Below are 261,155 nucleotides of genomic sequence, written 5' to 3'. Positions count from 1 at the left end.
CTCCCGTCTCTCCCAGAAATGTTAGAACTTGAACACCTTTGCAATTCAGTATTATGGTGGAAGCCATGCTGTAACCTCCCCTACCAGAGTTTTGCAATGGAAGCTCCTCATGACAAGAACTTTGAAGATCCCCCTCCCCCACTCAACAAGAACCTGTGGATTCTGCAGATCCTGCACAGCTCCTAGGGAGGATATTGCTTCAAGCCCTCCAAGATTTTGCTGTTTACCTTTATGGTAACTTTTAGTTTCCGTTTGTCAGTCATGATTGAGTTTAGTATGAACAAAGTCCCTCAGATAAGTTGTAATTTTCCTAAAATTTCTCCAGGGGAATTAAGTCCTCTTTGAAGTGTATTAATGATTCAGGCATCATAATGAACTTATACTTAGACTTATAATTGGACTTATACCAGGAAAATATTATTCTACGTATGGTATCATACCCTCTGCTGACTACAAAAATATAAGTGCAACAAACTATCAAAGGCTAACTAGGGCTGGAACATCTTTCCCTTTTGTACCCATGTGTCTGCTGCCAGCCTGAAAACATATGAATAGAATGTGCCTAGCTAGATATAATCGTTTGGCTTGCAATATAAAAACCATACATAGATATGAGGTAATGGTTAATTCATGTTTAGGTATGAGGTAAAGGGTAATTAATGACAATAAGGGAGTGGGAAGAGGGAAAGGAACTAAAATGTTCGGTAAATGTTAATGAATCTTGGATAAGGATTAAAGAGAAATGAAGTGAAACTGCTCATGCTTGGTCATGGTGGATGATTTTTCTGATGTGTTTTTGGATTCGGTTTGCCAGTATTTTATTGAGTATTTTTACATCAATATTCATGAGTGAGATTTGTCTGTAATTCTCTTTCTTAGTAATGTCTTTGTGTGGTTTGGGTATCAGGGTAATTGTAGCCTCATAAAAAGAGTTTGGCAATAAGTTATACATTTTTCTTTGCTCCCTCCCCTTTCTCCCCTGTCCCTTTCACCCTTCTCCCATGATGCCCAATCTCCCAAAAAAGATCTTGTCTTTTTTCCTTTCTATTTAGATCCATGTATATCTCTCTTAGGGTTCTCTTTGTTGTCTAGGTTGTGGTTTGTAGGATGGTTTTTCTTTGCTTTATGTCTAAAAGCCACTTATGAGTAAGTACATATCATATTAGTCTTTCTGGTGGTTCAGTGGTAGAATTCTCGCTTGCCACACAAATCTGTTTTTATTTTACATACCCCAGTGTCCCCCCCCCACTCTCCCCTCCTTCCACTGTTCCCACCATCCCCCAACCACAACACTCCACCCACTCCTCAGAGAGGGTAAGGCTTCCCATGGGGAGTCAACAATGTCTGACACATTTGAGACAGGACCAAGGCCCTTCCCCTGTATCTGGGCTGAGCAAGGTATCACTCCATAGGTAATGGGCTACAAAAAGCCAGTTCATAGACTAAGGATAAATCCTGATCTCACTACCAGTAGTCCCATAAACTTCCCAAGTCACACAGCTGTTACTCATATTCAGAGGGACTAATTTGGTCCTATACAGTTTCCCCTGCTATCAATCCAAAGTCAGTAAGCGCCCACTAGCTCAAGTCTGCTGTTTCTGTTGGTTTTTCAATCATGGTCTTGACTTCTTTGCTTATACTATCCCTCCTTCCTCTCTGTGACCAGACTCTAGGAGCTCAGTCCAGTGCTTATCTGTGGATTGCTGCATCTGCTTCCACCAGTCACTGGATGAAGGTTCTATGATGAAAATTAAGACTACAAGCGAAGGCCAGTTTAGGCATCCTCTCCACTATTGCTTAGAGTCTTTGCTGGAGTCATCCTTGTGGAGTCATTCTGAGAATTTCCCTAGTCCAAGGTTTCTCACTAACCCTGTAATGGCTCCTTCTATCAAGATATCTCTTTCCTTGCTCTTCTTCTCTCTCCTTCCCCCAACTCGACCATCCTATTCCCTCGTATTCTCACCCCCTTTTTTTCTTCCATTTCTCTCCTCCTCTTAACCCCCTTTGCCCCACTCCCAATTTACTCAGGAGATCTTGTCAAAGATTTCAATATTTATATATTCATTATAGTATATTTTCAAATATTCTCTGGCAACATTTCCCAATGTTTAAACATCACCTTTGTTAGATAGCCTAAACTTAGTAAGAAATTTTTCCATAGTTCACAAAAACAATGACACGAATTTTTATTGCATACAAAAATATACTAACATGCAGATTTGAAAAAATAGGGAAAATTAGTATTTTGATTTAATGTATAAAACACATATTGTTGTTTTCCCCAAACTGTTGAGTAACAATATGAAACATAATTTAAGTATAACGTCCAAAATGGCTCTGGTCATGCCAATTTCTTTAGACACATAAGACTTCAAAAGCTGTAGAGAGGAAATTATTTGGCATCCCACTTTCCAAACATTGCTTTTCAGATTTTCTGTTTAATCATCCACAAGCCGGGCAGTGGTGGTGCACGCCTTTAATCCCAGCACTCGGGAGGCAGAGGCAGGCAGATCTCTGTGAGTTTGAGGCCAGCCTGGTCTCAGAGCTAGTTCCAGGACCGGAACCAAAAGCTACGGAGAAACCCTGTCTCGAAAAGTTCAAGAAAAAAAAATCATCCACTAAGTTGTAGCCATTTAAATAATTTATCAGTTCTACAAAAGCAATGTTTTACCTTTTTCTGTAATTGCTCTTGCCATACAGCAGCTCTATCTTCTTTCTTTTTTATAAACATACACCTATGAAACTGCAATAAAATTTCTTTCTAAAACTGCCACTTTGTGGTCTGTGAATTTCACTCTTTGAATCATGAGCAAAAGAACCCAGAGCCACCAACTGACTGAATCAGTGGAAGCTTTGTGTGATGGTCTGCTTACTGCCACCTGACTCCTCAGTTAAAGCTCTCCTGAGGCAAGAAAGAAAGGTCCTAACAAACTCAAAGGTCTTTATTTTTATCACTTTTACCGTAAAGGGAATTTCTGGTGAGATTTAAGAAAATCACAGGTTCACTGCTGGGAATGGAGAAAGGCCTTAAGCAAATATTGTTAATTTGATTCTCAGATGGCAAGAGAATTAAACCAGACAGTGCAGTCACTTTGTTTCCTTCCTGTTTCTTCCTGCCTCATTCAAGACTTTCAAACACCATCAGAATATTCTCCTCATTTGCTTCTTTCTTGGCAAATACAGTCATGTGATTTTTTTTTGTACAGCTGGTGTGTGCTCTTGTTTTCTTTTATGTAGATAAAGGACCTGTGATTCTAGAGGGATGCTCCAACATACAGCCAGAGGCTCACAAAACAGACAGAGAAGGAGATACAGGGGGTTGAAGGCGTGAGTCATAAACAATGCCACACCAGTTTGGAATTTTGATTAATAGGGTGGTATTGATTTAAAGGGGAAAAAATTTACAGATCACCGTCAGCCCTTTGTGCAACCAGGAAGGGAGTCTAGTCGCCAGCTGAGCAGGAAGTGAAGAGAGAGAGGAGAGGGAAGTGGCAGCTTTTTTAAAGAGAGAGAGACCACGCCCCAATGGGCTGGTATCTCAGCAGCTATAGGCTGGAGGAATGGGAGGACCTCCCGCAACAGGGGGGAAATTAAGTACGGTTGAGAAGTGTAAGGAAATAATAGCGTTTTGTTGAAATTGAAGCAATAGTATTATAGTTCTAATTAATAAAAAAAATGTTAAGGTAGTCATGGTAACATATAAAAGATGGTTGTAGCAGATCTAAAGAGATTTATATTTTAATAAGAGTTTAAAGCAGTCTCCTACCTTTAAGATGAACACAATTTATACATCTTTGCAAATTTTATGGGCAAAACTTTATTTTTGAGATTTTTTTTTGAAGGCATTGTACCTGAATGTGTGTCTGAGGACCATGTGCATACAGTACCAACAGAGGCCAGAAGAGGGTGTCATTTACCCTGAAACATCTTTTACAGGTAATTGTTAGCATATATGTGGGTGCAGGGCATCAAACGTAGATTCTCTGAAATAGCAATCAGTGTCCTTGACCACTGAGCAATCTCTCCCACTCTGCAAACATTAGTTTCATTTTTGAAACTCACACATGGCACAAAAGTAAGAAAATACTTCAGATTTTCTGTTGCACTCATTAGGGATTATATTCCATGGAATTTCATGTACATACAGTCAGAGTGGATTGAGAATATTGAATGATTTTAAAGAGAAATGAATGTATCTGGAGATACAGGTATGACTTATTTGTGGAAACTTTAATAATGTGAAATAATTTCTAATTACTGAAACTTAGAATAAAACTCCATATTCAAAGGAGGAAAAAAGGTGGCTGCTTTGAGATTGACAGTAACAAACTGATTTCAAAATGACCTTGTTGCAGTCACTGCTGCTCCAGTATGCAAGAAGGCATACTGGGACGAGCAGCTCTCTGGGTGTTCCAGCATATGAGCACTCTTGGAAATGTCAGATGCCCTTGCCTTTGGACTGAATTGTCTGTATTCTCTATGTTCTATTTCTGGTGAGTTTTCCAGATCCATTACTTCTGTAGCATCTGTGCGAGAAGCCTGATAATTTCACTGGTTTTCTGTCCATAGGGTTAACTAATTGCTCCGACCTCCTGTACTACATTTCATGCTCTCTGTGCTATCAAATTTGGCATAGCATGGCTTCCTCTTGATCCCAACATTAGGCCTCCATTACTGTGCCCTTACATTAATTACACCAGTATGATCAAATCAAGTGTTTAAGTTCAATTCCTAGAATCTAGATTAGTCCCTTTGTTTCAGGTTATTATTACCCAAGAGCAAATATTACTGATTTGTCAAAAATCCACTGAGACAATGCCTCCTCTACATTTCCTCAGTCATCACTACTATTCAAGCCATACTTGTTTCTTCCTTGGATGGGATATAGTGATTCTTTGGTAGTCAATTTTGGTTGTCAACATGAATGGATGAAGAAACTTCTAGAAAATTGGTAACACACTTGTGGATGTGTCTGGGAAAATTAATGTGGTGAGTCTCGACAAACTGGGTGAGGAAGACCTACTCTAAATAAAAACAATTCTTTCTAATAGGCTGGGATTTTAGGTGAAATGAATACCCGGAGAATACAGCTCACATCTGTGCACAAATTGGAGTCTTCCTGAGAGGGAGCACTTTGTTCTACTGCCATGGGTCTGTGGGTTTCTGGCTCCTGAGTCTTCTATCTTTGAATTTTGGCTTGCAACAGAGATCCTACCAGGCCAGCCTTAGGCAGGACTGATTTTTGGACCATCTTTTCAAATTCTCAGCTTCCTGGACTAAGAGTCATTGAAATTCCCAGCTTTCCAGTCTACCTATTTCCTCTGTAGCAATATCCTGCCTCTGATTCTGTGAGCAAATCTCATGAACCCCCTGTGATTATCATATGGTTCCCTTTAGCATTCCCAAAACCTGTGTAGTATTAAAAGCAAACATATAATTGGCTTAATATTCAGAAAGAACTTGATTTTTATGTTCAATATTATATATATAAATTTCACTCATGTTTTTCAGACCTTAAAAAGATGTAATGTAGGATTTGGGTATATGCTTAATGGAAGTATATGCTTATTTGACATATGCTTACTTTTGGAAAGAAGTAGAAATTCAAGTATTGTAAAGGCAATATCTATGACATTTCCAGGGTCCACAGTAAGTCACTCTGTGAGTATAAGGAGAGCAAGTAAATGCTCACTTTCACTATTGGTGTGATCCAGGATGACCTGGTGAAAGAGATTCTCTGCCATGCCACCTTCCAGGCTCTCTTGGTGTCTGGATAAAGAATTAACGTTTCAATATTTATTAAAATAAAAATCTTAGGTAGCTGTTAAAGTCTCTTTGTATAATTTGACTTGGGGAAATGAGGAAGTCATAAGCTAGACAAGTAGTCTTTCAGTGAATAAAACACAGAGCCTGAATTCCTTCGATTTTGAACCCTGACCCACTTCAATTCCTCCACTTCTCTTCCAGAGTCACCACGTGCTTACAAACTATGAACAGACAACAGGACTCCAGACCACCCACCACATCATAACCCACCATATCACACACCCTATGTTCATGTAGTCTCTTAGAGAAGGTTAATGTGATGCAGTGCTTAAGAGTATTGGCTGGTCTTCCAGAGGACCTGGGTTCATTTCCCAGCTCACACAAGGTAGATGACAACCATCTTTAACTCCTCTGGTTCTAGGAAAACCCACTCCCTCTTCTGGTCTCCACCACCTCTATATACATGATGCCCAGACACACATGCAAACAAAACACTCATTCACATAAAACAATAAAAAATAATAATAAAGAAAGCTAAGCAAGCCACTAATCAACACTCATCTATGTTCTTTGTTTCAGTTTCCTGCTTGAGTTCCTGTCCTGACTTCCTTTGGTAATGGATAGTTATCTAGGAAGTGTAATCCAAATAAACGCTTTCCTCTCCAAGTTATTTTTGGTTAGAGTGTTTATCATACAAGAGAATGCACACAAGGACACGTGGTGATTGATAGAAACTATTAATTAGTGGAACTTTTAAAACTAGTCAGAGAGGTGGAGATGTGATAGAGAGCACTTGTCTAGCATGCTCCAGGCACAAGGTTCAATCCCAAGTACCCCAAATCAAACAAAACACACTCAGAATACTTAATCTATATCCAATATAAATATGAACACTTAAGACTGTCATATTTACTAAATTAGGTAAATTGGAGTGAAATCTTGTTGGATAAATTTTTCTACTTATTTCTTTAGCAACATTAATTTGTCAGCTGACATTTTCAATTTATTCTGCTGAATGTATGGCAGAAGATTTCATTTCAAAGTAGTACCAGCTTTCTCTAAGTATAGAAACTTCAGTTTCAGTAGCAATTATATATTTAAAGGTCTCTTTCTGTGTGCAAGATTCTTCAATACAGTCAAGAATGTGATTTCTTACAGTTTTGCAGGCTTGTATCTTCAACATCAGTATAAAGACTTTCTTTCCTTATTTTGAGCACTCATAGTTAGTCTGTTCTCAAAACAGCCCTTGTGTTTCTCTCAATTCCAAACCTATGAATAAAAAAAGAACTCAGCTATCTAAAGGATAGACTTTGGTTTGAAGTCAAATTGACTGATTTATACGCTCTAATTCCACCAGTTTAAAAAATATGACAGAATGAAATATAAATGAATATTCAAATATAATAGTAGAGAAAAACGGATCCAGGATGCTTGAATTTTAAAGACTGAGCCATGATGTTGCCACAGGACTGGATTTGCATAATGATTTGCAGACGTGCTCATCTATTGATTGATTAGAAATGTGAGCCTCTCAACAGAAATAGGTTTTCTGGAATGAATTAATTCTTTAGTTTGCTTCAAGATAGTCAGCTTTGTAAAAATCCATGGACCACAGGGTTCTTCACCCACCATCAAAAATGGTGCAAAAAGAATAAATTACACCTTATTTAGTAGAATAAATCATCATGACAGCAAAAAATAAGGTGGCAGAATATTATTATTATTATGTCTCTTCATCACATGATTTAAATATATTATTTTCACACTCTTAATATTGTGGGAGCATAACATAATTTCTTCCTAATGGAAAGGGGAGAGGATTAACTGTATAGCCAGGAAATCTCTGTGCAATGTATATGCTGTGTTGGAAGAGGAAGAAACCCTATACCAAACAACTACACTGTGGAAAGATTTAGGAACTTTGAGTGGCATTGGGAGAATACCACTTCCCTCATTACTGCCATCTTCAACCTGTTTTAAAACTTCGTAAACGCAGAAATTGAAAACTTCTGTCACAAGCTAATCACATTCTAGATTTGTTTAAAAATCAGTGGACAGTCTTTCTGACTGAGCTGATTACCCAGCCACAGAAAGTCTGCAAGAACCTCTGTAAGTCTATGGTATGACCAAAACATTTGGATTGATGAAAATATTTTGGTCAAAATATTTGTCTAAAGTAAGAAGTTTATTGAAACTTCAGAAGGTATCTCATTGTGGTGTGTGCTTTGTGGGGTAAATGAATGAGTGAACACTTCTAAATAAATCATAGTCATGTTTATATCACTTAAAGATAATTTGATGAAAAAATAATGCTTTAAAGTTATTCTGAGTTGGACATGTGAAATGACTCATAATTATAGTATTTAAGAGGCTAGAGCAGGAGAATTGCTAGTTCAAAGCTATCCTAAAACACATAGAGTTTTGTATAGCTTGGACTACATAGTGAGATTTTATCTCAAAAACAAAATAAAACAAAAATTAACATTAATCAAACAAAAGTCACCCTATTTTTCTCTTGTTACAGAACCTCATTATTACTTTTCATTAACACATACATAAGCCTAGAGCTTTCTAGATCATAGATAAAAATTTGGGGTTATTTTTGTGATTTTTCCATTGTTAGCTAACATCATTAAAGTTTTTGCCTGTTGGAAAATTCTACATCTTACTTCTCTTTTCTTTTCCTTCTTGGTGGTCTGTAAGGAAAGAGGTGGTAAAAGCTCTAGTATTCCTGGTTGAGAAAAGAGGGTGTGGAGTGTGGGGGCTAAGTATATTCCTTTATTTATGACACAAGTCTGGCCATGTCAAGAACCCAAATGCCTCAAACCCATGAGAATAGCAAGGTCTTCCCCGGGTGAGGCCCCAGGGGAATGGCAAGGACTTCTCCTAGAGGGAGTAAGGATGTTGACAGTGTGTGCAGAAATTATCAACAACAGCTATCTCTTCCTGGTTGACTGCAGCCTGAGACTGCTCCCTACAGAGACCCACTGTGTATATTAGTTAACCCGTCTCTTAGTTCAGCTGCATATAATAACCTATATGTGTGTATTATTTATACAATAGATATAATACACATACACATATATGCTGAGTTTGGGTGCTGCTTGTACATATCCATCAGAGTGCATGGCTGACCAGATCTCAAATATTCTGTATGTTTATCAGTGTGTCTGTCCTTTCTTTATTACCTAACAGTCCTAGTCAAATCAAGTCCAAAGCTGTTTAGGCCACAGTGCTGGAGTACTTTGTCCATACTTTATTTTGGTTAAAGTACCCCACAAAACCTGCTCTATCTGGGGTGTAAACCTTCTCTTACAGAGTAAAACATGAGATATTAACAAAATAATTTCCTGCCAGGTTATTATTGCCGTGCCCTCGGAAATTCACAAGAATTTTGTATCATGGAAACTACTCAATCAACTCAATCATCCTTAAAGTCTTCTAATATGATCTAAATAGATTCTATTTTTAAATGAATTTAAATGCAGGAGAGGGACTTGAAATCTCTCTCTCTCTCTCTCTCTCTCTCTCTCTCTCTCTCCCTCCCTCCCTTCTCTCTCTCTCTCTCTCTCTCTCTCTCTCTCTCTCTCTCTCTCTCTCTCTCTCGTGTGTAACCACGAGGAGACCATACCATGTATTCTTTAATAAAAAGTAAAGTACTTTATGTAACTGGTTCAGAAGGTAAAGAAAAGCAGTCTCTTCTGTAATAATCTGCCTTAAACCCTGGCAGGTTTAACTTTTGCTTCACGTGTCAGTTTAAGAATAAGTAGACTAAGAATTCACAGTTGAACTATGTTAGAAATATCAATTTACCATGAACCTACTATAACCGGGGTCTGCATTGATGTCAGTGGTTCCTGTTATCATGGAAGGCTGAGCAGATGCCAAAAGTTGGGCTGCCACCTGGGGACATGTTGGTGCCCAAGTGCTATTCTGCCAGTGGGGCCAGGCTAATCTGGGGAACCTGTGATATCAGTTATGGCGACAATGACATCCAGGCCTGGGCTGCTGCAAAAGAACATATCAGGGTCTATGGTCCTTTTGCAGCCTGGGTCTGTGTTGCCACCAGAGGCCACATGAATGACCAGGATCTGGGTCTCTACCTGTGGCCAGATTGCTGTCCAAGGGCTATGCCACTACTGGGGCCAGACAGACCTGAGTAACATTCTCAGCCAACCAGGGTCATGGTATTGTAGGAGTTAAGCTGTGGCCAGGGACTTGTCTGTGACCCAGCAATGGCCAGGATGTGAGGTTCCTTTTGCCACCAAGGACCATGCGGATTCCAGGGATCTGGGAAATTACCAAAGGCCATGTTGGTTTTCCAGGGCCATGCAGCTGCTGGGTCCAAGCTGATTTGAATGACCTGCACTGCCAGCTGGAGCCATGGTGACATATTGCCTGAGCTGCTGACATGGACCATATCTGAATCCATGGTCCAGCTGTACTCATGGTTTATGTTTATATCTATGGTCCATAGTGCCACCAAGGGCCACATGGATGACCGGATTCTGGGCCATGTTAGTGCCCAAGGGCCATGCCCCTACCAGAGGTATACAGATCTGAGCAGCCTGTGCTGTCACCTTGGGGTTCTGGTGTCTTCTGAGTCTGGGTTGCTGCCCCGGGCCATATCTAGGTCCATAGCCCTGCTGTAGCCTCAGTCTGTATTGAGGTCTGTGGCTCCTATAACCACTAAAGAAAGTAAGGATAGGGCTGCACAGAATTGACTCTGCCCCTAGTGTCTGCTTCACTAGGGAGAACTGGTCCTGTCCCCCATCAAATGCAGCACTCAGAAGAGCAGGCCCCGCATCTTGCCTGGGCAGCATAGAAGAGCTGACCTGGTTAGTGGGGGTGTGAGTGAACTGGCCCTGAAGGCATGAGAGTGGGAGAATGTAGGGATAAGTCCCGCCCCTTAGGGGGTGTGTTCGCCTCGGGCTAATGTCTGCCTATAAATTTGGCGAGCAAGCTCCAAGCGCTCGCTTCTGCTTTCCTGGTCTCCGCTGGAACGGTGGTTCTGTAAGTCTATTTCTACATTAAAACTATATATATTTTTTTTAATAATTTTTTTTATTAAGAAAAGAAGAAAAAAAAACATAAACAAAAAACAAGTTTCCACCTCCTCCCAGCCTCCCATTTCCCTCCCCCTCCTCCCACCCTTCTCCCCCTCCTCCCACCCTTCTACCCCTCCCCCCACTCCTCTCCCCCTCCCTCTCCAGTCCACAGAGCAGTCCAGGTTCCCTGCCCTGTGGTAAGTCCTAGGTCCTCCCCCCTCCGTCCATATCTAGGAAGGTGAACATCCAAACTGGCTAGGCTTCCACAAAGCCAGCACATTAAGTAGGATCAAAACCCCGTGCCATTGTCCTTGGCGTCTCATCAGCCCTCATTGTTCGCCATGTTCAGAGAGTCCGGTTTTATCCCATGCTTTTTCGGTCACAGTCCAGCTGGCCTTGGTGAGCTCCCAGTAGATCAGCTCCACTGTCTCAGTGGGTGGGTGCACGCCTCGTGGTCCCGACTTCTTTGCTCATGTTCTCCAATGAGGAGCAGAAGGAGGGAGAACTATATATATTTTTACAATCTGTCTGCATTCGTTTACGCTGCTACAGGAGAATTAGTCCCACTATCTGTCTGCCACATGGTGTCATAGGCAAGGGAGAGATGCCTTCCCCCTGACCCCTCACCACTGACTGCAGGTACAAAATCTGGTCTCAGGGTCAAGACAGTGGGAGAGCTGACCCTATACCTCACTGGCTGCACCACTTGGGAGAGCAGGTCCTGCATCTCACCTGGGCAACACAGCAGATCTGACTTTGTTGATCAGGGTGCAGGTGATCTGGTCCCTTGTGAATCTGCATGGGAGATGTGGCCCCACTCCTCATCTGCTGTTTGGTGGAGTAAGGGGGAGATGCCCTCTCCCATCCTTTTTCCCTCATCATCGGTTGTGGGTGGGAGAGCTGGCCCTGACTCTCTCCGGGTGCAGCACTTGGAAGAGTGGGCCCTGCACTTCACTTGGGCAACACTGACACTCTTGATGGGGTGATCCATCCCTGAAGGTGTGAGAGCAGGAGAGCTGACCTTGCCTTCTCTTCATCTGCCATGTAGTGATGCAGGTGAATGAAAGATGTTCCCCCTTTGCCACCTGTGGCAGGCATAAGACCTGACCTCAGAGGCATGAAAGCAGGAGGCACTGCCCCTCACCAACTGCAGCATTCAGGAGAGTGAGTCCTGTATCTTGCCTGTGCAAAATACTACAACTGGCCCTGATGGTGTGGGTACAGCCGAGTGAGCCTCAAGAGCATGAGAGCAGAACTCGCTCTGCTCCTTATTGCCTGCTGCAGTGAGTGGCTAGCCAGGGCAATGCTGGAGAGCTTGTACTGGTTGTGTCAATGAGGGTAAAGCCTATAGACTGACCAACCCAGTTATCTATTCCTTGGGCCCAGAACCAGGGCTATGAGTTGGGCTACCTGAGCATCTACCTCATCTGTAAACTGCTGGAGCATATGAAGGGACCAGCTCTGCAGATCCAGAGCTGAAGAATCTCCATGACACAACACAACAATAGAATACCCAAAAGAAGTTCCAGTGAGGGTCCAGTATCAATAATGCAGCAGAAGCCAGAGGTGTAGAACCAGACCAACGTCTTATTGCCATGAACACTTACAAGATGTATCGACTAAAGGATATACTTTGCGACTCACTCTGTCACACTACAGCTTTCACACCAAGACTTTTCTGTTGTTGTTGTATGTTAGTTTGGTTGTTTTGTTTTTCTTTTGAACTTTGTTTTGTTTGGGAGAGATTGCAAGGGCAGATTTGAACAACTGGGGAGATGAATGGGATCAGGATGCATGATATGAAATCCACAGAGACTCAACCAAAAGATCTTTTATAAAAGAAATATGAATTTACTGTGTTCAGGCCTATAAAACTGTCAACTCATTTACTGAATCAGACTAAATTTTATTTGACTTTTTTTGCCTTCACAGTGCCTATTTATTTTTAATACAGCTTTTATTTATTTAAATATTTTTAGTTATATAGTTTTCTTTGCTCATCTCCCTTCTTCCCCCCTCATATTCTACCCTGTCCCATAATCCTCACTCTCCCAATTTGCTCAGATCTTGTCTTTTTCTACTTCCCATGTAGAGTAGATCCATGTATGCCTCTCCTAGGGTCCCCTTCATTGTCTAGGTTCTCTGGGATTGTGAATTGTAGGCCAGTTTTACTTTGTTTTAGGTCTAAAAGCCACTTATGAGTGAATAAATATATTTGTCTTTCTGGGTCTGGGTTACCTCACTCAATATGATGTTTTCTAGATTCATTCCTTTGCCTGCAAATTTCAAGATGGCATTATTTTTTTCCACGGTGTAGTATTCCATTGTGTAAATATACCACATCATCTCCATTCATTCTTCAGTAGAGGGGCATTTAGGTTGTTTCCAGGTTCTGGCTATGGCAAACAATGCTGCTATGAACATAGTTGAGCACATGTCCTTGTGACAAGATTGAGTGTCCTTTGGGTATACACCCAAAAGTGATATTGCTGGGTCTTGAGGTAGGTTGTTTTCTAAATTTCTTAAAATCATGATACTAATTTTCAAAGTGGCTGTACCATTTTGGACTCCAACAAGCAATGCAGGAGTGTTCCCTCTACCCCACATCCTCTCCAGCATAAGTTGACATCAGTGTTTCTGATCTTGGTGATTATGACAGGTGTAAGAAGGAATCTCAGAGTTGTTTTGATTTGCATTTCTCTGATGGCTAAGGATATTGAGCATTTCCTTAAGTGTCTTTCAGCCATTTTAGATTCATCTATTGAGAGTTCTCTGTTTAGATGTGTACCCCATGTTTTATTGGATTATTTGTTCTTTTGATGACCAAAAAGACTTGAGTTCTTTGTATATTTTGGAGATTAGCCCTCTGTCTGATATGGGGTTGGTGAAGATCTTTTCCCATTCTGTAGGCTGCTGTTTTGTCTTTTTTACTGTGTCTTTTGCTTTATAGAAGCTTCTCAGTTTCAGGAGATCCCATTTACTAATTGTTTCTCTCAGTGTCTGCGCTACTGCTGGGGTTATATTTAGGATGTAGTCTCCTGTGCCAATGTGTTCAAGTGTACTTCCCATTTTCTCTTCTATTAGGTCCAATGTGGTTTGTTTTATGTTGAGGTCTTTGATCCATTTGGATTTGAGTTTTGTGCATGGCAGTTAGTTATGGATTTATGTTCATTTTTCTACATGTTGATATCCTGTTACACCAGGACCATTTGTTGAACATGATCTCTTTTTTCTATTTTGTATTTTTTACTTCTTTGTCAAAAATCAGGTGTTCGTAGGTGTGTGGATAGATATCTGGGTCTTCAATTCAGTTCCGTTGGTCCTCCTGTTTGTTTTTATGCCAATATAAAGTTTATTTGATTAACATAAAAAGACATAGCGGTCTGGCAGAATAGCCCATTAATGGTTAATGCATCTCTGAATTACAAATCAATTGTAACATAGTTAAATTTCCAAGGTTTCACAGAAAAAATAAACCTACAAATAACATAAAAAAAGTAGAATTGTAAAGAGACAGTGCCCACATTTTCTAACATTTTACATTTTACAGAAGCATCATCAAGATTTTCTATGCATGCAGTGAGAACCCCTGAGATTCCGAGATGAAAAAACATTTCTTTGGAGAGAGTTGTTTTGTGCCTGGTGGGAGGGGGAAGTGGAAACCAAGAAAGTGATAGAAATGATGTATGTAAGATATAAGAGAATCATTCTGGAATGTAATATTCAAACAAACAAACTGTTCATTGCTTCAGTTTAGGAACTGTGGCACCAATAAAGAGAAAAATATTTCAGTAATGATTACAGACAGCTCTAGAAGGAACACCTATAGTTCTCTGCACATACAACTGCAGGAATCACAGAATGATGTTGTCTCCTTGCTTACTGAAGATCCATGTGTTTCTTGTGATTTGCAAAAAAAAAAAAATGTCATCAAATCTCAATGTGAGAAGGCAGAAATCTGACTTGGCACAATAAAGAACAATATGTGAAAGTTCAAGGGCCATCTAACTTCTACATAAAGAAAATTAAGAAAATAATTTCTGAAAATTTATTTTGTATACATGTACTATTGGATTATGATGAAACATTCGTAATGGTCTTTTCACCTATCTGCCTTCTTTTCTGACATAAATTCTCTCAGTAATATGGATGACATGAATTATTCTATAATGAATACATTGAGTTCCATTTGTTAATTATCTCTAAAAATATATCATAATTTTGCAAACAGCATTTAATAAATATGAATATTTTAGTTCAGCAGCAAATATTGTTAAATGGACAAAAATCAAAAGGGCCTGTAGATGCTTCTTGGCATAGGAACAGACAGAATCAGAAGAGACATGAGTCCAGGCTCCTCAAAATAAAATTGAAATAATCAAATCCTAGACAGATCACCTAGGCTGTGACCCTAAATTCAGGCCCAGAGTACGAATTAAATTTAGTGGTTGTTTGATTCTAAGACATCTCCTTGTTTGTCAGAACATTCTAAATATTCAAACATATGAGGAAAATAAATACCCTTAGCACTGGAATTGTCCCTCTATGACTTTATATCTTCTAGGCTTGATTTTTAGCACACATACAATATGCCTTCTGCATTTAAATGTCTTCATTGCTCTAAGTACATTTACTGGAATAAGTTGTTGTTAAATTGTTTTAAACAGCTTGTGTAATATTATCTGTACCTAACCCAACCAGAAAACTTCTGAAAGTTTAAGTGCTGAGCCTGACTCTTACACTGTCACTCTGTCTGACATGCATACTTTTTCAGATGCTAATTTAAGTGTGCAAACACTCGAGTCAGTATTATGTAATTAAAACTTATACAGAGTTATTAGGATTTCTAAAGGGGAATCTTCTGTTCACGTACTCATGCAACAGACACATCCAATCATTTGTTTCAATTCATTCAGTCAGTATAACAGTGTTGAAAAAATGGGCACAGCTGTACAAGCCTCTAAGTTCCAGGATTTGAGAGATAATGGCAGGAATTCAAGGTCATCTTCAATTACAAATAAGTTCCAGTTGAATCCGTTGTGTAGGTTAGCTAGAGTTCTCTAGAAGAGCAGTGTTGATAGAATGAATATATAAGGGGGATTTACTAGAGAGTCTTGAGGGATGTGGACTGGCTAGTCCAACAACAGCTGTCTCCTGACAGAAAGGCCAAGAATCCAGTAGTCTTTCAGTTCATGAGGCTGGGCATCATAGTCTTCAGTCTGTGTTGGAATACTGAAGATGTAGTTCTAATACCAGCAAATTAATGCCTCAGCAGCAGGATAGATAAAGTTGCCAGTAAGACAGTAAGCAGTCAAAAAAATCTTCCTTCTTCTATGTCCTTGTATGTTCTATGTAGGCTGTCAATAAAAGGTGTAGCTAAGGATTAGGGTAGGTCTTCTGACCTCAAATGATCTATCAAGAAAAGTTCTTCACAGGTGTGCCAGCTGCTTTAGTTTTAGTTGATTTCAGATGTAGTCAAGTTGATAGCCAAGATTAGGCAACACACTGGCTAATAAGAAACATTTTCGAACCCAGCAATATTGGGTGGAATGATGTATAAGAAAGGCATTACTTAACTGTATATAATCCAGTTGTTCAGGGACAATGCTGAGACTGTTCTCCCAGATCCATCCGTTGATCCTTGATGTGGTTTTGTGCTGTTCACCCAGACTAGGACCAATGGAAACAGGGCTGTTTTGTGTGCTACATCTTCTGCACAAGCTTTTGTGTTTCATTTGCTCTGCAATCTAAGACGTTCCCCCCAACAGCTGTTTACTCTTGTCTTAACATTTGTAGAAGTTTGTTTGTCATGTCTAACTTAGTAGTAGAGGATACATAAAGTCCACGGTTCTATAACCATCACAAAATAATCAATCAATGAACCATAATAATTATAGCTAAATATAAACATTAAGAACATCAGCTGGTTTTATCCCATGCTTTTTCAGTCCCATTCCAGCTGGCCTTAGTAAGCTCCCAACAGATCAGCCCCACTGTTGAAAAAGCAAGGGATAAAACCGGACTCTCTGAACATGGCGAACAATGAGGGCTGATGAGAAGCCAAGGACAATGGCACTGGGTTTTGATTCTACTTCATGTTCTGGCTTTGTGGGAGCCTAGCCAGTTTGGATGTTCACCTTACTAGACCTGGATGGACAGGGGAGGACCTTGGACTTTCCACGGGGCAGGGAACCCTGGCTGCTCTTCGGACTGGAGATGGAGGGGGAGAGGAGTGGGGGGAGGGGGAGAGGAGTGGGGGAAGGGGGAGAGGAGTGGGAGGAGGGGGAGGGAAATGGGAGGCTGAGAGGAGGCGGAAATTTTTTTCAATAAAAAATGCACAATTAAAAAAAAGAACATCAGCTGGAAAACTGGTGAGTTTGATGAATTGATAACATAAAAAGGGAGGCTTTCAAACAGGCTTTGCTTTTAAACATTTCAAGAATTTGGAGAAATTAAATTGATTAAACACAACTCTTGCCTCAAAACAGCATTAGTGATGTAAAAGGGCTCAGAAAAAAATATAACTTTATTATAGATGTATAAGTAGTGTTACTGTTTAAAAAAAAAACAACAACTCCCCCTTAAGAACCTAGCTTTAGGGGTTGAGGATTTAGCTCAGGGTTCCTGGGTTTGGACTTCAGTTCTGGGGAAAAATGAACCAAGATTTATTTCCAAAATTGTTGGGGTAAATAAAAGTAGTATATCAGTACCTCTCTTTAGTAAAATGTGCTAAACTCTGCTGATATAATAAGTCCTAAAGTGAAACTGTGTAGTACTATGGTACCCAAAAGGCTAGAGCAGTTATGCTGGCACATCAACATATATTTTTAAAGTAAAACAAGTGATAGTATGTACACTATTATAAAACAGAAAAAACAAGTTAAAATTGTATATATGTGTGTGTGTCAGAGTAAAACTGGTGGATAGTGTCAGAATAGATTAGTAAAGAAGCTGGCAAAAACAATTCTATGGGAGGTTAAAAAAAGATAACTATTTTGAAATTGTTGAGACTGAGAAGCAAAAGGAGGAAGGGTGAGTAGCAAAGACTATCAGGAACAAAATTCACAAGGTAACTATCCCAAAGCCAAACCTGCAGATGCAAGTCTAAGAAGGGGTCTTAAGATGTGCTCAAGTGACAAATGTGTGCAGGAAGATCCTCGTGCTGTTAATACGAGGAAGTCTTCTGGGGTATGAAAACATGATTCATGCTTGCCATAATCAAGCTGAAAGATTTTTTTCCAGAAATATACACTTGGGATTTATAATTAAAATTTCACCCCAAATATAACTTAAAATTTGATAGCAGAAAAATCAAATGATATATACAATGCTTCCATAATGCTATTGGTATCAGTTTTTGCTATCTTAAGTTGGGGAAATGACACTTGGGGAAATGTCATGTGTTCACAACACTTTAATGTGCTATTTTTTCACATGGCAAATGTCAAAAGCAGGTTAAGTAGGAAAAAGGCAGCTTTTTGGTATCTGAAGACATCCATTCCTATTCTCATGAACTGACGAAGTATATAATAGCAGGGATTTTATTTACATGAAGCACTTGTTTCCATTTCTTTCGTTCATTTAGAAAGATTTTGATGCTAAAGAAAAACTCCGTTTTTTTCACTAGATTATTCCTGATTTCTGTGTATTGATATTTTGCAAATTCATATGAAAATACAATAATCTGACCTAATTAAAAGTGTAATTTATAATAGCTCATGCAGTACTTTTTACCAGTTAATCACATGATAAATAAATGATAGAAAAATAATCTTCTGGGTTAAATATGGCTTTATTTAGCATACTAAAACACAGAAACATAAGAAAATTGGATCTAGTATAAACATAAAAAGTTAAATACCATAATTTAATGTAAACCAAACATTTGAAAATGTGAAGTATTGTAATAAAATACATGCTATTTACATAGAACTGAGTTAAAACTAACTCTGTAGTTACTGGATCAGATCATCAGTCCTGAAGAAGTTATCATTAGCAATCAACAAATATAACATCGCCATTTTAATTGGTCAATATGAAAAGAAGCAATCATTTTGTTTATTTAAATCATATAGAATTTACTGGGACATTTAGAGCAGCAAGCCTAAATTGCCAGTTCAAGGATTCCAGACACAAGCACTGCAGGTTGAGGTTTGAAAATCTTTCTACTTGAGGAACCATGAGCAGATCCTTTTATTTAATATAAACCATTTAATTCCATTTACTCACTGTTTAGAAAGATATAAAGTATATTCTGCAAAAATAAATCTTTATTAAAAATGATCAAGGCAAATGCAGTATCAATCAAGTAGGAAAGGCAAAGCATAAAAATATACATTATTCCAGATAAGCCCCTTAATTATAATAAATGTTAAGAAACTCAATTTATAAAACCAGAAGGTCTAGCAAAGGGTATTTTAAAAGTATGAAACCTAAAGTGTACTCAAACACAACAAAAAAATGTAAAATCAAATTTCTTGAAGAAAGTATTTTGTTTATTCTATCATTATCATGGAAAAGTTACCATGAAATTTATGGTTAGTGCAACTATTATTTACTATGAAGTAGTGTTTTTTTCTGATCAATAATCTAAATAGTTGTCTAAACATTTGGTTTTTGTTCCAAGAACCATCACTCATTCTTATACTTCAGTGCGGGAAATGTTAAATCTAATATTCAGACTTCAAAATGTAAAATCATGTTACAAGAACAAAAACCTAACTTAATGACCATATGTCTTGTGTTTTTGTCTAATTTAAAATTTTGGCTTCTGGATCCCCCTTTACATTTTTTGGGAAATCTAGATTCTAAAGAACTTTTGTTTTTTGAGATTTATATCTATCAATACTTAGCATGTTAGAAATGGACTGAAAAATTAAAACCCTAGCTCATCTAAAACTTAAAAAAAATATATATGCCAATACAGGTGTATAATTTTTATGAAAAATAGCTATATTTTCTTTTTTAAAAACATGTGTGGGAAGACTATTTTTTTCCATTTTCAATTCTGTTTTGAGAGACATAGAGTAAAGAAATAAATAATGTCTTCAGATAGGATGAAAATATTTTGGTTGAACCGATCCACTGGAAGGCTGTCAGGAACTCTAAGGGTCTGTGACCACATTTGAAAATTACTGGTCTCATCTAAAGCCTAATATTAGTGCTGCACAAACACAAACACAAATCCCCACAAAAATAGTCTCAATTTTCAATTATAAACAACCTATAAATCATCTTGCACACTGAATCAAACATCTATAACTACAGACTTAATTAGAATGTAAAGATCATATAGTCAGAAAAATTCAAAGCAATATTTTTGTGGTGAGACCATATTTTTCCATCTATCAGACCTATTAACTAATTTATGTACTTTGGTATAATTTCCAGCATTTCTTCATCTTATGCTGCATTGGCAAATGTACTTAAATTGGCACAGCTTTTATATAGTCCAGATTATATCAAAAGGTAATAATACCCTGTACATTCAGAGGAAAATATTAGTTATTTATGGAGCAGAGTGCTCTATGTGTCATTATGTGAAAGTTCTAGTCAGTTCTAGGGAAACAGGAAGAAATGTCCCCCTGGAGTGCAATACTAATGTTATAGTCTTAGATTTGAATAGTTCTTCACATTTTACGAATTACTGGTACATACATCATGTCACTTGACCTTTTCTAAAATTCTTCTGAAATAGTTTATTTTGGCAGTTCATTCACAACCTGCTCCCCCCACTCCAAGGGAAAGACATAAAACTACTGCATCTAAAAAAAACTTAATAGAATATAAAATAAACAGCAACAATAATGAGATCTTTGTGGGACGAAACTAGATTTAGTGTGCATCTACTATAGCAGATACTGTGTAATCATATTTTATCAACAGAATATCAACACAAAAATCACAGCTTATAATTGAATGGAAAATTGTATACTAATAATTTTGAGAATAAGATTTCAGCCTGTATAAAACATTAAGAATATAATTCAAAAATTGGTTCTAGCTAATCTTTCAAGTAGATGAAGAGTTTATTGTAGAAATGAGAAAATAAAAATTAGTGTAAAAGAAAAATATTATCCCATCATACGATGAGCAAAGGAGTGGTCAGTATCTACTCCCTGTTTTAACACATACATTATTTCATTACCTAGAAATTCTTGCAAACAAGATAATAATATGAATGGCATGAAGCATTCAAAGATGGTAGCAAATTTTAATGGGATAGTGTGTGGTAATCAGCCAAGAAGAAAAATCCTGGTACAATATGAGCTAAATGCCAATAATGGTCAATGATTTCCTTGTTATATACTATAATCTCTGTCTACCTCTCCCTCTGTGAGATGTCTCTAAAATGAGAATTAATCCATGTACATTTTTTTCCTTTCAAGAAAGAATTGGGAGTTTAACCAACATCTATAATGGTTAGAAAACATTGCATGTTGCTAACTATCACATAAACTGTTGGTTCCACTTGCCTTTTCAATTTTGGTAAGTAATGCTGTCTTTACAGGTGGTATAATGGAAATTAGTTAATTTTACAAGAGTTATCCACAAACTGGATGATGCATATGTGGCTATATGTGTGTGTGTGTGTGTGTGTGTGTGTGTGTGTGTGTGTGTGCAATACATACATATACATATTTGTGCATTTGTAAAGACATGCATATGGTATCACAGCACTTACAGATCTTCACTGTAGGCATGTCTTTCCTTCATGTTTCTTCTTGTAAAAATGAACATAGATAATGCTTTTATAATAAGAAACAAAACTAAAGATAAATCAACCAGTTAATGTAAAGTGGTATGCTGTAAGAATCCAATAAAATAAGCCAATGCACATTTATGTAGTGGTAAAGTGCTAGAAAGTTCTTCCATTAGTATTTTAGAAATGATTTGAGTAAAAAGATGTTTGCAGCTTCATTTGATGGTGGTGACCACAGGCACCATAGCAATGGCACTAGCTGAGCTGGAGTTTACTATGTCCTCATATTCTGGTGGTGGGTCTAAATGAGGTTCTGTTTCACTCCTTCTCAAGTTCACCTGGCCAGTGGCTTCCTCATAGGTTGGTGGGGGATCACAGTTGGAAAGGCGAGTGGAGACAGAATCGGAGCGCCCAACAACGTATTCCAAAAAGCCTGGAGACAATCCACTGTTATCAAAGACTTCATCTGGTGGAGGAGGTGGTGTAATAATGTTAAGATGTTGAGGGAAAGGAATGTGACTTTCAGTTACTGTCTGTCTCCGAGTTTTGTTTCTTAGAAAACATCTCCAGATTAAAAAGATGACAAGGAGAATAATGAAGAGGCCAAAGATTAATGGGAAAGTAAGATAAAATTGAAACCAGTCACTTCCTCTATTGGTCTCTCCTTGTTGTGCTTTTGTGTAGGTGCTCCAAAATTCTTTCTGAAAATACAAAACAAAATAATAGGAAAAAATCAGTATGGTCATAAGATGGTAAATATGAACAAATATTTACTCTGATAATGACAAAAACCTAAAATCAGATGTGTTGCTTCAAGTGGCATAGCCTTATTTTCCATGCCAGCAAACAACAAATATAGAAGTCCCTCATTAGAATGGAGATAGTCCCAAAGAAATTGATTATCAGTTGAAAACCTCATTCATTTACTGCATTTAATAAACTTGACTACCAAGCATCATAGCTTAAAGATCAGTACACCGAAGTTTCAGGTCTTTTATGGTTGCATGGCTGACAAAGGTAATGGAGACCTGCTGCTCCTTTGAGCTGAAAACCATCTGCAAAGAGTTATGCACTGACAAGGAAAATCTCAAAATTCAAAAGCTTAAATACAGTACTACTGAATGCGTTATCATTTTCTCAGCACTGTAAAGCTTGAAAATTTTTTAAGCAAAACCATCATTGGTCAGGAATTATCTATATAGAGATCATCATATTCACTTTGGATGCTGTCTAAAAGAGCCATAACACAAATCTCTTTAATAAATTTAAGAGTTATTTACATTTTTAACTATAGCATTTTAAAAATAGTCATACAATTGGAAGAGAGTCAGGGAATAGCTGTGGTGTTTTAGAGTGAAAATTTAAAGAGTAGGGAGAGGGTTCAGTAAATAAAGTGCTTGTGCAAGGATGAGGACCTGAGTTCAAACCCTAGCACACCTATAAACAAAGAATATGTACACAGACCGCAGTATATACATATACAAAGTAAAAGACAATTAAGAACTGAGTTTTTCTCTTTTTCAGATAATAACAAGCCAAGCGTTGGGGGGAGTATTTGCAATATAGATATGCATATAAATGTAAGGACGTACATACATGTGATTATGACCTGTCACTCTCCATGTTCAATTCTGTGATTCTCATTATATAAGCCCCATCATGATTAATAATATGTGATGGCTAAGGCTATTGTAGGCTTTTAGTACCCAAGCATTCAGCGGACAAAACACCTTGTTTCCTAATGGTTCTGTTTGGGAAACATAATGGACATTCCTCCTCATCTCCCTTACCAAATGCAATGCTTTATACACAGATGCTAACTGTGAATATATATATATATATATATATATATATATGATGGAGGAAGGTCATTGGCTAATAAAGGAACTGCCTTGGCCCATTTTATTGGTTAGAGGATAGGTGGGAGGAGTAAACAGAACAGAACGCTGGGAGGAAGAGGAAGTGAGCTCAGAGTCTCGACAGCTGTCCTCTCAGGAGCAGACGCCTGAGAGAGACGCCATGCTCCTGGCTCCTGGGCAGACGCACGCTATGAAGCTCCGACCCAGGATGGACATAGGCTAGAATCTTCCCGGTAAGCGCACCTTGGGGTGCTATATACAGATGATTAGAAATGGGCTAAATTAATATGTGAGAATTAGCCTAGAAGAGAATGGGCAAAGCAGTGTTTAAATGAATACAGTTTGTGTGTTGTTATTTCGGGCATAAGCTAGCAGGGCAGGCGGCTGGGGTGTTGGTGACGCAGCCCCGCTGCCCTTATTACTACATATGGCGCCCAACGTGGGGCTCGAACCCACGACCCTGAGATTAAGAGTCTCATGCTCTACCGACTGAGCTAGTATGTAGTAATAAGGGCAGCCTTTAATCAAAATCAGAAACACTTATACATATAACAAAATTGACCTTAAATCTCTATCAATAAAGCAAAACCTATACTAATGCAAATTATTCATATCTATATCATATCCCCCTTCAAATGTAAAAGAACATTTATAAACATTTTTTGGGAATATGGGCGCAGTTATTTCTCTCCAAACTGCTTCCTGCTGAATGGGGGCGTCGTTAATTAGGTCTTTCATGGTATAACCTGTGTTAGTTTCATCTCAGTTGGCAGTTGAGCGAAGCAATTTTCTGACGATGTTCACAACAACCCTTCAGGAGGGCGTGGTCCATCATACCAAATCGGAATAGAAGAAATGAACAGCGTCTCATCCTCTGTGAAAACAAAATAAGAAACTCCTTTCCAACGTATCATATCCTTAGATCCAAATTCAAAATATCTATGTTGGATTAGTTCAGCAGCATTTATAAATAAATATCTTTTAGCAGCTGTTGCTCCTTCCTCAGCATTCAAACAATTCAAAGAGAGCATAATAGCATACAGTATCAAAATTCTCTGTTTATTTTCCATCTTTGTACACCTTTGTTTTAACCTCTATTTTGTTTATTTTTACTTTTAACTCTTTGCTTTTTGAGACAGGTTCTCTGTATCTTTGACCTGAAGTAACTCTGTAGACCAGGCTGTCTTTGAACTCTCAGAGATCGGCCTGCCTCTGCCTCCCAGGCATTCGGGATTAAAGGTGTACACTACTACACCTTGAACTTACAGAGATCTGTTTGTCTCTGCCTTCTAGGCACTGGGATTAAAGGCGTGTGCTACCACACACAACAACTCTCTTCATTTTTTTTATGTTTTTTTTCTTTAAGAACTTCAACTTTTAGTCTGCATATATTTTTAACACACTTTAAACCATTCAGAAATTTTCTCTGTCTTTGAATCTCTCTTTACTGTATATCTCTCTTTTTCTGACCACATGAATCTTTAATTTACCAAGCAATCTCAGTAGGACTAAAGGCGTGGCTTTGCCAGCTAGATCCTGTCCATTGCTTAGCTTTCCAGCCTCATGGCGGATATACAGGCTGTAGCCATGTTTACTGCAACAACTGTATGGCATTTCAAGGTCCCTGCCAGCAAGTGAGCTACACCAGACAACACTCAAGTCCTCTCAGTAACCGGCCCTCCTGCCTCAAACAGTCAGAGTTTGCCCTGGCAGGATGGCCCAGAAAGCCGGCATTTTTAAACGGCGCAGCTTTTTTCCTGCTAAGGCCGAAAACCGAAAAGCATGCATTCAGCTTTTCGTCAACACCATTTAAGTGTTTCGTGGCAGGACCTCTTAATGAGCTGCAGGGTTCTGTAGCTAAAGCTGAGTCAGGAAGCCTCTCTTAGATGAGGCGCCCACTTGCCTCTAGCAAGCAGAGCAGACCCGAGAACACAGCGAGTCTAGTTGCCATCAAACAAATCGTAGCACTTTACTCCAAATGCTCTATTCAAAAGCTCTGTCTCCCGCAGGAGCCAGACAGAGATCGCAATGGCGGCACAGCCCCAGGAAGTCGCGCTTTAAAATGACACAGTGTTTTTTCTGCTACTATTGCCGAATCAGGAAATCTCTCTACAGCACGCCACCAAGAAACAGCAAAAATCTGTGTTAAACTCTCTTTCCCTTATTTTTAAGCCTTCTCAGGTTTTTTAAGTGGGTTTAGTCCATCACGTGGGGCGCCATATGTAGTAATAAGGGCAGCGGGGCTGCGTCACCAACACCCCAGCCGCCTGCCCTGCTAGCTTATGCCCGAAATAACAACACACAAACTGTATTCATTTAAACACTGCTTTGCCCATTCTCTTCTAGGCTAATTCTCACATATTAATTTAGCCCATTTCTAATCATCTGTATATAGCACCCCAAGGTGCACTTACCGGGAAGATTCTAGCCTATGTCCATCCTGGGTCGGAGCTTCATAGCGTGCGTCTGCCCAGGAGCCAGGAGCATGGCGTCTCTCTCAGGCGTCTGCTCCTGAGAGGACAGCTGTCGAGACTCTGAGCTCACTTCTTCTTCCTCCCAGCGTTCTGTTCTGTTTACTCCTCCCACCTATCCTCTAACCAATAAAATGGTCCAAGGCAGTTCCTTTATTAGCCAATGACCTTCCTCCATCATATATATATCCACAAAAGGCATTAAGGTAGTCTAGAAATTGTGTTACTGTACTCTGGAACCTAGACTTTAAACTCCAAATGAAAAAAATTTTTCTAGTATTTGAAGCATTTAATGTTTGTTGGGATATTTTAGAAGATACAAAGGAAGATGGTTGGTGGTTGGCACCAGCCTTTAATCCCAACACTTGGGAGGCAGAGGCAGATGGATCTCGAGTTCAAGGCCAGCCTGGTCTACAAAGTTCCAAGATAGCCAGGGCTGTTACAAAGGGAAACCCTGTCTCAAAATACAAAACAAAATAAATCAAACAAAAAGATATAAAGGAAACTTTTTGTAATTATAATTAATTTTTTTATTGAGTCTTAATTTACTTGCCTGCAAAGTGGGATAATATAAGTTGTCTAAACATTAAGTGAGATAGCACATACAACACATCTAATTGAGTTTTTTGTACATAAATTTTCAATAGTCATGCTTATAATTGATTTTTATGTCTAGTTAAGCTTTTGCTTCACTCTATCACTTGATACAGGGGCCACCTTTTAATGTTATTAATTCCCTCCCTTGTCTTTTTTTTCTTCCTTTTGTGTGCATTTTTTTGTGTTAGTCACTTTGCTCTTGTCATTGAGAAGAAACTGAAAGAAAAAGCATTTAAAAGGAGGAAGGAATCTTTTTGCTTTTGTTTTGAGAGCCTTCAGTTCACTGCCACTGACTCCATTGTTTCTGGACCTGTGCTGATGCGGCAGGTTATCATAATGACAGGCATGGCACTAGAGAGTTTCTCACTTTAGGGCACTGAGTAGCAAATATGGATTGAGCACAAATTATAGCTCCCAAGAATATGCTCACCCAAGAGACCTACTTCTTCCTATGGAGTTCTACCTCCTAAAAGTTTCACCATTTTCCAATAATATGAACTCACGAACAGATTATTCCATTGATTAGGTCAGACCCTTGATGATCCAGTCACTTCTTAAAACAATTTTATCTGGTGTGTGTGTGTGTGTGTACATGCTACAACAAACATGTGAAATCAGAGGATAATTTTCAGAAGTCAGTTCTCTCCTATGTGAGTCCCGGGGATTGAATTCAGGTCAGCAATTGAATTCTGGGCAGCAAGTACCTTTATCCATTGAGTCATCTCACTGTCCCCTAATCATGTCTTTATGATTGGCTCTATCAGCTGAGGATTAAGTGTTCAACATATGAACCTTCTGAGAGATACTTCATATCCAAACTGTAAGGGTATTTTTTGTTCTGACATGTTCAGTATGCTACACATATCTGGGATTTCAAACTCAGGTATACCATGGGTTTATTGCATTTACATAAAATAACAAATGTTCCAAAAAAAAAAAGTTCCTGGGCTCTAAAACTGGATGGTTAATTTTATATCAATATAGCTTTTAAAGTACTTGTAAACATTTTGTCTTGTTGATTGTGTCCTTTGCTTTACAGAAGCTTTTCAGTTTCAGGAGGTCCCATTTATTGTTTCTCTTAGTGTCTGTGCTGCTGGAGTTACATTTAGGAAGTAGTCTCTTGTGCCAATGTGTTCAAGTGTACTTCCCACTTTCTCTTCTATAAGGTTCAGTGTGGCTGGCTTTATGTTGAGGTCTTTGATCCACTTGGACTTGAGTTTTGTGCATGGTGACAGATATAGATAAAGGATGCTCAATCGTTCCACAAGGACATGTGCTCAACTATGTTCATAGCAGCTTTGTTTGTCATAGCCAGAACCTGGAAACAACCTAAATGCCTCTCGACTGAAGAATGGATAAGGAAAATGTGGTACATTTACACAATGGAGTACTACATAGCAGACACAGAAATGACATCTTGATATTTGCAGGAAAATGGATGGAGCTAGAAAACATCATTTTGACTGAGGTAACCCATACACAGAAAGACAAGTACCACATGTACTCACTCGTAAGTGGTTTTTAAACATAAAGCAAAGAAAACCAGCCCACAAATCACAATCCCAGAGAAGTTAAACAACAATGAGGACACTATGGGAGACATACATAGATCTAATCTACATGGGATGTAGAAAAAGACAAGATCTCTTGAGTCAAATTGGGAGCATGGGGATCTTGGGGGAGGGTTGAAGAGGAGGGGAGCAGAAAAAAAATGTAGAGCTCAATAAAAGTCAACAAAAAAGTACTTGTGTACATAATAATGATTCAAAATAATAACTTCTCTAAGGTGCGAGGTTATTGCAAACATTTGTGTTCCTAAGACTAACTTGAATGCATTATGAAAATATGATATATTTGTTAAATGTGTAAATATTCATAATTGCACTCTTAAAAATCAGAAGGGAAAGAGTGGAAAGACAGTTCAGTGTTTAGGAGTATTTGTTGATCTTACAGAGGATGTGGGCTTGGCTACTGGTATTCATATGGTGGTTTAAAACCAACCCTGACTCCAGTTTCAGGGTACCTGTACTTTCTTCTGAACTCTGAGGGCATCAGGCATATACATGGAGTGCACACATGCATAAGGGGAAAACATTCATACACATAAAATAAAATACATGAATCTAAGACAGTTTTTTTTTTTTAAATCATGAGGCTGGTGTTGCCACTAGTGGTCATATGTGAGAGGCCTGCATTGCCATCTAAGGTCCTGGTGACATCCAGATCCATGCTGCTGCCAAGGACCATGTCTGCACCTGATGTCCTACTGTGGCTGGGGTCTGTGTTGATGCTCTAGGCCTGTGTTACCACTAAAGGCCATACAGTGTTTGTGGTCTGTACTGTAGCCTGAGGCTATGTTGACATCTGTGGGTCCTACTACATCCAGGGGCCATACTAATCTGGGTGACCTGTACTGTCACCTGAGGCCAAGTTGATGTTGTTGTCTCTGAGGGCCATGTCTGGGTTCATGGTCCTACTGCAGCTGGGGTCTGTGCTGTCATCAGAAAACATGTGGAAGCCCATGACCCATGCTCCCACTGGATGTAAAGAGCACTTTTGGAGTGATATAGATGATTGCAGAAGCACAGTTGAGAGGGATGGACCTGGAAGGCTTCTGTTACAAACCCTTACCCAAAGGAGGGTAACACCCTAAATAGGAAGCCATTGAAGAGAACTGTTAGGAAGTGTAATGAGGATGCTGAGGTTGGTTCTCCACAATTGATAGCTTCTGGCAGGGGTACGAGAAGATAATGACTCAGTCTATTGAAGTGGCAGGCCACTGAGAGTTTAACCACACTCCAGTGAGTGTATGGATAACACAAATTGGACTTGTTTTACTTTTTAAATTTTTACTTTTTATTTTGGGGGATATGTCACAAGAGAGTGGGTGTGGACATGAAAAGACTGGAAAATGAGTGTGATCAGGCTATGTAAAGTGAAATTTCTTAAGAATCAATAAAAATATTTTAAAAAATTCAGAAAGCTGGAAACAAGGTTCAGGAGTTTAGAGCACTTGATGCCTTTCCTGAGGACCTGAATTTAGTTCCTAGCAACCCATAACAGCTCACAGTAATCCAAAACTCCAATTCCAGGAGATTTATCACCTTCTTCCGGCCTCCTTGAGTACTTTACACAAGTTGTTCCCAGATATACATAGAGGTAAGACAGTTAAGACACATAAAATGAAAATGAATAATAAATAAATAATATAAAATTAGAAGGGCTCTCCAGGTTTTTATTGCTATGAAGAGACACCATATTCATGGCAACTCTTCTAAATGATAATGTTTAATTGAGATGTCTTGCTTATGGTTTCAGAAGTTTAGTCCATTATCATCATGGTAGGGAAGTATGGCAGTACACAGGCAGAAATGGGGCTAGAGAAGCAGCTGAGAGTCTTACATCTTGTAGGCAACATGAAGGTGACTGTCGCATGAGTGAAGCTTAAGCAAATGAGACCTCAAAACCTACCCCCACAGTGACACAGTTCCTTCAACAAGGCCACACCTACCAAAAGTGTCACTTCCTATGAACTTATGGGGGCCAAATACATTCAAACTACAAAGACAAGTTTCAGCAGTTAAGAGCATTGATGCTCTTCCAGAGGACTTGAATTCTGTTCCCAGCAAACCCATGACAGCTCACAGTAATCTATACCTCCAATTCCAGGAGATCCCAACACCTTTTACTGGCCTCCTTCTGTAGTGCATACTGTAGTTCTCAGACAGACACACAGGCAAGACAGTTAAGACACGTAAAACACAAATAAATAAAAAAAAATAGCAGAAAATAAGGAGGGACTCCACAAGGTTTAAAGAAACAAGATTAGAAAAAGTATGCCAGCTGGGCATGGTGATATATACCTTTAGTCCCAGCACTCCGGAGACAGAGAGAGGAAATTTTCTGCAAATTTAAGGCCAGCCTGGTCTACATAGTGACTTCCAGGACAGATAGGGTAACATATATAGACCCTCTCTCTCTCTCTCTGAAAAAAGGAAAGAAGGATGGAAGGAAGGAAGCAAGGAAGCAAGGAAGGAAAGAAGAAAGGAAAGAAGGAAGGAAAGAAGAGAAAAGAAAACAAAGGTAAGCCCCCAGATATTCAGATGATCTAGATAAGGTATTTATTTTATTTTAGGATAGTAAAAAATCCTAATATCATCAACTGATTCTTACTTCACTCATATTAATATTATAAATCATAAGTGAATGCTCATGAAATGTGTATAAGAAGTTTGGGGTTTTGGTGCTAGGGCTGGCTCTCAGAGCCCTCTCTCACATGCCAGACAAGCTACATTCTCACAGATTCTTTTTTAAAGAAACAAACACCCTATGCTTTTAATACTGTATACATTTTGTACAATGGTCAATTTTACAATTGCTAATTTTCATTATATAAAATGACATTTAGAATACAGATTAGAATTATATAAAGTGTCACTAGTGCATAAACTGCTAAAAGAAACAATTCACTTGCAATTTTATCACAAAGACTTAAGCATTATCAAAATTTTGGTATATATCATTTAAAAGCATTTCAATCTATTCAGAGTAAGTTTTTTTGTATCTTCATACAAAATTTACCAACTTCCTAGTCCCTTACAATATCACATCCTATTTCTGTTTTATCTTATTAATGAATACAAATATGCAAATGATTTGAGAAATTATCTGTCACTTTAGATAAAAACAAGAAAATGTGCTTCTAAAACATGATCCAGATTACTTTGGAATAGTTACTATATTATCAATGTATATTAAAATGAGTTGGAGATATAGCCAAGTGGTTAAAAGCATTTGTTACTATTGTAGCAGGTCTGGGTTCAGTTCTCAATATCCATACAGAAGCTCACAACCATCTGTAACTCCATTTCCAGAAAATTCAATTCCCTCTTCTAGCCTCCATGAAAACAATAAATACACATAAGAAAAAAATCTATACATATAAAATACACATGGATAAAAAGTAAGCATATGCAGCTTGCATTAATCAATTTCTCATTTCTTTGATATGATGGGAGCATAAATATTCAGGCACTAATATTCTTGTTTGATGTAGAAATGTTAAAGAAAAACAATCAAACTTTTATTTTTGAAAAGAAAAGAAGCTTTTAGGCAAAAGCAGATTTGGCAAGCTTATTTTTTTATTTTATACATAGTAATATTATACCATACAACCAATACTGTAGGCATTATTATCATATTCATAATGCACATGAGGAAATGGAGAACCATAATGGATACATAACAATAAACCTTTATTTTGTAAATTTGAGCTGGAATTTCAACCAGAAGGTTTGGAGCCAGAACAAATTAAGAAGCACTCTGTATTAACATGTAAGGTATTCTAACCCAATTTGGCAATCTCTTGGAAAATTAAATGTTTCCTTTATATTTAATGTATAATTAAAAGTAAGCCTAATGTAACAATGATCTAAATAAAAGGGTACTGGCAAATTATTTCTCTGGAACATGGAATTATTTTGCCCTTGAGACCAGGAGTTCAGAGGAAGAAAGAATTACTAAAGGGAATTTGTATTTTTCTGTTTGTTTTGTTTTGCGTTTCTAGAGACTGAATTCAGGGCCTTGTACATATTAGGCAAGTACTATAACACTGAACTATAACCCCAGCCAGGGAAATTCATAATTTTAAGGCAGGCTAAAATTATCCAAATAGTAAATACATTATAAAGCTAGCAGAGAGATTGGAAAATCATTTCCGAGAGAAAGGGATTATGGGGGAAGCATTCATTCTGTTATGGAAGGAAAATTATAGAAGAGAATTCATCAAGTTAAGGATTCTTTGAAAGTATATCTGAGTCTCTTTAAATATGTGACTTTTTTATTTTAATTTCCTCACTGCCACTTATGAGTAGAATCTCAGTGATTCAAGCAAGGCCTTAACAACTCTATAAATATTTGGAAAGAAAGAGAAGAGCTGTTCATGTTTTTTAAGATTAAAAAATATTTATGTATACGTGTGAATGTATGGCATATGTGGAGACTAGGGATCATGTTGGAATCCATGGAGATGGAGTGACAGGAAATTTAACTGAACAACTGCCAGGTACATAAATGTTAATGTTTTACTGTCTTTGATTATTTAGTTCAGAACCCATCTGGGAAAGCGGAGAAGTGGATAATTTCCCAGTTGATCTGAACTGCTGAGGATGGCTTAGAAGCATTTACTACAATCCTTTCTTGAAAAAGTAGCACATGTAAGGAGGCTAGAGATATCACTCAGTAGTTAAGAATGTTTTCTTTATGCATCGTTCCCTTAGAAACAGGACAAATGAATAAAGCAAGTATCTCGAAGGGACATGCTTCTCAGGCCGGACATAGACAGATTGCGATTTATTGCTTGAAACTGGAATACTGTCACTATATCAAAATCACTGTTGATTTAACAAAGAAGGAATAAAATGGCTATTTGATAATGCGACAGCTTAATCTTAACTATTTCACAATGGCTAATACTTTGAATGCTTGCTGCTTAACTGTTATGGTTTAGACCTTTAGATTTAGAATCACCAGGATGTATGCTTCTGGGTGTGTCTGAGGCTATTTTCAAGGAGGTTCAGTAATGAAAGAAAGGCCTACCTTGAATATAGAAAGCACTATTCCATTGGCTAGGGTAACAAAATGAAATGAAAATTGGAGGATGTTGACAGAAGTTTCTGTCCTGCCCAGTCCCGCAGACATTCATTCCCAAAGAAACACATAGAGGCCTTTATTAACTATAAACTGGTTGTCCTATTAGCTTAGGCTTCTTATTAACTAACTCTTACATCTTAAATTAACCCATTCCAATTATTTTGTATTTTACCATGAAGCTTGTGGTTTACTAGTAAGGTTCTGGGGCATCTGTCTCCTTCAGCAGCTGTATGGTGTCTCTCTGACTCTGCCTAGCTTCTCTCTACATCTCTGTTCAGATTTTCAGCCTGACTTTACTCAGTTAAGCCATTGGTTGAAAGCAGATTCTTTATTAACCAATGGCAATAAAACTAATTCACAGAATACAGAGGAGAATCCCACCTCACCTCCCCTTTTCTATCTAATTAAAAAGAACGGTTTTAACTTCAAAATAGTAAAATTACATATAACAAAAAACAGTTATTAAGCAAGAATTATGGTTACAATATTTAGTCCATTTATATTTGGCAAATTAGGAACATACTCTATAATCTATCCTATCTTGGTGAGTCTAAATCTTGTATTAGAAATGGCTTGTCTAAGTCATGAGAAGAAAGTAACTACAACTATCTAGTCTTCAACCCCATTAAAGACCTGAGAAGGAAAGTAATATTATTTGAGTAAACAGGAAGTGCAATCAAGCAGCTTGCAAAATGTGAAATAAACGACAGAGACAACTGGCTACCTGAGCAATCACCCAAAGTCTCATTTGCAACATTGGAGCAGTCAACTTTGGCTAAACCTAGAGTAACTGACACCGTTTTCAGCGGCAGGAAAATTTTCAAAACCATCTTACCATGTCTTGGCAAGATTTGGCAGTCTTTTTTCTTGTATCCTGCTTGCCCAGTCAGGACACCAAGCATTTTGTCAGTGGTTAGCAATTCTCTGCCCAAAGGCCAGTTTTGCCAAGAAAAAAAAAAAAAAAAAAAAAAAAAAACTCCCAGGGGAGTGTCTTCAGTGCTCAACATACCCTCAGGGATAGATCGGTGCTGCCAGGAGCAATCGTGTCTCAGGTCAACAAAATTATAAGTTATTTAAATGTCATATTCTACAGTTCTTTTAAGTGGCTGAAGATTACCTTATACCTTATCTATGCAGAATACAATCTCTATGTATCTAAGGAACCTGATCAATCTAACTATGACAAACATGGATGACTATTGACCTATAATTCTTCATACCGATATACTTTAAAGAGTAAGGCCTCATATTAAAATATTAAACAATCTTTTTTTATATCTAGTAACCGATGGAAAAAATATTAAACAATCTTTAAACAACTGTGCAGCAAATGAGGACAACAACCTCAAAATGTAAATAACATATAACTATCTTGATCAGTGGTAGAAATGTATAGTATAATATGATAAATATATCTTAAAATTATATCAATATACAAAATGGTTTAAGCAGAGGTAGAGATACAATATGATAAATTAACTTTGTATAGGTGTACAAATATTGTAAGCAGAAATAGGAGCATGTTCAATGTACCAAATATAATTTGAATTTGTATCAGTATACAAGAATCTATACCAATATAGACTGTCTATAAATAATTACTTACGACTATCCACTCTATTACTCACCATTATTAGTGTGAGTAAGCTCACACTAATCTACCTATTATCCCATCCAATTTCCCCCCCACTTTTATTTTTCCAAAGAGATTCCTGAGCCTACATAATTTCTACTGCAAACCCCAACCCTATACCAGTTATAATCAACCCCTAATTGATGTCCCTAACCCTGAGGACAAAAGGAGGAAGTCAGCTGGGCACCAGCATCACATATCTTACCCTTTTTCCTGGCTATGCAATAAGACCAACTTCCTAATGATCCTGCCATGACAGATACAATACTGTGGTCACCATGCCTTCTCCATACAAATTGTAAGTTAAAATAAACCACTTATTTTTTTTTTTTGGTCAGGTATTTGATAGCAGCACGAAGGTAGTAACTAAGACAGAAAAATGATACCAAAAGGAATGCCAACTGCTGACATAAATTTGACCATGTGATACGTTTATGGGAAAAAGTTTATGGGAAGAATGTGGAAAAGTGTACAGTTGTGGGCTAGACAGATAAACCGTACCATGCTATGAGGAGAGATTAATGGACCATGAATCTGAAGTCTATAAAATTATACAGCAAAATAATAATAAGTAAGGCCGGGGAGGCCCAGCACATAGGTTTCAGAGGGGAACAAGGATGCCACTGGGAAGTTATTCTGGCTACTTGTATTACACTCAGGCAGAGTCCAGTAGCACTTGACCAGTGTCATGAAAATCTGAGTGAGGCTGAATGTAAAAGTAATAGACTAAGTGATTTAGTGGAAGAAATTTCAAGGGAGAATCTAACATTCAAGCTATGACATAGTTGCTACTCATTGTTCTTATTCAGATTTCCAGTGAAAGGGAACTGAAAAATATGTACTTTGGTGAAGAAAGAAAAAAATCAGAGTATGAGCAAGGTATATGAACTTAGAACCAAATTACAGATATAGGGTGTACAGAAGGCAGCTAAAGAGAAACCTCACTGCTCAGCACTGGAACCATAGAAAACATACCCTTAAGGAACGACCCCACCCATCAGAATTGACAGTTTATAAAATACAAATTTAGCCAGGTGTATTGTGACACATCTTTGATCCAAGCACGTGGGAGGTAGAGGCAGGTGGGTCTCTGTTAAGTTCAAGGCTAGCCTGGTCTACACACTGAGTTCTAGACCAGGCATACATAGAGAGACCCATCTTAAATGCAAATTTACTTGGAGAGAGAGCCAGACACATAATGTTACTTCAAGGGTTGTTCTCTGCTTTAAAATATCCACCTATGGATATATTTCCCCAGGTTCAGAGATTGTCTTGAACTATGCTTAAACTTCAAAGTGAGACTTTTGAACATTTAAACTGAAAAGGCTATGGAACTTTCTGAAATTGGAATTTTGTATAACAAGCTAGCCATAAGTCTTTGAGAGGGGTGGAATATTACACTTTAAAGTGATATGTATAGCAACCAAGTTAACAATGGGTAGAGTTGTAGTAATTATCTAAAAAGATTATTTACTTAATATTATGTATATAAGTTCTTTGCCTGCATGCATATATATGTACCACATGCATGCCTGTTGCCCACAAAGGTCAAACAGGGCATTGGTTCCATTAGAACTGGAGTTGTAAAGGTTGTGAACCACCACATGGGTGCTAGGAACCAAACCCAGGCCCTATGCAAGAAAAATAAGAGCTCTTATCCATCAAACCAACTTTCTAGGCCCCATGGTAGTTAATTTCAATTATCAACTTGACTATTATTATAATCACCTAGAAGACACAACCTTTGGGTATGTCTATAAGGTCTCTTCCAGAGAGATTTCACTGGGATGGAAAGAACCACCCCCAAATGTGGGTGTTTATCATTTCATGGGCTGGGGTCCAGGACTGAATAAAAAGAGGAAAAAAATATAATCAAGTTAACTATTCATATATCTGCTTCCTGACCGTGGAGGCAATATGTTCAGATTTCTCATGCTTCCACTACCATGCTTTCTCTATCATCAATGTGTGAAACAAAATAAACCCTTCCTTAACTTATTTTTCCTGTTAGGTATTTTGGTGTTGTTGTTGTTGTTCTTATTGCTTTGTTTTGTTTTTGACACAGGGTCTCAGTACGTTGCTCTGGCTGCACTGTAAACTTACTCTGTAGACCAGGCTGGCCTCAAACTCAAAGATTCACCTGCTTCTGACTCCTGAGTGGTGGAATGAAAGGTATGTGCCATTTCTGTCAAGCCTCTTATGATGCAGTGATAAGAAAGTAACTATTATACCAGCCAATGGTATGTTTAAAAGATGGAACATTTCAGGAAGTGGCACTAAACTGGGATTCATTAGTCTTTAGGAATGAGCCTTTGAAAGTTATATCAGGTTCCACTTCCTGATATGCTGTGTTGTGAGAAGTCTCCACTATAAAATTCACACTGAACTCTTCTACTACTTAGTTCTTGACATGAAAAGCTGAAATAGGAACTCATAAGCCAAATGGATGAATAAGGAAAAGAAATAATTTAAAAGAGGAAAATTAAATGTGGTAAATTTTTGGCATTTCCATGGAAAAGTAACTAATATAGGTGTCTACCATACTTCTAATGGATGGAGACATGAAATTCAGCATGCAATACATTGCTTTTCTTTCTGTTATATAATACTTATGCTATAGAAATCACCAAACAAATAAATCTGAGCACATCTGAATGATAAACAGTTATGAGAATTATTTGGCAGCACCAGGTAACTTTAAATACTGTTACATCTTACTATAAAAGAGTATCAGCAAGGGACTAAAAAGATAGCTTGGCAGTTAAAACTACTTGCTGCTCTTGAAGAGGATTCAGCTTAGGCTTCCAGTACCCACATGGCAGTTAACAACTGTCTGAAATTACAGTTCCAGAGGATTTGGCATCTTCTTCTGACCTCCAAAGGCACTGGCATATACACACATGATGAACAGATATACATGCAGGTCAAATACCCATACAGTGCACATAAAAAGTAAATCTTAAAGCCAGTATCAGCAAACATTTCACACTGATAAAGTCAATGCTCTAGACTTTGTGGGATATAATATCTTCATCTTGCCTATTGACTTTATGCTTATTGTAGAAACATAGTAGCATACACTATGTTAACAAATGGCTATGAATCTCTTCTGATGACATTTACAAGAACAGATGGGCTGGATTTCGTTGGCTTCTAGGTCATATTTTTTCATCTCATGTTCATGATAAAACAAACAAGTTGCCAAACTGTTTATAACAGAATGATTAATAGTATGCATTTTTGTGCTTGCAATATGTATATATAAAACATAAATGAAAATCAGACATTTTATAGTTTTCTAGGGAATTTGCTAATATGATTACTGAATTATAGTACATTTTCAGTGTTTGGTTCAGTGGTTGCATAAGGCCCTGACTGTGTAAGTCATTTGAGCACTGCTATTTTTCAGCATCCTAAAGCTATCTCAAGGTATATCCATGTTTGACAATCAGGGTGCTAAAGAGTACTTTTCAAAAGTAATTAGTTAATATGCAGATTCTAATTAAGGAATATGGGGTTTTAGAGTTGGCATTACAACCAAGCTGTGAGGCCAAATGTTTGATTCTAGGCCACAGATCATTCTCTGAGTCATATGATGCAAACACTAGCTTTTAAAGCCTCCCAACCAAGTTGTCCCCCAGAAGCTAAGACATTCAGTCTGATAGGGACCTAGGTGATGATATTTACAAAACTCTTTAGGTGACTCACATGTACAGAACAACTTGAAAACCTCTATGCTAAAGTGCACTATCTGTTTCATTTATGATGATATTAGTAGCTCTAATGTCCCTTTTGTTCATTTACTTCCCAACCTGAACATCCACTTGTATCTGCTTTAAATCCAGGAGATCAGGATTAGCACTGAAACTTTTTGCTCTTTTTCAACTCGGGAACAAAGGCAACAATTTATCTTCCTGACAAGTAATGCAACAGCTAAGGGTTTTCCCTTTCAAATGTGTGTGTGGTTTTTTTTTTTTTTTTTTTTTTTTTTTTAGTTTTAACACAAGAGAGACCTCCAGTGGTAAAATACTGGATGTGTACTCTATTCCCTAAAGCCTAAGTACCTGAAAGAAAGCTAGAAGTGAGTGTAAAATGACACTGGTTGCCATGGTGATGGATAATACATGAAATACAGTGTGCTGCGAACTAGGTGATTTACATACACAATCGCCATAATGAAAAGGGATTAATATTTTTGTTATCCTGTCTACCATAGGAAAAAAATGGAGGCAGAGACTAAAAAGTATACCTAAGATTCCTGAAGACAAGTAGCTAAAGTGAGCCTCTCATCCAGCAATATGTGGATAAAAGATTACCATAGCAAACTGCTCTTCTAAAACCCATGAACAAGAAGGACCCACAGTGACTTTGGTTTTTTTAAAATATAAATAGATTACTGTTTTTCTGAGTATGTACAAAAGAGCAATGTATTGACATATGCATAATGCATATGGAGGGAGAGAGGGAGAGTGCATGTAAATAAGAATATGAAATGTTAATCCTAGTCTCATATTGGAGGTTGGTTGACAGCTTCTAAGAAGTGGTTGGATCCTGAGGGCTCTGTCCCAATCCTTTGTTTGAAAATATAATGATAATATTGGGAAGGGGCAAAAGGTCAGGCCTAGCTGTGGAAAATATGTTACTAGTGATATAATTTTGAAAGATTTAGGTTGCTCCCATTTCTTTTTCTCTCGGGCCTCCATGCAGCCATAATGTAAGCAGATAGTTGCTATGCCCTTCCACTATGACATTCTGCTTCCCTTAGTCCCAGAACTGTGTAGATAGCTGAACATGAACTAAAAATGCAAGGCAAAACAAATTCTTTCTCCTTGAAATGGTTCTGCTCAGTATTTGATCATGACATTGAAAGGTCAAATCAAAGTCAGAAGTTCTCAAAACAATCAACTAAAAAAAAGAACAAGTTAGACAAAGAGTGGCAAAGGAGAAAGAATACTTTCTGGAAACTTGATTACTATGGCAGGCCGGATGGCTCTGCAGTTAAAAGAACTGACTGATTTTCTACAGGACTCTGATTTAATTCCCACCACCCAACCTTACAGCAGCTTACAAACGTCTTTAACTCTAGTTTCTGAGTATTCTACACCCTTTCTTTGCTTCCTCAGGCACCACATGCACATAGTACATGGAGATATGTGCAGCCAAAATATCTATACACATAAATCCTGACAAAAACAAAAATCACTGCACCAACCAAGATGTCCATCAATAGATGAATGAATGATGAAAATGTGGTACATATAAAAATGGTATTCTTCTATACAGAAATCATGAAATGTTCAGGAAAATGGATGGGCCTGGAAAGTACAACATTAAGCAAGATGAGATGAAGGCGTAAGTCACAAACAATGCCACACCAGTTTGGAATTATGATTAAAAGGGAGGTATTTATTTAAAGGGGAAAAAACTTACAGATCGCCGTCCCAGACAACAGCCCTCTACGCAACCAGGAAGGGAGTCTAGTCGCCTGCAGAGCAGGAAGTGAAGAGAGAGAGGAGAGGAAAGTGGCCGCTTTTTTAAATGGCAAGAGACCATGCCCCAATGGGCTGGTATCTCAGCGTCTATAGGCTGGAGGAGTGGGAGGACCTCCCACAACGAGACAAACTCAGAAATAAAGAAAAACAAAACATGCATGCTGTACCTCATCTGTGACTGTTAACCCTATAATGTGTACATGTATACATATAAGTAGATCTAAGTGTGGGTAAAGCAAAAACAACAGATGAACAAAAACCAAAACCAACCAAACAAAAATCCCCCAGAACAAAAAGAGGAAACAAACAAAAAGAAGACCTAGAGAATAATAATAGCAAATGAGGAAAGATGGGGGTAGGCAAAAGGATGCATAGAACGAGAAAGAGGAAAACAGACTAACATGAAGCTACAAGGGAACCAACAGTAGCAGAGTGGCAGAGGGTGTGGGGTGAGGTAAGTCATGAAAACAAACTTTGTTTTTTACTTTATTTTATTTTTTTAAATTTATTTATTTATTAAGGATTTCTGCCTCCTCCCCGCCACCGCCTCCCATTTCCCTCCCCCTCCCCCATCAAGTCCCTCTCCCTCATCAGCTCAAAGAGCAGTCAGGGTTCCCTGACGAGTGGGAAGTCCAAGGACCGCCCACCTCCATCTAGGTTTAGTAAGGTGAGCATCCAAACTGCCTAGGTTCCCCCAAAGCCAGTACGTGCAGTAGGATCAAAAACCCAGTGCCATTGTTCTTGAGTTCTCAGTAGTCCTCATTGTCCGCTATGTTCAGCAAGTCTGGTTTTATCCCATGCTTTTTCAGACCCAGGCCAGCTGGCCTTGGTGAATTCCCGATAGAACATCCCCATTGTCTCAGTGTGTGGGTGTACCCCTTGCATATTAGAGTATTACTCAGCAGTAAAAAACAAGGACTTCTTGAATTTTGCGTACAAATGGATGGAAATAGAAAACACTATACTGAGCGAGGTAAGCCAGACCCAAAAAGAGGAACATGGGATGTACTCACACATATTTGGTTTCTAGGCAAGGAACTCAGGACTGCGAGGGGTACACCCACACACTGAAAACAAACTTTGTTAAAATGTCTTAATGCTATTTAACACTTTGTATACTAATCTGAAAAAATGACATGAATGTGGGAAATGGACTTCCCAGAAGGGATAGGTAAAATGAATGGGAGGGACATAAGATCACTAGGGTGATAGTAATCAATTGGTTAATTGGAATATGCATGAAAATATTAAAGAATTAATTTAATCAATTATTTTTAAAAGACTCACCATACTTATTGTCTTACCTACATTTGTATTGTTGTGCTAAGATAATATAATCAACTTACAGAAAAGGGGTTTATTGGGGCTTACAATTTCAGAGGGTGAGTCCATGAGCATTATAGTAGAGAGTATGGCACAAGGCAAGCAGGTATGGCTTTGGAACAGTAGCTTAGAACTTACACATCATGACACAATCATGAGGCAGGTTGGGAGGAGGGGGAGCAAGCTAACTGGGAGTAGCATGGGCATTTAAAACTTCAAAGCCTACCTTGAGTGACACATTTGCTCCAACAAGGTCACACTTCCTATCCCTTCTCAACAAGGCCATACTTCCTATTCCTTCTCAACAGTTCTACCAACTACAGACAAAGCATTCAAACATACAAAACCATGAAGTCCATTTTCTTAGCCTCCTAGGAGTCCAGGTAGATCATCAGGTTTTAAAGTGGACATTTGAGAAACATTATTCTGTAGATGGTACTGGTGTCATGTACCTGGATAAACTCACTCAAAGAAAACAGAATATTGTAAGTACATTCAGGGTACCTTCACATTTAGAGGCATCCAGAAGAGCTGTTGGTCCCACATTGACTATTAATTTATTAAAAAACTAAAAAAGTACAGCCATAAAATGTGTACGCTACTGAGTATCTAAACATGCTCACAGTTTATCTAATATTTAAACCAGTTAGTTAGCTGGGGCAAAAATAACCTCAAGCTACCACTGTAACTTTGAATTAATATTCTTTCATTTTTGCCTTACATGGTTTGATCATTTTTTCCATACAGTCTATCTTAGAATTTACATACTGATGTCACCTGGCTAAGTAAAGAATAAAGTATGCCAGGATACAGGTAATAAAAGGATATTAAAAATATTTATCTATTCAAATCCAAAAACTTTGCAGTAGGAAATAGGTTTTTATATACATGGCTAAGAGACAGATATAATGTAAATTCTTCTCTACACATCCAATGATTATATTAAAATCAAAACAACGCATATATATTGAGAGTGAATACAAGTGCAATATCTTGAATAAGGTAACAGTCAAGGTGAGAACAGGAGCTCTTCTTGGTGCCGTCTCTAAATAATCAGGTGCTATGACTGTACTTGCAATGTTCTGTTTTTGTTCTGCCAAGCTTGTCTAGGTAAATGACATCAGAACTGCATATAGAATGATGTTTCCCAAGTGTCTATTTAAAAACCTGACAATCCACCTGGACTCCTATGGGAAGAGAGTGCATGCTTATTGTTTCCAACTCTACCATGACATTCCTACTTTCATGTACAAAAAACTTAACAAATTTTATATAGTATAACATACTTTCTTCGTTCCTCTAGCCTGGGTGTGCCCACTGCAAGCATCTCCAAGTTAATGATAGCATCATCACAAAGTTAATGTAATTGTACCATCTCCCATTCATTACTATCAATTTATGGACAAATCATGTTGTGACTTGTCCCATTTGGAATATGCCTATTATTCTACAACCCCCCAGTTAGCACAGTAGTTCAAGCCATACTATTTTTTCACCTGGACTGAACACAATGACTGATGGCTATCAACTGGACTGGCTAGAGGCAAGGCTACAAAATTGGTAAAGAATACTTCAGGTTGTATCTGTGAGAATGATTGGCAAGAAGATAAGCAAACAAGGTAAGAATGGAGTTATTTTAATATGATAAGTACTGTCTATTAGCACAGACATATGTGCAGACAAATGCTCATGCACATACAATGGGAATATACCCAAAGGATGCTCAACCATACTGTAAGGACGTTTGCTCAACTATGTTCATAGCAGCATTATTTGTAATAGCCAGAACCTGAAAACAACCTAGATGCCCCTCAACTCAAGAATGGGTAAAGAAAATGTGGTACATTTACAAAATGGAGTATTACTTAGCAGTTAAAAAAAAGACATCTTAAAATTTGCATGCAAATGGATGGAACTAGGAAAAAACCCCTCCTGAGTGAGGTAACACAGACCCAGAAAGATGTGCATTGTATGTACCCATTCATAGGTATTAAATACTAGCTGTAAAGCAAAGGATAAGGAGTCCATGTCCCCAGAGAAGCTAAGTAACAAAGAAAACGCTAAGAAAAACATACATAGATTCCCCATGGGAAGGAAAAATAGACAAGATTTCCTGAGAAAACTGGGAGCATGGGGGTTGGGGGGGAAGGAAGGTAGAAGGGGAGGAGGCGGGGAGAAGTAGAGGAGAAGGAGAACTAGAGGGAATGGGATGGTCGATATGGGGCAAGGACAGAGACAGAAAAAAAAAAGAAAGAGATATCTTGACTGAAGGAGCCACTATGGAGCAAGCAAGAAATCTGGAGAAATTCCAAGGAATTCACAAGGATGACCCCAGCTAAGACCCTAAGCAACAGTAGAGAGGGTGCCTGAACTTGCCTTGGGCTGAAGTCAGATTGATGAATATCTTAAATGTCATCATAGAACCTACATCCAGCACCTGATGGAAGCAGATAAAGAGAACCATGATGGGAATACCCATTGAACCAGCTTGTCTGAGCTAATGGAAGCCTACCAACTCCAGCCTGACAACAAGGGAACCAGTATAGGACCAAACTAGTCCTTCTGAATGTGGTTGACCGTTTGCATGGCTGGGGCAGACTGAAGGGCCACTGGCAGTGGCACCAGGATTTATCCCTAGTGCTTGTACTGCCTTTTTTGCAAACCTATATCTCAGCCTAGATATAGTGGGAAGGGGCTTGGTCCTTCCTCAGAGCAATGTACGAGACTTTGTTGACTCTCCATGGGAAGCCTTACCCTCTCTGAAGTGTGGATGGAGGATGGAGTGGGGAGTGGGAGGGGGCAAAGTGGAGGGAGCAGGAGGAAGTGAGGGAGTGGAAACTGGATTTGGCATGTAAAATGAGAAAAAAATATATTTTTAAAAATAACTTAAAATTAAAAAATAAAAATATGGGCTATACAAAAATGGGGGCGTGAGAATGCGGAGACTCTTAGACACCTGATAAGAGAATCTGACCTCATTCACTAAAGGTGAGAATTTTTCATAAATGAGTCAAGTTGACACTTATTTTGGTGAGAACAAAATAACTTTATAGAAAGCAGCTGTCAAACTAGAGAACTTGCACTAAGGGCAATATGCCTGCTTAGTCTGGGGACTCAGGGACAATCACAGCTCAATTCTTTGAACTTCTGTCATCCAGGTACAGCTCACTGAAAATACTCGATCATGTCATCTTTCCTAGCTGGTGTAAGTTGGACAGAAAGACAAACATCTCCTGGATGATTCTGAAATGAGGTTGCAGACAGTGGTTGCAAAAGATGGGCAACACCTTTGTTAAAAGCCATTGAGGAAGCTCTCACTGATTGTTTTCTCCAGGTGGAAGGCACATTCCATGAATGTGAGGCCATTAACCCAATCATCATGGCTTTTAAGAAAGCAGATGCGGCCTCCACCCTCATTCTAAAGTGTCAGGAACATCTCCGGGAGTGTGGACTAATCACGCGAAGAAGAAGCCAGTGAAGTTCTTCTGATCCAGATCTCCATGGTCACAAAACTAGGCCATGGAGAAGTAAACATAGGAAACGTAGAGCTGCAACTGGATGTAGCTGGTGATGGCAGCCTCACAGTCAGGATGGTAGTTCTGTTGCACTCAGGGTGCACAGAGGGCAGTGTGGTGTCAGCACTGACAAGAACATCATGGCAAACCCATTTTTGGGTTATTGGGTAACCTAAGAATGCGGATTCCTGGCTTGTCTGAGGCAAGTCTGAGGCACCGAAAGGAGGAAATGGAGGATCATGGACATATTCCATCATGCCTGGCTTATGAGATGCTGGAAACTGAACTAGGGCTTTCTTTATCCTAGGCAAGCTCACTACCAACTGTGCTGCATCAGCAATCTTTCCGGTTTTTTATGCATTTTAGCATTTGTTCTTTGGACAGCATGATTAGGGAAAAGGTAGTAAATACAAATTACCAATATCAGGCATAAGAGAGAAGGCATCAATACAGATATAAAAAAGTAATAGACCCTGACTGAGTTATGATTTATATTGCTAATTAGATATATTTTTCACTTCTAAAAATGATGTTCTCTCAGCAATAAGTAAGTGATAAACTAATTTTCAGATCAATGATCAAATTTGCCTGTTTTCTTCATCAGTGACACAGAATGTGTTAATTCAGCCAACTGCTGTCTTTTCTCCCCAGGGTTGATGTTGGTAGAGCAATCAATGATCAAATTACATTGAGCACAGAATTTCTATGATAATGTAAATAAGCAGCACAGTAGATGGCAGAATACAGATGGCAAAGTTGTAAGTGATTGCAAAAGCACTGTTAATGGTCTGAGATGCTAAGCTCTCTTTAAGATGATGAACTGTATTCTGAATACAATTTGTGGCAAGTTTAAATATTTAAAAATAAAATCCCTTAAAATAGAATAGAATAGTTGAAACATAAAAACTAATGCATATGGATGGGCAAAGATAGTTTGTGGTAGACAACGTGGCTAGTACGTCCAAGGCCCTGGATTCCATGCCCACAATCACATATGCTAAGTATTTAATATTACAGTCAAGTATTTAATACTACTATTTTTATTACTAAAAATCTATGGTAATGGAGAAATTTAACTTTTATTTGTTAATCTCATTTTAATTATTAGTACAAAATTGTTTGTTTGTTTGTATTTTTGAGAATGGGTATTACTATGTAGCTCTGGCTGTCCTGAGACTTGGTATGTAGACCACGTTGTCCTTGAACTCACAGAAATCTGCCTGCCTCTGCCTCTTGAGTGCTGAGATTAAATGTTTTCACCATCATGCCCAGCTTGGATTTTTATAATATAATCTTTTAGAGTAAAAAAAAAAGGAATTTCTGTAGCTTTAAGGATGTTCAATAACTAGATAGAAGTGCTTCTTCATCATTTTTTCTACTTTAAACAATATTCTAGATTTATAACAAAAGCTCATAATTTACATAATTTAAAAATAGCTCTCCTAAAAGTGATTTTACCATCACATTTATTAAGTGTCTAAGATTTCAATTTCTATATTCCTTTTGCATTGGTTTTATTAGGTTTCTTTTTCTTCCAGAAATACTTCCTTATGCTCTGAGTGTGTCATCTATGTGGTATGTTGCTTATGAAGAGTGGACTGGGAATGGACCTGGGAATAAAAACATGACATTGAAGTTTTTGGTTTGATGTGCTTTGAAATAAGAAATGTCAGAATTCAAATCTGAATTTTCTTTGTTTGAAATGAGAAATTTCTCCCACAGGCTCATGTACTTGAACACTTGGACCCCATTGTGTGGCATTGTTTTGGGAGATGGTACAGTCTTGCTGAAGGAAGCATGTCATTGGGAGCAGATTCTGAGAGTCTTTATTTAATTTATGCTTTGGGTAATAATCCAGTACTATAGTATTGATCCTGTATCTTCAAGTGCTTACGTTTAAGCACTAGGGGCTCCTTAAAGCTAACTGCTATGTCCACTTATCATGTTTTTCTTCTTTCTTTTACTTTTGTTTTTCTCTTTTGGCACATCCTTATTTTCTGATACTACAATAAATGCCAGCCTTAAAATAAGTCATTTCTTCAAGAGTTCTGGCTTCTTTTTCAAGACCGGAGATGTATAAGCATTCAGTGTAGAGTACTTGCCTATCTTGTGCAAGATCCTTGACTCAATCCTCAGCTCCATGCATAGGAAAGAAAAGATCATAGAACTAAGGACAAGATAGGACTGTACAAGTTTGATAAACATATAGACTATTCTTGTATTCTTTGAAGTGTGAGGACAACTATCTTAGAGTCAAGCAAAGAAAGGCTGAAATTTGTGAAGAAAAGTTCTGAAATAATTACTACAATTTTCTTCATAGTCACTCAATATTAACATGTTCAGCACATAGAGATTCTTTATGTCCCCAAAACCCAGTAGAGGCTGGAGTGATGACTCAATGGGTATAAGCATTAGCAGAAGCCTGTAGACCAAGCTCAACCCTAAGATACTACCCACATAAAAAGTCAAATGTGATGGTACACATCTGTATGCCAGTATTCCTATTGTGATCTGGGAGATTGAAGAGGATGGTGGCCAAAAGCTAGCCTGCAGCACAGTGACAGAAAAAAAAAACAAGGTGATGAGATGTGACTTTACAAAATTTGTCATCTTAGCTCTACATACATACATACACACACACACAAGCACACACACAAATATGTGTGTATAGCTCTTTCTCTTCCGGTCGCAGGCGCTTCGGGAGCCGCCGATTACCGTCCAGCCATGGCCAAGTCCAAGAACCACACCACACACAACCAGTCCCGGAAATGGCACAGAAACGGCATCAAGAAACCCCGGTCACAAAGATACGAATCTCTCAAGGGGGTTGACCCCAAGTTCCTGAGGAACATGCGCTTTGCCAAGAAGCACAACAAGAAAGGCCTGAAGAAGATGCAGGCAAATAATGCAAAGACCATGAGCGCACGTGCGGAGGCCATCAAGGCCCTGGTGAAGCCCCAGGTGGTGAAGCCCAAGGTGCCAAAGGGCCCCACCCGCAAACTCACCCGTCTGGCTTTAATTGCTCACCCCAAGCTTGGGAAGAAGATTAGAAGCTACATGGCCAGGGGTCATAGGCTCCAAAAAACAAAGCCCAAGGTTCAAGCCAAGGCAGAGGCCTCAGCTGCAGCTCAGGCTCCCAAAGGTGCCCAGGCCCCTGTGAAGGCCCCATAAAAAAGGTCGCAGTCTGCCAGTGTGAAGACAGATGGACTGGTGTGGACACCTACACAGTATTTGCAGATGTTCAGGACCTTATGCTGTTTTTACAAATACACTTGAGGCAAGTTCTGTTAAAAAAAAAAAACAAAAAAAAACAAATATGTGTGTATACACATATATATTATTTTAGAAAAAGAAAGGAAAAATTACCTGGCAGAAACATGAATCCTAAATAAAATAGCTATAATACAGCATCTAAAACTTGAATGAAATATATTTACTGAAGACTTTGTCTGTTTTAGGCAGTATAGAGTGTATAATTTCACACCCAAAGATATTTGTAAAATTAAAATATATAAAGGTGAAACGTTTATTTGAAATCAATACAGTCAGTAGATGGCAGAGTTGAGACACCAAATAAGATCAATCTGATTCTCTAAGGTTTGAGAATGACATGCAGAAACCCTTTTCGACTTCCATTTTATTGAAGTATGGATGACAAAAAAAAAAGTCTACGAATTTAAGATATAAATGGGATATAGCTTAGTAGAGCACCTGACAAGCATGAAGCCACTAGATTTAATCCTTAGCACCACAGACACACGGAGCTGTGAATTTCAGGCTGGAATGTAAGTTAGTGGTAAACTGCTTGCCTAGCATGTGAAAGTCTCTGGATTAGACTCACAATACCCCTCTGCCTCGAAAAAGATGGACTAAATGTTTATACAAACTTTCATGTGAAAGTCAGTTACTTCTGATAGACCTCAACCATAATACAATTTTTTAAAATTTTCTGTATCTGATCCACAGTAGCTACTTAGCAGGTAAAATCTGAATCAGTCTGACTCACGTACATGCTGAAAGTGAGGACTACTAAACATAATGTCTTTTCTCCAAATCCATTATTAGACTTGTGCACTAAATTAGGTAAAGTGTTACAAATAAATATTCCACTGAATGCTATCTATTAAATTCATGTAGTTTACATTTTAGGATATTGAAGATGTTATAAACTCTGTTTCAAGGAAGAAATTTTAATATATAAAAAGATAAGACATTTAGGAGAAAACAAATCTCAAAAGCTAATCTTTTTCTCTCTCTAACATCTTCTTAGCATGTAACAAACATGATTCTGAAACAGTTACAATGAAGCAGGTAAAGGAAGACAGCACAACTTTGATTTAAATGCTTTCTAACACACCCTATTATAAATACTATAGTTTTAATCATAAAAGCAAATTTGGATGACAGACTTTGAAGCCATAGAAAAGGCAACAAATCAATATAGTAAAAAAATCCATTTTAATGTCTACATCTCTCATCTAACTCATGAATAAAATTCATTACTTCTTTCCTCTATCAAATTTTTATATAGCCCCTATTATGTGCCATAAGGTCGTAGCTAGGAACCAAACAAATGAGAAATAGTGCTGTCACAGGGATAACAGTCTTGGGTAGAAAGCAGACAGCTAATAAATACAACAAATCAGTGTCAGATGGTGATAAATGGTGTGGGAGGAATCACAGAAAATAGAATATTTCCTTATTGAGAAAGTGAAGCTGCACAATGACATGACTGCAATCATCAAACACAGACAGATACATTTGGAAGGGAAGAGCACAAGAGTTGAAGCCCCAGTGTAGAGGATTGTGATAAAATAGTCCTGCACTAGCTCAGAAATGAGCATAATAAAGGACAGGGCAAGTGCTCTGTAAGGAAGCAGGAAGCCACAACAAATCAATGAGTAGAGTAACAGGAGATGCAGGGAAGATTTCTTCTGCAGGGAAATGACAGTGGAGGATTGAAACAGTTGTACCTTATAGATGATTCTGAATTCTTTGGCTTTTACTAAGGGAGATATGAAGCCACTGCAGAGAAGATAATATATTGTTCTTTTTTTTTTTTTTCAGGCTGGCTCTTAATAATATAGACTAGCCTAGTCTGGAACTCATTACACAGCATAGGTATAATTCACAATCTTCCTTACCTCCTGAGTATTGCTTCTATAGCTATAAACTATCATGCATAGTAAAGAAAATTTAAAGTGTCATTCTATCTTGCTATTTTAAAAAAAAATAGGTATTTGTCAGAGATGTCTAAGTGGATAAAAGTACTCGCTACTAAGCTTGATGACCCAAGTACAAGCCTTAGAACTCACAAGAGTACTGACTTGTTCAATTGTCCTCTGATCTACTGGCATGTGCCCCTCCCTCTTCCTAGAAAATAAATCAACGAAGAGGAAAAAAAGTTGAGTGGGCAGGGAAGGGGAGGATCTTGGTAAAGCTGGAGAAGGTAGGGAATATGACGACATTGTACAAAATTCTCAAAGAACTGATGAAAAAAATAAATGTAAAAATTTTAATTATGTGGAAAGTATAAAAATATACTTGAGATGGTAGTGATGATGCATTAATCATACATTCTGACGCTGTGACAAATACTTGAGAAAAACAGTTTAAAGGAAGGTGATTAAATTTTGCTTATGGTATCCTATACTTAGGAGGTTATCCATGCATGGCTGGTTGAATATATTGTTCTGAGTCTGAGTCAAGGCAGAATATCATGGTAACAGGAACATGTGGCGGAGGTTATTCATGTTATGTTAGTCAGGCAGCAGAGAGAGAGACAGGAGGGGTCAGAAAGAAGCTACTCTTCAAAAACACACCCACAGTGGCTTATTTCTTCCACTGAGGCCATACCTTCTAAAGCTTCCAGTAGATGAAACTAAACTTTCAACACATGAGCCTGTGGGATCACTTAGTATTCAAACCATAACAAATAGTTTTGTTGTAAAGAGGCAACATGTACTACTAACAATGGCAAGAGCAGATTATTTTGAGAGTGTAAACTGAAAAAAACATCCCAATAAAAACACTGATTTTTCTTATGCTAGACAATTTAATATTAAAATTTACATGAAAAATGTAGCCCATTATCTCTTGGGTAGGTAAGAATTTACAAATTACTGTAGAATACCATATCAAAGTAGAACTACTTCTAATTTATATTAGAACACACAACATATCTTCTGAAAGGAGAAAGATAAATAGAATAGTGATGGAGGAAGGTCATTGGTTAAATAAAAAGAAACTGCTTGGCCCTCATTGGTTAGAAGATAGGTGGGAGGAGTAAACAGAACAGAACGCTGGGAAGAAGAGGAAGTGAGCTCAGACTCCACAGCTCTTCTCTCGGGAGCAGACGCCTCAGAGAGAGAGAGAGACGCCATGCTCCCGGCTCCTGGGCAGACACATGCAATGAAGCTTCCTGGTAAGACCGGTGCTCACAGATTATTAGAGATGGGTTGATCGGGATATCAGAATTAGCCAGTAAGGGCTAGAGCTAAAGGGCCAAGCAGTGATTAAATGAATACAGTTTGTGTGTTGTTATTTCGGAGCATAAGCTAGCCAGGCTGCCGGGGTGCTGGGGATGCAGCCCCGCCGCTCATATTACTACAGAATAGAAAACCTAGAAATAGATGAAGTACATATGGAAATCAGGATAAGTAAATATGACTAAAGGAAATATATAAATAAGAATACCTAAAATGAATATAGTGAGGAGGGCTTGTTTGTTGAATGGGGCTTGGAAAACTGGACAGTCATCAAAAATCATACTCATAATTCACTATATATATAACAACAACTACAAGTAAAGCCAGTAAAACTGATGAAGATCATAGTTTATTAATTTATGAACGTATTTTGCTTTTGTGTTGGGCACTAGAATCTCGAAATTTCCAAGACCCTTTTTTCTTTCATCTCTAGAGCCTCCTTCACTAAACAAAACATTAAATCCTCCTTCTTTGAAACATGTATGTACTCACTGTTACTGTAGCTTATTTGATGTCCTTATAGCACATTGTATGACACTTATTTAGCATATGGTATTATTTTCTTGATGCACAGGCATGGATCTTTACAAACCAGCTAACTCTGGTTTTATAATTCCCAACTGTAGAACAGACCTTAACAATTTACATCCTTATTTTTGCTTTCCCAACCCTGTTCTCTGAATAGCTTGCTGTCAGAGTAAAGTGAGGTAAAGTAGTCTTGTTAAATGTAGAAGAAGAGTCTAAAAGTATACAGAACTAAAACAGATTTTCTCTGGTACAATAGTTGAAACCAGGAGTCTCAAGTATGCAAGGGAAGCATCCTATCACTGAGCTATATACCTCCAGTCCAGGATAAATAAAATATCAAAACACTAACAGTGTCCCATACTTTTCTCCATCCCCTCTCTCTCATTAGATATAAAAACGTAATGAGAACATCTACTTTTGGATCAAAGCCTTGGGTGAACTTGATGCCTTGCCACTATAATAATTGCTAGCAAGCAGAGCACTGTGGAAACATGGCCCTCAAACACAGAACAACAAAGACGGGAGTAAACTAGTTCTCTCCTATACAGAACACTATTCATTAGATGTTACATGGAGATTTCTTCAGTAAATCAACTTTTAGTTGAAAGCAGTGCATGTACTTCAGAAATGTAGAGTTCAAAACTACATCAAAATGTAAGCAATTCTGTGAACATGTTTTGAGTTACCAGTATACTTACAGTTTTTTCGTGATTTTCAAAAGCCTCTCTGGCTTCTTCGTATGTGCAGACTTCTTCTTTGCACTCACGCTCAATGTTGCCTTGTCTTATTTCTTCAAAAAGCCCATTGGCTCTTGGGTAGCGTTTTAATACTGAGTTGGCCTTTTCTCCCGTGAGGAAAACTAAAAAGAGATATAATAATAAGCATAAAACAACAGTAAGAAACTCATGTGGGAAACTGATATACAAGAAGAAAACTGTTTGTCCTCAGAAAACACAGACAATATTCTAAACATCTTTCAGTAAACCAGGAATGAAAAAATGTTTAACTTCAAATGAAAGCATTTGATAGCTTTTCATAATGGGAATATATGCTTTTAGTACATATGGCTCTGGGAAGGAACAGTAACATAATGACCCATGTTATATTCAGACTTAAGCAGATTCTTGAGCACCATGGGTGTTTAAAAATAGCAATAATGATAGTGTTACTTATATTCATTACTGTAAGTGGATACTCCAAGGCATACAGCAAGCAAACCAAAGGTCAGTTTCTGCCTACCTAAAAATAAACACAAATCCAATTGACCTAATAATATAAACTTAGAGAACCGTTACTTAAAGAAAAGACTTAACATGGTGAGAGTCTCATTACAGATCTTCGAAGCTTGTAAAAGATAAATAATATAATCTATAGGACTTTCTGGAAAAAATGAAATATAAAATAAATTTATCTACATCTCAGTTCAAAAAGCAGTAGCAATAATTTCATTCTAAATATAGTATAGCTGTACTTCAAGGTATTTAATCTCATTTCAACATATTTAAAGAAAATTATTTTTCATGAACAACTGTTAGCATGTGTGCACATGTAAACACATGCAAACACAGATGCAGCATCCTTTTTATTAAGTTTCATTTTCTTCTTTTCTGCACGAGGTCATCATGATTTGGTTTACATTTTATATACATGATTCATTTCAATTTAGATGATAAATTTTAATTAACAAAGCTTAATCTGTATTTGAATTTCATAAAACGCAATCTTCAAAGTATAGTTACATGGCCAGACGAAAAGGTTTCCAAACCTGAACTTAGTCATAAAATAATCTTCAACAGGTGCAGTTCTATTGACGAAATGTGTCATCATTTTCAGGATAATTGATTTCATTGAAGCAAACATGGTAATTTTAAAATCACATCACTTTACGCTAAACAAACTTACCTACTCTCCCCTCCCTTTCTCCCTCTCCCTAGCTTTACTCCTTTTAACGCATTTTTAAAAGTTGTATTTGTAATAAATTCCCAGGCAGTCCTCCTATTACCACAGTTTAAGAACCAATACCCTAAGATCGGTTCCTCTGAAGATGGTTCTGAGTGTTTATGGAAAACATTTTTTAAATCAGATTTAGACATATTTTATTGTGTGACTTGTATATATTGAAATATATTTAATATGTACATTGCAATTATCTTAAAAACGAGTGTGTCTGGTTTTGGTTTGACTATGGAATTCTTTCCAAGACATATTTCACAAAATGATAACATTTTAGCCCCAGGTCATATTTATATCAAGACTTCTTTTTTCCAAGACAATCTTTTTTCCCTTCTTCATCTGTTTCTTATGTAAGGGGATATGATTTTCTGGACCCACACCCACCCTCTCTAATAATCTAGTGTTCTGTGCTGAATATAGTTCTCAGTAAGAATCAGAATTTGATCCAATTTTCATCATCCATATTTCGAACACAATACATATGTTAATTCATTTTAAAATATCACCAGCTTTTATATCACATTTCCTGAGCATAAATCAAATAATACACAACAAGAGATTTTGAATTTTCAACAAGAAAAAGCAAAATACCATGAAGAGGAAATTATCTTCTCATATGCTAGCTAAATGGGAAATAAGTGTTACGGAAAGTAGCTCACTCCTAAAAGTAGAAAGCAAGCTAACTGAAAGGTGATATATCAGGACACAAACTTCTAATTCCAGACTAATCAAATTACCATAAGCATTCCACATAAACATCTCTTATGTATTTCTTCTACCAAGAAGCAAGGTAACATAATACTAAGAACTCTAGATGTTGGCAAGAAAACTTATCTCCTTGCCAAATCTACTTAAATGGAAGATATTATGTGAAGTAAAAGTTTGACCAGTAGTAAAAAATAGTATCATAGATAAGTTGTATCTGCCATATATCAGGGAATAAGAAATAAGAAAAGAACATTTGACAGTATTTTAAAAAGTGGTTTGGAAATCTAATGGACTCTGCAAAATAATAAAAGAATGGGGAGCTTATGAGACAGTTAATCAGGTGCTTGCCAGCAAGCCTATAAACCTGATTCTGATTCCTGAAATCCACAGTGGAAGGTTAGAAACTTTACATCTATTCTCCATGGACCATGTGTGTGCACACACACATAAAAAATTATTTTTTATTTTTATTTTTAATAGAGTAGAATATGGCAGCTATAACTTACAGGATGAAGTTACATTATCTCTTTATGTAGTTCGTTTCTTCTTTAATATATATATATATTAAATATTAATATATTATATAATACAGTTTCCCATTCCTCAAAGCCTCCCAGATCCTTCCTAGATGCCAAACTTCATGTTTTCTTTCTTTCTCTTTAGAAAACAAATAGGTGAGTAGGGCAGTTGTGGTGCATGCCTTTAATTCCAGCACCCAGAAGGCAGAGGTAGACAGAACTCTGTGAGTTCAGGTCAGCCTGATCTACAAGAGCTAGTTCCAGGACAACTAGGACTGTTACACAGAGAAACCCTGTCTTGAAAAAAATAAATAAGTATACAACAAAAACCAACTTGTGAAACAAAGAAAAAGCACAAGAAACACATCCACACCAGCAAACACCATAGAAATACAAAATTGGAAACTATAATATACAAGCAAAAGATCAGTAAGACAATAAATGCCCAAACAAAGCAATGAGACAGAACACTTACTAAAATACCATTGAGTTCATTTGAGTTGACTGTCTACTGCTGCACATGAGGCCTACTCGTAAGTGTAGTGAAACTCCATTGGAGGAAACTAATTTTTCTTTTGCAAGCAATGTAAAATTTAGATATCTTCTTGGTTAGGGAATGTACATTTTCTGTTCTCAATGCTGGGACCCTGTCTGGCTTGAACCTGTACAGGTCAAACACTGCACAATATTGAGGCAACAAGGCTTACCTCAGGACTTTTCCTGACTGGATATACTTGAATTAGGAATTTAAAATTCAAACTTAGAAGCTAAAGATATAGCATGGTGTTAATGCTAAGTATATGTAAGGCTCGGTGATCAATCTTCAGTTTAAAAATAAATCAAGATAACCCACACCACTCCTGGGCCTTTCCTGAAATGCTGCTAGACTTCCATTGCTAAGGTGCAGGCCACACCAGTCAGAAGAACATGTGAGTGATACGCCTGCCAGCTGAACTGTCACACTCACCAGATTTTGTTCCCCAAGACCCATTCCTCCATCTGCCCCTCCAACTTCTGTCCAAGTTGGGAGTTTGCCTTCTGGAGGTTAACTTGACCTTTGGTGCAGTAGGGGTCACTGTTCTTCTGACTAGTATAGCCTGCACATGTTCTTCTGACTAGTGTGGTCTCCACTTGAGTAGCGAGAGTCCCTAAGGGCAGGGCAGGACAGGGCATGTCCTTGTGTCTGGCAATGAGGTTGGAGGGACTTGAAGAGAGAGAAAACTAAAATTAAGAAAGTCAGAAATGAAAAAGGGTACATAAGAAAAATTGAGGAGGCTGGGTCCGAGTACTCGGGGCTCCCGGGCGGGCAGCAGTTCCTTTGTTTCTGTGGCCTGCCTGCACCAAGCGGGGTAGGCGCTTTGTTTGCGAGCTGCCCAACCAGCACTAAGGCCTGATCTCTCGGCGCCAGGAGACCCAGAATTGGGGTGAGTTTCGCGCCCACGGCGGCAGCCTGGGACGGGGAGCTCGGGGGTTCCTTGGCCCCCTGTCCTTCTTGGGCTCTCTGCAGGGCCTCTACTCCCTGGGTGCTGCCTCTTTCTTCCTGGCCAACCCAGCTTCCATCCAGAGCCCACCCAACTTCGGCCCCACCACCCTCTTTTGGCGCGCGTGGCATCGCCCAGCCCAGGCTATCTGGGCGCTGGGTCTGAGTACTCAGGGCTCCCGGGCGGGCAGCAGTTCCTTTGTTTCTGTGGCCTGCCTGCACCAAGCAGGGTAGGTGCTTTGTTTGCGAGCTGCCCAACCAGCACAGAGGCCTGATCTCTCGGCGCCAGGAGACCCAGCATTGGGGTGAGTTTCTGGCCCACGGCGCCAGCCTGGGACTAGGAGCTCGGGGGTTTCTTGGCCCCCTGTCCTGCTTGGGCTCTCTGCAGGGCCTCTACTCCCTGGGTGCTGCCTCTTTCTTCCTGGCCCACCCAACTTCCGTCCAGAGCCCTCCCCACTTCAGCCCCACCGCCCTCTTTTGGTGCATGGAATCGCCCAGCCCAGCCTGTCTGGGCGCTGGGTCCAAGTACTGGGGCGCCCGGGCGGGCTGCAGTTCCTTTGTTTCTGTGGCCTGCCTGCACCAAGTGGGGTAGGTGCTTTGTTTGTGAGCTGCACAACCAGCACAGAGGCCTGATCTCTCGGCGCCAGGAGAGCCAACATTAGGGAGAGCCAGCGTTTGGTAGGCAAGGAGACCTGATCCTGTAAAAGAAGACCCATAGGGAGCATTTGGAAGAAGAGATGGGCCGACGTCAAGGCAAGAATTCGCCCAACAAGCTGAAATGCAACATGAAGCCACCAGAAACAAGCGACCTCACAACGGGAGGACAAGAACCCCTTAATCAAGAAGAAGGAGAAAAGATTGACTTCATGAAAGTGATTGACACCCTTAAACAGCATGTAAAAAACGCCCTTATAGAAATGGATGAGAAATATAACAGAAAGTTTGAAGAATTGAATAAATCAGTGAATGATACCCTAGAAAACCAAGGAAAAACAATCAAACAGATAATGGAAACAGTTCAAGACCTGAAAACTGAAATGGAGGCAAAGAAGAAAACACAAACAGAGGGCCGGCTGGACATGGAAAATCTAGGTAAACGAATAGAGACTACAGAAACAAGCATAACCAGCAGAATACAAGAGATAGAAGAAAGACTCTCGGATTCTGAAGATACCATAGAGAAAATAAACACACTGATCAAAGAAAACAGCAAGTCCAACAAACTTTCATCACAAAACATTCAGGAAATAAGGGACACAATAAAAAGACCAAACCTAAGAATAATAGGAGTAGAAGAAGGAGAAGAAGGGCAGCTCAATGGTCCAGAAAATATATTTAATAAAATTATAGAAGAAAACTTTCCCAACCTAAAGAAAGATATACCTATGAAGGTGCAAGAAGCATACAGAACACCGAATAGGCTGGATCAAAAAAAAAAAAAAAAAAACATCCCCTCGCCATATAATTATCAAAACACAAAGCATACAGAATAAGGAAAGAATATTAAGAGCTGCAAAGGAAAAAGGCCAAGTTACTTAAAAAGGTAAACCTATCAGACTTACACCTGACTTCTCCATGGAAACCATGAAAGCCAGAAGGTCCTGGATAGATGTACTGCAAAAACTGAGAGACCATGGGTGCAAGCCCAGATTACCATACCCAGCCAAGCTTTCATTCACTATAAATGGAGAAAATAAAATTTTCCAGGATAAAAAAAAATTTAAACAATACGCAGCCACAAATCCAGCCTTACAGAAAGTAATTGAAGGAAAATCACTAACCAAGGAGTCCAACAATGACCACAATAACTCAGACATCTAGAGACCCTTCACCAACACAAAACAAAGAAGGGAAACACACAAACTCTACGACTAAAAAAAAATGACCGGAGTTAACAACCACTGGTCATTAATATCACTTAATGTCAATGGGCTCAACTCACCTATAAAAAGGCACAGGCTAAGAGATTGGATAAGAAAACAGGATCCAACATTCTGCTGTTTACAAGAAACACACCTCAACCACAAAGACAGGCACCTACTCAGAGTAAAGGGCTGGGAAAAGGCCTATCAAGCAAATGGACCTAAGAAACAGGCAGGTGTGGCCATACTAATCTCTAACAAAGTTGACTTCAAACTTAAATCAATCAGAAGAGATGGAGAGGGGCATTTTATACTCATAACAGGAACAGTTCATCAGGATGAAGTCTCAATCCTGAACATCTATGCCCCTAATATAAAAGCACCCACGTACATAAAAGAAACATTGCTAAAATTCAAGGCAGCCATCAAACCGCACACACTAATAGTAGGAGACTTCAACACTCCTCTCTCACCAATGGACAGGTCAATCAAACAGAAACCTAACAGAGAAATAAGAGAATTAATGGAGGTAATGAATCAAATGGACTTAACAGACATCTATAGAACATTCCATCCAAATAGGAAAGAATATACCTTCTTCTCTGCAGGTCATGGAACCTTCTCGAAAATCGACCACATAGTCGGTAACAAAGCAAACATCCACAGTTACAAAAAAATATTAGTAACCACCTGTGTCTTATCAGATCACCATGGATTAAAGTTAGAATTCAACAATAATGCTACCCCCAGAAAGCATACAAAGTCATGGAAACTGAACAGTCAACTACTGAACCATACCTGGATTAAGGAAGAAATTAAGAAAGAAATTAAAGTCTTCCTGGAATTCAATGAAAATAAAGAAACAACATACTCAAACTTATGGGACACTATGAAAGCAGTCCTAAGAGGAAAGTTCAGAGCACTAAGTGCCCACTTAAAGAAAACAGAGAAAGCTCACATTGGAGACTTAACAGCCCACCTGAAAGCTCTAGAAAAAAAAGAAGCAGACTCACCTAGGAGGAGTAGAAGACTGAAAATAATCAAACTGAGGGCTGAAATCAACAAAATAGAAACACAGAAAACAATACAAAGAATCAATGAAACAAAAAGCTGGTTCCTGGAGAAAATCAACAGGATTGACAAAACACTATCCAAGCTAATCAAACGGCAGAGAGAGAATTTGCAAATTAATAAAATCAGAAATGAAAAGGGGGACATAACCACAGACACAGAGGAAATTCAGAGAATCATTAGATCTTACTACAAAAGCCTATATGCCACAAAATTGGAAAATGTAAAGGAAATGGATACTTTTTTAGATAAATATCATATACCAAAGTTAAATCAGGACGTGGTGAACAATCTAAATAGACCTGTTAGTCGTGAAGAATTAGAAGAGGTTATCAAAAACCTCCCTACCAAAAAAAGCCCAGGACCAGATGGTTTCAATGCGGAATTCTACCAGAACTTCCAAGAAGATCTAATACCTATACTCCTTAATGTATTCCACAATATAGAAACAGAAGGGTCATTACCAAACTCCTTTTATGAAGCCACAATTACTCTGATACCAAAACCACTCAAAGACTCAACCAGGAAAGAGAACTACAGGCCAATCTCACTCATGAATATCGACGCAAAAATCCTCAACAAAATACTGGCAAATCGAATCCAAGAACACATCCGAAAAATTATCCATTATGATCAAGTAGGCTTCATTCCTGAGATGCAGGGCTGGTTTAACATACGAAAATCTATCAATGTAATCCAGCATATAAATAAACTGAAAGAAAAAAACCATATGATCATTTCATTAGATGCTGAAAAAGCATTTGACAACATTCAACATCCATTTATGTTAAAAGTCTTGGAGAGATTAGGGATACAAGGGTCATACCTAAATATAATAAAAGCTATATACAGCAAGCCGACAGCTAACATCAAATTAAAGGGAGAGAAACTCAAAGCCATCCCACTTAACTCAGGAACACGACAAGGATGTCCACTTTCGCCATACCTCTTCAATATAGTGCTTGAAGTTCTAGCAATAGCAATAAGACAACATAATGGAATCAAGGGGATTCGAATTGGAAAGGAAGAAGTTAAACTTTCGTTATTTGCAAATGATATGATAGTGTACATAAGCGACCCCAAAAACTCTACCAAAGAACTTTTACAGCTGATAAACAGCTTTAGTAATGTGGCAGGATACAAGATCAACTCCAAAAAATCAGTCGCCCTCTTATACACAAAGGATATGGAAGCAGAGAGGGAAATCAGAGAAGCTTCACCATTCACAATAGCCAAAAACAGCATAAAATATCTTGGGGTAAATCTAACCAAGGAAGTGAAAGATCTATTTGACAAGAACTTTAAGGCATTGAAGAAAGAAATTGAAGAGGATACCAAAAAATGGATGGATCTACCTTGCTCTTGGATTGGGGGGATCAACATAGTAAAAATGGCAATTCTACCTAAGGCAATTTATAGATTCAATGCAATCCCCATCAAGATCCCATCAAAATTCTTCACAGATCTGGAGAGGACAATAATCAACTTTATATGGAAAAACAAAAAACCCAGGATAGCCAAAACAATCCTATACAATAAAGGATCTTCTGGAGGCATTACCATCCCTGACTTCAAACTCTATTACAGAGCTACAGTAATGAAAACAGTGTGGTACTGGCATAAAAACAGAGAAGTCGACCAATGGAATCGTATAGAAGACCCGGATTTTAACCCACAAACCTATGAACACCTCATTTTTGATAAAGGAGCTAAAAGTATACAATGGAAGAAAGAAAGCATCTTCAACAAATGGTGCTGGCACAACTGGATGTCAACCTGTAGAAGAATGAAAATAGACCCACATCTTTCACCGTGCACAAAACTCAAGTCCAAATGGATTAAAGACCTCAATATCAGCCCGAACACACTGAAAAGGATAGAAGAGAAAGTGGGAAATACCCTACAACAGATGGGCACAGAAGATCGCTTCCTATGTATACCCCCAGAAGCACAGACATTAAGGGCAACATTGAATAAATGGGACCTACTTAAACTGAGAAGCTTCTGTAAAGCAAAGGACATAGTCACTAAGACACAAAGGCAACCTACTGACTGGGAGAAGATCTTCACCAACCCCACAACAGGCAAAGGTCTGATCTCCAAAATATATAGAGAACTCAAGAAACTAGACTTTAAAATGCTAATTAACCCAATTAAAAAATGGGGCACTGAACTGAACAGAGAATTCTCAGCAGAGGAAGTTCAAATGGCCAAAAGACACTTAAAGTCGTGCTCAACTTCCTTAGCAATCAGGGAAATGCAAATCAAAACAACTTTGAGATATCATCTTACACCTGTCAGAATGGCTAAAGTCAAAAACACCAAGGATAACCTTTGCTGGAGAGGCTGTGGAGGAACGGGTACCCTCATCCATTGCTGGTGGGAATGCAATCTTGTGCAACCACTGTGGAAGTCAGTGTTTCGGTTTCTCAGGAAATTCGGGATCAACTTACCCCTGGACCCAGCAATACCACTCCTGGGAATATACCCAAGAGATGCTCTATCATATGACAAAAGCATTTGTTCAACTATGTTCATAGCAGTATTATTTGTAATAGCCAGAACCTGGAAACAACCTAGATGCCCTTCAATGGAAGAATGGATGAAGAAAGTATGGAATATATACACGTGAGAGTACTATGCTGCGGTAAAAAACAATGACTTCTCGAATTTTGCATGCAAATGGATGGAAACAGAAAACACTATCCTGAGTGAGGTGTCCCAGACCCAAAAAGATGAACATGGGATGTACTTGCTCATAATTGGTTTCTAGCCATAAATAAGGGCCACGGAGTCAACAATAGGTGAACCTAAAGAAGCTAAGTAAGAAGGTGAACCCAAGGAAAAACATATAGTTATCCTCTTGCCTATGGGAAGTAGACAAAATTGCCGGGGAGAAAATTGGGATCTTGGGGGTGGGGTGGGATGGGGGTAAGGGGAGATGGGGAGAGAAAAGGTAGAAGGGAAGGAGGGGGGACTTGGGGAATCAGGAGAATTGGGATAAAGGAAAGGTGGATAGGGGAGCACGGAACCACAATTCTTAGTTAAGGGAGCCACTTTAGGGTGGGCAAGAGATTTGACCCTAGAGGGGCTCCCAAGTGCCCAAGATGAGGTTCCCAGTTAGTTCCTTGGGCAGCTGAGGATTGGGAACCTGAAATGACCCTATCCTAGAGCAATACTGACGAATATCTTGCATATCATCATAGAACCTTCATCTGGTGATGGATGGAGATAGAGACAGAGACCCACACTGGAGCACTGGACTGAACTCCCAAGGTCCCAATGAGGAGCAGAAGGAGGGAGAACATGAGCAAAGAAGTCGGGACCACGAGGCGTGCACCCACCCACTGAGACAGTGGAGCTGATCTACTGGGAGCTCACCAAGGCGAGCTGGACTGTGACCGAAAAAGCATGGGATAAAACCGGACTCTCTGAACATGGCGAACAATGAGGGCTGATGAGACGCCAAGGACAATGGCATGGGGTTTTGATCCTACTTAATGAGCTGGCTTTGTGGAAGCCTAGCCAGTTTGGATGTTCACCTTCCTAGATATGGACGGAGGGGGGAGGACCTAGGACTTACCACAGGGCAGGGAACCCGGACTGCTCTGTGGACTGGAGAGGGAGGGGGAGAGGAGTGGGGGGAGGGGGAGAAGGGTGGGAGGAGGGGGAGAAGGGTGGGAGGAGGGGGAGGGAAATGGGAGGCTGGGAGGAAGTGGAAACTTGTTTTTTGTTTATGTTTTTTTCTTCTTTTCTTAATAAAAAAAATTCAATATAAAAAAAAGAAAAATTGAGGAAATCCAAAGAATCAAAAGAATTCCCAAAACTAAAATATATAAAAGAAATGGACAAATTTCTTAACAGATAACACTTACAAAAGTTAAATCAGGATGAGATTAATAATTTAAATAGACCCATAAACTCTAAGAAATAGAAGCAGCAGTCATCAAAAGTAAGCCCAGGACCAGAAAATTTTAGAATAGAGTTATACCAGACATTCAAAGAAGAGCCAATATCAATATTCATCAAGTTATTTCGCAAAATAGGATAAAAGGAACATTGTCAAATACTTTTCTTGAGTTACTCTCATACCCAAACCACACAAAGACTCAAAAAAAAAAACCCCACAAAATTACAGACCAAATTACCTCATGGACATTAATGCAAATATACTCAAAAATACAGGAAAATCACATTCAAAAACACATCAGAAAAATCAAAGAAGCAGAAATATAAAATGAAAAAAGAAAGCATATTCAACAAATGGTGCTGGCATAACTGGATATCAACATGTACAAAATTGAAAATGGATCCATATTTATCATTATGCGTAAAACACAAGTCCAAACGGATCAAAGACTTCAACATAAAACCAACCACACTAAACCTGATAGAAGAAAAGTAGGAAGTTCACTTTAATGCATTGGCGCAGGAGACCACTTCCTAAATATAACACCAACAGCACAGACATTGGGAGCAACAATTAATAAATGGAACCTCCTAAAAGTGAAAAGATTCTGTAAAGCAAAGAACATGGTCATAAAGAAAAAAACAGCTGCCTAAAGAATAAGAAAAGATGTTCACCAACCCTATATCAGACCAAGGGCTGATCTCCAAAATATACAAAGAACTTAAGAAATTGGTCATCAAAAGAACACATATCCAATTGAAAATGGGGTACAGACCTAAACACAGAACTCTCAACAGAAGAATTTAAAATGGCTACAAGACACTTAAGGAAATGCTTAACATCCTTAGCCATGAGAGAAATGAAAATCAAAACAACACCGAGATTTCATCTTACACCTGTAAGAATGACCAAGATCAAAAACACTGATGACAACTTATGCTTGAGAGGATGTAGAGTAACACTCCTGCATTGATGGTGGGAGTACAAACTGGTACAGGTGCTTTGAAAATCAGTATGATGCTTTATCAGAAAATTAGGAAACAACCTACCTCAAGACTCAGCAATATCACTTTTGGGTATATACCCAAAGGATGCTCAATCATGCCACAAGGACATGTGCTCAAAGATGTTCATAGCAGCATTATTTGTCATAGCCACAACCTGGAAAGAACCTAAAAGCCCCTCAGCAGAAGAATGGATAAAGAAAATTGGTACATTTACACAATGTAGTACTTAACACAGTGGAAAACAAAAGTTATGACATCTTGAAATTTGCAGGCAAATGGATGGATCTAGAAAACATCATATTGAGTGAGATAACCCAGACACAGAAAGACAATTATCATATGTACTCACTCATATGTGGCTTTTAAACGTAAAGCAAAGAAAAAAAATCAGCCTACAAATCACAATCCCAGAGAACCTAAACAACAATGAGGCCCCTAAGAGAGACATAAATGGATCTAATCTATATGAGAAGTAGAAAAAGACAAGATCTACTGAGTAAATTGGGAGAGTGGGGATTGTGGAAGAGGGTAAAAAGGGATAGGGGAGGAAGGGAGAGGAGCAAAGAGAAAAAATATAATAATAAGAACAATAAAAAATATCATTTGCCACGATCAAGTAGGTTTTATCCTAGAGATGCAGTTACGGTTCAACATGCAAAGATCTGTTAATGTAATCCACTATATAAAAATATTGAAAGAAAAAAAAACACATGACCTTCTCATTAGATGTTGAAATTTTTTAACAAAAAATCAGCACTCCTTCATAATAAAAGTGTTGGAGAGATAAGGGTTACAAGGGACATACCTAAACATATTACAGGCAATATACAGCAAACCAACAGGCAACATCAAATGGAGAGGAACTAAAAGCAATTCCATTTAAATCAGGAACAAGACAAGGCTGTCCACTAGCTACATATCTATTCAATATAGTACTCAAAGTTCTAGCTAGAGCAATAAGATAACAAAAGGAGATCAACCACATACAAATTGGAAAGGAAGAAATCATCGTTTTGCTTTGTAGATGATATGATAGTACACATAAAGGCCCCAGAATTCTGCCAGGGAACTTTTACCAATCAAACTAAATCTCATCAGCATGGTTAATAGAGTACACTTTTGATCCCAGCACTCCAAAGGCAGTAGCAGGAGGATCTCTGTGAATTCAGGGCAGTCAAAGCTATATGGTGAGACCCTGTCTCAAAAACAATGAAACAAAACAACAATGAAATTCCAAAATATCATCTTTCTACAAATTGGTTCTTTTTGTTCTCCACATTTTTTTTTCACCTGATACTTCCTTGGTCTGGTGAATTACTACTGCAATGTAACATCTTCTAAGGTCTTACTCCACTATAACTTATTAGACAGATTTACTATGGAATCTAAGTATATATTCATTTTGACTGGAAAAAGCAATGATACTTAAAAGTTTTGGCATGACACTGTTTAATCCTTAAGAGATTATAAGACCCATGCATTATTACTATTTTCATCTAATATTTGTCTCTTGTAACATCTACTAAATAACTCAGAACAGAACCTGATGCAGTAAATGAAGATAAAATGGTAGGAAGAATGGGAGAAATTGGAGATCAAATAAAAATAAATGCATAGGTTATGTACCATGATTCTAATTATGATGTTCCTCAATTTTTATGTCTACATGCTATATAACACATCTGCACTCAAATTTCTTCCATATGTCTTTCTGGTTTTCAGCCAAAGAAAATCACTCTTCCAAGTTTATTGAATGTTTCTCTTCATTCATTCCTGAGAGAATGCATTTTCTTGTTTGGAAGAATGATCTGATTACCTCTAGTGCAGTAGTTCTCAACCTTCCAAATACGGCAAGCCTTTAATATATTCATTCCCTCATGTTGAGATGACCCTAATCATAAAATTATTTTGTTGCTACTTCACAACTGTAATTGTACTACTATTATGAATTGAAACATAAATATCTGATATGCAACCCCTGTGACAAGACTGTTTGAATCCCAGGTTGAGAACCTGTGCTTTAGAGCCTCTTGGTTAGAGGCTCCAAAACGTTTATCAGTTTGTGTCAGTTTTTTAACAGCACTTACATGTCAAAAGAAGTATCAGATGGTGTAGTTTATTAAGTAATTTGGCCTACAGAACTTTAAGGTATTTATTTCTTGGCAATATATATTATCTATTTAAAAAACAATATGCATAATTTGAAAACAAGCAACAACCTTAAAAAACAAGCAATCACACCAAAGCTGTGTGTCTGTAGGACCCAACTCAACTTCTCTATAATCTTGCCACCAGCTGAAAATACAGCTTTGCAAAGAAGAGGAATGTCAAATAATCTAATAAAATTTAAAAGCATCTCTAGTGGTGGCATGTGTGGTGTCTGAAACATATCAGGTACTACTGCTTTCCTTCACAAATCACTGAACTCAATAAAAATCATAAAACACCCTACACAACCTCAGAGTATGCTACAGCACATGAAGCAGTGTCCTTTGCCACACACTTTGGGAACCAGGATACTACTTCTTGTCAAATTCTAAAGTATCTTGCTGTTCCTTGAGATACACTCAAGCCTCTTCAAATAGGAACTGGGAATCTCCAGGTTTCTGGAATAGTTGCAGGTTCACGTAACTGTTGAACTACCTCTCCCACCCCATTATTGTGGCTTTGATAAGAGTTGTAACCAGCAGCAGAAGAATGAAGTTTAGTTAGCTGTATATTCCACTCCTATCACTCAGTTATAGAGTATTTTCACCCAGAATTTCCTCAGCTACTTTAGTTCACAGCCTTGCCTGGAGAATAAGCTAGGCATTATGGTTTGTATGCTGCTTGTCTGTCCAAAGATTTATGTGTTGAAGGCTTGGGTCTCAGTAGGATAGAAGGAGGTAGTAGTCCTTCAAGTGGTGAAGAAAAGCAAGAAATCCTTAGGTCTCTGGTAGAGTATTCTCAGAAGGGCTTGTGGAAACCCATTATCCCTTTATAGCTTCCAATTTGAAAATATGATTTGTTTCTATTAGAGCAGTTCACCCTGAAGTGACTCAGCTAATAGAAGTTTTAAACTGTGAATTAACAAAACCAATTTTCTTTATAAAGTTATTATACCTCAGTCATTTCATTACAGTACTACAAAACAGGCACTAGTCAGGGGTATGGAAATTGAAAGGTAAGGATCATTACTATTGTGCTATAGGTAAGCATAGGACATAAAATTTTAAGTAGAATGGTGTCATCCTAGCATCACTGTAAATTACTATCATTCAAGGGGAACAACCTATGATTCAGAAATTGTACTGCTCTTTTAGTGACACTGGAATTATTCTGAGTACCAGAAAGATTGGTTTGCATGCTCTGTTACTTTTCTTTCTGCTATCATATTTTATTTAAAGAAAAAATGGACTTGTTCGATATAGCTCAGGCTAGGCTCTTCCGGGCTCAACCCCCCAAGTGCCCACATTACAGGCATGTGCCTCCACATCTGCATCAAATGATATGCTTTGCTGTAAGACTCTTACCTACACTGTCAACAGGAAAATACATACAGATTAACCGAGAAAGGGAACTTTCTAAAAATGAACTATTGAAAAGCAGAAGGTCTTCTCCTATATACCTAATGTGTAATCTAGACTTAATGGGGCTACTGTTGAAATGGAAAGAGAAAAAGAATTCATTTTTTTCATTATGGAAAGCTTATAGTTGTTTGGATAACAAATATGACTTAAACAATATCTCAAAGTTGTTAAGTGTTGAACAAGGTAGAGAATAAGACAAAGTGTCTAAGCAAACAATCCTGTTTGTTGAAAAATTGCAACTCTGTTTGGAAAAAAAGCAAAATCCTAACCATTGGTTCTTCAGTAAATTTGGAATTATATTATCAATCTCACAACTATTAATGAGATAGTATGCATAGATAAAGTTTTGCTAAGTTCAAGGCTTAGCAAAAACTAGATGGGCAGTAAGTAGTAATATGACTTATAACAGTTATTTCTTGTAAATAAAACAACATTTACTCAACTGATAATAAAATTTACTGTGAAAATATGGAATAAACACAGATAGGGTTCACTCACAATAAGTCTGTCTTATTTCCATTCAAAAATCCATTGTTGCATGCATGCTACCATATGCTGTGATGAGTCATAAATATTTGTGGTGACATAATCAGGATAAAAAGTTTCAGAAATTATTCTGAATGTAATTGAGGACTAGTTTTATAAATGCTATGTGTTTGTAACAAAGTCATGAAGAAATATCCTTTAAAATAATTATGTGCTTATTTTCAATTTAATTTTTTTAGCTGTTTGTTGATAGACTCATCTTTGGAATTTTAACAACAGGCCACACAAAGTAGCTGCTATAAAAGGAAAAAATATGCAGCAGTTATATAGGTTTTGAAAATCATGCATAGTTACAAGAAAAATAACTTTGGATTAATTATGTTTCATTGAATTTAGATGAGTAATTCACGTGTGTATTCAAATATTTTATGTACTAATAGAGGGCATTAATAGTAATATTTCATTTATTTAGTAGTTGTCAAATAAATCTAATCTCAAGAAGTTAAATGAGAGGTCATACACAACTGTGCTATATTTTGTGCTTATCTTACAGTGAAGCCCCATTCCTTTAGACAAATAAAGAGTTACTTTATTCTACCCATAACCTCAAGGCAGACTATGAGACTTGAAAGATGCATTGGACATTAACACTGAAAAGTACAGCAGGAAGAAGTAAACTGAAATAGATCAATATGATGATAGGAAAAAGAAGACAAAATCAATTAATCTTAATGCAGGGGAAAAGGAGAATAAAAGAAAGCCCTTCAGGGGTTACATAGAGAAGCATCTAACTTCTCTCACACTGTCATGTCCCAAAGAAGTAGCCATCAAAATTTTTTGCATGGTGAGTATGAGTTACCAATAAAAAGATCCATATCATGTTCAGGATAGTGTTTATAAACTGTTGGCACAAAAAATTAAGTGCAGGGTTTTGTGCATGGTAGGACAGTGTCCTGCCTCTGAGCTCTGAACCCAGCTTAAAAGTACTGTTTTTGAAATTTTAATTCACTTTTTAAACATTTTTGTTGTACTACTAGGCCTTAAACTTTGTTCTATACTACATGCTAGGAAAGCTCTCTACTACTGAGCTTTACTTTCAGGCCAGGTTTTCAAGCAATCCTCAATCTATACCAGCCATTCAAATGAAAAATCTGTTCCCACATAATGTGTAAATGTTGGTATACCAGAAAGCAAATCTATAAACAGTTCACAAAATATTTAAAAAGTTAATTATTTTTTCTCAAATAAATCTCTGATGTCTGATTTAGTTGTGAATTTCTCATGGAAGACTGCACAACATGCAAAGGTATCTGCTTATTCAAGTTTTCTGATTGTCACATGAGAGATGCATTTAGTGATGGCATGGTTAGAATTTAAGAACTCCATCTTAACCAACATTTTAAGGCAAGTGAAAGCAAGGAATGAGAACAGTGCTATGGTAGAAAGGTTCTGCATTTGTAGGTAAGATATGCATGTCTCAAGATAATTAATCAGTCTGACTACGTGACAAGGCACCCTCTCCTCCACTGCTCAGGGTCCTAGCTGGGGACATCCCTGTGAACATCTGGGACCCACTCTAGAGTCAAGCCTCTTGTCAACCCCACAATGCCCCCCTTAATTAAGATACCTTCTTCCCTGCTCCCATATCTGTCATTCCTCCATCTCAACCATCCCACTCCCAAAAGCTCTCCCCAATCCTCCTCTTCTCCCTTCTCTCTCCCCCACCTTCCCCTTCCCCTACCACCATACTCCCAACTTTTGCCTGGAAATCTTGTCTGCATCCAATTTCCAGAAGGATCTATGTATGTTTTTGTTCGGGTTCAACTTATTACTTAGGTTCTCTAGGATCACGAACCATAGGCTCAAAGTTCTTTGTTTATGGCTAGAATCCACTAATGAGTGAGTACATACCATATTCATATTTTTGGGTCTGGATTATCTCACTCAGGCTAGTGTTTCCTATTTCCATCCATTTGCATGCAAAATTCATGATGTCATTGTTTTTTACCACTGAGTAGTACTCTAATGTGTAGATGTGCCACATTTTCTTTATCCATTCTTCCATTGAGGGGCATCTAAGTTGTTTCCAGGTTCTAGATATTACAAATAATGCTGCTATTAACATAGTTGAACAAATGGTTTTGTAGTATGATTGGGCATCTCTTGGGTATATTCCCAACAGTGGTATTCCTGGATCCTGAGGTAGGTTGATTCTCAACTTCCTGAGAAACCATAACACTGATCTCCAAAGTGGTTGTACAAGTTTGCATTCCCACCAGCAAAGGATGAGTGTTCCCCTTACTCCACATCCTCTCCAGCATAGGTTATCATTGGTGTTTTTGATTTTAGCCATTCTGACAGGTGTAAGATGGTATAGAACCTTCATCCGGTAACAGATGGAGATAGAGACAGAGACCCACATCGGAGCACTGGACTGAGCTCCCAAGGCCCAGATTAAGAGCAGAAGGAGGGAGAACATGAGCAAAAAAGTCAGGACCACGAGGGTCGCGTCCACTCACGGAGACAGTGGGACTGATTTAATGGGAGCTCACCAAGGCCAGCTGGACTGGGACTGAATGAGCACAATATCAAACTGGACTCTCTGAATGTGGCTGACAATTGGGGCAGACTGAGAAGCCAATGATAACAGCACTAGGATATGTCTCTAAGGCATGTACTGGCTTTTTGGGATCCTAGTCTATTTTGATGCATACCTTCCTAAGCCTGGATGGAGGGGGGAGGGCCTTGGACTTCCCACAGGGCAGAGTACCCTGCCCTCTTTGGACTGGAGGGGGAGAGGGGAAGGATGAGTGGTGGAGCGGGAAGGAAGTGAGAGGTGGGGGAGGAAGTGGAAAGTTTGATTCCTAGTATTAATAATGTAATAATAAAAAAAAAGACATGCATTCCTCTTCCTGCTTTGGTACTAATCTGACTGCGTGATTCTAATGTCTGTTTCTTAACTAATCACAGTTTTCTTATTTATTGAAGTGAAAGTGTTGGTTATGATTTCGTAAAGCCTGACAGTAGAGAGGTCCACCACTGGAGAGTCTCAAGGTAAACCCCCTAAACATTTCCAATTCAAAAGGACCACTATAGCAGGCAAAATCCTAATATGAAACAAATTAACTGACATAAATCTTTTTATCATGTCCCATTTATTCTTCCTATGCTCTCTCTAATGCTCTCTTGATTTTCCCCTTTCAATGTTCCTCTTTTGATGTTCCTCATTGTTCTTTCCATTCCACAAAGTTTCCAGTTAATATACCCTCACAGACATAGTTAACAATGCTACCAAGTGTGCATTTCTTAAGGCTAATAAGATGAATAAAAGACTGACAAGGCAGGTGCCTTATGTCTCAGAAGAAGCATGGCCGTGAAGCTTCCCAGCAAGTATGGGGAAAATTACGATGGATCATGGACCCCAGGCTAAGCATCAGGGTGCTATATCTGCTGGCACCCAAGTGAGAAGATATTTCTTTCTCTGGGGCTGATTTAGCGACCCAAGCTTTTTTTCCTATATATTTTAGGGGTAAAGGTATAGTTAATTGCCTAGACTAAGAACTTGTGTCAAATGAAAAGTGAAGATAAGTGCATAGTATTAATAGCTCATTAGGGTAGAGCAAAGGCCAGTGAATTACACCTTCTTGAGTCTGGTGTTTGAGAATTTAGGGCCACTTAGACCTGTTTATAAGCAAGAGCAGACCTACTTTCTCTCCTGTCCAGTGCCACCTGCTCAGGGCTCCTTTTACTGTATAATGCCATATGGCTCACAGCAGGAAGGACATTGAAAGATTGGGATACTACATCATATCCAATTCTTTGAGGATATCTACATACTATTTTTCAGCCTAGGCTTCACCATCCCCCAAAGAAAACATGTACACAGAAGAATAATCAACAAGTATCACCCCTATCTATGTTTGTGTTTACATTTGTTTTGAATCTATAAAGCAGCCAGCAGTGGTGTTTGACTTAGAATTGTAGGAAAACAATATTTTTCAATATTATTTTAAATCAATGACCTGTTTATGGAAACTACAGATGTTTACTTATATGACTGGTATACTTATAATTCAAAATTTCTTATAACCAATCATGTTGTCATAAACTTATTCAAGAATTCACAGATTTAAAAACAAACTTGAAGTTAAAGACCAGAGTTCATAGGCTCAGAAAGTTTAAAAATACTCGAGAGAAAAATAATTGTTATAAAAAGTTTTAATGTCCCAAACCTGGTTCCTAAGGATATACTGGAAATGATGACCACCTAAGACTTCAAAAATTATTATGTAGAAGGCATACAATAAAATTCCAGATAACATGCAAATTTCCTGGAATAAGTCTAGAGAACATGCCAGGAATGGATTGTGTAACAGAGAAGGCAAATGAAGCAATGGATATCTATAAGGTCAATATTCTTTAAATGTAAATAAACATGGTTCATTGACATTGACACAAACTACTTCAATACGGTTTTCACAAAAGCTAAATTTTAGATCAGATATTCAGATGTCTCTTGTCTAATTAATTTTATGCTGCATAAAGAAAAAATGAAATACAAATACAGAGAAATTGCTAACACATGATATTTCTATACTAGGGAGAATGGCTTGTATAAAGAAATCAAATGTAATAATTCAATGGTCTAATTTGGCATAATTAAATACACAATGGAGTGGAGTCATCAAAACAAGACTATGCTATTATGACTATTTCTCTTGTAACTAATGTATCAATTATATCAACAAGGTATAAAAGTAGTCTTAGTGCTTATACACACTATGATAAAAAAAATCCTTCTTTTTGTATTTATGGGTTTTGTCTGTACTGATAGTTTTTTCTGTCCTTAATGGAAGAACTTTTTATCTTTACTTAAGTGAGCAAAAGGCAGCCGTATAACTCAATAAATGTGAGCTACAGTTCTTAACACATAGATTTAAGCAACAGTTATTGCATTCCATCTCATAGACAGTATAATATGTATTCTATTTGACAGCTGCAGTATAGACTCTAAGGGTGTATAACTGTCCTAGTAAGACACCTTATACATTTAATCAAAATGTCACATATCATAGCTATGACAAAAATATTCAGCTATACTTCTCTCTAGCCTACAAATAGAGCCCAAACAAATCAGGGAAGTTAAGTTTCAGTAACTGAAGGCATAAGTCACAAACAATCCCACAGCAGTTTGGAATTATGATTAATAGAATGGTTATTTATTTCAAGGGAAATACTTACAGATCACTGTCCCAGACAACAGCCCTCTGCACAATCAGGAAAGTAGCCTAGTCGCTGGAATAGGTGCCGGAAGCCAGAGAGAGAGCAGAGGGAAGTGGCTGCTTTTTTAAAGGGAGAGAGACCACACCCCAATGGGCTGGTATCTCAGTGGCTATTGACTGAAGGAGCAGAAGGAGCTCCCACAACAAGTAATGAATGTGTTCTTTTTATTTATTTATTTTTTTGAGAATATGATTTCAGGGATGATGTCAGTTGTGAAATTAGTTTTTAAATGTTAATTTTTTATAGAAATGAGGGCATAGAAGTTCAGCTTGAACATAGTATTTGATGGGGAAAGTCTTGTTAACCAATAATATTTAAGAGGTGGGTCTTAGTTAAGGCATGGCTTCACTGGGACCCAGGTAAAAAAGTGTGTATCTCCATGTGTACTCTCTCTGTGCCTTTTCCCATGGGACATTGCTGTGCTTGGATTTCTCATTTCCCGTTTCGTGAGATTTTTCCCTTATAATAAATACAATATAATTGTTTTATCCTTAGTTAGCCTGGTTATTTCCACAGGTGGCACCCAATGTATTGGATATCGAAATCCCAGCATTTGGTGTGTGGGTGCCAGGAGAGCATCCCCCTGTGTGAAGATACAGGTAGCATGCAGGAGTGTGTGAGTGACTGATGCTGCAAGAACGGTAGCCTCTACTCCCCCAATCGCACACCACTGAAATTCAGATGGGACACAGGCTTTCCCTAGGGCCCCTGAGCATGACCAGCTACGCATACCCACCTGCTGCACCCTGCAGTTGCCACCACACAGAATGGGTTCAACTTTAGGTCAGTCTAATTCAGATTGTACTGCTTGGGTAACCACTGACCAGTCAGGGACATCTGCGGAGCACACAGTCTGTGATTTATATTAAATAACTGTTTTTAATCTGAGCAAATCTTTTAGAAATTAACTCTAAAATCAGGTTCAGTTAAGCCACGTGGCTCCAAGTGCACTGCAACACCTACTGGCAGGTAACGGTTATGACACCTACTCAAGTTCAAAATCAACCACAGGTAAGACTCATAATTTAATATAAATTAAAAATTTATAATTTAAAAAGGCAAAATGATGGAAAATTTGACTGTACAGGGTTTCAATAGGCTTTTTTTTCTTATACCATGCATGAGGTTTAGCAAGACATATATGATTTCCCTCCTATACCACTGTATCTGATTCTAGGGATTAGTTTCATCCACTATATTCTTTCCTTAAAAACATGATTTGATAATAGGGCCAAGAATGAGGCACTCTTAGAAATAATAAAGTACTTACAGACTGATACCACTCTTTTAAAAGACAAATTCACTACTATGCAGAAGGATAATGTTGAGACATTGTCAGAGAATTTGTACTATTGAATATATTAATTGGACTCTCTCGAAGGGTTATGATAGACTGACTGATGGAATGTCTCTCCAGGAAGGTAACATATAGGTTATAAAACTTATGTCCAAGGATTAGACATTTTCTCTACTGGACAGATTTCACAACTTGGAATCCTCAATGAAGGCATTAGAACTGAATACTGGACAGGAATTTTAGACTTTATAAAAGGCAATGGTGAACAGATTTGAAAAGATTGAGGAGTTTATCAAATTTGATGACCTGGGACAAAAGGTACAAAGACAATATTTAGCCTCAACAGTACGTAAAAACCTCCAGGAAAGCTTACCCAGAGTTCTGACTGCCTTTCTGGTGATAGCATCAGAAAAAGCATCTGGCACAAAATACCCTGAGGTTATCAAAGAATATACATGGGAGCCTGTACATATGATTAATATAAAGGAAATTAAACAAGCAATTTTAGCTTATGGACTACATTCAAATTTTATTAGGAAAATAGTCAAAACATGGGCTTCCAGTAACAAAGCAATGCCACAAGACTGGAATCAGTTAATTTCAGCAGTCATAGAAAGTAGACGACAGTTGCTTTGGAGGTGGTAGTTTAAGGAAGAAGTAAAAATTTTAGAGCAACATGGGAAAAAAGTGAAAGGACTTGAGATTTCCCTAGAACAAATTTTAGGTGAAGGATTTTACTGTGATCCTCAGGATCAAGCTCATTATGATGAACACACCTTGGCGCTATGTAGCACAGCAGCTTTAAATGCTCGGGACAGAAGTCAGGAACCAGGAAATACAGTTATATCTTATCTTAGTGTTAAACAGGGTCAGTGAGAACCTTTTAGTGACTTTTTACAAAGATTCACAAAGACTGTACATATAGGGGTAACTGACCCAGAAACTAGACATATAATAATTAAATCCTTGGTTTATAAGAATGCCAAATTAGAATGCAAAAGAATTTTTGGGCCTTGAAAGATCAGCTCAGCACCCATGGACGTATGGGTCTTGCATACAATGAATGTCAAGACGTTTGATTATGGTACTGAAGCTTGGGTTGGAGAAGAAATTTCTAATATTTTAATTGTGGTAGAATGGGACATCTGAGAAGGGATTATGGACAAGGATTATATACATTTTTCAAATAATGTCTCCTCTGGGAATAGCAAGAATAGGAGGACTCAACCTTCAGGTATATGTTGTAGGTGTGGCAAAGGCCGACATTGGACCAATGAATGTAGGTCAAAAAAAGACAGTCAAGGCACCCAATACCATTGGGAAATGCTGTGGGGGGCCTCTTGCTGGTCAGTCATTCCCATTTACTGTGGAGAACGTGTCTCACCAGGAAAATTAAAGAAATCCATTGCCTAATGTAAAAGGCAATACTGGTCTGAATGATGGAATAAATGTGGAGGATGAGTGAAAAACTCCAGCAGGACATAGGAAACATATATTCTGTTAGACTTCTTTAAATGACCAAAGACCAAAGCTAAAAGTGTGTATAAATGGCATTTTTATTGAAGGCTTACTAGACATGGTGTGTATGTATGTATCATTACTCCAGAATCTTGGCATCTGAATTGGCCTCTTCAAGAGGTAGATGTTCAGGTCCTAGAAATTGGAACCCTATCTCAGGTAAAACAAAACATGTTATGTGTTGAATGCCTAGGGCCAGAAGGACAGAAAGCAAGACTGAGGCTGCATGTGGCTAAGACTGAAGTAAATTTGTGGGATTGTGACCTATTACAGCAATGAACTACCCAGATTAACATTCCTGTAGCCCTTAAAACTTATGTTTCTGGGGAAAATATTAAAAGATATCAAAGATGATGGTCACCAGTGATTCAGGTTGTACAAGAACATAAAGCAATGGATAAAAGTTCAGAGGTACTAATGGTCCTGCCTTAAAAATAGTTAACTGAAAAACCAATATGGGTTAAACAGTGGCCTCTAGCTAAAGAAAAGCAGCAAGCTTTGAAACAGCTTGTACAAGAGCAACTAGATGCTTGACATATTGAAGAATCTACCAGCCCTTGGAATTCTCCTGTATTTGTTGTTAAAAAGAAATCTGGAAAATGGAAAATGGTGACAGATCTTAGAGCTATCAACAAGGTTATTCAACCCATGTGCCTGCTACAATCTGGAATTCCTCTGCCTTCTCTTGTTACCAAATGGATGGCCTCTCATAGTTATTGATTTAAAGGATTGTTTCTTCACTACACCTTTACAAGAAAAGGATAGAGAAAAATTTCCCTTCACCATGCCTACTTATAATAATTCTCAGACTACTAGGAGATACCAATGGCCTATCCTCCCACAGGGGATGCTCAACAGTCCCACATTGTGCCAATATTTTGTAAGTCAGCCATTGGAAATATTTCGTAAGCAATTTCCTAAGTCTATAATCTATCATTACATGGATGACATTTTGTTATCTGATTCAAATGTAGATAATTTAGAAAGGATGTTTAAAGAAGTAAAGAAAGTTTTGCCTAAATGGGGATGACAAATTGCTCCTGAAAAGATTCAAAGGGAAGATTTTGTTAATTACCTAGGATACAGAATAGGTATACAGAAAATTAGGACACAAAAAGCACAAATTAGGAGAGAACAGTTACAGACTCTTAATAACTTTCAAACATTATTAGGAAACATTCCCAGTCTACAACTGGCTGTTGGGATAACACCCAACTTAATGATTCATTTAAACAAAACCTTAGATGGTGATAGAGACTTGAATAGTCCCAGAGAATTAACAGCTGAAGCAGAAAAGGAATTGACAATTGTTGAGGAGAAATTACAGGAGGCACACATGGATAGGACGAATCCAAATCTTAATTGTATTCTAGTCATATTGCCTTCCAGAATTTCTCCTACAGGTATATTAATGCAGAGGGAAAATATTATCTTAGAATGGATGGTTTACCACATAAACCAAGTAAAAAACTAAACACTTATATGGAAAAAGTCTCTGAATTAATTATAAAAGGTAAATTGAGACTTTGTCAATTATCAGGTATAGACCCAGCAGAGATTATAGTGCCTTTCACTACCGATAAAATTAAAAGGTTATGGGAAGACAATGAACCATGGCAAAAAAAAAAAAAAAAACTGTAAATGGTTTACAGTGTGTTTAAAATATGTGCAGGCTTGAAAAAAAAGCTAAAGTTCTTAAAGTAAAGAAAGAAAGACAGTAGTTGGGTGTGGTGGTACACACCTTTAATCCCAACACTTGGGAGGCAGAGGTAGATTGACCTCTGAGACTTCAAGGGGCAGAGATAGATTGACCTCTGTGACTTCAAGGTGTGGTAGAACACACCTTTAATCCCAATGCCAGGGAAGCAGAGACAGATGGATCTCTGAGAGTTCAAGGACAGCCTGGTCTACAGAGTTATTCCAGGACAAAGATATACAGAGAACCTGTCTCAAAAAGGAAAAGTAAAAATAAAAGAAATATAGGTTAAAACAAAGCTGCACAAAGATGGAAAATACACAGAGAATCTGTGCTTGATTGTACTTCCTGTCTGTTTAACATTATTCATGTTGTTTGTAATTTTATACTTGATATCTTGTTCCTATTGTATATAATTTTGTATGGGTTTGGATTGCTCTTGTTTAGACAAAATGGGGATATGATATGGAAAGCCTAATTAATCAATAATCCTTAAGAGGTGAGTCTTAGTTAAGGTGTGGCTTCGCTGAGTCCCAGGTAAAAAGGTGTGCACCTCCATGTGTGCTCTCTCTGTGCTTTTTCCCTTGAGACATTGCTATGCTTGGATTTCTCTTTTCCTGTTTCATGAGTTTTTCCCTTATAATAAATAAAATTTGATTATTTTATCCTTAGCTAGCCTCGTTATTTTAACACAGTATTCTTAAGAAGGCTGGTCCGTATTAAGCTTACAAGGCCCTGTGTGTAGCTGCTGTCTTGAATCTAGGTTATCACTTTCAACTAGCTAGAGGGTTTGTTGGAATACCATTGCTAGAATTCTATCATATGTCTTAGAAGAATTTTTTATCTAACACATTGTGATGCTATCTAAAATGGTAAAAAAAAATGAGATTTTAGGGGTGTATAGAGTAGAACATAAAAAAGTATATGTCAAAAGATTAATTTTTATTATATGTGTACAGGCATTCTTGCTACATATATGCATGGTGGCCAAAGATGCCAGAAGAGGATGCCAGATCCCCTGGTACTAGAATTACTGCTTATAAGTAACTACACAGACTCTGAGAATCAAACCCAGGTCCTTTGGAAGATGAAGTGGTGCTCTCAACTGCTAAGCCACCTCTCAAGTCTAGATATATGCCTTTTTACTTTAAAAGTCTATGTGTAGCAAAATATGGTTTAAGACCTTAGTTGTGATCTGGTTAGTATATAGTGAGGAGGCCTATGTCTTATAAGCCATTATTAGCAAAAGGATACTACAAATATTTATTAATAAACAACCTAATAATCATTAAAACCAAATTGATAATGGAATTGTGGATGCATTTTTCCCTCTTTGCATACTGAAACAACTTCAATGAGTGTAAATTAATGCTTATGAATCACAGGATCTCAAATGTGAAGAGCACTTTTTGAGATTTATTTAATCAACTGGTGGCATGCTAAAGTTAACTAGCCAAAAAAAATCCTCTTCAAATCAAAGCTATAGAAAGAAAAAAAGACAGAAAAAAATCCAAACTGGAGTTATTCTGTCTAAAGCTCTTCTTTTTCTCCCTTCCCTCGGGGACTCCTTTAGAAAACTAAATGCTTCACTGAGTGTAATAGAAACCACTGATCCATTTCAATCCTTTTATTTAACTGACTAAGAAAATGGAAAAGTACAGGCTAAGTGACTAAACCAAAATCACAGATATTTGATTATAGGGTTAGAACTTGCCTCAGTCTCTAGAACCATCTGATGCTTTCTCTTTGACTCATAAGAAACATAATCATACCATGAGGATGGAAGACAAACCACAGGCAGGGTAAAAATTTTTTACAAATTATATGTGATAAAAGACTGTTACACAAAGCAAAAGCAGGAGGACTACAAGTTCAAGGTTAAATCTGGCTACGTACTCAGACCTTGAGTTAAAATTTCCAAAAGAAAAAAAAATAATTTCATTAAATGGATAAACAACTGTTAAAACTTAAAAATAAAATAGCAATCAGATGGATTAAGAAATGTACCAAAGACCTAAACAAATACCTCACCAAGAAAAGTAGACAGATATCAAATGAATCTACAAAAAATATTCTATAGCAGTGGTTCTCTATCTTCCTAATGCTGTGGCATTTTAATACAGTTCATGCTGTGGTGAAGCCCTAGTCTAAAATTATTTTTACTGCTACTTCATAACTGTAATTTTGTTACTGTTATTAATCGTAATATAAATATCTGATATGTAGGATATCTGACATATGACCCCTGTAAAAGGGATTTTGAGCCTAAGGGAATCATGATATAAGTTGAGAATGACTGCTCTATTGTATAAATCATTAGGAAACTCAAGTAACATACCACACGATTCCACTTATATGCAGTGTCTAGACAAATTGAATCTGTAGAGATAGAAAGCAGAATAGAAACTTCCAGGGGTTTCAAGGTAGAAGAAATATAAAGTTACAGATTACTGGGTATGGGGTCTTCTTTGTGACTGATGAAAGTGGTTTGGAAATTGTTGGCCAACCTACATACTTTAAAATGGCCAAACTTATGTCACTTTTGATTCAATTTTAAAAGGTTAATTAATTTTGAGATTAAGAAACCTTTAAAAACACATATCTTGACAAATAGAAATGCTTATACCCGCAGACAAAAGCTACTCCTAGCCTTAATCAGAGCAGCCTTCTCTGATAATAAAAGGTGGTGAATGCAGAGCCTCATGTCTTGCCCAAATTGTAGAGAATGAACAATGGCTGTGCGCTCAGTATTATACAACACCTTCTAAGGCTAAGAAAATACTATGCCAGAGGGAATTAGAAATATGTAAAAACCAGAATATGATACAGAGCTGTGAAATATTCTCTGAACTTGACACAACCACTGCAATCAGTAACTTATAACAACTATAAGTACTTGACCTAGGTCCTCAAAAGATCAGTGCTATAAAGAGTCCGTGGAGGTAAAGGGAGAAAGAACCATGAGGCCCTTCACTTTACCTCTGAACTATTGGTTTGACAAGTTCTAGGAAATGAAAGTACCATCTTTAGGTGTATACCTATTGCTGAATCCTCCAAGCTCCAGCCATTACCTCCAACCCCCTCTTCAGACAGATGCCCTGGTTAATCTCAGTGGGTTACTATAGTTTGAAAGAAAATGATCCCCCCTCAAAGGGAGTGACACTGTTAGGATGTTTGGTTTTGTTGGAGTAGGTATGCATTGTTGGAGGAAGTGTTTCACTGTGAAAGTGGGCTTGGAGGTCTCCTGTACGCTCAAGTCACACCTACTGTCTCAGTTCACATTCTGTTGCATTTAGATAAAGATGTCAAGGACTCTCAGTTCCAGGACCATGTCTGCCTGCATGCTGGCTTGCTTCCCACTTTGATGACAATGAACTGAAAATATGAACTGTAAGCATGTCACCACAATTAAATGTTTCCCTTTATAAGAGTTGTCATGGTCATGGTGTCTTGTCATAGCAGTAGAAACCCTAAAAGCAAAATGAATAGATAAAAGCATGAGAGAGAGATTTGTAGGGAGGATGGGAGTTAACAGAGGTGGCAAGGAGGTGAAAAGTTAGAATGATCACTATGCATTTTGTACAAGTGCAAAATTGTCTAAAAACAAATTTAAATAATAAAAAACTAAAAACCCAACTATACACCAAGTATTATATTCTCAAATCTATACAAAAGGCAAAAAAGACTATATCAATGAAAAAAAGCTCTCTTTAGTGGGTTTGAAGTAGCATTCCATTAAATAGCCCATTTTTTCTAATGGAAAACATTTGCCAGGAATAAATAATGGTAGCTGTTAGTCCCAAGCAGATTTGTATTACTGTTATAAAATTAAGACGATAAGTGCTTACAATAAACTAGTGACATCATTTAAACTGTAGCAGCACAAATGTCACCATAATAAGATGTTCTAAGATCTAATAAAGGAAAGAAAATGAAATAATTAATTGCCATTAAATAAATGCCACTACTTGAACTACACAGAGCAGGGAGCGTCCAAATAAAATTAGGCCATGTGCTATGAGATTTTACAACTTGTCAATTTGAAGACTCATTCCTTGTTTGAAAATATGGAGCTTTATGCCAAAGTTGAAGATAAGAATTGCAAAGAATTGAGATGGAATGTATTCATCTTTCCTCATACTTTCTTGCTGCATAATTCTTGGCTTACTGCATATGTTTGTCCTTTCCCCAAAGAACTCATCCATGTCCCCAGCTTATCAAGATTTAGTATGAGGACAGAGTCTTAGTCTATGCAGGACAACCAGTGATTGCTTTTGTTTTTGTTGCTTTACGTATTTTTTCTGAGTTTAAGAATTTTACACTATATCCCTCAAGAGATCAGAATACTTGTAGGAGACATGACTCAGTCATTAAAAGCTCACAATCAAAAGGGGAACAGAATTCATTAACTGTTTTGTGTGTTTCATTTTTATCTAACTCTTCCTTCTAAAGTTGGGAATAATAAGTCTTAAATGACATCAGAGGTCACAAAGAGCCTATGAGCTCTGAACTTGTGCTGAATTCTGAGGCTCATTTTCCAAATCATTTCTTCTTTTAATTAAAATCCTTAGAGATTTTTATAAAGTTTTCTTTTTAAAATCTTTTTCACGAGTTTTTAATCACATTATCATCATGGGAGGATTTCTGTTTGTTTTTGTTGTTTGCTTTGGCAATCTGGCCTTCAGCTCTTCAGATGACCTTGACATCTGAACAGTTCTCTCTTCATCTTCTGAGGACCTGGTTTATAGGTTTGTGCCAACATGCTTGGCCCTAAGAATTGACAGAACTACTCTATATTCAATCATAGCAGAACAACAAGGGCATCTTACCATTACGTATGCAACATGAAGATAGAAAGTGACTTTTCACCTCCAGATTTTATAGATCTAAAACACTCTTCTAAGCTTAGAACTCTGCTTCTTGCCTCAGCATTTAAATGAGTTTCAAAATCTCAATACTGGAAAAGGAAGAGAAAAAGTTAAACTACCTTCACATTTTTTTCTCATTGTCTTCCCAAATAATACCTGCTTGCTTTCCATGTAAGTTAGTTTTTATAAACAAAAGCAAAAATTCAATGTGTTTAATGCTTCTTGGCCATACTTCCTTTTTTGTTGTAAAGGATGGGCAAGGGCATCTGTGTCTTACTATTATTGAAACAACATGAGGAGACTCCTCAATATCTCTGTTCTTTTTTCTTTTTATTTATTCTGTTTGTCTTTTATACTATGTAACTTGATCCTATTTTCCAGTCCCTTCGGCGTCTACCCTCCACTCCTACACACACCCCCAAATAAAGCAAAATTTACAAAAAAGGAGAAAAATTTTAAAAAGAACTTAAAATTTCATCATGAAAGCTACAGTGAGACACAGTGAGTCATGCCATAAACCCCTTTGTCCATATATCATTACTTGCAAGTGTTCACTGCAAAGTCATGCAGTGTTTGTCTGGTTTGAGGCCTCTAGTTTCTACTTCACTATTGATGCTGGGCCCTCATTAGGACTCTTCCTGGATATCCTGTTGTTGTCCTGTGTTGTGGAGATCCTGTAGCTTTGGGCATGTGAGTCAGGTCCTTTCATATGCTCTAGCAGATGATATATTGGGTGGATGTTGGGGTTGGCCAATTCAAAACCCTGGATCTGGGCTTAGGGTTGTCTGCCAGCCAGTTTTCCTGTGTTCTTACTCCCATGGTGAGCTCTCCAAATTGCCTTGGTTATTTCAAATCTTGTAGCAATAAGTGAGGGGTGGGCCCAGTTCTAGTGCTTTCAAGCCCTCAGGGTTGGCTCTTCTACACCAGATCTATTATGTTGTCAGGCAAGGTATTCGGGCAGCTGGTTTGGGGAAGGGACAGCCCTCTTGCTCTTATGGCCTTAGGGCCAGCTCCTCTACCTATCTCAGGGATTGACAGGCATGGGGTGGGGGGAAGACTTCTCTCTTTGGCCCATGATACAAGTCAGGTGAGTAATGAGGGCAGTTCTCTGCTCCTCACATTGGAGCTAGGTCACCCTCACCTCCAACCACTAGGCACTCTGTTGTGCAGCCTAGGTGAGAGGCAGGGGCCATTCCCTGAGTGTTGCAATTGGTAAGGGAGAGGGTCATCTCTCATCCTTCACACACGCCATATAACAAATGAGTAGTGGAGACAACTTTCCCAACACTTAAAACTTCCAGGCTGGCTCACCCACACCTCAGCCAACAAGGTTGCCTCTATTGTGTCATGCAGGAGAGGTGCAGGGCCTGCTTTCCCATGTGTTGCAGCTGGTAGGGGGCAGGGACAGCTTTCCTGAGCTTTGTGACCTAAGGGCCAGTTCTCAAGCCTGCCTCAGGCTTTGATAGGTGTGGCAAGGAGGGCTACTCTCTGCTGCCCATGTTGCCACAGGGCAAATGGGTGATGGAGGCAGCTCTCCCTTGCTCACTACTTCGGGACTGGTTCACCCACACTTGTGCCAACAGAAATCGTTGTGTTGCTAAGGCAAGGTGAAGGGCTTGCTCTCCTTAGTATAACTGGTGGGGGTCAGGGACAGCTCTCCTGTTCCTATGACCAGAGGGCCAGCTCTGCCATCTGCCACAGGTGTTGATGGGTGTGGCAACTCCTCTCACATTCATGCCACCTCAAGATAGATGAGTAATGGAGATAACTCTCTCTTATTCACTACTTTGGGGCTGGTTCACCTACACCTCCACTGACAGGGTTGGCTCTATTGTGCTGCCCTGATGAGGAGTAAAGGCCTGCTCTCCAGAGTGCTGTAGCAGGAGGTGGTTAGGAACAGCTCTCCCACATTTATAACCACAGGGTCACCTCTACTATCAGTCTCAGTCATTGATGGGTAAGGGGGTTATCTCTCTCCCGGCCATGCTTCTACAAGACAGGTGGGTAATGGGGACAGCTCTGCCATGCTCACAATTTTGGAGCTGACTCAACCACACCTGCACCAGCAGGATTGGCTCTATCGTGCTGCTCTGGCAAGGTGCAGGGCTGGCTGGTCTGAGTGCTCCAGCTGGAATGGGTCATGAACTGCCCTCATGGCAACAGGGTAGGGAGGTGTGGTCAACTCTACCCCACACATGCTGGCATAAAGCAGATTGATAATGAGGATGGCTCCCCCACACCTGTGCTAACAAGGTTGGCTCTATTGTGCTGCCCTAGTAGGAGAGCACCTCTGTTCTTAAGGTGAAAACACGGAAATTAGCCATGAGTAACAAATAGATACAACAAATTACTGCAAAAGCACTTATAGATGCAATGAGTTCTAGCACAGAAAAAAAAATCATATCAATAGATGTATCTAACAAATAGAATGCAGATTGTCATAAAAATCACAGTAAAAAATGAATTTGTTTTATGGATAAAGACATTATTAAGAGGATTGTGTTTTCTAAAATTTTGTTAGAAATGTACTAATTGCTTAGGGGAAGAATCATAAAAATAAAACTTTAAGTTTCACTTGAAAAAGTAAAGTGTTCTCATTCTCTTCTTTGTAAAAATGCTAATTTTCTACCAGAAGTTTACATGTAATCACACATTTTTTGAACTAGCATCTCATCATTTCATGTCATAAAATTTTAGGTTAAATGACACATTATAGTCTGTTTCAAGAAAAGATACAAGAGTAAAAGGTCTTTAGTCAAAAGGATCACTTTCACATAGGATAGGTAAATAGTGCTGACTGAGTCTTTTCTTTTATGGCCCTTCCCTTGTGGAATGTTTAGAGCAAAGTTTACAAAGTGAAATGTCTTGATGTCTGCTGTGATCTTTGATAAGCTGTGCTGCTGGTCTGTGAATTACTGCAAGCTCAGGCCATTGTTGATTATAGTATCTTTATATTTGTGATACTTTGCTATCTGAAACACCTGTGTGATTTTTGCTGTCACCAAAAATATTAGGACACTTAGCTATTTCACTTTGACTATTCGTCTATTTCTCCATGATATTAAAGCATCACTATAGATCTGAAAAAAATAATTAATCAATAATTTTCTCAGCAACAGAGGGCTTATATGTAATCAACTTCACATATTACTAATAATTAATAATAAAGGATATTCAGAGTTTATCAGAAGAAATGAAAACTTATGATAATATAAGACCTAGTTCTGCATCTTGGCTCTCTAATATATAAACTGTTTATAGGCTATTCATTATATATGATATTTTCTAAATCAGTTTCAGTTTACAGATAAATATATTAATGGAAACGGTTATCCTTATTTTATAACATGAGTTTTTCTTATAGCACAAGATAAATAAAAAGGAATGTCAGAGGAAACATCTGTGAGTTACAAAGTACTGTAAATATTTATTAATATAAAAATAACTACAAATTCTTGAATATTAAATAGTAAGTCTCGATTAAAGACATCATAAAGAGTAAAAGCAATTTCAGTACTACACAAATAAACACTGTAAATACTGATTATAGTCAAATAAAAAATTAAATATGCATGCCTTTTCTTTACCTGCTCTCCCATTTTATTGTGTTGCTGTCTCATGAAGTACAGACTGGCTTCATACGTGCTATATGTTCAAGGTTAATCCTGAATACCTGGTTCATAGCCTTCTTTTCCCAAGTACTAGGAATATGGACATGTAGCAACGGCTCATGTAATGCCAGGGAACAAATAAATCCAAGGATTTGTACATGCTAGGTAAGCGCTCTAGCAACTGAACTACACATAGTGCCTGTTCCTCCTTTTAAAGATTTAAAGTTTGTGAACTTTCATGTTCATTAATAAAAGTTTCATATATTTGTAAAATATTTATTTGTCTTTATTAAAGAATAGCAAAATAAATTAACTTCAATGTAAATTTCTCATACAAGTATGATGCCATCTTTGCAATTGTGTCCTTTTGTATGACATACTGAGTTTTGGTTGTGAGAATGTTTATCAAATGCAGTAAAAATTTCAATATACAACACTCAAAAAAGAAAAACATAAGCACATATCGTACCATTCTCTTCTTTCCACTAAAAGAATCAGCAATTAATCAAGCAAATATAATACAATCAAGTAAACCACAGCAAAGTTTAAAGAATAAAGGATGGTGTCTCGTTTACATTTACATAAATGTTTTCAAAGTGGTAGCCACCAGAAGTCAAAAAAAAGCTATCACAAGCTTCCTGGATTTGTAAAAACAATATTATGTGATGCACTTCCTTTTTTCAGTCTCCAGGTTGGAAATATGCCCATCTTTGCAGACTGCATTACTAAGTCCTGTTCTATTAAGTGCCTGGGCACTGAATCACTATTTTTCCAGCATCTTTTAAAGGAGGCCCCTAACAATCTCTTTGTTAGTGACTGATGATCAGTTTGAAAGTAAAAGAAGAAACAAGAAATAATAGGTTCCTTGACAGTGTAGCTCTTTTTCATATGGTGACAATGGAAGACAACAGCTAGGGCATTCTCTAAACCTGCTTGTAGCTTGGTAGTTGGGGCGAGGACTAAGCAATATGAAATACTCTGGAAGCTTCCACTGACAGCAGAATTTAGGATACTACAAACATGGATTAATCCTAGGAATACGTTTTAATGTATTTATTTACAATGTTTACTTATTTTAAAAAAAATGTAAATGGTTGGAGATCGGTATCTAAAGGTTTAGAAAGAACCAGTATGTCTAAAACAAAACAGCTTCCAAAGGAAGCTCTGGAGCACGCAGAAGCAACAAGGTGCAGAAAGAATTCCTATGAGTGATCTGTGATGTGGCGGCTGCATATAGACACAAATTATGATGGGGCAAGCAACTTAAGGCAGAACTCTAGGTAAATTGCACAACCACACTCTAATATCTGTTGCTTTCAAAAGCATCTGATCCAATAATTTCAGTTTGACTGTTAAAAGTACCAATAAAGATATATTTATTCAATAAACATTGCAATAAGTTGATACCACTGTCCTATGTTATTAGACTTTACAGTTTTATATACTTGCACATATTATCACAGTATGCTAACCACATCTTCTTGAGGCTGGAAATACAGGATGCATTAATTCTACCTCAGAGATGAAAAAAAATCCCATATCAGGAAACTTTAAGATTTAACTAAAGTAATGGCTATGGAACTTGATTTCAGGTTTTTAATCTCTGGGTTCTTATGTATCTTAGTATAGTACTCTATAAAGCATCTTTCCTTAACACCCTTTATAGCATGTTGCTTTTTTTTGGAGAGGGATTCAAGACAGAGTTTCCCTGGCTGTCCTGGAATTGATTTTGTAGACCAGGTTGGCCTCAAACTCGGAGATCTGTCTGCCTGCCTGCCTCTGCCTCCCATGTGCTGGGATTAAAGGCATGTGCCACCGCCACACAGCTTAGCATGTTGCTTTAATGATATGAATGTACTAGAATTATTATAAAGTCATTAATATGCATAGTCCATATTAGAAATTAAATGACCCTAAATTTCTCTATTGTCTGACTCTAATAACTTCATGTAAAAGCAAAAACAAGCACAAAGAATTCATGTAATGGTTTTTATTGTTGACATTTTCATTTTAAAAGAAACAAAAAACACTGCTACATAAAAAGAGCTTTTTTATTTGTGCTAATTTATTTTAGAAAAAATTTAAAAATATAGCTGGGCTTGCTTACGTCTTTAATCCCAGCACTGGAGAAGCTGAGGCAGGCAAATCTCTGTGAGTTCAAGGTCAGCCTGGTCTATAAGAGCTAGTTCCATGACAGGTTCCAAAGCTACAGAGAAACCCTCTCTCAAGAAAAAAAATAAAAATATTTAGTAATTTATTTTTATGTATGTGTATATACATGTGCCTGAATTAGTTTGTGTTCAATGTGCACATAAATGCCCACAGAAGCAACAGGTATTGGAACTCCTGAAACCAGAGTTATAGTCAGTTGTAAGTGTTGGTACAGGGAACAAAACCAGGTCCCTGAATGAGCAGCAAGTAAATTAAGAGTTTTTAATTACTGAGTGAGTCAATTTCTGTTACTATTAGCAAAACTCATAGCATCAAGGCCTGTGGGTAACGTTGGAAAGAGTTATAAAGAAGTTGGAATTTGGAACATTTATATAATATCAAACTTGAACTATTTCTCTCTGTCCTGGGAGATGTATATCCATGTGTACGTGCACAAACACATACACACACCACCACCACTAGCAACAAGAAAACCAAATATCGGGCTGGAGAGATGGCTCAGAGGTTAAGAGCACTGGCTGCTCTTCCAGAGGTCCTGAGTTCAATTCCTAGCAACCACATAGTGGCTCACAACCATCTATACTGACATCTGGTGCCCTCCTCTGGCATGCGGGCAGAGGCAGAATGTTGTATACATAATAAATAAATAAATCTTAAAAAAAAAAAGAAAACCAAATATCAGAAAAAAAAAATAAAAGAACCAGTGAGTAACACATAGTATGTTGGTCTTTTTATTCACAGTGTTCAATCAGACCAAATTTTCTATCACCAAGAAAAAATACAACTTAAGTACCTACAAACATATTTCTAGTCTCAATTTCCCTGGAATGCTAGATTACTATTACGAATAAAAATCATTTCAAAAGGGAAGAGAAACTTACCCCTCCCCATTTTTTTCTTGTGGCTTCTGGCAGGTCCTGGATGATGATTCTCTGTACAAAACAGAGCACATATGGAGTCAGATTCACAAAGGCTGAGTCACTATATCAGATAAGCTCCATTATAGCTGATGTAGTCAGTGTGAGCATTTCATTTCAATGCACTCTAATCTCACTCCCTGACAAAACTGTTTTATGGATCACAGATACCTAACCTCAGAGGACAGAAGTACAATTTTGGAAAGCATGGGCTGTCTATACCAACTTAACTATGACCTTCTTTTTCTGGTATTAGTTTTTGTCCTTGCCAAATAAAACTCATTAAATTGGCCACACGCTTATCTTTTTGGAGGACAGCCTTATCAACAAAAGATGACAGGCAAAAATGCCAAAGACTTGATGTTAATAACCGGGCTAGCACATTATTAGCTTGCCTGTCTCTTCTTTCCCTTCATTGTCATTCTATGACAAGTACAATTCCCTTTATCCTGTAACATTTTTCTGAATGGTGTCAAACGGCAGTGCCCCTAATCAAATTATCCTTGAGGCAAAGCAGCCCACAATTATTTCCAATAAACATCATGAATCAAGGACCATGGATTCCTGAAAGCAAAAGCATAAGAGAACCAAAAGGAAATCCATAAATTGCAATGGCAATGGAAGTTATACAAAAAACAAAAATTCTGTTTTATAAATGGAAAAAGCATGAACACAACATATGCAGAAACCAATGTATATAATTAATGCTTCAATTTCTTACAGGTATAAAGCATGAAGCTACTATTTACCAGTCACTTGTCAAGCTCTTGATGTGTAGGTAAGCAGTTGAGTTCAGGTGTGTATCGGTGACTGTGGGTGTGTGTAGTGAAAAGATATGATCTATAAATCCATTAAGAAACTTACTAGAAGTTCAGTAGGGGAAATCAAGAATAAATACCAAACTGAAACTTGATAACTAGTTGTATGGCATCAGATAAACCACTTTCTATTTTAATTTTTTAAAAAAACACACTCTGTGTACCTTGTAGGATGTTAAAGTTATGTGCTTCAAAAGCAAATGTTCTTTGTTAAATCTAGAAAATGCTGGCATAAGCCTATACAAGTTTCCTTGTCACCAAACATTTCAGATACTTAAAAATGATAATGATGGACTGGGGAGACAGCATAATGTTTCAAAGCACTTTGTTGCTCTAACAGTACTCAGAAGCTACACAGTAGTTAACAACTATCCTCAACTCTAGTTTCTGGAGATCAGGCTCCCTCTTCTGACTTTCACAAGCACATGATACACACACACGTTCATGCAATAAGATAAAATAATAAAAATTTTAAAAACAGGTAAAGAAAATGTAGCAAAACATTATCAACTTATTTAGTATTTTATTATGAACAACATTTCTCAGGATTGGATTCTTTAGAATATTTATTGTTTGATCTTCTTTTGAAATCAGCTGAGTTCCTCAAAATAATCTTAGACAGGGAAAGGTCAGCTCTTGTGAGCTCCTCACAGAAACACCACACAAACAAAAACAGATCAAGAAATAAATCAATTAATGAGTGAATGAATAAGTAATGAATAGTTGGGAAGGACAAAGGGGTTGGAAAAATGGGAGGGAAACAAAATAGAGTAATGGAGGATAAATATGATCAAAATGTATTATATACATATATGAAAATTTCATAATAAACCACTATTATATAATTAGTATATGCCAATAAAAATTTAAGTTATATTTTTATGAAAAACCCTTGTTAATAAATAGGTTAACTCTCCAAGCTAAATTAGGGTACAGAACTACCCTAGTCTAACTGGGATTTCTCCTTGAAGTCATCAGTATATGCTGTTATCAGAAACCAAGAATTTGAAGTCGCAGTCACCTTTCCAGTGAACTTATTCTGGGAAGGCATTAGGAAAAAGGCAATACAGCAAAGGGTAATCCATTTATGTACAAATAATGACTTGCAAGAGTTAAGTGGAATGGTGCTGGTATGACTCAATTTTGATTTGAAGAGGAAATCAGTGGCATCTATGAGGAAAGGAGAATTAAGGGGTGAAGATAATTTGACTGCAGAGACAGTGATATCAAAGATGCTAAAGAAATCTGGCAAGACTTCTTGATTTCATTTTTTTTTAATTTCTTGCATGTTCTTCTTTAATATTTAATCAATCTTTTTAGAAAGAATTAAGCCTATTTCTGTTGTTAGTGAGAACCACAAAGGAAAGGACTGTGAGGCATGGGCTAGGATTTTCAAACAGCAGCTGCCTCTCCAGAGGTCAAAAATGTCATCTGGATCTGGGATTGCCTTCTCCTTGGAAAAGATGAAACCAAGGAAACAAAGGTTAATTTTACCCTAGTCAATAACTACTTCACCTAGACATCTAGGGGCAAAACTCTAAAGATCAGAATATTTATTTATTTATTTATTTATTTATTTATTTATTTATTTATTTATTTTGGTTTTTCCAGACAGGACTTCTCTGTAGCTTTGAAGCCTATCCTGGAACTAGCTCTTGTAGACAAGTTGTCCTCGAACTCAGAGATCCACCTGTCCCTACATCCCCGAGTGCTGGGATTAAAGGTGTGAGCCACTACTTCCTGGCTCAGAATCTTTTTTAAATAATATTATTTTTCTTTTATTTTATATATCAACCACACTTTACCTTCCCTCCTCTTCTCCAGATTCCCCTCCTGACTTACTCCTCCTTTGTTGTCATTCAAAAAGAAGCAAGCCTCCCACTGGCTTGAACAATGTCATGGCCTATAAAATGGAGGCAGGGCCAAACCCCTTTTCTTGCATCAAGGCTGGGAAAGGTAATGCAGCATGGGGAAGTCAGCTAAGTGACAGAGACAGGTCCTGATTCTATTGCAAGGAGTCTTACAAAGAAACCAAGCTATACAACTGTCACACACAGGCAGGGTGCCTAGGTTGGTCCCATGGAGGCTCCCTAACTGTTGATTTAGAGACCATGAATTCCCATGAGCTTTGGTCATCTATCTTTGGGTCCCCATGTCATGACCCCCAGGTTCATATAATCCCTCATCCCTTTCTTCAGCAAGACTTTCTGAGCTCAGCCCAGTGACTGGCCATGGATCTCTGAACCTGATTCCATCAGTTACTGGATAGAGTTCTCTGATAACAATTAGGATAGTCACCGATCTGAAGATCAGAATCTTATTTTAAGCAAAATGATTTCCTTAAAGATACAGGCTAAATGGCCTACTATACACATCACCCCAAACTAAGTTTTCTATTTCATGTTGTCTCTTACTGCTGCTTCTGCTACCAACATTCAGTGTGTCTCCTTAACTTGGATCCTTGCTTCTCTAGTCTCCTTTATTCTGAGGTGTGTGTGTGTGTGTGTGTGTGTGTGTGTGTGTGTGTGTGTGTGTGTGTGTACGCACGCACACATAAGTGTATGTAGTGTATGTTTGTGTGTCTGTGTTGTGGGAAACCTTTAGAGAAGGTTTATACTTCTCTAAAAATGAGTTCTCCTCAATCTTGCTTCTTAGTCAGGTCCCTATCTTAACCTAAGTAGCACTTCTAACTTTTCCATTTATTTACCTAGCATAGCACTAACTAAGCTCTATAACAACGGCTGTAACCTGTGAGTTGCAACCCCTTTGGCAAACTTATATTACAATTCATAAAAGTTGCATAATTACAGTTATGAAGTAACAATAAAAATAATTATATGTCTGGGGGTCACCACAACACGAAGAACTATAGTAAAGGGTCACACCATTAGGAAGGTTGAGAACCACTGCTCTATAACTAGATCCTAGCTTCCTGAAAACTAATATATCAACCATTATTGGCAGTGTACACCTTTAATCCCAGCACTCAGGAGGCAGAGGCAGGTAGATCTTTCTGAGTTTGAGGCCAGTGTAGTCTACATAGCTTATCTCATATTTTCTCTAATTTTAGCTTTATATGTACATATATATATATATATATATATAATTATGTTCCATATATATGAAAAGTAAGCAGAAGATAGTTATATATATTTAACTATCATATATAACTATTTTATATTTTCTGCTTACTTTTCAATCTCTGAATTTTTATTATAGTTTTTAAACTATATAGAGCATAATGTTATAATATATTTCTTGATAGGTACATGCATAAAGTAATGACTAAAGGAAAGCATGACATTTTAAATAACTTCAGGGCCACTTTCGCCAAAGGCTGGGGTATCTGGCCAGTGTGGTAGGAAAACTAAGGGTCATGGATATGACTCTAATCTAGTTCCATATAGTTCTCCAGCTGCACAGGTGGCCTTCCCATCCACATGATGACCAAGAGAAAGGTCAGGTTGGAAGGGCCAAGGAAGAGCCTAAGGGTCCCCCTGCAAGGCTGTCAAGACAAAGTCACTCCTGCCAAGGTAGCATCGGTAAATATTCTGCAAACATCTAAATGAAAGGATATGCTCAAAATTGATAACTTTAGCTATTCATTGTACATTAATCAAGGGATTAATTGTAGCAGGATAGTCAACATGTTCTTATAGCAGAGTATGTTTCTCAAAATAAATAATCAGACAAAAAAAGTGGAAACAAAAGAGGAAAGGAAAGCAAAATGTAAACAGGTTGGGTTGACTAACCAAGAAAAAAAAGATTTACCTGCATAAAAGGGAGACACTAAAAACTAGAGCCCTGACTCTCAAGCAGAAGAGAAAGAAGCCAAGTCCAACTGATCATGTGTCATGTCTCAGTATACCCTGTCTTCCCTTTTCTGAAAGCCAGAGAAATGTTCTTACAAACTATTTTGTAGATGTGAGTTTCTTAGGAGCTCTAGAAATATTTTTTAAAAAGCAGAAATTCCAATTTATCCAAATTTTTAAATGTAAATATTTTTTTTATTGAGAAAAGGAGAAAAAAAAAAGAAAAAAAAAACAAGTTTCCACCTCCTCCCAGCCTCCCATTCCCTCCCCCTCCTCCCCCCCTATGCCCCCTCCTCCCACCCTTCTCCCCTCCCCCCACTCCTTTCCCCCTCCCTCTCCAGCCCAAAGAGCAGTCAGGGTTTTCTGCCCTGTGGTAAGACCTAGGACCTCCCACCTCCGTCCATATCTAGGAAGGTGAACATCCAAACGGGCTGGGCTCCCACAAAGCCATCACATTACGTAGGATCAAACCCTCGTGCCATTGTCCTTTGCGTCTCATCAGCCCTCATTGTTCGCCATGTCCAGAGAGTCCAGTTTTATCCCATGCTTTTTCAGTCACAGTCCAGCTGGTCTTGGTGAGCTCTCAATAGATCAGCTCCACTGTCTCAGTGGGTGGGTGCATCGGTGCATCCCTCGTGGTCCCGACTTCTTTGCTCATGTTCTCCCTCCTTCTGCTCCTCATTGGGACTTTGGGAGCTCAGTCCAGTGCTCCAGTGTGGGTCTCTGTCTCTATCTCCATCCATAGAACCAGATGAAGGTTCTATGATGATATGCAAGATATTCGTCAGTATTGCTCAAGGATAGGGACATTTCAGGTTCCCAATTCTCAACTGCCCAAGGAACTAACTGGGGACCTCAGCTTGGGCACCTGGGAGCCCATCTAGGGTCAGGTCTCTTGCCAACCCTAAAGTGGTTCCCTTAACTAAGAATTGTGGTTCCGTGCTCCCCTGTCCAACCTTCCTTTATCCCAATCCTCCTGCTTTCCCAAGGCCCGACCTCCTTCCCTTCTAACTTTTCTCTCCCCATCTCCCCTTACCCCCAACCCACCCCACCCCAAGATCCCAATTTTCTCCCCGGCAATTTTGTCTACTTCCCTTAGCGAAGAGGATAACTATATGTTTTTCCTTGGGTTCCCCTTCTTACTTAGCTTCTTTAGATTCACCTATTGTAGACTCCGTGACCCTTATATATGGCTAGAAACCAATTATGAGTGAGTACATCCCATGTTCATCTTTTTGGGTCTGGGATACCTCACTCAGGATAGTGTTTTCTATTTCCATCCATTTGCATGCAAAATTCGAGAAGTCATTGTTTTTTACTGCTGAGTAGTACTCTAATGTGTAGATATTCCATACTTTCTTCATCCATTCTTCCATTGAAGGGCATCTAGGTTGTTTGCAGGTTCTGGCTATTACAAATAATACTGCTATGAACATAGTTGAACAAATGCTTTTGTCATATGATAGGGCATTTCTTGGGTATATTCCCAAGAGTGGTATTGCTGGGTCCAGGGGTAGGTTGATCCCGAATTTCCTAAGAAACCGAAACACTGACTTCCATAGTGGTTGCACAAGATTGCATTCCCACCAGCAATGGATGAGGGTACCCCTTCCTCCACAACCTCTCCAGCAAAGGTTATCGTTGGTGTTTTTGACTTTAGCCATTCTCACAGGTGTAAGATGATATCTCAAAGTTGTTTTGATTTGCATTTCCCTGATTGCTAAGGAAGTTGAGCATGACCTTAAGTGTCTTTTGGCCATTTGAACTTCTTCTGTTGAGAATTCTCTGTTCAGATCAGTGCCCCATTTTTTAATTGGGTTAATTAGCATTTTAAAGTCTAGTTTCTTGAGTTCTCTATATATTTTGGAGATCAGACCTTTGTCTGTTGTGGGGTTGGTGAAGATCTTCTCCCAGTCAGTAGGTTGCCTTTCTGTCTTAGTGACAGTGTCCTTTGCTTTGCAGAAGCTTCTCAGTTTAAGTAGGTCCCATTTATTCAATGTTGCCCTTAATGTCTGTGCTTCTGGGGTTATACATAGGAAGCGATCTCCTGTGCCCATCTGTTGTAGGGTATTTCCCACTTTCTCTTCTATCCTTTTCAGTGTGTTCGGGCTGATATTGAGGTCTTTAATCAATTTGGACTTGAGTTTTGTGCACGGTGAAAGATGTGGGTCTATTTTCATTCTTCTACAGGTTGACATCCAGTTGTGCCAGCACCATTTGTTGAAGATGCTTTCTTTCTTCCATTGTATACTTTTAGCTCCTTTATCAAAAATGAGGTGTTCATAGGTTTGTGGGTTAAAATCCGGGTCTTCTATACGATTCCATTGGTCGACTTCTCTGTTTTTATGCCAGTACCACACTGTTTTCATTACTGTAGCTCTGTAATAGAGTTTGAAGTCAGGGATGGTAATGCCTCCAGAAGATCCTTTATTGTATAGGATTGTTTTGGCTATCCTGGGTTTTTTGTTTTTCCATATAAAGTTGATTATTGTCCTCTCCAGATCTGTGAAGAATTTTGATGGGATCTTGATGGGGATTGCATTGAATCTATAAATTGCCTTAGGTAGAATTGCCATTTTTACTATGTTGATCCTCCCAATCCAAGAGCAAGGTAGATCCATCCATTTTTTGGTATCCTCTTCAATTTCTTTCTTCAATGCCTTAAAGTTCTTGTCAAATAGATCTTTCACTTCCTTGGTTAGATTTACCCCAAGATATTTAATGCTGTTTGTGGCTATCGTGAATGGTGAAGCTTCTCTGATTTCCCTCTCTGCTTCCCTATCCTTTGTGTATAAGAGGGCGACTGATTTTTTGGAGTTGATCTTGTATCCTGCCACATTACTAAAGCTGTTTATCAGCTGTAAAAGTTCTTTGGAGGAGTTTTTGGGGTCGCTTAAGTACACTATCATATCATCTGCGAATAACGAAAGTTTAACTTCTTCCTTTCCAATTCGAATCCCCTTGATCCCATTATGTTGTCTTATTGCTATTGCTAGAACTTCAAGTACTATATTGAAGAGGTATGGCGAGAGTGGACATCCTTGTGTTCCTGAGTTAAGCGGGATGGCTTTGAGTTTCTCTCTGTTTAATTTGATGTTAGCTGTCGGCTTGCTGTATATAGCTTTTATTATATTTAGGTATGACCCTTGTATCCCTAATCTCTCCAAGACTTTTAACATAAATGGATGTTGAATTTTGTCGAATGCTTTTTCAGCATCTAATGAGATGATCATATGGTTATTTTCCTTCAGTTTATTTATATGCTGGATTGCATTGATAGATTTTCGTATGTTGAACCAGCCCTGCATCTCAGGAATGAAGCCTATTTGATCATAATGGATAATTTTCCTAATGTGTTCTTGGATTCGGTTTGCCAGTATTTTGTTGAGGATTTTTGCGTCGATGTTCATGAGTGAGATTGGCCTGTAATTCTCTTTCCTGGTTGAGTCGTTGTGTGGTTTTGGTATCAGAGTAACTGTAGCTTCATAAAAGGAATTAGGTAATGACCCTTCTGTTTCTATATTGTGGAATACATTAAGGAGTATGGGTATTTGCTCTTCTTGGAAGTTCTGGTAGAATTCCGCATTGAAACCATCTGGTCCTGGGCTTTTTTTGGTAGGGAGGTTTTTGATAACAGCTTCTAATTCTTCGCGATCAACAGGTCTGTTTAGATTGTTCACTTGGTCCTGGTGTAACTTTGGTATATGGTATTTATCTAAAAAAGTGTCCATTTCTTTTACATTTTCCAGTTTTGTGTTATACAGGCTTTTGTAATATGATCTGATGATTCTCTGAATTTCCTCTGTGTCTGTGGTGATGTCCCCCTTTTCATTTCTGATCTTATTAATTTGCGTATTCTCTCTCTGCCGTTTGATTAGTTTCGATAGGGGTTTATCAATCTTGTTGATTTTCTCCAGGAACCAGCTTTTTGTTTCATTGATTCTTTGGATTGTTTTCTGTGTTTCTATTTTTTTGATTTCAGCCCTCAGTTTGATTATTTCCAATCTTCTACTCCTCCTAGGTGAGTCTGCTTCTTTTTTTTTCTAGAGCTTTCAGGTGGGCGGTTAAGTCTTCAATATGTGCTTTCTCTGTTTTCTTTAAGTGGGCACTTAGTGCGATGAACTTTCCTCTTAGCACTGCTTTCATAGTGTCCCATAAGTTCGAGTATGTTGTTTCTTTATTTTCATTGAATTCAAGGAAGACTTTAATTTCTTTCTTTATTTCTTCCTTAATCCAGTTATGGTTCAGAAGTTGACTGTTCAGTTTCCATGAGTTTGTAGGCTTTCTGGGGGTAGCATTGTTGTTGAATTCTAACTTTAATCCATGGTGATCTGATAAGACACAGGTGGTTACTAATATTTTTTTGTAACTGTGTAAGTTAGCTTTGTTACCGAGTATGTGGTCAATTTTCGAGAAGGTTCCATGAGCTGCAGAGAAGAAGGTATATTCTTTCCTCTTTGGGTGGAATAATCTATAGATGTCTGCTAAGTCCATTTGCTTCATTACCTCCATTAATTCTCTAATTTCTCTGTTAGGTTTCTGTTTGATTGACCTGTCCATTGGTGAGAGAGGAGTGTTGAAGTCTCCTACTATTAGTGTGTGTGGTTTGATGGCTGCCTTGAGTTTTAGTAATGTTTCTTTTACATACGTGGGCGCTTTTATATTCGGGGCATAGATATTCAGGATTGAGACTTCATCCTGATGAATTGTTCCTGTTATGAGTATAAAGTGTCCCTCTCCATCTCTTCTGATTGATTTAAGTTTGAAGTCAACTTTGTTAGAAATTAGTATGGCCACACCTGCTTGTTTCTTAGGACCATTTGCTTGATAAGCCTTTTCCCAGCCCTTTACTCTGAGTAGGTGCCTGTCTTTGTGGTTGAGGTGTGTTTCTTGTAGACAGCAGAACGTTGGATCCTGTTTTCGTATCCAATCCCTTAGCCTGTGCCTTTTTATAGGTGAGTTGAGCCCATTGACATTAAGTGATATTAATGACCAGTGGTTGTTAACTCCGGTCACTTTTTTAGTAGTAGGGTTTGTGTGTTTCCCTTCTTTGAGTTGCGCTGGTGAAAGGTCTCTAGATGACTGAGTTATTGTGGGCATTGTTGGACTCCTTGGTTAGTGATTTTCCTTCTATAATTTTCTGTAAGGCTGGATTTGTGGCTACGTATTGTTTGAATTTGTTTTTATCCTGGAAAATTTTGTTTTCTCCATTTATAGTGAACGAAAGCTTGGCTGGATATAGTAGTCTGGGCTTGCATCCATGATCTCTTAGTTTTTGCAGTACATCTATCCAGGACCTTCTGGCTTTCATGGTTTCCATAGAGAAGTCAGGTGTAAGTCTGATAGGTTTACCTTTTAAGTAACTTGGCCTTTTTCCTTTGCGGCTCTTAATATCCTTTCTTTATTCTGTGTATTTTGTGTTTTGATTATTATATGGCGAGGGGATGTTTTTTTTTGATCCAGCCTGTTTGGTGTTCTGTATGCTTCTTGAACCTTCATAGGTACCTCTTTCTTCAGGTTGGGAAAGTTTTCTTCTATAATTTTATTAAGTATATTTTCTGTACCGTTGAGCTGCACTTCTTCTCCTTCTTCTACTCCTATTATTCTTAGGTTTGGTCTTTTTATTGTGTCCCAAATTTCCTGAATGTTTTGTGATGAGAATTTGTTGGTTTTGCTGTTTTCTTTGATCAGTGTGTTTATTTTTTCTATGGTATCTTCAGTGTCTGATATTCTCTCTTCTATCTCTTGTAATCTGTTGTTAGTACTTGTTTCTGTCATTCCTGTTCGTTTACCCAGATTTTCCATCTCCATTCTTCCCTCGGTTTGTGCTTTCTTCATTGCTTCCATTTCATTCTTCATGTCTTGAACCGCTTCCCTAACCTGTTTGATTGCTTTTTCTTGTTTCTCTTGGTTTTCTTGCGTGTCTTTGAGCGATTTATTCATTTCCTCTACCTTTTTGTTTGTAATCTCTAATTGTTTATGGCAGTTTTTCACCTCCTGTTTAAGGTCCTCTATTATTTTCATATAGTTCACTTTTGAGTCGATTACTTCTATTTCTTCAGGAGTAGGGTGTACAATTCTTCTTATTTCGGGATCCCTGGTTTCTGGTGGTGTCATGTTGCCTTTCAGATTGTTGGAGGAATTCTTGTATTGGCGCCTTCCCATCTCTTCCTTCAAATGGAGCCAGGAGAGGCCTGGTCTCTTGGTCCAGACTTTGCTGTGATTGACTCTCAGGGTATATCTCTTCAGTGTAGAAGCAGGAACCGTTCCCGTCCAGATGGGATTCCTCTGCAACCGTCCTGATGGGATTCCTCAGCAACTAAACAGGGCCGCCGGTAGCCCAATGATCCAGGGCCAACAGGATGAATGGAGCAGGGGGGGGGGTGGTATCCAGGAGCGCGCAGGAAGCCTGGCGCTGGAGCGGAAGGTGCCTGGCTCCCTTACAGGGGACCCTGAGGCCTGCCCAGCTGGCAGGCACTCACCGCTCTGGGTGGGTCGCCTTAGTTTAGGAGCTTAAGACTGTAGTTGAGCACTGGTCCTAGCATACAGCGGGCAAATGTAAATATTTTTAAGAGGTAAAATCATTCATTGGTTGTTTATTTTTTTGGTATAACCAGACAATAGCAGGATACTGAATCAAGGGAGACTATCATTGTCTGTGAGTACAGAGTGGACTAGTTTTATATTCTTCAATACAAAACATGCTAAACAACAATTCAGAGTCTAATCATGTATTTGTGTCTAGATTATTTTGCATTACTTCTAGTCTCATGTTTTTAATAGAACCACTTAAAAACAAACAAACAAGCAAACAAAAACACTTACAAGTTCTTGCTCTGTCAGAACTTTATGTCCTCTATTCTGGTTATGGTGGTCAGTTTTCCTAACAATTTTGATAATGTTATAGAAGAAAAAAAAATTGATGATATGTTGTCTGTGATATAAAACTATGAATCAACGGATAGAAAAGATTATGTGCATGCCAGTTATGTGACATCTTCTTTAAGAAAAATTTGTGGACAAATTTGAAACCGGAACATTAATGTAAAAACTATTTAAAATAAACACAAAAGGTGAAGAGTTGGCTTAGTAGTTAAGAGCACTTGTTCTTGCTGGGCGATGGTGGTGCACGCCTTTAATCCCAGCACTAGGGAGGCAGAGGTAGGCGGATCTCTGTGAGTTCGAGACCAGCCTGGTCTACAGAGCTAGTTCCAGGACAGGCTCCAAAGCCACAGAGAAACCCTGTCTCGAAAAACCAAAAAAAAAAAAAAAAGAGCGTACCTGGATTGAATTCTCAACATTTACACGGGGACTTCAGTCCCAAGGGATCTGAAGACCTCTTTTTAACTTTCATAGGAACCATAAATGCATGTGGTACAAATATATACATGCAGGCAAAATACCCAAATATATAAAGTAAAATGAATATCATATATTACATTTAGTATATGAATGTAATATATATATGAATATATAAATAACATTAATACATTTGTATATCTAAAACTAAAATAAATTGAAACACAATGCATGGCTCTTCAGATTTTTGGTATATGTGTTAAGAATTGTATATGAAATGAAATGTCTGTGCACTGGTCCTCAACCAACTGTTCTAAGTTACAAAAGAGAAAAATAAGTGAATTTGATAAAAGTTCTAACAAAAAGTAAAAACACAGTACAGACTTTGGAATTTAGGCCTAGCCTGCCAATTACTATCTGATCTTAGGCAACTCATTTAACCTTATAAGCCTTTCAACACACTGGTATTATCCTTAGCATCTCTAACTTTATGGGCCTTAAGGAAAGTTTAAATGAAAACAGCTATAGTAGTTCTTAGAATCAGTAAGTAAAATCATGAAGGGTTAACAAAGTTTTGGTACCTCCCAACCAAATGGCTTGGTTCCATATGATTTTTCTAATTTTCTTCTCAGTTGGTCAATCTGGTTCAAAGCATTAAAAATTAATAATTACAACTTAAGACAGAAAGGTAGTGTAATATTTATTTTATTAGCAGAATTTTGAAAACTAAACTTTAATTTTTAAGATTCTGCTACAGCTATACTATTAAACCTTGAGATGGCAATTCTTTAAGCACGTCCTTTGTCGTTTCTACAAATACTTGCCTTCTTTTCCCCAGCCTCCTATTCTTTGTAGTTATTACTCTAAAAATCCCGTGAGATTCAATTACAATTAGCTTTTAGCTTCAAAATATTGCAGGCTACATTTTAATTTGCGGAGATCCACAGTGCCTTTACTGTTCAGCCACAAGGATATCAAGATAGAGAAGCTGTTTCTCAGCCCTTCCCTGCATGTTGATACACAATATATACAATAACCTCTGGCCACCATGCTTATAGCTTTGCTAGTCCTAATGTTTAGTTTCTTTGCCACATTTCAAGGCCTTTCTAATTTTAAGGTTTAAAAGCTAAAAGGCATTACAATGCACTGTAGAGATGAGGTAGACCCTGGGGACCCTTTCCTGTTTTATTGTATCTCCTAAAGCTTTAGACTCCTTCAGCTGTCAGAAGGCTCTTCTATAAGAGCTATGTCTTGTCCTGTCTTCTTTGCTTTGTCTTGACACAGGGTCATACAGCATAGCCTTGGTTAGCCTGGAACCCACACAGATCCTCCTGCACCCCTAGTGGTGTGACATGTACCACAACACCTGGAAATGTTTATTCTATTAGGCCTCTGGAAGCTTCATTTCCATATTCTTTTTGGTACCACATACTTCAAATAATAAATATTCAACTGGTATTTGTTGCATGTATGTTCACTGTGACAAGGCAACTACTCTTGGGTCATCTTATTAGGGCCCAAAAGAATCCTAAGAGGTAGAAACAGTAATACCTATTGATAAATTTTGAAGCAATCAAATTCCTCACGTTCACATAGCTGGTAGGTAAGAACATTCCAGGATTTGGTTAATATCTCAAAACATTTGTATTAAAATGCTAATATTATAATTGTTAGTCTTCACAAAGACACTTGTGATGGTCTGGATCTGGAAACGAACCACAAAGGCCATGTGTTAAAGGCTTCATCGGCAGCTAATGGTACTACTAAAAGGTTACAAAAACTTTAGGACATGGAACCATATGGAAAGAAATAGGTCCCTGGAGGCATGTTCCAAAAGAACATATTTTGTTCCTATTCCCTTTATTATTTTCTGCATCCTGGCAGCCATAAGAGTGCAGTATTCTTTCATCACATCCTTCTGCTGTAATGAACTGCCTTTCCAAAAGGGAGAGAAACAAGAGAATCAAGTGGCCATGGACTGATACTACTAAAACCGAAACAAATCCATCCCCATTTGGTGATTGTCTTCTGTTTTCATCACACAGAAGGAAAGCTGACTTATGTAACACTAGCGTGAACTAACATATAGATCAAGATTTAGAATACATTTCAAGATCTTGACATAGAATTTCTGAGACCAAATCTGGTATTCTTTCAGTCAAATATTTAATCATTAAAAAGCTATTTACTTTAAGGCTAGAGCTGTTGCTTACCTGGTAGAGTGCCTGCCAACATGACGTGGCCCTGGGTGTGATTCCCAGTTCCATGGAAAATTTGTCATGGTGGTGTATACCTATAATTTCAGCACTAGCCTGTGCAGGCAAAAGAATCAGATGGTCAGGGTCATCCTTGTTTACATAGCAAATTCAAGACCAATCTGGATTGCATGAGATCCTGTCTCAAAAACGAAAACCAAATGTTTACTTAATATCATAAGTCAGCAATTTTCCTGAACATTAGAGAGTTAGTGGTAAATAAAACAGATATGTTCACTGAGGAGTAAAGCTTAGACTTTATGGAAATGTGTGTGTGTGTGTTCATTACATTTATTTGCTTTTTTCTGTTCATTATATTTTAAGGCGTAAATAAAGGAACTTAATTAAAGAAAAATCTCAAAGTCTATTACAGATTTAGCATGGTAAATGAGAGAAGGTTAAAGATAAAAATAAGTGATCAAATTATACAACACTTTATGAGTTGAGTTAGTACAGCATTGGGATATCTATTCTAACTGCAGAGAAAACCATTAAGCAATTTCTTTGCATCCATTAAACAACCTACTCCCAGAGAGGTTAATAAATTCTTGTAAGTTCCACTAACTAACCTTAGCTGCTTCCTATTCATTTCACCAGCTTTATTGTTTATAATGCATAAAAGCAATAACTGATATAAAAGATTGAGATTCAGATATATACATAAATGAATACTATGTCTTTAGTGAAACTATGTATTATCAACTTTAAAAAATCATAAACTATAACATTAGAATACCATAACACTATAGATACTTTATATTTAATACATAGTAAATAATTCATATATATAAATGTATGCAATTACTCACTAGAAAGAAGAATCAAAATCTTATCAAATACTGCTGAATTTTGAGATGCCCTGTAGAATCTGTAGCACAATACTAGCTAAGTTAGGCAATTTAACAAAGAGTACTTTCTCTTGTTTTCCATTTTCCCTCAGATTAGGGTAGAGTAATGTGCAGCAAAATCAGCACAGTTGCCTTTTCAATTCAACAGTCTACTCAGATATATATATCCTGTGTCTTTTATCAGGCCTAGGTCCCTGGGAGTAAAACAGTACACAATACAGACAAAAATCTTTCATAACCTTATGAAAGTTACAACCTAGAGGGGAAAACAAAATTATTTCTATGACAGATTATTTAAATAAGTAAAATATATAATACTTTAAATTATGAGAAATAGTGGTAGATATTAAAGAAAAACAATTATGGAGGGAAGAACAGAACTATTAAAATAGTACTTGTGTAAGATAAGCATTTCTGTTATGATGTGGGAGTGTCATATATCAATCTGTTGATTTCATTGGTTAAGCAATAAAGAAACTGCTTGGCCCTCATAGGTTAAAACATAGGTGGGAGGAGTAAACAGAACAGAATGCTGGGAGGAAGAGGAAGTAAGCTCAGACTCGACAGCTCTCCTCTCGGGGGCAGACGCCTCAGAGAGACGCCATAGCTCAGCTCTCAGGGGCACACGCGATGAAGCTCCGACCCAGGATGGACGTAGGCTAGAATCTTCCCGGTAAGCGCACCTCGGTGCTACACATTATGAGAAATGGGCTACTCCAGGTGCGAGAATTGGCCAGTAAGGGGTAGAGCTAATGGGCCAAGCAGTGTTTAAATGAATATAGTTTGTGTGTTGTTATTTTGGGGCATAAGCTAGCAGGCGGACGGGGAGCTGGGGACGCAGCCCCATCGCTCCTTATTACAACACTTTTATTGTTATTTGTATGTTTTTTTGTTCGTTTGAGACAGGGTCTTACTATAAAGCCAAGGCTGATATAGAACTCATGATCCTCTTGCCTCAACTTCCAAGTACGAGAATTACCGAAGTATACCATCATGCCAGACCCACTTCTGATCTGCTGGTACTTGTTTTTTACTAGTTGCCTTACAGCTTAGCAGTTGGTATACACCATATGCCAGTGGTCAGTAGACGTTTTCTATAGCACATCCAAGAGTAAATATTTACATTTCAAAGGTCTCAGTTAATGAATAATTCTTCTGTTATAGCCACAAAGCAGGCACAGAAGTGATTTGTATGTACTTATAGTTTAATGGGGCCAGTAAAAATGTTCAGTGGGTTAAGAAACTTGTCACCAAGCCTGAAAACTCAAGTCCACACTCCCTGGGACCCATATAGTTAAAGAAGAGAACTTATCCCTGCAAGTTGTCCTCCGACATCCACATATGCGCTTCAGTATGTATCCTCCCCAACACCCACATACAGACAGATAAATAAAAATTCAAAAAGTTTGCATTTTATAATGCAAGGACATTAAAACTTGAATTTTGAATAATTGTTAAGTGTCACAAATTTTTAAATATTCTTTAATCATTTAAAATCCTAGCTCCTAACTATACAGAATTAGGCACTAGGCTGTTATTTGCTAAGCTCTGGTTAATTCAGAAAATTCAAAAACAAGTCCAAAGAAGTATAAGGTTACTCAATGTAAGTATTATTAGAACATAAAGATACAGAAACATCAATAACAAGTTAAAAATTCTCCAATATCTTTTAAGTGAGAGATAATTTTACATGACAGTGGTTCCTAAGTTTCAAGTTTATGATAAAATATTAAAAATAATGACATAACCATCTAACTAAATCAAGTTGAAACATATTAGTTAAGAAGAAGAAATCTTTGCATACTATATCAAACAGTCTAGATGCCCATGAATCACTTAATGATATCAACTATATTTCCTAAGAGAAAGTTACTTTAGTCACAGTAATACTTCAACTAACACTTACATCCAACAAAATACAAATGTTAATATTCAATCTTGTCCTATCTCTTCAATTTCACAAATTTAAATATCTCAAAATACCTAAAAAGCTATTTTACCACAATCTGAAATACTACTACAGGTTTAAATCCAAATATTTCTCTACTATACAAGTAAATTTGGTTCTTCTCAATTCCTTATGGCCCAAAATTATTTCTATATATTTATTTAAATAAGAAAAAATATATAATACTTTAAATTATGGGAAGTAGTGGTAGATATTAAAGAAAAACAATTATGGAGGAAAGATACATTGGACCTTAAGTCCCCCCCCCAAATAAAAGTGACAGGGCACTTTCTAGACACTCTGGGAGTGATGACAGCACTGTTTTTTGTAGTAGCAAGGGCACCTCTTGGAGTAGGTATGAGGAAAGTACTTTCAGGTACTCATAACCACTGGCCTGGTTCCTTTTTATTGTAAATGATTTTTAAGTGTTTATGTTCCTTACAAAAATGGTATCAAAGTATATATAAACTTTTGGTTGTAGCTTCTTTTGCAGAATATTTTGTTGTCACCTTGGAACATGTATTCTGCAATGTGTTCATTTGCACTACTGATTCATATGTACTACTGCTTAACTTGTGCTACGGTATGGTTTGAATATTGGTATTTTCATAAAATCATATGATGTTCTAGTCTATCTCTATCCTCATGAACAGGATTAAGATCCTTAGAAAAGAAACATGAAGGTATCACTAGCCCCGTCCACCATATGAACATGTAGCACGGTGTGATCTCAAGAGAATGAGTCTTCAGAGACACTGAAATTAATGGTGTCTTCATCTTTGACTTCTCAGCTACATAGACTACATCTCTAAAGTTTATAAACCAGTACCAGGTAATTGACAATAGAAAATTTTGATGTAGATATGAAATCCATATTTTGACATCTTGATTTGTAAGGTCTTAGATTTCTTCTAAAGCATCTTATTTCTGATATCTTCAAGCATGTGGAATGACTCAAAGGCCTATCTCCCTAATATTCCTCTCTTCCTTTTCAGCAACATGCTAATAGTAGAATGGTATTAAAGTAAGAGTAAAAAGGAAGAGGTCAATTCTGGTAGGTATGTTCTGGTACATTTAAATGCAAGGCCCTGTAAACTGTAGTTTTAGTACTATCAGTAGAAATTGAAAAGAAATCTTCAGCATAAAAGCCCATGAAAATAGAAGCAGATAAGACAACATACTGTACCAGATCATTAAATGCAGTTTATTTGTGTAATTTTATGACTTAAACATAGTACTAACATTATTCCCATTTTATAGACAAGGAATTTGGGCATATAATGGTTAAATGACTTTCTCAAGATTGTAATAGTATGTGAAATGACAGAATTCTAATTATAACATGGTTCAAGGTAACCCAGTAGGATAAAAAATACACAATGTTCACTTGATACCTCTGAGAGGCCTGTTTTTTAAGGAAAACTGAGGAGAAGTGGAACTGGGATAGGGCTGAGGTAGTGGGGGGAGGACTGGGCTGGGAGGAGTGGAAGGAAGAGAAACTGCAGTAATGTAATATATATCATATATGACAGAAAAATAAGAAAAAATCTTTAAAAAATAAAAAATAAATAACAAAAAAAGAAAATATAGCACTGGTCAATTATATCAATGACACCATAAATATGTTAGAATTTAGAGGAACTTTACAGGTGAAACAAAAATTTCGATAGAGCAATCTGTGATATAAGTGTTGATCTTTAAGATACTCTCTATATAGAGAGAAATATGATATATGCACAAAATCATATATATGGAGGGGGTAATTTACTAACAGATAATAAGGTCAGGTAAGGTAGTGCATGCCATTAATCTGAACACTAAGAAAGCTGAAGAAACAAGACCATTTCAAGTCCAGTAATGGGCTACATTAGAAGTTTACGTCTCCAAAAAATGAACAATTAAAGAAGTTACCAAAAAACGAACAAGTAAAGAAGTTACAAGGAAACAGAAGGAAGCTCCTTTTAAGGCAGGTAGAGGAGTGTAATAGCTTAATTATGAAAATTTCATAGGTAGATATATACATGCAAAATGTTTCCAATTTTATCTTCAAATAATAAGCATGGTACCAATTTACATGACAATTATACCTCAATAAATTTGGGTACAAAAAGGCTAGACTAGACCAGTCAATAATCTAATCACAAAAATCAAAATCTAAAACAAAAGTATTTTCACTACATAAATACATATGCAAAACATTTTATACACATGGTTCTGGACTTACAATGGATCAATTTACTAGTTTTGAACTTCATAATTGTATGAAAATGATATACACTCAAGAGAAAATGCATATGAACTTTCAGTCTTGATCATATTATTATATGTTACCAGGCTAGTAATATACAATCTGAGCCTCTATTTTTTTTTCTTAGGCAGTGTCAGTGAGCCATAGATACCAGCCAGCCAAGCAAAACTGCCAAGACTTGATGGCGTGCTATGTGGGTGAACTGTGATGTGTGAAATGAATTTTCAAGTTAAAATACTTTCAAGTCATGATGGATTTTATCTTTGTGTAATGCCATTGTAAGATTGGATATAAAATGTCACCTCTCTGTGTATAAATGTGGGCTTTAGCTTTGGTTAATACCAAGAGCTTTTACTGAGGCTTGCCTCAGTAAGTATGTGAGTCTACAAACTTTAAAGCAGATTCTCAAACCCTTTCAAGCCTTCAAATATCTATAGTCTGGCCAATATCTTGATAGTCATATGAAAGTAATATACTATACTAAAACCACACAGTTATACTACTCCTGAACTGCTGATTCTCAGAAAAAACATGTTTGCTAACTGAAGCTGCTAAGTATAATTTATTGTACACCATAACATAGATAATGCAGCACATATCATTCTTTTATGTAATAGTTTTAGATGTAGCATACATATCATATAGGTGAGAGAGACCCAACTCTTTGTGGGACCCTAGTGCAGGAGTTAAGCACTGTTAAACACTGCTAAATACTATTAACTATTTTTATATGTATTACAAATGTTAGTTCTATGGTGAGTTTTTTCTAACTGCCTTAGGATTTCTACTGCTGTGAAGAGACACCATGTCCATGTTAACTTTTATAAAGGAAAAACATTTAATTGGGGTGGCTTACATTTTTAAAGGTTTAGTCCATTATTATCATGGTGCAACATGGTGGCATGCAGGCAGACATGGTGTTGGAGAAGTAGCTTGCAGAAGTGGCTTAAGGCAATAGGAAGTGGTCTGAGTGTCACACTGAGTGAAGCTTGAGCAAAACAGACATCAAAGCCCAACAGCACAGTGACACACTTTCCCCAACACAGTAGCACCTATTCCAACAAAGACACATCTCCTAATAGTGCCACTCCATATAGGCTTACAGGGGTCAATTGCATTCATACTACCATACTAAGTCTATTTACAGTAATATTTTTAATGTTTTCTCTGAATAATTATAAGTGGCAATAGTATGGCTGTTCTGTGGTTAAGAGTGTAGATTGTTCTTGCAGAGGGCCCAGGTTCATTTCCCAGCACCTACATGGTGGCTTACAACCATCTGTAACTCCACTTCAAGGTGATCTGAGGCCCTCTTCCTTACTAGTCTTGGTACCAGGAATGCATGTAGTACACACACATGCAAGGCAAAACATTCAGACACATAAAATAAAATAAATAAATCTAATATTTATAAAATAAAAAAGTAAGCGTGAATTTGCAAGGCCCCTTTCTTTTTATTTATTCTCTCATAAAATACCCACCAGATCTTCCACTCCACCCTTCGTCCCCCACTCCCACCAAGAGGGGGAGGAAGGATTGTAGGAGCTAGAGGGGTCAAGTACAACACAAGAACACAGCCCATAGAAACAACTAAGCAGGGCTCATGGAGCCTGCATGGGTCTGCGGTAGGTCTTCTGAATGTTATGGTTGTGAGGCTTACTGTTCCTGTGGGATTTCTAACAGTGGTGTACTTGAGTCTTTTGCCTCTAGTTGAGACCCTTTTTCTCCTATGGGGTTGCCTTATCCAACCTTGATGCAAGAGTTGGTACCTGGTCTTACTACATCTTGTTATGTCATGTTTAGTTGATACTCCTGGGATGCATGTTCTTTTCTGAAGGGAAACAAAGGAGCAGCAGCTCTGGGGAAGAAGGAATGTGAGGGAGGTTGCTTCCCCCTAGTGTAGCAATGTTTGGACCATTAAGAGGTTTCTCTTTAGGGTTTTGTCCTTGTTTACTTTTAAACATTGTCATTGGAAGGACAGGCAACACTCATAACCTGATGAGTATACAACGGAAGCAGCAGTAGAAAGCAACAGCAATGGTCCCCAGGGGACAGATGTAGAGTTCTAGAGAAAGAAGAGGATAAGGCTAAAGTCTATAAAGACAGAAACTTATTCTTGGTCATTGTAAGTATTCCATGGGAACTTTAAGCCTTTAGACCAAGCATACTAACACTCTAAGCCTGAGAGCTGTAAAATTAGCTATTATCAAGAGTCAAAAGTCAACATAGTAGGCCTAACAGCTATAACACTAGTTACTACGAGGATTAAGGCTTCTCAAACTCTAGACTCAAGAGCCACTGTAGGGGCTGATGATCCCAGCACCCATTCAAGAGCTTAGGACTAACTAGCAGATACTGAGTTATGCTGAAACTCACTATAGGTGGAAGTCAAGGGGTAGAACATCTGCAGAGTGCCAGGGTGACTGGTACTTAACTGTATGTTTCTTATTTCTAAAACATGTAAGAATAAGTCTCTGACTCTCAGGCTGTGAATGTACACTTCTGGGTCTGCTAGTCCAGACACAGCACTAGAACTTAAGGGTTCACTACTGCAAACAACAAAAAAGTGTCTCTTCATCTACTCAAATTTTTATCTAGTTGGGCATAAAAATCACAGCTAGCTGACTGGTAACACAAAAAAGCATAAAATCATGAACATAAACATTTACCTTTTACTCATTTGTATGAAACCATTTTCTTATGTGGTTGTACATCAGGCTTTCAGTTGTTCTAAATTCTTGAAGACTTTTTTTCAGTAATCTGATAGAAGGAAGTAGTATTACATTGTGCTTTTCTTAATAAATGAGAAATTTGAACAACATTCCTGTGTGTTAACTGGATCTTTTGGAGATCTTTTGTGCACTACTTGTTACATATCATATCCACTGATGTATATACTTTTTGTTAGTGTTTTAGGTTTATTTATTATTTCTATATGAATAAACATCCTCATGCCCACATGGCATGTATTTGTGGCCATCTGTGCCTGGCACATGTTTAGAGGAAAGAGGAACAACATTGTAGAGGCAGAGCTCAACTTCCACTTTATAAAGATCCCAATGAACAAAGTGGGGTCACTGAGCATGCATGGCAAATAACTTTAGCCCTCAACATTTCACTAGCCTTGTTTCAATGTTTTTTGAGACACAGTCTCATTAAGCTAGGCTGTCCCGAACATGCTATGTAACCAGGATTACCCTTTTACTCCTGGTCATTCTATTTCAAACTCTCAAATTCTGGAGTTACAAAATTGAGACATGAATCCAGACTGGTACGTATACTTTTAAAATAAGCAAAGACTCATAATTTATATACATTCTATATGGTATTATGAAAACAAAGGATTGAGGAGTAGAACAGTCATTAAGAAAAAAGAGGGCTTGTGAGATAGCTTAATGGGTAAATGTGCTTACCACTGAAGCCTGGCCAATCCTCAGAACCCATGGAAAAGGAGAAGAGAACCGATTTTACAAAGCTATCCTCTGAACTCCATATGCACATGTGCTCACACACAAATACCATGTGCACAGAAATAAAATTTTTTAAAGGAAAAGTGGGAACATAAATAGCTATTTCTTCAAAATTATGAAGATTGAGAATGAAAACAAGTGAAGCAGTAAAGTAAAGGAACCTATAAAGCAAGAACAAGGGAAGTGGGGGATATTATGAAAACAAAGCATGTGAGTTAAGATCTTCAACTAAAAGTGGATGGGAAGCAAACCACAATCAGAAAATAGGTAAACATGTCTAACATAGTCAAAGTCCAGAAAGTCTTTTCTGAAAAAAAAAAAAGAGGTTACAGATGGTCTTTAGTCTTGTTTTATAGTACTGTATAATTCAGAGTGATTCAGTACTCTTAGGATAAAACATTCAATTTTCCATAAACAGAAATATATATTACCAGCAAAGGGTATACAACTCTCGAGGAACAAAAAAAAAATCATCCTTTATAGATATTATGGAATTTGTCTGCAAGAATATATTAACCTTTCTTTAACCTCTCAAGCTAACATTAGGTTTTACTTTTCTTCTTATTTTTTCCTTCTTTTATGAGTTACCAGAATGTACTATGACATTAGCTGCTTATTTTAGTTTACTTATTAAATTTTAATAAGACTATTTCGATAGCAGAAAAATCAGTAAAATAAAGTTAATATTACTGGACAAAATCAATGCCTAATGGATACCACATGTGAGTGAAAAAGTAGAAGAATAAATAATGTGGCTTTCGTTTCAGGCACATTACAGCACAAAATTTTAAGCCTGAAATTTTTTTGAAAAAAAAAGTGTATATTTTAAATATGGTCTTATAAGAGATTCAGATACTGTACTTTTAAAACAAAACAGATCATATATAACAAGAGCGCAACAAAAGCAATTAAACTAGAAGAAATAGATTGTCACAATTAACATTCTGGCATTATCCTATTGTGAAAGTATGTCACCTCAACAGACATTGAATATTGAATAATCACTGTAGATAGCATATGAAACAAATTTGCTGCCTTAAAAGGAAAGAGTACTTTCTATGTTATATATTTCTATTATATCACTATCTAACAAATTAAGCAACTGTAATGAAAACACATAAGGATATTACATTAAAGTTATTGAGAGAACCAAACTTCAATTTCCAGACATACAAAATTAAAACATTAACCTCAATTCCCAAGAATAAATATGGAGCTGCCAAGATGGCTCAGCATTTGGTGTCCTGCCAGGTTCCTAGCACCCATATTAGATCACTCATAGTTACCTAAAATTCCAGTTCCATGAGATCTGGCTTCTGTGGTAACCAGGCATGCACATGATGCACATTCATATGTATACATGTACAGTTACTCACTCACACACATAAAATTTAAAAAAAAATCAATATATCTTCAGAGAATGATTACTCTGAATGATGAAATTCTTAAATAAAGAATATTTATAATTCTTTCAATAATTGTTTCTGTTGGGTTAGTAATTCAGCACACACAGAAAAAAATAATTTGAGGGTTGAAACTATAGCTCACTGTAGAGTGTTCCCCTAACATGCACAGGCTCTAGCACCTCAAATATATTGGATAGTGTAAAGTTTTTTTCTTATCAAAGATTTACTTCCTAAAAACTAATAATATCCCACAAACAATAAGAATTACAACCCATAAAGCACCAAGAGTAGGATTGTTTATAAAACCAACTTTTACAAACACTGAAGAAGTGCTATTTCTTCTGCAAACTAATAACTTGTCCTGCAAAAGCAACCCAAAAAAAATCCATGATGGATTCCTTGACGATTAAATCATTATTGTGACACTAACCACAAAGACAAAGAGAATCTAACGATGATGCATAATGCTAGGTTTGAATTATCTTTTGTTTTTAAACTACTTTCAATCTAATTGAACTGAGAAGTTATAAAGTCTCAGGAAAGAAAAAGCAGAAGAATTATAAATTGAAGGTCAGAGAAAATTCTACCACTTAGTATTTCAGTATCAAATTCACTTTATGTGCACCTGGTTTTCTGAAAATTTAAAGATGATGTAGGTGAAATGATATAATAGAATATAAAGTTTATAAATATAAAGCATTTGAGGAAAATATGATACAGAAAAATAAGAATACAAAATACAAAATATTCAAGTTTGTATACAATACTGGATGAAAATTTCTGTAACATTGATAAAAATATAGTAGTAGATAGTGCAAAAGAACATAATACTTAGTTGCATGAACCATTGAATTACCAACATAAAAATGAACTCATTGCACAGAAGCTTTATCACTTACAAATTGAGACTAAAGGAAAAACTTACTCTGCTGTCCTTAAAAGAAAAGCAATGAAAAGTCTTCAATATTCACATAAGCATATTTTATAATAAAAATAAAAATTTATAATAATAAATTTCATAGATTTAATTTTAGAAGTAGGCCAACAGCAATACAGCACAGAAAATATACTACATTTATGTATTTATAAATTAGCCTACACAAATGGCTTCCTAAAACTGCCTAGACATACAAAAGAAACTGTAGTCAATGGAGCAATGGAGTGACCAGGACAAGGGCAACACTTCAGACCTACCTGATGTAGACCAATGTCTGATGGCCATTCTATAAACAAAACCTGAAAGATCTGACTCATTCTGCTGGCCCTTCTCCAAAAAGGGAAGCAAGCAGTCCTGACAGAAATGCAGATAAGCAAGCACAGGGGCCAAGAGACTTCAGAATGCCATTCCATGCTAAATTAAGGGCAAAGTTTATGGTTCATTTGAGGGCAGCCTTGGGTCCCTAAGATTTACTAATCAACAGCAGGAGATTGTGGAAAGCTTGCCAAGTTGATTCCCCAAGTTGTTGGCCCTGGAAGCCAACAAGTAAAACAAATCAGAATATCTGTTATCATAAAGTTGCAGATAAAAAGAAACCTCTACACCTTGTGTTGGAGTGTTCCATCTGTAGATGATGTACTAAAGTCTTGGTCCTTTTTTCCTGGATTTTTATTACTGGTATTCCACTTTCAGGTGAGTGAAAATATTTCTGTTAAGCCTTTATTTCTTTTAGATGCACACTTTTCTTTTCTTTGAAATTGAAGTAAGAAATAGATGCAAAGCAGATTTGATTTGAAAATGTCTTTTTTTCTGTCTCAGCAAAATTAACATTAACACCATTATACTATTTCACTTCAGCTATGTATTAATATCCCTGTAAAGTCAGGCATGGTGGTACATGCCTTTAATCCCAGCACTCCAGAAGCAGAGGCACACAGATTTCTGAGTTCAAGGCCTGCCCAAACTACATAGTGAGACTCTGTCTCAAAGACAAACAAACAAACAAATGACAACAAAAGTTCTGTAGATGCAACATGCCCAACAGGGCAGAACATGCATATAATCCCAGCTCTCAGGAAGTATGTAACTCTTTTGTTCTAAACACTTGAGCTCATAAATTTACTTGCCTCAGATTTTCTATATTCCAAAGGAATTGGGAAACAAAAATTGGTAAAGGAAAATGAATTATAGTACAATTTGGCCAAAGAGGAGGTTTAATATCATTCCCACTGTGGCTATAACTACTTTACAATTTATAGAAATCCACACATGGGGTAAAGGCTAGAATGCCTAAATTTTTCAGTGGAAAGCAGAAAAAAAGACATTTACTCAATGTGGCATCATTGGGAAAATGGAACTAGAAATTCACCGAATACCCCCTGACACCACCAACACCACCAAATCCATCTTAGGGCTCATTCCTGTCATGGTTATGGCCTCACCCTCAGAATCTGCAAGCAAGTCACCAATGAAATGTTTTTTCTTATGTTCTCTTGGATAAACTGTCTCTCACAGCAACAGAAAAGTAACTAAAAAACAGTTCTTTGTGGAGGGGAGAATTATGAGAAATCTCCTTCCCAGGTTGAGGAAAATGGATCTTTAACAGTTCTTCATTTCAAAAGATAGGATGTTTTGGGGGAATAGAGGAGTCCTACCCACGCAGTCTTTGTAAGAGCTCTTTGTACACAAGTCTGTTACTTTGGCAGCTGGCAACTGGTAATGTTTTTGTCTTTCCTTTGGAGACTAGCTTCAAGTTCTAAACTTCTTAATTCCTGTTTTACATATAACTTTTCAAGTAAAGATGGGTACCGAGTGGGACAAAAGAAGAATGGGTGCCTTTCTTTAGAGTCTATCCTGTCCTGACAACAGCTTTTGCATAACATTAGAGTTATATGGACCCAGAATGATACATCATATTACTGGTTCACAAATTAGACAACCAAGTGTTGGCTTGATCATACAACCACTCCATGATTAGAACTACTGCTGTGTCCCAGGTCGGGTTCACACTCAAATGCTATCTTTATTAAAACGTTAAGCTAACAATGGAAAAATTATAATTGTTTTGCATGAAAAAAAGATTCTAGTCTATAGTAGATGCTGCTGTTCAAAAGGCCATTTTTGCAAATCTGAAACACAGGTCCTAATCCAAGACTTTCAAAGATGGAGCCAGAGATGCTCTTCCAAGACTATTATAAGAAAATTACAATTGATTCAACCCTGTCCTCTACAAATGCTGAATAACTTTCCACTTCAAAGACTTTGTTCATACTTATGTGCCATTATTTAAATGTTAGTTCCTTTTTAAAATTTAATTGATTGTGAAAGTCCCTGTTAAGAGCAGTCCAATTCCTTTCCTCCTTAGACAAGCATGTTGATTAGCCAGCAGAACATTATCTCTGCCCTAGGAGTTTCAATGTACTCATTCTTATTAGCTAACTCTCTAATTGTGCACAGTATTTCCCTCAGACCACAAACTACTTAAGAGATGAGGGCATGACTTGGCCTCTGCTATACTATCTATCATTTAGCAACAGCTGGCACAGAAAATGCTTAGGAGCTGAGAGCTCAGACACCAAATCTCCTCAGCAGTCTAAATAAACCAAATGTCTGCTTCCTTACTTTAACTATAAATTCCACTAATCTTTTTTATTCCCTTGACAAACTATTGCTTTCCTTATCAACAGTAAACAATGAAATATGGGCAATATATCTCCTAATTGGTTGTCTTCTTTTTGTTGTTTTGCTTATTTAATTTTCTTCTAGTTTCATATAAAATAATTGGTTTTCTAACGACATTTTCATATATGTAAATTTTACTTTTATTTTCCATTTTTCTTTACTTATATTTTTTCACATCAACCCTAAAACAAAGCTATATGTGTTAGCACTAGACGAAATATAGACTCTTCTGAGGTATGTCTGAAAAATTTTCTGTTCACCAAACTGATTTACAGCCTTTAAGACCATCAACCTGTAAGATGCGCACATTTTTATCTGCTTTATAACCACGTACACACAGTTATTTATTTAAGTAGTCCTCAATGCTTGTTCACTTAGGATGGTTCCATATCATTATAAACAAGAAAAAAGCACCCTCTTCTATATTTTCATACACATTTCTTATTATTTTATAATATTAAGTTTTGGGGATGAATCATTATTTGATAACTTGCCATCCAGAAGGATGTGATGAATTTCATTTTACCACCAGTATGATAAGAATATTACATTACAGAATGGTTGCCTCAATTGGCAGTAAGGGGATTAGTAACAGAAGAAGGAATCACAGCAAATTAGTGAAGATAAACCTTTAAAAGAATATATTTGAAATAAAATGGCAAGTGCAAAATTTTCTACTATACTGGCCTTTCTAATTTGGGGTACCATGATCTTTTATATTTAAAAGAAAGAACTTTTTGTCAGGCATGGTTGAACATACCTTTCATCCTAGCACTTGAAGCATGGAACAGGAGGACTGCTCCAACTTCAAGATGAGTCTAGATAGGCCACATAGTGAATACCAATCCAGTGAGGGCTATACAGCTAGACTATGTCTCAAACAAATAAGCAAGAACAAAATTCTTTCTTAAAACAGTGCCTACTTAACATATGTGAGTATTTGTTTTTCAACTCTGATTCAGTAAGTTAAAAAATGGCACCTCATTAGTCTACAAATTTTTTTTTTTTGTTTTTTTTTTTTTTTTTGGTTTTTTCGAGACAAGGTTTCTCTGTGGTTTTGGAGCCTGTCCTGGAACTAGCTCTGTAGACCAGGCTGGTCTCGAACTCACAGAGATCCGCCTGCCTCTGCCTCCCGAGTGCTGGGATTACAGGCGTGCGCCACCACCGCCCGGCCAAATTTTTTGTTTTTATTGAGCTATATATTTTTTCTCCACTCCACTCCCTTCCTTTACCTTCCCCTTCTACCCTGTCCCATAGTCCCCATGTTCTAAATTTACTCAGAAGATCTTGTCTTTTTCTACTTCCCATATACATTAGGTCAATGTATGTCTCTCTTAGGGTCCTCATAGTTGTCTAGGTTCTTTGGGATTGTAAATTGTAGACTGGCTTTCTTTGCTTTATGTCTAAAAGCTACGTTTAATGAGTACATATGATATTTGTCATTCTGGGTCTGGGTTACCTCATTCAATATGATGTTTTCTACACCCATCCATTGGCCTGCAAATTTCAAGATGTCATTGTTTTTTTTCTGCTGTGTAGTACTCCATTGTGTAAATGCACCACATTTTCCTTATCCAGTTTTCTGTCAAGGAGCATTTAGGCTGTTTCCAGGTTCTGGTTATGACAAACAATGCTGCTATGAATATAGTTGAGCACATGCCCTTGTGGTACAACTGAACATCCTTTGGATATATACCCAAAAGTGGTATTGCTGGGTCTTGAGGTAGGTTGTTTCCTAACTTTCTGAGGAAACACCATACTAATATCCAAAGGGCTATACCAGTTTGCACTCCCACCAGTAATGGAGGAGTGTTCCTTTTACCCCACATCCTCTCCAGCATAAGCTGTCATCACTGTTTTTTATCTTGGTCATTCTTACAGGTGTAAGATGGAATCTCAGAGTTGTGTTGATTTTCATTTCTCTGATTGCTAACGATGTTGGAGAATGGATCAGTGGTTAAGAGCACTGGCTGCTCATCCAGAAGACTGAAGCTCAGTTCCCAGCAACCATATGTTGGCTCACAATAACCTGTAGTTTACAATATTTGTTCACTCATTGAACATGCACATATAGACTAGATAAAATTTTCTCTCATGATCCATTTTACATAAAACAAGACAGTTTTCTGTTTTCATTGATATGCACATTCTGTTAAAAATTTTCGAAGCATTCAAGGATATTTTCTTCTCAGAAACAAAAATCTTCTAAAGACATGAACTTTAGAACTACTCTCTTAGAATCTTTTACATATATGATCTTTTTATTCTTTGGTGGCATGGCCTCAGATAATTTGCCCTCAATAACCTCCTACCACTCAGAGTAAGTCACTCCTATTAAACTCCGTGTGAAAGACATAAAAAGATGGCATGAATGTAGAAGAGAAATTTCTTCTTAATAAGGATTCTTGAAACAAAGAGAGAAAAGAGAGAAAAGATTGGAGGGGTGAAAGTGTCTAAATTCATTATATAAATGTATGCAACTGTGATTAAAACAAACAAATGAATAAATCTATGAAAAACTTTTATTTCCCTACATCACCTAGTTTTTACATCTCCCCAGAAAAACAAAGCATGGTTTTTAATAGTTCTGGAAGAAATGAAGATATTTTGTGTTTCTCAATTTAATTTTAAGATTATTGAAATAATGGACCCCAAAGAAATGGAATCTTATGTTGCTAGAAGGATAATGTACCAGAGTGGTAACTTGTCTCTAGGAAAGTGATTTCAAATAGTTCTAATGTCTGAGATCACTTTACACATGAAATTGAAGCCTAAACAATGCTGGGTCACTGGTGTGTAGAACCAAACGCTGGTGGGGATTACTTAGATACAAGTGTTCTTAGGCCTCTATTTAAACTTCAATCTTCTTTCAGGATCCTTACTTCTGAACCAGTTCACTGGGTCTTTTTTCTCCTCTTCTCAATGTTAACACATTAAATAAATCTCCCTTTTCTGTTTTCCACTATTATGTTAGCTCCTTTCATTGAAGACAAATGATCAAACCTGACTTGGGCCACAGACTTTGATCCCCAAGTTTTATAACATACTGAGTGACTATATCATTCAATGGGGAGAACTGAGATTTTTGGTCACAGAGTTCAAAGCTCTCAGTTTCACAGCTCAAAAGGCCACCTTAAAAATGATATAACATCTTCTAAGGCCATTATCACCCTGAAAACTGAAATAACCTAACAGATAGGATCTTGTTCAAGGCTTTCTTCCTCAATATGTTCCTCAAGGGGCAAAAACAATCTATTACCAAAGTGGACACAATTTTATGAAAATAAAAAATATGGAAACATTCCTAAAAGCTTTATTCCTTCAAAAGCCTTAGAGGGTACAACATAGACTCTGAGGGAATTAGTGTATTAGGTATCAATATCAACATGGCATATTCCCATTAATGTAGCAAGGACACAGGAATTCTTGGGTGAACAAATGCTTTGTATATGAAGAAAGAACAATTACATATAAAAAATTGACAAGTATCTGGAGAATGTATAAATAATACATGTAAAATTACAGGAAGGAGGTCCTAAAGTAGACAATCTAAAAAAAAAAGTATAGAATAAAAAAAAAAAAACTAAAAAACAAGGGTTTCCAGCTGGCCAAAGCCTCACTCCAACCAGATTAAAAAAAAATATCAATGACAACCAGAGATTCTGTTGGGTGCATCTATTAAACAAACTCACTATAAACAATATCACCATGTCACCATGTTTTATAACAAGGGGAAAGATAAGACTGCTATAATGACTCAGCTGGAAAGGCATTTGCCTAGTATGCACAAAGATCTGAGTTTGATTGTTAGGATGACCCAAACATGTGAACATGCCTGTTATTGCAGCTCCTCTCCAGGAAGAGGAGACAACAGAGTCAATTCAGGAGAATCTAAATACACAGTAAGTTAAAAACCTCACTGTTCAAAAACTCACAGGAGGTGGGGAGGGAGTAGAACTGGGATTGGCATGTAAAATAAGAAAAAGGTTTTTTTAAAAGAAATAATATATTAATTAATTAAAAAATCTAACGGTTTAAGGCCAAACTAAACTGCACAAGACCAAAACAAACAAAGAAAACAACAACAACAAAAAAAAAAACAGGGCATTTAGAACTCTAGGAAGCACAGATTATTTTAATATTTACAGATTTAATCTTACAGAAATTAATGTTTTCCATACTTCTGTCACTCTTATGGAACTGATCATTTACATACTTATAAAATTTGCGTATCACTGAGGCCAAGCTCTTGGAAGCATATTACCTCCTACTATTGATATTTTTATTTTTATTTTTTTTTTTTTTTTTGGTTTTTCAAGGCAGGGTTTCTCTGTAGCTTTGGAGCCTGTCCTGGAACTAGCTCTTGTAGACTAGGCTGGCCTCGAACTCCCAGAGATCCGCCTGCCTCTGCCTCCCGAGTGCTGGGATTAAAGGCGTGCGCCACCGCTGCACAGCGATATTTTTATTTCTTATGATATTCTTCCTTCTTGGAAATGGTCAAAGTAACTTTAATTTGAAGCCACGAGTCAGATAACACTTTTAAAATAAATACATGTCTCTGATGGCTAGTGATGGTGAGTATATTTCATATGTCTATTGGCCATTCATGCTACATCTTTTGAGAACTGTCTTCTCATTTCAATAACATATTTATTGACTGGGATATTAAATTTCTTGGATAGTTTTTGTGGTTTTTTTAAGATTTTATTTTCATGCATACAGTGTTCTGCCTGCATGTGTACTTGTACGCCAGAAAAGGGCATGAGATCTCATTGCAGATGAGATAAGCCACCATGAGGTTGCTGGGAACTAAAATTAGAACCATGCTGGAAGAACAGCCAGTGCTCTTAACCTCTCAGCCATATAGTCTATATATTAATCCTACATCAGATATGTATCTAGCAAAATTTTCTCTCTATGTAGGCTGTCTTTTCACTTGATAAATTAATTGATTTCCTTGCTATGAAGGAGTTTTAAAAATTTTGTTAAATCACATTTATGTCAATCATTGGCACTATTTCATAAATGACTAGAGTTCCATTCAGAATTGCTTGTCTATGCTAATATACTGAACTATTTTTCCTTTATCAGTTTAAGAGTTCTCATCTTACATTAAGGTCTTCAATCCATTTGGAAATGGTTTTCATACAGAATGTAAGACAGGGATTCTACTTTTATTATTCTACATGTGGACAATCTGTTTGCCAGTAGCATTTATTGAAGAAGCTGTCTTTTCCAAAATATGTTTTTGGCATCTCTATCAAAAAGCAGATGTCTGTAATAAAAACCACACTAAGATGCCACTCCTGTTCAAATAGTAGCCAACAAGAAAAAAAATAATAACAAACGTTAGAGTTTGAAGGAAGGTAAACCAGCTCAGCTGTATAGAAAAAATGTATGAAAAGTTCCTCAAAAACTAAAAATAGACTTACAATATGACTCACTTGTACTGTTTTTCAGTATTTATTCAAAAAGACCCTAATTCAACAAATCATGGGGACACTTGCATATCAATGTTTATTGTAGCACTATTCACCACAACTAAGTAATGAAACTAAGTTAGGTAACCAACAACAGAGGACTGGACTTAAAACTATAGTTTATACACACAATGGAATTTTTTAGCCATAAAGAAGAAAAAAGTTATACTATTTGAAAGAGAATTAACAGAAACACAACTAGAGATAATTATATTAAGTCAACTGAGTCAGTCTCAAAAAGACAAATATCATATTTTCCTTTATGGATTACAGATACATAAAATCATATGTATATTAATGACATGAGCATAAAAATGAAACTTAGGGAATGGGGCCTAATGTAGGTATAAGGGGTGAAAAGGATGGTAATAAAGTACGGAGGTATGCTCAAAGTATATTATATACTTGCCTGAGGATGGCTTTGCATATCTCTGTATAATAAAAACAAAATAATAAATGGAAAGAATTTCAAGGAATAATAAAAAGATGTTGTGCTTGAAATTTAACATGGTATGTTTACTTCTAAAAATATATGTGTAACATAATTGACTGTACATGTGTCATGGAATTTTAAGTAGTAAGGAGCAATCATTGCACTTGTTTCTTTAGGCCAGCTCAACACATGGTCTTTACAATTCCTTTTCCCCTTTCCTTTCTATAGTATAAAGGCTGGAAATTTTTTCAGATTTTCATGTAACCCAATTTTGACCAAAAGTGATGTTTAAAAAGTCTTCTCTCTAAGATAATATTATTCTGGCACACCCTCCTTCTATTTGCTCCCTTTCTTCTTGCATGGAATAGAGTCATTTGAACAATTACAGCAATGAGAAAGCCTTATGCTATGATTGGCAGACTAGAACAATAGAAAAGTACATCCTTGAAGACATTCATTCTGAACTATGCATTTCCAAACCCACTCTATGAAATAGTTACATACCTACTTAAGGCTCTATTGATTGCATTTCCTGTTTTCAAAAGAGGTGACTGCAAAATTAATGAACAAATTAATAATGATTAAGCTCTCTACTTGCATGAGAAAGACAGATACACATTAAAGATGCAACAAACATATCTTATATTTTACAAAAGGACAATGAAAAGAACAAGAACATTATCTACATCTCGAAAAGATTATAAAAACAAAAACTTGCTTGCCAGGAGCAAAAGGGAAAGAACACATTATTCTGTCTTCTGCCCAATACTCCCACCTCTATTCCCATGCTAAAAAAAGATTGGAAGCCTAGAATATTGTAATAAAAGGTAATTTCTTATCTTTATGAAAAAAATAAAAAGAATTTACCACAGCCAACTATTGTACCAGGGCTCAATTATTACTAAAATGAATATGAAACTTGCCCCGTGTTCTGGATATGCTAATGGACATAGCCAAGGTTACTTCACCAAACCAACCAGATACAACTCAGTGACTACGTAAGTGTATCAGACATGCTGTTGCATCTGACCTGAAGTCTGATATTCCAAGCCTTCTGACTGAAATCTATTTTATTCCTTTCCATGTAGTAATCACCTCACTTCCAGAATAAAGAGAAAAGTATCATGATGTCATTTGTGATCATTAAAAATTCTCAATGCAATTATGATCTCTGGCAAAGATCCCAGGAGACCAAATCAGACTATTGTGTAATTCACAGCTTCAAAGTTCAGAGTCTTTAGAGACTAACTGGATCCAAGAACTTTAGAAAGTTACCTCACCATCTGTTCACTTCCTTGGAAACTGCCTCTAAAATGTCTAGCTACAACATTTACTACCAAGAAAAGCCAGTCTTAGGAAATGCTCCTCATAAATACCAATATTTCTACTAAAAAATTTGGGAATTTTCTCTTTGACCAAACATTTGCTAAACTTCATCATAAAATGAGGTCCTAACATGTTATATTGTTAATTCTAAAACAGACTTTCTCTCTATCTAAACACAAATATTGAAATAGGAATCAAGTCTCTTGAAGCATAGGTTCTTACTTCTACTTTAATTGAGATATTCATCTATCATAAAGCTGTGAGAGTAAGGCAAAGGATAGTAATTAATGGTTTTTTTATAGAGAATCAACAGATATGCAAGTGGATCCTCAGAAGAATCAAAACACTCCATTAACTTACAAAAGAATCATTGTTAATCATATGGGGGGCTGAGTATACCATTGGCAACATACATGAACGTTCCTTATAAACATTCTTTAGCCTTACATGCTTTGTTATTCTAGTATCATATTATTTTTCACATTTTTAATGCTCACTGATGCAATTAATGCCTGAGGGTAGCTTAGAATGCTTGATTTCAACTCATGATACCTGAGGAAAAAGGAAGCTGCTTATAAGCTGATATGTAGCTATGGATCACAAGAGACAACTGCCAGATGATTACTTAAGGAACCAAGAAATGGCCAAATATTTTCACAATTACCCAGTCCACCTATGTCACTAAGTGCAGACTGAGGGCAAAGAACTGAAGGTACTTACTGATTTATGAGGCTAAATACTTGAGTGAATACCAGAAAACAGTGTTATACTTGCATCCCCTTAAAACAATCACCCTAACAAGGCAATGTTAAATGCTTAACTTTAATGAAAGGTCAACAGGGGAATTTGACATCATTCCCATGCAATACCAAAGAGTACCTACACTAAAGACTTGATTTTACCAGAATATCAAGAATTCATAATCTCTTACACGTGTATTAATGAGATAGGTAATGAGCCCAAATTCAAGTGGAAACTTAAGAAATTTTAATGAATATGTTAACCACCAACTCATAAATAAAAGCCTTTCCTTGTTTGTTATTTTACACTTTTAAGTCTGTGATAATTTTCTCAAGTCTCCTAATTTCAATAAGCATCTATAAGGTATTCCTGTAAATAATCTCATTTACTTTGCCCTTTGTCTATGAGGCAGAAACTACCAAATGAACTTTATTTAATTTCTTAGCTTACTATTTCCTAAAGTCTTCCAATAAATGAGTTAGACAGAAGTACCAAAACATCATTACAGGAATTTTCCCAAAACAGCTCATTTACATAGCAATATATAAGCACATCATGAGAGGCTAATGTTTACTTAACATGGTTTTAACATGTCTGTTTAGATACATGACTACAAAAAAACTTAAAAATATTTTTCTATAATGTTTACCCTTAACTAATTTACTAATGATAAGCAATTTATTACAGCAAGTTCATTGAATAACCAATTACTCAGTAGGCCTTATAATAGATACAACTTCTAAAAAGCAAGCATTTGGCTCAAAACAGCTGTAAACAGATTTCTTTTAATTTTAAAAAGAAATTTTCAGAGCCTGAAAAGTATTTTCAAATCCACTATATTTTAGAAAGGTGGGATTCTATAGGGTTCTCCTAGCCGCCAAAGGGTTATTCTTACCACTAAAAAGCTGTCATACTCACCCATTGTTACATGAGAACAAAAAGCTTGAACACTTGAAAAGATGACTCAGTAAAACAGAGGTAAGTGTTTCCTTTGGTTTAGTTTGCCTTCCCGTCCTAAGGAGGAAATGGGCCTCAAATCTTTCCATTGTGAATCCCTTCAGGATACCCACATCTATAGGACCCCCACATACAAACAAGAAGGGATTATAAAGCCAAATAACCCAAATATAATAAAAATATAAATGAACTTAAGGTAGAGGACAGAGGAATACAGAATCTGAGATGGAACTCATCATTTCTAGAAGGGATGGAAGACTCATGGAGCTCTTAACCTTGGCTTTTCACCATCACATGCATAGTGCATATGACGAAAGCAGCAAGGGCACATGGGGTAAACTTCTCATTTTTCGGGTGCACAGAATCATAAAAATCATGTTGGAAAATACTGAAAATTATGGGACTAGAAGGAATAAGAGTCAGGGAAAGTCTGCAATATTTTGTCTACCAAGATCTCTATAGAACCCTAGATTAAGTTCCTAGAGAACAGATGTGTAATAAAATAACTGCAAACTGAGGCTAGAACTGTCACAGTGAATTCACCAGTATGTGCTGAGAAGTAGGTTGACACAGGTTTATGGTGTACACATGCTTGGTGGAAGGAAGATGGTATGTCTTTTAGCATGGGAATTGTAACAGACAAAATAAGCATAGCAGAAGCAAGCACAAAAGAAAAGACTCAGCAGTCTGGCCTTAGAAAAACAAAGAAAAGGGATTCAAAGAACCATGGTCATTCAAAAGATAAAAGGATAAAACCTTAATCTCTAACTACTGATATCTCTGATTAAACACTGAATCTCATTTATATAGACCAGACTGTTACAAAACAAAAAGTAGATAGGACCTATTTCAAAAGTAGTAGTAATTATCTCTATCTCTCTTTCTCTGTCTCTCTCTCTGAGAGAAAATAGAAATAAGATGAGAATTTGAAATTATATGGTAATGAAACTACATCAGAATCTTAACATGCAATTAATAGTGCTTATAAGAAAATTTAAAGTCTCAAATGACTATGTTTTAAAAGAACATAATGCAATATTAACAGTGGATTACATTTTCTGTTGTAATAAAAACACTGTGACCAAGGCAACTTAAAGAAGAAAAGGCTTATTCTGGGCTGACATTTCTAGAAGGATAGGAGTCCATTACCATTATGGCAGATAATATGGCAGTGGGCAGGCAGGTATGGCACTAGAGCATCAGCTAAGAGCTCAGATCCGGATCCACAATCAGGAAGAAGAGAAAGAGGAGCACACTGGGAATGACTGGGGAGTACTGAAACATTAAAGACCACCCCTATTGACAAACTTCATCCAACAAGGCAACATCTCCTAATCCTTCCCAAACATTCCCATCAACTTGGGACCAAATATTGAAACACATGAACCTACGGGAGTTGTTTTCATGCAAACCATTACAGAAACATTTTTAAATGTAAAATTTAGAAAATAATTTTTGTGAATCTTCTTATTTCCTAGAGATAACACTAGGATAAGAATACCTTGCTTTCAACTCTACTACAGAGCAACAGTACTGAAAAGAGCCTGCTATTGGCATAAGAACAGACAAGAGAACTAACGGAACCAAGTAGAAGACCCGGATATTAATCCACACACCTTCAAACACCTAATTTTTGACAAAGAAGCAAAAAATATCAAATGGAAATAAGCGTATTTAACAAATGGTGCTGGCATAACTGGATATCAACATGGAGAAGAATGAAAATAGACTCATAACTATCACCATGCACAAAACTCAAGTCCAAATGAATCAAAGACCTCAACATTGGGAACATGGGGACCTTGGGGAAGGACTGCAGTGGGGAGAGGAGAGGCAGGGACGGGAGCAGAGAAAAATGTAGAGCTCAATAAAAATCAATAAAAATTTAAAAAAAGAAAGCTAAAAGTGAATTAACTTTTGACCATCAATATAATTCGTAGCTTTTAATAGTAAGGTACATAGAGATACGTTAAACAGCTTTTGAAACCAGAATAATGTCGTGCCCTTACAAAATTCAATGTAACAGACTAGATGCAAAAGGGGACTACTCAAGATTCCATGGCCAAGATTATACAGAGATAGCTGATTTAATTAAAGCTTTTGGGAAGTAAATTCATACACTGCTTTAAACAAATACATCTCAACCACACAATATGATAAATTTTAAAAAGAGAAGCAAAACCACATGTCTTTGTAGTAATTTAACAGGATAAAAAAAAACAATATCAGTTAAAGTTCAACAATTATACCACAAGAGAGAAAATCCTCAGTGAGACCTAGGATAATTGGTAAAAGTTAACTATACAGTATTGTTCCGGGCAGGCCCTCTATTAAGAACTGAAAGTAACAGTAAAGATAATTCAAAGTAAAACAGCCTTCAGCTATTGTCCACCTAGGAACAAAATTGGCAATGAAAATGAAAACCCACATAATGTGTGTGAGTTTTCTGTTGGCATAAAACATCATTGAAAGTTTAAGAGACTATAGTAGTGTCTCAGAATTTTTATTGTTGTGAAGAGATGCCACAACCATTGAAGTAATAAGGGCAATGGCGGCTGCGTTCCCAGCACCCCGGCCGCCTGCTCGGCTAGCTTATGCCCGAAATAATTACACGGAAACTGTATTCATTTAAGCACTGCTTGGCCCATTCTCTTCTAGGCTAATTCTCACATATTAATTTAGCCCATTTCTAATCATCTGTGTGTGGTACCCCAAGGTGTGCTTACCAGGAAGATTCTAGCCTATGTCCATCCTGGGTCGGAGCTTCATCGTGTGTGTCTGCCAGGGAGCAGGGCATGGCGTCTCTGCTGAGGCGTCTGCTCCGGAGAGAGCTGTGGAGTCTCTAACCTCACTTCCTCTTCCTCCCAGTGTTCTGTTTACTCCACCCACAGGGCCAAGCAGTTTCTTTATTGGCCAATGACCTTCCTCTATCATTTCCCCTTTTTCGGTTTAAACAAAAAAAAAAAAAAGCTTTAACTTTAACATAGCAAAATTACATATAACAAAACAGTTATCAAGTAAAAGTTACAATAATCTTTATCATAACAAAGGAAAACTATAACTATAACTAACTATTCTTAACTCCATCAAAGACTCCAGAAAGATACAATACTACCTAAGCAAACAAGAAAAAAGCAACTTTTAAAACTCTAGAAATGACAGAGACATCTCGCTGCCTGGACAGTCACCCAAAGTTCCTCTGTACCGTTGGGGCATCCATCTTCAGCCTTCAGGCCCATGCTATCCAGCAGACATTTCCATAAAGCAGGAAAATTCAAAGTCAGTTCAGTCACTATCTGTTGTGTCCTGCAGAATGTCTCGCAGACTCTTTCATGAATCAGGAACCCCGAAAGATTATCTCACCTTAGGCAAGTTCAGTAGTCCTCTCTCTGTGGGTTCTCTGTGTCCAGTTAATGCAATAGTCCAGGCAAGAGCAGTTTCTTGCCCAAATGGCTATCAAACTCCATAAGGTGCCTCTTCGATGCCCATCTTCCTCTTGAAGTACATTGGTGCTGCCAGGAGCGGAGTGTCTCATTGTCATGAATAGTCCTCAGTTATTAAAACATTAAATGTGCTATTCCGTAATCTTTGAAAGACATGAAGAATGTCTATCTAAAATATATCTCTATATATCTAGAAAATCTAACTTACATGACTACAAGCTTTACTATTATCGATGATTATCCATTAACAACCTATATTTCTTAATTATACAGTACATATTTAAATGAACTACACAATCACAATACCTTAATCAATATCAGAAATACATATACATATAACAAAATTGACCTTAAATCTCTATCAATAAAGCAAAATCTATACTAATGTAAATTATTCATATCTATATCATATCCCCCTTTAAATGTAAAAGAACGTTTATAAACCATATTTGGGAACATGGGCGCAGTTTTTTCTCTCCAAACTGCTTCCTGCTGAATGGGGGCGTCGTTAATTAGGTCTTTCATGGTATAACCTGTGTGCTAGTTTCATCTCAGTTGGCAGTTGAGCGAAGCAATTTTCTGAAGGTGTTCACACCAACCCTTCAGGAGGGCATGGTCCATCATACCAAATCGGAGTAGAAGAAATGAACAGCGTCTCATCCTCTGTGAAAACAAAATAAGAAACTCCTTTCCAAAGTATCATATCCTTAGATCCAAATTCATAATATCTATGTTGGATTAGTTCAGCAGTATTTATAAATAAATATCTTTTAGCATCTGTTTCTCCTTCCTCAGCATTTAAAAAATTCAAAGAGAGCATAATAGCATACAGTATCAAAATTCTCTGTGTATTTTCCATCTTTGTGCAGCTTTGTTTTAACCTCTATTTTGTTTATTTTTACTTTTAACTCTTTGCTTTTTGAGACAGGTTCTCTGTATCTTTGACCTGAAGTAACTCTGTAGACCAGGCTGTCTTTGAACTCTCAGAGATCCGCCTGTCTCTGCCTCCCAGGCATTGGGATTAAAGGTGTAAGCTACTACACCTTGAACTCACAGAGATCTGTTTGCCTCTGCCTTCTAGGCACTGGGATTAAAGGCGTGTGCTACCACACACAACAACTCTCTTCCTTTTTTTTTTTACTTTAAGAACTTCAACTTTTAGTTTGCATATATTTTTAACACGCTTTAAACCATTCAGACATTTTCTCTGTCTTTGAATCTCTCTTTACTGTATATCTCTCTTTTTCTGACCACATGAATCTTTAATTTACCAAGCAATCTCAGTATGATTAAAGGCGTGGCTTTGCCGGCTAGATCCAGTCCATTCCTTAGCTTTCCAGCCTCATGGCGGATATACAGGCTATAGCCATGTTTACTGCAACAACTGTATGGCATTTCAAGGTCCCTGCCAGCAAGTGAGCTACAACAGACAACACTCAAGTCCTCTCTGGGTAGCCGGCCCTCCTGCCTCAAACAGTCAGAGTTTGCCCTGGCAGGATGGCCCAGAAAGCCGGCATTTTTAAACGGCGCAGCTTTTTTCCTGCTATGGCTGAAAACCGAAAAGCATGTGTTCAGCTTTTCGTCAACACCGTTTAAGTGTTTCGTGGCAGGACCTCTTAATGAGTTGCAGGCTTTGCAGCTAAAGCTGAGTCAGGAAGCCTCTCTTAGATGAGGCGCTTGCTTGCCTCTAGCAAGCAGAGTAGAACCGAGAATTTGCTGCTACCAAGAAACCAGGCACAATGCTTTCATTTTGTTCTAGAATTACTTCCCAAGCTGTCTCAGGCTTTATGTGGAAGCAGTTGTCCACGTGGGCGCTATATGAAGTAATAAGGGTGGCGGCGGCTGCGTTCCCAACACCCCGGCTGCCTGCTCGGCTAGCTTATGCCCGAAATAATTACACGGAAACTGTATTCATTTAAGCACTGCTTGGCCCATTCTCTTCTAGGCTAATTCTCACATATTAATTTAGCCCATTTCTAATCATCTGTGTGTGGCACCCCAAGGTGCGCTTACCAGGAAGATTCTAGCCTATGTCCATCCTGGGTCGGAGCTTCATCGTGTGTGTCTGCCAGGGAGCAGGGCATGACGTCTCTGCTGAGGCGTCTGCTCTGGAGAGAGCTGTGGAGTCTCTGACCTCACTTCCTCTTCCTCCCAGTGTTCTGTTTACTCCACCCACAGGGCCAAGCAGTTTCTTTATTGGCCAATGACCTTCCTCTATCAAACCATGGTCTCTCTCTCTCTCTCTCTCTCTCTCTCTCTCTGTGTGTGTGTGTGTGTGTGTGTGTGTGTGTGTGTGTGTGTGTGTGTTTGTGTGTGTGTGTGTGTCTGTGTCTGTGTGTGTCTGCGGTTTTTTTGAGAAAAGGTTTCTCTAACAGCCCTGCCTATCTGGGAACTTGCTTTGTAGACCAGACTGGACTGGAACTCACAGAAAACCATCTGCCTCTGCCTCCCAAGTACTGGGATTAAAGGTGTGCACCACCATGCCAGGCAGCTCTTAGAAAAACAAAAAAAACAAAACAAAACAAAAATTTAATTGGGATGGTTCATTTACAGTTTACAGATCAAGAGACATGAGGCCCCCAAAACCCCAGCAGAGAACCCCTACTGGACCTGAAGACTCATCAGTCACCAGAATCTGGTCAGAAGATCTGAGAGGAAACAGAAACCAAGGAACAAAATACTCATTCAACAAAGACAAACACAGGAATCAACACCTAGACCTACAATCACCCCAAACCAAAATGCCTAAATGGTACTGTAAGAACACAATCAAAAACAAAAAGAGCAGTATGTCACCACCAGAACCAAGCTACCCTATGACAGCAAGACCTGAACATTCCACCACAGTTGAACCACAAGAAAAAGACATTAAAATAACTTTGTGAAGATGATGGATGTCCCTAAAGAGGAAATTAAAAAAAAATAAAGAAATGGAAGAAAAGACAGCCAAAAAATTGAAGGAAATCAATAAATCTCTTAAAGAATGTCAAGAAAACCAAGAAAAAGACAAACAGTTGACAAAAAAATATAAAGCTGTTTGTTCAATACATGAAAATGGAAATAGAAGTAATAAAGAAAACACAAACTAAAGAAATTTTGGAAATAGAAAACCTGGGCAAGCAAACAGGAACTACAGCTCCAAGCATCAACAACAGAATACAAGAGATAGAAGAGAGAATTTCAGGAACTGAAGTTATGATAGAGGAATGGATTCATCAGTCAAAGAAAATGTTATATCTAAAAATTCTTGAAAATAAAACATCAAGGAAATCTGCGACACTATGAAAAGACCAAATAAAAGAATAACAGGAATAGAAGAAGAATCCCAACTCAAAGGCCCAGAAAATATATTCAACAAAATTACAGGAGATAATTTTCCCAAGGTTTAAGAAGGACATGCCTATAAAGGTACAAGATTATAGAACACCAAATAAAATTACAGAACACCAATAGAAAAATGTCCCTTGGCACATAATAATCAAACATTAAACATACAGAACAAAGAAAGCATATTAAAAGCTGCAAAGCAAAATGAGAAAGTAACATATAAAGGTAGACCTATTGGAATTATACTTAATATCTCACTGGAGACCCTAAAAGCCAAATATGCTGCAGACATTAAGAGACAACAGACACCAGTCAGGCTATACCAGCAAAACTTTCAATCACCATAGGGGAAGAAAACAAGATATTCCATGATAAAGTCAAATTTAATCATTATCTATCCATAAACCCAGCTCTACCAAAACTACTAAAAGGATTCCAACCCAGGGAAGTTAGCTACACCAACAAAAACACAGGCAATAGATAATCTCACACCAAAAGGAAACTACATACATTTACACCACTACCACCACTACCACCATCAAAAACAACAACAAAAAAATAGTGAAAATTTACAATCACCAGCCATTATTATTTCTCAATATCAATGGACTCAATTTGTCAATTAAAAAAACAAACCCAAGCTAACAGAAATGGATAAAATAAAAATGGATCCATCCATCTGCTGCATACAAGAAAACATACCTTGACATCGAAGACACACATCAACTCAGAGCAAATGGTTAGAAAACCACTTTTCAATCGAATGGACCAAAGAATCAAACTGGTGTAGCTATACTAACATCTGAGAAAATAGACATTAGACCAAAATTAATTTAAAAAAAAGATGAAAAAGAACATTTCATATTCATCAAAAGAAAAATCCACCAAGATGATGTCTCAATTCTGAACATCTATGCAGCAAATAGAAGGGCACTCACATTTGTAAAAGAAACATTACTAAAGCTTGAATCAATATGTCAAACCCCACACATTAATAGTGGAGGACTTCAACATCACACTCTTACCAATGATCGGGTTGCCCAGACAGAACCTAAAGAGACGAATGGAACTAACAGATGTTATGACTCAAATGGACCAAATAGATATCTACAGAATGTTTCATCCAAACAGCAAATAATATACCTTCTTCTCAGCATCTCATGGAACACAAACTTGATCACAAAGCAAATATTAAGACATACAAAAAAAATTGAAATAACAGCCTGTATCTTATGAGCTCATCATAGATTAAAGTTGGAGTTCAACAACAACACAAACAACAGAAAGCCCACAAACTCATGGAAACTGAACAACTCGCAACTGAATTTCCACTATGTCAAGAAAGAAATAAAGGGCTGGAGAGGTGGCTCACCAGTTAAGAGCACTGACTGCTCTTCCAGAGGACCCAGGTTCAATTCCCAGCACCCACATAGCAGCTCACAACTGTTTGTAACTCCTGTTCCAGGGGCTCTGACAACTTCACACCAATGCACATGAAGTTAAATAAATTATAATAAATTTAAAAAAGAAAAATAAAAGCGTAAAGACTTCAATAAAAATTTCCTAGATTTCAATGAAAATGACCGTGCATCATACCCAAACTAATAGGACACAATGAAAGCACTAAATGCCTACATAAAAAAGTTGGAAAAACCAAGGCCAGCTGGCCTAGGTCTGAAAAAGCATGGGATAAATCCGGACTAGCTGAACATAGCGGACAATGAGGAATACTGAGAACTCAAGAACAATCGCAGTGGGTTTTTGATCCTACTGCACTTACTGGCTTTGGGGGAGCCTAGGCAGTTTGGATGCTCACCTTAGGAGACCTGGATAGAGGTGGGCGGTCCTTGGGCTTCCCACAGGTCAGGGAACCCTGATTGCTCTGCGAGCAGATGAGGGAGGGGGACTTGATCGGGGGAGGGGGAGGGAAATGGGAAGAGGTTGCGGGGAGGAGGCAGAAATCCTTAATAAATAAATAAATTTAAAAAAAAAGAAAAATTTCACACTAGCGACTTAACATCACACCTGAAAGCTCTAGAACAAAAAGAAGAAAATACATTCAAGTGCAATAGAAGACAGGAAATAATCAAACTGAGTACTGAAATCAATAAAATAGAAACAAACAAAACAATGCAAAGAATCAATGAAACAGAGTTGGTTCTTTGAGAAACCCAGCAAGATAGACAAACCCTGATCCAAACTAACAGATGACATGTTAATATAGAAAAGCGACCCCAAAAATTATACCAGGGAACTCCTACAGCTGAAAAGCACCTTTAGTGAAATGGCTGGATACAAGATTAATTTTCAAAAACCAGTAGCCCTCTCATAGGAGATTGAGAAATGTGCAGAAAAGAAATCAGAGAAGCAACACCCTTGATAATAGCCACAACAATGTAAGATATTTTGGTGTATCTCTAATCAAGAAGTGACCTGTATGACAAGAACTTCAAGTATTTGAAGAAAAAAATGGGAAAAGATATCAGAAGATTGAAAGATCTATGCTCATGTATCAGTAGGAGTAACATAGTAAAAAAGCCATTTTACCAAAATCAATCTACAGATTCCATGCAATACCCATCAAAATTACAGTACAAATCTTTGCAGATCTTGAAAGAAAAATACTCAACTTCATATAGGAAAACAAAAAAACCCAAGATAGCTTACACAATCCTGTACAATAAACGAACTGCCAGAGGTGTCACCATGCCTGATATCAAGCTCTATTACAGAATGACAGTAATTAAAACAGCATTAGGTATTGGCATAAAAATAGATGCATTGTTCAATGGAATCAAACCTAGGACCAGACAGAAATCCACACACCTATGGACATTAGAGCTTTGACAAAAAGCCAAAACTATACAATGGAGAGAAGAAAGAATCTTCAACAAATGGTGTTACCATAACTGATGTCAGCATGTAGAAGAACAGAAATCGATCCATATCTATCACCCTGCACAAAATTCAAGTACAAGTGGATGGAAGACCTCAATGTAAATCCAGTTAGACTGAACCTGATAGAAGAAAAATTGGGAAGTAGTCTTGAATGGATTGGCTTAGGAAACTACTTCCTGTATATAACACCAGTAGCACAGATACTGAGATCGACAATTAATAAATGGGACATCCTGAAACTAAAAAATCTTCTGTAAGACAAAAGACATTGTCACTAGGACAAAACACAGACTACAGAATGGGAAAAGATCTTCATCAACCCCACATCTGACAGAGGGCTGATTACAAGAATATATAAAGAACTCAAGAAACTAGACATCAAAATATCAACTAATCCAATTTAAAAATGGGGTACAGACCTAACCGGAAAACTCTCAAAAGAAGAACCTCAAATGGCTGAGAAACACTTTAAAAAAATGTACATCATCCTTAACCATCTGGGAAATGCAAATAAAAATGACTCTGAGATTCCACCTTCCACCTGTCAAAATGGCTAAGATCAAAACCACCGATGACAACTTATGCTGTGAAGAATGTGGGACAAGGGAAAACTCTTCCATGCTAGTGGGAGGGCAAACATGTACAGCCAATTTGGAAATCAATATGGTGGTTTGTCAGCAAGATATCCCAGAGGAATTTCGGTGAGGGGCCAGCATTGATGGTGTAGCAGAAGCCAGAGGCCTTGAACCTGATCAACAACACACTACATAATTTGCAAGTAAAGCTGTTTGGTCAAAAGAGTATGCTGCACAATACACCGCAGCTCCCAACATTACTAAGATGAAAGAAGAGGTGACAGAGAAGTGGGAAAAATAGAATAGCAAGTGTGGGTTTTTTATTATTTGTTTTTGTTTTTCAATCAATATTCCTATTTTTATTTTTATTATTTCTTTTTATGTCTTCCTGGGGGTGGAGGATGCTGCAAGTGAGAAGGGTGGATACAGAAGAACTGGGAGATGGGTGAGACTGGGATGCCTGATATGAAATTCCCAAAGAATCAATTAAAAATTATATAATAAATAAAGAAGCTGAAGTGTGGTTTACCACAGTTGATGGTTTGCGGGGAGGGGGTAGGGAAGGACTCAATTATCTTTAATTGATAACTTGGGGCTAGCTACTGGGTGATTGAGCATGTTCCAATGAATATATGGACAACACAAATGGGACTTTGTGTATTTTTTGCTTTTGGAAGTAGGGCACAAAGATGAGAGTGTGAACCTGGAAGGAATAGGGAGCCAGTGTGATGTTGTGTATTGTATGAAATCCTCATATAATCAATAGGAATATTATGCTGGGGAAAATAAGGAAAAATTTAAAAATGAAAACAAATATCACAACAACTTAAAGGAATAGAGAAAATAAATTTCATTTGTTTTTTCAAATTGTGACTAGATATCTGATATTCTCAACACCATGTCCTCTATTTAATGAACTGAACTCAGGTTGTTTTCAAGAGCAGTAAGTGCTCTTAACTGCTAATCCATCTCTGCAGCCTCAAATAAGAAAAGTAACCAGTGGTCTCTTCTTAAAGTAAAGTCTTTAAAATCTGTTAGCTCTTTATACCCTTGACCCTATGATAAGTGAGGAGGGAAGTGCCTGAGACACACTTAAAACATGTTTCCTATTGTCTTGTTCCAAGCAGTTGGCTTGTTTTTAGAATTGTTTGTTTATGTATTAGGGGAGTCTGTCTGACTGTGTCTGCATATGTGTTTGCATGTTTGATTGTCCTTGTATGTGTGCTAGTCAGAAGGTGACTGACTGATGTTCTCCTCTATAACTCTCTACACTTTTCTTTTAAGGCAGGGGTCTCTTCTTGAACTGAGGCTGTTTTCCTGTTGAAGAGTGGAAGCCTAAGCAATCCCCTTATTTCTTCTTTCTTAGAGCTGGATATGTGACTTCAGAATAATCAGCACTGAGCCATCTCTCTGACCGCTAGTTGACTTGTTTTTTATTAAGCATAGTCTCTTTAACAGTTCTTGGCTACAGTTTTATGAAAGCTGCACGCTGAAACTTTTGCGAAAACTTCAAGCTTTCAATTATTTTTTCTTAACTTATTGTTTTCAGTTCTCAACATAAATCTCTCTAAAAGCAGCAAGGAAAGCCCACATTGCAGAATGAATGTGGGCTTCATTCACTGTGTAGAAATACCTTCTACCAGGCTAATTAGTCTATCACTTTCAAATTTAACCTCTCATGAAGTCTTAAGGCAGAAGCAAAATGTAGAAAAATTATTTGACACATATGAAACATGAATAATCTCTAGTCCAATTACCAATGGAATCCTCATTTCCATCTGTTTTTCCTGTCCACATCTCTCTGAGGATTCTGAGCTAAGGTTCTAGCCAAATCACCCATTTGGCTCTGGTTATAAAATTCTGGGGCTGTTCTTAACCCTCATTTCTATTTCTCCCCAAATTTTTAGGACACACATGTTCTAAAACCATCTTAACAACAGTCATGTCAGCCATCACAGCAACAATTTCACCTCTCTGGCACTTAGTTTTTGTGCTAGATGTTTTCTTTTCCATCACTGTGACAAATACCTGAAGGAATAAAGTCAAAGCTCACATTTTCAGAAATTTCAGTTGGGAATTGGCTATGTTCATATTTCTGGATCTGCAATGAGATGAAATATCATGGCAGGAAGGCACAGTAGAAGAAAGCCCTTCAATGCATATGAGCCAGTAAATAGAGAATATGTGCTTGTTCTAACAGCTCTCACCTTTTAATTTATTCCATCTGAGTCTTGTTTATGCTGGTGTTCCTCATATTTGAGGTGAGTTTTAATTTCCTCAATTACTTCTCTCTGAAATTTCCCCAAGGTCACACCCAAAAATGTGTTTTATCTTCTGGACATATTTCAATCCAATCAAGTTAAAAGTCAAGATTAATCAGTACAGAAGGGGAATTCCTTAACTTCACAAAAACAATCTGTTCCTTAAAAATTACTAATAACATCATATTTAATGGTTTGAAACAGGAAGCACTCCCTCTAATTCAGAAACAAGGCAAATATGTCTCCTTTTACCACTCCTTTTTATATCATACTGGAAATTCTACCAAGTAGAATTACTGAAGGAAAGGAAATAACTGTTAAATACTGTTAGAACCAAGAACCAAAACTGCTTTTGTTTGCATATAACATGGGTGTCACAGTAGAAAATATCAAAGAATTGACAAAACAGTTCCTAGAATTAGTACAGCTAGATTTCATGATATAAGGTTAAGAAACAAAATTCAATGTTCTTTCTATATTATCAGCAATGAACAATTACAAATTGAAACTTAAAACTCATCACAATTTATCTTGGCTTACGTTTGATATTAATTAGTTAACAATCTAATAACATTTATATAAGATGTCTATTATGAAAACCCTGATGAAATAAATAAAAGGACCAACAAAATTAAAGTACTTCTGGAATCAAGGATACAGAGACCCAATAGTTTCAAGGTATCCCTTTTCCCCAAAGAAACATTAAACAACTTATTTTATGCCTATAAAAATTTGTTCTGAAATTTATATTGAAAGGCAAAAGTTATGGAATAGCCAATTCAATACTATAAAAGAATAAAGGCAGCGGAACATTACTATCAATTTTAAGACTGTATTAATTACTTGTCTCATTGCTGTGACAAAATACCTGACAAGAGCAACTTAAGGAAGAATTTATTTCTTATTACAATTCCAGGGGATATTATTCAGCATAGCAGGAAGGAACAATGGCCAACAGCGGGAAACAGCTGTTCAAATTGTGTCCACAGCAGAAAGAAAAGACAGTTATGAATGTCTGTGCTCAGCTCACTCTTTTTATTTATTCAGTCAAGGACCACAGGCCATGAAATGGTATGACCCACATTTATGTTGATTGTTCCTATGTCAGTTAACTTAATCAGGGCAATACGTCACACACGGGCCCAGAGATTGTTTACATGGTGATTCTAAATATCATCAAATGGAAGGAGATGGGGGAAAGGAAACCACGACCAGAATATATTGTATGAAATTTCAGTAAAATAAAATTAACCCCCCACAAAGACTTACTATAAGACTAAAGTAATAAAAAAAATGTGATATTTGCAAAATAATAGATTAGTCAATGTAATAGAATAAGTTCCCATAAAGGGATACATATTAATGCAGCTAACTTGTCTTTGAAAAAGGACAAAAGAAAACATAAGTCTTTCATTTAATGCTGACAGAAATGGATATCAGCATGCAAAATCAAAAATGAATATAGAAATCCAGGATATGCATGTGGTTAGACCTCTTAAGTTTCAGAAATCAGGAGGCAGTGGCAGGCAGATCTCTGTGAGTTTGAGGCCAGCTTAGTCTGCAAAAATGTTCCAGGACACTCAGGTTTTTACAATGAGATCCTGTCTCAAATAAAATAAATATAGAGTTGATATATGTAGTTCAGTTCTTAAGAGTGTTTGCCTAACATACATGAAGCCCTGGGGTCAAATTGAGGAATATATAAAAAAGGCTATATGCAGACATCACACACAGAGCAATTAATTTTTAAATGCATTGCTAACTTAAAATGCGCCACCGTGTTATGTGTAAAATATAAAACGTTAAAACTCCTAGAAGATAGCAAAAGGTAACCTAGATGACTTCAGGTATGATGATGATCTATAAAAGGAACAATTAGTAAACTGGGCTTCATTAAAACATAAACCTTATGCTCTACAAAAGACACTGTCAGGAAAAATAAAAAGAAAATATACTTGCAAATTATTAGATAAAAGATTATCAGGCCAAATATAGAAGTGCTTGATTTAAAAATGGCTAAATGGGTGTGAGGTAGTGGAGCACACCTTTAATCCCAGTATTCAGGAGGCAGAGGGAGGCGGATCTCTGTGAGTTCGAGGCCAACCTGGTCTACAAAAGCTAGTTCCAGTTACTGGAATCACAGTGGCGATTGGAGTCTTACTAAAGCACAGTCATGTCTATTATGTCCTATAACGGAGGGGCCGTCATGGCCATGAAGGGAAAGAACTGTGTGGCCATCGCCGCGAACAGGCGTTTCAGGATCCAGGCCCAAATGGTGACAACAGACTTCCAGAAGATCTTTCCCATGGATGACAGACTGTACATAGGCTTGGCTGGGCTGGCCACCATAGTCCAGACAGTTGCCCAGCGCCTCAAGTTCCGGGTGAACCTGTATGAGCTGAAGGAAGGTCGGCAGATCAAGCCCTACACCCTCATGAGCATGGTGGCCAATCTCTTGTATAAGAAACGGTTAGGTCCCTACTACACAGAGCCTGTCATTGCCGGGTTGGACCAGAAGACCTTTTAGCCCTTCATTTGCTCTCTAGACCTCATTGGCTGCCCCATGGTAACTGACAACTTTGTGGCCAGTGGTACCTGCTCCAAACAAATGTATGGGATGTGCAAGTCTCTCTGGGAGTCCAACATGGATCCAGAACACCTGTTTGAGACCATTTCCCAAGCCACGCTGAATGCTGTGGACCGGGATGCTGTCTCAGGCATGGGCGTCATTGTCCACACATTGAAAAGGACAAGATTAGCACCAGGACACTGAAGGCCCGGATGGACTAACCCTGCACTCTGGCCCCGGTTTCCTTTTGTTATTTTTCTTCTTAATAAAATTGCTTTTCTTAAAAAAAAAAAAAAAAAAAAAAAAAACCTAGTTCCAGAATAGGCTCCAAAGCTACAGAGAAACCCTGTCACGAAAAACAAAACAAAAAAAGCTAAAGGGTCTATAGACAACCCTTCAGTCCCTCAGTAAAAGAAGAAACATAGATGGAAAATAAACATATAAAAAGATGCTCAGCATTACATGTTTTTAGGGAAGCTCAATTTAAAGCAACAATGGAATAGCACTATACATATAGTAAAATAACCAAAATAGAGAACACTGACACTACTGTTAATGCTGTTGATGGAGAATGGACCTCTCGTTTGCTACCAGTGCAACTGAAAATATAGTACAGTCACTGTGTATGTTGTCAGTTTCTAGCAAAACCAAACTTATTCTTAACATAGAATACAGCACTCACATTCCTTGGTATTTACTCGAAGGAGTTGTGAAGTTATGGTGTGGGAAGAGGCAAAAGGTTATAGAATATTGATATTTACACTAGCTTTATTTACTATTGCTAAAACTTAGAAGTAACAAAGATTTTAAGAGATAAATAGACAAACTATGACATAGCCAGATGAGGTGTTATTACCCAGCACCTAAGAGAAATAAGTTATCAAACCATGGGAAGACATGCGGGAAGTTGAAATGTGCATTACTAAATGAAAAGAATGGGGGAACCCACATAATGTATGATCCCAAGTAGACAGTGTTTTGCACAAGTTGAAAATATGGAACTAGTAGAAGAATCAATAATTACTAGAGGTTAGAGAGAGTAAGTGATAAACATATGTGTTGTGGGAGAGATTTGTTTAACTATGTAAAGATGTACTGTATTTGCTTAATTATGTAAAGGTGTGTAGCTATTTCACCTTGCCTGCCTAAGGCACCTGACTGGTCTAATAAAAAGCTGAATGGCCAATAGCTTGGCAGAGGAGGAATGGTGTGGCTGGTGGGCAGAGAGAAAAGGGGAGCCAGTCAGCCCACTAGAAAACTGCCAATTAGGGGGCAGCCAACAAGCAGGGCTAGCTAGACATGGAGAAATCAGGAAAGCAAGATGGAAAGTATGTAGATGAGGTAAATGAGACTCGGGAAAGCACATAGATTAATAGAAATGGGTTAATCTAAGTTAAAGGAAAAAAAGCTAGCTAGAAACAAGCCTAAGCTAAGGCCAAGCATTCATAATTAGTACTAAGTGTCTGTGTCATGATTTGGGGGCTGGCAGTCCAAGAAAGCCTGCTACACAGACGAAGCAAAGATTTGTAGGTCAGTCAAACTATCTGTGTGATATGACAAACGGGAATGCAATCATTACACTTTTGTCCAAACCTATAGAATGTTTAACCCAAAGAGAAAGGTCTATGTAATCAATACATCTTAGGTGATAATGATGTGTCAGTATCAAGTTTATCAGTTGAAACAATGGTACCACTATGGTACAGTTTATCCTATGGTGCAGGAAATACAGGAGGCATATGAGAACTCTATTTCCTACTAATTTCCCTGTTAACATAAAACTTCTCTAAAAATAGTACTTCTTGATTAAAAAATTAATAACCTCTTCACTTACAATGATGTGACTTATTCCTTGAGTTTTCTACTAAGATACACCTACAAATTCTAGCTGGATACTAAATAAGAATCTTAAATAGATTCACTGAGAAATAGTATTCATCACTTAATAAAACATGCAAAGAGAATACCATCAGCTTCACCCTTTCTGCCTTTAGACTTACGTTTTAATTCATTCTTTTCTCTTCTCTCTGTCTCTAACCCCACTGTCTTCTGTTCCCTGCTCCATTAATATCTTCAAGCATTACACCTTCAGTCACACCTGTTCTCTAACAGGCTTTTCAACTCTCTTTGGTGGTCCCACTGTACTGAACCTTTAAAATCTTCAAGCTGCAATTTTTGTCTCAACTTCTTTTGCCAACAATTTACACACACACACACACACACACACACACACACACACACACACAAAAGAAGAAGTTTATTTTCACTGTCTCTACATACTTACTTCTACCACTCAAAGTACTTCATAAACAGAGTGGACCTCAAAAAATTCCCAGGGTGATTTTGTTTTGTTTTGTTTTGTTTTTACTTCTACAACCCAAATTCTTTTTTTAAAGATTGTATTTACTCTGTATACAGTTTTCTACCTGCATGTATGACCGCTCATCAAAAGAGGACACTATAAATGGTTGTAAGCCACCATGTGGTTGCTGGGAATTGAACTCAGGACCTCTGGAAGAGCAGCCACTGCTTTTATCCTCTGAGCCATCTCTCCAGCCCCTCTACACCCTCAATTTCTAATTTGATGGGTTTATACGAAGGAAAGGAATTAATATAAGCATGTTAGGTGAAAGTGCTTCCTAAAGGCAGAGTCCAATGCATAAGCCAAATTAAGAAACCTTTATTCCAAATACCTGCAATGTCGTTCTAATCCTAAGAATGATAATATTCCACCAACTGAAGAATATAATTAAGTCAATCCTCTGCACCTGACATAACCATCCCCAACTAAAAAAGGAAAGTTTCTTTGGTTATTAAATACAAGTATCTTCCCTTGCTTGTTTCCTTTCCACCCTCATGTGATATGACAACCCTAGCTTTAAGCACACTCTGTTGTTTATCTAAAGACAGGGAAACACCAGAAACACAAGGAGGAAATCTGAATGAGAAAAATTCAAAGGAGAAAAGTGTAAAATAATCAAAATGGCTTGGTATCACTTTCTTCAATAAATGTGTGCACGAATCAGAAAATACGTAGAATTTAATATATATATATTATTATATATTTTATTATATATTTATATATAATAATATATTATATATATTATTATATATATAATATATATATGAATATATATATATATATATTCATGGAGTACTCAGCCTTTCTGCATCTCAAACTTTATTCATAAGTACCAAACTCTTGAAGCATTGTTTTTGGCAGGGTGATCATTTTTAAAATTACATTGAAAAAAAACTTTACATTTAAGTGGACAGAGGAGAAGTTAAGTAAGGGAAGAAAAACAGGGGTTACTAATGACTAAAACAGGTTCTCTGCTTTTCAGGCATAGACTCTGGATCAATCAAGTTGCCAAATCTTAAGTCATTTTTAAACAATAGAATAAATTCATTCTTTAATAACGTCAATATTTGCTAAGGATCCTCTTAGCAATGGTAAATCCATTCAGGAGATGAAAGTTGGGGACAGGACTGATGAGACTGAGCAGAGGTAACTGGAAGGTCAGTGATACTGTTGTAGTTAAGAGAGCTGTTAGAGACAAGATAGCATAGTCAGACCAAGCTGATTAAGAATATAGTTCAAAAAAGTCTCATTAGCTAAAGGCTCAAACCACCTTAAGACTCAGGAGTACAATATAATGTAGGTTGCAGCTTTCTTTATTAATGTGTTATCCTTTACAAATAATAACTAGTGAGCTCTGTTAATTTTTAGTATTTCCTAAATTCAAACAGCACCTTATTCTGCAAATGACAAATTACACATTCCAGTATACACACTGACTATTCACTAGCTTAGGTCTCTTTTAAAGAGTGCATTTTTATACTCATTATCCTTTTATCTACAGATTTTTTTACACTTCTTTTATGAGGATAAACTGTCACTAACACATGAGAGTGTATCTTTGTTCTCACTCAAAAAACGTTGCTTAAACATCAAATAAAAGTTCAAAATTTTTCTCTTACTCCATGAACTCCATTCAGGATGACTTATCTTTCTAGTAACATTTAATAGCTTGCAACTAATAAGTTTATTGGGTACTCCCCACGTGCATGGTTGTTATTTGGGTAGCAAGAGAGAAAAATAAGGGTAGAGCTATCAAACAGATAAAGCATGATTACATTCTAATTTTTGCAGTAAGTTAATAAGAATGAGTCTGGAAGCATGAATAGGAGTTCACTGGGCTCTTGGAAAAGGCAAAAGGCATCTCTAGCACCCCCCTCACTAGTTTGATAATACTATCACCAAAGCCCTTTGAATAAGTGGAGTAAAGAAGTGAATAAATAAAATAATAAGAAAACATGAGGAAATTCTATTTAAACATATTTCAGATCTGGGAGTAAATGTTTATAAAACAGAATTCACAATCAAGAAAAAGGGGAGGAGTAGGAAGTTTATTATGTTGTATTACGTTAAAACAAATGAGTTAAAATATAAACATCTGCGCTTGGGACCACATATTCCGTCTTTTATAAAAGTTCATAAAAATTAAAACGAAAGCATACGGGCCTTTATCGAATGTCAGAACACTTTTCCTAATGTTTTATATTCTTAGCATCATTGTTAAAATTTCTAAAGTCAGACTGCCATATATCTGGCCGCACCATACCCTTAGAATACACTCTTCCTTGAAACAATGAGCACTAGTTTAGCTAAAAATTTCAGTTACTGATTTGTACAACTTCAAGTTTTTCAAAGTCTGGCCTTATACTGTAACTATTGAAAGGGATTCGTCTAGCTCAAAACTTTGCCACTCCACCTCTTCAGTCACATTCACTTATTTCTTCTCAAATTCCACTAGTTGTTTTTCTCCCGATAGAACTCTTAAAAATGTATATCACACACACACACACACACACACACACACACACACACAAAATGGCTGCAGTCAGAGCACGAACACACACACCAATATCCAGTCACATTCCTATGGGGGATATTCTTACTCAAAATCAACAGACCATGAAAAAGAAAAAAAAAAAGGCCTCAGCAGGAAAGTTCCAAAGTCTCTCCTTTCCTCCAACTCCAAGCCCTCAAGATTCCCCACCCCCTAGGGCGGCAACGTGACTGACTTCTCAAGCACGGACGCGCAAACACACACACACACACACACACACACACACACACACACACACACGTGTGTGTGCTCGCGCGCGCGCGCGACCCTCTGTCACCCGCCATTGCCAACAAAACAGTTATAGCCTTTGTTAAAAATGTCCAGGCACAATGCATCAGAAAAGGGTCACATTAACGAGCAAAGGAAAGTCAGAGGAACGCCACACCCTCTATTGCAACAGCCTAGGCCGGACAGCCCACCTCTCCCAAACCCTCTCCCCAGCGATAGGAAACATTCCTGGCAACTCTGTACCCCGAGAAAACAGAGCAAGGGTAGAGAGTAAGTTGGAACATCGCTCGGGAGCACCAAGCTGGGGCGACTGAACTTGAAGCTGGGCCACCCTCCAGGGCCCTCAAACAAACCTCCCCCTCCCGGCCTGGCCAAGCCCAAGTGTGGATTTCCAGCTTGTCCACTCCCTTCTTCCTTCTTCTAATTCAGCCGCTCCCTACACACCTTGCCACGCGCGTCCCGCCACAGTTCACTCCTCTGCCCACGCGGCCAGAGCCAAGAAACCTCGGGCAGCGCCGCTACCGACACAGCTGCACGAGTTTCCCTCAACCGGGTCAAAGTCTTCCATCCACACCCCGGCCCCTCTTGGGCAGCAGCCACGTTCTCTTGGAAGAGATCCGCACTGCAGCAGCACTCACCAAGAGTCCCGCTCCGCTCCTAAGCGCTGGGAGAGCCGCAAGCCGCTGCTCCGTCGGTCGCAGGGCCAGGACCGGAGAAAGGAGCCAGCAGCAGCTGCTAACCGCCGTCCGGTGGCAGCGGTGGGGAGGGCTCCAACCGGGTAAAGGGAGGAGAGGAGGGGCCACGAGGGGTAGGAAGCAAGGGGCGGGGCCAGGCAGGGCGGGAAAGGGAAGAGTGGTGCCTGGGTAGCTTCTTACAACCCTGCGCTGTGGGCCTTTGAGCTGGAGCCATTCACTCTAGGTGCCCATAACCAGCACAGAAAAGCTGCCATTGGCCCCTCCGTGTGTTCCTGTATCTACCCGCGAGCAAACATTGCTTAGAGCAGGACCAGTTGTCAGAGCAGCGGGTCTCTTTCTCAAACCGCATTGTCAATCTCACCACGCTATTACTTCTTTTTCTTTGTTAATTCTCATTCCACATTTTCCACGGCCCTCTTCAAGATAGTGGAATGCAAATTTCTCATCTGCATGCCTCCTAAGAAGATATGTCCGGAACTAGTGACTAGCCAACCAGACTTTGGATATTGTTACAGTTCAGGGTATTGCCCTTTCCCTGGGGTCAAAAACTTGAGCTACTTCTGAACCAACAAACTTGAGTTACTTCTTGAGGCCAACAATCTGCATTATCTTTAATATTATGTATGCATGCATGCATGCATGTATGTATGTATGTATTTGAGACAAAGTCTTGCTTTGTGGCCCTGGCTGTCTCACCGTGCTCTGAATAATTTACATTGTTAAAATCCATTCAAATGCCTCAGGAAATGAGAACACAATTTCTCAAATAAGGCCTATTTTTAAAATGTTTTAGGTGTTTGTTTTATAATTTGAACACTAGGCTTCTAAGAGCCACTCTTAGATATGGGATGCAAGACCATTCTGTTGTGTAGACTTCCATCTATGATTAAAAGCTTTCTGATTGTTAGCAATTAAAGGAGCCTAAAGTGATTATTATTCTATGCTGCATGCATGCTTAGTTTTAAGTTCTGAGCTTTTCTGTTTAGACTCTGGTCAGCTGTGGCATGGCATTTCACATGCTTTCAGATCAGCTATTAAAATAAACACACCTCAGTGAACCCAAAGAGAATTGGGTGTGGGCTTGAAGTGATTTGTTCCAAGCTAATTTGCCTCCACCCCCTTTTTTACTTTGGTCAATGATGGAATTAGTGCCACACTAGTAGGCCCTTCCCAATAAATACTTTAGTTGTGATTGCAACATTTTATAGGGCAGTCTGGTAATTGTCACTAAAGATCTAAATATACCAAAATTCCTCCCATTAGTTTTGCGGTTCTTTCATCTGTTTCTTTTTTTTTCAAAGTAGACTTTTCTGAGCTCACTTTTACTTTGCATTTGTTTAAAAAAAATAAATAAAAGAATTAGGGAGATTGTAGTAAGGTGGGAAGTGGTTATTGATGAAAGGTTTGCTGGCAGGTTTGTAGAGTGAATCTTTAAGTTACTGAAAATGTAACATCCTATTTGTTTCACTGCTAAAATGTTTCCTGTAAAGAAGGTGTTTTAAAAGAACAGTGGATCAAGAAAGGTGATATTTAAAAATCTAATAGAGGTGGATATGTGGGAGATTTCACTTTTAATTTGATTTCTTTTTTATTCTTCTTTTTTCCCTTAATGGTTATTTTGGTGGAAGTGACCAATACTAGATTGAAATAGCTTAAGCAAAATGACAAAGTTATTGTGTAACCTAAATTGTGAAAGGGTAAGTCTGTTGTTAGCCTTGAGAATAAATAAAACCAGAAAACAGAATGTTTGAAATTTCATCTCAGGCTCTCAATCTTTCCTCTCTCAGACAGGGTCACTCTTTCAGTACCTCCCAAAGTCACATACAACTGGCTTGGAATCACAGCTTCTGACCAACATTGAGTTCAAACTCTCAAGTCAGGTCAGATAGAAGATGTTTCTCTTCCCTCAGTTCAAGTTTTTAAATCACCAGCTAGAGTTTGATTGGGTAGATTATCATAACTGATTCTGGATATTAAGTAAATGGGACCCTACACACACACACACACACACACACACACAAGCACAGGAATAAAAGTAAAGAAAAACTTTCTAAATGAAAATATAAGATATGAAGAAATGTTTCCAGACCAGATTTGACACTCAGGTCTTAAGAAAGACAGAACACTGAGTTTTGTTTTGGGTTATTCTGTTTTGTTTTTAAATTTTATTTCATGTTTTTCCTGCATGAATGTCTATGCACACCTATGCATGCAGTGCCAACAGAGTCAATAAGAGAGCTCCAGATCGCCTGAAACTGGAATGATAGACAGTTGTAACCTACTATGTGGGTGCTGGAAATCTAACCCACACCAGAATAATATTTAGTGTTCTTAATCACTGAGACATCTCTCCAGCTCCAAGATGTTGTTTACAGAAAAAGAGAAAAGAACTAGGTAGACAAAAATTAAAAAATGCACACTGGGCTGGAGAGATGGCTCAGAGGTTATGAGCACTTGCCCTTCATGCACAGGACACAAGTTCAATTCTCAGAACCCACATAGTGTTTTACAACACCCTATAGTTCCAGTACAAGGGAATCTGACACCCTTATCTGGCCTCCAGGCACACATGTGAGGCACCTACATACATACAGGCATTTACACATACATATAAAATAAATAAATCCTCTTTTTAAAAAGAAGATACACACAATACAGTATCTGTATTCAAGGACCACAAATTTGGAATCTTCTCATATTGTGTATGTGTCGCTGTCTGTCTATCTGTCTCTGTCTCTGTCTCTCACTAATGTGTGTGTTTGTTTTCTATGGCTGATGTAACAAGCCATAATACATACTTACTGTTTTAAAATACAAATTTATTGCAGTTGAAGAGATGGATCAGTAGGTAAGAGCACCTTCTGCTTTTGCCAAATACTCAGATTTAGTTTGAAGTACCTACATCAGGAAATTTATAACTACCTATAACTCCAACTGCAGGGGATCTGGTGCCCTCTGACTTATTTGTGCTTTTGATACACAATAAACTAATGTAGGTATGCACATACACATAAAAATTTTAAAAACCCATTTTAAAAATCAAATACAGCAAAAAATTAAATGTGTTACATTTTTGGAGACTTTTATTCATATTTTTAAAATTTATTTTACATACCAGGAGGGGAACTAGGGATGAATCTGTCAAGTTGGGAGACACCAACAAGGTGTGCGGAACAAACTGGACATACAAAATGGAAGAGAAGTGAAAGTCACATTGCAAACTGTGGATTAACATAAACCGGTTAATTTAATTAATTTTCCTCAAACTATAAAAAACATAGACTATTTTTTTCTGCGAAATCTTTTTCTCTTGCTATTCATTCCTTATTATTGAAACCACCATGTCCCTCACTAGTAATTGAATTGGTAAATCATTCAAAGATGCTTTTTCCTGAAGCCTTTCTATTTGAATCATTTTTACCTCCAATATGTGCCACATATTGTTTTCTTTTTTCCATTTGATTAATCTTAACCACCTGAGCTGCAATGTGACCTTCCTATTCATTTCCTCATCTTTAGTTTCTCCTAAATCCAACCTTCTTGCCCAATTTTTAAAATTATCTTTTTGAAAACACAAATATAATCAAGTTATAGCTTAAGTATAGTACTGGAGCCTTGTAGGGAGTAATGTGGATGTTCCATTTAGACCCAAGCATACTCTACAGTCACTTATTTTCAGCATTTTTACCAGTTGTGGTTGTGTTATCTTTTGCTCCATGCCAAAAGAAACTTCTCTGACTCAGCCTGACAACAGAAATAATCTATAGGCATAAACATGAATGTTTAGAAGGCAGCTGGATCCAGGGAACATCACTAAAGTGAGCCAGAAAGATTTTTCATTTGTTTTTGAGACATGATTTCTCTGGGTATCTTTGGAGCCTGTTCTGGAACTTACTCTGTGAACCAAGTTGGCCTCAAACTCACAGAAATACACCTACCTCTGATTCCTGAGTGTTGGAATTAAAGGTATGCACTACCACCGCCTGGTAAAGAGCCAGAAAGATTTTAAGAGCTTGAAGATGGAGAGAAGTGCTTTGAAACTGTGTCTTCTTAATGTGGTATGACTACTGCAATCACAAACACACACTAAGTGGTTATGCTATTAGCTTCACAATGCCTTAGTTGTGATAACATATTTTGTCTATGTTTTTGAACTAATGATAATATGCAGATTTCCATACAGTGTTGTGGAATATTAGTTGAAAATATGTTACATTTATTTATGCTGTGAAACAGTTGTTTAATGATGCAAAGATTTTACATTCTTTTATGTTGTATTTGTTTTAAGTCAGTGAATCTGTGTTACTTTGCCTGTCTAAAATACCTGATTGTTCTAATAAAAAAGTTGAACAGTCAAAATCTAGGCATTGGTCTATTAAAGAGCTGAACAGTCAAAAGCTAGGCAGGAGAAAGGATAGGTGGGGCTGACAAGCAGAGATAATAAGTAGGAGAAATTTGGGAGAGAGAGTGGGAAGTGAAAGAAGAAGGAGAGAGTTCATCAGGAGCCAGCCATCAAGCTACACAGCAAGCAAAAGAGTAAGAAATAAAGAAAAGTATATATGCAATAGAGAAAGATAAAAGCCAAGAGGTGAAAAATAGTTGGGATAATTTGAGTTAGGAAAAGTTGGCTAGAAACAAGTCAAGCTAAGGTTGGGGATTCATAAGAAAAAATAAGTTTCTGTGTATTTATTTGGGAACTATGTGGCAGGCCTCACAAAGAGTAAAGAGTAAAAAAACAACTATAATAGATTCTTTAAATCACCTGATATAGATTACTTTTTTGTTGCTTTGATAAAATATCATGACCAAGGCAACTTGTGGAAGAGTTTGTTTGGGCTTATGGTTCTAAAAGATTAAAGTCTATAATGATGGATTGGTGAGGGACAATTGTCTATATTCTGTCAATTATGTTTGAAGTAAACGCTGATTGGCCAGTAGCCAGGCAGGAAGTATAGGCAGAACAACCAGACAGGAAGTAGAGGCAGGTCAATGAGAACAGGAGTATTCTGGGAAGGAGGAAGCCCATTCCTCCTCAGATGTGACTTCCTCGCTGAAAAAAGGTGCTGAGCCATGTGCTAACATAGATGAGAATAATGGGTTAACATAAGTTATAAGAGTTATAAGAGTTAATAAGAAGCCTGAGCTAATGGGCCAATCAGTTTATCATTAATATAGACTCTTTGTGTGATTTTCTTTGCAGCAAAACAGCTATGCAACCTGGTGGGAAGACAGAAACCAGGCAGGAGAGAAACTCAGACAACAGTGGATACAGCATGGTAGGAAGCTGAGAGCTTCCATCTCAGCTATCAACATAAAAAGAAAGAGGAGAATCTTGCTTCTGAAAGTCTGTCCCTAGTTGTAGGTGGAGATTTTGTCCCACCATCCTGCTTTCAAATTACCAGTCTTAATATTAACTATGAATGCTCAGTACAGGCTTATTACTAAATAGCTCTTACACTTTTAAGTTAATCAGTGTTTTTTCTTTATGTTCTGCCATGTGGCAGTAACTTTATTAGCATGGCATATTTATTTCCTATTGCTTCTACATCTGGCTAGCAACTCCAGACTCTGCCTTTTCTCTTCCCAGTGTCCTCCTAGTCTGGTTCTCTGGCCTAATCACTTCCTGCCCAGCTATTGGTCAAACCACTTTTCATTAACAATGAGAACAATGAATTTACCCAGTGTACAGAAGGATTATTCCACAGCACCAAGTAACATTCTTCCTTCAGCTAGCCTAAACTTTGTAAACCTACGCAAATTGTGCCACCAAATATATGCCAAGTATTCAAATATGGGAGCCTCTGGAGGAACAATGATGTGGGAGTAATTTCTTATTAATAAAGAAACTGCCTAGACCCATTTGATAGGCCAACCCTTAGGTAGGCGGAGTAAACAGAACGGAATGCTGGGAGAAAGAAGCTGAGTCAGGGAGTCGCCATGATTCTCCCACTCCAGACAGACGCAGGTTAAGATCATTCCCGGTAAGCCAGCTCGTGGGCTACACAGATTAATAGAAATGGGTTAGATCAATATGTAAAAGCTAGCTAATAAGAAACTGAAACTAATGGGTCAGGCAGTGTTTAAAAGAATACAGTTTCCGTGTAATTATTTCGGGTAAAGCTAGCCGGGTGGCGGGACACAGCCCGCCGCTCGTATTTCAACAGAGTGGCTCCCAACGTGCTAATGAACTCCACGTAAAACCTGAGAGAGCTTAATTTTTATCACAGAAAAAAACAGAGTTTAACACAGCTTTTGGCTGTTTGTTGGTGGCTTGCTGTAGAGAGAGTTCCTGAATCAGCAACAGCAGCAGAAAAAAAGCTGCGTCATTTTAAAGTGTGACTTTCTGGGCTGTGCCACCAATGCGATCTCTGTCTGGCTCCTGTGGGAGACAGAGCTTTTGAATGGAGCATTTGGAGTAATGTGCTGCGGCTTGGTTGATGGCAATGTGGACTGTTGTGTGCCTGGAACTGTGTGTGGCTCAGGGGCACCAAATGGCTCTGAGGCAGGAGCTGCTCGGCTCCTCCATGATAAACTGTGCTGGTCTCAGGCAGGAACTACCGTAATTACCATAAAAACAGCTCAGTTAAGGTTTAGACTGGGCAGGAAACAGGCTGTACCTTATTACCGTATTACCTGTACATGGTGCAACTTAAGTTTTTAAGAACTGCTTAACATTTTAAGAAATGCTCCTGGATAGTAAAAAAAAAAAATTACAGATTCACAATAAAACAGATTCAGACATAAAAGACCACACTGTTCGATGAATGTACGTAGACTTGGGAGAGAGAAGAAAGAGAATATAGAAGATAAAGTTAATGGTTTTAAAAAAAAGGTAAAGTCTTTAAAGAGACAATACAGATAGTTAAGAGATTAAAAGAAATAAAGAAAAATAAGCCACGTAAAAATGGAAAATTCACAGAGAGTCTGGATTATGTACATTGTGTTTTCTTTAAAATATTTGACTGTGAAGGAGCTAAGTACAGAGAGACATTTCATTCTATGGGCTGCCAAGTGGAACCAAAACGGATATCATGAGGGTATGACTTCAGAATTTGGGCCTAAGGATATGATGCTTTGGAAAGGGTCTTCTTTTGTTTTCACAGAGGACCAGACCCTATGGATTGCATCTATCCCGATATGGTATGATAGACCACGACCTCCCGAAAACTTCCTGTGACCACCCTCAAAAAATTACTTCACTCAACTGCCAACTGAGATAAACCTGGCACACAGGTTACACCCTAAATGATCTGATTAACATCACCCCCATTCAGCAGTAAGCAGTTTGGAGAGAAAAAACTGCGCCCATGTTCCCAAAATATTGTTTGTAAATGTTCTTTTACATTTAAAGGGGGAAATGATATAGGTATGAGTAATTTGCATTGGTGTGGATTTTACAGTCAATTTTGTTATATGTATATGTATTTCTGATCTTGATTAAGGTATTGTGATTGTGTAGTTCATTTAAAAATGTAATGTATAATTAAGAAATATAGGTTAATGGTTAATCATCAATAATAGTCAAGCTTGTAGTCATGTTAGTTAGATTTTCTAGATATATAGAGATACATTTCAGTTAGAGAGACATTCTTCATATCTTTCAAAGACTGCAGAATATGGCATTTAATGTTTTAATAACTTAGGACTTTTCATGACAATGAGACATATCTGCTCCTGGTGGCACCAATCTACTTCGAGAGGAAGATGGGCATCGAAGAGGATCCTTATGGAGTTGGATAGCCATTTGGGCAAGAAACTGCTCTTGCCTGGACTGTTGCATAAAATGGACACAGAGAACCCGCAGAGAGAGGACTGCTAAACTTGCCTAAAGGTGAGACGGTCTTTTGGGGTTCATGACTCATGAAAGAGTCTGTGAGACATTCTGCAGGACACAGCAGATAGTGACTGAACTGTCTTTGAAATTTCCTGCTTCATGGAAATGTCTGCTGGATACTATGGGCCTGAAGGCTGAAGATGGATGCCCCAACCATACAAAAGAACTTTGGGTGACTGTCCAGGCAGCAAGATGTCTCTGTCATTTCTAGAGTTTTCTTATTTCTTGTTTACTTAGGTAGTATTATATCCTTCTGGAGTCTTTGATGGAGTTGAAGAATAAATAGATAGTTATAGTTTTCCTTAGTTATGATAAAAGACAAAATAGATATAAATATTGTAACTGTAATTCTTGCTTGATAACTGTTTTGCTATATGTAATTTTACTATGTTAAAGTTAAAGCCTTTCTTTTTTGTTTAAACAGAATAAGGGGAAATGATGTGGGAGTAATTTCTTATTAATAAAGAAACTGCCTAGACCCATTTGATAGGCCAACCCTTAGGTAGGCGGAGTAAACAGAATGGAATGCTGGGAGAAAGAAGCTGAGTCAGGGAGTCGCCATGATTCTCCCACTCCAGACAGACGCAGGTTAAGATCATTCCCGGTAAGCCAGCTCGTGGGCTACACAGATTAATAGAAATGGGTTAGATCAATATGTAAAAGCTAGCTAATAAGAAACTGAAACTAATGGGTCAGGCAGTGTTTAAAAGAATACAGTTTCCGTGTAATTATTTCGGGTAAAGCTAGCCGGGTGGCGGGACACAGCCCGCCGCTCGTATTTCAACAGAACAATCTTATTTAAATCCTATACTTAATTTCATCACCCTCACAGATGGGCATAGGACAAAAATTATATTGCTGTCACAGTTAATAATTTCCTTGTGAACATGAGAAAGTGCAAGAAAATTATATATATGGAATTTTGTTGTAGTTTAAAGTCACAAAATATTTCTACTTCCTCATGGTCTTCCTACAATTGATACAATTTCTTATAATTTCATGCTCTCAGGACATCTTTATTTTCGGTTTGCCAGATAGCCTTAGCTGAAAGAACACTCATTTTCTAAGTTCTTTTTGGTGTTACTTCAGACAAAGTAAAGGGTTGCTAAATCACTTTGCTGAGTACCAATCATCAAATGGGTACAACCAAAAAGTATTTTATAGATTTGTCTACATTCTTTTAGAAAATCAAAGGTGAGATATAAGAACTAATTAAGTCTTTACAGTGATAAATTCTTTCATCTAGGAATTTTTAAATCATTTCAGTGTTAAATTCATGCTGACAATGAAATTTTAGATTTTACTAATTTTGTCATATTTTTATACATGTTTATTTACTTTCTAATCAAAATTGTATATATATATATATGTATATATACACAAGTGTGTCTATATTTGTGCACAACATGTGTGTACAGGTGTCACTCAAGGCAAAAAGAGGGCACTGAAGCCCTGAAAATAGAGTTACAGTTGGTTGTATGGCCCTCAGATCTGCTTCTGAGAACTGAACTCAAGTTATCTAAAAAAAAAAAACAAAGAAACCACTAATCATTCTTAACTCCCATCTCTCAATACCAGCATGCTTATATTTCTAACTTCTAGTGATTGATAAACTGTAAGAAAGCAGGATACAATTTCATATTTCTTTATAGTTCTGGAAAAAAGACATAATAAATATACATGAGGAAAGATAGATTATATTATGGACCTCAAAATTAGAATCATTAAATTTTAAAGAAATGAAATAATACAGAGTATGTGCCCAAAATAAAATTAAATTAAAAATCAATATTATATTTAAAAAAACTTACATATAAAGAAAGTAAATAATATTAACTATTAGATAATAAAATTCAAAAATAGTTGTATTTATAGTAACATCAAAACTTTAAAAAATTTTCAGATAAGTAAAATTAAAAATTATCTATTATATTCTATAAAACACTGCTAATAGAAACTCACTGAGAACTAACAAAATGGAAAGATATACCATGTTTTATAGACAAAAACTCAACATTGTCAAGACACATTGTTTTAATTTTCTATTTCCTTTGACTAAACACCATGACCAAGGCAACTTATAGAATAAAGCATTTAATGCTGTCTTCCAGTTTCAGAAGTGAGACAATGACCATCATGACAAGGAGAATGGCAGCAGGCAGGAAGGCACTGTGCTAAACAATAGGTGATAACCTACATCTGCTTCACAAGCATGAAGCACAGAAAGAGCTACCTGGTAATGGCATGATCTTTTAAAACATCAAATTATGTACCTAACAGCCCACCCCCTCAAACACAGTCACAACTCCTAATCCTTTCCAAACAATTCCACCAACTGGAGACCAACTTTTCAAACAAATACAATCATTCTTAGAACACAGCACTTACCTGGAACTATCAGAAGTAGGCTTGAATATTACTGCCCAAGTATTTAAAGTTGCTATGTTTCAATATTCAACTAGAAGTTATTAATTGGTCCACAACAGTTAAGAAATAACAGTTAAGAAAATTCTGCTACATTTAAATTGATCTATTTTATAGGGTTTTACTGATATTGGATACTATAAGAATACAATCATGATTCCAGAAGAAATATCCTCTAATAATTCCATTGAGAAAATCAAAAACAATATTCTTAATAAAAAGAATTTCTTACTTTTATGGACTTTAGAGCTAAAATTAGGGAGCCAACCTATTGTTCCACCCTACCTTGAAAATGTTATAGGCTAGAGGTTTTACAGTTGAGGAAAGATACTAGATGGGGTATAAGACATTTCTGATCCCCTCTATAGGGACAACAGATGTGACCTAACAGTAGCTTAATTACAAAAAACAGTAACTTTTAATACTTTTTTTACTATCTCTTCTCACCATGCAGGTATTTAACACATTTATGATTTCTAAAATTGCTAATTGAGGGAGACCCCCGGCGTGCAGGCCCCGAGCGGCGGAGACCCCCCGGCACGCAGGCCCCGGCGGATGCGGGATAGGCCAAGCACGAAACAGTGAAGCACACACTGAGAGCAGATCGCTCCACTACTACTAAATCAAGTAGGTTTTTTGGGGCCTGGCCTGCAGAGTGGTAGAACGTTTATTGACGAGGTCCACGGGCGAACGGGAAGCCTGGTCCTGCCCCTGAAGACCGTCCTGAGTGGAGAGAGTGTTCTGGAACCACGACGGGACACAGGAAATGGAGCAGGGGCATTCCCCAACCCCCTTGATCCCCCATTTAGTCTGCGAGGGCAGGTACACTCTGCTGGGGCTGCTCCTACTCTGCGGCAACCTCTCTCTCACTGACCCATCCCAGCTTGTGCCCAGGAACCTCCTTCACTCCCCCTCCCTTCTGTGGGGCTGTGGGATCACCCAGTTTAGCCTGTAAGGGCACTGGGTCAGGAGCTCAGGGCAGAGGGCAGCGAGAGTTTCTCTGTTTTGGCAGCTGGCCTGCAAAGTATTAGCCCTTTGGTTGGCCAGGCCCCTGGTGAACGAGGAGCTGGGTCCTGTTCCTGAAGACCATTCTGAGAGATGAGAGAGATCTTGGCCCCCGGCAGGAGCCAGGAAACAGAGGGAGGGCATTTGGTAAGAGGAGCCCCTGGCCATCAGGGAAACTTGATCTGGTGTTAAAAAGGCTCCAAAGCTACAGAGAAACCCTGTCTCGAAAAAACTAAAAAAAAAAAGGCCCATTAGATAGCATCGATAGGAGGAGATGGGCAGGCGCCAAGGCAAAAATTCACCCAATAACTGAAAAATAACATGAAAACACCAGAACTCAATGATCTTACAACAGAAGGATTTGAACACGCTAACACAGAAGAAGTGGAAAAAATTGACTTTATGAAAGCAATAGAGTCCCTTAAACAACGTGTGAAAAACGCCCTTATAGAAATGGATGAGAAGTATAAAAAAAGTTTGAAGAAATGAGTAAATACGTACATGATACCCTGGGAAACCAAGAAAAAACGATCAATCAGGTTATGGAAACAGTTCAAGAATTGAAAACTGAAATGGAAGCAAGGAAGAAAACACAATCTGAGGACCAGCTGGATATGGAAAATCTAGGTCAACGAGCATAGCCCACAGAAACAAACATAACCAATAGAATACAAGAGATAGAAGAAAGAACCTCAGATTCTGAGGACACCATAGAGAAAATGAATGCACTGGTCAAAGAAAACAGCAAAGCCAACAAATTCTCATTACAAAACATCCAGGAAATATGGGACACAATAAAAAGACCAAACCTAAGAATAATAGGAATAGAAGAAGGAGAAGAGTCACAACTAAAAGGCCCAGAAAATATCTTTAACAAAATGATGGAAGAAAACATTCCCAACCTAAAGAAAGATACTCTCTTGAATATTCAAGAAGCATACAGAACACCAAACAGACTGGATCAAAGAAAAACATCCCCTCGCCATATAATAATCAAAACACAACATACACAGGTTAAAGAAAGAATATTAAGAGCTGCGAAGGAAAATGGCCAAGTAACTTATAAAGGTAAACCGATCAGACTTACACCTGACTTCTCTATGGAAACCATGAAAGCCAGAAGGTCCTGGATAGAGGTACTGCAGAAGCTAAGAGACCATGGATGCAAACCCAAACTACTATACACAGCCAAGCTATTGTGCACTATCAATGGAGAAAACAAGAGATTCCAGGATAAGAACAAATTTAAACAATACGTAGCCACAATTCCAGCCCTACAGAAAGTAATAGAAGGAAAATCACAACCCAAGGAATCCAACATTGCCAACACTGCCTACTATTGTAGGCATCTAGTGACCCTTCACCAGCACAACTCAAAGAAGGGAGACACACAAACTCTACTACCAAAACCAATAAGAATAACCAGAGTAAACAACCACTGGTCATTAATATCACTTAATATCAATGGGCTCAATTCACCTATAAAAAGGCACAGGCTGAGAGATTGGATACGAAAACAGGATCCAACATTCTGCTGTTTACAAGAAACACATCTCAACCACAAAGACAGGCACCTACTCAGAGTAAAGGGTTGGGAAAAGGTGTTTCAAGCAAATGGTCCTAAGAAAAAAGCAGGTGTGGCCATATTAATTTCTAACAAAACTGACTTCAAACTAAAATCAATCAGAAGAGATTGAGATGGTCACTTTATACTCATAACAGGAACAATTCATCAGGATGAAGTCTCAATCCTGAATATCTATGCCCCTAATATAAAAGCACCCACTTATAAAAGAAATATTACTAGAACTCAAGGCAGACATCTAACCACACACACTAATAGTAGGAGACTTCAATACACCTCTCTCTTCAAAGGACAGGTCAATCAGACAGAAATCTAATAGAGAATTAAGAGAATTATTGGAGGTAATGAAGCAAATGGACTTAACAGACATCTATAGAACTCTCCACCCAAATAGGAAAGAATATACCTTCTTCTCTGCAGCTCATGGAACCTTCTCGAAAATTGACCACATACTCAGAAACAAGGGAAACCTCCAAAGACACAAAAAAAATCAGTGTCCACCTGTGTCTTATCAAATCAGCATGGATTAAAGTTAGAAGGCAACAACAATGCTACCCCCAGAAAGCCGACAAACTCATGGAAACTGAACAGTCAACTACTGAACCACACCTGGGTCAAGGAAGAAATTAACAAAGAAATTAAAGTCTTCCTTGATTTTAATGAAAATAAAGAGACAACATACTCAAACCTATGGGACACGATGAAAGCAGTGCTAAGAGGAAAGTTCATAGCACTAATGCCCACTTAAAGAAAACAGAGAAAGCATACATCGGGGACTTAGCAGCACACCTGAAAGCTTTAGAAAAAAAAGAAGCAGACACGCCCAGGAGGAGTAGAAGACTGGAAATAATCAAACTGAGGGATCAACAAAATAGAAACACAGAAAACAGTCCAAAGAATCAATGAAACAAAAAGTTGGTTCTTGGAGAAAATCAAGATCGACAAACGCCTATCCAAACTAATTAAACAACAGAGAGAGAACAAGCAAATAAATAAGATCAGAAATGAAAAGGGGGACATAACCACAGACACAGAGGAAATTTAGAGAATTTTTCGATCTTACTACAAAAGCCTGTATGCCACAAAACTGGAAAATACAAAAGAAATGGACATTTTCTTAGATAAGAACCATATACCAACGCTAAACCAAGACCAGGTGAACGATCTAAATAGACCTGTTAGTCGCGAAGCATTAGAAACTGTTATCAAAAATCTCCCTTCCAAACAAAGCCCAGAACCAAATGGTTTCAATGCAGAATTCTACCAGAACTTCCAAGAAGACCTAATACCTATACTCCTTAATGTATTTCACAATATAGAAACAGAAAATCATTGCCAAATTCCTTTTATGAAGCTACAGTTACCCTGATACCAAAACCACACAAAGACCCAACCAAGAAAGAGAACTACAGGCCAATCTCACTCATGAACATCGACGCAAAAATTCTCAATAAAATACTGTCAAACTGAATCCAAGAACACATTAGAAAAATTATCCATTATGATCAAGTAGGCTTCATCCCAGAGATGCAGGGCTGGTTCAACATACGCAAATCTAACAATGTAATCCATCATATAAATAAACTGAAAGTAAAAAACCATATGATCATTTCATTAGATGCTGAAAAAGCTTTTGACAAAATTCAACACCCCTTTATGATAAAAGTCTTGGAGAGATTAGGGATACAAGGGTCATACCTAAATATAATAAAAGCTATTTACAGCAAGCCAACAGCTAACATTAAATTAAATGGAGAAAAACTCAAAGCCATCCCACTAAAATCAGGAACATGACAAGGATGTCCACTCTCTCCATACCTCTTCAATATAGTGCTTGAAATTCTAGCAATAGCAATAAGACAACATAAGGGGATCAAAGGTATTCGTATTGGAAAGGAAGAAGTTAAACTTTCGTTATTTGCAGATGATATGATAGTATACATAAGCGACCCCAGAAACTCTACCAAAGAACTCCTACAGCTGATAAACATCTTTGGTAATGTGGCAGGATACAAGATCAACTCCAAAAAATCAGTGGCCTTCCTATACAATAAGGATAAGGAAACAGAGAGGGAAATCAGTGAAGCATCACCTTTCATGATAGCCACAAGTAGCATAAAATATCTGGGGGGTAACTCTGACCAAGGAAGTGAAAGATCTATATGACAAGAACTTTAAGTCTTTGAAGAAAGAAATTGAAGAGGTCACCAGAAAATGGAAGGATCTCCCCTGCTCTTGGATTGGGAGGATCAACATAGTAAAAATGGCAATTCTACCAAAAGCAATATATAGATTCAATGCAATCCCCATCAAGATCCCATCAAAATTCTTCACAGATCTGGAGAAGACAATAATCAAGTTTATATGGAAAAACAAAAAACCCAGGATAGCCAAAACAATCTTATACAATAAAGGATCATCTGGGGGCATTACCATCCCTGACTTCAAACTCTATTACAGAGCTACAGTATTGAAACAGCTTGGTATTGGCATAAAAACAGAGAAGTCGACCAATGGAATCGAATAGAAGACCCTGACTTCAACCCACAAATCTATGAACACCTGATTTTCGATAAAGAAGCTAAAAGGATACAATGGAAAAAGAGAGCATCTTCAACAAATTGTGCTGGCAAAACTGGATGTCAACCTGTAAAAGAATGAAAATAGATCCATATCTATCACCATGCACAAAACTCAAGTCGAAATGGATTAAAGACCTCAATATCAGTCCGAACACACTGAACCTGATAGAAGAGAAAGTGGGAAGTACTCTACGACACATGGACACAGGAGACCACTTCCTACATATAACCCCAGCAGCACAAACATTAAGGGCCTCATTGAATAAATGGGATCTCCTGAGACAGAGAATCTTCTGTAAAGCAAAGGACACTGTCACTAAGACAGAAAGGCAACCCACTGACTGGGAGAAGATCTTTACCAACCCCGCAACTGACAAAGTTCTGATCTCCAAAATATATAACGAACTTAAGAAACTAGACTGTAAAAGGCTAATCAACCCAATTATAAAATGGGGCACTGAGCTGAACAGAGAAGACTCAACAAAAGAAGTTCAAATGGCCAAAAGACACTTAAGGTCATGCTCAACTTCTTTAGTGATCAGGGAAATGCAAATCAAGACAACTTTAAGATACCATCTTACACCTGTCAGAATTGCTAAAATCAAAAATACCAATGATAGCCTTTGCTGGAGAGGTTGTGGAGAAAGGGGTACACTCATCCATTGCTGGTGGGAATGCAAACTTGTGCAACCACTTTTGAAAGCAGTATGGTGGTTTCTCAGGAAATTCGGGATCAACATACCCCTGGACCCAGCAATACCACTCTTGGGAATATACCCAAGACAGGCCTTATCATACAACAAAAGTATATGCTCTACTATGTTCATAGCAGCATTGTTTGTAATAGCCAGAACCTGGAAACAACCTAGATGCCCTTCAATGGAAGAATGGATGAAGAAAGTATGGAATATATACATATTAGAGTATTACTCAGCAGTAAAAAACAAGGACTTCTTGAATTTTGCATACAAATGGATGGAAATAGAAAACACTATCCTGAGTGAGGTAAGCCAGACCCAAAAAAGAGGAACATGGGATGTACTCACTCATATTTGGTTTCTAGCCATAAATAAAGGACACTGAGCTTATAATTCATGTTCCTAAAGAAGCTAAATAAGAAGGTGAATCCAAAGATAAACATATAGGCATCCTCCTGAATATTAACCTTCATCAGGCTGTGTAAGGAGACAGAGACAGAGACCCACATTGGAGCACTGGACTGAAATCTCAAGATCCAAATCAGGGGCACAAGGAGAGAGAGCACGAGTAAGGAACTCAGGACCACGAGGGGTGCACCCACACACTGAGACAATGGGGATGTTCTATCGGGAACTCACCAAGGCCAGCTGGCCTGGGTCTGAAAAAGCCTGGGATAAAACCGGACTCGCTGAACATAGCAGACAATGAGGACTACTGAGAACCCAAGATCAATGGCAATGGGATTTTGATCCTACTGCATGTACTGGCTTTGTGGGAGCCTAGGCAGTTTGGATGCTCACCTTACTAGTCCTGGATGGAGGTGGGTAGTCCTTGGACTTCCCACAGGTCAGGGACCCTGATTGCTCTTTGGGCTGACAAGGGAGGGGGAATTGATTGGGGGAGGGTGGGGAAATGGGAAGTGTGGTGGGGAAGAGACATAAATCTTTAATAAATAAATAAATTAAAAAAAATGGTGAATGAAAATCAGAACTTGGGAAAAAAATAAAATTGCTAATTGAAATGCTTTTTCAGTTTTATTAAAAAAAACAACTGTTAAGTTAATTTTGTCATGGGTTATGTCAGAATTTCTAACAATTTCAGAAATATCCCTAAATAAACTCTCCTACCTCCTCTTTTGTACTGTATATTGTGTGAAGCAGTATTCTCAGCACTGACAACTACAAAATTAAAATATGTTTAACTCTGAAAATGTTCTTCAAACTACAGTGCCAAACATTTTGGAACATCTATTTTAGTTTTCTTTTTTGTTATTGCGTGACAAATACCGTGACCAAAGGTAACTCGAGTAGGAAAATGTTTATTTCATCTTAAATATTACAGTCCATCAATGAGGGAAGCCAAGGCAGGAAGTCAAGATAGCTATTCTGGTTAGTTTTTTTTTTTTCAACTTGGAAGAAGCTAGAGTTATCTGAGAAGGAGGAACCATAGATAAGAAAATGCCTCCAAAAGATTAGCCTGTAGGCAAATCTATAGTAAATATTCTTATTTAGTGACTGATGTAGCATGCTTTGGACTGACACTGCCTCTGGATAGGTCTTATATGGTATAAGAAAGCAACCCGAGCAAGCCATGTGGAGCAATCCAGTAAGTAGTGTCCCTCTATGGTGGTTTGAGAGAAATGGCTCCCATAAATAGTGGCACTTTTAGGTAATATGGCTTTGTTGGAGTAGGTATGGCCTTGTTGGAGGAAGTGTGCCTCTGTAGGGTGGCCTTGGAGGTCACCTGTGCTCAAGCTATGCTCAGTGTGGACACAGTTTGCCTCGTATTGACTGAGGATTAAGATGTAGAACTCTCATCTCATTCTCCAGCACCATGTCTGCATGCATGCCACCATGTATTGCCATGGTGGTGATAATGGACTGAACTGTAGAGAGGAGGCAAGCAGGCCTGCTTTTCGTTCCTCCCAGCTCCCGCACGGCTAGCTTATGGTCCGAAATAACAACACACAAATTGTATTCATTTAAACACTGCCTGGCCCAATATATCTAGCCTCTTCTTGGCTAACTCTCACATCTTGACTAACCCATTTCTAATGATCTCTGTAGCACCACAAAGTGGTGGCTTACCAGGAAGAATTCAGCATTTCTGGCCTGGCGGCTGGCTCCATTGTGGTGGACCCAGAGAGCAGAGGCATGGCGATTGCCTCACTTCCCTCTTCCTCCCAGCATTCTGTTCTGTCTACTCCACCCACCTAAGGGCTGGCCTATCACATGCCAAGGCAGTTTCTTTATTAACCAATGAAATCAACACAACACAGAAGACTCTATCACATCACTGAACCTCTGAAACTGTAAACCAGCTCCAATTAAATACTTACCTTTAATAAGACTTGTGAGGCCATGGTGTCTTTTCACAACAATAAGACCCTATCTAAGTTACCTTCCATGACCTCTGCTTCAGTTCCTACCACTGGGTTCCTTCCTTCATTTCCTGCTCTGATTTCCTTTCATGATGAACTAACTATGAAATAAACCATTTCCTCCCCAAGTTGCTTTTTTCTTTCATGATATTTATTAAGCAGTAGAAACCCAAAAGACATAGTGTAAGAACTAATTCCTTTCATCATTGTTAATTAACAGCAATTATTAAATTAACTAATAACTAATTGTGTTAACCAATTGGTTTCCTTCTCTTGTGGCTGGGACAAACAAGCAGCCTCTCTCCCTACAACATACCTGGGAACAAGCTGCCAAGTTCTGCTTTTTGCTGGGGCTGGAACATGGACCCATAATTCAAATACATTTTACCAGCTTTCTGTTTTTGATGGTTTCTTTTACTGCTTAAGTTTGGCTTTCCTATACCTTTCTCTATAGACCAGGCTGGCCTTGAATTCTGAAATCAGCCTGTCACTGCCTCCCTTGTGATGGCATTAAAGGTATGTGCCACCACACCAGGCCCTAAGCTTTTATTTAGTTTATTTTCACAAGTTTTGCTGGGTAAGGTCTTGCCCTGAGGTCATAACTCCCTGCATTCCATTTAGTATCAGGCTTTTTTTCATCATTTTATTGCCTTGAACACAGGATTTAGTTCCAATATATGTCCTGGTACCTCCCTTACTCCTCAAACTATACATTTTGTAGTTTTCTTTGCTCAGGTACTCCTTTTCATTATAGATCTGCATAATACTGGCTATTAATAACCACACGACACAGCCAATACACAGGTTGTTTTGAAATGTCATCTGCCATAGCTGATAATCCAGAACTTTTCAATTTACCCTCAGGCAGACATTTTAGACAAGGACAGAAAGGAGCCACTTTCTTCACTAAAATATCACAATGATTGTTTCCTGGACTCATACTAATATTCTTTGTTGAAACATCTTGAACCAGCTCCTCACATTTCAAATCACCCACAGCACCACTGCCTTCTATGCTACTACTAGTTTGTCTCATTAAGTCCTACTTAAAGTGTTGAAATGCTTTTTTAATCTGAAGTCCCAAAGTCAAGATTTCTCCAAATAAAAGCATGATCAAGCCTATCATAATACCCCAATCCTTAGTATTATAACTCCTGGAACTGGAGTTATGGATGGTTGAGAATCACCATGTGTGGCTTCTGCAAGAGAAGAGTAATGAGAGATCTAAACTTTTGAGCCATCTCTCCAGTCCCCATGAAATGATATTTTAAAGAAGGTACTGAAAACACATAACTATGAGAAATTTAAAAAACTGTCCCTTTTCTAAGTGATTTAAAAGTTTTGATAGTATATAATTTTCCAAATTGAAATCCAGATGGTATACCATATATGGCCCACTTCTTTAAAAACTATTTATGTAAAACTTTACAAAAAACTTTTTGTCATCTACTTTCCCTGCTTTTGTTCTTCTTTTCTGTTTGCTTCCTTACTTGTTTCACTAATACTCACCAATAAATTCATTGATGATTTTATGTAATTTCTTGAGCCTTTGCAATAATTTATAATTCAGCTTTGGCTCAATAATGAAATTGAACCTAGTTGCACATTTTCTTTATTGTCATTCCTAAATAGAAAAGTCTAAATAATTGAAAAATAATTGTTAGAAATAATTTCTGAAGGTTCATTTTCAAAGGTTCTTTGAACTATCATAGGTCCAACAAATGAATAGAAACTACATATCTCCTGTTAATGTCTGCTAGTTTGGATATGTCTGTTTACCCCACCCTGGTAAGCTATGGCCTACTTAAACTAAAAATTTAAAGTGGAAAATTACTAACAGCCAAACTTGTAAACAAGGTCATGAATCTGATTAGTTTTTAAGTAAATGGGATGTAAGACTTAGAGATAAACCCACAAACAGTTTTTGTAGAGAAAATGTCAAATATAATCAACAGAGAAAAAGATAAGAACATACCCCCATGATTGCTCCAATAACTTGAAAAAGGATAAACATAGAAAGGATAGTGTTCAGCATTATTAAGATCATTTTCTGCCTCAGCCAGTATGCCTGCCATTTTAGGCTGGCACCCAACTTTGCAAGGTCCTAAAATAAACTGCTTAACTTTCACTACGTATAGAAAGTGTATATTTCGTAGGTTTAAATGGTTTTATTATAACATTCCATTAGCAAAAGCATGCATAGAAACCTTATGCTTGTTTACAACATTCACTTAAAGTTGTAATATGGGATATTATATTGAGCTTAGGATTTGGTTAATTTGTTTAATTCCATCAGAGGAAATAATTCAAAAGTTGGCAAATATCCTAAAATTGTGACTTCGAGACAGAAGAATAAATAAAAACAGGTAGATACTAGAGAAGACAAAAAATTGGAAAGAAGCAAAAGGGTGTAAAAGTCAGTCTTCCATCTTACAGACTGATGGTATATTGAAGATGGTCCCACCCTGTGTAGCTAGAACTCCAACAGAAAATCTGTAACATTTCTGTTCTAAAGATCCAGAGGACATAGTTCAGAAAAACCAAGAGAATGATACTAAAAAGGAAAGCTAGAAAGAGTTCACCAAATTTTCTCTGTAAATGTGCTTAAATTTGATGGCTATCTCTGAACCACAAATTAATACAGCTCAAAAAAACCTAAAAATTGAAATGTTGCCACTTTATGATATTTAGATATCTAGTCTGAAAACAACTGCATAATGTACCTGACTAAAAACAAAAACAGAACAATAACAACAAAAACAAAGCCATATCAAAATCAGCTTTTTTGGAGACATGATCTTAGAATATAGCCCTAGCTAACCTCAAACTCATTATGTAATCCAGGCTGGCCTTGAAGTCACAGAGATCCTTGGGATCTTCCTCCATAGTGTTGCAATAAAAGTGTACAAATGTGCCCAGTCTCCAAATCACTTCTATTTTAATGACAGATAATGTTCATAGGGAGACTTTGTACTTAGGATTTTTTTTAAAAAATCTATATTTCTCAAATTATTCATGATTCTTATTGTCTTCCTTCTTCCAGTCCTGTGATATTGCCATTTCAAACCCTATTTCTTTTTAAGGCCAGTCTTTTAACTTCTATCTGGTTAAGAAGTCCCTTAATTTACACAGAAAAAAAAGAAGTTGGTGGGAAGATTAGATATCAAGGGGAACAGACACCAAGGATGCATGTATATATCAAGAATCTTGGAAAAAGGGAACAGAATTTGGAGTCCCAGTTTCAATAGATACTCACTCTCTTAAATAATTGCTCATTTCCTGGAAACACTTTGAAAAATAACAAAAAATGTGTTTAACTGTCACAACATTGCAGTTTATGCATTCTAAAGCATATCACATTGTTTAAATTGATGTTTTAAAAGGTGTATATGAAATTGCTATTTTCTGACACTTTTTATTTTGTTACAGTATCTCTTTGGGACATTATTTATTGGATTTGCATTTTAATTCAGTCACATAGTAGGAACATAAGTCTTGAGTATGATAATCTCTGCATACTCTGCTTTCTACTTTTGCTTCAATTCAAATTCAAAGTATATTTGTGGAAATGTTTTCTTCTTTTTTTCCCCACATTCAATGACTGTTCAGCAGTTAAAAAGGAAAAGCTGAAAAAATAAAGCCCACCAGTGTTGCAATATAGGTAATACTCTTCCAGTTTTGAAAGGTGACATTCATTACTAACATAACTCCTCTCTCTTTTTTCCATTTTTTCTTTCCACTGCTATTTTTGCATGTTCACAGCAGACCTTTGCATGGCTTCTTACATTATTTCTCACAGTTCTCAGAACAAAGAATAATTGTGCCCCAAGGCTGCAGGAACAATGACAGTTGTACTTCTTTTGGTTTAAAAGTGCATCATTGTTTTTACTCTGTGCATTTGCTCCCTTCCTGATTTCCTCCCAGAGTTTCTTATCCTGTGGAATGTTTGCTCCCAAGTTACTGAAATACGCATGGTAAAGAAGAGTTTTATTTGTCTTATCAGTACAAATGCCAAATGCAAGTCATTCAACAATATCATGATGAAGCATATTAAACACATAATGTCATTTATAGTGTTCATGGAATTGATATGTAGCATATTTATGAAAAGTACCTGTGTCAATGGTCTCTATCATCTCCCTTACATTTGAAGTTTCACCCTAAAGACTCACAGGAGTCAAAGATTAAAACTGAATATAGTAGTGAGATACAGCTAAATCACAAAAGAAAATGTCTTACGGAGAATGTGGAAGAATTCATGTATAGACCTTCATCTATACATGTCCCTTTTTCTTTTCCTCCCTCCCTTCCTCTTCCTCCCCCTCCCCTGGCTCAGGGGGGCTCATATGGGATTTTTTTCCATCATCAACAAACACTCAGTAATCTTTACAAGGTTATTCTGCTCCAGGACTACTGGTATAAAGAATACTTAGGAGTGTTACTGATAGTTTTCCATATAGATATTATCCTCTTTTTATATAACAAAATACCAGAATACCAAAAGACATGCAAGATTTCAGTTTTAAGAACAATGTTTAAGGCTGGCAAGATGCCTTAGTGGAAAGAGGCACTTCCTGCTGAGCTTGCTGTTCTGGAAACCCACATGATAAAAAAAGAGAACCGATTCCTGCAAGTTGCCCTCTGACCTCCACATGTGAGCTCTGGCATATGCATCCCACCCCAAACATTTTCCACACAGATAAATAAATAAATAACTGTAACAAAAAATTTAAAAAAGCATTGTTTTTACAGATTAAGGCAGTGAGCCCCTTTAAAAAGTTCTGGGGATAGTGGGATCCCACCTGCCATTCAAGAAGCAACCCTCACAAATATATTTCTCTTCTAAAAAAATAGCATCTTTGCCTCAAACTCACAGAGATCTGCCTGTCTCTGCCCCCTGAGTGCTGGGATTAAAGGTGTGCACCACGACCACCTGGCTAGTTACAGGACAGGCTCCAAAGCTACAAAGAGTCCCTGTCTCAAAAAAAAAATAGTATCTTCTTTGCTTATTCTTTAAAAATTTCATACACTTATGAAATATGTTTTTAAATTTTCTTATACTTTTAAAACTAAATATAATTGAATCATGTCTCCCTTCCCTCCTTCCAATATATTTATTACATCTCTCATGTATGTATTCCCTCCAATAGCCCTCTCTTCAAAATTCATTTTTCATTTATTAATTGTTGTGATATATATTTTCTTTAATTGTGATATATATGAATAAATGATATGGATAACTAATTGAGGGACTCTTCCCTAAAGAAGACTATATGTCCCAATCTTAGCATCCTTTAGTTTCCTTTTCCTGACTCAGATTTAATTGGGTTATGAGAGCAAGAAATGTGCAGTTAGGAAAGAAAAATCAATTTCAACAGGTCCATGTATAGCAAGTTAAACACAGTTAATGGGAATATATTGTATGCTTGGAAAATGTGAAGAGAATTTAGGTTTGTGTACCACTATAAAAATAATAAGCATGTAAAATGATAGGTTTCTTAATTATAATGCTAGATTTAATTTTTCTACAATGTGATTAAAACACCATGGTGTGTGTGTGTGTGTGTGTGTGTGTGTGTGTGTGTGTGTGTGTCTGTGTGTGTGTGTCTGTATATATATCAGAAACTTGTACTATCTGTGTTAATGAAATGATTGCACAATTTCATATTTTATTACCTTGTTTAGTTCTAGTTTGATTTTACTCATTTTTAAGTAATTTCCTGTATCATGTAAAATTGATTTCCTATCAATAATCTTTGTTAACTGAAAAGGAAGGACTTTCTCTTGAGAAGCACACATGAGTGTGTACTATTATTCTACTAAGAGCCCCTTGATCCTATAATATACATTCTTAAATCTTCATTAAGATCTTTTCTTAATAAACTACAACTGTGTTTCATGAAAAATGTATTTGCTAAGATTTCACTATTATTTTACAATGTAAGGTAATCTCTTCAGTTTTCTGCATCCATAGGCATATATTTTAAGGAAAGCTAAAGAGTCTCTATTTTCTTTGTATATTATTTATTTTTTGTAATATCAGTATTTTATTAAGAATTAACACTTTAAATCATGGTGTCTTTTCTGATTTTTTCCACATGTATTTTCTATTCTAATGATGAATAAAAGTAGTGAGTGGGAATATCTTATACCTTTGCCAGGAAGAAAAGATTTGAACTTTCACAATTAATTATGGTATCAGACTTAAATTTTTCTAATGATGCCATTTAGCATATTGAATAGGTTCCCTTCTTTTCAGTTTTTCAAAAGTTGCTATTAGGAGTGGTCATTGTAGTATCAAAACATTTGTCTATGTGTATTGAAGCAATACTTTGAGGCTTTCATTTGTTTATTTAAAATGTTTTAATATTAAAATATTTCATAGACAAATTGTTTATTAAGGTAAATATACAAATAAGCCTTTATTTCTATATACTTTTATAGTCCTTTGCTTCTATGAACATTTATTTTAGAGCTTAATTGTCAACCTGATTTCTTTGGAAGGAAGGAAGTAAAGAAAGAAAGAAAAGAAAAGAAAGAGAGGACTCCCACATGCTGTTCTCTGACTTCCACATTCCAACCATGGTGTGCACACACCTCCCCTGCTAAATAAAATAATAAATGTTTAAAAGTTATTTAGTGTTGTAATAGGAGCGGCGGGCTGCGTTCCCGGCACCCGGCCGCCCCCACGGCTAGCTTTACCCGAAATAATTACACGGAAACTGTATTCTTTTAAACACCGCTTGGCCCATTTCTATCTAGCCTCTTCTAGGCTAGCTCTCGCACCTGGACTAGCCCATTTCTAATAATCTGTTGTAGCCCACGAGCTGGCTTACCAGGAATGATCTTAACCTGCATCTGCCTGGAGTGGGAGAATCATGGCGACTCACTGACTCAGCTTCTTTCTCCCAGCCTTCTGTTCTGTTTACTCCTCCCACCTATGTTTTAACCTATGAGGGCCAAAGCAGTTTCTTTATTGCTTAACCAATGAAATCAACAGATTGATATATGACACTCCCACATCAATTTAGGATGCATGTTTGGGAGTTTCTCTGCTTTACATGTGTAACTTCTTTTAAATTTTTTTTCATTTATTTTATTTATTTATTAAAGATTTCTTTCTCTTCCCCGCCACCGCCTCCCATATCCCTCCCCCTCCCCCAATCACCTCCCCCTCTCTCATCACCCTAAAGAGCAGTCAGGGTTCCCTGCCCTGTGTAGATGTGTAACTTCTAAAGGAGAAATTTCTAGGTTATTTCAGAAAACGTGAAATATTCTTTTGCTTTTCTGCCATTTCATCAATGGAGCCATGGTCAGTGAGAGAAGGCTGTGAATGCCGATAGGGTTCAGCAGTTTAAAGAATATTAACTTCTATTTCATCTCAATCAATAGCCCCACAGGGCCGGAGAAATGACTCCGTAGTTAAAAGCACATGTTCCACTTACAGAGGACCCAGGTTTGATACTCAGCAACTACATAGGAGTTCACAACTGTCCATATATAACTCTAGTTCCAGGAGATCCAACACATCCTTCTGATTGCCTTAGGCACCAGGCACACAAGTAGTGCACAGAATGGGGGGATGGAAATATGAGGGATTTGGAGTTATGAGTGGGACAGAGCAGGAGAGTGACAGAGGATATATAATGACAGAGGGGGCCATTGCAGGGTTAGGGAGAAACCTGGTACCAAGGAGATTCCCAGGAACCTACAAGAATGACTCCAGCTAAGAATCTTAGCAATAATGGAGAGGGTGCCTGAACTGGCCTTCCCCTGTAATCAGATTGGTGACTACCTTAATTGTCATCATAGAATCTTCATCCAGTAACTGATGGAAGCAGATGCAGAGATCCACAGCTAAGCACTGGACTGAGCTCCCATAGACTAGTCAAAGAGAGGGAGGATGAATTATATGAGCAAGGGGGATCAGGATTATGATGGGGAGACCCACAGAGACAGCTGGCCTGAGCTTGTGGGAGCTCATGGACACTGGACAGACAGCTTGTGAGCCACATGGGAATGACCTAGTTCTTCTGCATCTGTGTGGTAGTTATGTAGCTTGGTCTTTTTGCTGGCCTCAAACTCACAGAGATCTGCCTGCCTCTGCCTCCTGGGGACTGGGATTAAAGGCGTGCACCACCACCGTCTGGCTTTGTAGCTTGGTCTTTTGTGGGACTCCTAGCAGTGGGACCGCGACATCTCCCTGATGCATGAGCTGGCTCTGCTGAATCTATTCCCTATGGTTGAATACCTTGTTCACCCTTGATGTAGGTGGGAGGAGCCTGGTCCTGCCTCAACTCAATATACCATTCTTTGTTGATTCTGATGGGAGGCCTTATCCCATCTGAATGAACACAGAGGAGGAGTAGATGGCAGAGTGGTAGAAGGGTTGTGGTGGTGGAAGGAGTGGGAGGAAAGGAGGAAGGGGAAACTGTGGTTGGTATGTAAAATAAATTTTTAAAAAATGATAAATTTTAAAAAAGAAAGAAAATGTCATGGTTTAGAAATTACTATAATTTCAAGACAAGACACTGAGAGACAAAGCGACTTTCTCAAGTTTACAATATAGCATTACCATAAGTGAGGTTCAATCAGATCTCAAAGAATATATTTCAGAGTTACTGCTTGTAAAATATTTAAAAAGTCCGTTTCTTTTGGTCTCAGAATTTCCAGAACAACCATAAAACAAAACAAAACAAAAACCAGAAGCATATAATCTCAGTGCAAAGAATGTCAAGCTTTATCTAGGAAGGAGAACAAGGGTAAAACCTCAGTCCATTTAAGCACAGTTTATTCATCTCTTTTTAACGCCCAGGCAGATATACAATTTTTACATGCCCTTGACTCCACATCCCACACACACCCTCCCTGCATGCTACATTGACTCCATAAATTTGTTCACCATTTAATGGATTGAACAGCTTGTCAGACTTACATCCAAATTCAGCAAAAGAAATAAAAATTCAGTATACCAAGACAGGTCTTACTTGCTATGTATACATTTAATGTTAACCTGCACTGGTTATTTATATAGCAGATAGACTGGTTTTTATATACATTGAGTTATAAGAACAGTAGTGGTAGATCTCGATACTGGGTCCCTATGCGGGAGGGGGGGTGGAAACTTAAGTCACAATAACCTAGCCTCAATACCTCTTCAAAAAGAGGGGAGCAGATAAGTAAAAGTGAAAGGTAAAAAGCAGTTTCAGTGTGACCATGTAGTTGTATAAATCTAAGGACATATTTGAATAAAAAATAGTGGATTTGAAGTTGCATAGAAGAGGAAAGCAAAAAGAGAAGAGTTTAGGGGGGGTGCATATCACAGTCTTATTGGTGTCAAGGACTTTATTGCAGATAAGTAGAAATCTTCATTTGTTTCACAGAATGTTCATTACCCAGTCTTGTGATCATGAAAGAGTACAATCTTTGTTTTGCAGACTGTTTGTCTTTCAGACTCAGGACCTTGGAATGTCAGAAAACTGAGGGAAAGAATTCAAAGGGAAATAAAAATGGAGTCAGTTAGGTTAATGCTTGGACTCCCTTTGATCTTAAGGGCTTAAGTTGAGTGATGCCGTTGGGAATCAGAATAGAATGAACAAGGCAACACTCTATTCATTGCCTTTCACAAAGAGCAGAGGAGTGATGTAATCAAGTAGAATCTCTTGAGAGATGGTTTTCAATATATAAATGTTTCTGCTCTGGACATGAAGTATAACCCTAATTCGTTATAGTTTGAAAATATTCCCAAGGGTTTTGTAAAATAAACACTCCTGTAATAGAGGAAGTTTTCGTTTTTAATACTACAAGACGATGCATCTTTTAAATATCCATACCTCAAAAAAATCACTAAGAATAGATGGGAAGATGGCCCATCAGGCAAGGGTGCTCATGAAGAACTAAGTTCAACTTTCCAGAACCCACACAAGAAAAACTAAACATGGTCACATATTCCTTTAACTCTAGTTCCTGTGGGTGGAGCAGCAGAAAGAGCAGAGACATGAGAATTTCTGAAGCTTACTGGCTACCAGCTTAACTCTAGATTCAGTGAGAGATACTGAATCCAAGTAAGGCTTCCTCAAGGGAAGAATTAAAGAGTAATAGGGAATAACACTCAATAGTCTACCTTGGGTTCCACCTGCACACTGATACAGGCATACACACACACACACACACACACACACACACACACACACACACACACATATATATATATATATATATATATATAAAACAGACACATACACAACACACACACACGTGCACAAAGTCACTAACATAGTGCTATTATATAAAAAGGCAATTCAGAATGCAAGGCTATTTTGTACTTTTACCTTCTTGAGTGAAGGTACCTCTCTGAATTTATTGTGCAATAGTGATCTTACAGACAGGTACCTTAAAAACTCAAAACTGTGTTTTCTTTTTCTTCTTTAACATAAAACATCATTCTTTACAAAGGAAAATGGTTTTATGTTTACTGTAAACTGCATTGGAATGATCTAGAGAAATTCTTGAATACAGTGTACTTGGCCACACTACAGTTTCTGATTCAATTAGTAGACATTGGAACTCTATCCTTTTTATGTATAACAACTGCCTAAGTAATGTTGGTGGTTTAAAGATCACACTTGAAGGACCACTACCTTTTTTTTTTCTGGGTCTATGCATAAGTTACTGCAATAGGTTCACTCCTATTCACCTTGATAAAATTTTTCCTGTTTTTGCTGTTTTTATTTTTTTAATAAAAACTATCTTTCCTCATTTTACATACCAGTCCCAGTTCCCACTCCCTCTCCTTTCCCACCCCCCATCCACTCCTCAGAGATGGTAAAGCTTCCCATGGGGAGTCAACAAAGTTTAGCACATTGATTTGAGTAAGGACCAAGGCCCTCCTCACTATATCTAGGCTGAGCAAGGTATCCCTTCAGGGAGAACGGGTTCCAAAAAGCCAATACAAGCAGTAGGGATAAATCCTGATCCCACTTCCAGTGGCCCCTCAGTCTGCCGCAGCCTTAAAACTGTCACCCACATTCAGAGGGTCTAGTTTGGTCCTATGATGGTTCCTTCCCTATAAGGCTGGAGTTGCTAGGCTCCTATTAGCTCAAGTAAACTGTTTCAGTGGGTATCCCATCATGGTCTTGCCCTCTTTGCTCATATTCTCATTCCAACCACTCTTCAACTGGAATTTGAGAACTCAGCCCAGTGCTCCACTATGGATCTCTGCCTCTGCTTCCATCAGTTGCTGGATGAAGGTTTTATGGTGAAATTTAAGATAGTCATCAATTTGACTACAGGGCAAGGCCAGTTCAGCCATCCTATCCATTATTGCTTAGGGTCTTAGCTGGGGTCATCCTTGTAGATTCCTGGAAATTCTCTAGTGCCAGTTTTCTTGCTAGCCCCATAATGGCTCCCTCAATCAAGATATCTCTTTCCTTATTCTCGTCCCTGTCCTTTTCCCATCTTGACTTTCCTGTTCCCTCAAGTTCCTCTCCCCATCTCCCTTCTCCCCTCCTCTTACCCTTCAGATCTTGCTTCTCTCCCCACTCTCATGCTTCCAATTTTCTCAGGAGTTCTTGTCTGTTTACCCTTCCCAGGGGTTTCTAGTGGATTTCTTTACTTTATGACAGGAAACATTAAGACCCAAATGCAGTGGGCAGGTAGTGACTCATGCCTTTAATCCCAGAACTTGGGAAGCAAAGACAAGCAGTTCTCTGTTAGTTCGAGACCAGCCTGGTCTCTGAGAGCTAGTTCCAGGACAGGTACCAAAATTATACAGAGAAACTCTGTCTCAGAAAAAGAAAGCAAATACAAAAACGTCAAATGACCGACTATAACAATTTTGAAACGTAATTTTGAAAAGTATTCATCTTATAAAGCAGGGGGAGTATTGTGGATAGTATTTTAAAAGTAAGTGCTTCAAAGTTCCAGCATATCCTTCTCTGGTTATTCAATCAAATATTCACCTAGATACTTTGGTGACAGCCTTTAAAAGATATAGTTACAATTAGAAACAGATTAACTTTAGAAGACCATCTTACAGGTCTAGTGGAATCAGATGAGCCCAGAAAAACAGAAGAGAAAGCAGCAAAGTCTAGTAAGAAGATGCAAGTAGCTGAGAGAGCCAGAAGAGAGTTATAGCAGAATGGGAGGATCGGGAAATTCAAAATTCTAGAGGAACACAACTTGCTTTTGCTGGCTTTAAAGATAAAAGGGACCACAAATCATGGAGTTCACACAGCATCCAGAATTGGAGAATGATTTCTGGATAACATCCAACATCAAAGAGAAACAAATATTTTAAGACTTCAACAACATAGAACTGAATTTTGCTGACAGTCTGATTTAGCTGGGATGGAGAATAACTCCTAAAATATCCAGAGAAATGTACACACAGCCAGTACCTTGATTTCAGTTTTCTACAACCCCCAAATGAAGAAACTTGCTGACCTAATGAATAACTGTTTTCTTTTTCTTTAATTTTTTTCAGTATCCAGAGCCAGGTTGTCATTCTCTCTATTGACTTTTTTGTTTGTTTGTTTTTTGGAGACAGGGTTTCTCTGTGTAGCCTTGGCTGCACTGGAACTAGCTATGTAGAGAGGCTGACCTCGAACTCACAGAGATCCACCTGCCTGCCTCTGCCTCCCAAATGCTGGGATTAAAAGTGTGTGCTAGCACTGGCTGGCTTCCAATTGACATTTTATCTTCAGCCTCAATCCATGCTTTTAAATTACAGAAATACAATTCAGTGAGTTTGTGTCTATAACTGTAAATTTGCAGCATTTTCTTAGATTAGTCATAGAAACAAAAAGTAGAAGTAAAAATGAAACACATATTTTAAAATATATTACTTATATATGTTGAAGAATGTTGGCAAGATAGAAGTGTAAGGAAGAATAAAACTTCACAGTGTTCATGGATTAGACTGCTATAACAAAAGACAAATTAAGAAGAGGAAACCATGCACATTTGTTTAATATAATGTACACTCACTGTGTTGAGTATTGATTTTAGAGCCATTTACATGGGAGACAAACGCTTTACTGCTAATTCATGTCCAATACTCTATGTAATGTATTGTGTGTCACATGAAAACATCTAGAAGATCTAGAATCCCCAGGGAGAAATGTGTATTTTATGTTTCTATGCTGAAGAAGTGGATAATTGTGGAGAAATATGAGTGAATAAAATAAGGGTATAGTTAAATGAATATTTGATGGAGCAGGGGAGCTTAGCAAGGCTTCTTGTGATTCTTCTTAGCACCTCTGTGTGACATTCCTTTCCTCTGGGTATAGAATAAGTTGTCTTTGGAATGAGAGTCTAATGACTTATTTTCAGAACAAGATCAACTATCTTTTATGGCCTCATTCAGAATACAGTAAGAAAGAGGGAGTCTTTCTAGTTTCTAATATTTATTACTTATTTATGTTGTTTCTTATTTTGAGGAAATATGCCATAGATTCCATAAGGAGCCAAAATGTGGGGGAGATGGATACATAGCTCATTTGTTAAGAGTGCTTCCAAAATATTCAAGTTCAGTTCCCAGCACCTATGTAGGATGGCTCACAGGTCCAGAACATCATGTCTTCTTTCGTCCATGTGTACCTGAACATATGTGGCACATACTTACCCAGACATACAATATAAAATCATTTTAAAAGGAAGGTGGTTTTGAATATATGTAAAAGCTTCAAATGTTTGTTCAAAACAGCAAGACACTATGAATCCTTTATAATGCTATTCTTTGAGATATAGTCTTGTGTATCCCAGGTTGGCCTTGGCATCATCATATAGCTTAAAATGACCTTGAACTTCTGATCACCTTGCCTCCACTTCCCAAATGCTGGGATTACAGGCATTTGCCACCATGTCCAATTAAATTTGGTGCTAGATGTCAAACCTAGGACTTTGTCTATGCTAGTCAAGCAATGCATTGAGCCACATCCTCAGTTGCATAATAATCCATTTTGTTAGTTGGTTTTTTGAAAAGAAAAGATTATTTTAAAAGTTTATGCAATATATCGTGATCATACTCTTTCCCCTCTTAGATTCTCACCCACCCAACCTCATGCCCCCTTTCTCTCTCACTTTCTAATGAAACATGGGATTAGCTAGGTGTTAGTTTCTTTTATTATCATCATCTAATAAAATTGGATTCATGTCTTGAATGCAATTAAGAATTTCTTCTCTTGTCAAACTAATTCCCAAGTCTTCTTGCAGGAGCATCACTTTTATTCTGTGTTGAGGATTTGGATCTTCATATCTAAATATCAGATACTGAAGACTGACTTTGTAGATGCATCTGTTCTTTACTAACATTTCTCAGTCTTGGTTGTGTGACACGGGTGAGTATTTTCTTTCTCTCCTAGCACTGACAAAAAAAAAAAACTAGAGAAGGCACTATTGTGGTGGTAACAGCCTCTCAACTGCACAATATTTATAGAGAGTATCTTTGTTGTTGTATGATGAGAATAAATCATCCAATATTCGGGATAATAAAATGGTGTAACTTATTAACACACCAGAACAGTAGGTATAAAGTTTATTGTTCTTTCAAATTAGTATGGATGTTCATCTTGGCTATATTTCAAGTGGGTATATTCCAGTAGCTTGAATAATGGCAGCAAAAACCATAAGCAATGCAAAAATCAGGGTCTCTGCAGTTTGCAATATACTAAAGATGTCAGACAGTAAACAACTAATAAAGAAAAATACGCTGTAATATTAAAATACTGTTAAAGAGCTCTAGGAAAAGCAAAACAGGAAGAATCCCCCCATTTTTCACTCTGTCTTTTTGTTTCCATCTTTCTGTCTTTGTCTCTGTCTCTCTCAATCTTTGTGTGTGTGTGTGTGTGTGTGTGTGTTAATGTGAATTAAAATGTGCTCATTTAAAAAAAAAAAGCCTCACTAATGTTACTCTTTTATTGAGGTGAACTCTCAGTGGTTTTTTTTTTTTTTTATCAGGCCCTGAAAATCAGGTTATCTTCCTGCCTCAGAGTCCCAAACACCTGGAAATACAGGAAATACTACCATAGTGGGAAGAATTTGGTTTCTGGACAGAGACACATAGAGGACATGGTTTAAAAAAAAAGTTTGAGCATACATAACCTTAAGTGTCTTTTGGCCATTTGAACTTCTTCTGCTGAGAATTCTCTGTTCAGTTCAGTGCCCCATTTTTTAATTAGGCTAATTAGCATTTTAAAGTCTAGTTTCTTGAGTTCTCTATATATTTTGGAGATCATAACTTTGTCTGTTGTGGGGTTGGTGAAGATCTTCTCCCAGTCAGTAGGTTGCCTTTTTGTCTTAGTGACAGTGTCCTTTGCTTTACAGAAGCTTCTCAGTTTTAGTAGGTCCCATTTATTCAATGTTGCCCTTAATGTCTGTGCTGCTGGGGTTATACCTAGGAAGCGATCTCCTGTGCCCCTCTGTTGTAGGGTACTTCCCACTTTCTCTTCTAACAGGTTCAGTGTATTCAGACTGATATTGAGATATCATCTTACTCCTGTCAGAATGGCTAAAATCAAAAACACCAATGATAGCCTTTGCTGGAAAGGCTGTGGAGGAAGGGGTACCCTCATCCATTGCTGGTGGAAATGCAATCTTGTGCAACCACTTTGGAAATCTGTGTTTCGGTTTCTCAGGAAATTCGGCATCAACCTACCCCTAGACCCAGCAATACCACTCCTGGGAATATACCCAAGAGATGCCCTATCATATGACAAAAGCATTTGTTCAACTATGTTCATAGCAGTATTATTTGTGATAGCCAGAACCTGGAAACATCCTAGATGCCCTTCAATGGAAGAATGGATGAAGAAAGTGTGGAATATATACACATTAGAGTACTACGCTGCGGTAAAAAACAATGACTTCTCGAATTTTGCATGCAAATGGATGGAAATAGAAAACACTATCCTGAGTGAGGTAACCCAGACCCAAAAAGATGAACATGGGATGTACTCACTCATAATTGGTTTCTAGCCATAAATAAGGGTCACGGAGTCTACTATTGGTGAACCTAATGAAGCTAAATAAGAAGGTGAACCCAAGGAAAAACATATAGTTATCCTCTTGCCTATGGGAAGTAGACAAAATTGCCTGGGAGAAAATTGGGATCTTGGGGGTGGGGTGGGATGGGGGTAAGGGGAGATGGGGAGAGAAAAGTGAGAAGGGGAGGATGGGGGGAACTTGGGGAAACAGGGTGATTGGGATAAAGGAAGGTTGGATAGGGGAGCACGGAAGCACAATTCTTATTTAAGGGAGCCACCTTAGGGTTGGCAAGAGACTTGAACCTAGAGTGGCTCTCAGGAGCCCAAGGCGATGTCCCCAGTTAGTTCCTTGGGCAGCTGAGGATAGGGAACCTGAAATGACCCTATCCTATGGCAATACTGACGAATATCTTGCATATCACCATAGAACCTTCATCTGGTGATGGATGGAGATAGAGACAGAGACCCACACTGGAGCACTGGACTGAGCTCCCAAGGTCCCAATGAGGAGCAGAAGGAGGGAGAAGATGAGTCAGGACCACGAGGGGTGCACCCACCCACTGAGACAGTGGGGCTGATCTATTGGGAGCTCACCAAGGCCAGCTGGACTGTGGCTGAAAAAGCATGAGATAAAACCGGACTCTCTGAACATGGCGAACAATGAGGGCTGATGAGAAGCCAAGGACAATGGCACAAGGTTTTGATCCTACTTCATGTTCTGGCTTTGTGGGAGCCTAGCCAGTTTGCATGTTCACCTTCCTTGACTTGGACAGAGCGGGGAGGACCTTGGACTTTCCACAGGGCAGGGAACCCTGACTGCTCTTTGGACTGGAGAGGGAGGGGGAGAGGAGTGGGGGGAGGGAGAGAAGGGTGGGAGGAGGGGGAGGGAAATGGGAGGCTGGGAGGAGCTGAACCTTTTTTTTTTTCCTTTTCTCAATAAAAAAAAAAATAATTTGAAACACGAAGGAGAGAAGCTACACATGATCAGAAGAGGGGATGTGCTGTTGTCAGAATTGTTAGGTTCAGAATATGGGCCCTTATAGACCTAACAAGCCAAACTCAGCCACCTATTTCCAATAAGCCAATTAAAGAGACGTGTAATAGCAAGAAACAGAAAAACAAGGTATTTTTTAATGTGGACACATTGGGAAAAAGAACAAAGATCTGGTGACCATACCTCTAGAGTCCAATCATCAGTTTCTGACATAAAGTTTATGTAAGTACAAGGCAATAGGTATACATCACAAAATAGTCCCAGTCAAGTCCCAGTAAGTTCCTGGCCATTCTTGATCCATCATTGTTTTAATACAGTCTCTAATATAAGGTATTAGCAGAAGTTGTCAGAATCATGAGAAATCCCTTCCCAGGAAAAAAGTTTCTTGTGGCCTGATATCAGACTTCAGGCTTTTCCTTCTCTCAGTTTGAGATTACTGGAAAAATTCCATGTTTTTCTTTTTAGATTTATGTGTATTCTATGTGTGAGAATTTTGCTCGCATGTATATCTGTGCACTGCATATGTATCCTGTGCCCACAGAAGTCAGAAAAGGGCATCAGATCACCTAAAACTGGAATTATTAATGGATGTAAGTCACCATGTAAGTGCAGGAAATTAAACGTTGGTCCTCTGCAAGAGCAGCAATGCTCTTACCACTGAGTCATCTCTCCATCCCCAAATTCCAGTTTCTTGGGGATCACCAATTCATTAGTCTGATAGACAAAGGGAAGGGGACAAGTATTTCTTCATAATATCTTTCTTGCTGTCAGGATAGTTACATATCTAGTATACCCAAGGTAACAGAAGGGTAGGAGTAAGTTCAAGGAAAGTTTTTGTGGGACCTGACTTGAAGCACAGGCTGTGACACCTCAAATCCAATACCATAAAATTTACACATAGAAAGATCTTCTTGTAATTGGTGATCTTTTAGATATGGTATTTGTAACGACACTCCTCTTAGTGGTGGGCTGGAGATAAACATCAAGAGAGAAAAGATAAAAATGAGGATATACAGTAGATGATTAAATAGATCCAGTCACTTTAGGCCATATGTATGGTACCAAACTGAGTCAGACTGTGCATATAAGGTGAAGCAAGTAGGATTTTATAAACAGTGTAAAGAAAGAAATATAAGAAGGATTATTCCAAAACTTCTGACTTTAGCAATGGGAAGAGTTTTATAACTTGAGATTTTGGTGACAGTATCAATAATTTACTTACAGGAAACTTATCTTTCAATGTTTAACAATAGATAAGAAGGGAGACTATATGGTCCAGAGTCTGGGTGGTATATAAATTAAATGCTAAGAACCAGAAAATGCCTCTTTAAAGTTCTAATGCTCTCTCAGTGCAGTTGAAGTTGGAAAGTGGCTAGCAGCAGAAAATTGGCCCCTTTGGGGTTTTTAGCAAGAATTTTAAAAAGCTGGCAACTATGCCAAAGGGACCAACTCAAGTTCGCCATAGGAAAATATGCAAAGCAGAAAGAAGGATATGACCAAATTTGTAGTTATATTAAGATAGTACCTTTGAATGAGAATGAGTCAAATGAGTTGAAAATACATGTAAATAAAGGAAGAGACACATACGGAGATGCACATTTAAATACCTTTTTGCTGATGTACATATAACCAAAACTTAAACGATGCATAGTTTACATAATTGTAGCTAAAGTAGTTCTATCCTGAGCTGGTATTTCCTTTTAACAGGATTTCCTGAAAGTCAACCTATTTGCAGAACACATAGAATGATTTTTTTTAACTTCTTGGTATCCTCTTAAAGGAAATCTAAAATTAAACCAAATATTTCCTTGAGGTACTTGATATTTATCACAAATTAATCTTAAAGATTAATTTCGGTGATAGAAATTTCAAGAATGATTATTGCCAATGTAAAACACTTGTGTACAAGTTTAGAGCCCTTCTCTATGAAACACTATTGTGAAATAAGTTCACAGTGTTTGTGGTCCTTCTCATAGTACCTGATGTGGAATTCAGAACAAAATTCAGAAACATTGAGCCAAGGCTGCCTTTTTTTAAACTTTAATTTTTTTATTCATTTTAAAAATTTTTTAAAGAGAAAACAAATTTTTTTTTTCATTTAACATACCAATCCCAATTCCCACTTCCCCTCCTCCTCCCATTCCCTTCACCTTCTCCCCCACCCCACACCCCATCCACTTCTCAGAGAGGGTAGCTAGATTTCTTTGGGGAAGATCCAAGGCCCTCCCTACTATATTTAGGCTGAGCAAGGTATCTACCCAAAGAGAATGGGTTCCCCAAAAAAACAGTAAAAGCAGTAGGAATAAATCCTGGTGCCTCTGTAAGTGGCCCCACAGTCTGCCCCAGCCATACAACTGTCACCCACATTCAGAGGGTCTAGTTTGGTCCAATGCTGCTTTCTTCCCTGTTCAGCAGGAGTTGGTGAACTCCCATTAGTTCAGATAAACTGTTTTGGTGGGTGTCCCCATCATGGTCTTGACCTCTTTGCTTATATTCTCACTCCTCCCTCTTTTCAACTGTACTTTGGGAGCTCAGCCCAGTGTGGTGACATTTAAGATATTCGTCAATCTGACTACAAGGCAAAATCAGTTCAGGTACCCTCTCTTCTATTGTTAGGGTCTTAGCTGGGGTCATCCTTGTGGATACCTAGGAAATTTCTCTAGTGTCAGATTTCTTGCTAGCCCCATAATGGCTCCCTCAATTAAAATATCTCTTTTCTTGTTCTCATCTTTGTCCTTCCCCCATCTCAACTACCTACCCCATTTTCTCAAGTCCTCCTCTCCCTCCCCTTTTCCCTCCTCTCCCCTTCTGTCCTCCCTTTCCCCCCACCCCCATGCTCCCAATTTTGTCAGGTGATCTTGTCTATTTCCCCTTTCCAGGTGGATCTATATATGTTTTTATCAGGGTTCACCTTGTTACTTAGCTTCTCTAGGTTTATGGTCTATAGGCTCATTATCTTTTGCTTTTCAGCTAGTATCCACTTATGAGTAAATATACCATGCTCATCTTTCTGGGTATGGGTTACCTCACTCAGGATGGTGTTTTCTATTTCCATCCATTTGCATGCAAATTTCAAGATGCTGGTTTTTTACTGCTGAGTACTTCATTGTGTAAATATAACAAATTTTCTTTCTCCATTATAAAGTTGAGGGGAATCTAGGTTCTTTCGAGGTCCTGACTATTACAAATAATGCTGCTAATAACATAGTTGAACACGTAAGGAAATAGTCAACATACTTAGCCAGCAGGGAAATGAAAATCAAAACAACTCCAAGATACCATCTTACACCAGTCAGAATGATTAAGATCAAAACCACCAATGACAGCTTATGCCAGAGAGGATGTGGAGTAAGGAGAATGCTCCTGCATTGCTGGTGGGAGTGTAAACTTGTACAAGCACTCTGAAAATCAATATGGCTGTTTCTCAGAAAACTGAGAATCAGCCTACCTCAGGAACCAGCAATACCACTCTTGGACATATACCCAAAAGATGCTCAATCATGCTACAAGGACATTTGTCCAAAGCCACTCTTTTGTTTGGGGTATTAATAAAAAAGATATAGAAGACAGATATAAGGGGAAATATTCAAGTTAACAAAACCATAGTTTTACAAATTCTTGATTGTAAAGTTATATTATTAAACTTTGGGGTTGCAACCTGTGACTCAAGTCAGGTCTGGCCATTGTCAATATGCCAATTAAAAAACCCAAATTAAAAGTAGAAATCCGAAAAAAGGGAGACTTATTCAATTTTGCCACTGTGGAATGTATGAGAGAGGCACAGAAAAGCAACCAAAATGGCCAGGCGATGGGTGGTAAAGGGAAAGTTTATTTCTAGCTGTCAAAAATGTCTTGGGGGGAAAATAGATGTATGTGAGATGGAAAAATCTTTACAGTTTTAAAGAGAAAGGGTACCTGGGGAGGTAGGGGTATGGAATGAACCAGTCTGAGAGTTTTAGCTTAGAGGCAGGGATGAGAGGGGCCAGAACACTAGCATAGACTTTGAAATGCAAATTGGGCACTTGTAAATAGAGACCAAGGAAGCCTGGAGGCTAGCATGAACTTTGACATGCTGGTAGTTGTCACTGGTATATGTAAACAAAGAGCCATATGTCCCCTTTTGCTGGAAGTAAGGGAAATGATTCCTTTGTGGGGAAAGAGGCCCATTTCACAGTTTCCTAAGGAATGGTGATTGTTGTCTAACCACAAGAAATTATTTTACTTTCCTAGGACAGCTTGAGATGGGCCTAGACCCAATTTTGGAGTAAATCAGTGGGCCATTCATTTGGGAGCAGGGAGGATATCTTTGGAAGAGGGAACAGTAAGACTTAGGAGGTTTATTGGATGTTTTGGCTCATTTTATTGAAGACAGGTGTTTAGACCTGGCTTTGCATACAGATTACAATTTCTAAGTACAGTAACAGAGAATCTGGCAGTCTTTGGGCACAATTGATTTTCCAGTCTAGAGATAAATGCAGTCAGGTGAATGTGTCTGTTAGGAATTTTTCTAATGCGAGCTCTTTGCCTACACAAAAATCCCAATCAAGCCAAATCACAACAAGCCAAACTAAGAAATATCCAGGTTTAATGGGATTACTGCGCTTGGGGTGGCCCCTAGGAGGACCCTAGGGGGAACCAGGATGCCACGAAAGCGATCACTGGGGGGAGGGGGGGAGACCATGTGTTTCTCTTCTGGGAGCTCACTTAAATACCCTTTAGGAGTGGTCCTACCCCCCCCCCCCAGGGAGAGGTCAGGGGTCAGGACCTGGCATGCTGGAATTTGGAGTCTAGACCCAAACAACTCCCAGGCCTGGAGACTGGGATGAATGAGAGGGGCTGGGGGCTATGCTCCCAATTTAACAGTGTCTACTATTGAAAAATAACTTTCCTGTGCAAATCAGCTAATTCCTTAGTAAGGTCTTTCTACTTGCTTTTTGTAATGATGCTGATTTTGTTTCTCTAAATCTGTCAGGATTGGTACCAAATCTTCCAAACTAAGCCTAAATAAACAAACAGATAAATAACCACAATTCACTGTCAAATTTCAAAATCTTATGCAACAAATGTAAAGACATGTCATATCAGCATCAGTCTCGCAACTTACACTGACTATTGGACTACATATTTCTATTTGTATCAGAATAAAGACATTATAAAGACACATATTTGGCCAAAGATGTTTAAACATTTTATAATACATTAATAGTTTTAACTCTATTGATCTATGTACAACACTTACATTAATTTAGAGTAAGATTCCAATTAGGTTTTTTTGATGACTCGGTTAACACTGTTAATTAATATTGAACAAACCCCTTGTGTATTTTTCACATTAATTGCTATCCAACTCAGTCTCCTAAATCCTGTACTAGTATTCAGTCTTTTGAACTTCAGTGTTAAACCCCTGCTTTCCCTTAGTAGACCTCAACTTGTTGGTTTCACTGACACTTTATACCCTACTGGGTACTTTAACAATTTTGATTTGATTTCTTGAGTCCTTAATCAATGTTTTCTGTGTGAAAAGCAGTTAATATATCAGGTCTCGAACTTTTTTCCATCTGAAAACTTGGATTTATGGAAAATATTAAAATTTATTTGTTGATAAAGGTGTTTAAAGTCCTCAGACTGTTTACACAGTGTGTTATCTTTCTGAGAGTCTAAACTTTTTGGCATATGGCATAGCCAAATTTAAGCTACCAACTCCATTTTTTTAAAAAAAAAAAAAACCCTTATTGGGCTGGGGTGGCACACACCTTTAATCCTAGCACTCTGGAGGAAGTGGCAGGCGGATCTCTGTGAGTTCGAGAGTGGCCTGGTCTACAAGAGCTAGTCCCAGGACAGGCTCCAAAGCTACAGAGAAACTTTGTCTCGAAAAACCAAGAAAAACAAAACAAAACAAACAAACAAAAAAACAAAACAAAAAACAAGAAGCCTAAGATGATCTTAAGAGCACAGGAGAATGAGGAGTTCAAAACCAGCCTTGGCTATGTAGTGGTGGTCAGCATGGTCTACCCAAAACAAACAAACAACTCTAAATTGAGCCCTAATGACCTTCCTGGATCAGAAGTATTACATGCATACAGCTACATTTTTTGTTGCTGGGGAAAAAGATATACTAAATCAGTGCACTTGAGAGACTGCAAGCATAAAGAAGCCTGAATGTGGATTCCAAGGTTCTCCACCTGTATTTTCCCCTTATGATTTAGAAATGTTAAAATAGCTATATTATATATACTCTGATAACAAGGGCCTACTGACTCATGAGTCATAGAAAGCTATGAATATTTTAGTTAATCTCTAAATGTTGGCATGGCGTTACAGATCCCAGAAACCAACCCAATTTGAACACCTGCAGTATAAATTACTTGTGCCAGCTATCAAGCACCTGTGATAGTTTAAAGATGATTATGATTCCAAACCTTATAAGTTTAAATGTCTTTACTTAAGTAAGGTGACTAATAGTCATTATATATTCGGTGAGAGTTTCCACTCTTCTTTAAAGCAGTACTTTGTATTTGTGCTTTTAAAGTGTTCATTACTCAAATCTTGAAAAGTCTTGGGGTTGAAGAGATGGTTCAGTGTTTATGATTGGATAGTGCTCTTGCAGAGGATTTTAGTTCCATTCCCAGTACCCACATTGGATAGCACAACTGCCTATAACTCTAGACCCCCCAAATCTGGCCCTCTTATCTGGCCTCCTTGAGTACCAGTCTCATATGTAGAACTCCCTCCCTCATGCACATATATAATTAAAAAGGTTAAAAAAAGAAAGGGCCTTCAAGGAAATTGGTTGGGGAATTTTCAATACAAAAGATTCCTTAGACATTGTCAGCATCCCATAACAGATACACTCCCTGAGCAGGGAAAAACAGCTTCTTGTCTCTAATGGACTGTTTTTAGCATACAAGTAATAGAGAGAGTAATTGAAAATAATCACCCATGTAAAACTACTAAGATATATTCAGTGCTAACATTTTGTGATATTTACTCCAGTACATTTTACTTTTAATGTTTTATTTATCTATTTTTTTTTTTTGGCACAAGTCTTCATGTATCCCAGGCTTGAACTGGGTACATCATCTAAACCATCTTTGAAGTTGTGATTCTCCTGCCTTCATTTCCCAAATACTGGGATCAGAAGCATACACCACCATACTTAGTTTAACATTTTTTATTTCCCACAAAATTAAATAAGAGTTGTAAATGTCTGCAATTCTAGCACTTGTGAGGCAAAGGCAAGAGAATTGCCATAGCAGGGAAAGCTTAAGCTATATAACAAGAGCCTGTAACATAAACTATGGTATTCAGTATAGAAGTGCCCCAGAAACAAAATAAACTAAAATACCACATTGTACATCTACTGTTATGAAGACCTCAGGGCATCTAAATCAGCATAAAGTATACATGAATATACATGTTTGATTGTTTGATGGCGTTATTTACAATAACCTTGTTGTTGTATCAGTCTAGTAGCCGTCAGAAGAAAACCGGATAGAGAAAATATACCACATACACAATGGAATTTTATCGAGCCATAAAAGGAAAATTATATTATTTGCAGAAAAAATGGATGGAACTGGTGATCATTATATGAATATTCCAGTTTTACCAAGGCAAATATTTCACACTTCCTCATATGCAGAAGCTGTATGTGTGTATGTATGTACTGCATTCATCTATTTTGAGTGTGTATATTAAAAGAACTCTGTGACTAGAACTCAGGTCTCCAGGCTTAATGTGCTGAGAAGTACCCTTATCTGCTAAGCAATCTTGCTAACCCCATAAAATATTAAAGTCAGCAATAGATGATTTGGAAAGAGGAAGGGAACCAGAAAGGATAGCAAACTGGGGTGAGTATGATAAACATATATATGAAATCCATTATTTTCTATTATGATACATTCTAATTTTGGAAATTCACATTAAAAAAGAAAAGGAATTAAGGATGCACCAACATTATTTTGTGCTGTATAAAACATGATACCTTCACACTGTGAATATGGGAATGATTAATGTAGTCTGGTTTGCATATTTAAAAAATTCATATTAAAAATACAAAAATAAACAATGACTGAGGTTTCATTTCAGCCTAGTGTGCTGAAGAACTTTGATTTGTCCCCCTTCGCTGAAAATAATATGGAATGATGAAAAGCATTTTTATGTGTTAACCTTAGTGACATCATCCAAATTGCTTCCTCTTCAGTGGTGATCAAGACCATTATACATATCTGTTTATCAAACTTTTAGCATTCATGTAATGTAGAGTTATTTGGAGTGTGTTTAATCTTTACTGAAGTGTTAACATTGTGTTAAAATGTGATTGCATTCTATATTTTTCTTTACTGATATGTAGTATTTTCCATGTAGATCATGAAGCCTCAACATATATATTTTCTTTGATCCATATTATATGTTGTTGAACTATAAAAATAACTTTTAATATATATTTTATAGACCAAATAGTAAATTTCATAAGTCAGAATTTCTTGGGGCTTAGATACAGCTTTAGTATGTTTAAGAACTAGCCACTATATAGGTGGATGTAAATGAGAGACTGAAGCAAAAGACAGCTAGATCAAGGGTTGGACATAATTAAATTTACTGGGGACATACAGAGAGAAACCTAGTCAAGGGTAGAAGCAAAAGCCATGGTTTGCCACAATTTGTGTCAAAGGAAAGAAGCTTATTGAATGGACAGGTTTTATACATGCCACAATGTACCTGGATTTCCTCAAGCTAATCTCAAAGATGTCAGGAGGTGCTGGATGCAAAAAACACCACAGAAGACTTCAATAGTTTTATTTGTTTATAATATACTGGAAACTGGACCAACTGACCAGGGTTACTTAGGGGCATTCATAACAGTCACAACTTAAAGTTCAGTTCAAACTAGGATGGACTTGAAGCATTGCATTACTTTGTTTTTTTTAAAAACATTGAAAATATTCTGTAGGATTTTGATAGCAAATTTAGATAAATTTAAAGTTTAGAAACAAATGCTCACTCCATCAGCACAGTTACTACAAAATACAAAGTGTGAAAATAAGTGAGTGAATACAATCTCAATTGTTTGCAGGTATGAATGTCTCAAAGAATTATTAAAACATTTTAAAAATCAGAAACAGGATTTCTATTGATTTGGTAATTTTGGCTAATACCACTGTATTTGGCAAAGTGCTAAGGGTTTAATCTATTTTTTTAAAAAAATTTGCACTCAAATTTTCTTATTTGAAAATACAACAGCAAACATTTAATGTTTCTCTTCCTCTTCCCAAAGACACTTCCTTTCTAGTTATGGTCTTTAGAAATTCTTGAAATGGTGACAACTCTTACCTAAAGCAGTCTGAGCTCTTGAATAGATGACACAAAATGATTTGTTGGAAATTCACTGTGCAGTTTGCCAAATTGCCTGAGTGCAATTAGACAAAATATCTACACACAGTTGTACACAGTAGTCTTTTTTTTTTCTTAAAGATTGGCATGGAGGGAGATGAGAATCCTAGGAATTGCAGGTCCCAGGATTCTAAGTTAGCTGTTGGAACCAATTGGAGTCCTGGCCTTCAGCTATTCTTCCCTGTCTAGAGCCTTCTAATTGAAGTTACTAAAAGCTGTGCCTTGCCTAGAGGATCAGAGAATGGGATTTTCACCTGTTGGCCATTGACTTCTGGGTATTCAAGCCTCCATGGTGCTATTAAATTGGGGCTTTGTACCAGTGATTGGAGGTCCGTGGGTCTGTCAGTCTCTGTGTGTGTTTCCTCAACCTCCAGCCCCTTGCCCGAAGCTCACGAACTGGATTCTAGCACATTGAGCACAGACTGGGGGGAGGGGAAGGTGTGCGTGGCAGTTAGCCCTCCAAATCAGATTAGACTTTGTTTATATTTGTCCCACAAATCTTGCAGCTAACCTATTCAAGAAAGCAACCCACTTAGGTTTTATATCCCTGGCTCTATAAAATGTTAGGCTAAAGCATTAAAGAATTTCCTCTGTCTGAGAGCTGCAGGATAATAGGAGCAGAGCCAATGTATCCCTTCTGTCTTTCATGATGTTGCTTTTCCAGCACATGCTCTCACAGAATAAGAAGCTGAAATTTTTCCTTGAAAACTAAAAGTGGGAAGGAAGGAAGAATTGAATTGTCTCAAAATCCCCTAGTACTTGTTTGAATTTAAAAGACTCATTGTCCTGGACCTTTTCTGCAGTTAAAGCACAGAATAAAAGGACTGGTGAAAAATATGGGTATAAACTTTGAATGGACACTGTGAAAGCATTGTTTTCAAAGACAAAATGTTCTTGTAAGTGGGACAACAATCTTAGAAAGATAAAGTTTCAAGATGAAGGTAGTCTTAAAATTAGGCTATCAAATATGAGACCTTTTGGAATAAAATGTGTCTTTAAATTTTTAATACTAGTACTAGCTGCCTAATGGTAGTCATTTTTAGAGTTGCAGACATGAGTGGATAGTTTGCTTCAGTGCAGATCTCCAGTCTTGAAACAGTCTGCAATGTCAGCATTCAATGAGATCATCCTTTTTTGGAAACATAAAAGCTCCCTTTAAGTTACAAATTCCAAGACTGTTCTTCAGACCTTTAAATGTTTAAATTATGAGACCTGCAGTGATTTGAATAAAAATGGCCCTAATTGGCTCATATGGAGCTACAATATTAGGAGGTGTGGCCTTGTCAGAATAGATGTGGACTTATTGGAGGAAGTGTGACATTGGGGGTGGGCTTTGTGGTTTCAAATGTTCAAACAAGGCCCAGTGCCACTCTCTGTTCTTGCTGCCTTCTGATCCAGTTAGAACTCTCACCTCCTCCAATTTTAGTATATGTGCTGCTGAAGTGAGCCCTCTCACCGTCTTCTCTATCACCATATCTACTTGCATGCTCTCATGCTTCCCACCATGATGATAATGGAACTGCAAGCCAGTCACAATTAAATATTTTCATGATTAAGGGTTGCCATGGTCATGGTGTTCCTTCACAGTAAGTGAAACCCTAACTAAGGCAAGACCCTTTAGAGATGTTCTACATGCATAAGAATAGAAAATACTCAATGTTCTTTGGAGAAATGCAACTGATATAAATTCATTTATTTTGAAGATTAGCTCATGTGACTTTAGAGGGCAATTTCCCATCATCTGCTGACTGTCTTAAAATTGAAGACCAAGAAAAGTTAATTGTAACAATTTAGTAGGTCAAAAGAACAGGGAGCCAAAAGAGTCAATGTCTAAAGCAGAAGAAAACAGATGTCTGAGACATTTCATATTAAAATATAAGAAAATAGATCTAAACTTTCTATAACTTTTTGATTCAACTTGGGCCTGAAAAAAACTGGATGATGCCTGGCCACATTGCTAACTTCAGACGGTTTTCACTGTGTCCATTGATTCAAATATTGATTTATTAATCTAGAATCATACCCATAAATAATATTTTATGCTACCTGGATATCCTTTGGCAAAGTCAACTTGAAATAGAAAATTAACCATTAAACATTCATAAGTTATTATGATACTCTACTTTTACTATTAATAATTCCAGATTATAAAAGTTTTCTTTGTGAAACTGTTTTGATTGTGTATGGTGGTAGCTTATTCTTAGGAATTCATAGCTGTTTATGAAATAGTCTATTTTCCATATCTTCTGCAAAGGTAGCTATTGTAGTTAAAATGAAAGAAGGGTGGCAGGCTGCCATCCTGAGCATCCCTGTGTCACTGGAATCCAGAGTGCTTCTTTTGAAGAAAGAGATAAAATATTACCTCCATTGTGGGATTTTTTTTGTCATGTTCTGTCTTTTATGGTTTTTCAGTTTGCCTTAGTTCATTATTCTGTAGACAACAATGCAGGTCAAAGATATGGGTAACATAGAATTTCAAGACTGCAAGGAATTTAAAACAATCAAGACATTCCCCCAAAACTACTTCTGACTCCTTCCTTAATATCTTCACCATAAATAGCCATTTAAATATGCCTTTCCCTTAGAAGAACTGTGACTCTTTCTACTTGAGAATCTCTAGAAGAATTTAAGTATTGGCTTGATTAAATGTGACCAACATGTTTTGAGCATCCTTGATAAATTGTGAATCAGGGTTCCAATTTAGGTAGGATTTTCCTGGTCTATCATAAAACTAAATATGGGAATATATCTTCTAAAGAATAATAATGGGTGTTAGATTTACATGTCTTTATAAAGTATCAGTTCTGACTAGTAAACAGTGACCTACTGTGATTTTAATCTTGTCAATTATTAGATTAAAAAGCATCAGAGAGACTATGAAAACATACTTTAGGGTGTGTCTGTAGGATCATCTTAGGAGAGTAATAACTAAGCCTAGGAAACCTGACCTGTATGTGGTTAACATCATTTCATAGGTTGAGGCCCAGATGTTTAAAAAATAGAACTGAGAGCTCACATTGATGTTCTCTCTCTGTTTCCCAGTAAGGAGGATTTTAGCTATTTTATGCTGCCACATCTTCTCTACCACAATTTATTAACCGTCTTAAACTGTGAGTCAAAAGTAAGCTTTTCTCTGCTAAGCTGTTTAGGTATTTTGTAGTAGCAACACAGAAGAAGTTTAAACACCTACTGAAATCTAACCACCACTCCATGCCTGTGGGATGGTTCATTTCATTTATGTAGAAAGGAACAAACAGAAGCTTAGTGAAGTTCTAAATGTCAACCAAAGATCTATGACAGAAGCCACATGATCAGTGATTTTCCCCTAAAATTATTGCTATATAAACATATACATAATTCTTTAGAGTTAAAGATTTCTCTCACATCTTATTTGCATTAGATTTTTCATTCTGGGTGCTCAGGAGTCTGTTTCATGTATATCTTGTCAACCATTAACTTCTGTAGCTTCATTAGAGAAAAACATAAACAATGAATATTCATTTTGTGAAAAACATCAACTTCTGAATATTACTGATATTGTAGAAACAACAGACAAGTTTGGGCCTATAGTCTACTTCCAAAATTTGATGTAGGCAAAAGAAAATTCTTTATCCAGGTTTTGGTAAAGAATCAGAGTATCTACCCTGTCTTAAGGTATTCGTAAAATTAATTAGCAAGTCGGGGTTCCCTGCCCTGTGGGAAGTCCAAGGTCCTCCCCCCTCCATCCAGGACTAGGAAGGTGAGCTCTTTGGACTTGAGAGGGAGGGATAGGGGGATGGAGGGAGTGGGAGGGAAATTGGAGGAGGTGGAAATTTTTAATTAAATAATAAAAATAAATAAATAAATAAAACAAAAAAAATAATTAGCAAGATACACAGAATAAATCACTCTCTTATGCCCTTCCTCAATTCTCACTCAAGTAACAAAGAAGTCAGGGAGACGTTACAGCCAGTAGGTTTGGCAATTAGAAGCCAGAAACCTCAGTCAATAAACTCAGATGAGGAGGGTGCTTTTCCTTACAGTGGGTTTCTAGTAGCTTCAATATGAGAAAAATGTTCTGGAATGTTTGGGTGAGGAGCGATATATAGTTTCAGTGTATATCACTTAGAGGCCTCTGGTTTGAAAGGCTTCTCAATATTTCAATGAATATCAGTTTTAACCAATTTAGATAAGCAGAAAATGTAATTGTAGGGCCCATGGGTCTACCCCTGCTCCTGGGGTTCATTTTTGAGGACAGTTTCTGGTCAGTCAGCTAAAACATTCTGTTCCTGTGCTCCCTATGCCCCACCTGGTGATTAGCTGTAGGGCATTGTTTATTCCATCTTGGGTGCGACAATTTCCCACCTGCCTGGGGGGAATTCCTTGTGCAGTAGGTAGGTATTTAAGGATTTCCCCATGGTTGAATAAAATGCAACTGCCTTATCTCCTTTCGAATGACCCAAGTCTCTTGTGTGCTCTTTCAACCTCCAGGCCCTTGCTCTGCTCACGTACAGTACAGTGGCATGCGAACTGTACACAGAGGATAACACAGAATCAGTTGTTACAATTGGAGGCACTGCTGGGATTATCAGGAACTACAGTATAACATTTGTATTTCCTGTGTTCAAAAGTGTTTTTCTATGTTTCCTCAGATGGCTTTATCTCCTGTAAGCAGAAATCTCTTCCCTTCTTAGCTTCCAACAAGCTATGACTCTCCTAGCCACCTCTACCTCCTTGACAAAGTCTCACATTTCACAGGATATCCACCAACAACCTTGAAATCTTCTCCCCCCCCCCCCAAGTGTGGGCAGGAAAGCTACAAGCCACCACGACTGACAATTCCTGCTTTTGAAAAAAAAAAATGTTCTTTAAAAATCTCTTCTATATCTATAATAGTTATCATATTTTTTATTTATAGAAAAATGGCTTGTGGTGCTGAGAATTAAATGTAGTGTTTCATGCATAACAAACCTGATTTGTCACTGAGTTATATCCCACAGCTAGTCTCAAAAATTTTAATTGTGGCATTAAATATAAATAACTATAGGTATAATGTTCACTTCTTTTCTCTTTTCTATGTTGCACATCTAGAGAGACATGCATAGCCTCACTAACTGCCATTGATGAGCTGTTAATTAACAGGCATAACAGGTTTTTTTTTTTTTTTGATGCCTCCAAGCTTCTAAGTTCCTTTATTCATAGAACGCTAGGCAACACGTGGCGATGATACCAGCATCTTACACAAACCCCTGCCATTCTTCATATTCTAACCACTTGGCTCCTAAAAAATGTCTTCCACAATTCCTGCAGAATTCAAGAGTGGAGTTGTTGCTCCTCAATTATCATTCCCAGATGCAAAACACTATCTTCTGGCTATATATTTTCCATACTTCTGAATCCTTCATGCATTGCTTAGACCCATTGAACCACCAAGCCAAAGAGCTCTATCCATCCCATGAAATGTCTCCTGAAATGTCATTCAAGTTCAGCCTGTCTGCCCCATTTGTACTATCTTAAGGTCCTAGATACTTCTTCCACGAGCTCCTATGTGACCTACAAATGTGCTTTCCTAGTACCAGATAATTCTTGAACTATTTCCCCACAACACAGCTTTATGGATCTCTGAATAGACACACAAAAGGCATGGACCTAAGTGTAAACCTTGGTTGTAATCCTTGTAATAGGTTCCTTATCCTAGGTGAGGATGTTACTGTCTCGGGATCTGAATTATGTTTGTTTTCTCCTCCTGGTAAAGAATTAAAAGGCAAGGAAAGTAATCTACTGTGTAATAGGTAGCAGCAGGGAAAATTTCAGACATGGTAGTCAGAATCATCAAGTGGGAAATATTTTTATCATAGGTAAAGTATACATAACTTACTACAAGGTACCTAGAGAGAAAGACCCCCTGCAAAGCAGTGGGGTGAGTCAGGAAGACAAAGTCCATTCTTTCCTGGAGGGCTGGGGTTTTAAGGGTCTTTGGTAGGCTGGAATGTGGTCTTTTTCCTAATTTATGGTTGGTCATTTTTAACAAAGAATGGAGGGGCTGAGTAACTTTGGGTAAACATGTCCTTGTCTGGCCTTCAATTTGTGAGAGTGGTCTACTAGGAAGGTGAGTGGCAGCTACTGGTGGGAAAAAAAAAAGCCCTTCCAGGCCTTAGATCAGCAGAATGAGGAAAAAGCTGGAGGCTAGCTATCTTTTAAAATCTATTTGTGACCCTATTTCCTTATCTTTTTACCTTTCAGGGATCTGTCTAACTCTTGGGCCCTCATAAAGGCTCTCTATATTCTTTTTCTTCTCTCTCCAAGCTTACGTACATTTATCCAATACTGTGATCCATTTAGAGGTCTTTTATGTCTGAATCTGTCCTATTGTGTATCTGTAATTTTTTACTGTCCAATGCTAAGCGCTTCTTAGAAACTTAAGCTGCATCATGCCTCTGAGCCTTGCACACCACTCCTCTTCCAGGCACACAGCTTGTCCACATTGCTATCAAACAAGCTGCAGCACTCTGCTCACAAGCCCAACTCAAATGCTCTATAATCTGACTTTCTGCCTGAAAAAGTCAGAGGTTGCACTGACAGCCTGGCCCAGAAAGCCAGCATTTTAAAATGGCACATCTGTTTTCTGCTTCTGCTACTGAGTCAGGAAAATCTCTTCTAAAGGAGCATCACACCAATAGCAAACAGCAAAAAGCTGTGTTAATCTCTCTCTCTCTCTCTCTCTCTCTCTCTATATATATATATATATATATATATATATATATATATATATTTTTTTTTTTTTTCAAGGTTTCTCAGGTTTTACATGGATTTAGCTGGCCATGTTGGAGCACCAATTGTTGCATTAAACAATGGAAAAAACATACAAACTTAAGGACCTCCTACACCATTATAATAATAAGATACACAAAGGAGAAGTACCAAATATCTAATGATTTCTGCTACTAATAAAAGTTAAGCTCAGTTGTTTATGGTAATGGTGAAAGATATATAGAACTAATTTTTTTACAATTCTGTATGCCACTAAGGTTATTAGTTTATCAGCCTTACCAAGAACAGAATCAGGTATATCTCAACCATATTATCTTTAGCTCCATTCCCCCCCCCTTGTTTTGGTAGCACACAGCAAGGGTCAGAAAATGACTAATAGGCAAGCCAGTAGGTGAGGCCTGGTATTTGGAAAATAAGATTTACTCATCTCAATATATAACAAAACAGTACTTAATTCAATTAAGAAAGCCTGGGAGTGGAAATATGGTTCAGTCAGGAAAGTGTTTTCTAAGAATACATCCACATCTGAGTTGTGTGGCAGGTGCTTCACTGATTGAACCATCTTGCCAGCCCCATAGAACTATTTTGGTTTGAAAAAGACAGTCATATTGGCAATCTGGAGACACTTTGGAGGAAGGAATCTCAAATGAAGGATTGTCCTAATCAGACTGACCTGGGATGTGTCTGTGGGACATTATATTGATTGATGATTGGTGTAGAAGAGCCCAGTCCACTTTGGAGGGTATCATCCCTGAGCGAGGGGTCCTGGGTTATATAAGAAAACAATCTGAATTTGGAAGTGAACCAGAGAATGAGCAGGCAAACAATATTCCTCTGTGGTTTCTGCTTTGGTTCTTACTTGAGCTCTTGCCTGGCTTCTTTCAATGATGACCTGGCAGCATATGATGAAATAAATTCTTTCCTCCTTAAGTTGCTTTTTTGGTGGTGTTTATCATAGTAACATAAAGGTAACCTAAAAGCATTCAGTGTTTTAGCCTATATGTATACTAATGAGCTATTGATTTTCTTTAATAAACTGGGTAAAAATGTTCTATCTACAATTGAATTAACTATGACTCTCTAAAAGAAATGAACCAACAGAGTGTAGTAATATGAGCGTTGGGTGCCATTCTGTTGTATTAGGAGTGGTGGGGCTGCGTCCCTAGCACCCCGGCTGCCTGGCTAGCTTATGCCCCGAAATAACAACACACAAACTGTATTCTTTTAAACACTGCTTGGCCCATTTCTATCTAGCCTCTTCTAGGCTAATTCTCACATATTAATTTAGCCCATTTCTAATCATCTGAGTTGCACCCCAAGGTGCGTTTACTGGGAAGATTCTAGCCTACGTCCATCCTGGGTCGGAGCTGAATTGTGTCTGCCCGGGTGAGCGGAGCATGGCGTCTCTGTGAGGCGTCTGCTCCTGAGAGGAGAGCTGTCGAGTCTCTCAACTCACTTCCTCTTCCTCCCAGCATTCTGTTCTGTTTACTCCACCCACCTATGTTCTAACCTATGAGCCCAAACAGTTTGTTTATTACTTAGCCAATGAAATCAACAGATAGATATATGACACTCCCACATCAACAGAGCATAAATAGATTTTATCAAAATGTATTTGCTGAATTGCTGGGTAACAAGGGCTAGATAATCCAACAATTGCCACCTGTCTCCATGTTGGAATAGCACATAGTGAGGCAGCCTACTAACCAAATAGCTGATGCCATATTATTCCCAATCCAGTATTGAGGTTCTAGAAATCCCTTAAAGACTTGTTGATATTAAAGTCTGGTTGAAGCAGCAAAAATAAAAAAAATAAAAAAAAATCCAGAAAACAAAACACTTGCAAGCATTTATAGTCTGTCTTCCTCTGGTTTCTTATATCTTGGAGACTAGCCATTGGAAGTTGCTGCCCACATTAGAGGCAGAAATTTCCACTCTAGTTACTGTCAGACATGCCAGTTCTTTCGAGAAATACCCTCATTCTCAGTCTTTTTCCTCCATCCCATAATAGTGTTCAGTTTGCAGAGACAATAAGAGTAAAATAAGGATGTAAGTGTATAAAAATTTAGCTGTGGGTTCCAGGCAATTGAGCTGGGGCTAAACCTGGGAAGGGGGCACTGGGTTTTTGAAGTTCTTGTACCCTTTTGATGCCACAGGCCAGAATTTCTGTGGGAACAATCCCTACCTCTGGCATGACAGTACCTGAGGGCTTGGAAATTATATATATATATATATATATATATATATATATATATATATATATATGCATGTGTGTGTATGTGTATATGTATATATATTTCTAACTTCAAGTAGACCTCAGTTATGCCTTTTTATAGAACATTGGCCTTGAGTTAATGAAGCAAAAGCTTAATATTGGGAAAGGTAGCTTTAGTTTTCTTCGAAATAAAGGCACCCTAACAAACCAGAAAAATTTATATAAATAAATATTTTCTTCATTTCCTACAAAGTCTGCTTAATTCCAAGGAATAAACAGAACTTCATACTGTTCTTGTGTGGCTTGTTTCTGATTCGCACATCATAAAGTTGATATTTCCATATTTCTGTCCATTCAGAGTTTCAAATATTTATGAAAAGATCATCATGATTCATATTATTTTGGTCTACCCAGCCATAAAATATGTTTTATTCTTTTTTAATATGTGATAATACCCAAAGAGATTCAGAAAAACTCAAGGCCTGTAGGAATGCGGGTGCAAGCCTGCAATCCTAGAGGTAGGGAAAAAGATGCAGTAAGGCCATGATCTCAAGTCACCTCTATACATAACACGATGAGAACCTATTTTTAAAAAAGAATAATAAAACAAAATAATGAGGAGAAATGTCTCAAGTTTGTGTCCTTTATTTGCAAATGTGTATAGAGTAATTTTTGTAGGTCTATAAATACTGACCTCAGAAAATATTTTTAATATTTTTTATTATTTTTAGTTATGTGTATGTATGAGTGAGTGCCACGTATATACAGTACACACAAAAGCCAAAACATTGTATCCCTTGGAGCCTGAGAAAGAGGTGGTTGTAAGCTGCCTGACATGGGTGCTGGGAAAATGGGATTCCTTAAAAAGAGCTGTACATTAAGTTGCCCCTCCAGCACATTTTTAAAAAAAATTTTAGAGCTATTATATCATGAGCTGGAGATATGGCTCAGCAGTTAAGAGGACTTCCTGATCATAAAGAAGACCAGAATTCAATTCCCAGCACTCACATAGTGGTTTACAACTGCCTTTAACTCCAATCTGGTGTCCTCTTCTGATCTCCACAGACTTCTGCACACACATTATACAAGCATGTACTTTTATACTCAGGCACACACATGCATCTGAATAAAATAAATAGTTATTTGCATTATTTATTTATTTAGGTGTATGTAATGTGTTTGTGTGTTCAGGTGCCTACAGAGGCCACAAGTGCAGTTTGGATCTTCTGGAGCTTGAGTTACAAGCAGTTTTTAAACTTGATACAAGTGCTGGAAAATAAATCCAACTCCTTCGCAAGATCTTTATGTACTCTTAACTGCTAAGCCATCTCTCTAGGTCTCAGAAATACTTTGGATATCTAATTTTTAGAATAATAAAATCTCTGATATTTGTTTACAAAAACAAACCCTATATAAGGCAATTCACTCATACAAATTCTTGAATTCAGCACTGGCCTACTGAGAGTCACATGTAGATAAAAGTGAATGACCTAAAATACTGATAAATGCACGCTCATACCTCTTCTTATCAATTTCTTTTCTCCCACTCATCTTTAGAAAATGGTATTATACACCTTTACTACTATTAGATTCTGTGACATACATGAGGTAATGGATAGATAGTGAAGGAAGACACTATTATGGATTCAACACACTCCATTTTTTCCTTCTTTAATACTATTTTTACCTTTTAAATTTCTTCATTCTGGGCTCCTTCCTTCTGCAGTTATTTTTATTCCATTGTTATATGAGTGACTGATAAACATCTTTATGACAAGGAACTGAAACTACCCCTAGCAACAACAAACCTTTGAGGACAGATCATTCCCCAAATAAAGGCAATTGCACATAGCATGGAGCACAAGTAATATTCTCATGAAAGAAGATGAGATTCCTCCCCTCAAGTGATCATAGAGATAAAATTCTTAAGGGAATAGCTGTGGAACAAGAACTGAGATATTGATGAGTTAGACCACTAGCCTCATCTGCAACATGATTGATAAAAACTCAGAGACAGATATTGGGGCTTAACCTTAAGGTCAGAAAAGTAGAACAGCCAGTCACTGGCTCTTTACATCAGTCTGAAATAGTGATCCTGCCTCCAGGATCTCAGAATGAGACTGAGCCTGAGAGCTGTCTGCTTCCATCTTATATTCTGCTCTAGTGCTGGGATTAAACGCAAGCACCACTACCACCCTGTTTCTATGGCAAGCTAGGGTGACTACTGAGATTAAAGATGTGTGTTACCATTACCTGGTCTGTAAGGTTGACTACTGGTGCTGTTTTACACTCTGATCTTCAGGCAAGCTTTATTTATTAAAATAAAATGAAGTATTACTATACTCATCAAGATTACCTGCCCTACCAGGTAAACATGATTCAGGTTCTTCTTTTTCTTAATTTATTTATTAAAAAAACAATCATTTTTCATTTTACATACCAATCCTAGTTCCTACTCCCTGCCTTCCTTCCACCTCCTTCTTGTTCCCCCACCCCAGCCCCAACCCACTCCACAGATAGGGAGGCCAAGGCCTTCTCTACTATATCTAGGCTGAGCAAGGTATCCATCCAAAGAGAATGGGCCCCAAAAAGGCAATACAAGGAGTAGGGATAAATCCTGGTGCCACTGCCAGTGGTCCTGCAGTCTGTCCCAGCCACACAACTGTCACCTACCATTCAGAGGGCCTAGTTTGGTTCTATGCTGGTTTCTTCCCTGTCAGGCTAAAGTTGGTGAGCTCCCATTATCTCAGGTAAGCTGTTTCAGCTTCTTCTTTACGTTTTTCCTTTTGTAGAAAACCTCAGAGTTTCTGTTATCACTTGCAGGATAGATTTGCCATTGGACCTCCTTATTTGTTCTTACCAACTTTGCCATGTTTATTGATCTTTCTCTTCGCCCCCCCCCCCATGGCTATCTCTTTCACTGACATGTGTGGATAGGCATATAACCTGTTAGGACTCATGGAAATGAGGCTTTTGCCCTATATCTCTGGTTATAGCAGGCAGAGGTTGACACATTAAAAACAAAACTGAAGAAAAAAGTAAAAGCTCATTTATTTCTTGAATGTTGATTATATGTTTTGGTCATATCAACTTGTTTTCTCAAGAGTTGGCTGATGTAGCTATATACCTATTCAACATGCCTATAGGGGACAAAAGACAATCATAGACTACTGAAAGCCTTCCCGATACAACATTTCAGTGACAACCTTGGTATGTACTCTAGCTCCCTGGGTTCTGATATTTTCTACTAGTTAATGGGTCACATTGCTTACTTATTTCTTTCAAAAGATTTGCATTGCATCCTTAATTGCTCATATAATTATGAGACTTTTCTTCTTATAATTACTATTTCGTAGCTCTATACTGCCTCCACTAGAGTGACTATGTCTGTGTAAAAGTGCCAAGTGCGTTCTAGCTCAAGGTCAGCTTCAAAGACCATATTAAGATGGTGCAGCCTCCCAGTGACCACCACCTGGTGTTGATTGTCATCTATGAAGTACCCAAGTGAAAATTCATGCTCATATTTATTCTTGGCTAGCAGATTTGCAGAACATTAATACAAGGTTTGCTGGCTTACTTTCATCCTCCACAAACTGTTATGTTCCAATCACCATGTTCCTAGATGTCTGGAAACAGGAATCACCTATGGAATGATAATTAGGTGCAGGAGCCAAGATATGAGTAACTTTGACAATGGAGAGTTCTGTTAGAACGGAAAGTGCCATTTAAGACCTACAGAAATGCCTTACATTACATACAGACATCAAAATTGAAAGTGCTTTCCTCAAGATTAGTGTGGTATTAGTGATAAGCCAGAGGAGATAGTCTCTGTAATGGTACAAAAATCACTGGTCACCTCCAGGGAGATGAAGTCTTATCTCTTTCTCTGTCTCAGTGCGTCCAGCATTAGCAGCGCCTAAGTAGCCATTAGAGTGGAAGCACACACAGACTTACCCTGACAGCCATCACTTAGGAAAACAGAAAATTCATCTACTCTCAATAAATAATGTCATCTCAGAGGTCAAGGAAGATAGTTTCTGTTGGGATAACAATCATCAGTAGTGACGGCCAGTTATTTTCTTTTTATATCCTGCCCCATCTAGTAGGGATCAAAATAGGCACTTCAGCAGCATTAGTTATAGCTCCAATGTGAGCAACAGATTTTTTTTTGGGGGGGGGGGGTCGAATCAGGGTTTCTTTGTAGTTTTTGGTGCCTGTCCTGGAACTAGCTCTTGTAGACCAGGCTGGCCTCGAACTAATGGAGATCCATCTGCCTCTGCCTCCCAAGTGCTGGAATTAAAGATGTGTGCCACCACTGCCCGGCTGAGCAACAGATTTATACATAGGTAGTTTCTAAGTTGTAGAGTAATAATTCTTAAGCTTCATTATAGATATATGGAGATCATAGTTTTTGAAATTTTATTTTCCAGTATGTCAGTATCTCAAAAAATTGGGAATCATTCTACCTCAAGACCCAGCTATACACTCTTGAGCATATACCCAAAAGATACGCAATTATACAGAAGGACACATCCTCACAGCTATTCATAGTAGCTATACTCATAATAGCCAGAAACAGGAAACAACCTAGATGCTGCTCAACCAAAGAATGGATAAAGAAAATGTTCATTTGACCAATAGAGTATTACTCAGGTGTTTAAAAGTGGCATCATGCAAATTTAAAGCAGATGGATAGAACTAGAAAAAATCTTGAGCAAAGCAACCTAGACCCAGAAAGATAAACATGGGATATACTCACTTATAAGTAAATATTAGCTGTTAAGTAAATGACAATCATGCTAGGATCCACAGATCCACAGACCCAGACAGGCTAAATAGCAAGGAGGGCTCTATTGGGGAACACATGGATTTCCCTGGAAGGTGAAGTAGAATAGATTTTGTGGTTGATTTGGGGCAGGTGGGGATGGGAACAGGAGGAATCAGCTGAGTTAAGGAGGGATGGAGGGAGATAGTATAGGCAGAGATAAATGGAATTGGGGGTCACTTAGGGATACAGTGTAGAAACCTAGTGCAATGGATCCTTCCTGGAACCTATTAAAGGGATCCTAGTGAGGATTCCCAGTACTGGAGATAATGGAGCCTGAACTAGCCATCTTCTGTAACCAGGCAAGGCTTCCAGTGTTGGGGCTGGAGCACCAACCAATTCACAAGTTGTTCAACTGCAAAGATGTGCTGGGGCAATGGTGGCTCAGAGTTTGTGAGAGTGCCAAACAATGACTAGTTTAACTTGAGGCCAAACCCACAATGGAGCCCAGATGGAAGCTGGATGGCTCAGTGGTATAGGGCAAAACCAAATACAAAGGGAGTTGTGTGTGTGTGTGGGGGGGGGTAGGGGACTAGGAGGAGTGGAGGGAGGGGAAGCTACAGAAGGATAAATAAATAAATAAACAAAATGTTTATTTTTATTTTTATTTGAATGAGCATTTTTCTGCACAGATGCATGCATGTTTAGTGACCATGGAGGTCAGAAGAGGGCACTGGATCCTTAGAAGTGGAGTTACGGATGGTTGTGAATCACCATATGGGTTCTGGAAATTGAGCTCAGGCCCTGTACAAGATCAACACACACTCTTAACCACTGAGTAGTCTTTCTGCTACTATCCATTTGCTTTAAATTTGCAAAGAGATGTTTAAAGGCAGATTCTGGTTCCATAAATCGGGAATACAGATTGAAGCTCTGTGTTTACTGAACTGGAAGGTGATATTGTTGTCCAAGAACCATCATTAAGTTTCAAGAACAGGTAATTTTCTATAATCCAACAACCATGCACAAATTTCTCTGAATAAGAACCTCTTTAGAGAGAAAAAAAATCACTTTATTCGATTCTAGAGTAGCTAGATTATTAAGTATACCAACTCAAGAACATTCATTACTTTGTCACTGTCTATAAGCTCGCAAGTATCTAGATTCTGGTTAAAAATATAAACAAATGACAATTCAGCCTAGTCTGCAATTCTTCTATAAGAGATTTGTTTGAAGATTTTCATAACACAGAGTCAACATATATATGTTTTCTGTGTGTGTGTGTGTATACCATGTGTATACCATGTGTGAATACCATGTGTATACCATGTGTGAATACACAGGGATATAATGAAGAATCTTGACAAAAGGCTTGATAAGTTCCTGCCAGTTTCTTACTGTGAGATTATACCCTCATTTTCCAATCACATTTCTATATCACTGTCTGTCATCAGATTTTTCTACAAAATATGTAGGTGTCTCTATTCTTTTGGGTGTTCCTTTTTTTAAGCACACCATTCCCATAACACAGACCCTAAATATATTAGTATTCTTTTCTTTTACGTCTTCCTTTTGCCATGGGCTCCTCAATCATGAAACTTGGAACAAATGAGAAAATAAGTGACACCCCACATTGTTCCTAGTAACACAAATGATACATTAGAGACAACCAATTTACTCTGGACTTTGAATATAAGGACCTAGAAATAAGTGAAAATATTTAGTGAAAGGTAAGTTGTCTTCCCAAGGTCAACTCTCCTGAACTTTCCCTTTAAAAATTTAATTTTAATATTTTTATTAAAATACATTTTATATGACATGTTCTGATCAGTTTTCCTAACCTATTTCCTCCCAGGTCTCCCTACCTAGGTACCTATCTGATGTCACAGCATTTTTCTCACATTCTTTGGAAAACAAAGAAAAATTTATAAATAAGCAAACAAGAAGTTACAACAAAACAAAAAATATTAAAGGTGGCACATGCCTTTAATCCCAATGCTTGGGAGGCAGCTGGATCTCTGAGTTTCAGGCCAGTCTGGTTTACAGTGCGAGTTCCAGGAAAGCCAGCATTACTCAGGGAAACCTGTCTTGGAAATAAAAGAAAAACAAAGAAAGAAAAAAAGTAAAGTACAAGAAACACACCCATCGCCCCCCACCCAAACCCGTAACAACACAAAATAAGAAACCATAATATACAAGCAAAAGACCAATAATGTAAAAAGCATTATATAAAAAAAAAACATCCAAAATACTATTGAACTTGCTTTGTGTTGTTCATCTACTGCAAGGCATGGGGCCTGTCCTGAGATGTGATAATTTGATTACCATTGAGACTCCATTGTAGAAAACTAGTTTTTCTTTTGTGAGAGGTTGTCAATTGAAGGTTGCGTCTACATTAGGAGCAGGACCTGTGTCCACTTACCCCTCTCAGTGCTAGGACTCTGTCTGACCTGGACCTGTGCATGCCCTCTGCATGCAACCACAGTATTTGTGAGTTCATATGTACTTTGGTCCTGTTGTGTCCAGGTCTTGTTTCCTTGGTGTCCTTCATTCCCTCTGGATCTTACATTCTTTTCACCTCCGCATCCACATAATTACCTAAGCCTTGTATCTAAGGGAGTTGGGGGGTTGCTGGAGAAATTCCATTAAGGACTGAGTGTGTTTCAAAGTTTGAATTTATTTTTGCCTACTCCAGGCAGCCAAAAAGACAGATAAAGTTAAAATTTCTTTTATCTTTTCCTTTCCAAATAAATTAGCATAAGAAAATATTTATTTAGATTGTGTCTCTTGCAAATGAGATGCTCATTACTTCCAAATTGTTTTCCTTCTAGGGACAATAGTTACATTAATATTTTTTTAAAATATTCTTTCCTGAAAATTTAGCATGGTTTCTCATCTGTCAGGGTGAGAGGTCTCAATACCTGGTATGTAGGCAGCACATTCAATGGTTAACATGCTAACAACTGTTGGTTCTGCTGTTGGTTATCTTTCTTTTTTATGGATTTGAATAGTCTTTTGGGTCTTGGGAAGGATTCATATTTATTCACCCTCATGACGATTATTGTGAACATAACCAGATTTGGAATCACGTAGATGATGACAGAAGTTACAAAATATTCCCATGCTAGTTCAGACTTACATATAATAAAGACTTATTTATTTAGGGGTAGACTCACAGATCACAGCCCTAGATATTAGTCTTCTGCATGAAGAGGGTAAAGGAATCAAATTTAGCAGCTGGAAGCAAGAGAGAGAGTGAGCACACACCTTACAGCTGCCTTTATAGTATAAGAGGCCATGCCCAAGTGGGATGGTATCTTAAAGGCTATTGGCTGAAGGAGCTCCCACAGCACCTACAACTTCTTTTAAATAAGATAGTTCCAAACCCAATACAAAACTATGTACACTAGGAACAGATATCTAACACAAACTTAGAATTATAACAAGCATAAACAATATTAAGCAAGGAAAATAGCCTATTGTTTTAATACACATTCTATCCTAAAAAGTCTAAGTCTTGTATTGAAAATGGATTGGCTAGATCATGAAAGGACAGTAACTACAACTATCTAATCTTCAACCCCATCAAAGACCTGAGAAGGGAGATAATGTTACTTGAGTTGGCAGGAAGTGCAATCAAGCAGCTTCCAAAATGTACTGTAGATGACAGAGACAACTGGCTGCCTGAGAAATCACCCAAAGTCCCATTTGCAGTGTTGAAGCAATCAACTTTGGCTAAAGCCTATGACAACTGACAGACCATTTTCACAGGCAGGAAACATTTCAGAATCGTCTTATTCTGTCTTGGCAAGCTTTGGCAGTCTTTTATCCTGTATCCTGCTTGTCTGGTTCAGACATCACGCACTTTGTCAGTGGTTGAAGCATGGACAGTTCTTTGCCCAAAGGCCAATTGTGCCAAGAAGAAAGCAAACTCCAAGTCGAGTGTCTTTGGTGTTCAGCACTCAATTGGGAATAGATCATGTTGCCAGGAGCAATCATATCTCAAGTCAAAAGAATTCTAAGTTACTTAAATGCCATGTTCTACATATATTTGAAGTGCTTGAAGGTTACCTATATATATATACAGAATACAATCTCTATGTATCTAAAGAACCTAATTAGTCTGACTAAAAGTATAACAAACATGAATGACTATTGACTTATAATTCTTAATACCTATATAACTTAAAGATTAAGACTTAATATCAGAATATTAAACAATCTTTAAACAAATAGGTAATAAAGGAGGACAATGATCTCAAAATGTGATCAATGTATAAATATCTTGATTAGAGGTAGAAATATATAATCCAATATGATAAATATATCCTAAAATTGTATACATATACAAAATGTCTTAAACAGAGGTAGAAATATCCATGCATACAATATGACAAAATAACTTAGCATAAGTCTGTAAATATTGCAAACAGAATTAGAAGCATATTCAATATAACAAATATAATGCAAACTTGTATTGATATACAAAAATCTATACCAATGTAAATTGTCCATAAATAATAGCTCACAAGTATTCACACTAAGCTACCTATTATCCCATTCAGTTTTTCTACTTTTTTTGAGATCTCTGGCTTACATAATTTTTGCCCCAACTATATACTAATTAATAATCAACCCTGAGGACAAATTTTGTTGGAAGAAGGGCACCATCTTCTAAAATTGCTTCCAGATGTCATTGAGGTGATGTTATTTCTATGGAACCATTTAAAAGTAAAATGATGGTTAAATTTCAAGATTACTGTTTCATATAACTGCAAATTGTCTCTGAGTAGTTGATAGCATTTTTTTTTAAGTTCTTATTTGGAGTTCTGGCCAGAACATTATAAGAAGGTGCACCATTTCAGCAGGTCATATCCAAAAACCAGTCTCATAGTAGCGCTATCAGCATTATAATATCACATCAACCAGGACATCTCTTTAGAATCCCCTTAGCTTGTTGCCATGTAATAGAAATCTCTTTCTTTAAACCTTTACTATTAACATTATTTTTTATAAAATTTGGAGGCCTTTAGCACATTTCCAATCAATAATCAATCAATTAGCATTACCTTGTGCTAGAGGACCTCACAGACCCAAATGAGATCTTTTGGTAATAGAGAAGGCACAGGAATTCCAGACTGTAGAGGGCCCATAGGTTGAATAACATATTTTGTAAGCTAGGTAATGGACAGAATCTCCTCTCTATTTTTTCAGGAGCAATTTGCAATCCCCATTTAGGCAAAACTTTCCTTACTTCTTCATCCTTTTTAAAGTATATGCATTTGAGTCACAGAACAAAATGTCATCCAAGTAGTGGTAAATTATAGACTTAGGAAATTACTTGTGTATTATTTCCAATGGCTGAGTCACAAGGTATTAGCACAGGGTGGAGCTATTGAGGATTCCCTGTGGGTGAATGTTCCATTGCTTTCTCCTATTAAGCTGAGAATTATTATAAGTAGGTACTGTGAAAGCGAATTTTTCTCTGTCCTTTTCTTATAAAGGTATAGTAAAGAAACAGTCCTTTTAATCAATAACTATAAGAGGCCATCCTTTTGGTAATAGAGGAGGCAGAGGAATTCCAGATTGCAGAGGGCCCATAGGTTGAACAACTTTGTTGACAGCTCTTAGGTCTGTCACCATTCTCCATTTTCCAGATTTCTTTTTAACAAAAAGTATAGAAGAATTCCAAGGGCTAGTTTGTTCTTCAATATAGTTAGCATCTAGATGCTCCCGTATCAACTTCTCTAAATCCTGCAGCTTGTCTTTCATTAAAGGCCATTGTTTAACTCATATGGGATTCTCAGTTAACCATTTTAAAGGAATGGCCGTTAGTGCCTCTGAAGGCTTGTTAGTTGCTTTGTGTTCCTGTACAGCCTGAATGGCTGGTGGCCATTGTTTATAATATCTTATAATATCCTTTCCAGAAACATGAGTTTTAGGAACTGTAGAAATTTTAACCTGGGTATTTCATTGCTACAGTAAGTCATGACCCCATATATTCACTACAACATTAGCTACCTATGGTGTCAGCCTTTATTTTTGTCCTTTTGGCCTTATGCATTCAACCCACTTCATGCTTTGTTTCACTTGATCTAGGGTCTCGATTCCTAGGAATTGAATACCTGTGTCCTGAAGAGGCCAATCTGGATGCCAAGATTCCAGAGTAATGATATTTATGTCTACACCCGAGTCTAGTAATCCCTCAATTGCAATGCCATTTATACGTATTCTTAGCTTTGGTTTTTGATAATTTATAGAAGTCTGCTAAAATATATGTTTTCTATTTCCTACTGGAGGTTTTGATTCATCCTCCATGTCTATTCCATCATCCAGAACAGTATGGTTTTTTACAGTAGGCACTGGATTATTTAATTTTCCTGGTGAGACATGTTCTCCACAGTGACTGTGAATGACTGGACCTTTGTTGACATTGGGGCCTGCAAGAGCTCCCCCCCAGGAGTTTTCTGATAGTGTCAGGTTGTCTTGTCTGTCTTTTGTCGACTTACATTCATTGGTCCAATGTTGGCCTTTGCCACACCTCCTACAAATGCCAGAAGGATGAGTCCTCATATTCTTTACATTCCTAAAGGAGACATTATTCTTAGGAATTCCTGTCTACAGTTTCTTCTTAGATGTCCTATTCTACCACAATTAAAACACTTGGAATTTTGATGTCTCCTCATAACATTGGAAATTGTGTCTCCTACCAAAGAATCAGTACTATAACCAAATGTTTTTAATATTCATTGTGTGCAAGATCTATACATATGTTGGTCCTAACTGACCCTTAATGGTCCAAGGATCTTCTTTCATTCTAAGTTGGTATTTTCAAAAGCCAAAGATTCAATATGTACATGTCTAGATTCAGGGTCTGTCACTTGTACTTGTCCAGCCTTAGTTAATCTTCAATACCCAATGTGCCTCACTGCTGGTGAACTGATTCCAAAAAGGGTAGACTGGTCCCCATGTTCTGGCAGTAGATAATGACAGAAGTTACAAAATAATCTCACACTAGTTCAGAATTACATATAGTAATACATATACGTATAATAATAAATAATAATGTTATTTATTTAGGGATAGACTACAGCTCATAGTACTAGATAACAGTCTTCTTCACAAATGGGGAACAGGAACTGAATCTATCAGCTGGAAGCGAGTGCTGGAAGTGGGAAAATGTGTTCAGGCTTTACAGATGCCTTTATAATATAAGAGATCATGCCCAAGTGGGCTGGTATCTTAAAGGCTATTGTCTGAAGGAGCTCCCACAGCATCTAGAAGATTATGAAAGCATACTTGATTCAATGTCGGCCATTCCAGAAAATAATAACTGAGAGTAAAATACATCCTATAAATGTGAGTGACACAATCACAAGGACTAAAAGTCCTGATGGAAGAAATGGGGAATGGGTAAAAGCTAGCAGAGCTTTGGTATTCTACTTTCTCTGCTTCCTGGATCACCATGATGTAAACTGAGTTGTTCTGACATGCATTCCTCCCAAGATGAACTGAACATAAATCTTTCCTCCTTGAGAATTTGAAATTACAAACAAAAAAGTAACTAATGTAGCCCTCTTTTAATGCTTTTTTCATTAATGGTTGAGTAAGAAAAGAAAATCTGGTATCTGCAATCTGAGCACATAGGAGGTCTGGGCTGATAGGGAATTAGAGGTCAGTCTGGGCCTCAAACTAACTAACTAATTTATTAAATTAGAAACATCAGTAATGACTATTAATTGAATAGTGAAAACATGGAAAATGAAAGCTTTTAGACATCATTTCTATAAATATTAGAATAAGTTTTCGGCACTTGAATGGACAGTTTTAATTTGCTGCACTCACTGAAAGCAATTTAGCTAGCTTCTCTCTTAAAAACAGGTTACTTGATCTGAGACCACAAATAAGTAATGGAAGCAGATGAAGTGATCCACAGTTAAGCATGGGGCCAAGCTAATGGAATCCAGTAGTAGAGAGGGAGGAGGGATAGTATGAGCAAAGGGGTCAAGAGTGTGATGTGGCTTGGGCAGTTTGTGGTGCCACTGGCAGTGAAACCAGTATTTATCCCTAGTGCATGAACTGGATTTTTGGAGCTCATTTACCATAGAGGGACACCTTGCTCAGCCTAGATACACTTGATCCTGACTCCAGAGATGTGACAGACTTGAGTTGACTCCCCCATGGGAGGCCTCACCCTCTCTGAGGATTGGATGAGGTATGTGGAGGGGGCAAGATGGGGGAAGCAGGAGGAGAGGAGGGAGAGGGAACTGGGACTGGTAAGTAAAAGAAGATTGCTTAAAAAAAAAGAAACAGATTTCCTGGAAAACAGCTAAAATTTTCAGAATAAAATGAGACATTTGTATCTTTTTGTGTCTCTCTGTATGATATGAATTTGTACTATTTTTCTACCTCTAGGTAGTATAACAATTAACTTTTAGCGTTCCTTAAAGAAATTCTAACCAAAATAGTGGAGAAACAAATGACCACTTATGTACATTATTTGCATGACATTCAGAAAAACATTAACTTCAATGTTCCTTTTATAAATGTTCACATAAAATAGGAGGATTTTAGTAAATAAGTACCTTTAATTTGTTCAGTAAGATGTATAACTCACCTAATACAGTTATTTTATTCTACAAATATTTACAAGACAAACATTCTTAGATCATTTTTAATAGATTGTGGGGGATCTCTGCAACCACTGGGGCTGGCAGAAAAATGATCCACATGAAGCAAGAAAGAAATCCAGTTCAACATTTCTTATCCAGTGTTGGTTCAAACATTTAGAGTCTATCACTAGGCAGTTAATTATGAACATATTTAAGTACAATATGAGTTGGAAAGACATTCCTGGTGTAACACAATTCCCTGCACACAGAATGAATAATGACACTGAAACTCTTTTCAAATTACATGCCACTTCTTCCAAGAAGATGGGTTCTAGAGATAGGCATTTTGTATTATCTTATGAACCTAGAGGAAGATATGGTGTGGTTTCAGTTATACAAATAGTATAAAGGTCATGTGTGATATTAACCACTTTCAGTCCTGGTTGTGTTAGGTTGGAAGAGCCCCTGCTAACACCAGGGTCACCTACACTTAGTCACCTCTGGTCCTGCTTGTGGGAGCTTGATATGGCCTGGCCACACAAATAACACAAAGATAACCTAGTTTATTATTTTCACCCAGCCTTCTGGGTGGAAAAACGGATTTACACACACACACACACACACACACACACACACACACACACACATTTTTCTTTAAAAAAAGCAACCCTGCATGTTTAACATTTCTACTTTTCCTTGTGCTATCTGTCAACACAAGGACATTTGCGCTCCCAAAAATAGATGATAAAATAGATGTTTAAAACTGGGTGGTTTAGCCTAATTCTATGGTACTTTTAAATTGTTATTCTTTTGAGACATAGTGTTTCTACCTAAACAGACCTCAAACTTGAAATAATCTTCCTGCCTCTGTCTTCCCAGTCATGAGATTACAGACATAAGCATCTGTGATATTTTTATCTTATTTTATTTGTCAAAAGAAAACAACTTAAATAGTCTAGCTTTTTAAATATCTAGAGAAGTTTACATGAGTATTTCTAAAGAATAATTGCTAAAAATAAGTGAATTAAACTAGTGTAAAGTTTATGTCAACTTTTCTAATATATATATATATATATATATATATATATAAAGTAATTTTAAAATTTATGGTAGTTGGGCATTGTGGTATAGTATTGCAAAGTTCCAAAGCATGAAATTTTAAGGTAAAATGGAATTATATTCTAAAGGAAGATAACTGTCTGTTCCAGGTTGATGAGGAGAGGGATAAAGATAAAAAGAATTGTGAAATGTTTGTCAGAAAGAAATTTCAGGATTCATTTTGCTTGTGGTGCTGGGGTCTGAACCAAGTGTCTCATTCATTCCAGGCAAGCATTCTATTGCTGAGCTATACCACAAGTCCTTTTATAATTTTTATAGCCTTATTTTTATTTTTCTTAGTTGTATATTGTATGTTAAATATCTCTCCCTCGGAGACCCATATTTTTACCCACTGCACTCCATTTTAGCTCCCCTTCACTCTCATAACTCCTATTTATACAGTGACATCATTTCACTTTCATTAATTTAATCCTTTTATAACATTAAAAATCTATCAAAGAAACTATTTCCATAATTTCTTTCTAAATTTTCTTAGAACTGGATGTATCTTCTCCTCTCTCCATATTTATTTATTTACTTGTCTGTTTGGTGTGTGTGTGTGTGTGTGTGTGTGTGTGTGTGTGTGTGGTTCATGCATAGGTCAGAGGACAACTTAATGAAGCTGGTTCATCCCTTCCAATTTGTGGGTACTAGGGATACAAATTACGTCATCAAGTTTTGTGTATCTTTATCCACTGAGCCATGTTACTGGCCATTTATTTATTTATTTATTTATTTATTTATTTATTTATTTATTCATTCAATTTATTTTTATGAACAAAATTCTTTTAAGTATCCTAGGGTAAACTCGATCCAATGATTCTCTTGCCTCTGCCTCCTGAGTTTTTAGATGCCTGTGCAAACATGCCCAGCTAGAAAAGAAATCTTCACTTTATATAGGCAAAGCAAGCTAAGATGGAATAGACTCAATGAATAAAGGTTTATTACATTTAACTTTGTATTTGTACACTGATTCAAAAATAGTAGTTGGTCTTAGTTCTAAAATTTATTTTATGTATATATGTACATGTTCATGAGTATATCTATACATACTTGTATTTGTACAAGGAGATCAGAGAGGGCATTGGATCGTCTAGAAATAGAGTTACAGACAGTTATGTTGCCCCTTGTGGGAGATAGGTAGTCTTTTGAAAACAGAAAAGTTTTATTTTCTTAAACTATTTAATTGTTTGTAAAAAGAAATTGGTAAGCATTTTTTTTCTTTTAAAGTAATCTACCCAGGAAAGAAGAATTTTGTGTTCTTTCAGAATAATTTCCTGTGTTTATGTTAACCTGCATCATATTTTTGATTATTTAACTGAGCTTAGATGTGGATCTAATTATGTATAAACCCATATATCATTGTTATTGTTGTTATCTATTTTGTTTTTGTTTAATGCAGAGTTTCACCATGCCCTAGAATTCACATTATAGACAGGTTTGGAACCTACAGAGATCTGCCTGGGTCTGCCCCAAAATGCTGCCATTAAAGGTGTGTACCACTATACCTGGGTTCTTATTATTTTTAAAATATACCTTTTGATATTTGTGACAAATCTCTTTGTTTTGCTTTTGCTGAGACAGGCTTTCTCTATTATATATCTCTGGTTGTTCTGGAACTCACTATGTAGACCAGGCTCGTCTTAAACTCACAGAGATTCATTTGTCTCTGTCTCCAGAGTACCAGAATTAAAAGTCACTGTCTAGCTGTTACAAATTTCTTATTTTATTTATTTTTCCATTCAATTATTTATACTTCCTTCCCTCCTACCAATCCCCTCCTGCCCCTCCACTCCCTCCTCCCTCTCCCACCCTGTTTGAGAGAGGGCAGGGAACCCTGCCCTGTGTGAAGTCCAAGGCTCTCCCCCCCTACATCCAGGCCTAGGGAGCTGTGCATCCATATAGACTCGGGTCCCAAAAAGCCAGAACATGCCGTAAAAACAAGTCCCAGTGCCTTTATGAATGGCTTCTCAGTCAGCCCCCATTGTCAGTCACCGTCTGAGAGTCCGGTTTGATCACATGCTCATTCAGACCCTGTCCAGCTGGATTTGGTGAGCTCCCATTAGAACAGGTACACTGCCTCAGTTGGTGGACCAACCCCTCACGGTCCTGACTTCTTTGCTTGTCTTCTCCCTCCTTCTCCCTTTCAACTGAACATTCAGAGCTCAGTCCGTTCCTCTGATGAGGGTCTCTGTCTCTATCGCCATCCGTCACTAGATGAAGATTAAATGATGATATTCGAGATAATCATTAGCATGATAGTGGAGCAAGGACCGTTCAGGTACACTCTCCTCTGCTGGCCAAGGACCTAGCTGGGGGCATCCCTGTGGACACATGGGATCCCCTCTAGAGTCAAGTTTCTTACCACCCCTTAAATGGATCCCTTAATGTAGGTATCTTCTTCCCTGCTCCTATATCCACCCTTCTTCCATCTCCACCCTCCCACTCCCCCAATCTGTTGCCAGTCCTTCCCTTCTCCCTTCCCTCTCCTCTCCCATTTCCCCCAACCTCACCCCCACCCCTGCCCTCAGCCCTATGTTCACAACTTTTGCCCTGCAATCTTGTTTGCTTCTAATTTCCAGGAGGATCTATAAATGTTTTTTCCTTGGGTTCACCTTGTTATTTGGCTTCTCTGGGCTTGTGAATTATGGGCTTAATGACCTTGATTTATGGCTAGAGTCTACAAATGAGTAAGTACATACCATATTCATCTTTTTGGGTCTGGATTATCTCACTCAGTAAAGTGTTTTCTATTTCCATTCATTTGCATGCAAAATTCAAGATGTCATTGATTTTTACTGCTGAGTAGTACTCTAATGCGTATATATTCCACAATTTCTTTATCTGTTCTTCCATTGAGGGGCATCTAGGTTGTTTCCAGGTTCTGGATATTACAAATAATACTGCTATGAACATAGTCGAACAAATGCTTTTATAAAATGATTGGGCATCTCTTGGGTATATTCCCAAGAGTGGTATTGCTGGATCCTAGAGTAGGTTGATCCCGAATTTTCTGAGAAATTGCCACACTGATTTCCAAAGTGGTTGCACAAGTTTGCATTCCCACCAGCAATGGATGAGTGTTCCCCTTCCTCCACATTCTCTCCAGGAAAGGCTATCATTGGTGTTTTCAATTTTAGCCATTCTGACAGGTGTAAAATGGTATCTCAAAGTTGTTTTGATTTGCATTTCCCTGATTGCTAATGAAGTTGAACATGACCTTATGTGTCTCTTGGCCATTTGCACTTCTTCTGTTGAGAATTATCTGTTCAGTTCAGTGCCCCATTTTTTAATTGGGTTAATTAGAATTTTAAAGTCTAGTTTCTTGAGTTCTTTATATATTTTGGAGATCAGACCATTGTCTGATGTGGGGTTGGAGAAGATTTTCTCCCATTCAGTAGGATGCCTTTTTGTCTTTGTTCTTTCTTTTTTTTTAGTTGTTGAAAAAAAAATTCTGCCTCCTCCCCATTTCCCATTTCCCTCCCCCTCCTCCCACACATTGCCCCCTCCGCCACTCCCCTCCCCCTCCCCCTCCCCCCACACCATTCCCCCTCCCTCTCGAGAATGAAGAGCAGTCCAGATTCCCTGCACTGCGGGAAGTCCAAGGTCCAGGAGGGTGAGCATCCAAACAGGCTAGGCTCCCACAAAGCCAGTTCATGTGTTAGGATCGAAACCTAGTGTCATTGTCCTTGGCTTCTCATCAGCCTTCATTGTCCGCCTTGTTCAGAAAGTTTGGTTTCATCCCATGATTATTCAGTCCCAGTCCCACTGGCCTTGGTGAGCTCCCAATAGATCAGTTCCACTGTCACAGTGAGTGGGTACACCCCTCGTGGTCCTGACTTCCTTGCTCATGTTCTCCCTCCTTCTGCTCCTCATTTGAATCTTAAGAGCTTGGACCGGTGTTCCAATTTGGGTCTCTGTCTCTATCTCAATCCATCGCCAGATGAAGGTTCTAAGGTGATATGCAAGATATTCATCAGTATGGCTATAGGATAGGGTCATTTCATGTTCCCTTTCCTCAGTTGCCCAAGGTACTATCTGAGAACATCTCCCTGGACACCTGCGAGCCCCTCTAGAGTCAAGTCTCTTGCCAACCCTAAGGTGGCTCCCTTAATTAGGATATATATTTCTCTGCTCCCGTGTCCACCCTTCCTTTATCCCAAACATCCCATTCCCCCAAGTTCCCCAATCCTCCCCTTCTCACGGTTCTCACCCCAATTTCCCTTAACCCCATGCCACCTCACCACCAAGTTCCCAGTTTTTGCCCGGCAATCTTGTCTACTTCCCATATACAGGCGGATGACTATATGTTTTTCTTTGGGTTCACGTTCTTATTTAGCTTCTCTAGGATCACAAATAATACACTCAATGTCCTTTATTTATGGCTAGAAACCAATTATGAGTGAGGACATTCCATGTTCATCTTTTTGGGTCTGGGATACCTCACTCAGGATAGTGTTTTCTATTTCCATCCATTTGCATGCAAATTTCAAGAAGTCATTGTTTTTTTTTTTTTTTACCGAAGCAAAGTACTCTAATATGTATATATTCCACACTTTCTTCATCCATTCTTCCATTGAAGGGCATCTAGGTTGTTTCCTGGTTCTGGCTATTACACATAATACTGCTATGAACATAGTTGAACAAATGCTTTTGTCATATGATAGGGCCTCTCTTGGGTATATTCGCAAGAGTGGTATTGCTGGGTCCAGGGGTAGGTTGATCCCGAATTTCCTGAGAAACCGAAACACTGATTTCCAAAGTGGTTGCACAAGATTGCATTCCCACCAGCAACGGATAAGGGTACCCCTTCCTCCACAGCCTCTGCAGCAAAGGCAATCATTGGTGTTTTTGATTTTAGCCATTCTGACAGGTGTAAGATGATATCTCAAAGTGGTTTTAATTTGCATTTCCCTGATCACCAAGGAGGTTGAGCATGACCTTAACTGTCTTTTGGCCATTTGAATTTCTTTTGTTGAGAATTCTCTGTTCAGTTCAGTGCCCCATTTTTTAATTGGGTTAATTAGCATTTTAAAGTCTAGTTTCTTGAGTTCTCTATATATTTTGGAGATCATACCTTTGTCTGTTGCAGGGTTGGTGAAGATCTTCTCCCAGTCAGTAGGTTGCCTTTTTGTCTTAGTGACAGTGTCCTTTGCTTTACAGAAGCTTCTCAGTTTTAGTAGGTCCCATTTATTCAATGTTGCCCTTAATGTCTGTGCTGCTGGGGTTATACATAGGAAGCAATCTACTCTGCCTATCTGTTGTAGGGTACTGCCCACTTTCTCTTCTATCAGGTTCAGTGTGTTCGGACTGATATTGAGGTCTTTGATCCATTTGGACTTGAGTTTTGTGCATGGTAATAGATATGTGTCTACGTTCATTCTTCTACAGGTTGACATCCAGTTGTGCCAGCACCATTTGTTGAAGATGCTTTCTTTTTTTCCATTGTATACTTTTAGCTCCTTTATCGAAAATGAGGTGTTCATAGGTTTGTGGGTTAAAATCCAGGTCTTCTATACGATTTCATTTGTCAACTTCTCTGTTTTTATGCTAGTACCACACTGTTTTCATGACTGTAGCTCTGTAATAGAGTTTGAAGTCAGGGATGCTAATGCCTCCAGAAGATCCTTTATTGTATAAGATTGTTTTGGCTATCCTGGGTTTTTTGTTTCTCCATATAAAGTTGATTATTGTCCTTTCAAGATCTGTGAAGAATTTTGATGGAACCTTGATGGGGATTGCATTGAATCTATAAATTGCCTTTGGTAGAATTGCCATTTTTACTATGTTGATCCTCCCAATCCAAGAGCAAGGGATGTCCTTCCATTTTCTGGTATCCTCTTCAATTTCTTTCTTCAATGCCTTAAAGATTTGTCAAATAGATCTTTCACTTACTTGGTCAGAGTTACTCCAAAATATTTTATGCTGTTTGTGGCTATTGTGAAAGGTGAGGCTTCTCTGATTTTCCTCTCTGCTTCCATATCCTTTGTGTATTAGAGGGCAACTGAGTTTTTGGAGTTGATCTTGTATCCTGCCACATTACTAAAGGTGTTTATCAGCTTTAGGAGTTCTTTGGTGGAGTTTTTGGGGTCGCTTATGTATACTATCATATCATCTGCAAATAACGAAAATTTAACTTCTTCCTTTCCAATATGAATCCCCTTGATCCCCTTATGTTGTCTTATTGCTATTGCTAGAACTTCAAGCACTATATTGAAGAGGTAAGGAGAGAGTGGACAACCTTGTTATGTTCCTGAGTTTAGTGGGATGGCTTTGAGGTTTTCTCCATTTAATTTGATGTTAGCTGTTGGCTTGCTGAAAATAGCTTTTATTATATTTAGGTATGACCCTTGTATCCCTAATCTCTCCAAGACTTTTATCATAAACTGATGTAGAATTTTGTCAAATGCTTTTTAAGCATCTAATGAAATGATCATTTGGTTTTTATCTTTCAGTTTATTTATGTGATGGATTACATTGATAGATTTTTGTATGTTGAACAGCCCTGCATCTCTGGGATGAAGCCTACTTGATCATAATGGATAATTTTTCTAATGTTTTCTTGGATTTGGTTTGCCTGTATTTTGTTGAGGATTTTTGCGTCGATGTTCATGAGTGAGATTGGTCTGTAATTCTCTTTCTTATTTGAGTCTTTGTGTGGTTTTGGTATCAGAGTAACTGTAGCTTCATAAAGGTAATTTGGTAATGACTTCTGTTTCTATATTGTGAAATACATAAAGGAGTATAGGTATCAGGTCTTCTTGGATGTTCTGGTAGAATTCCGAATTGAAACCTTTTGATCCTGGGCTTTTTTTGGTAGGGGGGTTTTTGATAACAGCTTCTAATTCTTCGTGACTATCAGGTCTATTTAGATTGCTCACCTGGTCCTGGTTTAACTTTGGTATATGGTATTTATCTACAAAAGTGTCCATTTCTTTTACATTTTCCAGTTTTGTGGCATACAGGCTTCTGTAGTAAGATCTAATGATTCTCTGAATTTCCTCTGTGTCTGTGGTTATATCCCCCTTTTCATTTTTGATCTTATTAGTTTGCATATTCTCTCTCTGCTGTTTGATTAGTTTGGATAGAGATTTATCAATTTTGTTGACTTTCTCCATGAACCAGCTTTTTGTTTCATTGATTCTTTGGATTGTTTTCTGTGTTTCTATTTTGTTGATTTCAGCCCTTAATTTTATTATTTACTGTCTTCTACACCTCCTGGGTGAGTCAGTTTCTTTTTTTCTAGAGCTATCAGGTGGGCTGTTAAGTCTCCAATGTGTGCTTTCTCTGTTTTCTTTAAGTGGGCACTTAGTGCTGTGAACTTTCCTATTAGGACTGCTTTCATAGTGTCCCTTAAGTTTGAGTATGTTGTTTCTTTATTTTCATTGAATTCAAGGAAGACTTTAATTTCTTTCTTTACTTCTTCTTTAATCTAGGTATGGTTCAGTAGTTGACTGTTCAGTTTCCATGAGTTTGTAGGCTTTCTGGGGGTAGCATTGTTGTTGAATTCTAACTTTAATCCATGGTGATCTGATAAGACGCAGGTTTTTACTAATATTTTTTTGTAACTCTGGAAGTTGTGGTCAATTTTTGAGAAGGTTCCATGAGCTGCAGAGAAGAAGGTATATTCGTTCCTATTTGGGTTGAATATTCTATAGATGTCTGTTAAGTCCAATTGATTCATTACCTCCATTAATTCTCTAATTTCTGTGTTAGTTTTCTGTCTGATTGACCTGTCCATTGGTGATAGAGGAGTGTTGAAGTCCCCTACTATTAGTGTGTGCGGTTTGATGGCTGCCTTGAGTTTTAGTAATGTTTCTTTTACGTACGTGGGTGCTTTTATATTAGGGGCATAGATATTCAGGATTGAGACTTCATCCTGATGAATTGTTCCTGTTATGAGTATAAAATGTCCCTCTCCATCTCTTCTGATAGATTTAAGTTTGAAGTCAACTTTGTTAGAAATTAGTATGGCCACACCTGCTTGTTTCTTAGGTCCATTTGCTTGATAAGCCTTTTCCCATCCCTTTACTCTGAGTAGGTGCCTGTCTTTGTGGTTGAGGTGTGTTTCTTGTAAACAGCAGAATGTTGGATCCTGTTTTCTTATCCAATCTCTTAGCCTGTGACTTTTTATAAGTGAGTTGAGTCCATTGATATTAAGTGATATTAATGACCAGTGGTTGTTAACTCCGGTCACTTTTTTAGTAGTAGATTTTGTGTATTTTCCCTTCTTTGTGTTGCGCTGGTGAAGCGTCTCTAGATGTCTGAGTTATTGTGGTCATTGTTGGACTCCTTGGTTAGTGATTTTCATTCTATTACTTTCTGTAAGGCTGGATTTGTGGCTACATATTGTTTAAATTTGTTTTTATCCTCGGAAATTTAGTTTTCTCCATTTATACTGAATGAAAGCTCGGCTGGGTATAGTAGTCTGTGCTTGCATCCATGGTCTCTTAGTTTTTGGAGTACATCAATCCAGGACCTTCTGGTTTTCATGGTTTCCATAGAGAAGTCAGGTATAAATTTGATAGGTTTACCTTTATAAGTAACTTGGCCTTTTTCCTTTGCAGCTCTTAATATTCTTTCTTTATTCTGTATGCTTTATATTTTGATTATTATATGGCGACGGGATTTTTTTTTTTGATCCAGCCTATTCGGTGTTTGTTATGCTTCTTGAACCTTCATAGGTACATCTTTCTTTAGGTTGAGAAAGTTTTCTTCTATAATTTTATTAAATATATTTTCTGGACCGTTGAGCTGCACTTCTTCTCCTTCTTCTACTCCAATTATTCTTAGGTTTGGTCTTTTTATTGTGTCCCATATTTCCTGAATGTTTTGTGATGAGAGTTTGTTGGACCTGCTGTTTTCTTTGATCAGTGTGTTTATTTTCTTTATGTTATCTTCAGAATCTGCGATTCTTTCTTCTATCTCTTGTATTCTGCTGGTTATGCTTGTTTCTGTAGTCTCTACTCATTTACCTAGATTTTCCATGTCCAGCCGGCCCTCTGTTTGTGTTTTCTTCTTTGCCTCCATTTCAGTTTTCAAGTCTTGAACTGTTTCCATTATCTGTTTGATTGTTTTCCCTTGGTTTCCTAGGGTATAATTCACTGATTTATTCAATTCTTCAAACTTTCTGTTATACTTCTCATCTACTTCTATAAGGGCATATTTTACATGCTGTTTAAGGACATCAATCACTTTTATAAAGTCAATTTTTTTCTACTTCTTCTTGATTAAGGTGTTCCTGTCCTCCTGTTGTGAGGTCGCTGGGTTCTGGTGGTTTCATGTTCTTTTTCAGATTGTTGGGTGAATTCTTGCATTGGCACCTGCCCATCTCTTCCTCCTAATGCTTCCCTATGGATCTTCTTTTACAGGATCAGGTCTCTTTGCCTACTGATGTATCTTCCCAGTGATGGCACTCCCCAATGATGGCTCTCCTGGTGCTAGAGTGATGTCTCTTCTGGTGCTGAGATCAGATCTCTGTGCTGGTTGGGTAGCTCGTAAACAAGTGCCTACCTTGCTTGCTGCAGGCAGGCTATTGAAACAGAGGAGCTCCTGCCCACTAGGTTGCCCTCGGGATTCGGCCCCAGTGCCCCCTAATGATGGCTCTCCTGGTGCCGAGATCCTCCCTGGACTATCTTAACAGAATTTGTTATTTCTCCTTTTTATAAGAGAGATGTTACATAAATTAGATTTTATTGACAAACTCAATTATGTGGGAAATCTCATCAAATAATAAGTGATGCCAAACTTTCACTAAGTTATATATTTGGATTTATTATTAATGTATTCTGGAAATTCTGTTAATTCACAGAATCCAGAATTCTGTGAAAATCCTAGCAGCATATAGCACCTGATGTGTTATAAACCTTAAAGTGTAATGCTATAATATATCATGCTGCATAAATAATAACCATAATTCCCTGTTCAGTTGCAAATTTACTATTATAGAAAGAGAAAAAGAAGGGAGTCTTATACCCAAGCTATAAATTTTATACAGAATATAGCTGATGATGAATCTTTAGTCTCATTTCATAGGCTTTTTGTCTTTGACAAAATTTCAAATATCCAATCTGAAAGCAATATATGCCTACTATTCGGTACTCAAGATGCTGATATAGGAAGATTGTGTTAGATGGTAGCCTAGTCTATGTGATACAGTCTATGTCGTCTTGGGTAACACATAGAGATCTTGCTTCAAAAACATAAAAATAGAAATAAATTCTGAGATTTTTCACTAAAAGTTTCACCAAACATAAAAAAGAGTCTTTGTGGGCTAAGAAAAAATAGATGTGAGGCATGCAATGTCATTATGTCTGATTGACTAACTGTATATAATGAGGTTGATTTTTTTACAAGCAAATTAGAGTTATATTGTTTATTTTTGAAATGCTATGACTTTAGAGGGAAAAAGATGCTGTTTGTGGAAACACATTTTCTCTATTATTGTTATTAGATTCTTTGTTTATCCTGGTTTTGAGAAGAAGAAAAGTGAAATTGAAAATGTACTAAAATTTGTAGAAGGGAGCTAAAGTAAAGCCTAGAGAGTAGCTTCTGGCTATAAACATATGAGAAAAAAATTATCTCCAATCACTTTCATAAAGGAAGAATGGTGACAAAGCAAATGAAAGCCAGATACGGTAGAAAGGAGCAAATAATACAAATCAAGTTAAAAAATTAATGAAATTTAGATAGACACTGAAAGATAAAATCAACGAAATCTAACTGGCATTTGGTAAATATATATCTTAACAACATAGCTAAAGAGCTTTTACAAATAAAAGATTATTAGAAAATAACACAATTAAAAATATATATGAAAGCCCTAAATATACATTTCTTTAAAGGCATGCACATGTACATTCAAAATGAAGAAATTCTTTTTTGTTCATGTGTTTGTTTGTTTTGTAGCCCTAGCTGGCCTTGAATTTTCTTTCAACTGTCTTATCATTGTTCTTCTAAGGATTATTAATTGCTATCAAAATAGTTGCATAAGTGGTTATTAAAAGTATAAACAGGAACTGAAAAGATGACTCAGTGGTAAGGTGTTTGCAGTATAAATCTTCGCCCAGTTGTTGTCCATGAAGCTGGTGTAGAGATTGACATATGTGGAGAGCCCCTTTTTGGCATGGGCACATGTCTGGCAGGAGGAGTGAACCTGTAAAAGAGAATCTTGGAGATGGGTGGGGTAAAAAACGGGCTCCAAGAAGTGGAACAATGATTTTGGAAGCAGCTAAGGATATTTCCACCCAGTAAAGTTGCTGGGAAGGCAGGTATCACTAAGAAAGAATGAGAAAAAAAATGTCCTACAAGAATGAAGGGCAGTGGCAAAATTTTAAGTCGGGAGGAATGGATCCTGTCTACCCCCATAACTGAAATTGGTAAGGAGAACATAAGGCCCGAGTGAGAATAAAAGTAATGGATTTGCCTGCTACCTACAGCTTTACCTTAGGCTTGGATAGGGTTATGGGATAAACCAAGTCTGGGCAGTATCAATCTTCTGCAAGACTGAGAAGTTTGAAGGCTAGCACACTTTCACTTGTCAATGTTGGTGAGACTGGACCTCTGTGGCGTGATATAGAGGACAAGTCCGCATGGGGGCATTGTGATTTTATACCTGTCGCTGACTATGGGTATTAATAAAAAAAATGGGTATTCAGAAGAATTAGTATAAAAGGAACCTAGCAGCTTTTTTATCTGAGAGAGATCTAGAAGAGAAAAGGAACAAGGAGAGGATTGGGGGGCTAGTTCAGTGTGCAGAGGGGGTCCAAGGGTAGGGAGATGAGGTAGGAAGGGGAGGGGGATGGGAATGTGGGTAAGGTGGAAGTTGACCTTGAATCAATGGAGGGGGTTAGGTAGTGTGGGCTTGAGGGAATGGGGGGGGGCAGTTCCTCTGCCAACATGGTGCTGCGAGATACTGGCTACTAAGAGAGAGGCGAGAGCCCACAAAACTATTGACACATGTAAGCTCTGTCCATTTGTCCTTATGGCAACAAAAATTTTCTAGGTTTCAGAGGATAGTAAGCTCAAGACTTAATACATAGGGAAATTAGCCATTTGAGACAGATTGTATTTAGGAAAGGTTCAATTTAAAAGATTGTGTAAGAGGCATCCCAGGGGAAACAGCAGATCTGGCTTTGAGCTGCAAGTACCCATTTTAAAACCTATGCCCAACCACATGACCTAAATTCACTCCATTAGTCTGCCAATATGACTCTTAGGTTCAAATGGGGCCATAGAAATTCAATGCTTGGTGTCCCAAAGAACAAACCAATCTCCATCTCAACCGAGGCTGGTCCACTGGTTGGGCTGCTGCTGGAAATCGAACCTCTGGTGTGAGCTTGCAGCTTCAACAGGAATCTGAAAAAAAATGACAAAAATAAGTACAAATGGGTCCCCCCAAAACACTATAGCATAGACAAAAAAAAGGGACTCACCAAAAAGCAGCCACTGTAGCCAGGAACTTGTTTTAGCATGGCATAGAGAGCTCAGATTGTAGACTAGGGAGCTTTCAACATGTAGCCTAGGGCTGTGTGGAAAGGGCCTGCCCTATCTTAGTGGGACCTCCCAGATGTTAGGAATTTTTCCTAACGTGGGCTCTCTGCTGAAGCAAAATCTCAATCAAGCCAAATCAAAACAAGCCAAATTAAGAAATATCCAGATTTAATGGAATTCCTGTGCTTTCAGGTGGCCTTGAGGGGGAACCTGGAGGCCACAAATGTGAACACCAGGAAGAAGGAAAAGGGACCACCACGTGATCCTCTTTTGGGAGTTCACTTAAATACTCTATGAGAGTATTCCTGACCCCCACCCACAGGGAGGGGTCGGTAACTGGCCTGCTGGGATTTGGAGTCCAGACCAATAAAACTCTCAGGTGTGGGGTCTGGGATAGATGTGAGGGGCTGTGGTCTATGCTCAAAACTTAATAGTTCTGACTCAAATGGATTTAATAGACATCTATAGAACATTCCACCCAAACACAAAAGAATAAACCTTCTTCTCAGCACCCCATGGAACCTTCTCTAAAATAGATCACATACTTGGTAGCAAAGCATATCTCAATAGATACAGAAATTTGAAATAACCCCATATATCTTGTTGAATCACCATGGTTTAAAGTTAGAATTTCATAACAACACTAATTTTAGAAAGTCCACAAACACATGGAAATTGAACAATGCTCAACTAAATCACCCTAGGTCAAGAAAGAAATAAATTAAAGACTTCCTAAAGTTCAAGGAAAATGAATGTAAAAGCATACCCAAACTTATGGGACACAGTGAAAACAGTGCAAAAAGAAAAGTTCATAGCACTAAATGCCTATATAAAGAAATTGGATAAATCCCAAAATACTAAATTAAAAGAACACATGAAAACTCTAGAAATAAAAAGAAACAAACTCACTCAGAAGGAGTAGATGGCAGGAAATGATCAAATTGGGGGATGGAATAAATGAACTAGAAACAAAGAAAATACGAAGAATCAATGAGATAAAGAGTTTGTTCTTCAAGAAAATCAACAAATAGACAAAACCTTATTGAAACTAACCAAAAAGCAGAGAGTGATTATCCAATTTAAAAAAAAATCAGAAATGAAAAGGGGAACAGAGGAAAACCAGAGAATCATCAGGCCATACTTCAGTAACTTATACTTTGCACAACTTAAAAATTTAATGGAAGTGGACAACATTCTGGATAAATACAGCATACCAAAATTAAGTCAAAACCAGATAAATTAAATAGGCCCATAACCCCTAAGAGAGCTAATACCAATACTCTTCAATCTTTTTCACATAATAGAAGCAGAGGGACATTCCCAAACTGTTTTTATAAGGCAACAGATACCCTGATAACCAAAGCACACAAAGATGAAACAAAGAAAAAGAATTACAGTACAATTTCCCTCATGCAAATTGATACAAAAATACTCAACATAATTCTGGCAAGCAGAACACAAGAACACATGAAAAAAATCATCCACCACGATCAAATAGTCTTCATCCCAGAGATACAAGGATATTTCTACATACAAAAATCCATCAATGTAATCTACCATGTAAACAAATTGAAAGAATAAAAAACACATGACCATATCATTAGATTTTTATAAAACCTTGGACAAAATCCAGCATTCCTTTGTGATAAAGGTCTTGGAGAGAGAAGGGATACAAGGGACATACCTAAACATAGTAATGGCAATACATGACAAGTCAACAGCCAACATCTAACTAAATGGAGAGAAACTCAAAAGTGATTCACTAAAATCAGGAAGAATAAAGGGTTGTCTACTTTCTCCGTATCTATTCAATACAGTACTCGATGTTCCTGCTAAAGCAATAAGACAACAAAAATAGACCAAGGGGATACAAATTGGAAAGGAAGAAGTCAAACTTTTCTTATTTGCTGATGATATGATAGTATTCATATGCAACCCCCAAAATTCTACCAGGGAGCTCTTACAATTGATAAATACCTTCAATAATGTAGAAGGATACACGATTAACTTAATGGGTAGCATTTCCATATACTGATGTAAAACTGAGAAAGAAATCAAAGAAACATCACACTTCAAAATAGTCACAAACAACATAAAATATCTTGGGGTAACTCTAACTTAACAATTGAAAGACCTGGATGACAAGAACTTTTAGACTTTGAAAGCAAAATTAAAGAGGATATCAGAAAATGGAATGATGTTCATGGATAGGTATGATTAACATAGTAAAAATGGCAATCTTACCAAAAGATTTTACAGATTCAATGCAATCCCACCAAAATCCCAGCACAATTCTTCACAAACCTCAAAAGAACAATGCTAAAGTGCATTTGGGAAAAAAATTGCAGATAGCCATAACAATCTTGTATAATAAAGGAACATCTAAAGGCAATACTATTCCTTACTTCAAGTTCTACTGTAGAGCTATAGTAATAAACTTAACTTGATAATGGCATACAAACAGACATGTGGGCCAATGGAATGGAAACAAACACCATGATATTAATCTACACAGCTATGAAGACCTGATTTTTGAAAAAGAAACTAAAGATCTAAAATGGAAAAAAGGAAACAGATTTTAAATTGATGCTGATATAACTCGATGTCAGAATGTAGAAGAATCCAAATAAATTCATATCTATAACCACATACAAAACTCATGTATAAATAGATCAAAGATCTCAACATAAATCCAGCCACATTGAAACTCATAGAGGAGAAAGTGGAAAATATCCATGAATGCATTGACACAGGAGACTACTTCCTAAATATAATACCAGTTGAACAAACACTGAGAGCAACAATTAATAAATGGGACCTCCTGAAACTAAGAAGTTTCTGTAAAGCAAAGGACATAGGCGATGAGATAAAATAGCAGCATACAGAGTGATAAAACATCTTCACCAACCCCACATCTGATAGAGGGCTCATCTCCAAAATACACAAAAACCTCAAGAAACTATATATCACAAAACCAAATAATCCAATTTAAAATTGGGGTACAAATATTAAAAGAGAATTATGAACAGAAGAATTTCAAAAGGCTAAAAAACATTTAAGTAAATGGTCGGACTTTATCTATCAAAGATATGGAAGTCAAAACAACTCTGAGATAATATTTTATACCAATCAGAATGTCTAAGACCAAAACCACTGATGATAGCCTATGCTTGAGATTATGTGTATTAAGGGAAACATTCATTCACTGCTAGTGTGAGTGCGAACTTGTACAACTGCTTTGGAAATAAGTATGATGATTTCCCAGAAAAATGGGTATCAATCTACTTCAAGATCAAGCAATACCACTATTGGACATACACACAAAGGAGACATATTCATACCACAAGGTCCGTTGCTCAACTATGTTCATAGCAGCATTATTCATAATAGGCAGAACCTGAAAACAACCAAGATGCCCCTTAACTTAAAAATGGATAAAAAAAATGTGGTACATTTATACAATAAAATCAATGACATCTTGAAATCTACAGAGAAATAGATAGTACAAGAAAAAAAAAAACCTAAGCGAGGTAACCCAGATCCAGAAAGACAATCATATTATGTCCTCACTCATTAGTGAAAATCAGGCATAAAGAAAAGATAAACAGCCTACAAGCTACAACCCCAGAGAAGCTAGGTATCCAAGATATACACAGATCCCCCTGAGATGCATAAATAGACAAGATATGCTGAGTAAATTTGGAGTGTGTGGGGAATGTGGGGGGTGAAAACAGATTAGAGATGGGAGAAAAGAATAGGAGAGAAGAACAATAAGGATCAGGAAGATGAAGTTGTGGTAAGAGTAGAAGGGGAGAGCAAAGAAAGAGATATCTTGATAGATAGAACCATTATGGGGCTAATAAGAAACCTGGGATTAGGGAAATTACCAGGAATCTGCAAGGATGACCCCAGCTAAGCATCTAAGCAATAGTGGAGAGGTTACCTTAACTTCCTTTCTGCTGTGATCTGATTGAGAATGCTCTTAATTAACATCATAGAACCCTCATCCAGAAACTGATATAAGTAATCTAGAGATTCATAACTAACCACTGGGCCAAGCTCCAATGATACAATTGAAGAGAGGGAGGAGGGATAATATGAACAAAGGGGTCAAGTCCATGCTGGGGAAACTCACAGAATCAGCTGATCCAAACTAGTGGGAGATCACTGACTAAGAACTGATGACTGGGGGACCTGCATATGACCAAAGTAGGTACTGTAAAGGAAGTTGACAACTGTGGGGCTTGGCAAGTGTGTATCCGCGCAAAATGAATGCAATGCAGATATCAAAGAATATTTACCACTTTAATGATAATCTTACAGAACCAGAGTTCCAGCGTAGTACAGGAGGGAGGGAGGGAAAAAGGGCCGAGCCGCTGAGCCACGCGCCCATTTATTGGCAGGCATTCGCCCGAGGCAAACCCCGCACCCTAAAGGGGCTGTCTTAACCCTACATCTCCCCCTTTTGTCTAAATAAGGCAGAACTAAACCAAATATAACTATAAACAATAATAACAAATGATAAATATAACAAACAATATTGAGAACAAATGTTTTGCTAGAGAGTAACTACAATTAAATAATCTTCAACTCCATCAAAGATCTGAGAAGGGAGTAAATATTACTTAACAAATGAGAGATATCCAAAACGTGCAACAAATGAAAGAGACAACTGACTACCTGGGCAATCACCCAAAATCTCGTTTGCAATGTTGAGTCAACCAACTTTGGCTAAGGCCTAACATAACTGACATACCATTATCAAATGCAAGGAACTTTCTTAGAATTATCCTACCCTGTCTTGGCAAGATAAGACAATCCTGTTTCATATCTTAGTCAGTAGTTGAGGTATGGGCTTTTCTTAACCCAAAGGCCAGTTCTGCCAAGAAGACAAGCTCCCAGTGGAGTGTCTTTGGTGCTCAACGTTCTCTCGGGAGTAGAGTGGTGTTGCCAGGAGTAATTGTGTCTCATTGGCACAGAATTCTAGGTTAGATTAAAGGCCATTTTCTACAGCTCTTCAAAGAGGCTGAAGATTATACTATCTATACTAAAAATAATCTCTATGTATCTAAAAGACCCGATTAACTTAAAAATAAATATGACAAACATATAATTCTCAATAAACAACTGTGCAATATATGAAGACAATGATCTTCACCTGTTACATAAATAGTACCAGAGGTAGAAATGTACATTGTGATATGATAGATGTATCCATACAATATAAGCATACTCTTATACAAAAGTAGAGGTAGGAACACTCACATTCAATATTCAATATATCAATATACAAGAAACAGTACCAATATAATTTTCTAAAAACAGTAAGTCACAAATACCAATCATCCCATCAAACCAGTTAATCCCCCTCTTTTTTTTGAATATACCCCTAATTCCATACAATATCTCCCCATCCCCTCAACCCTAAACCAACCACTAAAAGATGTCCCTAACCCTGTGGGCAAACTCTGTTGGGAGAGGGGACGTCGTCCTCTTAGATTGCTTCTAGCTGACATGGGGGCGACGTTCTTCTTAGGGCCCCCTGTCAAAGCAAATGATGGTAAAATTCCCAAATTAACCTTTGACTTAAGAAAATTATAAGTAGTCTCTGAGTGTTTTGAGAAGGTCCGGCCAGAGCGTTGTCAAAAATGTGCATCATACGAAATTGTCTCTTGCAGTTGGTACCAAAAAACAGGTCTAAAATTAGTGCTTAAAAAAAAAATCATGACGTCATAAAAACCAGATTGAGTTGATGTTGTGGGGCCCCATCTTCATCCTGGAAACTTCAAAGATTACTGTAGAAAAATATGTTGCTTGTTATGGGAAATTTAAACATTAACAACAAGGACATATACCGACATATAAAGAAAGACAAAGATATGAGGAAAGGCAAAGAAAGCTTATCAAGTATCAAATTATTCTTATTCTGTCCCATGTCATGGCTCCTGACCTGAGACAGAAACTCTGAAATAACCCTTATGAACAGGCTTGGAATTGAAGAGGGACTGAGCCATAGTCCAACTCCAAAACCAGCTCTACACATTTATAAAGAAGTGTTCAATAAAACATATAAATATATATATATATATAAATCAATACTTACAATATGTATAGAATTTTATTGTTGATGTTTACTGGGTCGTAACTATTTTCCATCCATCAGTAATTAAATATTCAGGGTCCCTTAAATTCTTTGGAGATGAATATTTTCCTGTGGAGATAAGAAAAGAACCCTGCCCCCATTCTATCAGTAATCCTTACCATCTGAATGCCGGTCATCCTTGTGAATGAATTGTTATCTATCTTTTCCAAGTGACTTCTCTTCCTCAAACCGAACCTTTATTAATTTTGACGGTATCCATAATTTTTCCTCACCTGTGGAGATAAGAGCAAAACCCCTTCCCCAATGCAGCACATCTCCTGGCTTCCATTGTGAGGTCAGCACGTCCTTGAAATAAACTGGTTGATTTAGTTCAGCAAACTTTTCCATTATCCAATGTCTTTCTGCAGCTGTCGTTCCCTTCTCATTAGTGTTGAGAAAATTCAAGGTTAACAAAGCATTATGTAACCTATTTCTGGGGGTGTTTTCCACCCCTTTCTGTTTGTTCAACATATCTTTTATAGTTCTATTTGATCTTTCCATGACTGCTTGACCTGTAGGATTGTATGGTATACCTGTAAAATGCTTGATATTGTAATAATCAAAAAACCGTTTCATTTTCCTAGAGACATAAGCAGGACCATTATCTGTCTTTATTTGTGTAGGTATACCCATGATAGCCATGACTGCTAATAAATGAGTGATTACTGAATCAGCTTTTTCTGAACTTAAAGCAGTTGCCCACTGAAAGCCTGAATAAGTGTCGATGGTGTGATGAACATACTTCAATTTGCCAAATTCTGCAAAGTGGAACACATCCATCTGCCAGATTTCATTTCTATGGGTGCCCTTTGGATTAGCCCCTGCTGGCAGTGGTGTTTGGTTATAGAAAGAGCAGGTAGGGCATTTCTTCACAATCTCCTTAGCTTGTTGCCATGTAATAGAAAACTCTTTCTTCAAACCTTTGCTATTAACATGCTGTTTTTTTATGAAATTCAGAGGCTTGTAGCACACTACCAATCAATAATTGATCAATTTCTGCATTACCTTGTGCTAGAGGACCTGGCAGACCCGTATGGGATCGGATGTGTGTTATGTACATAGGGCAAAGCCTGTTCCTGATCAAATCTTGAACCTAGATAAACAATGAGGTTACTTCTGTATCATCAGGTATAGATTCAGCAGTTTCAATATGTAAGATAATTCTTTCTGCATATTGTGAATCAGTAACTATATTAATAGGTTCTTTAAAATCTCTTAGTACCATAAGAATGGCATATAATTCTGCCTTCTGGAGAGAATCATAAGGACTTTGTTCCACCTTACCCAAGTCTTCTGATTTGTAACCTGCCTTCCCTGATTTATTGGCATCAGTATAGAATGTACGGGCTCCAGTTATTGGAGCATCACGGACGATACGAGGAAGGATCCAAGAAGTTCTCTTTAGGAAGTTAAGCCTCTTGCTTTTTGGATAGTTGTTATTAATGTTTCCCAAAAAATTAGCACAAGCTCTTTGCCATGGTTTATTATCTTCCCATAATTTCTTTAGTTCATCAGTAGTGAAAGGCACTATAATTTCTGCTGGGTCTATGCCTACTAGTTGACAAAGTCTCAGCTTGCCTTTTATAATTAACTCAGAGACTTTGTCCACATAAGTTTTCAGTTTCTTACTTGGTTTATGTGGTAAAAACATCCATTCCAAGATAATATCATCTCTCTGAATTAAAATTCCTGTAGGAGAAATTTTTGATGGTAATATGACAAGAATACAATCGAGCTCTGGATTCACTCTGTCCACATGTGCCTGTTGTAATTTCTCCTCAATCATTGTCAGTTCTTTTTCTGCTTCAGCTGTTAATTCTCTGGGACTCTTTAAATCTTTATCACCATTCAAGGTCTTGTTCAAATGAATTATTAGATCAGGTGTTATCCCAATAGCTGGTCGTAAACTGGAAATGTCTCCTAACAGTCTTTGAAAGTCATTAAGAGTCCGTAGGCGATCTCTCCGAATTTGTGCCTTCTGTGTCTTAATTTTTTGCAAACCTATTCTATAACCTAAATAATTAACAGAATCTCCCTTCTGAATCTTTTCAGGAGCAATTTGCAATCCCCATTTAGGTAACAGTATCTGTATTTCTTCAAACAGTCTGTTCAAGGTATCTATGTTTGAATCAGATAACAATATGTCGTCCATGTAATGGTATACTATAGATTTGGGAGATTTCTTGCGTATTATTTGCAATGGTTGGTTCACAAAATATTGGCACAGGGAGGGGCTATTTAACATACCCTGGGGGAGGACAGTCCAGTGGTACCTCCTCGAAGGTTGAGAATTGTTATAAGTAGGCACTGTGAAGGCAAATTTTTCTCTATCTTCTTTTTGCAAAGGTATAGTGAAAAAACAATCCTTTAAATCAATAACTATGGGAGGCCATCCTTTTGGTAATAAAGAGGGCAAAGGAATTCCAAATTGCAGAGGGCCCATAGGTTGAATAACCTTGTTGATGTCCCTGAGATCTGTCACCATTCTCCATTTACCTGATTTTTTCTTAACCACAAATACAGGAGAATTCCAAGGGCTGGTAGATTCTTCTATATGTCCAGCATCTAGTTGTTCTTGTACCAGCTGTTCTAAAGCCTGTAACTTTTCCTCAGCTAAAGGCCATTGCTTTATCCATATTGGTTTCTCAGTTGACCATTTTAGAGGCAAGGCTGTTGGTATTTCTGAAGGGGCATCAATTGCCTGTTCTTGCACAGCCCTAATGGCTGGTTTTCTCCGTTTGTAATAACTTTTAATATTATTTTCAGAAATATGGGCTCTAGAAGTAGCAGGAATGTTAATTTGGGTATTCCATTGTTGTAATAGGTCACGACCCCATAAATTCATTGCAATATTGGCTACATATGGCCTTAATTTTCCTATTTGTCCCTCAGGCCCTATACATTCAACCCATCTCGTGCTCTGCCTTACTCGAGATAGGGTTCCAATTCCCAGGAGCTGAACATTTACATTCTGAAGAGGCCAATATGGATGCCAAGATTCTGGGGTAATGATACTTACATCAGCACCTGTGTCCAGCAGGCCAGTAATAAAAATGCCATTTACACACACTGTCAGCTTAGGTCTTTGATCATTTATAGAAGTTTGCCTAAACACACGTAACTCATCTTTCTGATTACTATTGCTTGTAACAGTAGGCATGTGGCTTTCTAATTGTCCTGACGAGGCATGTTCTCTGCAGAAACTGGAAATGACTGAACCATGTTTGCCATGGGGGCCTGTGAGCCCCCCCCTCACGTTTCCCGTCTGTATCAGGTTGCCTTGTCTATCTCTTGTAGACCTGCATTCATTCGTCCAGTATCTGCCTTTTCCACATCTTCTACATAAACCTCAAGGCTGAGTCCTTCTATTCTTGTTATTTCTAGAAGATGCATTATTATTATTTCTGAAAACCCGTTGTTTACAATTCCTTTTCATATGACCCATTTTGCCACAATTAAAACATTTGGTATTCTGGTGTCTCCTTTTACCATTGGAAATTGCTTCTTCTACCCATGCTTCAGTGCCATAGTCAAATGTGTCAACATTTAGTGTTTGCAAGACCCATTCTTCTAAGGACGCTGATCTGAACTTTAAAGGCCCCAAGATCTTTTTGCATTCCACATTAGCATTTTTGTAAGCCAAAGACTCAATTATTATACGTCTTGCTTCTGGGTCAGATATCCCTATTTGTACAGCCTTAGTTAATCTTTGTAAAAAGTCACTAAAGGGTTCTCTCTGACCCTGTTTAACTGTGACAAATGATTCCATTCTCTGTCCTGGGTCTTGTACTCTGTCCCAAGACCTTAAGGCTGCTGTAGTACACATGGAGAGTATGTTTTCATCCAAATTAGCTTGTTCCTGAGGGTCAGAAAAGAGCCCTTCATCTAGAATTTTATCTAGGGAAACGTCAATTCCCTTCGCCTTTTCCTGCTGTTCTAAAAGTCTAGCCTCTTGCCTGAATAAGCATTTCCATTTTAATTGCGATCCACTCTCAAGGACCGCGGAGCTCAGCTGGAGCCAGTCCGAGGGGGTTCCTCTGCTTGTTGTGGCCCAAGATTTTAGCATCTCTTTAACAAAAGAGGCGTGCATCCCAAAAGTCATGACAGCCTGTTTAATTTCTTTGAGATCATTCATACGGACAGGCTCCCATGTATCTTCCTTAATGAACCTAGGGTTTCTGGAACCAATCACCTTTTCTGTTGTTATTACAGGAAAGGCATGTAGAGCTGTAGGTAGAGCTTTGTGGAAATTGTCCCGGAGGGGTTTATCCACAGATGTAGTTAAAATTTGCCTTTCTACCCTTTGCTCTTCTTCATCAGAATTTAGAAATTCCTCAATCTTTTCAATTCTATTCACCATTGCTTTTTGTAATGTCTGAATCTCCTGCCCAGAATTATGATCTAAAGCCTTCATTGAGGATTCTAAAGTATGAAATTTGTCCAGTAGAGATAACTTGTCATCTTTGGACATAATTTTTTATGGCATAAACCGTGCCTTCTTGTATTGACAATCTTTCCGCCAATCTGTCATAAGCTTTAGACAAAATTCGATTGTCACATTCAGCAGTTTTGATTCTCTCAGTTAATGTTTCAGTTCCTACAGAAAGGGACTGCTGGAACTTACGATCTAATTCAGCTGTTCCTTCTTCCATAGTAATGAGTTTCTCCTTCACATCAGCCTGTACCTTTTCTAGATTTTGCTCAGTTAACCGAGTCATGTTAAACAAAGATTTATTTCCTTCCTGGAGAACTTCAAACTGATTCTTGAGAAGATTGTTGTCATTCTCAATAGTTTTTAAACGTTCAACCTCTGCCTTAAGAGATTTGATCATTTTCCTATTATCAAACCAAATAGTGCTAAGGAAAATTAAGAATCCCAGGAATATCCATAGATGTGGTGTGGTAGACACCTCTTGTAAGATCTCCCAAATGGTGCACTCAAAAAAACTGTTGAAATTTGAAATTGTCACGTTCTCAGACATTATTTATAAAAGAAAAAATTCTCTTACCTGTAATTACTGGTTCCTGCCAGTGGTGGCAAAAGAGTCCAGTTGAATCCACGTGTCCTAAATCTGAAATAAAATGACTCAAAAACAAAATTGAAACAGACACCAGGCTGATAAGTAGCAATTGGGCCAGAAAGGGAATAAAGAAAAGCCAGCAAAGTAAACAAATCAAAGGGATGCTGGCGTTTTTGTGCCGGGGCTCGCAGGCCGCTGTCACGTGACCCGAGCGCCGGTGGAGGTGGGAGGGTAACAGAGACTTAGGCGGTGTTAAAAAGGCTCTGTCGATTTCAAACCCGCTGCTTGATTCTCTAGCAAGCAGCAGGGAAAATCGAGTCGCTCAGAATCTCAGCTGCTTCCGCGCGTGCCCAGAGAGACCGCCGCAGCAAGAGACTCTGATTATGGGCCGGTTCTTGGCAAAGCCCCACGGGGAGGGCGCCAATTGTATCCGCGCAAAATAAATGCAATGCAGATATCAAAGAATATTTACCACTTTAATGATAATCTTACAGAACCAGAGTTCCAGCGTAGTACAGGAGGGAGGGAGGAAAAAAGGGCCGAGCTGCTGAGCCGTGCACCCATTTATTGGCAAGCATTCGCCTGAGGCAAACCCCGCCCCCTAAAGGGGCTGTCTTAACCCTACACAAGTGTGTGGCAGTAGGACCAGGATCTAAACCTAGTGCATGAAGGCACTTGTGAAGCCCATTCTCTATGGAGATTCTTTACTCAGCATAGGCATGGAGGGGGGGTCTTGGTTCTGCATCAATGAGATGACTTCCCAGGAAAGGCAAAACCATCACTCAGAAGTGGATGGGAGATGGAATAGGGGATATATGAAGGGGAACTGAGATTGGTTTGCAAAATAATAAATAAATAAATAAAATATATACAGAACTCAAGAAAATGGACATCAAAAAACCCAAATGATCCAATTTAAAATGTGAAACATAGCTAAACAGAAAATCATCAATAGATATCTCAAATGGCTGAGAAACAGTTAACAAAATATTGATGATCTGAATTGTGATCTTAATCAGTCTTATTAATAAAAACCCAAAGTCAGATATTGGAGGAAAAGCTGAAAGATCAGAGAAGCAGAGCAGCAGCCATCAGAGACTTCTTATCTCTCTGAATTATCTGATCAAAAGTGTCAGGATCCTGTCTTCACCCTCTCCTTATCACCTCTCTCTGCCCACCTTGTCACTTCCAGTCCTTTGTCTGTGCAGATCTCTAGACATCTATGGCTAACTAGTAACTAGGTTCACCTTATGATCTCTGGGCAAGCTTATTTGTCAGAACACAAACAAAATATCACACATTTCCCATGTTTGTCTAAATAAAAACTGAAGATTAGAGCTAACATAAAAATATATATAATAATTACAATAATTATACACAATATATAGCCAAGCATTACATAAACAATGTGCAGCACATTAGCATTTGACAAATTCAGAGAAACTACTTAATTATCTATTCTATCTTGTTGAGTCAAAATGTTGTACATAATTCATCTTATATCCTAATTACTATTACCAATCTCAAACTATCTTTTTATGTCTCTCAACTTTATACACTTTACATTTCTTTTGTGAGTTTCTTATCTAATTTGTTAATAAGGAAAACTATCTAGTCTTCAATTATATCAGAGACCCAAGAAGGAAGAAATATTACCCAAGTAAACAGGAAGTGCAAGCAAGCAAATTCCAAAATTTGTGAGAAATGATAGAAAAAACTGGCTGCCTGGACTGGACAGTCAACTAAGGCACCTCTATAATGCTTCCTCCTACTGCGTTAAGTATTTGGCCTAGTCTTATGTTAACTTGTTACACTGTGCTTTTTTGATATCCCTGGGAATTCTGCTCTTTTCTGAAGGGAAACAGAAGAGTAGTGGGTCTGGGGAAGTGGCAAGTTGAGGTAGGGATGTGGAGGAGTGGGGTGAGGGGAAACTGAGGTCAACAAAAGAAAAAAATAATAATCTTATAAATATATACCTATATACCATATGCATGAGAATGGAAAATGTAAAAAATATAAACATACATGTTTATGAGAATACTGAAAAATTGAAATCCTCAATAAAACCTGCAATCTTATTAGTGATGAGGTTGAGGTTTGAGAATGAAGATATCAAATCTAGCCTAGCCTGCCAGTTCATTTCAAGTCTAACCGGGGAATCTTTTCATGCTAGTGAAGTTTCTGATATGTACAAGATATCTTAGTAAAGCTGTAATTGCTTTTATTTAATATTCAATAATTTTATACAATGTTCTTTATCATTGTCACCCCATTTCCCTCAACTCTTCCCAGATCCACAACACTCTCTTTACTCACCTAACTTTGTGTTCTGTTGTTTTCTTCTCCTAAATAATCTATTGATTTTTAACTATTCTGCTTACATATATGAAGAAGAATTTAATTTGAACAGGAAATGATATAGCAGTGGTATATTTTAATGTTGGGGGTGAGGACACAGGTCAAAGAATACCAAGCTAACTCCAAAATGTTCCAATTATATTTCTTTATTACAAGGGGCAAAATCATGGAACAGAAACATGAAACCCAACCTCAACTATGTAACACAGGAACCAGAGAATGCAAGCCCTTGGTGGGCCAGCAATTTTCTATGGGTACTCAAAAGGTCAAACCCTAACCCAGTCTAACCTTTTAAAAGTCATTGGCTGATAAAGGTTCCCTATCACCTCTTCCTTTTGTCTAAAGAGAGTTCCCAAACCAATACAAAACTATATACACTAGGAACAGATATCAAGTATAAAATTAGGATTACAGTGAGCATAAATAATATTAAGCAAGGAACACATGTTAAATGTTTTAATAAACATTCTATCCTAAAGAGTCTAAGTCTTGCAGTGGAAATGGCTTGGCTAAATCATAAGAGGAAGGCAACTATGACTATCTAATCTTCAAAGCCATCAAAGGACTGAGAAGGTAGATAGTACTATTTGAGTAGGAAGGAAGTGCAATCAAGCAGCTTCCAAAATGTGCAGTATATGACAGAGACAACTGTCTATCTGAACAATCACCCAAAGTCTCATTTGCAATGTTGAAGCAATCAATGTTGTCTAAGGTCTACAGTAAGTGACAGACCATTTTCAGAGGCAGGAAAATTTTCAGGACTGTTCCTAACTTGTATTGGCAAGGTTTGGCAGTCTTTGTTCTTGTGCTCTACTTATCCAGTCTGGACAGCATGTACTTTGTCAGTGGTTAAGGCATGGGCAGTTCCTTGCCCAAAGGCCAATTGTGCCAAGAAGAAAACAAACACCAAGTGGAGTGTCTTCAGTGTTCAACATTTTGGGAATAGATCAGTGCTGTAAGGGTTCAACAGAACACTATGCCATGTTCTACAGTTCCTTGAAGTGTTTGAAGATTACCTATCTATGCAGAATACAATCTCTATGTATCTAAATAACCTAATTAGTTTGACTAAAAATATAACAAAGATGAATGACTATTGACGTATAATACTTAATATCTATATAACTTAAAGATAAAGACTTTATATCAGAATATTAAACAATCTTTAAACAACTTGAAATAAAGCAGGACAATGACCTCAAAATGTAAATAATGTATAACTGTCTTGATCAGAGGTAGAAATGTATAATACAATATGATAAATATATCCTAAAATTGTATCAATATGCCACACCAGCGTGGGTTGGAAACCAAGAAAATCGGCGAAGGGTGTCCAGATTGAATGAATGCACAGAGCACGAGGTTGAGGTGGAACAGCTTCTTTATTGTTCTGTTGGGGCTGGCTTTTATACAATGGCACCAAATGAGGAGGGGGCTGCGAAGGGATTGTAATCTGACCCCTGCAGGGATCAAAGAATGATTACCATGCACTCAAAATTCCTTCCCCCACTCCTGGAGCAGAGGGTATTCAAACATGTTTTCTTTGCAGATAAGCACCTCAAATGGGGGCAGGGATATCATAACTCAGGGCGGCTATTCCCACATCAATATACAAAATGTCTTAAACATAGGTAGAAACAGCCATGCAAACAATCCGAGAAAATAACTTTGCATAGGTGTACAAATATTGTTAACAGAAATATCAAATATAATTTGAACTTGTATAAATATGAAAGAAACTATATCAATACAAATTGTCCATAAATAATAGATCAAAAGTATTCACTCTATTACTCATTATTATTATTATTAGTATCTACATTACCTATTATCCCATTCAAATTTTCCCATTTTTTTTAGAAGGAAATCTCTAGGTCTACATCATTTCCACCCCCAGCCCTCTACACTATACAAGTAATAATTTGATGTGGAAGTCCCCTCCTTGTGCTGTGATTACCATTAATAAATAAAGAAACTGCTTTGGAACTATAGCAAGGCAGAACTTAGATAGGCAGGGAAAGCTAGGCTGAATTCTGGGGGGAAGAAGGGTGAAATCAGAGAGATGCCATGGAGCCACCAGAGATAGTCATGCGGAAACTTTGCTGATAGGCCATGACCTCGTGGTGATATTCAGATTGATGGAAATGGGTTAAATTAAGATATAAGAGCTAGCCAATAAAAAGCTAGAGCTAATGGGCCAAGTAGTGTTTTAATTAATATAGTTTCTGTGTGGTTATTTTGGTTTTGGATGGCCAGAACAAACAAGCAGCCTCCTCCTACAAACTGGCTCTCCCTTTTAATAATAATCAACCCCTAAATGGTGTCTACAACCCTGAGGAAAAATTTTGTAGGGAGAGGGGACATCATCTACTAGAACTGCTTCTAGCTGTCATGGGGGTGATGTTCTTTCCATGGGTTCCTGTAAAAGTAAAGTGACAATTAAGTGTCAACATTATTGCCCAGTATAATTGAAAATGATTTCTGAGTAGTCAACAAGGCTTTTCTAAAGTTGTTATTTGGAGTTCTGGTCAGAACGTTGTGAGAAGGTGCACCATTTCAGCAGTTGGTACCTAAATACCAGTCTTATAGTAGCATTAACAGCATCATGATGTCATCTCAACAAGGTGAAGTCATTGTCATGAGGTCCCATATTCTTCCTGGAAACTTCAAAGATTACTGAAGCAAAAAGATCTGTAGGAAAAATCTACTGTTTGTTGTGGAAAACTTAAACACTATTTCTATAGACATATATTCAATAAAAATATGATATAGACAAAACAGATATAGAGAAAGTAAAATTTTTCCTAATTTTTCTTCTTTCTGTACCATAGCAGATGGTTCCTGACATGAGACAGAAACCCTGAATTTTTCTTTAAACAACATGCTTAGATTTAGAGATAGCCATTGTCCAGCTCCATATTCAGCTCTCTTTCTCTCATTCTCTCTCTCTATTAGATATAGATATAGACAGATACAGATACAGATACAGATACAGATACAGATACAGATATAGATATAGATATAGATATAGATATAGATATAGATATAGATATAGATATAGATATAGATATTCCTTTCAGCATACAAACAGCCAGGATTTCTTGACTTTTTGAAGATGTGTATTTTCCTGTAAAGATAAGAACAAAAGCCTGCCCCAACATTATATGAGGTTTCATTACCACCTATATGGTTGTCACCTTTGTAGATGAGCTAGCTGTCTTTTCTCTCTCAAAAGGTTTCTCTTTTTCAAAGTGAATCTTTATTAATTTTTATGATATCCATAGTTTTTCTACTCCTGTGGAAACAAGAGCAAAACACCTTCCCCAACATAGCACATTTCCTGATTTCCATTCTGTAATCAACACTTTTTTGAAATACACAATCTGATTTAATTCAGAAGATTTTTCTGTTAACCATTGTCTCTCTGATGCTGTTAATCCTTTCTAATTAGAGTTAAAAAATTCAAAGTTAATAAAGAATTATGCAACATATTTCTGAGGTAATTTTTTTCATTAGTTTCTGTTTGGTAAGCATATCCTTTATAGTTCGTTTTGACCTTTCTATAACTGCCTGATCTGTAGGATTGTGTGGTAAAATTGTAATATGCTTTATATTATAATAAGCAAAAAATTGTTTCATTTTCTTAGGTACATATGCTAGACCATTGTCTGTCTTCATTTGTGCAGGAATACTCATGATGGTCATAACTTCTAATACATTCATGATTACTGAAGCAGCCTTTTCTGAGCTCAAGGCAGTTGCCCATTAAAAACTGAGTAAGTATCAATGGTATGCTGCATATATTTTAATTTTCCAAATTCTGTAAAGTGAAACACATACATCTGCCCAATATCATTCCTTTGAGTACTCTTTGGGTTACTTCCTGCAGGTAACAGTATTTGGTTATAGAAAGAACAGCTAGGATATCTCTTTATAATCTCCTTAAATTGTAACCATGTAATAGGAAACTTTCTTTAAGCTTTTGCTATTGACATGATGTTTTTCTTGAAATTCTGAGGACTTTAGCACACTTCAATCAATAGTCAATCAATTTCTGCATTACCTTGTGCTAGAGGACCTGGCAGACCCTTATGTATGTGTGTTATGTATATAGTACAAAGGCTATTCCTGATTATGTTTTGAACCTGAATGAATAATGAACTCAATTCTGTGTCATGGCTTATAAATTCATCAGTTTCAATATATAAGACAACTCTTCTGTATATTGTGAATCAGTATACTATATTGAGAGGTTCTTTAAAATCTCTTAGGACCATGTGAATAACATGTAAATATACCTTCTTGACAGAATTTTAAGGGCTTTGTTCTACCTTATTTAACTCTTCTGATTTGTAATCTGCCTTTCCTGATTTATTTGTATCAGTATTAAGTGTACAGGCTCTAGTTATTGGTGCAGCATGTAAAATTCATGGAAGAATAGTCCTTTATAAGGTTATATCTATTGCATTTGGGAGAATTGCTATTATTTTTCTCCCCAAGAAAATAGCACAAGCTCTTTTCCATGGTTCATTGTCTTACCATAACTTTTTAATTTCATCAATAGTAAAAGTCTCTATCATCTCTTCTGGGTCTATACCTGCTAATTGACAAAGTATCAATTTTTCTTTTATAATTAATTCAGAGACTTTTTCCACATAAGTTTTTATTTTTTACTTGGTTTATGTGATAAAAAATCCATTCTAAAATAATATCTTCCTTCTGCATTAAAAACCCTGTAGGGGAATTTCTGGAAGGCAATATGACTAAAATATAATTAAGATTTGGATTCACCTTATCCACATGTTCCTTCTGTAATTTCTCCTTGGTAATCATCAATTCTTTTTCTGCTTCAGCTGCTATTTCTCTGGGACTATTTAAATCTCTGTTACCATCTAAGTTTTGTTTAAATGAATTATTAGATCAGGTGTTATCCCAACAACTGTTTGCAGACTGGAAACATCTCCTAACTTTAAAAGTCTGCAATCATTCTCTCCTAATTTGTGCCTTTTGTGTTCTAATTTTCTGTAAACCTACTTTGTAACCTAGGTAACTGACAGTATCTTCTCTTTGTATTTTTTCAGGAACAATCTGTAGTCCACATTTAGGCAAAACTTTATTTCTTCAAACATTCTTTCTAAATAATCTGCACTTGAATCAGATAATGAAATATCATTCACGTAATGGAAAATTAGAGACTTAGGAGATTGCTTATGTGGTATGGGAGGTCCTTCTGTCTATGTGTTGCTTTTATTGGTTAATGAATTAAGAAACTGCCTTGGCATGATGATAGGGCAGACCTTAGGTAGGCGGAGAAAACTGAACTGAATCCTGGGAGAAGAAAGGTGGAGAGAGAGACACCACGGAGCCACCGGAGATTGACATGCTGAAAGTTTGCTGGTAGGCCATGACCTCGACATGATGCACAGATTAATGGAGATGGGTTAAATTAAGATGTAAGAGTTAGAGTTGCTGAGGAATCCCATCAGGACGGGTGAGTGTGTGCTACCCAGGGGCGGACTGTCCCGGAAGAGAGCACAAACCCCCTCCCCCAGCTCCTTCTGCAGGGCTGTCTTTCTTTCACACGACCCAGCACCCCCAGCACCCCTCCCCAACCCTGCCCTGCTGTATGCTAGGACCAGTGCTCAACTTTAGTTTAAAGCTCCTAAACTAAGGCGACCCACCCAGAGCGGTGAGTGCCTGCCTACCGGGCAGGCCTCAGGGTCCCCTGTAAGGGAGCCGGGCACCTTCAGCTCCAGCGCCAGGCTTCCTGCGCTCTCCTGGATACCACCCCCCCCCCTTGCTCCATTCATCCTGTTGGCCCTGGATCATTGTGCTACCAGCGGCCCTGTTTAGTTGCTGAGGAATCCCATCTGGACGGGAACGGTTCCTGCTTCTACACTGAAGAGATATACCCTGAGAGTCAATCACAGCAAAGACTGGACCAAGAGACCAGGGCTCTCCTGGCTCCATTTGAAGGAAGAGATGGGAAGGCGCCAATACAAGAATTCCTCCAACAATCTGAAAGGCAACATGACACCACCAGAAACCAGGGATCCCGAAATAAGAAGAATTGTATACCCTACTCCTGAAGAAATAGAAGAAATCGACTCAAAAGTGAACTATATGAAAATAATAGAGGACCTTAAACAGGAGGTGAAAAACTGCCATAAACAATTAGAGATTACAAACAAAAAGGTAGAGGAAATGAATAAATCGCTCAAAGACACGGAAGAAAACCAAGAGAAACAAGAAAAAGCAATCAAACAGGTTAGGGAAGCGGTTCAAGACATGAAGAATGAAATGGAAGCAATGAAGAAAGCACAATCTGAGGGAAGAATGGAGATGGAAAATCTGGGTAAACGAACAGGAATGACAGAAACAAGTACTAACAACAGATTACAAGAGATAGAAGAGAGAATATCAGACACTGAAGATACCATAGAAAAAATAAACACACTGATCAAAGAAAACAGCAAAACCAACAAATTCTCATCACAAAACATTCAGGAAATTTGGGACACAATAAAAAGACCAAACCTAAGAATAATTGGAGTAGAAGAAGGAGAAGAAGTGCAGCTCAACGGTACAGAAAATATACTTAATAAAATTATAGAAGAAAACTTTCCCAACCTGAAGAAAGAGGTACCTATGAAGGTTCAAAAAGCATACAGAACACCAAATAGGCTGGATCAAAAAAAAACATCCTCTCGCCATATAATAATCAAAACACAAAATATACAGAATAAAGAAAGAATATTAAGAGCCACAAAGGAAAAAGGCCAAGTTACTTTTAAATGTAAACCTATCAGACTTACACCTGACTTCTATATGGAAAACATGAAAGCCAGAAGGTCCTGGATAGATGTACTGCAAAAACTAAGAGATCATGGATGCAAGCCCAGACTACTATATCCAGCCAGGCTTTCGTTCACTAAAAATGGAGAAAACAAAATTTTCCAGGATAAAACCAAATTCAAACAATACGTAGTCACAAATACAGCCTTACAGAAAATTATAGAAGGAAAATCACTAACCAAGGAATCCAACAATGCCCAAAATAACTCATTCATCTAGAGACCTTTCACCAGCGCAACTCAAAGAAGGGAAACACACAAACCCTACTACTAAAAAAGTGACCGGAGTTAACAACCACTGGTCATTAATATCACTTATGTCAATGGGCTCAACTCACCTATAAAAAGGCACAGGCTAAGGGATTGGATACGAAAACAGGATCCAACGTTCTGCTGTCTACAAGAAACACACCTCAACCACAAAGACAGGCACCTACTCAGAGTAAAGGGCTGGGAAAAGGCTTATCAAGCAAATGGTCCTAAGAAACAAGCAGGTGTGGCCATACTAATTTCTAACAAAGTTGACTTCAAACTTAAATCAATCAGAAGAGATGGAGAGGGACATTTTATACTCATAACAGGAACAATTCATCAGGATGAAGTCTCAATCCTGAATATCTATGCCCCGAATATAAAAGCGCCCACGTATGTAAAAGAAACATTACTAAAACTCAAGGCAGCCATCAAACCACACACACTAATAGTAGGAGACTTCAACACTCCTCTCTCACCAATGGACAGGTCAATCAAACAGAAACCTAACAGAGAAATTAGAGAATTAATGGAGGTAATGAAGCAAATGGACTTAACAGACATCTATAGATTATTCCACCCGAAGAGGAAAGAATATACCTTCTTCTCTGCAGCTCATGGAACCTTCTCGAAAATTGACCACATACTCGGTAACAAAGCTAACTTACACAGTTACAAAAAAATATTAGTAACCACATGTGTCTTACCAGATCACCATGGATTAAAGTTAGAATTCAACAACAATGCTATCCCCAGAAAGCCTAGAAACTCAAGGAAACTGAACAGTCAACTTCTGAACCATACCTGGATAAAGGAAGAAATAAAGAAAGAAATTAAAGTCTTCCTTGAATTCAATGAAAATAAAGAAACAACATACTCGAACTTATGGGACACTATGAAAGCAGTGCTAAGAGGAAAGTTCATCGCACTAAGTGCCCACTTAAAGAAAACAGAGAAAGCACATATTGAAGACTTAACAGCCCACCTGAAAGCTCTAGAAAAAAAAAGAAGCAGACTCACCTAGGAGGAGTAGAAGATTGGAAATAATCAAACTGAGGGCTGAAATCAAAAAAATAGAAACACAGAAAACAATCCAAAGAATCAATGAAACAAAAAGCTGGTTCCTGGAGAAAATCAACAAGATTGATAAACCCCTATCCAAACTAATCAAACAGCAGAGAGAGAATACCCAAATTAATAAGATCAGAAATGAAAAGGGGGACATAACCACAGACACAGAGGAAATTCAGAGAATCATCAGATCATATTACAAAAGCCTGTATAACACAAAACTGGAAAATGTAAAAGAAATGGACACTTTTTTAGATAAATACCATATACCAAAGTTACACCAGGACCAGGTGAACAATCTAAACAGACCTCTTGGTCGCGAAGAATTAGAAGCTGTTATCAAAAACCTCCCTACCAAAAAAAGCCCAGGACCAGATGGTTTCAATGCGGAATTCTACCAGAACTTCCAAGAAGAGCTAATACCCATACTCCTTAATGTATTCCACAATATAGAAACAGAAGGGTCATTAAATAATTCCTTTTATGAAGCTACAGTTACTCTGATACCAAAACCACACAAAGACTCAACCAGGAAAGAGAATTACAGGCCAATCTCACTCATGAACATCGACGCAAAAATCCTCAACAAAATACTGGCAAACCGAATCCAAGAACACATTAGGAAAATTATCCATTATGATCAAGTAGGCTTCATTCCTGAGATGCAGGGCTGGTTCAACATATGAAAATCTATCAATGTAATCCAGCATATAAATAAACTGAAAGAAAATAACCATATGATCATCCCATTAGATGCTGAAAAAGCATTCGACAAAATTCAACATCCATTTATGTTAAAAGTCTTGGAGAGATTAGGGATACAAGGGTCATACCTAAATATAATAAAAGCTATATACAGCAAGCCGACAGCTAACATCAAATTAAATGGAGAGAAACTCAAAGCCATCCCGTTTAACTCAGGAACACGACAAGGATGTCCACTCTCTCGATACCTCTTCAATATAGTACTTGAAGTTCTAGCAATAGCAATAAGACAACATAATGGGATCAAGGGGATTCGAATTGGAAAGGAAGAAGTTAAACTTTCGTTATTCACAGATGATATGATAGTGTACTTAAGCGACCCCCAAAACTCCACCAAAGAACTTTTACAGATGATAAACAGCTTTAGTAATGTGGCAGGATACAAGATCAACTCCAAAAAATCAGTCGCCCTCTTATACACCAAGGATAGGGAAGCAGAGAGGGAAATCAGAGAAGCTTCACCATTCACGATAGCCACAAACAGCATAAAATATCTTGGGGTAAATCTAACCAAGGAAGTGAAAGATCTATTTGACAAGAACTTTAAGGCATTGAAGAAAGAAATTGAAGAGGATACCAAAAAATGGATGGATCTACCTAGCTCTTGGATTGGGAGGATCAACATAGTAAAAATGGCAATTCTACCTAAGGCAATTTATAGATTCAATGCAATCCCCATCAAGATCCCATCAAAATTCTTCACAGATCTGGAGAGGACAATAATCAACTTTATATGGAAAAACAAAAAAACCCAGGATATCCAAAACAATCCTATACAATAAAGGATCTTCTGGAGGCATTACCATCCCTGACTTCAAACTCTATTACAGAGTTACAGTAATGAAAACAATGTGGTACTGGCATAAAAACAGAGAAGTCGACCAATGGAATCGTATAGAAGACCCGGATTTTAACCCACAAACCTATGAACACCTCATTTTTGATAAAGGAGCTAAAAGTATACAATGGAAGAAAGAAAGCATCTTCAACAAATGGTCCTGGCACAACTGGATGTCAACCTGTAGAAGAATGAAAATAGACCCACATCTTTCACCGTGCACAAAACTCAGGTCCAAATGGAATAAAGACCTCAATATCAGCCTGAACACACTGAACCTGATAGAAGAGAAAGTGGGAAATACCCTACAACAGATGGGCACAGGAGATCGCTTCCTATGTATAACCCCAGAAGCACAGACATTAAGAGCAACATTGAATAAATGGGACCTACTAAAACTGAGAAGCTTCTGCAAAGCAAAGGACACTGTCACTAAGACACAAAGGCAACCTGCTGACTGGGAGAAGATCTTCACCAACCCCACAACAGACAAAGGTCTGATCTCCAAAATATATAGAGAACTCAAGAAACTAGACTTTAAAATGCTAATTAACCCAATTAAAAAATGGGGCACTGATCTGAACAGAGAATTCTCAACAGAAGAAGTTCAAATGGCCAAAAGACACTTAAGGTCATGCTCAACTTCCTTAGCAATCAGGGAAATGCAAATCAAAACAACTTTGAGATATCATCTTACACCTGTGAGAATGGCTAAAGTCAAAAACACCAACGATAACCTCTGCTGGAGAGGTTTTGGAGGAAGGGGTACCCTCATCCATTGCTGGTGGGAATGCAATCTTGTGCAACCACTTTGGAAGTCAGTGTTTCGGTTTCTTAGGAAATTCGGGATCAACCTACCCCTGGACCCAGCAATACCACTCTTGGGAATATACCCAAGAGATGCCCTATCATATGACAAAAGCATTTGTTCAACTATGTTCATAGCAGTATTATTTGTAATAGCCAGAACCTGGAAACAACCTAGATGCCCTTCAATGGAAGAATGGATGAAGAAAGTATGGAATATCTACACATTAGTGTACTACTCAGCGCTAAAAAACAATGACTTCTCCAATTTTGCATGCAAATGGATGGAAATAGAAAACACTATCCTGAGTGAGATATCCCAGACCCAAAAAGATGAACATGGGATGTACTCACTCATAATTGGTTTCTAGCCATAAATAAGGGTCACAGAGTCTACAATAGGTGAATCTAAAGAAGCTAAGTAATAAGGGGAAACCCAAGGAAAAACATATAGTTATCCTCTTGGCTAAGGGAAGTAGACAAAATTGCCTGGGAGAAAACTGGGATCTTGGGGTGGGGTGGGTTGGGGCTAAGGGGAGATGGGGAGAGAAAAGTTAGAAGGGAAGGAGGTCGGGCCTTGGGAAAGCAGGAGGATTGGGATAAAGGAAGGTTGGACAGGGGAGCACGGAACCACAATTCTTAGTTAATGGAACCACTTTAGGGTTGGCAAGAGACCTGACCCTAGAGGGGCTCCCAGGTGCCCAAGCTGAGGTCCCCAGTTAGTTCCTTGGGCAGTTGAGAATAGGGAACCTGAAATGACCCTATCCTTGAGCAATACTGACGAATATCTTGCATATCATCATAGAACCATCCATCATCTGGTGATGGATGGAGATAGAGACAGAGACCCACACTGGAGCACTGGACTGAGCTCCCAAAGTCCCAATGAGGAGCAGAAGGAGGGAGAACATGAGCAAAGAAGTCGGGACCACGAGGGATGCACCCACCCACTGAGACAGTGGAGCTGATCTATTGAGAGCTCACCAAGACCAGCTGGACTGTGACTGAAAAAGCATGGGATAAAACTGGACTCTCTGAACATGGCGAACTATGAGGGCTGATGAGACGCAAAGGACAATGGCACGGGGGTTTGATCCTACGTAATGTGATGGCTTTGTGGGAGCCCAGCCAGTTTGGATGTTCACCTTCCTAGATATGGACGGAGGTGGGAGGTCCTAGGTCTTACCACAGGGCAGAAAACCCTGACTGCTCTTTGGACTGGAGAGGAAGGGGGAAAGGAGTGGGGGGAGGGGGAGAAGGGTGGGAGGAGGAGGCGTAGGGGGGGAGGAGGGGGAGGGAAATGGGAGGCTGGGAGGAGGTGGAAACTTGTTTTTTTTTCTCCTTTTCTCAATAAAAAAGGAAAAAAAAGAAAAAGAAAATGAATAAGAACTATATAAGAGGTAATATCGGCCATGAAATTATAGCCTTAAGCAGGGATTATGTGCTGATATAATTTTTGTTTACACTACACTTGCTTACCCCTTCTTTTAGTTTTCATGACACCTTTAGAAGAACTTCACAATATGTATGTAAAAATTATATACTTGTACCAATTCCCCCCCAAAAAAGATGTAAGAGTTAGCCAATAAGAAGTTAGAGTTAATTGGACAAGCAGTGATTTAATTTATACAGTTTCTATGTGATCATTTTGGGTCTAAACTAGCAGGGCAGTGGGAAGAACAAGCAGCTCCTTGCAACACTTATATATTATTTCCAATAGCTGACTTACAAAGTATTGGCACAGGTTGAAACTATTGAGCATTCTATGTGAGAGAACATTCCATTGCTACTTCCTAGTAAGCTGAGAATCATTATAAGTAGGTACTGTGAAGGCAAATTTTTCTCTCTCCTTTGTTTGTAAAGATATAGCATAGAAACAATCCTTTAAATCAATAACTATAAGAGGCCATCCTTTTGGTAATAGAAAAGGCAGAGAAATTCTAGATTGTCAAGAGCCCATGGGTTGAACAACTTTGTTGACAGCTCTTAGGTCTCTATTTTTTTTATTTTTTTAAAAATTTATTATGTATATAATATTCTATCTGCATTATGACTGCAGGCCAGAAGAGGGCACCAGACCTCATTACAGATGATTGTGAGCCACCATGTGATTGCTGGGAATTGAACTAAGGACCTTTGGAAGAGTAGGCAGTGCTCTTAATCACTGAGCCATCTCTCCAGCCAACTATTTTCCATTTTCTGGATTTATTTTTAACAACAAATACAGGAGAATTTCAAGGGCTGATAGATTCTTCAATACGGAGAACATCTAGTTGCTCCTGTACTGTTAAAGGCCATTGTTTAACCCATATTGGCTGGGGCATTAGTACCTCTAAAGGCTTGCTCTTGTGTTCTTGCATTGCTTGAATGGCTGGTGACCTTTGTCTATAGTACCCTATTAACCCATATTGGCTGGGGCATTAGTACCTCTAAAGTCTTGCTCTTATGTTCTTGCATTGCTTGAATGGCTGGTGACCTTTGTCTATAGTACCCTATAATATCTTTCCCAGGAACATGAGTTTGAGGGACTGTAGGAATGTTAAACTGGGTATTCCCTTGCTGCAATAGGTTAGGGCCCCATAAATTTACTACAATATTAGCTACATATGGCCTCTGCCTTCCTTTATGACCTTCTGGCCTTATGCATCCAACCCACCTCATGATTTGTTTCACTTGAGATAGAGTTCCAATTCCTAGGAAATGAATATCTGCATCTTGAAGAGGCAAATCTAGATGCCAAGATTCTGGAGTAATGATACTCATGTCTGAAAACATGTATATCAATCCCTCAATTACAACACTATTTATACACACTCTTGGCTTTGGTTTTTTCATTTATAGAATTCTTCCAGAATATTCTTTTCATCTTCCATGTTTTTTTTTCTTTTGTATGAACTGGATTTCTTAAAAAAAATTTCCTAGTGAGACATGTTTTCCAAAGTAACCAGGAATGGCTGGACCTTGTTTACATGGGGGCCTGTGAGAGGCTCTCCAAGTAGTTTTCTGATGGTGTCAGGTTGCATTGCCTGTCTTTTGTCTACCTACATTCATTAGTACAATGTTGATTTTTGCCACACCTCCTATATACACTTGAAGATTGAGTCCTCCTATTCTTGCTATTCCTAGAAGAGATATTTGTTGTAATAGGAGTGGCGGAGCTGCGTCCTGGCCTCCCCAGCTCCCGCATGGCTAGCTTATGCCCCAAAATAATTACACTGAAACTGTATTCCTTTAAACACTGCCTGGTCCATTAGTTCTAGCCTCTTATTGGCTAGCTCTTACATATTGATCTAACCCATTTCTAATAATCTGTGTAGCCCACAAGATGGCTTGCCAGAGAAGATCTTAACCTGCGTCTGTGTAGGATGGGAGAATCATGGCGACTGCCTGACTCGGCTTCTTTCTCCCAGCATTCTGTTCTGTCTACTCTGCCTACCTAAATTTCTGTCCTATCAGGCCAAGCAGTTTTCTTTATTAGTTAACCAATGAAAGCAACAGATAAGATACAAGACCCACCTCCATCAGATATTTTTCCTAGAAATTTTTTGTGTACAATCCCTTCTCAGATGTCCTATTCTACCACAAACCATTTGGCATTTTGGTGTCTCCTCATACCACTGGAAATTGCTTTTGCTACCCAAGCTTTAGTACTATAGTCAAATGTCTCAACATTCATTGTATGGAAGATCATTCATCTATTGGTGCTGATATGACCTTTAAAGAACTTAGGATCTTTTTTATTCTAAGTTGGCATTCTCAAAAGCCAAAGATTCAATAAGTACAAGTCTAGTTTCTGTGTCTGTTACTCCTATTTGTACATCCTTAGTTAATCTTTGTAAAAAGTTACTAAAGGTTTCTCTCTGGCCCTGTTTAACCCTAATATATGATTCAATTCTATATTTTGGTTCCTGAATCCAGTCCCAAGCATTTAACACTGCTGTGCTACATAGGGACAAGGTGTGTTTGTCATAGAGAGCCTGGTTCTGAGGATCAGAGTAATGTATTTGATCTTGGGAAATCTCAAATCCTTTTGCTTTTCCGTGTTGTTTTAAAATTTTTGCCTCTTCTCTCTAATAATACTTTCAAAGCAGTTGTGGTCCATCTTCTAAGACTGTTGAGATTAACTGAAGCCAAACGTGTGGGGTAGCTTCATTGTTTGAAGTTTACGTCTTGACCATTTCTCTAACAAAGAGAGACCGTATTCTGTAAGCCACCATTGCTTGTTTAATTTCTTTCAGATCACTCACATGTATAAATTCCAATGTATATTCTTTGACTACCTTAGGGTACTTGGTGACAGATGGTCTTTCCTAAGAGATTACTGGATAGGCAGTTAGAACTCTGGGTAAGTCATTCCACAGTTTGGCATATACTGATGAGCCTAAATCCTTTCTTTGTACCTTCTGTCCCTGCTCATAAATTTTGATATATTCCTCAATCTTTTCATATATTTTTACCACTACCTTTTGTAAAGTCTCTATCTCCTGTCTGGTGTTCTGTTCTAATGCTCTCACCGAAGAATCTATGATATGAAGTTTGTCCGGTAAAGATAACATCTCATCCTTGGACATAATTTTTATGGTATACATATTATCTTCCTGGAAAGACAACCTATCTACCAATCTATAAAAATTGTTCAAGAGATTCTAATTATTACATTCAACAGCACGAATTTTCTCAGACTATGTCTCAGAATCCTCTCTCATTGACTCGGTTTTGTCTGTCAAATTGGTCTTATCCTTTTTCAGAGTGCTGATTTTCTCTTTTAGCTTGCCATTATCAGTCTGTAAAGACTGTATAATTTCTAAAAGTGCCTCATTCTTGGCTCTATTATCAAATCAATTTTTTAAGGAGAAAATACAAAGGGCAAAGCTAATCCCTGGAATTAAATAAAGGGATGTAGGAAGGAAATAATGAATAATACCATCAATAGTATACATAAAAAAGCTATTGAAATCTTAAGTTTTTAAATTATCTGTCATTTTTACCTTATAAATCTTACCTCTTGTAAGGTGCATTTGAGTTGGAGTAGGTTTATTAATTGTTACCAGCCAGCAGGTTTCAGAGTTGTAGTCATATGGCCAGAAAATGCAAGCTGTAGACTGGTCAAATTGGTTTTCATTTGTTAGATACTAAAAAATATGCTTAAATTAAGAGCAATTACTAAGGAGATCAAAGTAATTCCAGAGTTGGTGACCAGGATAAAGAGAAAATCCAGAGCCTTCTATCCATGCAAATCAAAGACTGTGCTCTCCATGGGCATCCCTGGTTAGGCCCAGCATTAGCTGGCACAGGGCCACGGGAGTTGAGTGTAAGTGATCAAGTGCACCAAGCAGGGTCCAATGGTGGTTGACTGAAGCCATGACGGTCCCCAAAAAGGGGGTGTACTGGTACCCCCGCCCCATGATCTAAGTGCCACATGTTGAGGGTGAGGACATGGGTAAAAGAATCCTAAGCTTACACTAAAAGATTCCACTTATATATTTTTTATTATAATGGGAAAACTCATTGATCAGGAATGAGAAGTCCAACCTCAGGTGTATGATGTGGGAACCAGAGAGAGTGAGCCCTGGGCTGGCCGGTGGTTTTCTCTGGGTACCCAAAGTGTTATGCTCTAACCTGGTCCAACCTCTTAAAAGTCATTGACTGACAGAGGTTCCCTATCATACCGAGGTGGTCTCAATGAAGTAGGTATGATTCACCCTTTCAAATTCAGTAAGATGTAATGAGGGATTTGATGTTTATAAAGACCTTATGAGGTCTCTGTGACCTCAAGAAAAGTAGCATATGGATTGGTAGGGGCAGATCAATAAAAATTCATAGTCTCTTTTCTTACCAAGATAGACTAAAGAGATCAGCTTTATATTGTGAAATTAAGAAAAATAGAGAAAATATATAGAATAAAAAATTGCAAATACTGGCCTTGAAACAGCAGAGACTGATTCCCTATTAACATGGAATACATGTGAAATGAGGTCTGTGGTTGTCCTTCATTGTTTACTGACATTAGACCACAGTCAGGATGGATGAACCTAGGCAGAGACCCTGCACTCTATATAAATTTAAGAGATTAAGACAAGCTTCTTGGTCTAGTAAAAGCACCAACTAAAAAGCTAATAGGCAGCAGTACCTTGCAACCACAAAAGTTCTCTAAAAGTATCTTTATGAAGGGCATATGAGATGGGTTGCATACAAAGACCATAAGCCAGAGTTGCATCAAACTTTTCATCTAAAATACTGCAAATGAGGACCTGAGTAGATGGGTCATGGTTTGGATCCAGAGTAGTGGCTACTGTTCCTGAGTCTTCCCAGAACCCACACAATTTACAATCATTTGTAACTACAGTTCTAGGAGATCTGACATCCTCTTCTAGATTCCATGAACACCAGGCACACACATTTTGTGTAGAAATATGTAATATGAGGGCCTGCTTATTGGGGTTTCTGTTCTGCCCAGTTCCCACAGCTGTTTAACCCCAAAGAATCACACAGAAATCTACATTAGATATAAACTGATTGGTACATTCCCCAGGCTTTATATAAGCTCTTATGATGTATACCAGCCCATTATTCTAGTATATGTTACCCACATGGCTTGGTACCTTTTTCAGCAGGGTAGGTCACATCTTGCTTCTGTGATTTGGGCAGGACTGGTGAGGAATGGGCTTCCTCCTTCCTAGAATTCTCCCATTCTCATTGCCCCACCTCTACTTCCTGTCTAGTTGACCCACCTATACTTCCTACATGGCCAATCAGTAATTATTTAAAACATGATTGACAGAATACAGACAATTCTCCTGCACCCCCCCCTCTTTTTTTTAAAAAAAGGAAAATAGCCATCATCCATTTTTTGGGAATGGGGGCATAGAATTCCAGACTACTCCTGGCTGGTTGGGGGTTGCTGATAATCTTACGGGGACCTAAAGGAAATTTAGAGTTATTATCAAGTCCTGACTGGAGTATCCTATGAGGCTTGATCATCTCAGGCAGCATCTTGAACTTGTTCTGGATGTAGAACTCTGACATCTGAACCATCTGTTCCTACCGGAGATTTCTTGGGTGGTCTTCCTTGATCAAACCTGATTTTTCTTAGCTCTGAATGAATCCACAGCCTCTCATTTCCTATGGAAACAAAAGCAAAATATCTTCTCCAAAGTAACATACTTTTGACTTCAATTTTGAAGTCAAGGTATTTTCAAAATACCTATCTTGGATTAATTCAACAGCATTTATAAACAAATATGTTTTAGCAGCTGTTGCTCCTTCCTCAGCATTCGAACAATTCAAAGAGAACATAATAACATACAGTATCCAGATTCTCTGTGTATTTTCCATCTTTATGTGGCTTTACTTTAACATCTATTTCTTTTATTTTTACTTCTATTTTTTGAGACAGGTTCTTTGTGTATCTTTGGCTGTCTTGGAACTCACTCTGTAGACCAGGTTGTCCTTGAACTTACAGAGATCCACTTGCCTCTGCCTCCCCAGTTCTGGGATTAAATGTGTGTGATACCACACCTTGAACTCACAGAGATCTGTCTGTCTCTGCCTCCCAGGCATTGGGAACAAAGGTGTGTGCTACTACATCTTGAAGTCACAGATGTTAGTCTACCTCTGTCTCCCAAGTGTTGGGATTTAAGTTGTGTACCACCACACCCAACTACTCTCATTTTTATTTTAAGGACTTTAACCATTTTTTGCATATAGATTTAACACACTATAAACCATTTAGAGGTTTTCTTCATCATTGAATCTCTCTTTACTGTATATATCTCTTTTTCTGACTACACAAGTCTTTAATTTACCAAGCAATATGGGTAGGATTAAAGCCATGGCTTTGATGGCAGGATCCAGCCCATTCCTTAGTTTCCTGCAGTTCCAGCCTCATGGCAGAGGTATTGGCTGTAGCCATGTTTATTGCTACAACTCTACAGCATTTCAAGATCCTTGCCAGGAAGCAAGCTGCAAGAGTGTGTCCACAAACAACACTCAAATGTTCTCTCTGTAGCCAGACCTCCTGCCTCAGAGAGTCAAAGTTTGCAGTGGCAGGACCTTTTAAAGGAACTCTAAGGTTTTACAGCTAGAGATGAGTCAGGAAGTCTCTCTTCAATGAGAGTGCTTGCTTGCTTGCCTCTAGCAACCAGAGCAGACACTAGAAATTGCTGCTACCAAGAAGCCATGCTTTATTCTTTTCTGTCTAGAATTACCTCCCAAGCTCTGTCAGGCTTTATGTGGATGCAGTTGTCCACATGGGCACTCTTCAAACATTAATGATAGTTTATGCTGGAGAGAATGTGGAGCAAGCAGAATACTCATCTATTGCTGATGGGAATGCAAACTTGTGCAACTACTTTGAAAATCAGTGTTGTAGTTTCTCAGAAAACAGGGAATCAAACTACCTCAGGATCCAGCAATACCTGGTATATACCACTCTTGGGAATATACCCAAAAGATGCCCAAATATACAAAAAAAGTATTTGTTCAACTATGTTCATAGCAGCATTATTTGTAATAGCCAGAACCTGGAAACCACCTAAATGCCCCTCATCTGAAGAATGGATAAAGAAAGTGTGGCATATCTATATATTAGAGTACTACTCAGTGGTAAAAAATAATGTCATCTTGAATTTTGCATTCAAATGGATAGAATTAGAAAACACTATCCTGT

General features: G+C 37.8%; 1 protein-coding gene and 1 pseudogene across 1 annotated transcript; one reads left to right on the top strand and one right to left on the bottom strand.

Annotated features, from left to right (window-relative positions):
* Positions 1 to 18,595: 18,595 nt before the first annotated feature.
* LOC121444871 (transmembrane gamma-carboxyglutamic acid protein 1) lies at positions 18,596 to 147,642 on the bottom strand. Its single transcript, XM_041646797.1, has 4 exons — positions 147,512 to 147,642; positions 89,964 to 90,014; positions 52,772 to 52,932; positions 18,596 to 22,217 (listed from the first exon to the last, which is right to left on the bottom strand). Exons 2-4 carry the CDS (start codon positions 89,971 to 89,973, stop codon positions 21,732 to 21,734), a joined length of 657 nt encoding a protein of 218 aa, XP_041502731.1. The 5' UTR covers positions 89,974 to 90,014; positions 147,512 to 147,642; the 3' UTR covers positions 18,596 to 21,731.
* Positions 141,337 to 141,953, top strand: LOC121444872 (annotated as a pseudogene).
* Positions 147,643 to 261,155: the final 113,513 nt, after the last annotated feature.

The sequence above is a fragment of the Microtus oregoni genome, unplaced genomic scaffold (assembly GCF_018167655.1).
Source record: "Microtus oregoni isolate MIOR12 unplaced genomic scaffold, Mior012 000145F_ref0000173, whole genome shotgun sequence".
Classification (NCBI taxonomy): domain Eukaryota; kingdom Metazoa; phylum Chordata; class Mammalia; order Rodentia; family Cricetidae; genus Microtus; species Microtus oregoni.
This window is presented reverse-complemented; position numbering and strand designations above follow the sequence as displayed.

Bases quoted from the DNA above. Each gene is read 5' to 3' on its own strand.
- LOC121444871 (XM_041646797.1), bottom strand. The intron at 22,218-52,771 runs GTAAGTATACTG...TTGTATTTTCAG, and splicing joins TTGAAAATCACGAAAAAACT to AAAGAATTTTGGAGCACCTA.